This window comes from Echeneis naucrates, chromosome 20 (assembly GCF_900963305.1).
Source record: "Echeneis naucrates chromosome 20, fEcheNa1.1, whole genome shotgun sequence".
Lineage (NCBI taxonomy): Eukaryota > Metazoa > Chordata > Actinopteri > Carangiformes > Echeneidae > Echeneis > Echeneis naucrates.
In genome coordinates, this window is record NC_042530.1 from 17,223,987 (window position 1) to 17,512,344 (window position 288,358).

Sequence of the window (288,358 nt, forward strand, 5' to 3'; positions counted from 1 at the left end):
CATTTAATCTGCTAATGTTTATACTGTTGTTTTAGTGTATCTAATATTCAACAGAAAATACATGGAATTTTCACTTTTCTTTTTTCATACGCTCATGCATGAAACCTGCACTGTACTTCTCTTAACTTATCCAAACAGCTGCATATTTTGTTTAATAATTTTAATGAAATTATTTTATGATTTCATGACTTTGAATTTATGCATGTCACTGTTCTTACGTTTCTCTGTATGTATGTAAACACCTTGAACTGCATTTGTGTATGAAATTCATTCATTTGTTCATCTTCAACTGCTTATCCATTTCCGGGTCACATGGGTACTGGAGCCAATCCCACCTCACACTGGGAAAGGGCAGGGTACACTCTGGGCAGGTCGCCAGTCCATCACAGGGCCAACACACGGAAACAAAAAACCCCCACTCACACTCACAGTCACCAGTTAACCCAAACATGATGTTTTTGGACAGTGGGAGGAAACCGGAGTATCTGGGGGAAAACCATGCAGGCATGGGGAGAACTCCGCACAGAAAGGCCTCAGGCCAGGAACTGAACCCACGACTTTCTTATTGTTGGGCAACTGCACTAACTACTACGCTGCTGGGCTGCCCATTGGGTATGAAATAAGCTTAATCAATAAAAATGACTTGTCTTGCCTTTAATTTTATTGTAACGTTTTGCTGTATACTTAAGTGCATAATGAAGTGCCATATAATTTGGATTTCTGTCAATACATTCATCATCATCAAGTCATCCCAATACCTGAAATTCCTTCAAAGATCCTGGTGCATCATGTATTGCCCTCAAGCTATTGTTATGCCCCAACTTTGGGTGCCTCTATCAGATATTTAACGCTCCGCCACTAACCCAGATCATATAGAAAATAATAATTTCAAGTTGGCAACTAACCATCATGCCTTTGGGCTGGAGCATCCAGAGGACACCAACATGGGTTGGCAGGTTTAAACCCAGAACCTACCTGCAGCAACTGTGCTAACCACTGTTCCACAGTGCCACCACTAGTGTTTGGTACATTGTGTTTATATTAGGTGGTTTACTGATGGGCAGCCAGACCTCGTACAAGATGGACATTTGTATTTCCAATTGAAGTTGTACAAAGCAACCTTGTCACAATAGTTAATGCAATATGAGGTCAAAGGTCATAGGAATGAGGTTGATTTTTCATTACTTTGTGTATTGCAGGGATTACAATCACATCTAAACTGCTTGGTTTTGGAGTTTATTTATTTAAGCAAAGAAAGAGTATCTTCCTATCTCCACTTCTTTCTCTTTTTGTCCAGTGCCTCTGTTCTTGACACCAGCATTTTCCAACAGTGGTGAGAGAGGAGTCTTGGGTCTCTCAGATCGTGTGAAGCAGCTGTCATACCAACTGTACAGCACATTAATCATACAAGCGATGTGGCTACAGATACTGTATCCTGTTCTACTGAGTATTAATTATTAATAAAGACACAAATCTGAAAGATGAGACTACATTCGCTGTATGTGAAAAATTCAAAAGCTACTAAAGAGACAGGGACATGAGCTGAACAATAAAAATTTTGGTCATTTTTCATTGTTTTTGTGAAAGCAGGAAACCATTTGGTTGCTTGAATGAGTATGAGTGAATATACTAATAAATATAATATATATATACCTAATATATATCTGACATCTGACATGGTTTGATTTGAGCTCTATGATATTTATTTGCCATTGTGACTGGCATGTTTTTATACCCTCAGAAATAATAAGCACTGAGACAATAACACAATATCAGTTTTATCACAATGCCAAACATCACATGTTCTGAGGCATTTCAATAAGGAGAAACTAATAAAAGGAACAAAAGTGTGTACGGAGTTTAAATTAATTGAAACCTATTGCCAACATAAATAACATACTTTGGAGTTTTGACTCTGGCAGAAAGACGGTGGATCCTTGTGTAATAGAGCTTAGACAGTCATGATAATGCTGGGGATGGTTTGACTGGCGATGTTAGTGAATAAGTAGCTGAAGGTCACAAAATTGTCAATGACAGAAGAAAGAGGGAGCACATTCAATTTTGGCAGCTTACAAACGATTCACTAAAGGCAATCATGTTAGGGTTAATAGGGTGAAGATAAAAATATGCCGCTGGAACTTGGAAATAGTGTGAAATTGTGGTTGTCACTTCCTTGCTGCACTTTCACTTAGCTTCATTTAAGTGATTCATTGAGATATGTTACATTTACACCTGTATAATGTTCATTTGTCATCGGTAATCTGATTGCTGTGAATGTTTTCGGGAGTTTTGCCAAATGGTGCCTTGTTTCTAAATAAGAAGACTTCGCCAAGATTTTGCATATGAAGAAAGGTCTTTTAATAGATAAGTCCCATTTGCAAAAACATGTAGAAACACTGGAAGACACTGCATATGTACACTGTGTTTGCTACCTTGCAGCTACCTCCTCCATGAGACAGGTATGATAGTCTTTTTAACAATTATCAAAAAGAGAAAAGCCACATTTATTTACCTTAGTGAAACATAAAAGCCTTCAAAACTGTAATTTTTAAATTATATACATTTGCCTCTTACAATAAATATGACTCATCAAACATTTATTGAAATGAACACGGACAAAGAGAAAAAGACAAATGCAAAACAGTGACACCAAGTACAGTTGTGCATGTCAACTCAAAAACCTGTCTGGGTAGAGTGAACTTTGACTGAACTACTCCCAGTAGTGCAATTTAGAAACTACTCCAGTAGCATCATAGAGCTGAGACTCTGACATTGAATCAATTTGGTGATTTTTAGTTCATTTGTGCAAAAACACTGTGAAGACAAACTGTTGTTTTTTTTGTTTTTTTTTTTTGAAAAGACATGAAAATAAAAAAGTGAATATTCATCTTGAAGGATCTGTATCACATCTGCAGTAATGCAGGATGTAATGGGTTAAAAAGTCTGATCCTATCTGTACAAAATCAGCTCTGGCATACAATGATATAAATTATATTATTTGCACATTCAACACGATGTACATGATGATGATGTGTGCATTGTGCGCATTGAAAGAAGAATCAAAATCGAACCTTTAAACATTGGACTCTTTTCCTTCAATTCAGTCTAACACTTGTCCTTACAAACCTTCAGCTGATAATTATTATGCCCATATACCCAGAGTTAAAAACAAATCTATTCAAATTGAGTCATTATTGATTTTCAAATCAGTTTGCAATCATCATCACCCTCAGACTTTTTTGTGTGCTTTGAATTTCACTTTTCTTTCCACTCTTTGTACATGGAGGTTGGAACCAAAGAGCAAACACAGAGTGGTAGCTAAACATGTCGGACTTGTTCATTGTTCATCTTACCCCTCTTCTGCCCTTATGTGTGTATTCAGACACTGTTTCTGTTTGAGTGTAGTGAATATAGTTAAAGCTTTGACCGTATCAATAGTTCAACACATTTTCGTCCATTAACTACAAATTGCATATACTTTGCATAACATGTCAAGTTTTGTAAAGGATTCTGCAGCAATTTTCAATACTATTCTCAATGGTACACACAGGCATGATCGGGGAAAATTCAGATCACAAACATAAAGTGAATTTGGCTATGTCATGCAATAAAAACTGACTGAGTTTCAAGTAATATAAAAAGAAATGCATTTTGTCTTAATAATGAAGATCACCATAACTATAACAGAAATAGATTGTCTCCATTCAAACATCACTTGAGGCGGTCATGGATAAAGTAGGTTATTTGTAGTTAAAGCACTAAAATATGCAAACCACCAATAAGCTCTCTTCAAGGCAGTTTACGCTGTTGCTGAAGTTGTCACCGCTGACTTTTAAGTTTGTTTTAATGATCAACCTCCCTTGAACAAGCCAAGTTATATCAGATGTTACGCTCCTGTGAATACGTAAAAAAAAGTATCTTTTTACAGAAAAGCCTTTGTTCCACCCGCAAAGCCAGGTATGCACAACACAAAGAACAAAATGAAACGGTGTTTCTAGACATAACTGGTCTCATTGTCACTAAAATCCCAAAGTGCTTGGAACAAACTACAAAATGTATTTTTTAAAAACAAAATCATATTCAAATTGGATTAAAAATTGTTTTTCTGATTGTCACAACACTAACACTAGAACCTGAGCCTTTTTGTGACCTCTCCTTCATTCTAGATGAGGTACTTGACATCCTGGGAATCCTCAATATTAAAATGTCCTTTTGTTATGCTGGTGCACGTGTGTGAAAACAATAATAACACAAAGCACTGTAATGCACACTGATTGATTGTTTGTATGTATGAGTGTGTTTGTGTAACACTGCAAAAACTCTTACTGCATATAAATGTATGGACTGGACTTGTGGTGCCCTGTACTCATCACACAGGGCATGACGCTCCTCGGACCAGCCATCATGGACTGGTTGATCTCATGAGTGCTCTCAGACCACGGTGGGGAGTCCATGGGCTCCCGCTTGATGGAATGAATCAGGCCATGACCTTTGAACTCGTAAGTGCCTTGCTTGCTGTAATCCGGGTGCATGTAGGCTTTGTGAGGATCTTGTGGATAGATGTGTGAGTCCATGAGGTTGACAGATTGGTTGCTGCTTACAGAGTCTGTATGAGAGAGTCTTTGAGGACTGAACTGATTGTTGTCATTGTTATTTCCCAAGTCTTTGTCGCACTTTAACAGACGTGTGGTGTTCCCGCTGTTGTTGACTGCATAGTTGTGATAGTTGCCGTTATTGTATGGTGGGCTGATGCCAGCTTTTCCTCGCTGGCAGGGAGAATACTGTGGGTCATAATAATCTGCCTCTGATTTGAGTTGCAGGCTAGCAGTCTGGTCATATATTCCATTAGCATAGCGGCGGTCAACCACCTCAACCCAAGGTCGCCCGTAGGCATCACAGCCATTTTCAGAGTCTGAGTCGTGCTCTACCTTGATGGGAGGCATCTCAGGCATCAGGTGGCCATCGTAGCATTCTCCGTACCCATTCTCACTCTTCACCAGGTCGACGCAGTACGCATCTGGGTCTGTGGGTATCTGGATGTTCCCATAGAGCTTCGACACAAACACTTCACTGCCTCTGCTGCTGTGGCAGTTTGGGGAAGGACGGTATGGCTTCCCATACTGTCCAGTCTTGTTTAAGCGGTTAGAGGGAATATAGCCAATACCCTGGCCCGCTCTGAGGGGACCTGAGTTTGGCCGGAGGGGCCAGCTGCCACCCAGGCCTGGACTGAGGCCTTTATGGGAAGCCATGGTGGACTTACAGTAGTTTAAGGGCTCCTCTTGGTTGAAGTAACCATCAGGATGGTACTTGTGATCTTTGGAGAGAGGGGTCCAGGGAGTGTGGTGACCTCGCTGTGTGCTACCAGGAGCGGGACATGGAAGGAGGAGAGGGTCTGCAATGTCCCCCATTCCTCCACTGAAGGAGTGCCGTCGGAGGTGTTCACCTCGCTCACTGTGAGAGGGAGGGAGGGGTGGGGAGGAGAAGGGATCAGAGAAAAGTAAGTAGAAAAGAAAAGTAGACAAATGAGTCTGTGGGTAATAGTTTTTGTGTTCTCTGATGGCATTCAAGAGGAGGTGGTCTCTGATCATATCATTGATCCACCCACATATCCATACAGGAATGCATTAATTTCAAATGTGTCTTTACTTCTTTTTTCCAATTGATGAATGACTCAAAGCACAAATATCTAGGTTTGGTTCATTTTAGGTCGCAAGAGAGTCTTTCCAAAAGTGACTCATCTTTTCCAGGATTTGTCTGTTCTGTAAATTGAGACAAGAGCTCACATTCAAAACCAAAAGATCAGATTTGACCAGAGATCCATATTTACAGGCAGAGCAATACACTGTGTTCATTTCTTCTTTCGGCTACCTCCCCCCCACCCCTCGACCAGGACAGGGGATGGTAGCCCTCTGTTCATCACCAGCAATGAATAAATAACACATAGGGACTGGTGCACATATATTTTTTGGCAATATCACACTGTTTTGAGTGTTTCCTTTGCTCTTGTCTCATGGAACCTTGTCTTACTACATCAGCAGTGCACATCATTCTTTATTAATTAATTTATTAATGAGAGAATCTCTGGATGATTGGCAAAAATCTGCATTATAACTCTCTGCTTCAGCAGAACTTAACCAATGATGTTGTGGCTGTGGCCTTTCAACATTTAAGATTTGACCTTTACTTTTTAGGTTCCTCATCAGGCCAATCAATTCACTTTCCTCGAGGCCATTACAAGGTGCCAAGCATCAAACCTCTGTTTTGGGACATCAAATTTGTGTAAAAAGCTTGACCTTTAATTACAGTATAGCACCCCCATTGAAGCAATCAGCAACTTTAGACAAGGGCACAGTGTGGGAATACATTGGCACTCCACTTTTAGCTACAGTTGGAAGGATATGTTCATTACGAGGCCCCTTACACATGCTCCAGTGAAGAGATAATCCCTCCTCCTCCTCCCTTGTTCTTTCCCCTCATTAACATGTTCTTCATTTTCATCTCAGTGATGGATGGCAGTAGGAGGGGTACCGCTATGCAGAACAGAGCCAGTTGGGGAGGCAGCAGAGTCCCAGAGGCTGATTTCTTCTTCTGTCCATGAAGAAACTTAAGACGACCCTGAAACTGCATGGTCTGGGAGAGGAAAGCAGAATTTACTGATCTGAACCCCTCCAGTTGGCAACACTTAAAAAAACATCTACACACATTTTCTTTCTTTTTTTTTTATGTAATTGGTTTTCAATTTGGCTCCAGGAAACAGAAGTAAGTGTTAAAGTAGATCATACTGTCAATCTTTAGTCCTTATAGAAATAAACAACCATACAACAGCTGGTGAGCATAGTGGTGTTTTATGCTAACATCCTTACAGACATAACGCTAATATCCTGATTATCTGCAGGTGGGTAACACAGCTAATTAGCTCTACAGACCAAACCAACCAGATATTCCAGTCTGCACTGAAGTATATTTTATCCTTTGTAGGGGAATGCAGGTCCTTGGGCCATTTTACTTGCAGAATTGTCCCTTTACATCATAGGCCCAATAGTGTGTCTTTGTTGTAGTTGTGCTTACTGGTGACAAAAGTATCTCACCGGTGTTTTCTCATTACTTGTCTTTCAGTTTATGTCAGAAAATTGCCATCTGGAATTTCTGTTGCGCGGCCAGCATCAGTACAACGAGAGCACTCCAGTGACCCTGATGAAATGGTCCAAACCCATATTCTTGTTGCTCTGTCATCAAGCTGTTTAACTTTTCCACTGTTGGTCTCCAAACCACTCCAGTCACAGGCATATGGGATGGACCGGGCCTTTATTCTGCTGCTATGTCCAATCACTCGTCATTCTCTTATAATGTCCTAAAATACAACTAAACATAACTGCATACTATAATTAAAAATGTAGTTTTGCTGCACCAAAGGGGTCATAATACTTTTTATAGGCCTGGGTCTACTCCCAGAAAGTGGATAGCTTTGTCTCAATGCACAGATTTTATGTTTTTGAAGAAACTTTAATTCTTTGAAAACTGACATTACTTTTCATGATAGCTGGCAGTTCTGTTTTGACCACTTACCAAGAATCCAGAGGTGCTGTCCAAGAGGCATCGGACTCTGGCTATGAAACATCTGTTGAGAAAGCAGGTGAGCTCGGGAGGAATCCCTCCAGCCTCCACAGAGTGAAACTGGCTGCTGACTACAAATTCTTCACCTTGAGAAAGATGGAGAGCATCATCTAATTTCTTGAGCATTTTATGAAAGGGGTCAACAAAGCAAGACAACACTGACAATAATAATCTGCTATCAGTCCTCTACAGCAAAATTGAAAGCAGGTGGACCATGAGTTTTTATGGGATACTATAGGTAAAGTCAGGATATTGGTTAGTACACTATGATGATGACAGAATCTGTCTTTGTATTTTATAGACCAATATGAAACACTACATATTGGTTTAATTATATCTCAGTTAAAGTAATCTTCCAGCATATTCAGATTTTGCCCATTTGATTTTTTTTTATAAAGGCATAGCCTTCAATTATCACAGTAGCATTTGTTTCAGGATTTCTGAGAGTCAGACAATTATATTAAGTACATACTGTAGGCCTGGATCAGCTATAACCAGCAGAGCCTCCAACACAGAAACTCAAGATGTCTAAAACATTTGACAAAGAAGTTATCACCAGACTTCAACTCACCAGTTCCTGTAGCTAGCTGGCTATCCTGGTGTGCTGACGTTCCTTGATGGTGTGGCGGACACATGGCCCAGTGGAGCTGGCGTCTGAACTCCTGACGGTCATCTATGTGGATATAGTCAAACACATTCTGGTGCATGACGTCAGTCTAGGGGGGAAAAAACAGAGATTTGTTTGTCAGGTATATCATCAAAGCATTTCTTCATTTAGATGCAGTCATGCCATGTTCATTTATGCAAGATTGCATGCTCACAGCAACATCCACAGAGTGTGCCCTGCTGCTCAGGGTCATCAGGGCCACTGGTAGCTGTTGTTTGAATTCCTGTCAGTGTGAGAACTACACTGGACACACTCACACCAACAAATGCACACTCACTGTACATGCTTCTTTGCCTACACATACACAGAGGCTGCAGCATTTACTCAGCAAAGTACGGATCTAAGGCCAGCTGCAGGGCCACTGAGGGCAGCTGTGTTTGTCAAACATCGCGTGACTCCAGCTCCTGAACAGCAGTCCAGCCCAACTAACTCTCCCCATCCACACATACAGAGTCTGGTTGCAGCCCTCTCTCGTCATGCCTCTCTCTTTTTTTTCCAGCAATAGCTGTGCTCTCTGTCATTCCATGACAGATTCCTCACTAAAATGTTTAACCTTCCCCTCTTCCCTCTCTCCCTCCTCCCTGCACTCTCTCCATAATTTCCACACTGGTGGCACGCAAGGGTTTTTGATCCTCTGCCTCTGAAAACACAATCTGTTCCCACCGTCTTCAGCAAGCGCTTCATCCTGTGGTTTGGTTCCCTACCGGCAGCCAGGCAGACTGGTCCAGAGACTATTGTTTATGTTTCTTGTAAAAAACACAAAGAGGAAAAAATGGAGAATAAGTGATATTTTTGCTGACCTTCAAAGCCTAACTGCACCAGTAACAAATGGGATCAAAGGCTAGCAGAGGTTTTCTGCGCTTCTCCAGAGCTTTCTTGTGGTGATTCTTAGTGGAGTGTTCTCTTTACTTATTTTCCTGTGGGACATTAGGGATAAGTGTCCTTCTGACTACAATTGCGGGCTGAAAATTACGTTATATGCTGTCAAAGTCTTGGTGACAAAGTATGTGACTTAAAAACAACCAATAGCTCCTTTGCAGGAACTGAACATTTGGGAAACTTTTTTGATGAGTTTCTGAAATATTGCGTGATGACCTGTTATTATGGAAAGAAAGATTTACATTCTCTTCATCAACTGTCAGAACAGAGATTTCACTGATTTCACTGATGACACTTTCTGCCTCTGGTGGTCCTGATCGCTCCAAAAGACCTATGATGATAAAGAGTTTGGTCTAGAGCTGCTCTAATTATAAAGTGCCTTGATGTGACTTTGTTGTGATTTGGGGCTACAGTACAGGCCAAAGGTTTGGGCACACTTTCCTATCCATTTGAATGAGAAGGTGTGTCCAAACTTTTGGCCTGTACTGTACTAAATTTCATTTGATTTGCTTTGATTTAAAGCATTTAAAACTGATTTCAAGCTTTTTGCTTGCCAGTAAAATCGTCCTCTGATTTTGTCTTGGATGCCACCAGCAGTGTGACATTTCCATCCATCCATAATCTGGATGGAGGGACGCAGGTTCATAGGGTTTGGGTGAGGTACAGCACAGGTTTTCTAGTCTATCACAAACCTGATGTTAAGAGACATACAGAAATAAATGGCCACCCATGCCTACAGAAAATATAGTCACCACTTTCATTTGGGTTGTGGGAGCAAACTGGTAGACCTGGAGGGAGCTGATCTTGGCACAGGGAGAAAATGCAAACTTCACACAGAAATGCCCAGGTCCTGGGTTTAAGCCCTCAAACGTCTTGCTGTGAGATGACAGAGCTAACCACTGTACCCTAGTGCTTCCCTAGGAGACTTTTTTGCTTGTTTTCAACAGTGTCTTGTTAACAAGTTTAAAATTGTAAAATTTTAAAAGGAAAATGTGAGCCTGGTAACATTATACATGTTCATTTGTTAGCATTCTCAGTTTGAGCATGTGTTTTTGCCTGGGTAAAACCTTTGAAAAGAACCTCACAGAGTTGTGAGTGTAGTCAGCCTCTTTCAAACATTAACTGCCACAGGCTTTTCTAATTTATTTCATGCTCAAAATATACAATATTTTGAAATTTTATTTGCCACTCATATGAAGACAACTATATGGAAATATGAGACATGAGACACACCTCCTCATCTCCTTCAGTATACGCTTAATTTCCTCTGTCTGTGTTTACTGGCTCCCATGCCACCTTGCACACACACACACACACACACACACACACACACTTTGGCTGGATTTTTACAGGCTCTGGTTTTCATGTCAATTTCATGATGCTATGCTATTGCCCCCTTCTGCTTGTATGCCAAGTGTGAGCACTGTAGCAGAAGAATTTCTACCTCCTTTCTACCTCAAAGGGTCAGCCTGCTGTGTGTGTGTCTGTGAGAGAGAGAGAGAGCGAGCGAGAGACAGAGAGAGCAAACATGAGGGCAGCGGAGGGATTTTAACAGTGAAAAGCACTTTATCCATGGGTTTGGGGTAGAGGGAGGATTTCATCAGGATAGGCACTCTGTGTTGATGCCATCCATAATTAATGACTGGCTGGTTCTCGCTGCCAGAGAGGAAGGAAGCTAAACCGTTGATGACTTATCAGTAGCCACACACAGACATCTACAGAGTGCAGCACAGGGTGAATTGGAGGGCTTCACCTTTCTGTGGCCTCTTTAGTTCATTCTGCCCTTACACAGATGTATCAAACTGCAGGGAGGCCGACTGAAAGAGAGACTTCTAATCAGGCTCATTAGCTGAGAGATGAAGAGGAAATGAAATGAAAAAGGAATGGATCAAGAACACACTCCTGCAGGGTAAATGAGGATAATGAGGAACATGCTGAATCATGGCAGAGCTCAGATGAGTCAAAGCCATTACAAATGCTGCGTTTCATTTTCTTACTGGTAAAAATGGACGTCAATGAGTGTATTTTATTTTTGATTTGGATTGATTGTATTGTAATATTAAAGGTTAGGGATGCACCGATACCACTGTGTATAGTGGACAAGTACTCACCGGTACCAGTAATGGGTACTTAGGCCATTGCATATAAAGTTAACTTAGATTTTTTTTTCCATAGATATCTTCTGTTGAAAACATCAAACAACATTCCTCAGTATGATTTTCTTGTACATGGGTTACTGTACTGTACAATTTAACAAAATTGTCATATGCTGACATTCATCGTTAGTGCTTTTATAAACATGGCACTGCCACACATACTGCAAGATTTCAGTTACATTTACATTTACATTTAACATAAGTGCTTTAAACATGATTTTGTCCCTCCTCTCGAGAGTTTTACTGGACATACAGTCCTGAGCCTGATTTTTTCCCAGGGGAATAACCAAAAGGCTTGTCGTCTCTCTTTTATCCACAGTCAGCGTCACTTATTTTAAGTCCTTTGTCTTCCCCTGGCTTCATAAACTAACTCTCCATCATCTCCAACACTGACTTCTATGAAACAAACAGCGACTTGGATGCTGCGTTCACTAAAACTCGGAACCGAGAATCCTATATTCCAAACTCGGAAATTTCCGACTTCTGATATCATAGCGTACACGCAACAGGTTAACTCAGAGGAGAGAAAACACAAGTTTTTTTTTTTAAATTGACTTTTTTTTACGCTTAGTACAGAGACAGAAACAAACAACACACCCCACCCATTTTTTTGTAAGAAAAGCGTTGCATTGTGCGAAAGATTAATCGAAAGATGAGAAAAGTTCATAGAGTTTGTTACATCGAACATACAGTATTTGGGCCCAACTTACCTGATGAAATCCCAGATAGTCCACAATGGTAGAGGAGGCATAAAAGACCATCCCATCGCTGCTTACCACCAAGGCAAAGCCTGTCAGAGACTACACACACACAGAAAAACAGAAATAAGTTGTGACTCAGAGCAGATCATGCAGAAAATAAACTGACAGACACAAACAAGTGAAGTCTGTGTCATCTTTGCACAGCCAACTTCAGGTGGCATCACTTGCATGTAGCTTGAACATCACAGTTACCCACTACGCAATAGTCAGATGGTTTTATTTGTGAGCCAACCGTCACTACAGTACTGTACAATTAAGTTTATGCGCCAGACACAAAATGCAGTCAGAGGTTGACTCGAGTCTTTTTATTGTACCATGTTCAATTTATGTCTTTCTTTCCATAACTCTGAGACAAGTAAATAATAGTGAAAATGGAGCAGAAGAGGGAACCAAAGACAGTTGGTCATTGAACTGAGGGGGCCAAATAAGGCTTTCTGATGTATTCTAAAGTATATGCATTTCATAGACTTATAATATTTTGGGGAGAAATTTATAGTCAGGGTTTTTTCTAAGCAGTTAACTTTAAGATGGCATACACACAAATTTCCTTCAAACTGTGATGTATTTCATAAGTTACAAACATTGATAATTAAATCTGTTTGACCGCTAAAATACTTTGATTTTGATATTAAACGAGCTGATCAAAAGCAGAGAAACTGAAACTGAGAAACACAAACAGCCTCATTCTGGTGCACACAAGGGGAATAATCTGTTTGGCCAGCACTGTTTACAGAGACAAGTGTTGATTAAAACGCAAATTTGAAATAAATACTTAATTGGCTTCAGTCAAAAGAAGAGAGATGGATGGATGAAGAGAAAAGCAAGAGGGTGTGTGAATAAAGACAGGAAGAAATGAGAGGGTGTGGTTTTTCATGTGTGTGCTTGTGCACGCAGCTGCAATAGCTACTTGACTTGCGTGACTATAGCCGCCAGAATGTGTCACCTCTATTTTACTGCGAGACTATGCAGGTCTTCCCTGGTAAGTGTGTGTTTCATGTGGTATATTTCCCTGTGGCCTCTGAATTCACACTCATACTCAGTTTTCTTCTATGTCTCTCTTTCAGTATCCTCCACTACTAATCCAGTAATACTACAATGCTCTTCTCACTAACCACAAAGCGTAATCAGATATCTCTCTGTGTCCTAAAACCTAAAGGTGTTTAAGAAACAGCGACATGAAAGAAAAATGTCTGGACTAAAATATAATATATGAAAAAAACAGAGTGGGGGAGAAGCAACGCAAGCTAAAACTGGCATGCAAGCAGATGCTGTAAAACAGGACACACTTATTAGGTTGGTCATTCTGCTGTTCAAACATCTCCTAACAGAGTGTCTTTAGAAAATGTAAATTTTATCCAAATGTAATATTTCAGTGAAAATATGATCAACAATGGGTCTTGGAAGAGATGAAGTATTTACGCAGTGTAACTTTTTGCTGTACTTCTATAGGCCAAGGCTGTCATATTGCTTGTCTAATTAAAATTTATTGGATTTATTCATATCCATATGAACTGTACTAAAAATTTTACAGTCCAGCTACAGAGCGTGAAGTTTAAACGATTCAGTGATCTGGGATTCCACGTCCAAACAATGGACATAAAAATGTCCTGAATACACCGGAATGTAACGTTGCTTTTATGAGGTCCAATAAGGCCATAAAAAGGCCAGAATTTACATGGGTGAGTGGGTTCATCTTGGTTTATTTAGCCCGTTCACCTTTTCCTATTCCTCTTTGCAGTAACTTAAAGGCCACAGTAAAATTCTGCAACACATTTTTTTTTTTTAATGACTTTGACATTTTTATGCTCCTGGAACAAACAGGCGAGGCAAACAGAGTATATTTTGTTGGTTGACTTGCTTTCCAAAATGGAATGGCAAATACATTACAGATGGATAGAGTGCATATATTGTTCACATCCAATATCATTATGGGAACATTCATCATCTATGCTGGAGGAGCATAAGCCATTTACAATTCATTTCACAGATAAAGAGCTGAAAGGAGCAACAGAAAATAATGACTACTCGGTTAAAATGAACATTTTTCGATTTTATTAAATTTCAAAATCAAACACATCTGATCAGACCTTGTTTTCTTAGAGGAAGAAAAGAGGGAGAAAGATGGCTGCACTGTGCTGCCTGCTACTTGTGTGTGTTTTCTCAATTCACATTTCCCTCATTTCCTCACATGCTAAAGCTTTTAGGTAATGGAAATAGGCACCTGCTGCTGGCCTGCTCCAACACATATCTGCAAATACAGCACCCCGGGGAGACTAAAAGCTTTGACTTACAAATCTTAGGAGGCGCTTTGCATGCAGAGCCCAAAATAAAATATATGTTGACTGCTTGGAAGCTGTGGAAGGGAGAAGGAGAAGGAGGAGGATGGGAGGAGAGGGATTGATGAGTCTTGTGTCATTGTTTCGACAGGTTTTCCTGCTGTCTGGCTGTCAGAATGAGATAAAAGCAGCCATTATGAGGTCATGAAAAACATGGAGACCTTCTACCACCACGAACGCACCCCCATTTTACACACATGTAAAATTATAGTAACATGAGGTGGCTTAAAAAATGTTGGATATCAGCCAGTTTCCACTTCAAGTATCAGCATAATGAAAGTAAGAACCTGGAAAATCTTTTATACACATGTATATGTGTGTGGCTTCATAAGCGCCTTTCAAATAATTCAAGGACACTTTAAACAGGGTTAAAACAGATGGAAATCCAAACAAAACAAGTAAAAAAATATGAGGCCCAGGCACAGCTTGTGTCACGTAATGGGAGGCAGCGGATCACTACGGTCAATCTAGCCCTTTGTCTACTGTCCCACTGAGACAACCTAACACATTAAGTGAAGCATCAGTGGATCAGATCTGCTCTGTATGTGTGTGTGAACTCACACTTGACCAGTGATCAGTGTCATCATTTGTTGCTTGACAGATACCAATTAGGATATGGAGTGTGTAAGAGTGATCTGATGCTCAAACAATTCCCATGCAGTGTGCTGTTGTATGGTTATGGCGATGACAGCCTGCCTCTATTGAAGCAGCAACTTCAAAAATGTTAAAAACAGTTATTATTTATTCATCCCTGTTCTTAACCATGTACAAGAGTACATGCTGATATTATCTTTCAGAAAGAATGAAGTGGGTATTTTTTATATTATAATAAATTTTTAATTATAGCCTACTAGAGGGTCATAGGTCAACTGATGGAGCACAGATCTTACACTTGCACATATTACTGTTGACAGCCTTGATGTCTTCTTCACACTCTCTTCTGCTCAATTTCACACATGACCACATCCATTCAGACAGAGATGCACATACACACACACACAGGCTTCCCAAGCTGACAGTGTGTGTGAATCCCCACCTCCTTCATCAGCTCTGACATTCCTGTCTCACCCGTATGTCACGCAACACCATAGCTCCGCAAAGGGGGTCAGGACAAAGGGCGAAGGGCACACACACACACAAACGCACCAAAGACCTCACGCTCCCCTTCTTTTTCCCAAGTCACACTCACTCACTCAACACAGAAACTGCTGAGTGCTTCATCGTTTCATTGACAGTGATACATAGGTCAAAAACTAATATTATTATAAAGAGCCATCTTTTCAAGTCAACAAGCACATAAAAATATCCCACAAATAACACACAAAAAAATCCATGGGGTTTCTTACCTCCAGGAGGAGGCTGCTTTCATTTACAGTGGTGCCCAGTGGGAGGCTCTCTTTCCTGGGCTCAGGGTTGGAGGATGCTGTGCTGATAATGTGCTTCCTTGAGGTTTTGTCTTGGCTTGCTGTTAAAAAAATATAGAGGGTGGTAAACAGGCTGGCACACAGGACTCATTTATATCCATATTTACTAAAATAGTGTCTTTAAGGATGTAAGGGAAAAACACATCCTCATGTAAACACATCAGTCAAATTCTTAAGTATGGTGTGACCTGCTGCTGCATACAATACACAAAATATGCACTGCAACCAGTGTCAACAGGAAAAGCTTAAGAATGACAAAGCAATGACTTTTTGTATAACAACCTGCATTGATACAGGCATGGACCAGGACTTATTAACCTTATTAAACTTATTAAGTCTCTTTTTTCACAGCTCTAATGGTATTAGTCCGTGTGGTGGGCCCACCTAACAAGACAAAGCACCAAAGGATTTCATGACTTTACAGGATTCCTCTCACACAATATTTCCACGTGCACATGGACAGTTCACTGGTTCAGGCTGAGGTAGAGAACAGCGTGCAGAGCAATCAGCTGTGTAATTGATAAAGTGGTTGAATAAACAAAAATGCAGGAAGATGTTGCTCATACAGCAATGAAAACACCAAAATCATTCAATCAAAGTTTGAAATTGGTATGAAAGGTGAATGGGAGATTTAAAACAAGCCAAAGCTTCCAAAAAAATTTGGATTTTGCCTAAAAGGGGTTTACAGCAAGTAACCCTCTTTCATTCTTTTCCAAGAGCCTGTATTCAGTTAAAAAGGAAGAAACTTAAATAGCAGCCAGGGAGGGGTCCTCACAGTGAATGGGTCCTTTTAGAATAGTGTTTGAGAGATCTCTGACCTTTACATACAGCATTTAACCCAAAATTTTATTTCACTTGTGGATCTAGAAATAGATTCTCCTGACAAAGTCCCTGATGTAGATGAAGAATAATCTTAATGTACAAGAAATAATCTTAAAAGGTTTCCAATCTGAAACATACAAAGTTTTCAAACACCAGACACACAAATTCAGGACAATGTCATCAGACACTGGCTCCTCTGAGTTAGTAGACTAAAAATATCAACCAGAGAAATATCACAATTAAGTCAACCATTACTCATCCTTCTTTCTTTCTTTCATTCTTAGAGTGAGGTCTACTCACACCACCAAGTACACATACAATTAGCCTATAACTGTGGCGTGCAGAACTGTCACATGTGCAGTGTGTGGTGACGTGTGCGTTGCGTGTTGGAGGCATGTTTGCGTGTTTCTCGTATGGGTGTGCTGTCAGGGGGCATGTGGCTCACTCCAAGAGATCAGCCCATCGCTCAGTCACTCATTGTAGAAGGCACAGATTAGTCACGCAACACACACACACACACACTTGCACACCACAGCCTCATTACGAAAAAAAATATGTATGTACGAATCTTGTAATGCTTTGAATAGACCCCCCCAAATAACCCCATTACAGTTTCCATTCTACCCCGTAACCTTCTACCATCTCCTGTCCTTTGTTTCTCCTCTTCCAATCTCCCTACCCGTCTTCTACTCTCCTCCTCAGCGTCGTAAGCGATTGACAACCGATTCCGTGATGCTGGAAGAGTTCCCCCTACTCTTAATTCCTCTCTGAAGCACGCAGAGCTAATGCGCCTTTTTTTTTAATCCATACATTTTGTCAGGATTAATTTTTTTCACATTGAATCATTTATTTCCACTGTCACAGCAACAGCAGGTTTATTCACGCTACATAAAAAGCATCAACTGAAAAATAAACCCGTTCCAAGGCTGATGAAAACACTGACAGGCAACTCCACAAACTCATAAATGCCAGTTTTACTGTAAAGTATTTTGTCATCACCTTTAAGTGCAAACACATACATTTACACACACAAAGCCATTCTCTTCCATCATCACACTATCATCCAACCAGTGGAAACCTTTGCAGGGGGAAATGTATCTAATAAGCTTCTTTATTTGCTCCTTCAGCACCTCATGTGTTTTTGTTTTCTCTCTTACAGCAGCTTTTGGAGAGGATGCAGTGTCAGGAAAGACAAATATACTGGGTGATTAATTATCGGCACCAGCACTTCCTCTGCCAAAAACAAAGACTTTATTCAACACCACTCGTGTCTTCAGGTTTGCTTTTCTTTGCCTCTATTTTCTCTGTTTCTCTTCTAATAAGGAAAACTGAGAGGTAATGGTGTGGTGTTTAGGTGATCCGTGCGAGGACAGGGTGTTAAATAAAAGTAAAGCAGAGGGATGTAGATGCTGCCAAAGGGTGAGGCTGCAAGTGCCTAGCTCCGGTGGTCGGTCTGGTTTCTCTTTCCACTTCCACTGAGAACAAAAAACACCAGGGACCACCCACCAAACACAGAGCAACAATAATCCTCAATCAACACAATGGAAGCCACAGAGCTTCATTTGTTTAGGAGAGCACAGTGGATGAGGGACATTACATGACATCAGATAAGTCTGATTTGATGATGATGATGATATTGGAAGAGATGAGGATAACAATTGTGATTCATGCTTCTGTTAAGGTCACAACAGGAAAATTTTTGCAAGATCTACAAAACTGTTACTACAGGTTGTATTAAGGCCTGTGTTCACAGGGCCTTATTAATCAGGTTCATTTCTGCAGCCTCTAGGGGGAGAGGTGAGTTTGGGACGAAGCATGTGGTTTCAGCACTGTCTGGTGTGTTTGGCTGTTTCCAACAAATTTGTATTGAAGCTACTTCCTCCCACAATAACAACCCAGAGAGAGAGAGAAAGAGGAACCAGAGAAAACAAAAAAACAAGAGAAAGGGATGTAGAGTTATCCATTGTGTCCATGGTGTTATTCTGAAGATAAAAACAAAAAGTTTAATAAAAGGTGAAGACAAGAATAACATTTTGAGCTGAACGGTGGGTCCATTCTTTAGATTCATGGTCCCTGCAGTGCACAGTAAGGGGTGTTCTTATAGATGAAACACTTGCTGCTGCTGGGACCTGCAAACAATTCAAACAGTCAAACCGGGGGTCTCTTTTTTCTTTTTAAAAAGATTTAAGTTCTGCCAGTTACAAGGAATCTGAAAAATGAATAGGCATAATGATATGAATGATAATCCAAAAAAAGACTTTAATATTAAGTGTTTTTTCTGCCTTAACACTTTAAGTAAGTTTGCAAATAGTTTTTACGAAAAGTTTTTAAATTGGAAACTTTAACTTCAACATCTCTCATCTGTTATCTCTGCGTTCAGGCCCTCCAACTCTGATTTCAGCAGCATGGTGCCATCTCTTGGCAGCACATCCTCTGCTGTGTTCCTGGCTTGCAAAGAAGAGCTGCAGACCTGAACATGCGAGTCCTGTGCAGCAGAACAGCCCCCCCGCACACACACACACACACTCCTTCTCTCACAAGGCTTGCGTGAGTAGCGAAAACTGTGTGTGTGCATATGTGTGTGTTGAGGTTGGGCTGGCTTACAGCCACCTCCTTTGCCTATTCCCACCCCCTTCCCTCAGTGCTTTTCTTCTCTCTCTCTCTCTCTCTCTCTCACAGGAAATCCACAGCGGAGAAAGCAACACCAACACAGAGAGAGAGAGAGAGAGAGAGAGAGAGAGAGAGAGAGAGAAGCTGGCTGATCAAGGGCTGGTTGTCACGCGAGCGAGCCGTCTGTCAATCCACCCCCCTTCCTCTTGACAGGCTGCTGGCGGACAGCCAAGGCCTTGCGTGCAAGCCGGCAAGCCACATTAGCCCATAAAGAATTTCATAATAGCAACAGCTGTTAAATATTGATGACTGCTGGCAACCACTCAATGGTGCTCTGCAAAAAGGTTAAGCCTGCACTGTAATGGAAGCTAATACTTCATTATGCCACGGATCAAAAATGGCCGGATCTCGGCTAGTCCAAGATCCAAGTCTTACTACTTCAGCTTTTTCCTTGTAATGGAAATGTGGCGTAAAAGAGGACAATGCTTTTTATCATTTCATGAAGACAGACAGGAGCACAGTTATTCCCGCTTGTTTAAATCCAGATAGAAGCATTAAACTACACTTATTTGATCGTCCATCATCCGTGGTCACAATGTTAAGTTGGATTGAGACCTAATCTTTCTGATATTGTTTGGAATGAGAATGTTTTCTTTCCACTGTATTGTATGAAATTACAGCTGAGAGGATCCATCAGGATTTAGAACAACTCCTTCTGTCTGTTAAGAAGATGACACCCTTTTCCTGCAGACAGGAATCACAAATATTCATCGATTATATAAGAGGAGATAATAATTACAAGAGTGATTTTTGTCAGGGTGGATGTGGAGCTGCTGCATCTGCATACTCAGAGGAAGGGGAAGTGATATTATGACAAAACAAATGGGATCACAGAGAATACAGGTTGGAATGTAAACTCAACTGTTACCACTTCTCTGTTTTAGTTGGCAAGCGGATGTATAAGTTACCTTGTTGTGCAGGAGTAATGCGTCTCCACGCATTAGCCCCCTGGGCAAAACAGACTTGTACGGCAACTTCTCAGCAGCACGTATACTGCTAATGTACGTGGCTTGTCTGCGCAGTGCATCATAAAAATGGTGCCACACTCTCACCATAATCGCACACACCAGAGGACTGGTACAGCAGTCATTATATGAAATTCATCTAATTGCTTCTATAAATAGTAAACATGAGTGATTATGGAGCACGTGTTTTATGTGAGCATGATGTTTGTCTTCTGGGAGAAGTGCATTTCTGATGAACTCAATGAATGCAGAATGAATGGTCTAAACACTGTTCATTGATTTGGCTTGTCAAGCCCTGGGAAATAGACCCACAACATGAGGCCGAGGTGCTTGATATTTTTACAGACAATTAAGAAAACTATAAGAATAAGGATTAATGGATGGAGGCCCGAAGAAGGATTAGCCTGTCGTACAGGAAAGCTCTTTATTTAATTGTGCCCAAATGAATGTAACTGTGTGTTTTCTAATAGAAGACAGTAAGATGCTTGAGTTGTCCTCTCACTGCTGGGGACCTGTCATGTTCCAGTAGAGTGTCAACCTTGGCGCTCACTACACTCAGCAGGGTGAAGTCTGGATGCAAACTCCCTCATGAGTCACATATATCCCAGTAATAACTTTTGCCTTGAGGCAAAATGACAACACACATGTAGACACTGCGAGGGTCTGCACACACAGAAACAAATGTACATGGTGTGAGTGAAGGGAAAACTTTGTTGTTATGTCTTTCCTCAACTTTCTTCTGTATTTTTACCTCTTCTGATCAGCTTCTGATCTGTTTTTTCCTGAGTAAATTTCTAAGAAAAAATAAAATTAAATACAAAGTCTGTGATATTTATTTAGAGGAGGGTGTGCTTTCCTATTGTATTCACTACTGTAAGAAACATCAGCTTTTACATGCTTTTCTCTGTGTTTGCATGGTGAATATAAAATAACTCTCTTGAATTCCTGTTTTGATGAGGATGGGTGTGGCTTGTTGCTTTCTCAGGGAGCTGGGGGTTAATAAAAGTTGCATTCCACTCCACCTGGCCACAATAAAGGACAAGACTTCTATTTCTGTACTCACACAATCTTTGTTTTCATGAGGAGTCTGAGATTTAAAAGTTGAGCTAACTTTATGTGCCCATTTGTTGGTTACTGTAAAGGCCATCACACTGACTTTAAGCTCTATTAGAAATAAAGTAAAAACCTTTCATGTTTGGAAACAGATGTGTCACAAGAGGTTAACTTCATCTTTTAGATATATTGGGGAAGAAAATGGTGGAGAAAAGAATAATGATCTTTTTGGGACATCAAAAGTTGAATAATTTAGATCCTGCCCAGTTACTGGCTCACAGTGTTGTTTATTGATAAACAAGCATTAAGTGCTTATTATACAGCTCACTCATTTCATTCAGTTCTTATGGACTATTTTCCTCTGAAGTTTTTAATTACAAAAGATACCATTTTGTTGGACTCACTTGCTTATTCACACTGAAACAGGAAATTCTTGAGACAAGTCAAACAACTCCAGAAATAATTATTAGTTTTCTCCCCCTGTATTTTAGTCTCGCTGCATTCCTGTCTGAAAGTGGGAGGAGGGAAAGAGAGAGAGCCTGCTGTACCACATGCTCCTCCGCTTTAGTAAACTGCTGGTTGCTTGCATTACGTGCCAAGTAGTGTCACTCATATTATTCCAAATAACAGGGAGAGAGAAGCACAACAAGCCTCAGATTATCCCTCTCACATCCGAGTTGGCCAGTCAGCAGCAACCATTGCCTGTTCTGTGGTCACTGTGAACAATTCAACAGGTTTTATTGAAAAGTTGATTTAATCAGTGATCTTTTTTTGTTTGTTTTCTTCAATCCATACTGCCTAACCATAATGAGAAGGTAATCTGTTAAAAAGATTATGTTCCCGTTTCGGCCCATTGAGGCAAATAATAATGGGCAGATGGTCCCTCAGGCAGAATCCATATGGGAGGGACTACACTAATGCCGCTGTAACACGCAATGCTAAACAAATGCTAACCACTAAGTTGGGATGGAAAAAACACTTTGCAACTTCAACAAGTTGTGCTGAACTGAGGAAAGGACTGCTGTAATGAGTGGTTCACTTAATGTTGATGAGTACACTGAGTTAAATGAATGTGCAATGCTAACCATGGTAAAGCAGAGCAGATGCACTTTTGCTCTACTTTACTGGGTTATCATGATGCTGTCCTCTGAAAATCACTTTAACATTTAGGATCATTTTCTCAACATGTGACTATGTGTAAATAGTAAGTTTTTTTTTAGAATCCCCCATCATAGACACACATGCACACAAATACAGAGGTGTGATTAAATGGGTGTAAGGGAGTTATTTGTGCTCAGGGTCGAGGGGGATCAAGTGATATCCACGAAGCAGCTCATGCTTTATCCATGAAAGCCATTAACTTGTCAGTCAGCTGACACATCAAAGGTGTTAGGTGTCATTGTGTTTGCGTGTGTGTGTGTGTGTGTATGCCCAGGGCCAATCTGTAAGGCAGGTATCTTGAGACAATCTGTTTCATCTCATATTTCAAAATTTGGTCCAATAATTAAGATCATGGTTCCTTCTTTTCCTTGTAGCCTGTATTAAAAAGCAGGATCTCAATGTTGAGCATGAGTGACTGTGCAGCCTCACTTTAACACAAGTGGCTCATCTCCTGCATTTCTCACAACATAACTCAACAATTTGGCCTCTGTCAGAGCTAATTCTTTAAGAGACACGCTAACCCAACAGTAATCTGATTATCTCTCTCCTAACACCTGTGTTGCAGAGTGTTAGGCCCAGGGCAGCAGGATCACAGCAGTTGTCTGCAGAGGAATCTCTCAGCTGTAACATCAGGAGCTCAAATAATATTATAATTATGCAAAAAAAAAAAAACAACAGAAATTGCATTGTAAGGTCCGTAAAAAAAGTGTGTCCACAAAAAAGTGTCCATATCGTGGAATGAATAGTAATGTTCAGAATGATTCAAAGTGTTTTAACATGTACTTGTAACAATTGCAATGTGTTATCACCCAGACTGATAAACACTGACACCACATAATGATTGGGGTGGTCAACATGTGTCAGCCAGCTCTATGGACTCTATGGTATTTGGCGGAGTTGTGAGCTCGGGAAGACAGGTGAGTTCAACTGATGCGACAGTGAGATATTCTCTGTTAGATCTGGACGTACTGTGACTGTCCACTTCACATTCTCCCATCTGTGCCTATTGCATGTCATCACAACACTCTAATCCAAGCCTGTTTATACTAACAGTGTTTGCTCTGATCACTTCATTTGGCACAGGGAGGGAGGACACATATCCCGTGTGTTATCGCCCAGCAGGCGATATGTGTGTTTGTGAGTGGGTGAAGGATACAGGCAGGCAGCAGGCTTGATGGGGAGTGATGGTTGGATCACGCAAGTTTGCTAAAAGAGGCAAAGCAGGGAAGACAGTACGCATGGCAGGGCTTTGCCATAGATGCCAATCAGTCACCACTCGACTTCGTGGCATCTGGTGTTAGCGTGATGCTATGAATGTATATATGCACATGTGTGTTCTGTTGTAATTCCCAACCAACTGAGGAGATTTTCCGAGAGTATACAAACACTGACTCGTCTGCCCTCTCCAAACAGCCTGTCGCTCTGATTGGGAAGACTAGTTTCTCATTGAACATGAAAAGCTGCCAACTGAGGCACATCCATCCATTCCTTTTCCAGTAAACAGTCAATATACTACATGGAGGGAAATCTGACTAGTGGTGGCATTACACCTGTTTCACACCTCTTCCAGCTGCTCTGAAGTCACCTTTTCAGCCTGTATAAACATTACGGGGTTACCTGGGGTTGTAATGAGTGACTGCAAATTAGTGACAGAAAAGTATGCATTTAATGTAAAATCCAGAGAGAAAGACACTTGGAAATGTAGGATGTAGTATTCCAGACCATAAGTAATTTTGGCAGTAAAAAACTTTTTTTTTTGATTTTTTCCTGAAGTGTCATAGTGAGCCACTGAACGGTCTAGAAAAAAAGAATACATTCATATGGTGAGGCCTTTAACTTTGTTAATACCCACTGAAAAATCAACTGCACAAGCGAGCGAAACACAATTTCTACTATACAATATCATGGTGGTGATACAGAGATGCTGATAACATTTATTTACGATATAATCCCACAAATAAACTGAGTTGAGTACTCAATTTAATGTATGTGTCAGTGTCATTGTGAATATGTGCAATATGTGAGAATTGTGGCAAGGTCAGTGTTGCAATCGGTTTAGGGGAAGCAATGATTTTGAACAAATTAAGTCGACACAAATTTGAGTGACGATAAAGGAAAAGTTTCTCTGTATTGTGTATGTTTCTATGTTTCTATTTTTTGCTCTCTGTTCACAATTGTGTGTGTTACACAGTGACTGTGTGTGTGTGTGTGTGTTTCCGCCTGCTGGTGATCTCATCACCATGTGTTTAAATATCCTTGTCCCCTTAAATCAGACTCTGCTTCTCGTGGCATCAAATCCGGAAGCAGTGGTGAGTGTGTGTGAATTTAGGATCAAAGATGAGCAGGGATTGTTTCGGACAGCGAGGCAGACTACAGTGGGGCACAGCAGGGTCAACAGACAGAATTGAGTTTCTCCATCCACTGACCCAAATGTTTCACTGGCTTGATCTCATAGAGGAAATACATGTGACCATACAAGTTACTTTATTATGAAGGGTAATTAAGATTTACTTCTCAAACTCAGTGGCGTCAGGTGCTTTTCACGAAGGGTAAGCTAATTTTTCTTTCCGCACAACACGTCACCAAACAAACTGACTAATGAAAAATCCATAGTAAACATCCATCCTTTAATCTTGAACAAAAGAACTGCCCATCCAAAGTTTTAGTTAGCCTATTGGGTTGTTGTTGTTGTTGTTTTTTTTTTTTTAAATAAGCTGCAGATGGTGAAAAAAAAATTACAACACTGATGCTAAGGACAAATGTGGAAAAAGTTTCAAGAAGAATATTTCAGGCTAATTGGATTTATGTAAATAGTAGGTGACATCTAGTCATCTTATAATTAGATTTGTGGAAATTTATGTTACTTATAAAATCAGCAGCTGGATGAGGCTATGTGAATTAGATTTTTGTCTAAACAGAGTGGATTTACATATCCATCAGTCTTCAAAACCAACAGCGATTAGGGCAGTGAGCCCTCACATGGCTAAAAATATATCCAAATCAATACACAATCATAAATCCTCACAAATGCAGTGTGTGGTATCAGAACCTAATGTGTGACATGCCTCCCAACCAAGTCTTACATTTACCACGACCACACTAATGAACCCCATATTACCCCATGTGTTAGAAAACCGCCATTGGGAATCAGCAGCTTGTAAACTTCCACTGTGGTTCTTTGGTGTTGTTCTACAGCTGAGACCTGTGGGCAGCACTGCTGGACCAGCGCCCATAGCCACTTATCTGAGACTGGCTCTTTTCATGACGTCACATAATTTGAACGGCTGCTGGGTATACTCCTCGTAACCAGGTGTCCTAAAATGAGACTGAAATCAAACTTGACTTTAGATATAGTAAATGGAATTTTTTCTCTTATCTCTTCAAGTATCAAATGTTGCAACACAATTTCCTGAGAGAAATGTTGATCATCTCATCACATCTATCTTTGGTACACAATGTGCTGTGAGTATTTATGAAGCAAAATGCTCTTTAAAAACAGTGACGTCTTGTGGTGTTAAAGGCAGACTTTGTCCACTGAGGTATTCAGGGTTCATAAATCACAAATCCAAACTCTTGGTGTTTACTGACACACCATTCAGTAAACTGAAGCCTTGTGTGATTTGCTGTAGATGAAAGTGCAATGAAACACATCAGACCAGACATATCTGAGGTAGTAGTGCAGAACAGGTCACAGTTTCACTGTACTATATGTTACACTGCAGGCCAGCCCAGCTGAAGTTTGATTTGTGAGCTGGACCACAGAAATTCCTTTACAATAGCATCAGGATGTCTTAAAAATATGAGCAATATCTCTGATTTGAGAAAGTACTGGCAGCTCGAAGCACAGTGGTGTCACTGGGAGCAGCTCATGCAAAGCAGTGCAGGCCTCCACTTCTCTTCTGAATAAGGGAAAAGAGAAAGAGTATACATACATATTAACCTGATTATTGTGGCTGCAGAAGGTTGGAGTCTTTGTCCTGCGTCCCTAACTCCATGAACAAATGAACAATGGTCTTTTCTCTTGCTCATCTTCTTCTCTACTCCTCTCTTCCATATTTTCCTCTATTGTTTCTTTCATCCTTCAACAACCAGTGCACATTGTCCTGCTGGTCTTATAGGTGAACACTTTTGTGTTGTGTGTAAATCTGGAGTGATATTACCATGCTTGTGTTTAGCTCATGCCACCTGTGGGTACTATTTCCCATCACAATTTGTTTTAGTGAGTTTGCCAAAAAGGGGAAATGTGGTAGGGAACTGGTGTCCAACTTTTGTGTCCAATTGTTTATGCCTTTGTGATTGATTCAGTCCAGTGTTTGGTTCAGAGAGTGGGCTGCAGAAAAAAGTGTTAAACAAGGTGAATCTATTCAAATGAATAAATATGGAACATTACCAACGGGGTCCAAGAAGGGGTACTTCAGTTCAGTGGTGTAGCAATTACTGATTTTGTTGACGAATGAGAATACCGAACAGCTGTGTCTGGAAAAGTGGGATTCGTGATATAAGATGTTTTCTCTGCTCTCAAGAGAAGAATAGGAAAATGATTGAGTACAAAGAGAACCCGTCAGGGCTTCGAGAGAGTGTCACACATCATTCTAGATCCTAATCAGAGTGCAGGCACGCACACACACGCACATACACTTGGGTCTTGTCGGGATGTGGCGTTTGGCTCAAGGACTCTTGGACAGGACATGCAGCTGCTGCTCAGTTTGAACCATCCATTTGGGGGCCAGTCTCCTGTTACAGACACTTTGCACACACACACAAAATACCCACATCCTCCTCGCCCAATAACAGCACTGCAACTGTTTCTCATGTGACATAAGAAGGGTGAGTTGTTGAACTGAGGGAGTGGCAGGGAATAGCGTGCAAAGACCTAATGCAATGTTTCAGCCCCAGATGGGTCACATCAGTAGCCCGCAATCAACAAATTTGGCTCTGCCAAGTTTACACGCTAGACATGTCAGAGAGGACGGCAGAGGGAAAATAGAGAAACTTGTTTCTCCTTTTTCTCAACCCCATGCTTCTTTTAATCGCCTGCCACAACTTATTGTTATTAATTACTGTGTGGGATTGTTTTTCCCAATGTGCAGAGAAGAAAAGAGAAGAGAAGAGAAGAGACCAATGTGATGAATGCAAACAATAACAGGAATGTTAGGGACTATCATGGACATTAGTAAAATGGATGAAACATAATAGATGCTCATTATGTTGGGACATTGTCAAGTGAACTTCCCCATTTACATCCCTGATGATTAGCAATGCAAAACCCCTTTTTGTGTGTCCATAGTAGTTAGAATGAGACTGTGGGACACCTGGCTGTGTCTAACTCGAGATAGAGGGTTTCCTAAAGATTCCACAGACATTTTAGATTTGAAATAACGTGATGATATCACTGCGTCTGGAGAAGTGCTGCCTAAGATAACAAAAGTTTCAACATCCTGCAGCAAATCATCAGTGACAAATCACATACATGCATGCCTGCATTTGCACAAATACACACAGGAGTAGACAAATCATTGCAGAAAGGAAATCCCTTCCTTACACACGCACAGTAGCAACACTCTACCATTCTCTTAAAGAAGCATGTGTGTGGTCTTGTCGGTCAGGCTTTGTCTCCATTGTGGCCTCTCATCTTTAAATAGTCTGCTATAATCTGTCCATTCCAGCACAGACACACCTAGTTTCAGACCAAATTTTACAAATCTACTGTTGAGACTACAGCTCAGATGTGCATTGCTGAAGTTGTTGGATTTTTCCCTGCAAGAAAGTTATATATATATATATGTTCAAGAAAATTTCTATTAAACTACCTTAACATTCAACCTTAATTTACCAAACTAACCAAATGCTGAGCGTCAGAATGATAAAGAAAAATAACCTCACAATCTTTGTTTTTATCAATTTTGTTCTGAAATGATCTCCAACAAACTGCTTGAGCTAATGAACTGAATTTGATTCCAAGGGATTTTGTATGTGGCGATGCATTTCAAGCATCCATTCCCATGCAATACGGAGGGGGTTGAATTGTTTTTCAAGATTTAAAAAAAAAATAAAAAGAGAGAGATAAAGATAAAGATAATTCAGGGTGGGAACTGTGATAAAATGAACACGGATTCAACATCTTTTTTTGCAATGGACAATAAAATGTGAAAAATGATGTGTTAGAGGGAGAGAGAAATCCTCTGTGGCTCCGCTGTGCTGTGAAGGAGAGTCAGCAGAGAGAGCTCCAGATGTGTCTCAAACATGCTTCAAGTTTCATTGTGGTACTTAGAGGGTTTTAGTGAAGCAGACCGAGGGTTTGTATTAAACCCAATCCAGCCTGGCCCATGTTCACATAGCACCAGATGGTTAGCATATGAGAGGTCCAACAGTTCCAACCTTGATGGTACCCCTATCTTTCTATCCAAGCAAGTTACTAAGTATGTTTTATATATCATATAAGTCATGTATTACTCTGCACCACTATCACTAATTTATCACTGGGCAACTTCCGAGTCTTTGGGAACTCATAATTTTCATTAATGACATTTATCTTGTATATTGTGTTTTTTTTCCCCTGAAGAAAACTGTTCTAGCAAATGTAGAGAATATTATAACACATTCTTATGTCAGCATGGCATGTCAGCACCTGACATCACCTCTTCTTCCCTAACGCTCTCCCTTCCCCCCTGTCTGTCGAAGGTCACAGCTTCTCCCTGTCCAGTTTGGTCTCATTAGCCTGCTGTCATAAAACTCACTGTTGGTGAATAGCTGAGGAAGAGGAGAAGTCAAAACAGGAAGGGGAGCAGAGTAAAACGAAAACAGGTGATGATCTCAGTTTTTGAGGGCAAAGGTTATTTATTTTATACTGATTTTAATAATTGGTTTATGAATGTCTTTCTCCAACTTTTGGACTTCTGAAAAGAGAGAGTGAATGAAAACACTGCAACTAGTAAGATGCATTTTTTCTTTAGTCTTAGAGAAACCAGCTGGTTGACAAGCTGCTTACGATTGAAACAGACACTGCTGGCCACTTGTGTGTGACTTTTTGTTTATTTTTTATTTGGTGCATCCCAAAGCAGTGTCGTCTTCAGTGTTTTCAGAAAGAGGAAAATAAAAAATAAGGGACACTGATGGAAAATCGCAGTGTCAGGTATGACAGCTCAACATCACAAAGGTGTTTGGGAACAAGCCGAACATAGCTGTGAGTGTGTGTGTGGTGTGTGTGGGGGGTGGGGGGGGTGCCTGTGCATGTGTATTTGCATGTGTGTCTGTGTGTTTGTTGATTTTGGAGGAAGAGAGCTGGGTTTCCCTAAAGCATGTTTAGTAAATCCTTGAGCAGTACAGATTCCCAGAGATTGTGTGCAGCAGGGTGGGACTTCCGAGCTAAAGCATGCTTCCACATATGTACACACACACACACACACACACACACACACTCACACACAAATCTACAATACACAAAGACTCCTAACACTGGCTAGTGTAATGGCTAGGTGCCAGGCTTAACCTGGTGTCATGGGAGGGTTAATGGATTTCAACCATTTATTCACCTGTCATCCCCATTAAATCCATAGCTGGTCCTTCCGTGACAAAATGAGACCTCTTATCTCTATAACAGCCCTCATCTGGTTAACCTCAACCCAGCCTTCTCTCCATGCTGTGTGTCAGTGAAAATGCATATCTCCTGTATGCTTAAGGCAGCGCGGGCAGGAACGCAGAATGATATTTATCTACATCTCCTGTAAATAGAAAAGCAATGAGCCAGTCAAACCTGCCTTTAGATTTTCTCTCAGTATGTTTGCAATTTTGCCAGAACTGAGACACCTCAAACCCAAGGTGGTTTAGAAGTTAAAGAGCAAGTTTGCAGCATGGGTGGTCGGTCCACAATAGATCAGAGCACTGACAAGAAAAACCAGTGGAACTGCTTCAGTGCATGTGAGGGTGCGTTATGGATGTGGATGTGTGTCATTATGGTAGACTATGCCAAAACATGTCATTGATGAGGAATGGCTGTTTCTCCACCTCCTTACTATTTTCAATGAAAACCTTTCCGCTTGGAGCTGGTTCCTGCAAACAACAATTTTAAATTGTAAATTAGGAATTGTTGAAGTCTAGACCCTTTTTTGGTCTAAATGCTTCTATGCTGCCATGTCATAGTTAGATGGGTGCAGTATCTTGGATGTTAGATGTTAAGGTTTGTTCAGCATCAAGGTAACAAAATGCAAGGAGAATTGGAGCTGGAGTGCAGCTGCAAACTTGGCTTTGGTCTATCATGTCTATCAAAGTGCACTCCAGGTATGGAGGAGAAGCTTTTACTTTGATTTGAATCAAAAACTGTCTCCTCCATAGATTCCCTTTCAATCTGCAGTGAAAGCCTCAGGTGTCAGGTAGAAATAGAACACCCTCACTCACTTTAGGCTAATTCTGTCAAAAGCCATGGACCTCTTCTTGGTCTTGTGACTACCAGCCCCTGTCATGGGGCTGGTAGTCACATACTCTGTGGTTGGTCGTTCCAATCTTATTTTGACAAACATACGTGGCATTCTCTATTGATGCTGGTTCAGTCCTTACGTCATCTGTCATGAAGTGTGAGTATGAAGGTTTTATACTGTGTCGATACAACCTGTCAATTAATTGTGTGAACACTTCCATAAAAAAAGCCAGTATGTACCAGAGACCTACAGACTTGTTTGTTACTCTCAATGAGTAGAATGCCATAATCCACATTGGACAATTTTTTTGTCTGTACCACACTCAGTAACATGTATTAGAGATGAGGAAGATGTTGGTGCTTGTTTTCCTGTGTAGTTTATGTCCAAAGTGAAACATCTTAGCACTATTTAGTATCAGTTTGATTCATTCAACAGTTAGTCGAGTTGCCATTACCTGCCGCTGGACTTAATGGAAATGATGATCTAAAAGGTGTGCATCCTGCCTTATTGTAGTGAGCACAAAAGTGTACAGGGCATAATTGCTAATGTGTGCAGGCAAGATGTGTAAACCTGACACCATTACGCCATGTGATGCACACCACCTGTGCAAACAGCCCAACAAAGATGGCGCTGCTTTCATGGACTGGCCCTTTAATTATCCTTTAATTGGGTCACAGCTCGGACAGTGAGACACAACCAGACAGCTGTGGAATGAACAGCAGCAGAGAGTGGAGATAACTATAGGAATGCCTGGGGAAAAAAGATTTCCTCAAATCAGCCAGTGATTGATTAGTCATTCTTTATGTAGTGATCAGCATTGGTGAAAATTCCCTTCAAAGAAGAAAGATCCTTTCATTAAAAAAAAGGATATTTACATGAAGCTGGATAAACTAAACCTGTTAGATAAGGTGGCTGTCAATACATACACACGAGCATACACACACACCTCTTTACCCCAAAACACCTCATGATTTATAAACAGCATCTGAAAAGTTATGCAACATCCAAACATGTGGCCAGTATTGAAAATAAACCGTAGCACGCAACAGCAGAGAGGTCAATTCATACACTGAGCGTTTTACTGCTTTTGCTTGCCCCACTCTCTCCGACCTCTCTTTCACAATCTCTCTGTACCTTCTCTCTCCCTTATTCCAAGATGAGTACTTGTGTATTTCACGGGGGAAAGCAGGCAGACATTAATAGCTCAGCAACATGCCACTGAGTTTTTCCTGACATAAGTCAATGCCTTAAATAGACTTAGCATTGCAACAGGGACACAGAATGTCCTGCTTTTTCGAGCCATGGATGAAAATGGGAGCTGTTTAATAAGTTGGACTGAACGGAGTGAAATAACAGATGAGTGTGACTTAAATGGCACCATCTGATGATGAGGTGGCGATCAGAGACTGTGGGAAGGAGCTAATCTGAACAAAAGCAGATGATAAGAAACATGCAATGGTGTCTTTGAGGCTCTTTTTACTTTCCACCTTTCATATTGTGTGTACCACAGTGAAATGGCAGGAAGTCAGGAAGACGACCATCTTAACCAGTTTCATGCAGCTCATCTTGGCATGAAAAACTTGTAAAAGTCAAGCTGTGTGCAGGTTTGTTCATGGGCGACTTACTTATCTAAGGTATTATTCAGCAATTCCAATTTCATAGGCGTTACTTATTGAATTTGGCTACACTGATTTTGTTAAAATAATAGATAGAACTAGAAGAAGTAATAGAACGGAAGAGATCACGTGAAAAAAAAGTGTTTTTCCCACAGTGCATTTACCCACTCCTTTGAACTGATGTAGACCTTTACAGAAAATAAAATACAAAAATCACAAATGGAGAAGCTCCAAAACTTTCATCAACAAAATTTTCTTGTGAAGATGAACTTGCTCCAGTTAACTACCAACTGCTCTGTTCTCCTGCAGTTCTGGGAAAGCTTGAGGACAGATTCAGTAAGCGATCTCAATCTCTGAAGTGTTATTTTTGTTTTTATTCTTGGGAGAAAGCAGTAGTAGATTAAAGTGAAAGCAACATGTGCACATCCATTGTTTTGTCTGTGTGTGTGTGTGTGTGTTACACATGTGCAAACCAGCAGTCTGCCTCTTGTGGAGAACCAGAGGGAAATCATCCAATTTTGTTGGTGTGTCCCTTGCCTTCGGCCCTGCAATGGACTGGCGTCCTTTCCAGGGTGAACCCCGCCCCTCGCCCCACGCGACCCGGATACGGATAAAGCGGATGAAGATGAGTGAGTGAGTGAGTGTCCGTTGCCTCCTGTCACCTTGTGCCTTACCAACACTTGAATACACACATACAACGGATGAAATCAGTTCTGTTATTTTGGTTGCAATACTCGTAGTATTCTACTGTATTAAGGTATCACCAAACAGTAACAAGCCCTGTTCACAAATCCATCCTGATTCTTTGAAACTTTTTCCTTCAATCTTGATGTCTCTCTGCAAATGATCAGCATCTAAAAACAATCAAACAAATACAAACTTTACCAAACTGACCTAACTGTAGTATTCTTCTGTACGAAAATCTCGAACTTCATAGTCCCTAAAATCAATTTGAAATTACTTCAGTAGGCAACCGCTGATTTAAATGGTATTTCGCTTACTTGTTTTTACATTTTGATTTCAAGATTTTACACTATGTTGCTAGATAAAACAGGCAACATAGTGTTTTTGTTTGTTTTTTTTTTTGCATCTTGCATGAAGTAAATCGAGTAAAGGTGCCATGTTATCAGGTCTGGTCACCAGATCCACTTAATGTCGTGCAAAACAGAAGACAAGAAGTACGGATGGGAAAAGATAATCACGCTCTCAAACATCCTCCTGTATGCCGCAAGACAAGAGAGGAATATACATTAGAAGCGACATACCATTAAATTCACATTTACCCACATTCCTATGGGATACAACAGCTGTCTGAAGAATGAATTAATATATGAAGTACTAGAACAAACGATGGAAAGATAGAGGGGCGATTACACATATGGAGGGAGGGGTGGATCGGCACGAGTTGCCTGTAATGTATTGCTTCCACACGATTCCCTGCACGCTCAAAACAAGCTGTAATTGGCCTTGATCACGCTCAGCCATTGAGACATACAGTAAATGTGACAAGCAGTGGAGAGAGATGGAGGAAAATGGAGGGGGCTGATGGGGAGGGATAGACGGTAAAGTGTGACAGAGTGATTTTACAGAAGATGAACTGTAAATATTGACCCTTGAGAGCAGGGCAAAACAGTTGTGCTGCACCAGCAGGAAAATATCATACACACACACTCACACACACTTTACTGGTCTTGAAAATGCAGTAGCTATGAATCTTATTGAGATGAGATAAACATCATGCTGACTTTTTCTTCTACTTTCCTCTTCTGCAGGAAAGGAATGGAAACTTCCACATTCCCATACTGTAGGTCACAGTTTTCATTAGCATTGCACTGGAATGTTGGCCCCCTACCTCTTCACATTGAGAATTCCCTCCCTGTTTTATTGTTAAACTGATATTTTAGAGGCATGTACTTGAGCTTCACCAATTAAATTATTAGGCCTCCTTTCAATCCTTAAGTCTTTTTCTGACACATCAACACCTATAATTAACAGATATGCAGATGCCTGCTCACCCCCTAATCTTCCAAAGTCCATACCCTTGAATCAGACGACTTCTCCACCCCTTCTACCCCATAGCTAATCCTTATGCTTTGGCAATTCAGGCTTTCAGCTATCCTCCATCTCTGAAATGCATATATATATGTGTGATCCTCAGGCAATCCAGGGTCTCATAGAATACCTTTTAGCTTAAGGACAGCCAACTGTTGCATATTAATTGACTATTTTGAATGTTTTTTGTACCACTTTGTCTTTTAATGATGTTTGTATAGGCAGCATTATAAATATGTTAGCTGCCTCAAATTTTAGCAATGAGCTATTATCAGCTATGACTTTTCTGTTTATGAGGATACTCACAACTGCCTACAATTTGACAAGCTCTAAGCCACTTTTCACCCCTTCTCACCTCATTACAGTGCTATTTCTACACTCACAGTGTTTGTAAAAAAAAAAGAGAGAATTTCTGATATGAATGTATTAGCGAGAGATTATGCATATTTTCATTTTTGTGAAAATAGGAATTTTGTATTATTATTATTGTTGCTTTATATCAATATATGTCGGACTTGCACCTATAACAAAGTGACGTGCAAGATAAGTGGATGTAAAAAAATCTGTCTTTGCACAGTCCGGGTTTCTCTCTGTCATTTCTTCTCCTTGGTGCAGCATGTGGAGCTTGGGAGTGTGGGACTGCACATAAAAGTGTGCATTTCATTCCGAAAGCGTGAGAGTTAGCATCTCCTTTTATAACAAAGATCATAATTGTCATGACACAGACTCATTCATCCTTCCCTCGTCTCTTTCTTCGTCTCTCTCTCAGCCCTTGTCCTGGTATGCACTCCCTCTCTCCGTCATGCCACTGTCCCTGTGGAGAGACTCATGCATGGATACAATGTGCTCCACTGTGCTCTCTGAAGGCTAGCATTACTGTTCACACGCAATCTGCACCGAACACCAAACATACACCCTCCTTCTCATTTTTTCCTTTACTCCATCTTTCATCCCTTTTAAATTTTTTACCCCTTTCTCAAGACAGAGCTGCTTTACTTTCACTAATATCTCACTTTTCACACTGACTGGTTGTTTACTTCAACAAAAAGGCCATTTTCTGCCATTTAATGACATCCTTTCGTTGATATTTCTTTATTTTAAAACTGAAATGTTTCTTGTATTCATAGAGGAATCCACCACTGTTGATTCACACATCCTCACACAGCGATTGTCCTGAGACCGTGATGGGTTAAAATATGCAGAATCTGCTGAATGAACAACTTACATCCTTCTTTGATTACGCACTACAGGTTTACAGGAAATGAGCACAAGCAGCCATGGCCCCACCACAATCACAAAATGGCAATAAAAACATATTTCATCACTCCTGTTTTTTCTTGGAAAAAATGCAAAACCTTGTACGTCTTGAGAGATGAGATGTTTTCATTCAAGAGTTGGGATGATTGATTGACAGTTAATAAAATTACTTCCCACCTAATTAAACCAACAATATTGCCCCTCAACTACAAACATATTAAAGTGTAAATTAGATGAAACACATAAATGCATACACATAGAAATATTCCATTTGGCAGTAGTGTAGTGTAGTCCTTCATGTCTCCCCTCCACCTCCAATTGTTTCCATGTGGTTGGCCTCAGCAATCTCTCCTGGTTATTCAGAGCATGCCACTGCCACAACAGGAATATGATACCTGACTTTCTCTCCCCGTCCCAGTGATGAAAATATTCTCTTCTAGTTTTTTATTCCTGACTTTTTCTATCACTTCTGTCAAAGCATATTATGCTCTGAGTACAGTAGCTCATGCGTATATGCTCATGCGTATATGCTCATAAAGTATGAAGACCAGGAGGCATGGAAGTGAGCGTGTTTATGTCTGTGTCTTCATGCATTGAATACCATATGGAATATGTGTGTGTGTGTATGTGTGAAAGAGAGAGTGTAGCATAAATTGCAAATGAACTAATTTCTGCTGGACTGGTATTTCTCTCCCTCTTTCTCCTTCCATGTTGCTCACTCCCTTCGTTTCACTTTCATTCACTCATTCTCTCACTCCCTCTTTCCTCTTGCTTCAACAGATCGTTTTCATAACCGCTTTTCTGAGGTCACAGCCTCGTCTGCAGTAGTCACGCAACCCCTTGCCTGCTCAGTCAGCTTCACATTTGCACACACACACTCACTCAAACACAGCAAAACTACACTACACAAAACCCTGTCTTAAAGAGACAGTGTGTGGCTCCCAGCAGCCACAACATGTTACAGACTCCACTTTTAGAGGGTCAGCATGTCTATTTATGGCTCTCTGCTCAAAGCATTCCTGCACTGCTGGCAACACACATGCAACCTGTGGCTGTAGAGGGTAGAGGCAAAAAGCATGACAAACTAAAGCTGATTTTCAGATTAGACTGACTGCATCACCTCTACTAATTTCATCCTTTCTTTGATTTGATGCTTTAAAGTCTATTAATAATAGCCTGTTCTTGCTAATGTTGCATGGTTGCTCTGTGATAAGAGCATGCAGAGGAAACAACTGACCTCAAGCACCACATTAGAATTAATGATGTCAGTTGCTATAACAGTTCCAGTCCATGCAATGCATGCAAAGATCATGACAGGAAAGCAAAACTATTTAAGATTTTCTTGTGTGTTTGTGTGTATGTGTACCTATAACACACAGATGCTAAGTCATTCAGCCTCTAGAGGACAGAGCTTCACATTGTCCCATTGCTGACCGTGTCTATCCATCTTCCTCTTTCTTTCTGTCCTGTTGATACTGACTTGTATCCTTTCCCAACACCTCTCTCTCTCTATCATCACCTTTCTACCACCAGGATAGCCCAAGGAGGAAAGTACAGTAAATGGAGATGACAGAGAGGCAGACAAAGAGACAGAGTAGGCAGAGGGAAAGCAAGTTCCAGTGACCCAAATAGCTCTAAAAAACAAGAAAACAAATGAGAGAAACAAATGCACCATTCACATTAGTAACCTTATAATTCATCTCTCTGTTATTTTGGACATCTCATATTACAGATGTTTTTGAGATCTGTTACTAATCTGAAATGATTTACACTGAGAAGATGTCAACAAAATCACATTCTTTTTAGTAGGTAAAGTCTAGCTGCTTGTTCTAACAAATTCAGTACACACCTTCCAATTTCAACCAAATCAAGGTGCTTCCCCAAATGTTCATTTGGCTTTACGTTTCTTCTGACTGAAGAATAATAACACCAGTTTTATTTATTTTTACACTCTACCCCATAGATACAATGTATACCTAGTAGGGTAGATATACACTGGATGGTTATGCTGGGTTTGGTGGTCATCATTTATTGGCTATTGGCTCAGAAATTTGCAAAACATTATTGTTAAAAATAACAATTCTTAAATGAATTTAGTTATCCGGGGGACCAGCCTGAGCAGCAAAGTAGCAATAATTTAGCTCCAATATTAAATTACTGTGCTTAACAACAGAGGCTGAAGCCACATCCCATATTCTGACAAAACCCTGTTATTCTCCTTACCCTTGGCCAATTGATTTAACATTTTATGACACTAAGCATCCAGGAAACACCGCACAAGCATGTGTCAGGTGTAGGTGGGACACTTTCTTCACCCACAGCTGTCTGTAGCATGAAAACCCCTTGGCCTTGGAAGTAATGGCTGGTCATTGTCAATTGTGAGCAAACAAACATAAAGAAAGAAGCTAGCATTCAAACTCTTTTGAAACAGAGTGTCTGTCTTACAGCAGCTCCAGGTAACTGAACCTGTTAAGAAATCCTGCTTATTGTTAAACTGTAACAGAACAATCACTTCTCTGTGCCCTGTCTGAAAGACACAGCAATGTTCATTTGTTTTCCAGAAGGATAGCACAAAGTGTAAAAGTATGGATGTACTGTATACATACATGGACACACACACACACATCTTGTTGATTTCAGATGTTATTACCTGTTCTCTCACTGTATAATCAAAGTGAACATTTTCACACTTAGTATACAGAGTGGATAATAATTCTTTACAAGCTGGAATGAGATTTTCCAGCTCATCAAATCTCAATGTTTGTGTTTTCTGTCATGACATCACCAGCAGGAGAGGGGGAGCCCACAAAACAGCCTCAATATGGCCTGGAAATTGACTGAGAGTTTGGCCAGAGGAGGTTGCATGAGAAGGAGATGGACTTGAAGTAGCAGGGAGGAGAGGCCTGCCAAAAGAAAAGGCTTGGGCCTGAAGGCTTTTGGCAGGTGTTTTGTCTCTGCTATCCATCCCACTGCTGACTGAAAATAAGGAAGGTGTTAGCTATACAGACAGGTTGTAATCTCTGTAATCGTCGTACTTTCTACAGAATCGCTGTAATTTCTTTAAGACAAAAAAATTGATATGATAATAATAAAGTAAATATATTTCACAGGTAGCTGTGATTTCAGGACTACTAGTGATGTAAGATGTCTATATTAGGTGCAATTTCACTTAACTTAACTTACAATTATTCTAATATTTCTATTGTATATGCAAAGCTGCAAATATCACAGTTGTACAGTTCTTATTGTATTTCTTCTAGCCGAGACAGTCCACACCTTGACACAACAAATTGGCGCATTTATGTTATTGGGAAGTCTCTCATACCCATGGATGGTAATTATAAACCACAAATTGAGTTTTGCTCTTCAGTCGCCAAAACAGCTTCATGAACATTTTGAAGTGAGCCGCAACATTGTCATAAAGATGTAAACATCCAGCAATGCTTGCTTAATACATGAGAAGATAATGGTCTAACATCATTTTCTGGAAAACCTGAATCATATCCATTTGTCTTTGTTCATTTCTGATCATATGGTATTGCTAATTAAGTAAATCTTACATATTAATTGTGATGTTGTTCCAAGGATGGATGAATATAGACCTGGTTTTGTGAATTATTCAGAAAGGTTTCACCCCCTTCTTTTGTGTTATATCTCATTCCTTCCTTGGTTACTTCACATCCACTTCCATGGTAGAGAGTACTGGGTCAGAAGTTCACAGCGTCTTCTGACCAAGGTTGAGAGCAAATGAGAGGAATTGTGGAATACCAAGTAGCTAGGTGAGTGAATTCAACCGAGAAAATAAAGAATCATTAGTCTCAGTCACATATGTATATATATATATATATATATATATATATATATATAAAGAAATGAAAAGAAAAGTGAGTCTGAAAGTGAGTGGGAGGCCAGCTGAGGTTGTCCAGGCCTCCAGGCCAAGGAGTGGTGGCACCACAAGACAGGAAGGATTAGATCAGAGCTGAACAGGCAAAACAAGCAAAAGGAAAAAAACAATAATACACAGGTGTCTTTGACTTCATCTATATGCACTGAAAAAAAGAAAGGGACTGATAGTGAAAGATTTTGATAAATGTTAAAAGAAGAGTATGAATATGAGTAAAAGTTAATTACTTTAAATAAACCTAATGCTTTCTTTTACTTTGAGTGAGCTGAATCCCACTCAGAATAGGGAAATTCAGGACAGCCTGTTGCATTTGGTAGTTTTTGTAATTAATGCTCATGGATCTTCCTGGTTCCCATGCAAAGACGGAGAAAACTTTAGTCTAACTAGCATAAGAATGAGCATTAACAGGAAATATTTCCTTCATCCAGCATGAACTGAAGATATGGAAAGAGCAGCTCAGGGGAGAATGGCTACCACAGGACAGTGGGTATTCACTGCTTATATGTGCATGAGAACGGTAATTTAAAAAACTATCACCGCATTATCATGCTTGAGACATGTGCGTGGGTGCGGCATCTTCATCCTTAACTGGTTTAGGACATATTGAGGTCATTTTCCCTGGGTTTACACAACATTGCGTGAGAAGGGAAGGGTATCCGGTGGATCCAATTGCCCTCTGTGAGGGCGGCAGCGCCTCCATGAATGTGGCCTTTGAGTGGCGAGAGGCCAGAACACATTCAGACAGCCTGTACTTACTGTATCTGGGAAATAGGCCTGATGCAACTTCAAACAGCCACAATGATGTTATTATTGCCTCCCCCAACAGCTCCCCATGCCTATTTCTCTCTCTCTCTCTCTATGTCTCTCTTTCTTCCCTTTCTGAGAACTTGTTGCTTATGAGTCACAAGGAGGGAGTCTCCTGTGATTTGTTTGCCCTCATTTAGAACCTATTGGAGTATTTACGTTTTAATTTTAATAAAATAAAACGTTTCTGCTCTTTTGACAAACAGAGACAGATTTTAATTGTTCAAAAGTTGGGATAATCTCCAATGAAAATTATATATCTTTTTTTAGTGTGGGGGTATCTAGTAAGATCAACTCAGCATTAGGCATCATAACTGTGTGGCTTTCTGTGGAAGGAAAATGAAAAACTATCTTTTCTTTTACTTTTTTTTTAAGGTAAGAGACACATTCTGTGGGGTCTAATGGAAAAGTACAAAACCAAAGCTGAAATGATTGCTCAGCAATAAGCAATGGAGTAACATTACTTTAAAAATGATAGACCTGCATTGACTCAGCTCTTAACCTTGGACAAATATGCATTTCCACCCCCTTCATCCTAGACTGGGTTATTCATATCTTTAAGCTAAGATTTGCAGGGTTTTTGTTCAGAAAATCGAATGAGGCCACCCAGCAAATATTTGACAGCGATGAGGTAAAACAAGTCAATATTATCCCAACCGAACACCAGGCACACAAAAAATATATGAGAAAATAGCTTTTTTAACTTATTTCAAACAGATATTGAAGTCCAGGTTTCACAGACTCTCACACAGGCGGCAGCTATGGACAACAAGTCCAACAATATGTCTCACCTTTTGGTGTTATACTGTATTTTCACTGGCTTTCAACATTGGTTCAATCAACATCTTTTCAGTCTCAAAGAGCCAACACTGGAGGAGCTACTGGGCTGGGCCAACACATCACAAACAGAAACTGGATTAGATTTCACAGCCACAATTTGATTATATTTCATTTGTCAAATAATTATGCAAAAATCTTGATTTGTAAACTGTGGGACTGATTGATTCTAAATATGTTAAAGTGTTTAGTCATTTACACTTTAAAGGCTTAAGATTTCAAATGTTTGGATGGAGGAACTGTACAGTCATCACACAAATATGCCAACACTTTAAACACCTTCTACTCAAAATAATTGTCTCCTCACACTGTAAAAGGTCTGTGCATGTGTTTATCCGAAGATGAAGCCAGGGAAGGCAACGACATCTATTATAGGTCCAGAAATACTGCATTAGAAATCAAATATGATTGAAAAATTATGGGAGTGGTGTATGAAAAATAAACATGGGTGGAAGCCACTTCCAGATCTGTGTTTGACAAATGACACTGTATGAAAACAAGGATTAAACTGTCAGTGTTGTGAGTGGATCAATGTGGGGATGTGTGTGTGTGTGTGTGTGTGTGTGTGTGGATGATGCATATTTAAAACATTTGCAATTTGATGATGAAAACAAACCTTGGCACATTAGCATGGAGAATTTCCCAGCTCTGCACGCAAACTTAGAGCTGGGGAGGGCCCCAGTGTGTGTGTGTTGCTGTGGGTGAAGCCAGCAGCTGTTTAAAGCTAACAGTGCTCTCTCTGTAATATGCCAATTTAAACACAATCCTCGGGGACAGAAACCCAGTCTGACACGTCTCTTCACCACCTCTCTATTATTTTCTCCTCTTGTCCTTGTTTTCTCTCCTTCATTCTTATTTAATCTCTTAATGTTGTCTGTGTTGTGTCCGACTAGACATTAAATCTGCCAGCCCAGCCTGTAGTGCAAAGCTTGCTGATATTGCAGCATCAGCACTTTATTAGCACCTGATGTGAGTGTCTGACCGTTCCCTGTCATGCAGTATCTTTAAGAGAACATGATAATTAAGGCATTAGAGTGTTATGTTCATCTCCAAAAAGTCCACAGGCTCGGTGCCTGTGCCTCCATTTCTAATGAGCTCCACAACACAAAAGAACTTCTGTGGCCCACCACAGCTCACCCATGATTCCTGCTGACAGAATAAAACACTTTGGCAATTAAAAGATTTGAAATATTTAAACTACTGAGTCAGTTTTAGCTGGAAATATGAAGACGTTAAAATGTTATCGCAGTGAGCTCAGCCACCAGCAACTCTACATTAGATGATGCTTTGCAAAGCACAAGCCACTTGATTTAATCTATTCTTTAAAACAAACTTCACATGAGAATTAATCTGTTAGTGATAAATTTAACAGAGACAGGTAAAACATTTTCAGTCCAGTTCTTAATATAAACAAATACCTGTGATTCTTAATTTCAAAAACACTTCATAGAATGCAGATGTTGTTCTGAATCTGTGTTTGTGTGTGCAAAATCTCTAGACTCCACTAGAGTGTTTGCTGTGTGATGAAATTGACATGCAAGTGATACGATATGATATTGGTCATTTTGCTCACAGCTTTTTGCAGTGCACACATTTGTGCCCACACACAAACACACACACGGTCACGTGCACATCCCAAAGAAATCTCAGCAAGTATTAGGGCCCGGTCATGGCTCTGTTTACTGTGGAACACTTAAGATATATCTTCCTTTCTCCTGGCTAACAAATAACACCCAGAGGGCTGAAGGGCTGAGTCGAGCACAAGTCATGCAACTGCCTCTTTCTGTCTTTTATTCATTCTCACACACATTCCCTCCACTGAGTACCTGGCTGTCTGCTGGAGACATTTGCCCCTGCAGAGCTCATCCTCTTTAACAATGGGCCTAGACGCTATCAAGTCAGAGACAATCCTGCGGATGTTCACCCTCACTTTGTCTTTCATGGCAGTCTAGTAAATTTTCTTTACGTGCGTATTCTCTCTTTCCCCTCTGCTTGCATCTCTCTCCACCCTAAAAATATTTTGTCAAGCTCACTCATTTGATGATAATTGGACAGAGAGCAGGAGTTCACTCAAAGTTTAGACTGCTCTGCGTGCACAGAGCACAGCAAAGCATGTGCCTGACTGTCAATAAAAAAAACACAGGAACCCTTTTAAAAACCCTCTTGAATCAGATTTTCAAGTTCTCTTTAATTAACTCTCACCGAGGCACGGTCTCAGTAAAACACATGCTTTTCACATCAAGATGTTTGGCTTTAATATTAGAGAAATTTGTATGGTGATTTTGTGTGATGTCTGAGATTGAAAGAGGAAGCTCACTGAAGCTTGTCTGTATAACTCTAATTTTATATGACATGATCTGAGGAACTATTTTTACTTGGGAGATTTACGTGCCCCTGTTTTCCATATCAAATGCTGATGAAAGAGGACCTCATCTGGCTGACGGTAGTTAGTGTATCGAGCTGTATCCGGTCAGATGCCACCTTTGGTTAGTGATCTTTCCAACCGCATGGGAACGTATCGATTTGCATTAGGGAACAGCAGCAGGGACCAGGCCTGGCCACTGTTGCACACTGAAGCATGCTTCAATTAAGATAAATGGAGGTGACAGACAAAACAAACACTCTGATGTCCAGTGTGCACAGGCAGACAACATAAAGAAATAACCTGATCATGTAGCACATGTTGCCGTCCTACAAGGAAAACAAACAAAACCGTCCTGATTATCATCAGTGATATTGCTTATAAAGGACATGCGTTTCAATTCCTTGCCATCTCTTTCTTCTTCCTTTCAGTGTGGAGTAACAGGCGTAATGCCGCCTGTTATATTTAGTTTACTTCTTCTCTTCACACCCACTTTTCTGGTTCATGGTTTGTCTTGGTGAAACATTGGTCTGTGGCCTGTATCATGCCAGAGCAGCAGTGTCACAGAGTTCATTCATCAGACACTATGAATAGCTACTCCATTCCCTCGGTTTAGCCATCAACAGATCACATTACTGACACCAGTGAGCTTTTTATGCTGGTGGCCATGTTAAATTGATTGTGCTGTAGCTAATAGGCCTTGGATATTCACTGGGAGGAAACTGGTGGCCATTTGAGCCAGGATAACAGCCAGTGTTAAATTCACAGGAGTGGTGTGTCACACCATCTATCATTTAGGTCTGAACTGTTTGTAATCCACACAAATAGAATAAAATGGAGGCGCATTGAAAGGTTGGCCAGCAAAAAAGTCTGACCCTAATCCTAACCCAACATAGACTTTCTTTGTTCATATGCGTTCCTTCATTGCAAAATGGATTCATATTTCTCATATTCACGGATGCCACAACAGTTACAGAATTTTTCCAAAACAAGGTAGTGGTTTTTGTACAGACATGCCTGTAGCATGCCACAACAAATTAAAAAATGAATGTTCTGAGCTTTAATGACTTATCAAATGGGCTTTGAACATGTGGCTTTGGGCAGGACTACAGTACATTTGCATGCTGTATTCATGGGGATAAACTAAGTCTATTTTCTTGTTGCATGTTTGGGTTGTGAGGTATATATATTGGCAATGTGAAATGATTTAATCTCACCCAAAAGGAGTGTAATTGGGGTTAAGCATGGCCAGAATGGCGCGCTTTTAAAAATAGCATACTGCAAACCAAAAGCACTAGGAATGTTCGGAATAAGAAACATGTCAGCCAACATAACATTCAGTAACTGTAGAATAACTACAGCTTGCACACCCACTGAACTCAAAATAGACTTCAGAGCAGCATGTAAGATTTCTTATCGAAAGCTGCAATATTACAAAATATGTAAAACAACAGCTGGGATTTGTCAGTAAACTGGATGCTTAAAGTGCTTCCATAATATAATTATCAACTTAATCTCCAGGGGATTGGCGGTGCTTGTTGCTTCACTCCTTGTCCCTCTGTGCTTCTCCTCCTCAGGCACAGCAGCGCGCTAGGCTGTGACAATAATTACACAAGACAGCTTCCAACAATAGTGTTGGGCCAACAAAGGCTTCTGCTCCCTCTGCATGGGTCCTGGCCGTCTATTCACACTCACTCAAACTCAAACACACACTCTACCCGTCTGTTCACACACACACGCACACACACACAGACACTTGCATACAAACACATCTCCCATTGCTGCGCAGCCGCCACTAGCTGTTATAGTTAGCATCTAACGGGGCCCCCCTCAGCACTGATTTGAGTAATTCACTTATGGCCTTTTGTGATCCCAGGGGGCTCCATTGGGCCCCCAGGCCAACAGAGTCCTACTCCACTCAAGCGAGTTCAGTGTCTGTGGCACGAGAGGCCAGACAGGGACAAAGCCAGTGTCATGCCTTTGATTCAAGCAACTAATGAGTTAGCTGTGAGGATCCTAAATGCATACGGCGGTTTCTCCATTCATGGTTCTCGACACATACAAGGGATTAACATGGCTGGCCTGTCGCACTAGTTAACAGCTATTGTGTGGCTGATTACTGCAGAGGGGGCAAACACACATGCAAGGGGGTGGGAGAGTGAGCCAACATGCAACTAATGTGCAATTTAGCATGGAATCATCGAGCGGGTAATACCCCAACATTAGCTGTAACAAAGAGAATATTATAACATTTAACTTGAAAATGTTCTGCAGCTAGTGCCGTCATGATCAGCAGCTTGACACACAATTAAAACAAGCTCCTTCCACCTGAAGGAGTAATTGTAAAATAAAGTGTCTCACCCAATCTCTTTGGAAAACTTACAAATGTTCAAATTGCAAGAATTTCTGTAGTTGTAGCTGCGAAACCAATCCTCTACACCTTTAATTCAAGAACAAGCTGTCATTAAAGACTGCAGTGCATAAACACACTCCTGTTCACCCTGTTCACAATAAATGAGCAGGAATTTTGAACGCCAAAATAAAGGAAAGGAATGATAAAATCCTGAGCACTGGCATTAAGATAGTCATAACACTGAGAACATGTGACCCTTTACACTGGAAAAATATTAATTACCACTACATCTACCTTTGTATATAGAACTCATAGTGTGGAATTACAGACATTGCATGTGGAGGAAAGAGGAAGCAGAAAAGCCTCAGCACTGGCATTTAGCCTGATCACGCACTCTTCTTGCAGTACATGGAGACAAGAGGTGATTTTCTTTCCAAGGGTCAGTGAAACAAACAGAAGAGCAGAGCCCTAGAGGCAAAGAGGAGGAGGAGAGAAAGAGAGAAAGAAAAATGTCACAGTTAAACAGCGTGTTTCCAAAAAAAGATAGAGAATATTAATAGAGTCAACAGGATAAAGATATACCCCCATTTGATGATGATACTCACTAAGAAGAGCTTATTTCTTCAACAGAGAGACTGGGATGCAGCCTTCCTTTCTTCCCCTGGTTGCCCTCAATCAATATGCATCAATATATTTTATGAGGCTTTGTTGATGTGTGTTGATCACTAACTGATTGGAAGCTAAATCAAGTGATCCAGTGAACAAAGAAAAGAAATTATGGAAACATGACCTGCTAGTGTAACCACTGTCTGTGTTGTATTTGTGTGACAAGGGCCGACACTTTCTTGGTGTTTGAATGCACTTTTATTGCCTGTAGGACAGCAAGGAAACCCACTGGTCAGTCACGTTCATACACACCAGTCTCTCGGCACAGCTTCATGGATAGAAGTTAGCAAATATTAGCTTAGCTTTTGAGGTAAGGTAGCTAATTATCAAGATGTAACAACAAAACACAACCAATTTGAATCATTCAGTTAAGTGCAATGTATTCACTACCTTCTTAAGTATAATATAATTTTAGCTGAGTTATTGCATGACTTTATTTTCACAGTTTCAGTATAGTGCTGTGGTTCGAGTAACCTACCATGGGCTCAAACCTCACATACTGGTGTTGAGGTAACGTCACACCCAGTATTTATGTGCTGACGAGAGCCATGCCAACCAATGAGTGTTCATGATACATACTGTATGTAACAGCAAATCTGATTGCACATCACTGTGTCAAGTGGAATCAATAGCTAAACGCTGTTACACTAGTTACATCTTTGATTAGTTAGGGACTTGAGAGCCTTTCACCTTTTAAAAAGTTGAGCTGTTTGATAGCTTAGGCTGAATGGATATTGTGATTTTTTTGTGCCACCCGCACTAGTGAAGCAGAAGGCAGGTTGCTTATATTTTTCTTTAGGCCTGTTGTGACATATGGCATTTAGCTGATACAAAGGGCTGATAGTTTGAAGTCCTTGAGGCCTTCTAGCTGTCATGCACTTGGTGCTGGAAGATTGCAATAGTGCAACTGTCAGGCATAAGTAAAGCATCAAGAAATCAGCATGCAATAATTGATTCATAACAAAGACACTTAACTGGTTCCAAGTGACTTCTAGCTTCGAGCCCATCTAGCACTGTGATTGGGTCAAACAACAGGGGGAAATGAAAAGGTTGACGTTTTTTACACTGAGTAGGTTTTAAGGTTCACTTCAAAAAAGGTATAGACAGATGTAACAAATGGGTTCACAAGCTGTTCTGCAAAGTACAACCACAGCCTGAGACCAAATTATATATTCCCATGGATCAGTGTGAACAGGTTCCTGGTATTTACTGATCAAATGTCTCTTTGAGGTTATCCCTAGTGCTGAACAGAATGCTGATTTGAACAGCTAATATGTAACAAAAAATTGATGAGTGATGAGTTTAAGGTGCTAACAGGCTCACATCTACACTGGGATGGGCTTCAATGAGTCTGAGGTCTTCAGCAGACCTGCTGATCAGAAGTGAACAGCTTCATTTTGGATGTAATTGTCCCAAAATCACGAGAAATTGAACTGAAATTTCAAAGCACATTCTACTGCTAAACTAAGAGGAGCAGTAAAATGACCATTTCTTGACCTTTCCATTGCTAAACCTTTTCACTTCATTTAAAATCAGAGCAGCTTGCTGATTTGCCTTGGCCTATATACTGATGTCCAGTCTGCTTTGGGGTTGTAGAGTATAGGGAAGGAAAAAGTCTGGGGTCATTGAGAGTTTACTATAGACAGAGTCTGTCTATAATCTGACCTGAACACATTTTCACCCCTGAGTAAATACTTCATTCAGAAACAGCTATCATGCTGCATCACTTCCTTGTTTGGGAAACTGAATGGTCAGCTCTTGCATTGACTTGATTGGATGCAGATTTGTCATGAAAAGGATTAACCCAAATAGTAGGGGAAAGGGGGCTTACATCCAAAATTCTCTTATATTTTTAGATGAAAGAATAAGGGCCTAGACTGGTTATTTTATTTTGTTCACTCCTTCCTCTTGCATGACGGTGAATTAGTTACAAAACTGTGTTCTGTCTGCTGGCTGACGTCACAAGTGGCGTATGGCTGGCGTGAGTCTGCAGGGCCTGTGGGCTTTCTCTTCCTCTTTTATTATAGCTCAGCCAGCATTTAGAGGCAGACAGCACACAATACTGAAACTGGCTCACTTATAATCAGAGATCAGCAAGTGCACATCCAAACACTGGCAGCTGCTGTATGAATTTTGCACAGCAGCAAGACGATGTAAGGTCATCAAACTTGGCATAGAAAGGTATATTTAAGTCGCTTGTCACATTTGTATATGTCTGTGTGTGTGTTGCCGCACCCTGTCAACACCCTGACTGGAACTGGATTGACAGCCACGAGGGAAGATGGGGCATTAACTGAGGACTTCTAAAAGAAGATTAAAGATACACCTCTCTGTGGTACACATACATTTACACCACAGGCATTTATATTGGGGATTTGGATTCAATTTGATGGTATTTTAGGGATTGTCATGATATAATGATTGACAAATTACTGAGCAATTTTTGTGTCATTGAAAGCTAAGCAGAATTTCACTGAAGACATCAGGAGTGTTTTCATGTTTTCATTCTTTCTTATTTAAAAATGTGAAAAAAAAAAAAACAGTACATAAACTATGATCTGTGTTTTTAAGTGTCCATTCATAAAGAGAAGATCACTTAAATGTTCACTTTAAACTTGTTGCATTTTAGTCACCAGTGACTAGTAACAAGCCCCCCCCCCCCCCGTGTCACCTAGGGTTGGCTCCAGCCACTGTGAGCCAATCACAAAGTTTCTCTCTCAGTAGTACAATATGAGACATAATAGTACATAGTACATAATAATAACAACCATATTGACGCTTTTCTGATGTCTGCGTGTTGTATATAGATATATATAAATTAATAAAATATATATAAATTATATATATAAATTCCAACAATTCTAATTCTTGTCCCTTCAATTGTGGCAGTGGCTCCAAATTAAGAAAATTTTTTTAAACATTTTAATTAATAAAACATGCAAAGGAGAGAGTATGGGTTTGCTCCAAAAAATTTGTGCCAGTTCAAACATAGGTGGTACACTTGAAGATTAAGGGCAAAATGCTGCTTGACAATGAGAACAGAGGGGAGTGGGGGAGGGCATATGGATTAATACAAATGCAGCTATTTTCCGGGGTCATGACATGGAATCTGATCGCAGTACCACAAGGGTCAGGACCTTAGACGGTGACAGATGCACTCACAAGAGGCCTCTGCCACACTTCATCAAAGAATCACAGTGCAAACTGTGAAAATATTTACCATGGCATGGACACAGTAACACGCACACAAATTAAACTATTCTGGTTGTTCTATCCTGTGTGTGTGTGGCGGTCACAAGTTTACATATTTGAATAATAATTCTTATTTCTTTTGAAAGCCTCACCACGATCTCAGACAAGAAGGGAGTGACAGAGGAACATGAAATATGAACCACAGGCTGTGCCTCAGCTTGGAGAGGTATGACCACATTCCACACAAAGGCCATAAAAAGGAAGGTTTAGTTTACAAGTACAAGTACAAATAATGCTGGCAGCTAATAGTAATGCATTATTACAAATTACATGAGCTGATAGCAAGACACAAAAGTAACCAATAATAATAGTAAAACATCATAAATCATGTGACATTCATTTTAGTCTTATCTAGTGTTATTTTAGGAGCCATTGCAATGGCTTCAGTTTCCCTGAATTGCAACAAAAGTAATCAATAACAATAACATTTTTAAAATAAAAGCTAAATTCTGGTTTCAAATAATGAAATAAATAATGATGAAATACAGTCACGCAAAACAGGCTTCAAAGACACACACATCACCAGAGGAGAAACTAAGACCAGGCAGAAAGATGGAGGAGAGTTAGTTAATCCTCAGGGTAAATATTTAACAAGCTCAGCAATTACAGTTAGGGCAGAGACCTAACATGGAGGAGAGGGGAATTACAGCCTGGTGATTGTCACACACACACACAGAGAGAGAGAGAGAGAGAGGGAGAGAGAGAGGGGCCTACTCGCTTGGGCATGGGAAAATATCCCCAGACCATAAATAACAATTAAATGAAAAGATGGGACTGAGAGTTCCATACTACCTGTAGGCTATGAAATGATGATTTCGAGTTTTGTATTATTATCATTATTTTTGTAAGGGGTGTTACCCTCTGGACTTGTGGCCCATTTTTGCTGCATCCTCTACCTGTGCCATGGCATAGTTGGACCTAATTATATGCATTTCCTTCCTCTCAGACAGAGATGTGCATATACAAGGAATATAAACTGCCAAAGTGTACAACTGTGCAATAAGAGCTTTATTTACCTTTCGGTTTAGGAAGTATATGAAGTAGCACAGGAAATCATCTGGTTGTGTATCATGTAGCACCTGTAAACACACTTGAATCCTATGGAAGATGATGGTTAAGGGAAGCCCAGGTTAGTCTTTGTCTGATGTGGCCTTTATTTGAACATGTGCACACGCAGCCAAGGGGTACATTTGCATGTAGTGCATAGGTACATACTATTTACTACTCCACCCATGAAATGTCATGCAACATGGTATCTCAGGTGCTTCAAAAACCACCTGCCACTCTTTCTCTGAACCCTTCACATGCTGTATATGAAATAGTGTGTCATGACTGTCATGACACAGTGGCAACTTCACACAGCCCCCCCCCAGTGGACAAAAAAGGGAACTTCATAACTGTAAGAGGGAAAATATTTCTTTTTGTTGTATGAAACAGTTTTTAAAGGCAAATGAAACTTAAAACTTAAAGCAGCTCCTGTTTGATGGTTTTGTGTTGTGTTCACAGAGAATGACTCACTGTTAAAAAAAAAAGAAGAAAAAGAAAGATGATTATGTATGCTGTTCTAAACCACAGGAAGGATGTGGACATGTACGTGTTGCTCATCTTAGATTTATCTGGAAAAATTCTGGCCGCATGCCACGTTTTAACATCAGTGGAAAAAAACTGCCATTGTGATGGTTCAGAGAGATGACCAAAAGAGAGATCGACACAGCAATAAATCCTCCATGTTCCACTCTAATTAATCTCATTAGTGTAACATCAAAAGACAGCAAAGCTGGTCACTTCTGCCACTGATAACAAGGCCTCCAGCAGAGGCAAAGTAGACAGGGGCTGGCATTGAGACATGTTCAAAGAGCTAAGAATAAGGCAAATATACTGTAAATGTACAATATGTAAAACATCATGCTCATGGATGAATGATGTACAATGCCTGTAGTAAACTATTAGCAGTGCCAAACAATACACAATACATATACAATGTACAGCTGAACTTTTTCCCTTTTGCAGTTTCTCACCTTGCAGCACTGACACTTCTCATAAGGCAGTGGTTGTGGTCTTTAACCTCTGCGTGAGCCATTATCCAGCAAAGGCACTTCAACTGAGACTGATGAAGACTGATTAGCACCTGTACTACAGCTTTGTGTGTTGAATAAGATGAATGAGCACGCAGGGTAAAACTGAGTGTATACACGTGTATGTGTGTTGTGAAAGTTTCATGACTCTAGCCAACAGGATGCCAGCTGTAGGGTGCCATGCCAAACAAAGATGGTGAATGATGGAGATTAAGAGTAATGTAAGGATCAGCGGAGGAGAAGGAGAAAGACAGGAGCCACATGTGCCAAAGAAAGTGGGTCAGACCATCAGCTTTACATAAGGACTTTCGGTCACTGAGAAAGCACTGAGGTTTCTCCCTTTCCCACTCATCCTTCCTCTGCTTTGTTTTATCACACACATTTTCCCTGGAGAGACAGAGGGAATTTATTAAAACTCTCAGATCCACCTGTGCCAGTGGCCTCTGTATTAATAAAGCAGCCACCAACGGAACACTTTTTCAAGAGACTCAAATGTTTGGTACTTTGCAGAGCAACACAGGGAATTGGAGATGGTAGGAGAGTGAATACATGAATGTGGACCACAATCTACCTCTTAATTACACATGGCTTGAAGACACAAAAGAAAACTACCTCACATCTGCAGAGATTTCATCACCTAGAAATCATTGTAAATAAACCGCACTGACTTAATAAACCTGTATTAAAAGGCAGAAACATCAGTGACTAATACAATGCACACAAAAAGTCCAAAGACTACGTAATATGGTGACTGAGGTTTCATCAAAATAAAGGTTTTCTGTTGATGATGCAGAGTTAAAGATATCTCACACACTGCAAAGAAATAAAAAAGAGTGCCAGGCAAACCAATATAGATAAATATCCCGTTTACAGCGTTTAACTATATCTTCCACTTAATTATTTTTGACAAACACAAGCACCAGCCTGAATGCCTGAGTATTTGACTGTTTGTTTTTTAATTTGTTTTTGTTTACATTTTTTTGCTTTAAAGGTTAGTATTTTGAAATTGTATTTATTATGCTTAAAGTGATTGATTCCTAGCTGGAGTATTGCATAATTTAGGGCTCACATGGGGCTGTTACTCATACTCATCACCAAATGTATAAATAAGTCATTCATAATTTTCATTTGTAACATCTTATCAAACTATATTAGTTTCGCATGTTGCTGTTTTTATCCTGTTTTCTTATAACATGTTTACCTTTTTTTTTCACCATGCCAATGCAAAAAACTAATTTCCAATTTTATACAATTTTACTGGGCCAAAAAATAGCCCGAGACTCAGTTCCTTCAAATGAATTCACCTGACTTAAGATGTTTCCATACCCAGCAAGCATATTCAGATTTACTGTATCATATCTATCTCACTGATTAAAGACTGAACTCTATCCCAGCTTACAGCAGCTGGCATCCCATTATCAACCCAAAACGTGAGTCTGACACAATCAACTCAGCAACTCCCTGTCAACTTGAAGCTACACACACACAGACTCACAAGCAAAAGCTAAATGCTCTGTTTCCAATATAAATATCAAATTTTGACCTGCCTTACCTTGAAAGAAGCTTTTGACACGGAGGTAGGAAACTGCAAGGCGCAACACAGACAGCTTGTCCAGCTTAGAGATGACATCCGGGGGAAAGGGCAGCAGGCTGGCCAGCCGGTCCAGCTCTGCGTTCAGCCTGTCCCGGTGGCGCTTGGACGGGTTGGTTTTCTCATTGGCTGAGGACGGCTTCCTGATGATGAGACGGACAAAGTGATTGAGGGGGGGGTTTCACAGACTGTGTATTTCTGTGTGTGTGTGTGTGGGTGGGTGTACGTAGGTGTGTGTGTGCAAGATCGATGATCATTAGATATGTTTTTAAAATCAGTTAAAAATTAAGAACTGTGCTAAATGGCCAAAAGAGTTGTGTGTTTTTTAATTTACTGATTACCAGCAAGAAGTACTAATGAACATATAGACTTCCAACATGATTGTAAAATCTGAATCAAACTTCACGACATAGGCCTTTTCCAAAGGTTTACTGTGCCATCTGACTAGCCCCTGGTGTCCTGGTTAGAAAGATGATTTATTAATTATCAGTAATGTTTTCTTCCGAATAGTGATACCCTCCACACACATATCCACTCTGTCTCAGTGTCAGCTCAAGGCTTTTGGGAAAAACTGTTGCAATACTTGATTTAAAAGAGTGTTTGTTTTGATTTTGTTTTGTAATAGCACATCAAGCAAACATACTATGAATCAGTCAGAATTTTTTCTCTGATTTCCAAACATTTTCAAGTCAGTTTTGTTGGTAGTAGTTCCTCACTGTTAGGCTATAGAGTACAGTGTCGTGTTTTGTCTGTATGGTTACCACCCCACCTTGAAAAACTAAATACAAAAATATGATCAAATAAACCACACACTGCACAAGTCCCTCCTTTAAACTGCATTTCTTTTGGACTCAGCCTTTCCCAACACACCACGTACCACATTGATTTGTATTTCCCCAAATGACAATATTCTTTTTATTTTTTTTCTCAAGACAAAACTAATTATCTAAAAGTTTTGAAATATCACGTTTTAGTCACTGTAAACTTGTATGAAAATTATAGTTTGAGATTAAAGTAAAATACCAGATTTTATCATGAATTATTGCAATAATGTAATGCATTTTATTAATATCCTCAGTGTCTGACGCTCTTCAGTGGCTCCTGCTATTAAAGGTATTGGACATATTGCAGTAACTTCAGAGAATATAAAATAGCTCCCGGGTGCAGAGTTATTTGTTTTAGTATAATGTACACTGCTTTCGCAGTGAAACTTAACATGAGACACATATGTAAAGGTCAGCTCTAATTTCTACAGCTGAACATTTCTGTTGGCTACTGAGACAAAATGGTTTTACGTTAATGCTCCAACTTCGTTTATTATGATGGCCCTAACAAGAAATAATACCTTAGAGTTACTCCAAATGAAAAAATATGCTAAATAATACGAGTGACTGAATTTGATATGATTATTCAGATAATGTTCAGTTTACTCACAAGTTCAAAATTCTGCATGAATGACCAAAATTAGATCATTATTCCCAAACTAAGCAAAGAAGCCCCAATAAATAAATTGGAGGCTGCGAATTATAGTTCAAAGTCTTAAAACATGGTGACATAACAAGCAGACTAGACTTTGAAATTTATATTTCCATCCACATTAGGGACTGATTTGATGTGGCAAAGATTTCCTTTTGGATTAGCAGCAAAAACAGCATAGAACATGAAAACTTTATAAAGGCCACAGGCCTTGTTAAATTACCACTTCCCCCTTCGAAATCTTATATAACCTACATTCACTATTCATGACATCAGCTGACAAGATTGTCCAAAAAAAAAGTAGCCCTCAGTTTATCTATCATCCAACCGCCATTTCTGGGCATTTAAATGTGGACCTTTACCTTTAAACTATGACAGCTGTGAAGACGTTTATGATATATATAGTATAATATATACAGTATCAAACATAGCTCTATTATTAATAACACATTTGCAGCAATTAACTCTGCTTGTCTGAACTGCCACATGTCTGTCTGGCAGTCAATACCGTCCGCACACCTTCATATAGCTACAGCTGAAGGACTTCCTGCGCTTCACTTTAAAATATATTGTTAAACTTTAGTAGAGTCTCCCCCCCCCCCCCACATCACCAGGCTACAGAGCCTGTGCCACAACAAAGACAGCAGGCACAGTGAGCAGCGCTCCTTAACTGTTTTTGGATGGGCTTCCTCCTCTTTCTGCCCGCATACATGCAGTCTCCCGGAGGAATCATGATCCTGCGCTCCGTGGAGGTAACAGGTGCGCTGTGGAGGAGACAGAAGGACGTTCACTGTACATGTTAGTGGAGAGAGAGGCTGAACACGTGTAGAAGACCTGGTTCACACTTTATAAGACATTACTGGTTCAATGTACAATCCCTAAAGCACAAATTTAAAGTGAAATAAACTGGCACGGAACCATGGTTGGAATGGCAAAAGAATATTACCCCTGAATTAGTAATTCATTAAGATGCATGAAATCTGGTTCACAGGAGTGAAAATATAAAATAACACAATTGTGCAAAGTTATCTAAATAGCATTCAGCCTATAAGGGGGAGACGAAATGTTGGATTCATGTAAATAAACGATACTATAATATTACAATGAAAAAAAATGACAAAATAAACAAATAAAATCACAACAAACGTCCAAATAAGTGAAAATGGCACTAACCCAATATCTGTGTGGATGTCAGTTAATTCCAGTATAATGTTGTTGGCTGCAGAGCCACATTCACTGTAAGTGCAGAAAAGAGATGCGGCTCCCAGGGTGCACCGACTCGGTAATGCCCAATGTTAAATCCAAGGGAAATAAAATAAAAGTGAGAGGTCCTAAACGAGGTCCGCGCTGATGTTTTCATCAGCTTTGCTCTGGTCGGGGCAGATGTTGGCTGATGCTTTATACCCAATTGAGTCGCCCTTACTTCCTCGCGTTTCAGGTGGCGGATTCCTCTGAATGACATGTCGAGCTCTTCGCACGCAACTCTGTGCCTCACAAACACAGCAAGAGCACACACACACACACACACACACACACACACACACACACACGCACACACACAAACTAGGTTTATGATGCTTTCATGGGATGTCTGAAAATTGGAAATACAATATTGTGCTTCGTTGCTGCATTGCTTTATGTCATAGGCGTATCACACTGATGACAATCATTTCTATCGCTGAATTATAACTAAGGTCAGTTCATTTTTTTTAATAAGGCGGCCATTCATTATTTTCTTGTCGCTTTCTTACTACTCTCAATATTCAGAATTTGTATAAAATGTCTGGCAACATTTTTCTCTCAGCATTTTGCAACTTTTTATGTTTTTTTTTTTTGTTTAGCTTTATTTAAAAATGCCTACACTCAGTATTTAATTATTATAAACCCTGAAATAAATGGTGGTCATTATATAATCCATTCTTAATTCATCAATGGCAAGTGATAGTTTTACTATTTACGAGGAGTACTTGAAGGCAGCAAGAGACAAACAGGACCTGATCTCAGCCGTGCTCGGAGCGCACACATTGGTGAGCAGCGGAAAAGAGGCGGGATCACACGCGAGGGCCAGCGGAGACTCACAGCCGCGGACTCACAACGAGACTGTCCGCAGCCGATGCCGCACACGGACCGGCCTCTCCTGGGAGGAGGACACGTTGGGCCACCACCAGCGCACTCAGCGGGACGCGGCCGGGTGGATGAAGCGTTGGTTCGGTGTACTGCGCATCTATTGTCCGTTGTTTGGGTTCGTCAGGGATAGAATATGGCAGGACTGTGAGTGTGACGGGACTCATCACATATCTAATCAGAGTCAACAACTGCATAAAATTGTGAGCTATTTCCATCGGCTGATGCTTCATGTTGCATTTCCTCATTGAGGACTTAATGAAACGCCTCGGTTTTAATCTGCAGCCCAAACCCCAGATCTCCCTCTGTAACACGATTGACTGAGGTGGATTTCGAGTCTCTGGGGAAAGCTGTTGTAATTGTAACAGTTTTTATGATTAGAGGAATTTGAAGACAGTAGTTTTGACAGTGGGTGTGAAAGGTAAATCTGTAATGCTGCCCTGAAATCACTGCAGTAAACAATGAACACAGATGCTCATTTTTGATTTGGGTCAGACGCTCTTTGAGCAACAACGTGACTTGACTGAGTAGGTGATTATATCTAGTCGAACTGTAAAGGATCCAAGACAAGGCTTAATTGTGACCCATATAAGCTGGATGAACTGCAAATAAATATAATTTTTATATAATGCACCATCGTACCAATATAATCTTAAGAGCCACACAAAAACAGCTGCCAGTGGTTCATGACTGAGTCAAGAAGACACCTGCCTGCAGAAAGAATTGGATAAGGAGCAAAGACAGACACTGTTCTGTTCACATGATTCTACGGTGTAGGAAATGGAGAATGCACATGTAAAGTAGTGTCATTAATAAGCCTAGATGTTTTAACCAACTTGATTTGTTCTAATTCAAGTATGCATACAAAGGCTTTTCTGTGCTTTTAGTTTGTGGAGAAGTACATTGTGTGTGTCTTTTTTTAAGGTTGCTATTAAAACCTAATAAAATATGATTGCATTGCATTGCACTGAAGCAAGGACAGTCAGCTGACTGCATGCACACTATGCACTCTGTATCGAAGTCTCCTGGCTGCACCCTAGTGTACAAATTCATGCATTACAAAAATACCCTCTACAATACCTCTCTGTATTCATGTGTAGTAAAACATGCAAGGGACGGAGTGCAATGCATTCCCCTTTAAATAAATATAACTTAGTAGAGAAGGCTCCCCTTTTTGATAACATGACACATGACACATTCCCCGCTCAGAGAAAGAAGTAATAATACAGGAGAATGCACTGATGGAGTAAGTTGCAATATTGACTGAATTTTAAGAGGAGCCCTTTGGGATCAACTGTCATAATTCCATCTATTTCAAATACACTAAATTCATTTTAAAATATAGTGAACTTTGTAAGCTTTCAAAATAAAAAGAAACATTTAATTTGATCACCATCTCCATATTCCCCTAATATAGTTTAGAGTCATGTGGCCCCATCTACAGAGATTATTTGTGAGAAGCCAAGAGAAATGTTTGCCAAACTAAAACTTTAATCTGCATGCTGAGACCCTCTGAGGCCCACAGGGGCCAGAGAGCTATTTGGCAGTGAGTTGAGTCCTAAATTAATCTCCACTGATCTTCAGTAATGTCAGAACCAATACATTCAGTGTACAGAAGAAGCAGGGTTATACCCTCATGTTCAAGGCAGATGTGATTAGTCTGTCTCTCTCAGTCCCCATCATTTGCTGCCCCTGCTCCCTTCATTTTGTGTTCATACATAGTTTTCGCTGTGTGACGGTCAGGCTGCACCTTTGGCAGCAGATATATCGATCTTGTATCAGAAGTGTGGGATCAGGGCTCTGAGGAGGTCCTCAGATCCTGTTAGCATTGTCAGTGGCTGCCATTAAAGCCTCAGGCAGCCTGGATATCCATGTAAATCCATTCACAACACCACCCAAGCTGCCTTTCAGATTAGCCCAGGCTTAAAGCTCTGCTTACATGGCAGGACAGACCTTCGCTGTGTGCATCAGTGTGCGATTATGTTTGCTGTGAGCACATATGTATGTACAAGTTGAAAAATAATGACAGCAGAAACAGTCTAGGACCCAGTGAAAGCCATTTGTCAGTTACAGTAGTGTGGCTTTCACTGATTAATATTTCTTTGTTAGCATCACTGTGGGAGCTCAGGAGACATGCAGGCCTGTGACATGACAAGTCTGATTCTAATGGACATCCATAATTAATGAGAAGTTCACTCTAATCAAGTACCACACTTACATCCATTTCATTTCTGTCCCTGTATTTAGGGCACCACAATGTCAGTGAGAGGTACATGATTATTCAGAGAAAAGTAAAGCTTTTTGCCAAAACAAAAATACAAAAAATGTTCCCAGTCGAGCACAGCATTCAATATGTGGGACAATATTTGAGAAAATATGGTTGCATTTAAATTATTAGCCTCAACAACTCCAGGTGATGGAGTCACATGCAGATGACCCTACTGTGAAGTCATAGAACTCCTGTGCAGTCATATAGTGTGCATATGCATTAGTTCCTCGATGCATACATAAAAAAATATTCATATTGATGTAAGCAGATATAATGCAATAATAACACATTGACTAAACCGTTAGATGAACAAGGGCAAGGAACTAATCTGCTTTGATCTCATCAAGTAATTCACTTGAAAGAGACACCAGATAATCTTTGGGGTCTCAGTAGTAAATAGAAATACAAGTACAAAGTAAAGGGAATTAAAAAACTCTCAGTTGTATAAAGGTTAAAAAAGAAACAAGACTGTGAAAGATCAGCTCTTCACTGCATTCGTACAACCAAACTTCATCTTTGTGTGTGTAAATAGCATTTTATTCAACTAAGCTTGCTGAATAACATTGTAAATTATTCAAAAAAAAAGGGAAACGTAAGATGAAGTTAAATTGTGAAACATCTGAAAATGAAAAAGAGAAAAACAATCCCTCAATTTTTCTGATCAAACTTGTTAGTTGTCAGATTGTCAGATTAGCAATATGTCATCCTATCAACGACGAAAAAGGCTGTACAGTACAATGATAATAACTGTAAAAATGCTCAAAATTATTGTTTTATGTGTTGAACCCCCATCTTGTGCTCTGCTTTCATGTTTTTGTCCCTCATATGAAGATCTGTGTCAATTGGTCTGGGAGGAAAATTGTGCGTTTATACTGGAGAGATAATCTTTTGTTAACACTTGGATTTGTTTATTTTTCTTTCTTTCCAAAGTTTGTTTCACGGTTGGGGCAATGGGTCAAATGGAGGCTGTCTTCCTCCTCTGCTGCCCCTCAATCTCTCTGCAATCTGCTCCATCTCATGTCTGTGGTTCTGTTACTAATGGTGAAGTAGACAGAGAAGAGGGGGAGTTTTTGCATTTTGTAAAGCATACATGTACTGGAAACCCTGCAAGAAAATTTGTCACTTTTCCAAGGATGAGTGTTGACGGTGCAATGCAAATGTGAAATCAAGCAGCAACTGCTTGTGTGGACAAACAATTCACAGGAATTATATGGTTGTGCATTTTGGCTGTTAGCTGCACTGCCGCTCTGATTAACAGCGGCTTTAAAGTCGTACAGTTTTAATTGTGTGTTACAGACCTGCCAGCAGAGCAGAGAGGGGAGAGTTGAAGTATACAGTACAGGCCAAAAGTTTGGGCACACTTTCCTATTAATTTGAATGAGAAGCTGTGTCCAAACTTTTGGCCTGTACTGTAGATCACTAAGTCGTTCATTACTTGCTCCCCAGACATCCCCCACTTTGGCTCCTCATTCATATCCATGTTCATGACCGCAAACTTTCATATCCAGCACACACACATGCATACACAACCACATATGCATACTGTGTTGGCCTGTGCAGCCAACACCACAAAGTGCATTTCATGATAATGGTATCCAAGATTTTGGGGAGGACATTCAAACACTGACACAAGATGTAACACTACACCCCAGTGCAGATACAGACACAGAACAAGTTTTTTAATGAAAGTTTGATTTTGGCGATAGAGTGAGTGCAGGGGGGAAATGACTGCTGGCTGCAAGAGGAGCAAGGTTGAAGAAGGCCGCTGTGGTGCAGTTTAAGTGTTTGGTTGGAAGCAGCAGGTGAGTGGTATTGTTTCATCAATGATGGCCCTGTATGCAGTTTCAGCAGGAGCAGGGAAGAACTAGAGCACAGAAATAGTCTGCCAAGGTTTTGTTCAGAAGAAAATAAAGCATTGAAAACAAGGTTTTGTTCTGAGGAGGGGGTTTACTGGTGTTATCCTATTGTCAACTCACAGAGACATCACTGGTTTGTAAGCTGCCATTTTGAAGTCTGAATTTTGTATTTTGGCAGTTGCCATTTTTGTTTTTTCAAACCAGAACTAGCCATATGTTCTGACCAGCCCTACACTCTTGACTGGTTGGTATCGTCTGTCAATTACACACTCTTCTTTATCACCTGTTATACTACTTTCCTCCAATAATGTAGGGACATTTACCCATAGGCTTCAATACAGTCTGACTTTTTTTACAACCAGTGACTAATGGTCATTAAACAGAATGCAGGCTTGTCAGCACTGGCTTCACTGTACAGTCAAAGAATCAACACCTTCTTTTAAGCACTGTCGATGGTTTTCCCACATGGCAAGAGGAATAGATCCAAATGGAGAGCCGGGTTCTGTTACTGATTTGATTGCACGATGAGAATCAGCAAAGCCAGGTAACCAGGGAAAACAAACACAGGAAAGAGTGGGAAATCCTGGAGTCACAGTGGGGGCTGTAACTCTATATCTGGTAACCAAGATACAATATGTCACCACTGGGAGAGTTGCTTGGGTATTGTGATTTATTTACCTAAAAGGACCAATAGGTAGTCAACAACAAAACAAAGTACCAGAAAAAGAACTAGGGTTAGGGTTAGAACTTAATTTTAATAATGAGCATAGATTTAAATTACTGGAAACTTTATCTCAATTGAATATTCTAACAAAAACACTCTCTACATCACTGACTCCATACAGTGATGATCTATGTCCTCTCATCCTCACTACTGCTTGACCTTTGCCAATTTTATCAAATGATATTCAGCCCGATCAAAACCTTATGTTCGTGAAAACATTTGAGAGGAAATTGAAGGAGTCACTCCATTTGCTGCCCACATGCCAGAGACTTTAGAAAATTCCAAATGCATTTCTCTCTCTTTCAGTTTCTTCCAGTTCACATTGACTGTACATCTGATCAATCAATCTGCCACAACCCTGGAGAGGAAAAGTCTCCTCCACTGAGTGATGCTTCCCATTAAACTCTACAGGAACGCTGTCGCCTGCCTGTTGGGCCAGTCTGTACACAGGTCATCAATAATGAGTTCAGCAAGGCCAGTGTTTTGCTATTTGATCATGTAGGGGGATAGTCTGCCTTTCCCTCTTTTGCTTAGGGGGTTTGAAGCACTCAGTTTTCAGCTCTGCTTGTTCACAAACGATAGTAGCTTAAACAAACAACAATAAAAACATCTCTCTCATTATCTTCTACTGCAAAACCTTCTAGCCATGACCACAGTAAAGGTTGACGTGGTTTCAATGGACAGTGGCAGTGGCCAAGTATTAATTTCTCTTCCGCCCCCTTCCTCTCGGCTACAATAGCAGAATGATGTAAGTGCTGAGTTTGACAGAAAAAGTCTGATTTCACATTCAACTGCCCATGAGGGGAAAATACATGCGCAGCAATTAGTCACATCACACATATTGTCAAGATGTATACATTTGTGATGTGGAGACCTTTAAGTAATGCTTGGTTTTACAGCCAAACCAGATGAAACCATACTGGAGGAGTGGCACTAACTCAGACTGGCGAGAAAATTTTATGACCGTTTTACTGGTTCATAAAGCTCCAAATAATTTTAGTTCTATTTATCTATCAGATCTACTTTTGTCTAATGAACTGTCTAAACCATTGTGGCCTTTCATTGATTGCAATTTACAATTGTAATCTTTGTGGAGTAGAATCCCTGAAGACTGGTGAACAGCAGAAAATTATATTTTTGAGCAAAGCCAAGACTTATGCCTGTCTTTAAATTGAACTTTTATTTTTTTGCTTTTATATTCTAATCCAATCTATCAATCTAATCTGGTCTATGTATATATTTAAATCAAATCAAAATCAAATCAAATCAGATTTATTTGTATAGCGCCAAATTATAACAAAGTTACATCAAGGCACTTAACATATAGAGCAGGTCTAGACCAAACTCTTTATAAATTTATTTAAAGAGACCCAACAGATCCCCCGATGAGCAAGCACTTGGTGACAGTGGCAAGGAAAAACTTCCTTTTATTCACGCGTCACTTCTCAGTCTGTTATAGGGAGGCACCGTTCATATTTCATTAAAAACTTTCATATTTAAAAATACCACATATTCTGGATTTTCCAACATCAAGTTAACAAACCTGATGCTGAGGTGACGTACTGTGAGTACTACTGAGGCAAGTCCGACTTCAGATTGGAAACATTTCCAGTCTTTAACTGAGTTTTCAAAAAATGAGCAAGAATGGGCTTTATTGTAGATGAATCAAGATTTTAATTTGCCAGAGAACAGCATGTTTCTACTTTCACAAGTTACAAAGTGTGACTTTGGTGTTAATGGGATAGCTGATGAAGAGACTGACTTCAGTCTGAGCAAACATTACAGGACTGGGTGTATAGTGTACACAACAACAGAGTGGTACCATCCTGATAATGAATTGCATCAGCAGAGAGTCACTGCCATCTTGTGGGCGAAGGATAGTCTTACATTCTAGTTTTATTTGTTTTTTTACATAGTTTCTACACATGAAAAGCTGGAGTTGAAATTAGCTTTCCAACAGTTAAATGGAAGCACCAATAAAATTTTATATTCAGTTCATTTCATTTTGGACCAACATTTTATTTCTGTGTATAGTGATTCATCATTCCTTTTTAAAAGTACAGTGTGCTTATTTGTTTCTCCAACAGGCAGCATGACTAAACAGGATATGATACAATCTCTTATTTGACAGAGCCATCCTTTAAGACATGCTGTCTGTCTTAACGAGACCAGACATTGAACTATGGATCCAAATGCAACGTTAGTGGAAATTAATGCTCAATGCACCTATTTCAAACAAAATTTATATTGGTCATAAAACACTCCCAAAAATGATTTTGCCAATATCTCAGGTCCAATAACAGCTCAAGCAGTAAAAAAACATTTGCTTATTGCATCCTAGCAGCACAGTCCAGACTTTGTTTTCGTAATGGTCCATAAATTCAAGAAATGACCTCACGAGCAATAGTAAGTGACTTCATGACAAAAAAACGGATTAGCTAACATCCCTTACCTTTCTCTTTGCTCATCAGCACCATTTTTTGGTAATTTCCATTGCCCTCAGGTCTCCTTACTCCTAGATAGCAGTCACAATCTCTTTTCTTTCCTCCTCACCTGACTTACCACTTTCACAATACAAAGTAGTAAAAGTAAAAAAACCTCAGTCTCTCACATTTTTTCAGGCAAAATAAAAAACTCACTCTCCCTCTGTGGTGTATTTAACCTTCTTGTCTTTCATGACTTGATGTAACAATGATGTCATTCAGGCAAAAAAAACAAACCAAACAATTTTCTACACTTCACATGCTTTGTCAACCAACAGAAGGGGGCTGAAGAAGCAGCGTTTCATCCCACCGATACAGATTTAGGATTCTTCAGAAAAATGCTTTAGGGCAGTTCGGTCTTGAAAGGTCCAAAAGAGGGGGATTACCACAGCCCTTGATGGCTTTGTGTCCTCTAATTGTCTGTAACATTAGTATCAAGGAATTTCATGTTATTTGCTTCTTGAGTAGGTCTTGCAAGCATTTTAGTCTCATTTTAAGTACCTTTGATGGGCATCCTGATGGGTATCAAAGGTCCTCGTTACCGCTTGTTTGAGGAACGAACCTGGTGTCTCATCCAACCAGCTGGAGCTGATGAAGGTAAATTAAAAAAGTGACACAGTGGAAGGGACAGACAGTGATTTAATTGCTTCAGTGTCCCAGAGTCCTCGGCTTAGTTTAACAGTTTGACACTTACAGCGTGGTTCGCCTGGTTGTCTGGGGTTACTGGCACTGCTACCAAAGGAAGATTGGAAGTTATGGATGGTCTCTTGAAGAATCTGCCTTTCCCGGCCCTGATGACAGCCAACAAAAACTGTTACACCCCAGGCAAAGATAATGCTTCTGCAGTACTTTCAAATATCATTCTATTACGTTTCCAACTATGTTTTTTCCATCCTTGCCAAAAGTAATTCTATCAAATATTACTTGGTGAATTATACTGCAGAAAAACTTAAGTGGAAAGACCACAAATCAGGCCCAGAGAGCACTGGAAGTAATTCACTAAAACCCCTGGAAGTAAAAATTTTCTAAGTAACCATACACTCAATGTGCTGAATGAAATGCACCTTTCCAGCATTAAGCTCTGATATAGCTGCCAAGATCTGTTGTCTGGGGCCATCTGTTTTAATTCCCAGCTCCTTCAGATCTCCATCTGTTAAAGTAAGGAATGCCTCCATGTCCACCTATAAGAAAAACAGTAAAGACTGAAAAGACTATATGTAGAATGCAATAAATTAAACATAATTACTTATAATGTACACACACAACTGTCAGGGCACTGTAATTCAGTGACACAAGCACTTGAAAACAAAATTTTAATTAAAAATAAATAAATAAATAAATAAAAACAGACTTGAAAGCTGAAGGAAAATGTTCAGAACAAAAAAGAGACCTCCTGCTCTTCAAATATGGGCTGGTACTTCTCCAAGGACAGTTTCTTCAAGATACTAGACAGCTCGTCTGAAATCACAATAACAAATTAACATACATCCTGACTGAGGCAAGAGCTGAAATGGTGTTTATTTGTCTTTGTCTTATTAAGTGTAAAGTACAGTTAGAGTCTAAAAGGTAATTCAAATAATGTTGCATTAAGAGTTAAACACATTAGGCTAAAAGACTTGATATCACAGTAACCTGATCACCAATAATGACCACTGAACCTGAACAATAGTGAAGCTGAACAGTCTACACTGTTACCTTCATCAGTGATGGTCCCACTGCTGGAACCTCCACTGCTCTTGGAGCGAGGATGGGAGGAAGCTGAGGACAGAGAGTCTCCTGGCCCAGTAGGAAGCTTAGGTGTTGGGGAAGGAGATGGGGTCAAAGTGGGTGATGTGCTCTTAGAAGTGGAAGAATTCCCTGACTGGGGTCTCTTCTTTAACTCCATCTTCTATAAAGGCAAGGCAAGGCAAGTTTATCTGCATGGCATATTATCATGCACAGGCCACTCATCAGGCTTAACAAAAATAAAAGAAGCATAGGTAAAAAGCAAAAGAGAATAGAAGTCAACAAAAACAGATCATACATGTACATGATGCAGAATATAAGAGCAAGGTAAAAAGATTAAATGAAACGAGAGAAAATAGAACAAAGTAGAATAGAACTTATTCCTAAAGCCAGTAATGGTCTCGGCTGATTTGATCAGTTGGGATCCATTGAAACTTTGGACTCAATTCTTTACATTCCTGGAAAGCAGGGCAATACCTGAGAAATGGTGCTGGTGGTGTGTCGTGTTTTCTTAGTTTTTCCAGGGGGCGGACTCTTAAAACTTTCCTGTATGACAGAGCTTATAGTTAAAAAGTTAAAGTCCTCTACTCTTTAGGTATGCTGCTGTAGGCCTAGGCTGCTGGGGGAAGGACTGAGCCTCTCTCTCTCTCTCTCTCTCTCTCTCTCTCTCTCTGTCTCTCCCTCTTTTATACTGCATTTACTAACCATGTTCTGCCAAAGTCTCTGTCTCTCCCAGTTCCTCTCCTCTCTCTCCCTGTCCTCATCCTGCAGGTGGTGACTCATCACCATCCCATGTTCCTGCAACACCTGCTGGTCCCATATTTCATGAATTCTGTATTACAGCTCAACTCCATGAACTTCATGCAGCAACATGTTCCTGCCTACACCCCCCTCCAATGCCTATGTCACTCTCTCTCTCTCTCGCTCCCACTCTCAACCCAACCGGTTGAGGCAGATGCCCCCCCCGAGCCTGGTTCTGCTCGAGGTTTCTGCCTCTTAAAGGAAGTTTTTCCTTGCCACTGTCACCAAGTGCTTGCTCATCAGGGGATCTGTTGGGTCTCTTTAAATAATTTTATAAAGAGTTTGGTCTAGACCTGCTCTATATGTAAAGTGCCTTGATGTAACTTTGTTATGATTTGGTGCTATACAAATAAATCTGATTTGATTTGATTTGATCTTTTCAATAATTTCAATAAAACTGTTCTCCAAGTCTGTTTAGACACAGGGCAGCGTGGTGGTGTAGTGGTTAGCACTGCTGCCTCCACAATAAGAAGATTACAGGTTCGGTTCCCAGCCTGGGTCTGTGCAGAGTTTGCATGTTCTCCCTGTGTCTGTTTTCCTCCCAATACATGCATATTTAGGTTAACTGGTGATTCTAAATTGTCCGTAGGTGCGATTGTTTGTCTTTGTGTGTTGGCCCTGTGATGGACTTGCGACCTGTCCATGGTGTACCTTGGCTGGGATTGGCTCCAGCACCCCAGGACCCATATATTGGAAAAGCGGTAGAAGATATTTTAATTTATAAAGAGTTTGGTCTAGACCTGCTCTATATGTAAAGTGCCTTGATGTAACTTTGTTATGATTTGGCGCTATACAAATAAATCTGATTTGATTTGATTTGATTTGAGATAGATGGTTAGACACAAGGTCTCAGACCCGAGCTGTGTTTCAGAGATGCCATAGTGCTGATTTAGTCCCTAAAACTAAGATTCCCATCCATGAGTACATCAGTGTTTTTAACATGGGTTGAAGATTTTAATGCTGGAGATTCCAGGTAGGTGCTAAGTTCAAGCTGTGCTTATTTCCAAACAGAACTATCTCAGGCTTGTCTTTATTTAATAGAACATTTTTTTTTGGATCCAGCTGTCCACTTTTTTACAACAAAAACACAAAGCCTCAAGGAGACTGATGTAACGAAGGAGACAGCAGCACCACCTCACTGAATGATACCAGGCATCTTTACACCTTTGGCTGTTTTGCATCATCACAAATGAAAAATGAAACACAACACAGACCCTTCTTGACTGGATGTCAGAGGCAACCAGGTTAGGGCCTGAGTGGACGTTGGGCAGGCTGATGTCAGGCAGTAGCAGGCTGGGTGCTGAAGTTGGTGGTGGGGGTTGGTTCTGTGTCAGACTGTGCTGTTTCTCTTGAGCTTGGGCCTTTATGTCAATCAAAGCAGCTGCTCTCTTTCGTTGGGCTGCTATCTGCGAGAGAACACTGTCTGCACTGCCCCCTAGTGGAAAGAAAAGCATAGTTCATGTGTGATTATAATCTGGTTGTGTTGTGACGTTTGGCAGTTGATTTGTGTTTGTGTTAACCTGAACGGTTGTGAGAGTCCCGGTTGAGCCCAGCAACTCCATTGGATCCACCAGAGGAGTGGGGTGAGTGGTAATGACCTGAGTTGGAGGGAGATGAGGATGATGGTCCCTTGGGGATGCTGGGAAATTTAATTGACCTGCTAACCACACGGCTGATAGATGTCTGTTAAATGAAGGAGACATAACAAAAGAGGTATGGATGACTGTTGTTGGGAGGGCAGGGTTAACTAATTACACAACTGAGCATGAACTTTTTCCTTTACACATCTCCATAACCCTCACAATATCTGAATTTCCACTGCTGTTTAGCTTCCTTTGTGGAGGCATGGGCAGTCTGGGTGCTTCACTCTTTCCCTCCCTGAGGAGACGTGAACGGTCTGAGTTCCATGGCTCAAAGTTGGATGGAGGCAGGAATGGAGGGATCACTGCTTTCAGTTTGTCACTCGGCAGCCGTGTCGACGGCGCACCACTTCTCAACTACAGGAGACAGAGGAGAATAACACGACTACTAAGAAGTCCTAATGCTGAACCTTGTACATGAGTTATGTCTAGAGCTGGTTCAAAGAGCAGTAAGTATGAAGTCAGTAAGTGGTTTTAATATTTTCTCAAGCCACCGTATAACTAATGATTGTTACACACACACACACCACATCAACTGTTTAAATCTTTTTCTTTCAAATGGACAATAAAAAGAACTATTTATAAAATATTCCTACCATTATGGTTATTAGGAATTCCTCATTTTCTGAAGATGCTCTACAAAGACCTGGAGAAAGAAACAAACAGTATATTTAGATCAACCCTACATACAAAAACAACACGCACATGCAAAATGACATTTCCATTAAACCTTTGGTGTTGTGTCAGACTGCAGTCCTGTTACTGAAACTCACCAGGGTCTTTGCTCTTGACAGCCCAGGTAGCGCTGACTTCACTCCCTCCGAGGGCAGGAGGTGGGGCCAGCACCTCATTAGATCCAGCACCAGGTTTGCTATTTGCCTTCATCGTGGCATCCAGTAAAGTTTCAGCATCATCTGGGAATGGAGCCAGACGATTGGACGACAGGCCATGCCTCAGGGTGTGGCTCAACTTGAGCCGCCGGAATCGATTTGACATCCTACTCCACCATGACTGGAAAAGGATGTAAGCATACAGAATCGTTATTATGGGTGAATGGGTGACATAGTCAATAATGACAACAGCAGATTTCATTCAAAACTTTTTGTTCTATACCTTGAGACCTCCCTTGTCGTCGGGTGGTACAGGAACATTTTTGAGGGACTGTCGACTTTTGGAGTGAGTCATTAAGACTCTCCCGCGGTGTTTCGACCTGTCTTTTTCTACTTGCATACATACTGATGCTAAAAGGCGCACCAGCTCAGTGTCTGGCAACAAGATATGACAAAGCAAATAACAAGGTAACAAATAAGTGAATGTATTAGCGACCAACTTAGCGACAGCAGATACCTATACAGCAGTTTGTCTCCATCCTCATGCAGTGACAAGACTGAAGATAAATTAGACATTCATTTGAAAATATTTCAACCTTCAAGCTGTCTTCTTTTTAGGAATCAACTGTATTAGAGGATACAGTATTTGTCATAAAATATTCCAAAGACTGTAGCCCCCATGAATGATGATTCATGATTGCAGAGAACTGTGTGAATGAATGAACAACTAAGGTATGACAGTCTGACAAGGCCAGTTATTCTCTTGATTATCTTTCAGTTGAGTGTTTGAAAAACAATCTTGGATAGCCTAAGCTGATATATCGGGAAAACATGCCAATTCTGCACAGAACGGCCTCAGGCCAAGTTCTATAACCCAAAACCTTCTTGCTCTGAGATAACAGAATTATCCACTGATATTCTGTATGTCAGGCAGACTTTTAAGACAACTCCTTAACATTAGAGGTACATAAAGAACTCTGGCTGTGTAATAGACTTGTCCAGGGTGTACTTTGCCCTTATCCAGTGTCAGCTGGAACTAGCTCCCCCCTGCCCCTCTGTAACACGGGGAAAAAAAAACACTAAATATGATAAATGAAAGGATGGACATAATGAAAGATATGTCTGCCTTCTCCCTTTTCAAAAAGTTACAATTATTTTAAATATCTAGTGAACACTTCACTGTCTTAATGCCTCCAGTCTATAATAAGTGTATTGTTTCAAAGTGTAGATAATGTGAGTACCTGGGTCATTCAGCAGCATAACCAGATCAAAGGCTGTGTATCCATTCTTCGCTCGAAGGTTGACATCTGCCCCCTGACTTAGCAGGTACTTCACAATGTCTTTATTACTGAAGGAGGGAAGGAACAATGAGAATTAAAAAAAGAGATTTTTGTTTTTTAATTGATTGCAACAAACTCCATGAGAGAAATGGAATGGAATCAATGAGGTGCTTCATTTAACCCATCTTACCCATGATAGGTGGCCTGCATTAGTGCTGTCCACCCATGGACACCATCTTGTTTGTCTATGTCAGCATTCTTTTCCACCATCAGCTGCACCACCTCTAGCTGACCGCTGACAGCTGCCATCATCAGGGGTGACGCTCCCTCCTGGTTGGATGAATTCACTTGAGTGGGATCCTCCTCTAAGATCTCTTTTACTAGTTGGGAATTTCCTGAGTTAACATAAAACACATATTTCGATTTAATTCCAAAATGCATTGTTCGACTGCATTTCTCTCCAATGTAATCACCTGGTAGTCTTACAACAGACATGCTATTTAGGTGTTCTTGTGCTTTATTATTAAGACTGCATTTAACTTACCCAATCTGAGGGCACTGAACACATCAGGCCTTCTTCTCTCATCATCTGTGAAGGAATTAGTGAGACTCAGAGCATATCATAACATGACATGAATACAGATCTACAAGACACATACTTTACACTCTGCTGTAACTTGACAGTTTAAAAAAAAAAGAGAATACAATTTGGTCCATTTGATCACAAGTTCATACATTTCTGGTGTACCTACCTTTTTAGCACAGAAGTCAGTTAATGGCACACAGAGGCAGAAATGACCCCCAGTTACAATGGCCTAAATACTGACTCTTTAGTGAGAACAGCTATTAAACATCAAAGAAGCTGAAAGCCACTCTGTGGGTTTTAGTGTCACTTGAGCGTTAACCTCGATATGGGGTATCCACATTGTAACTGTGGCAGCACAGACAGACATGCACTAAGCAACACTTTCTGTTAAACAGGTAAAACATATAAAAATTATCTTGACCAAAATATATGTATATATATATATATATATATAAACATAATAAAATTAAAGCAAATGTCACAGAACTAGGACAATAAATGGAACAGTATTCAGCTTAATTTATTTATTTGAATGCCCACTCTTTGATTCAATAGGGCCATATAAAGTATTATAATTCAGTTGTAAATTACTCTAGTGCAGTCATTTGCAAACGAATTGGTGCTATTGTTCTTACATTGCAGATCACATACAGCATGTTTTGACAGTATTCTATTTCCTCAGTCCTGCCTGACGGAGGCCCTACCTGTCTGCGGTCTGACGGTGGTGATAGAGTCCAGGTATGTCTTGATGTCCCTCTGCTTCAGCTGCATGGCTAGTTCAAACGCTGTCTTTGACAGAACATTGACTCGATCTGGGTCAGCTCCACGTTCCACAAGCTGCTGAGCCACAATCACCTTCAAAATACAAACAGCTTAATTCTATTTTCCTTCTATTCAAAATCTGATTACATGCTGGGAAATTACTTCATATACAAATATGTTGCAATCCCCAAATGATGCCCACAATAGCCAAAATCCTTTTTATGCTTTTATCCAGATGACTGGTCATCCACCCATCCTTAACCTCACCTTGCCACTGAGGGTGGCCACCATCAGCGGTCCCCAGCCAGTGGTCTTCTGGGAGAAGCTGATATCAGAGCCCCACTCCAGCAGCAGGCGCACCGTTGCCTCGTGGCCATGCTGAGATGCCACCATCAGGGCAGTGATGTCCATGAATTCTCTGCCACCCGCTCCTTCTGGACAGCCCTCACCACCTCCAAAACCAGTCGTGCTGTGGAAAAGAGGACAAGTCCTGGATTAAAGACATTATTCATATAAACTTTTCATTGCGTTATTCTATTATGTAACAGTGAGCTGAAAGCCTGCCTTAGAAAAAAAGCCCAAACCTGCAACTGTTGTTGTTGTTACCATTAGCAACAACAGCCAGATGATCATAGTCATCAACGTAGGCTCCACTTTCCAGGAGTAGTTTGACCACATGAGTATGTCCCCCCCGGGCGGCCATTGTCAGGACACTTGCACCCAGTCTGTTCCGTCCGTTGATCTCTGCCCCATTCTCCAGCAGGATGTGAGCAACCGTCAGGTGGCCAAACCTGGGTGGAGGATGGAGACAAAGAGAATAATGGAGGGAGGGAAGGTCAAATATCTATTTTCTCCAGCAGAAGATAATTCACCAAGCATGCTGCAACATTGTAGATATTGCACCAGTTCAATCAGCTGTCAGACGATTAGGGAGGTGCTGTCCGTGCTGCAGGTCTGCTCCTCTACATTCCACCAATGCACAAATATACAAGGACAGTTTGACATGAGATACTGAACAACAGCAAGTTAAACTCCATCAACTTTCATGACACTGACAGTTACACTGAAACAAACGTGATTTTATTTGTCGATTAAAATGATAAATTGCTTCACCAAACTCGAACAGATCCTTATATAACATAATAAGACTTTACACACATTTGGTTTGTAAAGACATAGTCTGATCAAATAGTTTCTTCTTGGCAATGGTTTGAAAATACTGCTCATTAAGGTTATTCATCTCTGACAGCACACGGAGTAAATATTGGGAATTTTTAAATTGAGTTTGGTCTGACTGTTACGGTGTCGTTCACGTTTGAACAGTTCAGCCCCACCTGGCAGCCTGCATCAGGGGGGTCCAGCCGTAGTTGTTGCGGCTGTCTACCGAAGCTCCCTTTCGGAGCAGAAAGCGGACCAGGTTCTCGTGGCCGCTGGCCGAGGCGAACTGCAGGGCGGTGTTCCCCTCCTCGTCCGTGCAGTCCACCGGCACAAGAGACAATATGTCCGCGGCGCTGCTCTCCGACCCCGCTTCTGACCGCAGCCTGCTCTGCCGCCCGGACTCTTTCGGGGGTCCCGGCTCCAGGATCCCTCGGGCCGTCTCATAGTCGCCCTCGTCACAAGCACGTAAAAGCAGCAGAGAATCAACTGGGACACCGAAATTCATTTCGTAATTTAAAACGTTATTTCGCCTCCATTAAATTCCCATTAATCAATCGACGGTAACGATCCAAAAGTTTGTCCTGTCATCGTAGGCGGGCTGTGTGTGGAAATCATGACGCACGGTGAAAAGCGAAGTCTCTGGGTCGAGGACCGATCTCCTTCCTCCCAGACACGGCCACCAGGTTCGCTCCTCCAACCATGACTGCCTCAGTTCGGCTCCCCAAAAACAACGGCCGCGCCGGTGCGACCCCGGTTCCGTTACTTGTTGCTCAAGTTCAACCAGCATTTTACTGCAACACGACACAACTTCCGCTTCCATCTTCCATAACAAAAGCGTCGGTGTTTACGCTCGTGAATTCCTGAGTTAGCTGGGATGCTATAATGAGACTAATGTTTTAGATTTTCCCAGGCGATAGTTACAATGCGACAGCTATATACACAGATTTTTGTGCCCGAAATCCCATTCAGTTTCAAAATGCAATTAATCGTAGCCATAAATGAGTTAATATGTATTTAATTCAAAAGTAAATTACACCTTGATGAAAGTACCGTACTCTTCCATGTACACATAAACTGGTCAAAATAACATAAGTTGTGAATAATCGATTAGTTTAATTGGCCCTGGATAATAGACTGGCTAATCGCCCAGGGTGCTCAAAAACGATCGCAACACAGTTTTGTGAAGCAAGTCTTCACATGATGCTCGGATGAGTCGTTCAAACCCGGAGCTGACACTATTTACTAGTGCACATTTAGAACTACCAGGTTGCAAACGCTTTATGTTTCCCCCTACCTAGGCTGTCAGTGTCTATCTACTACCCCCTCCGGTGTGTGCCGCTGTGTGCCGCTTTTGATTACGGCTCACTCCGAAACACCAAAGAAGGAGAAAAAGGAGACGGAGAAGAAGAAGGGTCAAGTGCCCGGATGAACAGTACATAAGGGCACAGAGGGCCTCGCTCGCTCTTTTCCGCAAGAGCTAACCACGTTGGTGGCTGTTGTTCCTGGCTCACCGCTGTTCGTCTGAAACTCTTCCGAATAAGTCGGTCAGGAATAATCACTATGGTACGTGTTGTTCGGAGGAAACTGTGTACTGACCTTTTGATGATAGTAAAAAGAAAAATAAAGGGTAAAGGCCAACTTCACAATAAGATTATCCTCAGCTAGGTAACGTTAGCATTAGCGGCTGCTGTCTCTTCCAAGTTGGCATTCCGCCCTTCATGGTTGACAATACGAAGCCGTTAGTAATACAGCATTTATTATGGCTTTGTAATTATGCTATAAATAACTCACTAGCTGTCGGCGTATTGGGTAAGCGTGTATTCTTACTGAATGTTGTGCAAGTGAGGGCAGCACTGTTGTTTGATAAAGTGAAGGCTTAAGGGGAAAAACTTATGACAATTGTTTAATGGGATTTATATTTGGCTGAGCTTAGTCAGAAGTGTATCCTGCTATATGTATTTAACCAGGCATCTGGATAAGATGGATAAGGTTATCCGTGCCAGGTTGATGGGGAAATCGGTAGAACAACGATTACCTAAAGTACCATATCAAGCAGTGCTGTCTCCAACCACTGCCGCTTCACGTGTTTGCTAGCTATTGCTGCGTCTGGATGCTCCAAGTAAATCTCCAACGTGTTTAGGCTACCACAGCTAAGCTGTACCTGCCTCCATGGAGTTCTATTTTCGTTTTTTTTTTTTTTTTTTTTTCCATTCTCAATGTTATAAGACTCTGTAAGACTGGTAAGCTGAAGACAAAATCCTAAAGCTTGTTTCTAACAGGCTTTCAAAGACACCGGTAAGGCTCCTGTGGAGGCAGAAGTTGCCATTCACCGGATCCGTATAACCCTCACCAGCCGCAATGTCAAGTCTTTGGAGAAGGGTAAGCAAAATGAAATGTATATTTCATGTATCAATACACGTGCAATGAGGATAAAAACGTAACCGTGATAAGCCTTGATGACTGTATACGCTATTCTGAGCCATGGGTTTTAGGGTATCATTAGGTGAATGGTCTTTCGCACATCCCTCAAGTTCCATTTTATCTCCTGCAGTCTGTGCAGATTTGATCCGCGGAGCCAAGGAGAAGAACCTGAAGGTGAAGGGACCTGTCCGCATGCCAACCAAGGTACTGAAATGGACTGATGAGGATTGCTTGAACTGTACTTCTAAAAAAACTTGGGTCTATTCAAGAAAATATTGCACCAGTTAACTTATCTTATGGTAGAAAAAGATGACTGGAAATGTTTCATCCCATTTTTTTTTTTTTTCCCTCTCTCTCCCTTTTTGTGCCCAATCCCAGACTCTGCGCATCACCACCAGAAAGACTCCCTGTGGTGAAGGATCCAAAACCTGGGATCGTTTCCAGATGAGGATTCACAAGCGCCTGATTGATCTGCACAGCCCATCTGAAATTGTCAAGCAGATTACCTCCATCAGCATCGAGCCTGGTGTTGAGGTTGAAGTTACCATTGCAGATGCATAAACAATGCAGATGATTGAATAAAACAAAGGAACCTGATGATGTCTTAATTTCTCTTTACTTGTGTGAAGCGTGGAACATTGTCACAGAGGAATTTCTTGGGCAGAGGATGTAATGTGTGAGACGGATCATTTTTACTAAATTATCTGCCGTGTCTTGTGAATTTGCTGATAAAGGATGAGGAATTGCCATGCTTTAGCTAGCTGACTGGGAGAATTGGAGGCTTTGTTTGAATAGGTGAAGTCACTAATAACTGCAACATAGAGCCTAGCTTATGAGCCTGCCTTTACAGAAGTAATCAGTAGTGGAAGCTGGCTGGCTTACCTGTGGCTTAAAATCAATTTATATGGAATATTTGTAAAATTAAAATATTGCTCTCACCCCGAGTAAATGCTGATGATTGAGGAAACCTAACTTTAAAACAGTCATCCTCTACATTGGCTCAGTCCGGTCTCTGCAGTGCAATCGCCAATGGTTGAATCTACAGGAACTACCAGAGGGGTATTCCAGAAAGCAGTAAACTGAGGGAAGGGAAACTGAGTTATCTGTTCCAGAAAGGGGTATCTGAAACTCTTAAGTTTGAACAGTTTTCTTTAAGAAACCCTAAGTTACTACCTGTCTCTTCCCACTCAAAGAAAACTTACACATGGATTGCCCCTTCATTCCCAATCTGATTGATGCTGAAGCCTAACTAATTTGAAATGCCTTATGTGGTGAGAGAATCTTTCGACCAAGATTAGACGTCCTGACGTTTCCAGCGGAGTATCAGTCATTTATCTCAATAACATTCTCTGGCCATACATAAGCATCCTCACATACCGTGGACGTGCGCTCACATCACAGCTAATTTTATGCATAGCGTTACAGTTTTTTTGTTTTTTTGCAAACGGTAGTTTTCTTTATAACATCGGCGATGCAGAGCACTTTGGAAAGACAACAGTGTGTAGAGCTGTGAGAAAAGTAACTCCTGCACTGACACGGCTGTTACCAATGATGGGAGTGTTCTGGGACACAAACCTGTAAGAAGCATCAAAGAGGAAGTCAACAGGATTTAGAAATTATATTCTATTATTCTAAATGATATACATTCTGCTGCTCTCCCTGTGGCAGCAGACAGCGTTTCTCCTTCATCATCATCATCATCCTCCTCCTGTGAGGCAGGAAAAGATTCTGTTTCAGAATACTTTGAACAGCCATCTCAGAGTTTGTTGAACCTAACCCTAACCCTAACCCCCCACATGAACTGCAGAGAGGAACCTCTGTTTATAAATAACAGAATAAATATGTGGCATTGACAAGAGTGACGTGGCTACAACTAACTGCTCTTAATGAATCAGTCTTCCTGTTTTTATGGTACCACATGGGGAAGTTTCATGTGGTCAACTTGATATTGCCCTTAGAGTCAGATAACTGAGCACCAACAACCATCAAACATCACCTCATTGCTTTGGAACATATCATTCTGCCAATCATGACCTCACTGGTGTTATAAACCAATACCCTGACCATACTGACAAAGCAGGTCTTTGGGGTCTGGTCTCTGGTCTCAGCTGGCAGTAATTAGAATGATGAACAGCTCCTGCTGGTGAGCTTTAGTCAGTGTGACCCTCAATATCAGCTCCATGTCTCTTGGAGTCACATTGTTGTTTGTGACTGAGGTGAAGTAGAGTTAGCAGGCTTTAATATGAGCTCAGTTACTGATCCCAGTGCTGGAGAGAGCATCCAGCAACCAGAGGACATGGACCTGACCTGTCCTTTCCCAGACAACTCGCCAGTACAGCAGGTACTGTTTCAGTCAGTATAGCCTTAAGGTCTGGGGACTCCAGGGTCCTGGGCCTGTCAGGAACTGGTCTGAGGACTGTTCTTCATCTCTGGTTCCAGACTGAAGTGCGTGGTGGTACTGAACAGCAGACCATGAGGGTTTACCTCAGAGTCCGGCCCTTCTCCAAAGAAGAGCTTTGTGACCATGAAGACAAGGTGTGTGTGTGTGTGTGTGTGTGTGTGTGTGTGTGTGTGTGTGTGTGTGTGTGTGTGTGTGTGTGTGTGTGTGTGTGTGTGTGTGTGTGTGTGTGATTCATGGCACCTATAACTGGGTTTGTTTGTGTTCTGGGTTTTCCTCCTAATTTAAATTTACCAAAAAATTTCTGTAGCACTTATGGATGAACTGATTAGATTTTGTTTGTTAAAGGTCAGAAGTTGACATCGGGGGCCATGAACAGTTCAACAATCATTTCAGCCTGTAACTCGGATGTGATTTTTTTTTTCTTTTTTTTTTTTTTTTTTAAACCATTTGTCCTGCCAGATATTCATTCTGTTTTGTACACTGTAGTACAGACTCCAGAGGGAGTATCTGCTGTTGGCTGTCTTTTTAGAGTCTGGTTGTCTCTCAATAACACTAGTTGCATCATACCTGAGTTGGGAGAGCAGACAGTCAAGCAGATGGAGATGGCTGTGTGCAGTACATGCTCTCAAAGTCCTCATTTAAATTTACAGAGTGATATGTTGCAGTATGGCTTTATTTGGTGCATTTACTTGGTTCTCTGCGTGTTGTTGGTCTGTTGTAATGCAGAATAGAATGAGTTGCTGAAGAGGAGACACATTTTTACTATAATTGCCTTTTTTTAAGGCTTCATTGCCTATGCTCCTTTGCGTTTTGTCCTATTCTCTTAGGGCTGTGTGGTGATTGAAAATAGCCAGATGGTAACTCTCATTGCACCAAAGGGTTCTGCAACCATGAAAAGCAGCGAAAGGGGCATTGGATTGTCGCTCCACAAATTCTCCTTCTCCCAGGTCAGAAACATTAACATGGAGACTGAAGCACTCCAGATCTATTGTGACTATCTGTATGCAAACTAAGCTACACATTTAATCATGTTAATGCCATTTAAAGTTGATAGCAAAATGCTGAAAGAAGTTCTAGTATCACAAAGACCCCGTGGCCTCATGAAATTCAAAAGAACATGGTTCATGTGAGGGATAAGATGTCTAGTCACACACAAATGTGTTGATTTGTTCTCTGCATGACTTTGTGAGATCAGCTTTTAGCTCAAACATTAGAAAAATAAAATTAGATTATTTTTAGTTGGATCTCTATCTCCCTGTTGGCTTTCAGATCTTTGGAGCAGAGACAAAACAGGTTGAGCTGTTTGAGGATGCAGTCAAAGCTCAATTGTGTGATTTCTTGGATGGAAAAAATGCCCTGATATTCAGCTACGGTGTAACCAATGCTGGAAAAACTTTCACAATCCAGGGTAAAAAATTGGACTTTGGAAACATGATTCTCAGAAGTACTGTGGAGTTCTTTTGTTTTACCAGTTTAAGTACATTGAATGTTTCAGGAACCCCCAAAGATCCAGGAATACTTCCCAGAGTGCTGAACGCCACCTTTGACCACATCGGAGGCCACCAGTATGAGGGCATGGACCTGAAACCCTACCTGAGGAATGATGCACAGCATCTGGATCCTGACCAAGTCAAGCAGGAGAGGAGTGCTAAAGCTAGCATTTTTATTTCAGTCAAAGAAGTGAGAGCTTCAATTTCAACAGACATATGCTCAGCTGGCTGAGATATGGAAATGGCTGGAGTAAGCTGCAACATGTTTGTCTTTGCTTCCATGTTAGGACTGTGATCTGCTCAGAGCCAGTGGTAGTTTAGAGTCTTTGCCCTGCACTGCCAGTGATCTTTCATCCTCCTCTTCAGCCAGTGGTAGAACAGGTAGCCCTCATTAAATCAAAACATGATCATATCTTGCAGTTGAAACAATTTGAATTGGAATTTGTGAATTGGATGACAAATGTCAATGTCATGATTTTTGGCTCTTCGTCATTAAACGGTTTCTTTAGATTTGGTCATCCTATGTGCTCTCAATGTTCTCCCTCCAATAGTGTTGGCCAACAGTCCAACAGAAGCAGGCAGTGTACAGTTTGCTTTATGGGTGGCATTTTTTGAAATCTACAATGAGTGTGTGTATGATCTGCTTCAACCATCCCCATGCACCAAGTCCAAGAAACGCATTGCTCTTCGTGTGTGTGACGACGGCTCTGGAAACACTTATGTGAAAGGTATAAGGAAAAACTTAAGCTCATGTTCTGTGGGCAGTAACGTAAAGTTCCTAAAATAGGTTTTTTTTTTTTGTTTTTTTTTTTTAAGACCTCAGGTGGATCAATGTTCAGAACCTGACCGAAGCCTGCAAACTGCTGCAGTTTGGAAACAAAAACAGAAGTGCTGCAGCCACTAAGATGAACCAGTCATCTAGCAGAAGGCAATGTCTTTTCATGCATTTAATTTCTTTTGGTGTTTTCCTATATTGTTCAAATTAACACCAGGTTTCATTACAGCCATAGCATATTTACCATGAAGTTACTTAAGCTTAATGGAGGCGCAGTCAAAAAGATCTCAGAGTAAGTATCCTGTTGTGAATATTTGTGCTGTTTGTTTTCATCGTGTTTGGTAATACTTTAACTGTGTGGCTGACCTGTAGTTTTACAATGGTCAACACCTCACTGAAGCATCTTAAACACTGAACTCACTGATTCAATTCATGTCTTAAAGATAGCTTGTGAACTGCAGCACAGCATGTTTTGTTTTTTTTTTTTTGTGTGGCTTTTTGAAATGGTTAAAAAGCAGTGCGTGGTGGCAAATGATGCAAACTGTTACAAGGTTGGCTGATAAAACTTGTACTGAACATGATATCAATATCATGTTGCAATTGAAAAAGAAAAACACAAACATGTGTCCCTTGTACTTCCATGGAAGCCTCCTCCAGTACTGTGATCGGAGCTACAGCACAGGAAGTAACTGGTGTTTGTTGGCAGGTTCTCTCTGTGTGACCTGGCTGGCTCAGAAAGATGCAACAAAACCAAGACATTTGGAGAGAGGCTGAAGGAGGCGGGAAACATCAACAACTCTCTGCTTATTCTGGGGAAATGCATCACTGCTCTTCGCAACAACCAGACTGACAGGCATGTTTTGTCACCTGCTTTTTCACTTAACTGAGATGACTGAGTAGTTTTAATGCTGGCTACCATCCAAAGGAAAGCAGCAAAATGTGCAGTAATACGGTGTGTGTTTGTTCTAGCTTGTGGTGCTACATTGTAAAAATTCTTTCTCCTGTGCTGTTGATCAGGATGAAGAACAGCTACATCCCATTCCGTGAGAGCAAACTCACCAAGCTCTTCCAGACTGTTTTCCTTGGCAAAGGAAGAGCATCAATGATTGTCAACATTAATCAGTGTGCTTCCACCTACGATGAGACGCTCCATGTGATGAAATTCTCTGCTGTGGCCAAAGAGGTTAGTCTGAGTACATTTTGGTCAGTGAGGAATCAGTGTCATGGACTGGGCTCTTAAAGAATCCTAGTCCAGAGCAGCTCTCATCTCACTTGGTTGGTCTGTAGGTGGTGCCAGCCAAGCATCTGGAATCTCTAGCTCCTTGTGTGGTCAGTAGTGATGGGAAGCCCCTGCAGAATGAGATGATTAATAACAGCCAGTCCATGGAGAACTACCTATCTGAAGAGGAGCTCCTTGAGGAAGACGCTGACATGTCTCTGCTGCCACAGAATGTACAGCAACTGCTCCAATAACATCTAAATCAGTTATCTTCAATTATGTATTGTCAAGGTACCTCAGTAAATATTTTACTCTGGAACTCTTGTAGGAACTTGTGAATATGATCGAGAGCCTCAGAGCAAAACTTCTTTTTGAGAGAAGAAGAAATCTTGTGCAGGAAATGGAGATTCGCAAGGAAATGGGTGACGCTATGATACAACAGCTCATGGAAAGTGAGGAACTCCGGATGTAGGTTTAATTTACTCTTTCCTTTATGGGATTAAGTCACATTTATTCAGAAACATCAAATATACATTTGTTTAATTTGAATCCCAGAATAAACTGCCAGACATGAACTGAAGGTCTGTGACTTTAGTCAACAGATAGAGGAGATGAAAGAGAGCTACCAAGAAAAGCTGGAGAACACATTTGAGCTGTACAAGGATGCAATCAAAGAGCACGCCTACCAGAGTGCTATGAACAATCTGGAAGATGACTATGTGCCTCTGGACGAGTTCATGGCAGAACAGGAGAAAGTGGAGGTGCGTTAGTAGTGGCAATTAGTGTCCACCTTTTATATTATAGTAAACTGCCATTTTAAGTTTGAGTTTGGAATTGCGGTCGGGCCATTTTCTCATACTTCAATGCAATCTCAATCTTTGTACAACTAGTGGAGTCCCCTCCCGATGGTCATAAAATAGAATGCAGGTTTATGGCTCTTCAGCATTAATTTTACTCTACAGCCACCATGTCTAGGTCCACTATTCTAAACAGTCTGTTTTAAAGTGTCTGATGCTTTAATTGTAGTCTGTTAATTCCTTCTATGATTAAATTAATCTGGATTTTTGAGTTCAAAACAGTACATACATTTATGAAGGCACTCAGGCGTAAAGTATCAGAGCTGGAGGCCTTAATGTCCAGTACCAGAGGGCGGTCAGCAATTCCATCTGTGCACCAGTCATGTCAGACTCTATCTACAGCGACAGAGGCAGCAGGTTAGAAAAAAACCTCAGCATCTTCTTTTTGACAGAAGACAGAGGAAACATTGTATGACACCCAAGTGGGCCAAAATAAATACATGCTGCTTTTGCCTTATTTATGGTATTTAATGCCAGTTCCATTAATGTGATGTTTTGCTATGAACTCATGTAACCAAATAGTTTGACTGTACTTAGGGGATGAACAATACAAACGACTGTACAAAGAAAAATGTGCGATGGAGAGGATGTGTGAAGATAAACAACAGGTAATAAGAACAAGGTCAGAATCATGTAGCTCAGTCCATATTATAAACGCACTTTAATTCTAACATTCATAAACTTTTGGTCTTCAGTTGATTTTATCCCTGGAGAAGAGGCTGATGGAGCTGAGTGAAACACTTGAGAAAGTCAGAGATGGCTTCCTGGAAAAATCAGCTGATTTAGATGCTGTGCAGAAGAATTCTGATGACCAGGTGAGGGCAGCCAGACCAAACTGTACTTTAGCAACTTTAACAATAATAAAATCTGAGTTGAACTCTTTTTTTTTTGTTTTTTTTTTTAATTTATTCCTTCCTCTCTTTCTGAAGATGTAAATCATTGTTTTGTGCCTTGAATCTTAGAAAAAGTCTTTAGAAGATATCCTGCAGCAGAGTGTTGAAAAAGACAGGGAGCTTGCTTCACTAAGGGCAGAGCTTGCCAAGCTCCCCCAGAAGTCCCCTGTGAAGACCAAACGAGGCCTGCTTGCGAACATCAGAGAGGCAGTCACTTCTCCACGGAAGGTGTCAACTGGTCGAATACTGAGGAAAACAACTAGGACAGCACACCACTGAAGCATCTTCTCATGGACAGGTTTACAGTATGTGGAAAGGAAACCCTACCAACTGGAAAGATTTTTTTATTTTTTTTAATTTATTTATTTTTTTTTTGTGGCAGCTTTTTTTTTTTTTTTTTTTTTTTTGAAATAAAATGTAACTGTCCACACTTTAAGCTGGAGTTTTTTGTCTTTATTGATTTAATAATTATTGTTCTGCATTGCATGTTTTTCATTGGTTTTTTTGGGTTTTTTTTTTTTTTTTGTTTTTTTGTTTTTTTTTTTTTAATATAGATTAAAAATATAGATTAAAAAGCTTGTTATGCTTGCATACATACCCTGCTATAGAAACAGGAAATTCATGCTTGGTTCACGCTCAACCTTTCAAGATCATGGTCAAATGAGGACATCCATTACTTAGAGCCTGGAGGGAGGTTGACCACAAAGGCCTCAATAGGAGAAAGAAACCATGTCCAACTTTCCGCTTAAGTGCATTGGTGTCCACTCTCTATATTTGCTAAGTGTATCTTACACTCCTACCTATAATATGTGTGTGGTGCTGGATCATTATGCAGCATAATGATCTTTACAGTTGAGTCAATGATGTATGTCCAGTGTGGTTTGCATGAGGAGTGCAGCCACTACCTCAGTCAGTGAAAGGACCATAGTAGTAGACAGCCAGCTGCTGCCCTATCTCTCTGGTCTCAGTGTGAGTAAATGAGATTAGTTATTTGTCTCAGTCTGCGTCAGTGCAAAGGGGTCAATCACAAGATTAGCACCTTGCTTAAGCGTTGCATCAGTTTATTACTTTCTTTCTTCATTATTTTGACCTCTTTGTAGGTAATTTTCAGTCTTTACAGTATGGACCGTGTGTGTTATCACAATTCAGTTACAGGAGCGGAAGATTGCAATGGATCATGCAGCCTCAGGACTGAGTCTGTGTCAAACCTCAGCAACTGAATGAAGCATCTGCCAGGGGAAGGAAAGGAGCCGGGGCAGCCAGAGAAGTGAAGAGCAGCTGGGCCAAAATCTTGCCTGCTGTGCCAGAGTCTGAGACTCTGGACAAGTCATCCTCATGCCACTTGTAAATAACAAAGTGGGAGATGATTGCACACTCAGCACAGACAAGACTTTGGCTGATGGAAAGACTCTGGTGGATTCTCTGATAAAGGTAAACCTGCATGCTTAATTGTTTTTACTTCTGCTAAGATGGTTCAGTAAAAACAGAAGACTGGTATAAGTCTCCTAATGGATTCATCACAGTAAACTGACTCCTGCGTGTTTTTGTGTGTAAAAGATGTACATCTGGTACTTTTCTGAGACTATCAAGTTTAGTTGTTCACACACTACTTTTGTACATATATTTATAAAATGGCAGCTCAATGTTGTACGAGAGTGAGAAAAAAACTATAGAATGAAATATTTTTCGCATTTCAGTTATTCAACATACAACATTGAAATGCCTTTCCCCCCTGTGGCTTAAAAAGCACTCACAATGAAAAGAATTTTTTTGGTCCACTGCACCTTTGTGATCATTCTATCTGTGCTAGATATATCATGGCCATGTTGAATATTTCTCCCCACTTACTGGCAATGATTTAGTTGTTTCAATTAAAATTTGCTGTTCTGTTCCTTTGAGCAGGTTGTATTTCTAGTGACTATTTCACTAAGAACTACTGACCTTTAAAATATCTTATCTATTCTTTCTAAATGGATGTAGCTGCATCCTCAGAAGAATCATGGAAAACAATGTAAGGTCAAAAAGGTAAAACTGTGATAATGTGACCAAGTATAAGGTATGTTTGTAATTACAATGACAATAACACATTGTCTTAATAGATAATATCCAAGTGAAAAAGGTTAAAAACATTTTCTGTTGAGAAATTGAGATTTAAATGTTAATACATATTTGTTGTGAATAAACACATGCTGTAAAAATGTTGTGTTCATGAAGACGTTTTGCTATTTATATGTTGAATTGCATTCCCTTTGCTCATGTCTTGAAAATGGGCCACTGCTACTCAGAGTGCACAAGGTGTACAAGGTTGTTTTGGCTTATCTAGGAATAGATTGAAGATAATGAGATTATTCATAATATTTTTCATTGATACTACAGTTGCTAATCCTCCAGGGTGAAGCTTATGTCTATTTATAAAACACACTGTCACCATATGAATAAGATCATGAATTTTTCCAAATTTCCCTATCAGTATTTCATGCAGTTAAAGAGGATAGACGATAAAGATGGGTCATGTTTCTTTAATTGTCAGCAGACTAGAAACTGTTCCCAGTGCTTCTTACTGCAGAGTAGAGCAATCCTCCCAATAACTCCCACCAGTTTTCCACAAGGTTTCCTTCAGCCGTTCTTTCTTTATGCCACATGCAGGTGGTTGCATGTTACCGGAACTTGGCCTCATGTGTTGGTGGGTGTACCGACAGCCTGCAGCTGCGCGATGATTTGCGGCAAACCAGAGAGAAGGCCCAGAAGTTGGCCGTATCCACCTGTCAGCATCTGACCTCACATCTCCGAGACAAGAGCCTGCCTCAGGAGCAGCGAAGGGAGTTGGAGCTCCTTTGGGTGGCCTTCTCCTCCAGCCTAGAGCTCCTCCATGTTGACATGTGCAAAGTTTTTAGCATGGGGGACATCTTCTGTTTGGCCAACACCACTGCCCTAGTCCAAACTGGCCTCCAAGGTAAACAATGAACACATCAAACATGAAATTTGATGTGTTCATTGTATTCACGCTCTGGACATGATAACATTTAACATTTTTTTTTTTTATGTCAACTGAGTGTCTGTGATAGAAGATCACATTATCTATTGTTGCCTTAGCAACAAGCTGTACTTCAGCTGAAGTTGTTCTAGCTGCTCTTCTCATGTGGTATAATGAGCCAAAACCCACACTGTAGTTGATACAGTCATAAAATTCACTGATCAAGTTATTCAGGGCAGATGTGATGACGATATTTCCCAGGAGTGCAGTATTATGTCATAGCTTTGTTAGTTGTTCTTATTATTATTATTATATGTATTATTTGATATGAGGGCAGTGAGTAAGTGATGAATCATCCATTCATGATAATTATATATTTTTTCAATGGCAGTGTAAATACCCACACAAAAAGTTGTAGTGTTTTATTATTATTATTGGCCATTAATGGGAAAATATTTTTCACAAAAATGCTTGGCAGAACTATTGTAATCTTTTGCCCCAGTTTAATTCTATTAAAGAAAGCTGCTGTATTTAGATTGATGAAAAGTGAAAATACAGACTAAAAACACAAACTATTAATGTGGGTTATCACAGGAGGAGGCAGTGAAGTGGCAGCTAGGGCACTCAGTCTCCCAGACCTGAACCAGGCTCAGACCCCTGCAGATGGCCTGGAGAACCAGGAGCGCAGCGCCATGGAAAAGGAGATAAGCCAAATTGACCACATGATCGATGACATGGAAATGAAAGTCAATGTGTTGCGATGGATGGTGGAGCCCCATGGGCCACAATATGCAGAACCCCTCAGCAGCACCGACAGCGCCTCCTTGGCCCTGCTCACTGTGGATGAGGAGCAGCCTGGTCACCAGCCTCTATGCCAGCGCAGTCGTATCTTTGTGTTCTTACTGCTGTTTGCGGTTGTTCTGGTGGCAGCCACTTTATCAGTCTGTGTTGTCTTCTTCTCATGAGCAAGAACCTTAATACACTCTTTTTCCTCTGTAACCTCAGTGAAATGCTCAGTAACGCTGTAAAAAATGGCAAGCTTTGCGAGTACATTAGTTTTTTCTTTACCTACTCTTTCTAAATAAAGTTATATGTTGTAGTAGCAACAAAATGATGCTAGTCTGTAACATATTTGTCTAAAACTACACTGAAATAATGTAATGATGTAAACCAGTTTGCCATTTATTGCAGTGAATCCAAAGCTGCCATATATTTTAAACCTTTGTTGAACAAAGTGACATTAAAATACGTGGTTGCCAGTTACAAAATTATGTAATTAAGTAAAATATCACAGGTCAGGGCAGGTGGTTGATTTGAGCTGTAAAAAGACTGTAAAACTTTTATTTTCTCATGGTTCCTGTACAGTATGTTCTCCTGACTAGTTGGTGATACGTGACAGAGGGATTTTTGAAAACAATTTTTTCCTTGTTGCCATTTAGAAGACATATGTGCTGGTGCTTTGTAGGTGATGTACTGTGTAAGCAGAAAATTCCCTTCCAATTATTTTTTTTTTGACTCATTGTCATTGTATATAATCTGTGCAGCAGAGACCCCAAAGTGTAGTCATGCTTTATAAAAGTATCAACTTTGATAAGATACTGCTGTTTTCCCAATGTTTCTTATTCATTAGCACCCCAGCAAAACACTAAGCCAACAAATGCTAAGCAGTAGGAAATTTACAGAACTCAAATGACATTAAACCACTTATAATCTGGCTCTGTTGTTACTACACATTTAAAATAGTTGAATGCAGAAAATCTCAGAAAATCTCAGACTGTTAAAAAGAGCACAACAAACCAAACCACAAAATTTCCCTCACAGAAATGTTGACAGTACCTGAGGAATTATTCTGGGTTATGGTGTGGGGGGTCTGTCCCACAGTAATGTATGAACTAAGTGAACAACATTGAATGTAATGCTTTCCTTGTTTCGCTATATAGTTATTATTTATAGTTAGTAGTTTCTTCTCCCAAAAAGGAACAAGATTAGTTACTCAGTTACAAATTATAAAAGTAACTATTGCGTGACTTTCATGTACATTTTTAAATGCTCAAATGTGTTGGAATTTGGAGCCACCTCCACCCCTCTTTATTGGAATTTAAAGTACACTGGGAGTTTAATTAAAAGATGTTGGAGTAAATTTGAATTAACTGACACTGATGTGGACAGGCATTTTTGTGCATTTCACGATTTGATTTGTTCCTTTAGTTTCTTGAAGGGAAACGTAATGGCTATACTTACATTTAGAAAATCTACTTTTGGATTATTTGGATGTGCCATTCCCGTTTCTCGTTGATTGACTCTCTTATGTCGTCGTTGTGTGTCCACCTCTACCTCTGACTGGCGCACCATTAAATTTTACTCTACCTCATCATTTATGCGATTGTCTCGTGCCCACTAACCAAAGAAAAACGGTCTTTGCCTCTCGGCTCAGGAATGTGGTTGGTCTGATGAAAAAAAAAAAACAAAACAAAAAAAAAACAAACAAACCACAGCTTCAATTATAATAATGCGCCGCATTTTTTTTGGCAATAACTGTTACAGGAAGAGTAATCATTTAGATTACTCATTACTGAAAAAAGTAACACCGTTATTATCATCACTGTATATGAGTGTGTATATGTCTCCTCTGTCTCTGGTTCTATTGCTATATAGCCCTGGCAGTTGACGTCACACTATCCCAGAATACAATGTACTTCACTGCGCCTCCATTTTGACAGTAAAGAAACATTCCGCCAGTTTTAGGTTCTCTGAAACCATCATAATGGTTGACACTTGTTGTCAAATAGCCCTGTTAAAACAAAAGTAAATCATTTAACCGCTTCCCTAACGATCCAGAGAGAAGAAATAAGTGGCTCGCTCAAAGAGAGCGGGACAAAACCGACCAAAAGATGGGACCTCCCAGCCAATGGATTTCACCTGTGCAGTGACCACTTCACATCAAGTAGATTCCGTTAGCTAATGTTACAAAATACAACACTTACAAAGAGCTGAATTAAGGATTCTAGCATTTACTTGTGCAAAGTTGACTTGGAGAACACTACATGTCTTAGGATACATATTGAAAGAGTAATTGGAGTTCTTTGTCAAAAGTGCAGTCTAGCAAAGCACTTTGCCCATAGTTTTCACTGACATAGAGAAAATGATGTGACCTACACAGTGGCGAACTGTGGACCCAGACCCTGGGCCTTCAATAGGACCAGATGTAGCAATAAAAGGTTATTTGTCCCAGCTGCCTTCACAACACACCAAGGTGATTCTGGAAAAACAGACATTCAAAGCTGCCTATCATGACATCATTTATTTACAAAAACTGATTGAAACAAACAAATTACACATTCACTTACTTTTGTTTCGCTGAAATGAAAGTAAAATGTCTAGAATAATCATTAGCTACAGTACAACAACTAAAGATGGATCCAATGCTGATCCAAAGTTTTATGTGTTTGTTTCAGCTTAGACACAATTGAATTTCAATGTAGATTTAATGTTTATGCCAAAAGTATAACACAAACACCTCCTGAGGTGAAATGGGAAAAGGAAAAGGTTCTTTGGAAGTTTCATGTTTACATGAATGTAAAGAGCATTAACATCATGCAAAACAGTATTGTAGCGTGCGCCAGGACGTGTCAGAAGGACAAGAAAGGCGTTAAGCAGTTTAACAGTTTATTACTGCAAAGGATGCGTTACTGTTGGCCGTAACCACGCCAAAACAACAAACTACAGTCAACATGTGTTCTCCTTCCAGCCTGCTTTCCCACACACAATGCAAGCTCATGCACTCAAACCCCAACCCTGCCTGCTCCACACCCACAGAACATCTGAACACGTACAACACCACACGAGAACGTTACTGCAGGGTTGCTACATTTCCCCTCCGTCCTTACTAAGACCCTTGCCCCGAAGGGTTGCATTGAAAAGTCTCTGAGTTGGCCCGGGGCTCTTCTCTGTCTCTGAGGCCGCCTTGTAGTGAACACAAGTGGCTGCACCTGCAGTCTTGGAACATCCTGCCGAAGAACAGGGGACGAGTCTGGGAGTGGGGAAGGGTGTGGAGGATCAGTAGGGGACACATTCAGTGAATTGGGGGGGGTGACCGCCTGGTTTCTCTGAGAAGGTGCTTGGGCTCCCAGGCGCTGATCTGCCAATGCACTGCCTCTGTATGGGGCCAGCTTGTCCCTGTGGAGGGCCACCCGTCTCCCTCTAGGTGGCAGCTGGACCCTGTATACCACCTCACAAGGACCCACCCAGTGACAGTCCAACTTAGGGCACCGTCCCTTCTTTCTTCTTGGACTATGCACCCATACCAGGTCCCCAGCCTTGTAGTTCCCCCCTCTAGCCCTCATCATCACACATCTTTCTTTTCTGTCTCATGCTTGCCTTCTGAAGCTGGTTGTGGGCAAAGGCATGTGCTGACTCCAATCGATCCTGGAGTATTCCAGTCCCGGTGGAACCGCCGGTGTGTCTAGGGATCTACAAAAAGCCATTTCTGCCAGCGTCCACAGCTCTCACCCCAACATGAGCAAGGCCAGTGTACGTGAGGTGGAATCCTGTACAGCTGACTGGCAGGCCCATAGGACGTGAGGGAGGTGCATGTCCCAATCGCGCTGATGTTCTGTGGTGATGATGGCAAGTTGTTTCACTAGGGTCCTGTTGAACCATTCGACCAGGCTGTCACTCTGCAGATGCAGAGATGCAAATCTGGCAAACATGTCCTCCACCAGAGCATCTGCAACGGTCACCACCTCCTGGTCTGGTATGGCGTATGCCTCCGGCCATTTTGTAAAATAGTCCATGGCGGCCAGAACGTAACAGTTCCCTCTCTGTGTGCGGGAATGGGCCCATTATGTCCACGGCCACCCTCTCCATCGGGGCCTCCACCGCTAGTTGCTGAAGCTGGGCGCACGACTGATCAGCGGGGCCTTTATGCGCTGTACAGAGATCACAGCAGTAGTCTTCAACGTTCCTCCTGAACTGACCCCATTAAAAGCTCTGGCGGAGTGGACGCAAGGTTTTGGAGACCCCAAAGTGTCTTTCCTCGGTAGTTCCATGAGAGGTCTTTAGCACCGATTCCCTCCTCCAACGTGTTGATGCCTTTTCCCCCCAACTCTGTGCCCCAGGAACTCCAACTCTCTCCTCATGAAGCAGTACTTGTTGGGGTGGAGCTTCAGCCCCGCTGCCACTATCCTCTGTAGAGCCTGCCGCAAGGCTCCCAAGGCCACCTGGAAGGAGCTCCCGTGGACCAGGATATCGTCCAGGGAGACCAGGCACTCCTGTCGGGGGATGTCAGCCAACACTTTTTCCATCAGCCATTAAAAGGTGGCCGGGGGAATTGCACAGGCCAAAGCAGAGGACTGCCACAACCCCCTACTGGTGCAAAAAGCTGTCTTCAGTCTGGCTTCAGGACTGAGGGGCACCTGGACATACCCGCTGTGCAGGTCTAAAGAGGAGAACCAGGATGAACTGGACACCAAATCCAGACACTCGTCAATGCAAGGCAGCAGTTATGAGTCCTTCTTGGTCACACTGTTCAGGGGCCTGTAGTCCACACAGAACCTCATCTTTGGCCTCATCTTCTTGACCATCACAACCCCCGAGGCCCAGGGGCTGTCAGAGGGAATGATGCCAGCCGTCAGCATCTCATCAATAGCGCTGTCTGCGGCTGTCTGATGGGCCAGGGGAAGGCGGTGGGGGCGTATCGCCCGTGTCAATTTCGTGCTGCACCAGGTGTGTCAGCCCCACTTCCTCTTCTGTCAGAGCAAAAATGTCTCAAAAAAACTCCCACAGCACCTGCCACAGCTCCAAGTTATCACAGTTGCGTTTGACACCTCTCTCACAGTCGCCAGTCTGTCAACCCCTCCAGCTTTGGTTTGCTTGTCGGGGGCAGGGGGCTGTATGTCAACTTGGGTGTGGGTGTGGGTGTGTGTGTGTGTGTGTGTGGGGGGGGGGGGGGGGGTGTACAGTTGGGGTTAGCATTGGTGTCGGGGGGGCATGGGAGCTGGGAAAATCTCATTTGGTTAACTTCTGACACCAAATGAAGCGTGCGCCAGGACGTGTCGAAAGGACAAGAAAGGCGTTAAGCAGTTTAACAGTTTATTACTGCAAAGGATGCGTTACTGTCGGCCGTAACCACGCCAAAACAACAAACTACAATCAACGTGTTCTCCTTCCAGCCTGCTTTCCCACACACCATGCACGTGCAGGCTCACATACCTCATGCACTCGTACCCCACCCCTGCCTGCTCCACACCCACAGAACATCTGAACATGTACAACACCACACGAGAACATTACTGCAGGGTTGCTACAGTATAATCAGACATTCAAGTAACGTTTGATTAAAATTAAAAACTGTTACCTAAGAGCCAAGACAATAGAAATAAAAATGTCATAAAAGAAGACCAAATATGAGAATAAAAATTAGAGTGCAGTGCAAGATTATTATTGAATGCTATTAATTACTAATTAAGTGCTAGATTATTCATTGCGTGACAGCGATGACACAATTAACGGCGCCAAAAGTAGTGTCCGAAAGAGATTTCTGATTTTTTGAATGAGTTCACTATATAGTCCACTACATCCATCTCCCTATATAGGGAGGAGGGAGTGGTTTCGGACACAGCCAAGGGCAAGGTATTCGCGAATACCCGGAAGTTGTCGTGATATGGTCTGTTGCATCTTAAGAATGCTCCGAGGTCTACAAGTGGAGCTTAACACAGCATCACAGCGCCTTCTTCGTCGGCAACTCGAACAACTTCAGTTCGCTCTCTGCTGGACTCTTAAGTACTGCAACGTAACACTGAAGGACTAATAGTTCTCTTTGCAGGGAATGTCAACTGCAACCACTGTAGATATGTTAATATGTAAATAATAAGTGTAAATATATAAACAACATAAATGATCATCTGCGATACTGCATGGTCCCACCCACAACTCATTGAAATATGATTGGTTAAGACACCTGTCAAACTCAAAGTCATGCCCACATTGACTTTACTAATTACACGGGCGTTCGTTACAGCCACCGAAGGACCAGCAGGAAGAATGCTGATACTTCGCTGAAGACCTTGAAGGCCCAGAAGGTTTCCCTCTGGAATTCAGAAGAGCCATTTGGAGCAGCCATTCATCTGCTCCATTTACTGTCAAAATGGCGGCGTAAACAAAAGAAGTCACGTGACGTCCGGTTCTCTCTAGAGGTCTCGTGACTCAGTGCGGACCAAAGACATAAACAGGCAGTGATAGTGAAATTGACTCAGAGCTGCTATTTTTTTTTTTATGTAAAACCAGCTCCTTCATGGACAGAGGGTCACTTAAGAGCATCAATATTTTCAGGAATTATAAACGAAACTATTAATAGGTCTATCATTGAAGACTCAATGTATTGTATTCTATTGTTTGTAAATGCAACATTATTTACACAAGTTACAGCTGGTAATACTACAGCCTCGAATCAAAATTATTTCAGAAGAGCACTGAGATTACAGAATCCCAAAGCTCTTTATTATCCCATTGAAAGAAATCAAAGCATCCGTACAAAGTACATTTACAAATGTACTTTAGAAATGTATGTATTTATTTGTAGTACCTATCAAATGTCCATTGTAAATATCAATTCATCAGCATCCCTTCCCTGGTAAATTCAAAAAATTATGACAAGATAGGAAGTTTATGTATATTATATAGCAGGGATTCCCTTTTGACGTCTGAGTCCAATTTTCCCAGTATAGTGGCCCGGGCACATTAAAATAAGACATTTATATCGTGTATGACATGCACGATAATCGAAATCGGGCTGCAGCAGATCTCACCCTGGCATCCCTTGATAAATAAATATGAATAGCCAAACATTTATCAGACAGAGCATGGTAGTCACATCTTGATGTGCATACATACAATCATTCAAGCTTCCATGTTGCCTAATGCTCCACCTTTATGTTGTGGGAGTATGATACCCCCAGCCAGCGTCATGCTTGGCACGTAACATGAGATTTATTTTGGAAATTGCGGGCGGACGTCCAGCAGTGTGACTTCCTAAGCATGACGGTGACAGTAGTTTCACAGTTGGATGCCTCCTAACGGCGGCGGGCTGAGCCTCGTTCCGGAAGGAAGGACTTCGGTCTACTGCTGACTGGAAAAATCACCATGGTGCCGAGACTGTATCAGTTTCCACGAAAACCAGTGCTTTGCATTCGCGGGGAAAGGTTGTGTGACTTTTATCTTGGTCAGTGCAGACCCAGCGGCTTCGCGCCATCCGCGGCATTCCTGTACAGGACACTGTCAAGTTTCGTAGCCGTCAAAGTGTCACAGTGTTTCCGGTGTGTAACAGCTGAACGCCCCCGCAGAAACAAGAGGCCGTGGGCAGAGGGACCGTCCCCAGGACCGATTCATCTTTCTGCTGTAAGAGGTAAATATAAAGTGTGAGCCAGTACAGCCGGAGTAACACAAAAACACAAATGACTGTCGACAATATTTCCCACGAATGTCTCTTCAGATCTGCTGTGGGTCAGTGATTGCCACTTCATTCCTGACCTGTAGTCTGATCAGCGGTTCATGTGTAAACTGCCAGGACGAGTGGCACACCTCCAAACTGCTCCAATTGCGTATACTTCGCATTGTTTGCTTTCTCTGAAGCCAGACTCTGATGCCTCATGTGTTCAATAAAAACCATGGCCCACATGCCACACTCTATTTACATAATATGTCACACTCACTGTCTTCTCCAGGTGTGTCACATTGGTGGTGTTGTTGTGGTATTTAATTTTAATGTTTTTCTTGCCACACACTTATCCTGATAAGTAAGAAATTAAGAAATTATGGACAACTGGGTTATTTTTGCCCTTATATAACTCAGAAATGTTATGAAGACAGCTAACTTTTATTTAACACATTTGATGCTAAAACCAAACCACTGAAATTGGAAATCTGGTGTAAAAACTGTAGCGTAACAATTCATTCTTGTGTTTTATTATACCAAATAACACTCACAAGCTGTATAGTATAAATACAATGCTTGCAGATATAAAGGAAGGTCTTGATTAGATATCCTGTACAATATCCAGTTTAAAAAAAGAGAAGTACAAATTATAAATAAAATCTGCTGCAGTAAGAAGAATGTGTCTGTCAGGGCCTATAAATGCTGTATATCAATAAATAATTGACTTGATTTTGTGACCATCAAGGTGCAACTCAACAAGTCAGGGTGTATTGAAATCTATGTGAAAATGTCTACATTCTCACTGGATTAATTAGCTCAGTAAAGCTTCCTTATGAGTTTGTGGCCTCTAGTCTCTAATTTTCTTCAATACAACATGATTTTTAAATAATAGTCCCACTAAGAGAAAAATTAAACCAGGGTATATAAGGAATATATATGGAGAGAGACAAGCAGAATGCTATTCAAAAAACAAAGAAAAGGAAAAAAGATAACAAAAGTAATAATATTAATGTGTTTATTTATGTAGAAATTTTCATGATTCTCAAACATGCCTGCAGTGTATTAAAATACCATCTTTCTCCATGTATCAGAGCTGAGTACGTCCCTCACAGCTCTACAGTATGACCTCTCGCCAGATGTACCAAATTCTGAGGTTCGGAAGCTGTTTTTTGACACACATGCAGTGGTACAACTACTTGAAGAAAATGGTTTGGCTTCTGTTGTTTCTTGACAGATTTTCAAAATGTGATCGTAGGTTGATAACAACATCCTCTGTCCTCAGTAAAAATATTTCTCCATCAACAGGTTTCACAACCCAGCAAGCTGAGGTTATGGTTAAAGTTCTTGTGAGGATGACAAGCTCTAACATGGATGTTATCTACAATGACATGGTAACCAAAGTGCAGCAGGTGAGACTGTTCAAATACACTAGTAAACATCGCCTATGTAAATTTTTTTCATTCTGACATGGATATGTGCTCATCACCCTTATTCCTACAACAAAAGGAACAATATGATACAACTTGTTAATTGAAATATTATATAGTTTATGAATTCCTCGCCCTGTAGCATGATGAAAAGAGTTGTACAACACTAATCCTTTATATGCTTGTTTGACTTTGTTTTGCAAATTTTTTCCATGCTTGTTTTCTTATCTTTTTGTGTCCAGGTGAATGTTTGAATTTGTGGCATTTTTATTTTCTTTTGAACTTGTGTACTGTATGATCTCTGCAGGAGATCATGCTGCAGCATGTAATGTCTCAAATAGCAGCTGTAAAGAAGGACATGATCATCCTTGAGAAGAGCGAGTTCTCCACATTACTGGCAGAGAATGAAGTACGTGGTTTTGTAAGGAGCATGTTGTATCTATGCAGATGAGGTTCTGATTACATTCTGACTATGTTTGCTGAATTGTCATTTCATCCATCCATCCATCTTTATCCGCTTATCCAGTGTTGGGTCACGAGGAATTTACATCCATGTGCATAAATAAATTCAGACAAGACTATATGCACTTGCAAGTTACAAAAAAACAGATGTCTGAGTTTCATGTAATTCTACATGATTACATGTTCCTGGTACAACACACAAGAGGGAATGACTGTTAAAACTTGATTGGCCTTTATAGTATCCATTATTGAAATATGTACATTACACATTCACAAATACGACATACACTGTTGAGGACTTCTTGCCATCACCTTTGGCTGCCTCTACCTTATGGAAGAAAACAGGAATGAATAAGAGGATGATGACCTACAGGAAAGAGTCACACTGGTGTCTGTTGCTCCATTTTTGATCCATATGATTTTAGATTCCTATTATTTTAACATTCATTCCAGAAGCTCAAGATCGAGGTATTCCAGCTTAAGGTCCAATTGGCTGTAAGTAGTTCACCTAATAACTCAAATAAATTTTTGTCCCAGTGTCTTTCTTTTCCAGATGTTTTGATGAAACAGTCTCCTTTATGTGTTTTCATCTGGCAGGATTTAATGAATAAAGTGCACTCAGACACAATTTTGGATATGAATTTGGAGAAAAGTAGAGTGAAGGAATTGGTAAGTTTTTGAAGTAAATCAATAATGTATTAAATTAATGTGTAGAGATTTTTGACGTGACTTTTCCTGTTTTTCAGCTATTCATTTTACTTAATGGAATGGTAGACCACAAAAGTAAAATATAACCCTTATATGACCTTTATGAAATCCCTGACCTCTAACTAACACATTATGATTTTCAGAAAGCAGAGCATGAGAAGAAGCTTCTGGAGGCGCGCACTGAAATAATGGAAATGGTTTGTATAAGTTCAGTGTACCTACCCATTTTAGTAAAACTTTTGTGTATTTGATGCTGATCAACATGCGCAGGCCTGGATAGAGGACTAAATATCTGGCAGGCTATGGTCCATCTTATGTTTGATGGCTAACTGCCTGCTTTTTTAAAGACTGCAGAGCATGATCGTCATTTGACGCAGACCAACATGAAAATAGACACAGAAGTGGCTGGCTTGAAAACAATGTTAGAGTCTCATAAACTGGATACTATAAAATACCTTGCAGGTAGGTCATGGACCTTATACATTATTTAATGACCATGAATAGCCTTTACATATGCTGCATATTTTATTTCTGTGGGAAGAAAAAGTGGAATTAAAAAATTTAAGCATTCTTCGTTAAAAAAACAAACAATTGATGAAATGCTAATTCCAATTTCAATTTTTTCCTGCTGTTTAAATAGATGATTTAACATTTGTTTACGGACAAAAGAAAATTGGAACTTGCTAAAGTGTGTAGACTAATGAATGATCTTAATGAATTACTTTTTGCCTCCTCTAGGTTCTGTGTTCACCTGTCTTACTGTGGTTCTGGGTTTCTATCGTATTTGGATGTAAGCTGTTATCAGTACACACATTTGTCAGACATTTGGGGACCATTCCTGTCAAACCACATTAACCCTAACCCATTTTATTGACGAATACAAGTTCTTAATGGCTGCTGAAATCTGATTCTTTACCATCATTTTCCGAAAGATTGGTAAACTTGTTAAAGGGATTGTAAAGAAAGGACGTTTGACGAAATGAAAACTTGATGCTGAAGTTGTACTGTTTTTAATTATTGTGTTAATATTTATTATTTTATTTGTTCTTATAAGATGTTTCACTCATACTTAGAAGGGATTTATGTAACTCCTAACTCTGCTATATTATCAAACACATATATTTCTATATATTTACTTAATGCTATCTTGATATCTCCTGGGTTCTGAAAAGCTTTCAGAGGACATTTAGAATTCAGAATGAAATGGATCTTCAATAAATGTAAATGTACACTCTGGATGATGATTGAAGTGCCTGACACTATTGTTGATTTTGTGTAAGTATTAACTCGATGATATTGTTAAAGAGAACTAGTCATGGTCATATTTATCAAGCATTTCTTCTTTTACTATTTCCCATCGTGATATATTAAATTGAATAATGAATGTGTTTAGAACGAAAGAAAGACGCGATAAGTTCGGTAAAATGTGGGTAGTATTAGTATAGAATAGAGAGGGGATTTTAGAATACTCGCTGTCTCGAGAAATAGTTCCAGCACTAAACAGCGGTGAAACAGATTAACCACGTCTTTTATTATGAAAAACCTTAACCCGGAAGTGTGAGTCCGGGTTTTGCTGCTGTGGTGTCCAGTCTGCACGTGTGCATATGTCAAAGAAGCTTTTACCAGCCAGCAAATGTCATGACAGAGACAGCGTGAGTGTGTGCCGATGTCGGGAGGTGTTATTAATAGTGTGTGTTGAATCGGTGGTTAGATGAAGCTTTCTGGAGTGAGCTGAGCTAGCTTCAGCTAAGCTAACTAAGCTAGCAGACCGAGGCGAGGAGCAGTTGGCGCTAATAGGGTTACTGAGACTTTATCCTGTTTACCACGTGTCCCCGTCTTAACAACAGTATATCTTCAAACTGTACTCGAGTGCCTGTTATATTAAAGTATCAAACCCATGTGAAAACTGATGATGAGCTCTTTTAGTTAGGAAAGCGAAAAATGGCATTTTCACCTTACTCAGACATCAATAGCAACACAAAAAACAAACATTTGTTCTCAAATCAGTCTAAATCAAATATAAAATACAATTTTTGGATATGGCCCCCAGGGAGCCACTCAAGCAGTGTCCCTATCAGATGCCCGAACCACCTCGACTGGCCTCAATCTGGCTCTTCCACGCAGCTACAGGAACCATACCCTTATCATGGTTGAGAGAATTGCGTGCCCTGATGAATCTGGGAGCTGTGTTGTTGGGAGCCATGTGCTCCTGGTAAAGTCTCCCAAGACTAACCCTAACGCAAGACGAATTGGTCCAAGGCGAGGACCAGCCAAAGAATGGTTTAAAAAAAAAAAAAAAAAACAATGAAAGGAAGGTGACCCTGCCCAGAGAAAGCCAGGGGACTATGTCTGGAGTCAGGCCTGGACTAAGGGCCCATAAGCGAGCGCCTGGTGGCCTGGCTGGGTCTCCCACAGGGATCAATCGAGCACAGCCTGAAGGAGCTATGTGGACATTCATCCACCCCCATCTCATGGACCCACCAGAAACACATCGTCTTCAAGATCCTCATCCCCCACAAAGCTCTGAACAATCTTGTCCCCTCATACCTGACTGATTTCCATCGCCACTCCCCAACTTGCTGTGTCTACTCTGCTGACGCCGGTCTTCTGGCCTCCATCACGAAGACCAAGTACTGCACCTTGTGGTCAGAACCTACACCATCACCATACCAACCCTCTGGAACTCGCTGCCCATCAACATCTCCAACACAAACAATTTAAAAGGCAACTCAAATCGCACTTCTTCACAGTCATCAACAATACCTGACTGTCCTCCTACACTCATCCCCCTCCATTTTCCTGATGTGTATCTGTCTTGTTACGCATTTACTTGTCTTTTTTGTGTCTGCTTTTGTGTGCACCTATTTAAATCGTATTTTAGTACCATCAAAAGCGCTATGTAAATTTGATTTGCTATCATATATTTTTGTCTGAGAAAAAAGCTGCTGAAAGGATATTTCAATTGTCTTTAAGGGTATTGAAGGTGGGCCTGTTCTGTTCATATTGTCAGAATGGAGATAATACAGTAAAATTAGCTAATTTAATTTTTTCTCTGTAAATAGAATAGATAATAGCTTTCCAGTGAATCAAATGCTCAACATCGTAACTTGAGTTTCTTTTAACTTTACCCATAACAAACATCTTTGAAACAAATTTTAGCATAATAACGTCCAGTTTGTTGTTTCTTTGCAGTGACCATTGAGTGTCCCTGGTGCAATAATGGCTGATGCATTCAGCAGCAGCTCCCAAATGGTGATTCAGCGTGTTGTGGATGTCACAGTGAAAACAAATAGTCCTCCAGAAAAACTTGAAGAGCTGTATCATATTAGGAAGACTTGCAACTTTATCAACCAGCATAACTTTAAAAAGGTGAGGGTGTCATTTCATTCACCAGATGTATATATTTTAGTCCTTAGTTTCCCAGTATTTCAGGACCACACAGAAATTGATCAGCTGGCAGCCAGCTGTTGTCTGTTAGAAATCACTTGCAGAAATGAAAACAGTCTTAAGAGGCTGATGTATCCATTTTCCTGATGTTCACAGGTTGCACTGCAGTTTCCTGATGAGTTGCTGGTGGATTCTGTTGGAATAGCAGCAGAGATTGAGAAACACAGTAACGCCAAGCCATTCATTTTAGGAGATACCTCCTATGGCAGGTAACACACCAAGTCTAATTACTTGGTTAAATAATAATGCACATACCATCTGTGCTGTGACGTCTTTTAATGCTTTACATGTTTTGATCTACAGACCTTGAACCAGCACAACCATGTTATATTTTGAATGTACACTTTTCTTTCCTTACCCCCTAATAACTAGTGGCTGGCTGAAATGATTTCAGTGAGAAGCTTCTTGTAGCCATCTACAAGTCTCTGACATCGATCTGAAGAAAGTTTGCCCCACTCCTCAAAGCAGAATTCTATCACCTGTGAGATGTGTGGGGGGTTTCTTGCATGTACAGCCCGTTTCAAGTCACCCCACAGCATTTCAATGGGATTAAGATACGTTCTTTGACTTGGTCATTCCAAGACTCTCCACTTCTTAGTTTTTAGCCAGTCCTTGGTGAATTCACTGGTATGTTTTGGGCCATTGTCATGTTGCAAGGTCCAGCTCTGCATCAGCTTAAATTTTTTTTTATAGATGGTTTAGAGTGGGGCGGTACGACCAAAATTCTCTCTCATGGTATTTTTCAGAATTACTCCAGTTTCACAGTGTTTTGTTTTTGTTTTTTTTCCATGTATGATTCAGTGTTGACCACATTTTCCACTGATTGAGAGAAGATTTACTGCATATTGGCCAAGAATAGTCTATTACAATCCATGAATATTGTGTGTTGTGCAGAGGACTGGAGGGCCGGTCTGATGTATGGGCCGGTGTTCTCTTATTTTTTATTTATTTGTTTGATTTATTTCATGGCACTGGGTTGAACTATATCAACCCTATATGCTGCTCCTCCCAGCCGCAGTCCCTGACCCTGGGCCGCCTCCACTGGCAGATTTATTTATTTATTTATTTTTATTAAATTTTTTTACAGTAGCGTACACAATCATGGGGACGTAACACGCTTGTGCACACCATGGATGTCTAAAGAGCACACATGGCCAGTGCAGGGATCTAAAGTGGGCCGATCTGAGGCATGAAACTCCAGGACTGAAAATGAGTTCCATTCCGGCCCTGATTGTGCACAAGTATTAGTAGCCTACAGGTTTGCATGGCCCCACACAGTGCTGTCCATTCGTCTGTCCTTTAGCTTTGTTGGTTTTACCTGATGCTGTGGAGGGTGAGGTGCAGATTTTCGTTTCATAGCTACATGTATGACTATTGCAGCAAAAAAAAAAAAAAAAAAAAAAAGCATGAAAATCAGTTTAGTATTCAGCGAGTTATGATTGATTAAATGTCCATTGCATCTGCCAAACAGATTATACTGAGTGGAGCGGGTGACTGGTCCAAGATGGTGGCCCACGGCTAGTCAGCGCAAGTAGGCAGTAGCAGTTGATGCAGCGTCTACTCTTTATATCTATGTCCACCACGCTCAGCAACACCACTATTACAGTGTGTGCGCAATTACTAGCCAAGTGATTATTTTGACCATATCATCATTTTATCCATGATTTCCAACTCTAAGCTATATCAACTTGAATGCTTATTGGATTTAATGCATATCAGGTGATGTGTATTTATGTAATGAGGGAAGGTGTGGCCTAAGGAGATCAACACCCTATATCAAGGTGTGTATAATTATTAGGCAGATTCTTCTCCACGGGAAAAATTGGCCAAAAAAGAGATTTAACTGACTCTGAAAAGTCAAAAGTTGTAAAAAGTTTTTCAGAGGGCTGCAGTACTCTTGACATATCTAAGCTATTGGGCCGTGATCACAGAACCATCAAATAGTCAACAGGGTCGCAAGAAACGTGTCGAGAAGAAAAGACGCAAATTAACCGGCAAAGATTTGAGAAGGAAAAAAATCTTTGTTTTTCATTTAGTTGCATAATAATTCTGCACACTAATAGTTGCTTAATAATGGTGTACATATAGATATTCTCTTAAGAAAGCCAAAACTTCACTTAACTTCACTACTACTTAAAGTTCAGGTTTGAGGGTTTGTTAACAGTTTGGATTGACCAAGAGCACTGTAGTTGTACAATAACAAAATTAATCCTCAAAAATACAACTTGCCTAATAATTCTGTACGCAGTGTAGTTCCGCTCTGTTCAATGCGTGTTTAGCGGTGCAGCAATGCAAACGGTCCCCTGTGAAACTATTTACCAACGCGCTGCATTTGGGACATGTTTAGGCAATTTAAACCGGTGTTGCCAGTATATGAAAAATTCATAACAAATGCAAAAACCGGTTTTCAGTATGAATTGGTATACCGCCCAGCCCTAAGATGGTTTCATGTGTTCCTCAAGCACCCTCTGTTACACAGTGGAATTCATGGTGGATTCTATGATGGTGGGCTGGCCAGGTCCTACTGCGGCAAAGCATCCCCAAACCACGACACTTCCAGTGCCATGCTTTACAGATGGTATGAGGTTCTCTTCTGGGAATGCTGTATTTGTTTTACACCAAACATGGGTTCTGTTCTGGTGTTCAAAGAATTACATTTTAGACTAATCTGTCCAAAGAACATTATTTCAGAAGTTTGTTTTTGTTTACGTTATCTCTGGCAAACTTCAATCTGGCCTTAAATGTTTCAGTTAGAGAGCAAAGGTTTCCTCCTTGCACACCTTCCATCAAAGTCAAACTTGTGTAGTCTCTTTCTGATGGTAGAGTCATGCACTTTCACATCAACAGTAGCAAGAGCCTGCTCCAGGTCCTGTGATGACAATTTAGGATTTTTGATAACTTCTTTTAGCTTTAGCTTCTTTTAACCCTGCTCTAGGGGTGAACTTGTTTGGACGGCCAGACTCTTCTTCTTTTTGAGGGCTTCAGACAGCTCTTTGGATCTCACCATGGTGCTCACTCTCACTTCAACAGTCAGGGGTACACCAAATCAAATGCAAGCCTCCTTCAAAATGCTTGGTAACGATGTTCATGTGCACCTGATGTGATGCACCTGTGTGATTTTTAACGATTTTAAGTGTGGAAACGTGAGGTTGTCCAAATTTATTCCTCACCAGAAATTGCATTCTTTTTCAATTACAATTTACCGAAAGTTTTAAAAAGGCTTTTCTTAAATTTTAATTGTTGAGTTATATTACTTGGATCCTATATGCCCAACTATGTTAAATATACAGGCTTTCATAGGGTGTCATTTTTTTCATGATTGTATATGATAAAGATTTTTATTGACTTTTATTGAGCAGTTGCTGTGTGGATGAAGTTGCTGCGGAACATGTTGGCGCCGAATGCATCGTGCACTATGGCAGAGCTTGCCTCAGCCCCTCTAAAAGACTGCCTTTGATGTACGTGTTTGAGAGCAGACCAGTGGATGTCAGCAAGTGTGCCTCCACCTTCAGAGACCTCTACCCTGACACACAGAGTCATGTTGTCATCCTCTATGATGTTAACTATGTTCATGCCATAAGTAAGACATGCCCCAAAGATCTGTCATCCAACAGCAGATTCACTTGACTTCTGTCCTCCCCAGTAACCCTACATGTTTTCTTTTGTTCAGGTGATCTTGCAGCTCTTCTGTCTTCAGATTATCCAAACCTAATTGCTTCAGAGCTTGTTATCAAAGGCGAGCAGTGTTGCAGTCATGGCCAAAGTGAAAAGCAACATGACGACACAGAACAAGATGACAAGCAGATTATCTGTCAGTTTGGAAGGCAATTCTCTTTGAAGAATGGTTTATGTATAACCGATTACAGTATGTTCTTTGTTGGCCAGGAAGGAGCCACCCTGCGAAATTTCATGATGACCTGGAATCGCTGCGCATTTTGTTCTTTTGACCCCAGTACAATGACAGGGAGGACTGAGTTGGTTAGGATTAACTGTGCGTTGATGAAGCGATATTATGCTATTGAAAGGGCCAAAGATGCCAATGTGGTTGGCATTCTGGTCGGCACTCTGGGGGTGGCAGACTACCTCACTATCATCCAGCAGCTGAAGGAGACTATCCGCAGAGCCGGAAAGAAGAGCTATATGTTTGCCATGGGGAAACTGAATGTACCCAAACTAGCCAACTTTCTTGAAATTGATATTTTTGTGTTAATCGCATGTCCTGAGAACTCGTTGTTGGACTCAAGTGAGTTTTATAAACCTGTGGTGACGCCATTTGAGATGGACATGGCTTGCAACAATAACAGGGAGTGGTCAGAAGAATATGTCACAGACTTTCGCCATCTCCTACCAGGTAGTTAAAAATTTATTTACAATACAGATCTGTGATAAATTATTTATACTTCATGATTATTCTGATTGTTTTTGTAAATACACATTGAATTATTTTAGACTATTAGGGGACAATGTTGCATTAATTGGTTCATGCTAAAACTTGTATGAAAGATTCAAATTCCTTGTAATTTGTCATTTTTAGTTACATCCAACCTTTTCTTTTTTCACCTCAAACTTGCTCTAGGGGGACAGAATCATGTGCCTCTGGCTGATCAGCAGGAGGGGGAAGAAGAGACAGACGTGTCTTTAATCACTGGCGCTCTGCGAAGCCGCAATCTGTTGGCTAGTGAACCTACAGAGTTTCCGTACAGCTCCTCTGTGGTCCTCAGGAACCAGACTCTAACTGTAGCCAACACAAATTCAGCTGGTATGGAACAGAATTGTGCAAATATGCCATAACTTAATGTTCCAAAATATATAAAGAAAAAATACACAGAAGTAGACTTTTAGAAATGTACAATTATATGTTGTTGCTTCCTCTTTTCAGCGTCCTTTCTGGCAGAGCGAAGCTGGCATGGCTTAGAACAGAAGTTGGGGGAGACACCTGTGGTGAAGGCTGTAGAGGGCAGGAGAGGCATAGCCATTGCCTATGAAGAGGAAGGAACATCATGAAAATCTACCAGTAGGCTACAGATAACGCAGTCAGCCACAAAAGCAAGCTATTACTTGTAATTGCAGGAAGGTAATGAAATCTTTTCATAGTCCACTATCAGATTTTGCCTATTTTTATCATTAATCATTGAATCATAGACTGAGAGTCAGACCTACAGTGTAAACCTGCATAACAGCATGATGACCATTGTGGCTCTTTTAATTAAAGACTGAAGAACCTTCATGAAGCTACCTGGACAGTTCTTCTCTTTTGGCCACTGAACACTTTAATTACTTTTAGTCACTTTTTTGGTTTTGTATTGACATACATTACTAGCCATTAACAGGAACTTCTTCGACAAAGGATGCAGGGAATATGCCAGTGTTGCCATTACATTGTCCTTCTAACCAGTCCTGGTTAACTAAAGAAAAACATAAAGATTAAATACATTAACACAAATACATTAAATATGTGGGATGAAAATTTTCAAAAGAATCAAAGTCTCACCTCTTGAGAGCAATCTGATTGTGTCCCCCTGATGAAAAGTGAGGTCCTCTGGATTTGATGACTCATAGGAATGAGTGGCCACCAATGTAATTTCTCGTGTCTTTTCATCGGTTTGCTAAAATCACAAATGTACACAAATCTGTTAATTCTGCTCAATTCTGCGAAGTAAAGCTGCACCATTAACCAAAACATAATTGAAATCGCAACCAAGTGCAAAGACCAGCTTTCAGGGACCTGCCATTTTACAAAACCCAACACAGAATTTTAAATTTTATGTGAAATCAAAATTTCTAAATGGTAGTATCTGCCAATATAATTGCAGTATAACTTTTCTTTTGCATATCTATAGCTCTATTTAACACTGGCTTCATAGTTTTTACAAGTAGAGCAAGGAAAGTACAAGCTTTACAATACATGCTCATTGTGATGTTGCGTTCTCAGTTGATATTTTAATCAGTGAATTTGTAACAGTTTTTCTGGAGATTGATGAATGCAGATATGTTTGTCCCAAGTGCAAACCAACTGTAATGCCTCCCATTAGTTTGCAGTCTGTTTTGAAGTATCCATCTTAAGTATTTGAAGCCAGAAGAAATTATATTTGGAGGAGAAAGTGGAGCTGGCAGGAAGTGAAGGCTGGATCTTGGCAAATTTTCCAGGTGCCAGTTAAAGACTCTTCAGCATTAGTTTTACTTTACAGACCCAGAGGCCACATCCATTTTTGTATACAATCTGTAGGGATGTACTATGATAGTTGAATTCCATTGCAGGACCACCATGAAACATGTTTGACTAAATGCTGCTTTAAGGAAAACACTTTAGTGATACTGATCAGTTACAAGCAGGTTTCCTTCATAAACACAGGCCTCATCTTCATCCCTGTATCAGCACCAACATGAATGGCTGTGCTATGTGAGGAGAATTTGCACAGAGGCAGGTTAGATCTTACCTCCTTTGTTTTGCACCACAGGGTAATGTGTCTGTCCTTGATGTGACTCCACACACGCTCCATATCTGAGTTGATATTGATCACACTTTGTTCATCAGTCTCTGATGTTAAGCTAAGAAAAAAAAACATATTTTTTTTATTCAGCAGTCATAATAAACTACAGTGGAAGATATTTCATAATTTACACTGCACCTTAAGGTGATTGCAGAGAAAGGGCGATTGAGTTTTTTACTGATTTTCTCAACCAGCGTTGTATAGGAAGACCCCGGTGGTACAGAGACCACAAAATTGAATGTGAAACAGACTTTGACGATGTATGAATTGTCAGTGGGCTGTGCATCCTGCCAAAGTTGAAAGGATAAATTCTCAGTTTATCAAAGACATAAAAAGGAAAATCTAGCCTTTTCACATTAGATAATCGATCCAAGCATACCTCACGTTGTGTGTTTTCCTTGCTGTTATCTCTTGGGATAGAACCTTAAATACAGGAAATGGGGAGAGGGGTTTGGTTTTCTGACATCAGAAAATAGAACTTCCTTCTGTATTTCAGTTTTGACAGATGTGTATAAAGTTGGTTGACTTCTTTACCCTGTTTCCTTTCAGGTCTGGTTGGTGGTTCTAGAGTTGTTAGTGGTTTACGTGTTTCCTGTCCATGGTTATATATCCACAACCATCCAGATTACATTTAGAAAGCAAGAAAAATTTAAACCTCTCCAAAAAATGTTTTGCAATGTCAGAAGCCAGCTAAAAACACAAACTAGCTGGACAGATGTGTTTAAATATTACCATCACATCAGCCACATACAATAAGAAAATGGAGGAAAGTTCATTCCTCACCTCGTTCTGTTTCGACGCCAATGAGATCTCCAAACGCTCCAAGTAGTTATAAGGAACAAGTCCTCTCTGAACAAGATGATGCAGCATAAGTTGAGGAGTGTTGTAACTTTACTTTAATTTGAGTACTGAGTCAGATGCATATTTGAACAGAAGGAGAACCTGTGGTACATGGAGGCGTACAGTGAAAGTCAGTCTTACTCTTGCATTGAAGATCACAGATGCCCAGTTGTCAGCACCCTTGTGCAGTACGAACACAATGTTTCCTGGCACCACAGCCAGCTCATCGCTGGTCTCAGGGACAAACTCAAACAGGACAGTGTGGGGCTCACCTTCCAAAGCCCTGTGAGGACAGAAAGACACCTGCTGTTCACATACTAGCAATCTTTATCAGCACTATATCCTGTTGTTCTCTGGACTATAGTTACACACTGATCCATTTTCCTTCACTTAGAAGCATATTCATAGATTTACCTGACCTTATTGCCTTTTAGTTATGGTTTCTATTGTTATTTAGTTAGATTTTTTTTTTTTTTATATATATTTTTTACATAGTCTACTAATGCTAAGAGGAATGAAACTAGTTTTCTGTGTTGTAATGTCATCTGGCCAAGTATTTCACAATCAGTTGTAAAAGTATTCTGCAAGGTAAAATCGGAACAACCAAACAAATATTACTAATTAACTATCAACTGATCATGGTGTTTCATTTACCGTATTTTTCGCACTATAAGGCGCACATAAAATCCTTACATTTTCTCAAAAATCGGCAGTGCGCCTTATGTCTGAATTCTTGTTGTGCTTACTGACCTCGAACCAATTTTATGTGGTACACTGCGCTCAAATCTGTCAAAATATTTTAGTGTGACTTTGGTAAGCGACGAAGCCGCTCCGCTTGATGGATCGTCGGAGCATTCTCAGCTGACACAGGGAGGTTGTGTTAACGTTGGTCTGTTAATACGGGTTACACTTCAGACAATGTTAGAGAACTAATTATGTTGTGCTGGCAAGCAACCATCATCCAACATTTAGTCAGTGTTACCTCACTATAATTAGACATCAAGCCAATGTTAGGTTTTTAACGTAAACCCAATTTTCAAATCCATATCATAATCCAATTATAATCAAATGTTGGGTGACAACGTCACACTAACTTCAGGTGTTTGCTGTCGCTGGCAGTGGTACGCTGACCTCCGCCAACTCAGACACTGAAGATGAGGAATTTGATGGATTTGTGGAAGGCGAATGATTTAAAATGTGAGTATATTTTTCTGTATTTTTCGCAATTGAACAATATTCTGAGTTATTGTGAATGAGTTGAATACCTGACTTGATTACCTGACCGTTTGGCTTTATATACGTTTTATCATGCACTTTATAACTCGGTGCGCCTTATGGTCCGCAAAATATGGTACAAGCATTATGTATCTCTGGTGTTTGTAGTGATTAAAATGAGGTTGCACTGTCCTACCTGAGAACTTCAGGTTCCTTTGGACCAGTTGGGCCATCCTCAACCTGTCAGATGTAACCAATCATGCAAGGCTTCCAATCAGCTTCAAATACATATGGTGCAGCACAGCATCACTGAATTGGCTTAATTTTCATAAAATAAACTGTAGCCACTGTCTTTGACATGTTTGAGTTTAAAAGTTTTTAAAAAGGTATAAGCCCCTAATTCATTTATAATGAAGCTTGTGCTACATCAAAGTTCTCCTTGCATCATAATGACCAATACAAAAAAGCTTGATCAATGCTGAACCTGATTTAATCCCTCTAAAGTGTTCAAAATAAATGAATGAAGAATCTTTTTGACATATTAACAGTCATTGTATGACTGTACTCTGCTGCCAAGGATAAATTCATGTCACCTGTGGCTGTAGTGGTGCAAATCCTGAAAATTCATCCTGAGGAACCACAGATGCAACCACCTGAAGATGATGAAAAAAAAAAATATATATATATATATATATTATTTAACGTTGCTAATTCTGATGTTTTATTTGAGATTAGTGCAAATATCGCCTATGGTTTATTTTCGAAAGTATGAGGTCTGTATAAAATATGTGACTGAATGATAGAACTTTTACTGGTGTTGATGAACTAACATCTGTGTAAGGCAAAAGCATGTTGTTAGATAGTGTACTACCTTTGCTTTGCCCAAGTAGTCCTTCTTCTCCAGCTCAGCAACATAGGTCTTATTTGGTTTAAATAGTTCTTTTGATGGGAACTCAACTAGTTTGAAAAGTTTCTGTTTCTGTGGGTGAAATTGAAATGATATAATGACATGAAAAATGTCTCTTATTTGTGACATTAAAGAAAATTTCAATTTAGCTGCTCACACCTTGACCATTTACCTGCTTTAGAGAAGCTATTATATATTTATTATAATTTTGTAGTTTTTCTAGTTTATTATCATTTTAATACATTTTTCTCAATAAAAGAGCGATAACATTTTTGTCACAAAGATAATCTTATGGAAATAAACTGAGTAACTGAATTAGTATTTGGAGGTGAAAAAAAAAAACCCTGATAAAAATGTTTTCACTAATCCAAAAACAGCATCTTCCTGGCAGTGCCACACCAGAACTGACCAATGTAGATTGCAGAGCTTTGTCAATGATATTGAGCTTGAACTCTGTCTTGTAGTTGAGAGCCTTCACAAGGTTTTCCTGGGCCTTTTCCCAGTTGCTGAGCTGAGCTTCAGCCAGGGCCATGTTGTGGAGAACCTGTGGCGGGAAACATTAAGATTATATCAAAAACAATTTTGAGCCCTCAGTCCCCATCACATACCACTGAATCAAGAATAATCCTTCCAGTCTGTTTTTAAATTTCAATAAATATATTCACTTTTTTCTCTTTTTTTTGACAGTTTTAGGAAAATTGGTAGAACAACAGTTAATTGTTAGGACAGATTAAACTAAGAATGTTCAGCATGATCATATATATATATATATATATATATATATATATATATATATATATATATATACACATATGCACAATATACTTACATCACAGGCATATAATTTGTATCTGAGACCGAGTGCTTTGTAATCTATCAGCTGGTTGCCTCTTAGTGCCTTGAAGGCATGCTGGAAATCACCTAAGCTCTCCTCATATCTATAAACAGGACATGCAGTTAATTATTTTTGCGTAAATGATTCACCAAAAACTGTGAGAGAAAGTGCATTAGTGATAACTTGTGATAAAGATTGCTGGTGTCTGTTAAACAGTTTAATATGAAGAATGAATGTGGACATTTGTTGAAGTGAGCAGTGTCTCTTGCCTCTGCTTTTTGTAGAAGGTGATGCCTCTTTGGAAAAAAGCAACAGCCAAATGTTCATCTTTACGTATGCTGCAATCAAATGCCTGAGAAAAGTAAGAACACCATGACTTCCTCTTGAAGAAAAGAGAAACTGTGAACTTCTACTTCTTCTTTCCCAGTGACTTGCACTTTAAGACAGAAAAATATCACAGCATTTCATCTTCAACTCATCATCTAAATACCAAAAAGAAAACCACTTTGGATGTGTAATATTACAACATAGAAATTGAAGGTGTACATTTGGCATGCATTTTGAGAACAGGGTCAGATTTACCTTTTCAGCAGCATCCAGGTCTTGTTTAAGAAGATGGAGGCAGCCTATATCAAAACAAATTTTGGAGTTTGGTTCTTGGATTGACAGGAAAATCCTGAATGCCTCTGACAGGTCCTCCTTGTCAACACAAGAGACAGCCTCATCCCACTGACGCAGGGTGTCCACAAAAGACATCGTTGCTGGTTAAAAGTACACTGAACTGTAGACCAGTTTAAGGAAGCTCCTTTGGTTTGTATCAGAGAAATGAGGAAGTGTGATGACTGTGTCATTGTTGGTACATTTTATCCGCACCACCACTACAGTTTACATTGGCTCGAGTAAGTGAGCTTTAGCGGAATAAAGCTGTGTGCATAACAGATGGCTGCTGTTTTTATCTATTCGCTTCAGTGCCAAACTTGAAAGCACGAACTTTTTGCCAACGACCAATACTGATCTTCTTTTAGAGATCAGCGCACAGTCGCTGTATTATGTTAGAAATTCCGTCGACCGAATGAAACTCTTATTTTAAAAGAATAACTTGCGTGTTTCCGTTGCTCATGTGTCCAACTTGCCTCGGTGCAGTCTTCTCTAGTTAAACAAACATGGCTCTGCCTCATTATCAGATAACAGTTAGAAATGATACGTAGACAGCTACAAAGGGGAAAATGCAACGATCACGAAGTGAAGCGAAGCTGTAGATGGAGAGCGGGTGTCTTGTGAAGCTGGTTAGCTTAGTGTAGCGTTTAAAGACCCTGTTTACACACAACTAGGTTAACCCTCCCGTTGGCTAATGTAAGCTAGCAAAATGGACCTTGGAACAATGTTGTACAATAATTTAAAGGATGTTACATGGAGTACGACGTCCTTGCCATTAGATCAGCTTGTCAGTTCTTATAGGCTGCCTCAAATTGTCAAGCTGGACAACGGTTAGTAACTTTGTGTCTCTAAGTGTTTAAGCTACAGTGCAGAGGTGTCGGCTAGCGGCTAGTTAGCAACACGTCCATCAAACTCGGGTCGTTTTACGTGCGAGCCTGCGGTTGATTTCTTCACTGTATGTTGACCAGTAACCAGCAATACCGCAATAGTTACGCTAAAACTTGTGCCATTTTCCTATACAATTTTTTATCTGCCGAGTAATTTCCTGGGAAAACAGCGACCGTCACGGACTGTAAGGGACAGCTCCTTGAGGAACATGACGACGATACGATGTTTAACTCTGAAACACAGTGACGGTTATCGTCAAGGCATGTGTGCAGCGTAATGAAGCATGCTAAGGGGCAGTTGTTGCAGATAAAATGATAGATAACTGTGCTGATCATCTTGTCTCACTGAGGTTGCAGATGTGTCTGTCGTCAGGACCGTGCTGAGCAATGCTTTAACAGCAGCAGTCAACTGCTGTGTTGATCTTCAAGGTACCATCCTCTGTCACACTCAGCGCTAATTTTCCTGTGCAGGATTGTGCTGATGTGTTGTGCTTTTGACTTGGAGGGGTATGGATGGGTAGGGGCATTAGTCGTGGTCTGTGGAAAACAGTGATATAAGAGCTCATTGAGCCAGTGTCTTGGTCTGACTGGAGCATCCAGAGGGGCACAGTCTGTTCACAGCGTTCAGTTTCTACATTTTGCTAAGTTTTTGTCTTCCAAGGGTGCTGTTGTGGTTCTTTGACTGTGTTCCAATACTTCAAATTGAAACCAATTGTGCAACAAATGGCAGGATATATTAGGAAGCTGTTCTGGAAGCAGTAGTACAGCATTACCTGCGGGGTCGGGTGTAATCTGCAATCAATGCTCAGCTTTGTGAATGGTTAACTCATTTGCATTCCTGCAGGTCAGTTGGTTGATGGGCTCAGAGACAACGACTACCTCTTGATTCATTCCTGCCGCCAATGGACAACTATTACCGCTCACAGTCTAGAGGAGGGACACTATGTCATTGGGCCGAAAATAGAGATCCCAGTACACTATGAAGGTGAGCTACAGCTACATAGATAACTCCTGTGTTTGTCCGATGTTGATAAGGTACCTCCGTTTATTTTCAGATGATTAAAGCTGTCTCTTTTGTGGTGCGTAATCAGCCTCTTTAATACCAACATACACGAGAGCTATATGACACTTCCTGTAATGTGGTATAATTTATAGTTGTTATTACACAGCAAACCCTCAAAGAGTCAGATCCTGACAATAAAATTGAGAATGTGGATTGCTGATATTTGGGACTGCAATCCATTTAATGCTTGTGTTTCCTCTTTTAAGGTCAGTTTAAGTTGCTGGAGCAGGACAGAGATGTCAAAGAGCCTGTGCAGTACTTTAACAGTGTGGAGGAGGTGGCAAAAGCATTCCCTGAAAGAGTGTACGTCATGGAGGAAATCACTTTCAATGTTAAGGTATATTTCATCTGATAAAACATCTATTATTATTGTTTCACAGATGTTTAGACAATTTCATATTAATGCCAAAATTCCCAGTTAAGATTAAAAATTTCCTGTTTATTTGAGGAACTTGAACCTGGTTTATGGGGCTGACAACACTGATCTCAGCAAAGTGGGTTCAAACCAGCCTGTTAATGTTACTATAATCATGTACCAACACAATGCATCATTCACACTTTCTTTTTTGACGATCAGCTTTTATTTGTACATCCTTCACAGTTACACAAATTTTGACCCACCAGCCTTATGTTTTGTTCTTTTCCATGTCATTTCTGCATAGATGGCTTCAGGGGAATGCAATGAAGACACAGAAGTTTACAACATTACACTAAGCACTGGGGATGAACTGACATTAATGGGCCAGGCTGAGATCCTTTACGCCAAGACCTCTAAAGAAAAATCAAGATTTAACACAATTTTTAAGAAGATTGGGAAGCTGAACTCGATCAGTAAGATTGGTAGGGGCAAGATGCCATGCTTGATCTGCATGAACCACCGCACCAACGAGAGCATCAGCCTGCCGTTCCAGTGTAAAGGCAGGTTCAGCACCTGTAGCCCTCTGGAGCTCCAGATGCAGGATGGTGAGCACAACATCAGGAATATTGTGGAGAAAACCCGCCTGCCAGTCAATGTGACAGTACCCAGCAGTCCACCACGGAACCATCATGACCTCCACCTAATCCGGGAGGGTCATCGCTACAAATTGGTGAACATTCAGACAAAGACAGTTGTTGTATGCTGCATTCTACGAAGTAACAAAATTATCCCCATCCATTTTCCCTTTCACATGGCCATGCCCAGATTTATTATTCCAGAGGAGCTGCTGCAAGGAGAGTTGTGGCTTGACACTATGGTGCATCGTTGGTTCACCTTCTGCCAAGAGCAGTTTGACATAGATGACTATTCTCGTGCTGTCCGTGATGTGCGGACAGACTGGAATGATGATGGAAAGAGTCCGAAGAAACACAGCGGGAATGGTAGCTGCAGTGGAAGCAGCGGAGGCAGCAGCAGTTCCAATGGCTGTCCCAGCTACATGCAGATTCCCAGCTCTTTAACTTATGCCCGCGATGAACTCACCCAGTCGTTCCACCGACTCTCTGTCTGTGTGTACGGCAGCAACTTGCATGGTAACAGTGAGGTCAACCTGCAGGGCTGCATGACACTGTGTGGAGATTGGGCTCTTCTGCCCTCTGACAGCATGGCTTCAGACTCTGGAGACAATGAACACTTTTTCCCTGAGCTGCTGGAGAGTACAAGCCAGCAAACATCCTTTAACAAGGCAGATGTTCCCTATGAAGAGTTGTGGTTGGATCACTTGAGAGGTCAGGTTTCAAAACCCTCTTTAAGTGAAGTAATTCGAGACATCAACAACAGCAACTGTGGCACAACAGCAGCCTTGTCGTACCCAATCCCTTGCCCTGTTGGGGCAATAACCAGCTCGGCTGTCTCTCTTACACCACCACCAGTCCCACCCAAGTCTGAAGCTGTGAGTAGTATCATCCCTGCTCAGCCATGTATAATCTTGCATCACCTGTGGTTACTATGGTTACAGCAAATGCTCCTAAAGTAGCTACTTGGCCAGAAATCCAACAGGGACAAGTGAAGTGTCAGTTTGCAACACAAACATGGAGAGTTTGAATTTGGCTAGTAATAATTCTAATAATGATCTAATTTCCTGCTGCAGTGTAAAGAGCAGGCCAGTTGCAGCCTGCAGCTCTTCAGCAGACAGCTTCCTGAATATATGTTCCATTAGCCATCATGTTTCAGTCACTTCATCACTATAACATGATGAATATTTGGACTTTGAATTCAGATTGACAGTCATCCATTGCTGACTCAATATAAAAAGTCAAAATTCAATGTGAGGCTGCCACAAATGAGATTAAAAAACTGGACGTCCTGTACGATCTTTTTGTATTAAAAGGTTGTTTCCTTTCTAGGTGAAGGAAGAATGCCGTCTCCTGAATGCCCCACCAATCCCTCCACGAAGTTTAAAACAGATGCCATTGGGGCCCAACCCATCAAAGCCGCGGCAGCAGGAGACCCGCTCTCCAAGTCCAACCCTCTCCTATTATTCCTCTGGTCTCTACAGCATGTAAGAACTGGATGTTTTTCATTGCACTGTATTTAATATTAAATTTGTAGAAAATCTGATACATTAGAGTGCAGTTAAAAAGTAATTGATAAGATGTATATTGAACTTTTACTTTGCCCACAACCATTTATTCACCTCCATTCTTCAAAAACTGTAACGAGTTTGGTTAGTTGATTGTTAAATGCCTGGATCACATTATGAAGCCTACAGGATGTTTGCTTTCATACCATTAATTGTTCTACTTCTTCATCAGTAGTGGATCATGTGAAAAAGAAGCCGCTGACCCACAGGAGCAGAGCCATGTGTGCTACCCCTGTACCTGGGGCAGATTTAACAGCACAGAGCCAAGTGCTTCTCTTCCCAGTGGCAGCCTGCCATCAGATGGGATGTCCTCCAGGTTGTCTTGGCCAAATAACTTCAGCGGAGAGTCACACTGCATGGAGGAATTTCTACCATCCAGCTGTCGGAGTTACTACAGTTACCCCAGAAAGAGATCGCCCAGCACCCCAAAAACATGTACCACGAGCCTTGTTGACTTTGATGGCCGAGAACATGTGCAGGGCTGCAAGGATTTCAGTGTGCTGAACTCTCCTCTGAATCAGTTCTGCACTAAATCTTCAAGTTACAATTCAGAGATGTACACAGACAAACCTATCGAGGAATCTAACACTAAGCAGAGCCTCTCCTGCCCAATCTTACCCCCGAGAACACCAAAATCAAATGCCATGAAAATGTACACAGACTTACTGCCTGGGTCAGTATGTGACAATAAGCAGGAATCTCAGCATGAGCAAAACACCAAAGAGATTTACTCCAACTCTAACTCATTAACTCCTAACTGTCCCTCCTCATCTCCCACTGTGCCATGGCAGCCCCCCAACAATTTGACCGGCCTTTCTATTGAAGAGGTGTCCAAATCTCTGAGGTTTATTGGCCTGCCAGATGACATTGTGTCTCTTTTTATGTCTGAGAAGATTGATGGGAATTTACTGCTGCAGCTCACTGAGGAAATTTTGTTGGAAGACTTCAAGCTAAGCAAACTGCAGGTGAAGAAACTCATGCAGTTCATAAATGGATGGAGACCCAAGATTTAACTCTAAGTATAAAATATAACAGTCTGCTGCAGTGCGGGGAGTCATGCCTTCAGTATATATGCTATGCACACTGTTTATTTTGTATGCGTGTCCTTGTTACTAAAGTGTTGGGAAGATATTTGGTTGAATCATTTGGCACTTTCCTGAAGATGCTTTAATGTCAGCTACTTAGGACTGTTTCAAACACAGCCTGCTATTGTTTGTGCCATTACCCAAGTGGACAACTAACTGACACTGCTGTGAGGACAGGAGGTCTGCTTGATGACATTGTTTGATTCTGGTCTTAAAAGGGGAATTTCTGTTACTTAAAAGAACAAAACAATTCAGAATTTTTGCTGATTTCTCAAGCAAATCTCAAGCATAGAGTTTTGCAATTATGACATTAAAATCTATTGTATGAGATTCCCTCCTGGATTATTTTCACCAGGACTGGGTTTTGATGGAAGTGCACAAATAAATACACTTGATTTAATCTGCCTCTGTTAAATGAAGTGAAGTTTACCAACTGCTTTAGTCATCTTCTTTTAAAGAGCTCCCCCTTTTAAGGTCCTTATGCACAACGCACAACAATGTCATACTATTGCTCTTACCCATGAAATACATTAGGAAGAGACACAGGGGCTTTGGCATTATAAAAGCATTTCTTTCTCAGCTCTAAATGGGTTGTGTCAGGTAAACAAGAGAAAACCTTAATTTTTAATTGAGCATTGGACATAACAGTAAAATCAGGTTTTAATGTAAAGAGAAAAGAAGCTTTCCGAGTATCACTTAAAGGAGCTGGTTTCAAGAGATGAACTGTTGTATGCATTGAAACCAGCCTGTGCTTAGCGATGACAAACTGCATCTGAACTCTGGCTGTGATTCTACACTACAGGACTGTTGAGCTTAAGAGTGAGCTAAATGAAATGATTGACACAGTCCCTGGAGACATTTTGTAGTGTCTACTCTTCTTATGCAAGGTCTTATTTTTATTTGATGCCTTTTTTAACATTAAGTTAAATGTCAACCATTTAGCTACTTGCTTTAACCTTAAGTTGGAGGTTATTTATAAGAGAGAATGAATACATGATGTTTAACAAAATGACACCCTTACTCTGAACAAACATTGAAATAACCAACAGAAGGGATGGGTCATGATGGAACATTCTACATCTAATAGAAATGATGCATCGTGCACTTTGGTAGAATTCAGTTTGATAAATAGCATTTAAAGTAGTAAAATATAAAGGAGGGGGAGTGAATGCACTACATGGTTTTCAAAATTTAAATGGTACATCTCCTTTCTTCTCATTGTACAGTATCACAAGTTAGAGCTTGCCTGCGCCTTAACCCAGAGACCTTAAGGAATGTGCTATTTCACTTTAGTTTAACATTGCCATCCTCTCTTAATGTGAGAATATTGTCCAGCATGAGCTGAGGAGATGGTGTTTGTGGATTTCTTCCGACCTGAACATTGAAAATGATCTGTGGTACTGACATATTGATTTAGATTGGGTACACTATTTTCTATATCCTTGATTCAGAGTTGATTTATTTATGCAATTGTGTAACATAATAGGTGAAACACTTTGTGTTCATATGGAAAAATGAATATATTTGAAGGTGCCTCAGCATCATAGGCAACGACACTGCCCTGTCGAGCCATCGGATAACCCCTGTTCTTCTATCACCCCACACTTTTTGCAGTGGGGTGTTACATATTTTACTTGATATTTTCATTTTGTATGTAAATGCAAGTTTAATGTAATTTTCAAAGTTGCTTACTAATGTTGAAATAATTTGTATTGAGAAGAAGCTTCAAATTTCTGTTCTTTTTTTATTCTGCAAAACTACAATGAGTTTCTAAGTTTGTGCTTTAAAATAACCCTTACTGATCATGTTCATAAGCCGTGCCATATGTGTTTGTGTAATATTCCACTTTTCCCTGCTATTTTTGTCACATTAACCACCCTTATTCATGGGCATGTGTTTTAACACTGTTATTGTCCGGAAGATAATTTCCTATGCAATAGCTGTGGCTCTCTGAAGAGACAGTAGGAAGAAACAACAAACAAAAGTCACATCAGAATTACAAAGTGAGGCCATGGCTATGTATGATCAAGTTGCCATGGTGTTACTGTAACTTCAGGAAGTCATACATGCCTAAAAAAAAAATCTTCCATCTCAGTATCTTTACTAGAATAACTGTGAGCTGTGAGCTCAGCTCTAAAACCAGCCCAGTCCAACGAACACACAGCTGAGACATATTGTTATGCAAAAAAGCAAGGAATGAAGGTGGCACTTGGTTTGACAGCAGGTGGAATAGGATTTCTAAACATTACAGAAAGCTCCACTTATTAAGTTACCTGTGAACTTAACTCCTGTTTACCTGTTCTTTATTCTGTAATCCATTGTTTCCATTGTATAATAATATTAAAATGGATAAAATGGATTAACGGATGTCTGTAGTTTAATCAGAGCTGAGTGACATCAAGAGTCAGTTCAAACTGATCGGTTCATCAGCTGGACCATCATGTCAGGGAAATCACAGATGACTCAAGATATCTAGACTGCAGCATAACCTCCTGTTTCTATCCAGTCCAGCTCTCTCTGGTATTTATCTAATATGCATTAATGTTGTCACATACGACACAAACTAATAAAGGTTAGCAGCCTCTAGGTCAAAGACATATAAGGATTTTCAACAAGTGTTTTGTCTACATATAAATTCGTACTATATTAGAATTATAAGTGATTAGTATTTTTTTCAGCTGTGCTCTTGAAAAATGCCAGGTGAGGTGAAAATGACTGCATCACACCTCACAGTCACCATCAAAATGTAATTAGTTTTCCCATAAACATACATGTTTGAGCCTGATCAGCCTAAAACTGATTTATTATCATGTTGGCTGCAGTTAGAACGTGCAATTTATTTATGGGCTTGTTGACCTGACAGTCCTGCATTCATGATGACTTTTGAAACAAAAAGTCCCTACAAAATCAAATTGCACAAGGTGTTCTGCAGCTTCATCACTTCTGCTTTTGTGAGGATGTGCAGCCGCTACTTCCTGCCTTACATAAAGCTGGTTAGCATCTTACATCTCAATGGCAATACCAGTTCTCCTTTTGTCTTCAGGCTTAAAATAGGAAAAGTCAAGTAAAACAATAAATTATGTCGTAGACACCCTTCAACAGCCCTTTCTCACCTCTACAAGCTCCAAACCGGCTGACCAGCTCCTTTCCTTGATCTCAGTGTACATACTGGTGGCATCCCAGTAGATGTACTAGGTTCATAGCCTTGTGTTTTCTGGCAAAGCATCCGGGTAAAGTGAATGAACACAGTCAACAATGATGTCAATGACTGTGTTAAGATGCAGTTCAAAATAATCTGATGGGAAAATTTCTTGGTGTGAGTCACTTGAGATGAAATGTATTATAAAGACTACAAAAGGCTTTTAAATGTGTTTGCACTGAATGATAAAGCACCAAGCATGTTACTGTGAGGAGGCTGTAAATATGTTGTGGTCTCATGCACTCCTGTACAGGTTTCCCCTTTCACATAGACAGAAAAACACTGATCTAAATCTTACTGAAAGACAATGAATGGAAATAGAATTTTGAAATACCATGTAAAATTCATAACCAGACACTTTCTTATTCCTCATGAACAGACACTACACAAGCTGCTCTAAGACTCCCACCCATCCACCCACCTCATATAACGCTGTCAGACTGGAAATAGTTAAAAACTGCCTAAATATCAACTCAATGCTCATCGAGAGCAGCATTGAGTCCAGAAGTCCAAGACTTTAACAAGTTCCTGGCTAGCCCACCAACAGCCGACCAGATCCTCTACGTGCTCCAGAACAATCAACCAGATCTTCTACAAGCGCCAGACCAACTGACCAGATCTCTGACCACTCCAGCGGGTGCCACTACCCCAACAACGGTGAGCACTGTGAGAGGAGCTTTGAAAGTTACAAGAAACGTCTCCAGTGGGAACCTCGTCACTGGACCAGATTTCCAGCACAATTTTGCAATAGCATGCCAGTCATCCCCTCAAGCGGTCGAGCCAGCACCCAAGAGCACTCATCAACTAGTGAGTCTTTGCAGTCAATCCAAGGGAAGTCTGCAGATGGAGCTCAGAAGACCAGAGGAGGTTCTGTCAAGAAGACAAAACCAAGGAATTCTGCAAAGCATAGACCTTGGCAGAAGACTTCACATAGGTTACCAAAACGTAGACCTCAGAGGAAAACTCCATGAGGTCCTGCAAGGCCAAGACCTGAGAAGAAGACCTCACAGGGCTCTGCAAAGCCTAGGCCTTGGCAATGCACCTCCAGTGAACACATCAAGAGATCAGAGATCCAACACCAATAAACAAAGGCAGGCTTCATGGAAGGAATTAAATGGTATATCCCAGCAGGCCAGCAGTAGAAGCTCTGCATATAATGCAGATGAGGCAAAGTCTTTTTGTGGCTCTGAATTTATCTAACTGCATTTACCGCCTAAGCCAAACAGCTACGTTGCCTCACCTCACTAGAGCAGTAATAAGAAAGAAAGTTAGAGTTAAATACCAACCACGGTGATGACAATGTGAAAATACCGTTAATATAAAGCATAAAGATGACCAGCTTGGCAAAATACACTCATTTGTGTAGAAATGTTTAAATTTCATGATTCATTTTTGTAATCCATAAGTATGACTGAAGCCTTTTCTGAATGAGTGATGCACTGACTGAGTCAGTGTTAACGTTGTTCCTGATGTCAGAATAAATGCTAATTTAGAGAGATGATTTCCTGCTTGAAATTTAAAACCAGAGTGATTTAAAAACAAAGGAGTGATATGAACATGGTGGCTGGATCTAAGTGGCTTACATGCTGCAGTATGTGTGAAGTAAAATACTTCCAACTTCAATTATAGAGTCCTGATACAAAACTTGGTCTTGTGTGTGTATATAAAAAAATGGCCAAAAAGATGGTGTTTTAGCAACAATGTCTCTGAAAAACAATCTTTAACTAATACAGTTCTGAAGATTACAGATCAAAAAGAATACAGTTTTGAAGATTCTAAGATTTAGGAGACTACAAGCAGATCCTGCCTAACAAATAAAGCCAGAAATCAGGACATGAGAATGATTTTTCACAGGTACAAAAGAGCTAACATCGAAGATGAAAGACTTTTTTTTTTCCACACCCTGCCAATCCACCATAAATGTTTCACCAATCAAAAAATTAGACCCACGGTTCCCAGCCCACCCAAACCCTGCCAAGCAAATTTGGGTCCATGGCCTGGTCGAGCAGACAGTCCACCTGCTTTTCCACTGACAGGCCTGCAGCAGGAAGCTTTGCTCTTATGTTGTGCTCTGGAGTCCCCAGGGCCACAGACTGCATCCCCGCAAAGGCAAAGCTCTTCTCAAAGCCCAGCTTCAGCTCCTCGCTGACAAAGACATCAAGAGATTGAGACATCAAAGATATTAAGAGACTGGCCATTCATCAGTAAAATGGCCAGTGATGTTATTTAGATTGAATTTACTGATATATGTAGATTTGACACCCTCATAAAGTTACGTACCTGGTTATAGCAGCTGGGTTTGCACCCTCTAGTTTTCTTCTGGCAAAGTTGACCTTCTGTAAAGGATACCAGTTGATTTCCTTGGTGTTCACACTCTCTGTCCACGTGCCTCCTTTCTTCAACTGTTTTATCTCAAAGTTCTGTGTAACAGCAATGACAAACTATTATAACTATTATAACTATTATTCTACTGTTCATCTATTAAAACATGTATCAATAAAATAAATACTATAATACTAAATAAATACTAATCTTTTTTGCAAAATTCAAAATATTTTAATTATACAAAAAGCAGGTTTGAGGACTTCTCCTCTTGTCTTGTTCATCTACAGTTCACTCAGTCAGTGGAAACTTGTTGCAGGACCAAGTGGTCACCTTCCAGTCCAGTGAGGGCTCCTTGACGAACACGTCCATGGTATTGAGTAAAAGGTCTGGCTCAGCTCTGAAGGCTCGCAGGGAGTGAACCATGATGCTCTGGATCAAACCAGACTCCTTCAGAGGTTTCATTAGAGTCACAAACTGTCTGGTCAGCCGGAAAGGCATGAGCTCAGGCACTGGGAGGAACTGAGAGGAGAGACAGATGAGATTTATTCATACAGGTGATGGGTTAGGGAATCTGTGGCTCTCACACAGTTACTATTTGAACTTGGGTCCCTGTTGAAGGGAATCAGTCTTGACATGTGCCATTCACTAACGGAGACTGGTGTTAAATTGTTATTTTCTGGCCATCACACTGATCCAATCCCATAGTGCAGTGACAGCCACCTCACAGCCCACCATTTAGTTAGCGTTTATTTTGTAGTTTCAATTACATTTCTATTAGCATGGAAAGCTTTAAGTTGTTCTCCACACATCATGCTGTATGTTCCATGGTGGTGAGAGAATCCAGCTATTTTAAAATATTGGAAAAATTTTAAAACGGCCATTGTGAAAGTTAAAATAGTTTCGTCGTAACCCCATTACTGTGTTTGTGAAGGTGTGTTATAGTTAGAGCCTGAAGCCTGTGTCAATTTGGTGCTACTTGTTGGGTACAGCAGTGTGTTGGTTGATGTTTTGATGTTGATGTTTTGTGGTGACAGTGGTGAGTGCCTCATATAGGACCTGTGTTTCAAATTCAAAGTAACATTTTAAAAGAAAAGTTGTGCTTCAATTTACTAACTTGTGTGGCTGAACCAAATGCATGACCAAAGTCTATGCCAATCATGCCTCCTGTTTCTATGTTGATCATGAAGTTGGACAGATGTCGGTCTCCAATACCCAGAATCCAGTGGCTCACACAGAGCAAAGCATGAGAGGTGATGAAGTGAGTGCGCACAGAGAGGAAGGCCTCAGGGCTGTTGCACATCTTCAGAAAAGCTCTCCTGAAGAGAAAAAAAGAGCATGTTTTAGTGCACAGTTTAAAGAGCACTTCAGTCTCCATGAACTTTGTCAGATTCTTCAGTCTCTTTCCTTACTTAAAAAGGTCGCTGGGAACATGCTGCTGCACCTTCATGAAGTTGTTCACAGTATCAGCTCGCTTTGCTTTCCTGGAAACCAAAAAGGAAATACAGTCAAGGTCCCAGCTGTCGGGTGTCAAATCACTTTTTCATTACTTCAATTTGTAATAAATAATGAGGTGACTTACTTGTAAACGTGAGCATAAAGTTGGACACCCTGCACTTTTGCAGGAGCAAAGGCAGACAACCAATTATTGTAGATTTCAGCAGGCCTTAAAGAACAAACATGAACTACGTAAATTGCCACTGTTCCAAAACATACAATTCATGCTTCTTTAAAAATCTTTGACAATGTCTTCAGAAATATTGTCTTAAATGATGTCACTCACTCACTACTTTCATTTGATTTAGATCAATGAAACTCACCTTTTCTATTTTCTAATCAAATCAATTTAAAATTTCAGAAAAGGCAAGAAAAGGGAAGCAGTGGCTCATACAGTTATTCAGCTTTTTTCACAGCCTGATTACATTTAAAGTGATGCAGGAACGACCAGAGATGTATTGATGCTATACCAGCAGGAAAATAATGGGATCATATTTTAACTTTGAACTATGTTCATGTAATTGCAACATAAAAGCTTATCAGTGAAGCATATTATACTGTTAAAATGTAACATGCTTTTAGGCTTTATTAGTGTCTAGCTTATGACAGCAGGAAAGGGGGGTCATTTGAGTCTTTCCATGTCTCGATCCAAGCATGATGGTGAACTTAATTAAATACTGTAAATGAGCCACATTCCTCTTTATTCATTTCTGCTTCCTCAAATATCAGTTTTAAGATTTGACATCATAATGTAAAACATTTCACATTAGAAATACATACATATTCAATTATTATAAGGTGATAGGATTGTATTATTTTGTTAGAATAATAAACATTTCATGTGACAAACCTTTTATTTCCTGGTGTAGCAGAAATTTGCTTCCATACTAATTGATAAAATGATATCTTTTTGTATTTTGTTTATGTAAGTTTGAGAGGTTTTCAATACTAGTGAAGATGTTATCAGAAGGACATGTATGTACTGGACCTTTGAGCACTTTGCTTTTCCTTGTTCATGAACAGGAAGTCTTTCAGGGTGCAAGTATTCTCCATCCACTCAATCAGACCAATTCTGTAAAGGCAGTCAAAGTCACAATTCAATTTGTTTCCATTAACTTCCTGCAGTGTTTGAATTACATTGTGTGTGGCACTGACGCTTCTCTTACCTCACCATATATATAAAAAATAACTAAAGACTTTTAGTTATTTTATTACTTTTTATTATTGGACTATAATAATGCTGTGTTTTCTCCAACATTAATGAAAAAGGAATTTAGAACCAGCTGCCTGAGTGAACATCACTCAAATTGGTTTATACCTCTTGGTTATGGGAATGACTTGATAGGTGCGGAGCTGCAGACCTCTGTGTGTGCAGGCAGTGTCATGACTCAGCAAAATGTTCATGACAACAAAAAGTTGCTCGATGCGCTGGTCCTGCCGCAGGTCTTCTCCACCCTTCACCAGGAAGGGGTGGTCCCGCTCATCATCTCCTCGGATGATCAAACGTTTGGGACGACGAATGGAGGACATCACCTTGACCTGCAGCAGATAGATTCACATCACCATGCCGATGGAAAGAACACTATTAGACAGTTAGATCATTGTACAAGTCTGGGGTTTTAAGGAAATAATAAAAAAAACATACCCTTTCATCAAACCCTGTTATTTTTACATGATACTCTGGCAAAGGTTTTGATCGGCCATCATACTGTCCTACAGAAAGGGGGAAAAGCATTGGCATTAACAAAACTTGCGACAAATAAAAATATCTCAAGGGTTTGAACCCAAGACCTGACCTGGAATCTCCAGCTCATTGCTGAACAAGTCCGCCTTAAAGCCACTGAGCCAGGGAGAGTATTCCTTCAGGTTCCCAGGCTCTGTTTGAAATGCACGCATTGATGTTAGGAGGTCATCCACCTGCTGCACAAAGCTTTTGTCTTTCCTTTTCTCAAACAGCTTGCTGCCATTGGCTCCCAACTGTTTCTGCACCTCTTTGGCAAATTTCTGTTAAATTGCAGAAAAAGTGACCCTTTACAACTTGCAGTTTATGAAAATAAAGAAAACTGTATCTTTGGAACTGTATATATGGTCAGTTGAACTAACAAACCTGGATGAATTTCTTGCGGAACATTCCATGACCTTCTGCGTTGTGATTCCCGAGCAAAGAGTGCATCTCTTGATATGCAATGCTCATCTGCTTCTTATCAAAGTTTGGTTTTTCCAATTCATCTTTCAAACTATCCCACCAGTCCTAAGTGGACAACAGTCAGGAAAACAGTCAGTGCCAGACCAGAGAACAATGGCTGGATCAATTCAAGGTCTAAATCTGTACCTTAAAGATCATCTCGGGATTTGTGAGCTGCTGCAGCGCAGCCACAAACTTCTTCACAGCTCCTCCCTTATCCAGCATGCTTCGCAACCTGAAGACACAAATATTCACAGATTGAATGTGACCCCATTACCTCCAATGACCAACAAAGACTCATACACGTTTACACGACCTCCTTTCTATTAAAAATTACTCCCGTGTAAATATACATGTATTTGTATGCAATAGGTTCCTAATGCAAATGCACAGAAGACCGCATTGTCACTCATTCTGTTCTGTTTCACACACACAGACACAAACATCTAATTCATTTTTTTTTCACTCTAATTGTTAGTGTTTTCCTCATTCTCATGCTCTGCTAAATTAGCCTACAGTGCATTAGCCTACAGTGCTCCCGAGGGCTCATACATGGGTCCAATCTTATTTTCCTTTCATATGCATCCCTTTAGCAACATCATCTGAAAATACAGCTTTCATTTCCACTTTTATATATATATATTATATTTATACACACACGTTAATTTACAAAACAGACTATTCTATCAGAGGAATCCACCACAACTGTCTTATTAATGCCAGACAATTTATTACAATGAAACCATCCAAAATAATTTCTTCAGTGGATTCACATTTATTTTAGGATTTATTTTAAAATTCTTGAATTACTTTTCAGAACCTCTGCTGGTCCTTTGCTGTTGGTTTTCAACTTAGTCCTTGGAAAAAAGACTAAACTTTTGAGCAAGCTTTGGAACAAAATCAGAGGAGACCAGACACAATTTTATTTACATTTGATTTAGATATCATTTTCACTTATTTGGATGGTTTTCTTTTCACTGTTTCAGTTTACCTGTTCACAAATTCCTGCTGCCGATATCCAGGGGCTGAGTCCTCGAACTGGAAACTCTCACTGCTGATCATGAGGGCATAAACCAGGGCCTGAGGGTAAAACTCTGCTATCTGTCCAATACAATGCTGCACTGCCACAGCTTCTGGCTTGTTCAGCAGGGCAACCATTTGACTGATCCAGCCAATCAGCATCCAACATGGAACTGATACCATCTACCGACAGAGCACATATATTACAGGACACGACATCAAATGTTTTACCCTCATTATAGCTGGGATGCAGAATCAAGGTTCTATATTGTTCAGTAACAGATTCAACAGTCTTTAGAAACTAATACGGATTTCCATAGGACATATTGCCCACAGTCCCCAAGAGGGTTTAATGTATGTGTATGCAATAAATGGAACTGTTGGAGAGTGGGGTTACATCTCTGTACACCCAACTGGGATGTCATCCATTGGATCGCAATGAAACTGGAGACCAAGATGAAAAACTCACTAACTGAGCTGATAAATCGAGAGAAAAATCAAGACATTTTTCCATGAACTTAGTCAAAATGAGCCAGTGATGGTCATGAGATTGAATGTAGGTTTAAGGCAAAAACATTCACAATCCATGTTTTTAAAACACACTAACCTCTTTAGTCATCAAGTCCAGTGTCTCAGAGGGGTACAGCTCAATGATCTGCAGCAGACGTGGGAACCTGAGGCGAGCTTCCTCTGAGTTCATCCTCAGTGCCTTCAACATGTTCTGCACCACATGAACAGGCAGAGCCAGGAGGTCTGGAAACTGGCTTTCTGTAACAAGTCAGAGAAAGAATGGTGAAAATTCATTCAGATTTCTTTAGGATAACAGAAGACAATGCTTTTATATTAAGCTGGCCATATACACTCATGATGAGGCCATGGGGGTCAGTGCTGGACAGCAACACCAGATATTAACATCTCTGCTGTTGGAGAAGATTTGATCCTTTAGCTGTAACAAGTGTGTTTTTACCTGTGATGTTATATGAAGATGCCCAGTTGATCTTATGCATTCCTCTTCCTCACCTGTATCACTCTGCTCCTCCTCTCGCAATTTTTTGTCACAGAAGTTAGCCAGGGCCATGTAGGTCTCTGTGATGCTACTACTGTCCACACAGTCCTCAGCATAAGACTGAAGCTCTTCATCGGCTTTCTTGGTAGCATCATGCAGCAGCTTCAGGGCCTTTAACTGCAGCTCTACCTCTAATCTCTGCAAATCAAATCAAATCAGATTTATTTGTATAGCGCCAAATCATAACAAAGTTACATCAAGGCACTTTACATATAGAGCAGGTCTAGACCAAACTCTTTATAAAATTATTTAAAGAGACCCAACAGATCCCCCGATGAGCAAGCACTTGGTGAAAGTGGCAAAGAATAACTTCCTTTAAGAGGCAGAAAGTGAGTGAGCGAGAGGGAGGGAGAGAGAGAGAGAGAAGCTCAGTCCTTCCCCCAGCAGCCTAGGCCTACAGTACAAACAGTCTTTAGTTACCTGCTGCTATTTTGGATTCTAGATACACCTTCATAACCAACAAACAACCAAAATACTGCAGTCTAGTGTCAAAATAAGACTAGTACCGTTGGGTCTTGAGTGGGCCAAGGAGCTCCAGAGAGCCTCACAACTTTTTCTGCTTTCTCAGGTTCAATCGTTTCCAAGACTGAGGGGCTTCTGCTGACAGCTGTGGCCAGGATGTCGAAAGATAAACCCTGGAGAACCTTTTGAGACCTGAATTTTTTAGCTGGGGCATTGTCACAGTCAGCTTGAAGGTCCTCTACAGAGAGCAAAGTGGCAACAGGACCAGATGAAGCAGGTTTATATCCATACATGTTACTACTGTGTATGCAGTGGAACTTTAAAATTCTCTTCCACTGTATTTGATTTTTGCAAAATACTCAACAAACTCAACAAAATACAGCAGTGCTTGTTACCACAGCTCCAACAAATAATCACTCACGACTGATTCATGTCAGACTTTCAATTAAAGTGGTCATTGAATCTAGGGCTGTAAAGTGAAGCAAATGCTGAAGATCCTTAAACATAGATTCTGTATAATGACCATCAGTAGGCAACTGGATGAAAGCACTAGATGTAAGTCAGGTTGAACTCAAGTCTGTGTGAAAATGTCCGCCCTTCTCACTTGACTTATTAGCTCAGTAAACGTTTTCCTATGAGTTTATGGTCTCACGCTTGAGTTTCGACTCTTCAATACAACATGATATTCATTTGTTGAAGTATGGTTCTATTTGAGGGAAAATAGACCATAAATCAGGGGATATGTTAGGGGGTGTAGACCCAGTGTGACTGACAGACTGTACTACACATAGCAACATGTCTGACGTGTATGCCCTGTTAGTCATGTCTATTAAGGCATGCACAAGTTATTTCCTCCCCTTACCCAAGAGTGGGATAATCTTCAGCATGGCACTGATCTGCTCCACTGGACCCATGGCCTGGTTACGTTTGTGGCTGTAGCGGCTAAAACTGTGGACCCACTGCATCAGCCACTCTCTGTTCGTTTTGGCCTGTCTGTGAAGGTCCTTCAGCAGCTTGGTAGCGACAGGAAAGTTATTCTGTGACAGGATTATTAGACCAAGATCAGTTTATGGTTACAATGGGGCAACATAAAAAGTGGTTCTTCCATAGTTTATTACAGTAAAAAAAAAACAAAACACTTCTTTCCTTACCTGCTTCTGTGCGCTATCAGCCATGTGCAGCTTCATGTGGAATTTGCAGCCATTCACTAGCGTGTCAATGTCACATGCTGGGTCATCTGGAGCATCCACCTCCATGCTGTCACTGGGAGTGTGACCTCTAAGCTTTTCCCTGATCTTGTCTAAGAAGAAGCATCTAAACAGTAGCCATCAAATTTGAGAGCTTGTCACTCCTTTATAATTTCAAAGCTTTGTGAGCAAAAAAAAAAAAAAAAAAAATCAGATCTACATACCGAGATGTAATGATATCATCCCATATGTTTATTGGATCCACTCTAGCATCAGGATACCGCTCAGTCCACAATCTGATGAGACGCTTCAAGGCATTCACAGACACTAATGAATGAAATACAAAAATAAAATATACAAATATACTTTCCAAATATAAATCAAAGACAGTTCCAACAATAGTTATTCTGCATTCTTGGAACCCCCCCCCCCAAAAAAAAGAAAAAAAAAAAGAAAAAAGAAAAAAAAAAACAGAGGAACACTCTTTATGATGACTTTCACTCATCATTTTGTTATAGGACATCGACACAAACCCTCTCCTTCAATGAAATTCAGGAAGTCCTGGATCTCAGTTAAGGCCTGCACTGACTGCAAGATAGTGAGCCGACTTTGAGTAAGCAGCGTATCCACACTGGAGTAATTCTGTAGGAAGAAGACTGAGTGTCAACTAAAAATAAGTTTGTGTACATTCTATATTCAAAATCACCACATATATTTATAAAAATTAATTTGTCTATAAAATGGTTTAATAATGATCTTTGTTCCATCAGGTGAAAGGCCGAAAGAACATATCAGCAGACCTCGATAAAGAGCTGCATAGCATAGTTGGTGTAGTGTCTGGCACGGTCATAGTCCTCCTGCAGGATGTAGAGCAGGCTGAGCTCCTGGCTGTAGTGACTCTCCAGGAGCTTTTTGCGCTCCTCCACCCTCATAGCCTTGTCAATGAAGCTGAGAAGAGCTTGGTCAGTCTCACCCAGCTGCAGCTGTTTCAACATGCTGCGAATCATGTGCTGCAGATACATTTCCTGGCAAAGAGGGAGGAACGCTATAATATTAGTAATCAACCATTTATTTTCATGTGAAAATACAGCAGAATAGTGGTATCCTGAGCAGAACTCTAGGAGTTGCTAAAAGATCCAGGTAGAATCTGAGCCAGTTTTCTATTTCCCCATGTGCCAGTTCCTAGGTTGGTTAGATGGTTTTGGTCTGTGGCGCTGGTAATTAGTGCGACAGCTAGTGGCAGTGATGATTGTTTCGAGAATCTTTAGTGTAATGTGCTGCATGTTCAGTACTAAAGCAGCATTACATCACTAACCTGGAAGGACATCCATAAGTAACAGAGGGCTGAGATTACATCATGTGGGTTTCAATTACAACGATGCAGTTTAAGTTGGAACTCAATCTCAGAGGACAACACCCATCCTGCTGCATGGCTGTTACCTGGTGGAGAGGCTCTGACCACATCCTGTCAAGGTTGGGTGGAGAGTTTTCATCTAGGTAGACAGTTGAGCAGTACTGAAGAGACTTCCACTCAGTCAGGTGACTGTAGGCCTCCATTGCTGCTATATCCCAGAAGTCCTTCTCTGAGTCAGTGGGCTCACCATCACTCCAATGCTCAGTGTTCAGGGCCTGACAGTGAGCAAGTTTAGAATAGATTCAGTTTTTGGATTACTGCAATCACTTCACAAGTACAACCACCATCTTCTACTGATTACCTCATTGTAAAGTTTCACAGCTTCTGCAAAATCATTGTTGGCCTCAGCTTGAAGAGCAGTGCAAGTGATGGACTTGGTGCCGATTTTACCACCAAAGATGCCACGCACAACATCATAATCCTCCACAGATCTGTAGAGCCTACAGAACAGAAGAAGCAGAGAGCTCACGCCTATTACACAAACTCCAATCACAATTTCATCAAAGAATCTACACAATATGCTGCTGAGCATAGTTACTTGGTGTGAGGGTCAAACATGGAGCTGACGGTAGAACTAGCACTGTACCTTGCAAGGTGGATCCATTTGTTGGTATCTGGGAGGATTTCTCTGCATCCTCGTGAGCGTTTGGCAAGAGGTTCTTCGTAAGCGCTGGCATGCAGCAAGCTCTCCTCCAGCAGCAGGATGCCTGATGGCTGCTGGAGACTTGCCAGGGAAGTGGAGCTGACTGCTGCTGGATCCAGATGCTGCAGCTCCATATTCTGGTAGCAAATATCCTAACAAAGCGACAAGCAAAGATCAACTTTTAGAAGCAAGCTGTAAAAGTAATTTCCATCTGCATGACAATATTTCTTTTGTAATTGTTACATTGTGGTGAAAAGCTGGATTCACTACAAGAATGGTAAATATGGCATTGAATGCAAAAATTACTTAAATTGGCCAAAGCAACAGAGACCAGAGGAGTTCACTTAAATTTGGGTCAAAACCTAAAGCAAATCTGGACCTGTGATGACAGAATCCTGACTTTATGTTTAGCTCCCTCTTTCTGATATGCAGAATTGGTCACAGCGTGTTTTCGTATGAGGCCTAGTTTTGGGTTCCCCCTGTCTGCCATGTTAAACTTAGCCATTACATGTTAATACAAACTAAACAAGCAATGGAGCTGTTTTAAATTAAGAGTGTTCTAGAATTCCAGTGAACCTTTTTTTGATGTACATGGATTGCTATTATTCTTACACCATCAATGACTGCCACAGCAATTTAACAGTAACTGTTGTGGCAGAGGGTCATACCTGCACACATGCTATAAAAGGAGGAAAACATAGGGTACTCTTGTTCAGAAAACCATTCATGATGCACAGCAGCTCTTTTTTTACTCCTCCACTCTCCCCTGGTTTGTGTTTTTCCACATCTTGGAGTATACCACCAAACAGGGAGCTGAACAGGTGTCTGGCTAAAATTGGGTCTCTCTGCAGGAAGCATACATAGAGGAAAACATAAATCATAATAGGTTTCAAACCTGAGCAGAAGGGACACAGATGGCAGAATTTTACCTGGGCAAGTGCCTGCAGGGGGGCGATGAGACTGCTGTATGGAATCTGAATGTCTGGAAAGTCTCCCACTCTGTAGTTACGATAAAGAGTCACCTGAGCCTCTTTACGCAGCCTTTGATTTGCTTTCTCTTCCTGTGGGAAACCAAACCGACTAAGCACTGGACTACACTCCTGACACTTTTTTCTGACAACATTCAACATTTGAAAACTGCATTGCACTAAGGATCAATGTGACTTTGTGTGGTGGTTGTTTGGTACCTTCTTCTGCCTCTGATTTTGGACCTCTTTTTTTGCATAATTCAAGCTGACTTTCTCCTGATCTTTGAGGAATCTGCGTCTCAGTCTCAGGATGTTGTTACGCTGCTCATTTTCTGCTGTTGATGAATTGACATGAAATATGTTAAAATTACATTTGCACCATATGGAAAAATGTATATTGCAATTATCTTGGCAGGTATTACAATTTCAGTTGTGATGATCATAAAAATAGCGAGCCAGTTATAATTGGTTATAAATTTGAGTAATTGCTCTCACCATATGGCGTGTGTGTGTGTTTCTCTGAGACCAACCTCTTGTGCGACTGTCCACCTCGTCATTTGGTGCAGTGAGGCGCCTCAGGCCAAATTCTTCCCCTACAGGTCTTCTGGTTGCAGTTTGCCTGTCTGCTTTGTTATCAAACACCAATAATGATGACAGAGACTCAGTGTCAAATGTGTACTCTGAAAGTGTATCCACACTGCTGTCTGTCAGCCAGTTATAAGCTGCACGTCGACCTGTGGGACAAGACAACAAGATTTTGTATAAAAAACATGTAATTTCATGTGTTAAATAAGAATAATAAGAAACATCCATCTGAGGTAACTCATTCTCTTTGGTTACTGCTCTGATGTGTTGGATTTGGTACCTGCTGTTTGGGTTTGGCTGAACTCCAGGGTGGTCTGAGTTGCCCTGACCTTCCCCTTCATGGCTCCGGACTGAGACACTGACATGCTGTCTGGGCCCTGTGATCTTTGGGTCTCAACAAACATCGGAGTCATGACAGTGCTCCTGGAGCGCCAGTTCGAATCAATCATGTAGTCCTGCATTAAAAAAAAAAAAAAAAAAAAAAAAAAAAACTTGTTTGCATACAAACAGCATACCCACAGTAGACCATTTTGATGCGAGAGAAATACACATGCTGACAACCACTGACCTGGAAGGTGCACTCTGAGAGTGGGTACTCAAACATGTTCCGCCTGAAGTCAGGACTCTTGCTGGTCATTTCCAGGAGCAGGTTAGTCACCAAGCCTAAGAAAGACCTTTCTATGTGACAGGAGTACAGGGAACGAAGCACCATCAACATTCGCTCAAGAGGTGCAGTGGGAAGGCGTTTCTCCTGACTCCAGAAGTTATGAACGTACAGCCTAAAAACAAAGAGGACCTGAAATATACCTTACTTAATTGGGATAACACTGGGTTGGATTACAGCCAAAATAAAGAGAAAGTATGAAACTGAAATTAAAGTGAAACCCAGTATATACTCACTGAAGGCCCTGGTTTTCTTCACACAGCCCCTGGAGTAGTGTATCTTTAGCTGCATTCAGAACCTCCACTGATGTGCTGTCTTCCATGCTCTCTGCATCACTGGATCAATAATAATACTGTGCATCAATAAATATAGACTCAAAGCAAAGAGGACAATGCTGTCCAGTATGAGAAATGTTCTTATGAGTAATTGCAAAACCATTTTGTTGGTGAATTAACATTGTTTACAAATTTTTACTACAAGCACTAAATGTGCACCACAAGTGCTAACATTCTGTAGTCACCTAATAACTCAAATCAGACAATGTTGCACTACCACATTATAGCAGAAATAATGTAATTAAGACCAAACGCTGAATGTGATTCTCAGTTTGAGAACAGAAGCCACAGATTCACCTGTAATTGTCCATGATCCACATAAGGATATCATACATGCGCTCTCTGCACACTGGTGAAGCGTGGGAGACGAAACTTCTCACAGCTTCCAGCAGCTCCTGAAGCTGAACTGGAGTCAGGAGGCCAATAATCTTGTGGACAATATCTAGACACACTCTCTGTCGTGCTTCGTCCCTGAGAAGAGTGACAGGCAGAAGCATTATTGTCCCAGAGTAAAAAAAAAAATAAAATAAAAAATAAATAAATAAATAAAAAAACTATATATTTTTCCCCCCTTTCTATATATATATATATATATATATATATATATATATATATATATATATGTATAAAATATAATATAATATAATATATATATTTGTATTTGTGCACAACTGACTGCAGAATTGGGTGGCATGATGAAGCAGTGGCCTAAAGAGTACATTACACAACGGTGAGTGTAGAATGGTTTTTTTGTCTCTATATGTTCGTCCTGGGATAGACTTGCAACTTGGACCAGGACCTCGCTCAGTATCAGTTGGGAATGCCTTCAGCCCACTGTGACTCTGATGGATAAGCACTATAGATAATAACCCTAAGCCTGCACAATGAAGAGGAGTGTTACTTGAGAAATGCAGGCAAATCACTGTTTTCTGTTCAAAACTCTCCACTTTACTTTCACTGAGTAGGAAAACAAAATGAGAGCATGTTCACAGTTCAAACAAGGTGAAAACTTGCTTTGGCCCATACTATTTGAAACAAAACATATGAGCATTTTCCTGCCAGGACCACACATATCAAATAAAATGTGTTGGAAATGTAGGTTTCCTGAATCCAGAGAGACTAAGAACCTGTCAGGTATGTAGGAGAACGATCTGAGGACATACCTATGGGCCATCATCTCAATGAAGCCTGCGGTCTTCAGCCGCAGAAAGATGTCTGGGATGAGCTCAGCTCGGCTCAGCACACACTCCACACCGTGAGTCTTTAACATGCCGTGCAGCTTTGGCAGGAGGAAGAACACATAGTTGACGAACCTGAAAATAAAAAAGAAAGCACAGCTGTATTTACCTTGGTAGGCAACTCAACTACACTGGACAGTCAGAAAGCTGATTTATTTTTAAGCTTCTGCTTTACTGATATTCATTTCTGTGACAAAGATTATTTAGAGCAAAGGTAAAACATAAATAAACTCACTGATCCATGAATGCAGGAAAGTGCTTTGACACTTTGTTCAAGCAAATAATGAACTTGTCATCCTTGTCTATCCTCAGATTATTTATTTTACTGGCTGCAAGTTTCAGAAGTTCTTTGTGGTGCTGAAAAAAAGTTACAGGTGACATTCATGGAATGAATGTGATGAAAAATGGGAAATGTAAATTTTTTACAAAAAGCACTTGAAGCAAATAGGCATCATCATGCAAAGATACCCATAACATCATGACCACCTGTTCAATACTGTGTAAGTCTGCTTTTAACATCAAAACAGCCCTGAGCCTGGAGGCCTGGACTCTTCTAGAGTCCTGTAGCTGAACTGTGGGATCTGTATGAAGATTGAAATGCCATTGTAAGTGGGAGATAGGTGGAGACAGGCGATGCGACTTCACTCAAATACTCAATTACATGAGGCATCCTAAGCAGGGAGACAGTTGGCTAGGATGATTCCCAGCAGCTGTTGTCCAACCGACTCACTCTCCTTCGAGGATATCAACATACATATTTGGACAGGGAAGACAGATGTTTGAAAGAGAGGCCATCTATTTAAAACTGGCAAAAACCATCCCTCAACAGGAGGAGGTGGTCTGTGGCACCACCTATCTCCCACTTGCAATGCCATCCTTTCACCTGTACCCAATAGATTTAAAAGCTTAGCCTCCAAAAACAATCTTTATGGCATCTGCTGATTTTAGCATTCATTTCTTTCGAGTAAAGGTGCTTGGCGCACACGCACACGCACAGACACACACACACAATCAGTCATAAACATGAGTACACACATTGTCTGTTTGACTCATATTCTTTAGCATGAGGCCGATGACTTCAGCAGCAGCTGCGTAGACATCTTTGTACCTTACAAAGGACAAGTTCCTGGTGAGAGCCTGGATGTAACTGAAAAACGCAGAAATTATGTAAGATCCTTTGTGGGACAGAATGCCAGCTACAAGACAGATGTGCACACATGTGGAAGTTGAAATATCTAAGTACTTTACCATTCATACTGAATTCCACACGAGGCATTGTAAGCGGGGAGATTGTTGGCCAGAATGATTCCCAGGAGCTGGAGTCCAACAGAGTTGTCTTTGCTGTTTGGATTAGTGCCACAAAATCGCTCGTATATCAAACTGCAAAGAGACAAAGCGATCACGTCATAACTCATCAGCATCGTTTTCTAGCTTGCCTTTTTGTTGTATAGAATATTAAAATTGAAGCGAGAATATGCTTCTGTTGTTTCTGAAGATTCAACCATCAGTCAAAACAAGACCTCCTTCAATTTTATTCTAAATGATTTACCCAGGTTTTTCAGGTTCTGAAAAGTCATGACATTTTAGAAGAATTTATTTTCACCCCTGGATCACAGTCTGTACACCTCACAACAGGTATGTAAATTACATTGTAACGGCTTGAAAAACAGTAAATCATCGCTTTAATAATGATAAAGTTGTTTCAGCCCGTTATGTCGATACTGACTTGATTTATGTCATAGTTCTCTTAATTGTTCAGAACTTTTGAGCAGGCTTTTCCTTGGCGACAGATCATGGATCCACATAGCATGAAAGTCAACCAGGAAATATATTGTGTAGCAAGTTGCTTGCAGAGACACCACATTGTTATTTCAGGAGTTTAAATGAAATTAAGTGAAGCAGGACCAACCATTTGGCTACAGAAAGTGACAGCTACCTGTACGGTACATGGAGACAGTCTTTCCAGCACTCTACCAGAGTGCGAATGATCTCCAGGTTGTGTCTGAAAACAGCTCTCTTGGAGTGGAAACTGTGTTTCATCAGGAACTCCAGAAGCCGGTTGGCAAGCACCTCATCTCTGGTGTTACCCTGTGACACAAAAAGATCATTAATCATGAATTTATAATTATATACTTCTGTCAGTCAGTCATTATCTGTGGTTTGATGCAGTGTTTTACAATAACGCTGGAGAGCAGACACTTGTTTTCATAGAGTCTAAAATGCTCCTCTGGGGGATAAAACTATGTGTTTCACATGTTGCTTTTGGCATCCAGGTAATTTTGGCAAGTAACCTTTTCTTCTATAAAAATGTTGCTTGTGTCTGAACATAATTTTTTACATTTTTTGGCCATGTCAAAACCAATTAAATCAAGCAGCAGAAGGAGAATTTAATAACTAGAATTTTCACAATTTCCTTTTTGAAGGTTTTTGACAGTTAGGGTTTAGCGTAGAGGCTACCAGTGCACTGTTTTTGCTGACTTCTGTTGCAGGGACTGTGGCAAAATATCGGAATTTTCCCCTAAAATATTGAAGCATTGATGACATCTCTTCTCTGCTGTGTTTTCATCTTAATATTTTAGACAGTCCAGTTACTCTGTGGTTAACAGCATTTTTAAAGAATTTCTTTGTTTTAAGTCCTTGACCTGTTGTGTTCCTTTGAAATACAAACTGGAGTTCCACTGAATAGAGAGGTCACGGTTGCTGTTATTAGACCCATTCAGTCGATATATAGATGAACAAATAATTTCCTATTTGAGGGTAATGCATTTCAACATGTGTACACACTAAATGAAAAGCAGCTTTCACATGACAAAATGTTCAATAAAAAAAAGCTAAAAATACAAACACAAATGTACTCCTTGTAATAGTTAAGTCTAAGAACCTTGGGAGTCGCCAGGCTTGTCCAAGAGAGCACAGTGACCACAATATCCACCACCATGAAGTGGATTTCCTCTCCCCTATTATTTCCAGAGACAACAAGCTGCAGGAGCGGGCCAAGCCAGTGTTTGGCATACGGTCGAAAAACCTGCAACAACAAGATGCAATAAAGGCAGAGATTAGATTCTCAGAGTATGATATTTATTTATTTTGAAACAGAATTGGCGTGGAAGTCTATATAGATGGAAGAACAAATAAAATAACTTGCTTCCTCTGTGTTGATGATCAGCTTTGAGACAAAGAGTCTTATATTCAGAGGTGTTGATGGATTTGATAGTTTTCCGTGTAGAAATTTCATCCATGGAGGAAGTTCACTTGGGATTTGATCCTGTTTCAGTAACAGAGAGCAGAGTTTATTGAATGACATAGCAGCTAACAGTCATGTTTACACTGAACAATGTTCATGAAAGGAAAGATAATACTCTCCAAAGTGATTTGCTGCTAAACTTTGATCATCCAAGTCACAAAGTTAAAAGCTGCCTCACTCGACTTTAGGACCACTGACCTTTTCAACTTTGGGGGTTATGTTATTCCTTTGCATGTGTCCAATAAGAGCTGTCATGGTTGCCATGCATTCATGCTGGTTTAACTCATCCATTTCTAGATCCAACATGGCACTTTGGGGGGGATTTGTCTCCTCTGTCTCCTACATTTACAAACATTATGTTTCTAATTTTAATGTCTGCTAATCACACAGAAATGTACAAAATACTGCATGGAAGAAACCATACGACTAACTCTTTTCACAACGGTGCGTCTCTGTCCTTCTGGGTTTTGAGAGCTGAAGGAAAAGCTTTGGACACCAGTGGAAAAATCAAACTGACTCATCTCTTCACTCAGGCTGCTGTCCACCATGTATGACTGGGAAGACAAGTAAACTGGTATTTCTGTGGAAACAGAAACATAAAGCACATGAACTTATTTTTAAATGGAAAGAGCAACACAGTTATGTTTAGGGCTGTGCAGTGCTCTGTGACAAAGATGGACAGAACACACCTCCACTCTCCTTGCTCACTTCTTTTCTGATCGTGACGTATTTCTTCTTCCTCTCAAGTGGGACCTAGATTGAAAATAGATGAATAATCAAAAGCTTAAACTTAAAAAAATTGTTACACAAACACAAAAACGTACCTCAACTTCAACTGGAAAGTTGTAAGTCCTTTCAACATCGATGATATTTTCCAGAATGAACTGATTCTGTGCCAGGAAAGAAGAGTATCACGACAATGGTCATTGCAGGGCAGTGGTGAAGTGAGGAAAGAACAGAAGTGTGTCAGTACCTTCTCCTGTTTCTCGCTGAAGAGGAAGCCGTGGTAGAATTTGGCCTCAGAGAAGCTGCAGCTGATGACTGCAATGGCACAGTTGTACGCAGCACAGTGAAACTGTCTCCTTAGTTCAAGTAGTTGAGTCTCCCCAGCCATATTCTCAGTGAAAGCTTCAAAGCATGACCTATTGTAAAATGAACTCAGCATTAAAAGAAAAAACACAGTAATGCTACCTGTTAATAAGGGAAGTGTGCAGGTGTCTCACTTGATCAAGGTCTTGGACAACTCATTCCCCTCTGCTTTGTCTGACTGACAGTAGGCCTGATTAATGCGGGACTCCTTGGAGTAGACCTCCTCTTTGGGAAGTCGGGAATACAGGAGTTCCATCAGCTTGTAGTAGCTGCTCTTCTTCAGCAGCTGCATCTCAAAAACTGATTCACTTGACTGAAATTTACAAATAAGTTTACTTAGGCTATGTACACACAGCAGGCCCAAGTGGCCAAGACCCCCCACTCCATGTGACATAGATCTGATCATTTGATGACAACGAAATTGGATATGGGACACTTTATGTGAAGTTGTAAATCAGATACAGATCTGATTTTTTTATAATGCAACCTCAGTCTGAACAGCCATGTGACTTGTATTGGTAATCAATATGACTTTTATGCCACTCTAGATCCACAATTGTCATAATTGTGCGCCGACTGTAATCACAGCAGTGAGACAGCAGTGCCGGAGGTAGACAGTGGAAGGACAGTGAAACAGTACGCCGTACTTAAGTATTAACATCTGTTGCCCCCATGTCTGTTATTCCTGACCTTTTTGTTTACTTTTGTAGACAAGAGCCTTATGTGTGACATCTTGTTGTTCTTCTGCATATGCTGGTCACATCAGGGCCATGATCATGATCATAATGTAAAGATGCATAAAAAAAACAGGCTCTAGAAAGAATTCCGAATTGAGCATTAAGGCTTGCAGACTGAAGTGTGCACCACTAATGTAAATAATGCTGGCTTTGAGCAGGTGTCAAGCATACTGGTAATGTAGAACAAGGACAATCTATAGAATAGGTTTTTGTGTTGAAGACATCTTGAAATAAATCCTTAAAAACAAACAAACCTTAATGAAGCGACTGAGCAGGAAAGAAATAATGTTGGAGATGTTTGCTACAAAGAATTCACCCAGGGCTGTCATGCTGCAGTGAGAGGCCAGAGGCAGTAGCACCCTCTCCATCATGGCCTGCAGCATGGTGCTTGTCACGACATCACCCTGCTGGATCACCTCATATAACGTACAGAGCAACTGCAGCTGCTGCTCACCGCTTGACCTAATCAGAGATCAATCATTTTTACCACTCAGACAGAAGCACCTGTAATGGAGCATCATAGGACTCTCTCTGGGACATAATGCATGCTTTGTTGCGATTAGGTTTGTAGATGTTAAGGCCAACTCATTCTGAAAGGCTGCACCAAAAAGGTTTGACCAACCGTTTTGCAATTGTCTGAAAACACGTTTGGAATTGCTCCTCCATGATGTGTTTTCTGTCTCGACACAAAATCCCCGAGAGCAGTTTGAGCAGCAGGGGGCTCTGAGAAAGCTCTAGAGCATCCAGCAGCTATGAAAGAGAGATGCACAAAATTACAACCTCCCAAGAACAAATTTCTGTTGACAACTGTTTTCAACCGTTTAATCAAAGTTTGCCCTGGCTTTACATAACTAGTCTGATGGTAACAGCATGTCTTAATTAAAATTAAAAATTGTGTCTGAATATCTTTGCTACCCTCATTGGCTCCACATCAGAGTGCCTCTCCTTGCAGCAGACATTTATGCCTGTGGTGCAGCTGTGCAGTACATATCACCTTTCGAATACAGTCCATGTAGTTGTTGCGGTGAAGTGAGCCCTTGACAAATTCATCAGACTGCATGGGGAAGTGTGAGACAACCAGGCTGTCAAGTGCACTCTGCAGCTCAGCCAGTGGCTCTGCTGGGAGTGTTGTGAAGAATGGCAACACCAACAGAGCCTGACTCTGAACAGATGAGAAAATGATGAGCAAGCATACTTGTAAATAAAATAATAATAAAGGAAATAAATAAAATGATAAAACCAACTGAGTCACAACAAAACCCCTCTTTGTTACCTTGAGATTAAGAGGCAGATTCATGTCAACCAGCAAAATGGTGAAAGTGGAGAACACCGGTCTGAACACTTTGTGGTTGATGTCAGTGCAGACGGAGGAGTCAATCTGATGTAAGAAAAATATCCATGAAAAAAAAATTCTATATTCTAAAAAAAAATATAAACAAGTCAAAATCTAAACCAGGTGTGGATCTTTGTGGTCAAAACCTGTTTTTAGAAGACATTGGTTGACCATATCACTAAAGACATAAATTATAGGTAAACATTGAGCTGGGATTTCAGATATTTCTATAAAATCACCACTTAAGAATAGACAGAATATCTCTTATTTTTAAGTACATTTTCAGACTTTGCCTTTATTACAACATGAAAGATATAGAAAGGATAAAGGTAAAAGGCCTCAGGCTTGATTTAAAACTGTGCCAAGGCAGCAGAGACTAAGCTGAAAAGGTAAAAGGCAGTCAGATAAGCTGTCGAGTGCATTGCCACAAACAGAGACTTTCTTAATGTGTCTAGTGGGGGTACAAAATTCAGTCTGAAGCTTGTTTTTAACGATCAGTTACTCCTCTGCCTACTTTCTTATTAATGAAACAAGTGGCTCAGCAGATTGCCTGTAACAAAAGGATTGTCCTAACCCCCCTGTCAGCATCCATATCTGCCTCAATGTGGCGACAACGTGCAAAGTTAGCAACAATGCTAAGTGTAAACACCCTGTTGCTAGAACCTGTGTGTTACAGGACCTACATCTCTGTGACAAAGTATTGGGTTGACTAGTGGTGGAAATGTGATCAGTTAGTCAGAGACACTTCAGCTTACAGTGCTGGCACCGTTGTTGTGATCCAGCCAAGAAGCATGGGTATATTTGCAATGTGCTGCATTGTTTTTTTTACATAATGACAATTATTATTAGAATTATCCCCCAGGGGTGTTGGCTGGAAGTTCAACTGTGTTTTACCTGTAGGAGCTTGGAGAGCAGCAGGAGAGTGGCAGTCTTGCTTTCTGGAGTGGAGGAGTGTCCTTCCCACCATGACTGCAGACTACTCCATCTTTTCAGCACCTCCTCAACCAGTTGTTTTCCCTGCGTCTTTCTCACGGAGCGCTCTCTAAAGCTGTGGTCAAGCATGCCGTTCAACAGCACGCTCACCTGATTAGAAATTTAACCCAGAAAAACCCACCTCACACACAGTCCTTCACATGTGCACCTCAGTCAGTTTTCATTTACTTTCTAAAACTGTCTGAAGTCTAATCTGAGAACAGATGAGGAGTAGCTACCATGCTGGGGTTTTGGGAGGAAGCTTTCATGAAGAGTGGTACTGTGGTGTCCAGGCTTCTCAAGAGCTCAGTGTTGACTGTCTTCTGGAAGAGGCTGTAGAAGTACTCGCCATGGGAGAAGCTCAGGAAGTTGTGGCTTTGGCTTCCAGATATTGGCACAGAAAGCATGATGGTGTTCAACAGAAGGTCCACCAGCTGCTCACTCTACACAGAGAATAATAAAAACAATGGCACACTTGATACTTCAAACTTGTCTAACATTGAAAGATCTTTTAATTTACGTAGAAAGTTAAATTTGTTTTGTGATTTTGCTTTGGTAATTTGACCATATTTATGGTATTTAATCTTAGTTTCATATTAAAGACAATCACATTGTCATTTTTATCTTGCTGCAGAAGCACTGACCTGTTGACTGAGAGAGAAGGCGAGCTGAAGAAGGCCGTCTGCTACCCTTTTGGTATTTATGTCCAAGGCAGGAAGTGCCTTCCTGACCCCACCAGGTGCTATGCCTTTATACACCATCATTAGTAGCTGGGAGCCAAGGGACTGGGCATAGGCTGAATCCTTTCAGAAAGACATTAACTCAAAAAATGTGCCACTGGGGATTGATATGAGATTATAGAAACACACTCAAAGGAAATGTCAGTCTGTGGCCCATCTGAATGTTTGATGATCATGAAAAAAAATCAGAAATGTAATATAAAATATTAAATTAATTTCACTTAATGTTTCATCATACTGTCACCGCACAGCAAGAAGGTTCCAGTTTAAATCCTGGGCCTGATGCCCATGCGGCTTCCCTCCAAGTACTCTAGCTTTCTCCAACACTCCAAACACATTCACATTAGCTTAATTAATGGCTCTAAACTCAGGCACTCAGGCACAAATGGGTGTTTATCTGTATGTGTCAGTCCCCAATAGATGGCCGACCTGTCCAGAGTGAAGCCTGGAAACCCACTGTGAGGTCATCTATTGGGTTGTCAAACTGCTGTCTTGAAGCTTCCAGTTTGTAATATGTTCTTAAACTGGGAAAAACCAACCACCATCCAAAGCATTCTATCTCAAGTGGATGCACAAAAACTAATGCATGCAGTTGTTCTTTCTAGACTGGACTACAGTAAATCACTTCAATCTCTAGATGGAGGTTTACTTGTGTCTCCAAGAGTAAATCGGGAGGCAGATTTTTCAGCTATCTATACTAGGAATTTCTGAGAATCTGTCTCTCGCATCCAATCAGTCTTAAAGGAAGTTTTCCCTTGCCACTGTCACCAAGTTGCTATTGCTCTTGGAGGGATCTGTTGGATCTCTTTAACAGGTAAATCAAGACTTTGGTCTAGACCTGCTCTATATGTAAAGTGCCTTGATGTCAATAAAATTATATACCTTTGCTTTGAAACCATATTTGAAGAAGGTAGCTGCGGAGGAGTGAGGCGGGGAATTTAACCTTTTCTTTACTCTATCCTGATGGGTGCAACAGTCAATCAATCATGTGCTAGCCACACCCTAATCCAGCCCCTGCTTTAAAAACTATTTTCCTTTATTGGAAGCATCATTAAAAAGGAAACATCATGCTGTGCTAAAGAGACTGAGACCATAAACTCTCAAGGAAAATGTTTATAGCACTAATAAAGTAGGGACATTTTCCAATAGACTTCATAGACTGCAATCAGACTTTTTTAAAACCAGTGGAGTTGCCCCCTGACGGCCATTAGGTAGCTACAGTCACAGAACCTAGGTCCACTAGCTGTCTCCAGCAATCCCAGAGATCATAGATAAGTGATGAAGATATTGCATGGATAGATGTTCCTATCACTTTTAAACCTGGTCAGATAGCTGGCTGTGCAGGATGGAGCTGAGCAGCCCGGCCTTGTGAATCTGTGTGCAGGAAGACAGAAGCATTTCGATCTGGTCATGTTGGCTCAACACGTCTGGATGGTAGAAGTCTACAGCACACAACTCTTCTACCCTGTCGAGGTCATTGAGGAAATTTAGAAAGATGATACTTTAGAAGGGTGTTATTGGATTTGTGGTAGTGAAGTCGTGGACATTAATAGTAACGAAAACAGTGGTCTGAAAAAGTTCACATTACCTTTTATGTGAGATCTTTGACTGTAAGCTACATTCAAGACCACGACGGTAAGGTGAGGCCAGCAGGGCCTTCAGGAGAGGAACGCACACTTCTGGCAAGTTCTTCATCACCTCCACATCTGCCATATTGAAACCAACAGAGGATGGCTCACACACCACCAGGGCAGTCAGCTCAAAAAAAACGCTGCAGAAAATGTCTTGCTCGAGAACCTGTCAATACGAATTAAAATGATTGACTAAATGAACACATTCAGAGGAGCAGTGATAACCTTTTTTTGTCTGAGTGTTTGCATACCTTCCATAACTCCTTGTCTCCTTTGACAAGAATCACTGTGACAAATTCCAACATTCGAACAATGACTGTGCACTTGCTATAGTTGTACTGGTCCACCTCTCTGGGGCTGAGGTGAGAGCTCTTCAGAGCCCAAGGGAAACAGATCTCTGCTGCTGCCAGTTCATGAGTGGCCAGCTCAGCCAAGAAGAAATGCACAGCTTTCAGGAAGCAAGATTCGTTTTTGCAGCCTTGGAAATAAAATTGAAAAGCTTTACTTGAGTTCACATGCCTCTATGTTTGGAAGAAGAAGACTAACCATATATAACTAGAAGTCCTTTTTTTCATTTGATAAAATGTCCTGGATAAGGCAACGGTTCATTTTCTTACAACTAGGCCTGAGCAATTACTTGAAATTGCAATATGGTCAAGTGCAAAAGAGATGCAAGGGAAAACATCATCATTTAATTTTTTTTGTTTGACCAATTATGGAATTAAAAAAAGGCATCTGATACTGATAAATTCAAAGTGTATATCTGAGTGGCTATCATACTGCATCATGCAAAGTACTGAGCTATTGACTTCACCGCACTGCATTAACAGTAACGGTTTGGCTGAAAATGTTGCCTTGGCCTCCACCAATGGGACTTACTGAGCAGGTATTGAGGTTTGATGATGTGTAAGCTGATGAAAGTGTTGTAGCAGTCCAGGGCAGCCAGCAGGATGTCCAGCCACTGAAGTGTGGCTCTGACACTGAAAGGCCCCGTCAAGTCTCTGAGAGTTGGCTGAGAGAGAAGACCTCCGCCCTCAAACTTTGAAGTCAGGAAGTTCATTCCGTGATCCTTCAGCATGCTATCCACCCACTGAGGTGGAGAGTTCTTCGCTGAGTTCAGACACATAAGATTCAGTTAGTATAGCATCATGTATTTCCATTAAGGGAATTATCTAATGATCTACAGTTTTGTTTTGGGCTTTTTTATGAATGCCTGGACCGATTGCTCACCAGGGAGGAGAGGAACAAACTCATAGAAAAGCTCCATGCATTTGTGTCGACACTCAGTCTGAGGACAACCACATTTTTCCAAAAGCCATGAAACCACATCTGACAGACAAAGCTTTCCATCAGGTGGAAAGCCCCTGGAGAAGGAGAGAGAGGAACAAAATATAAATACATTTACACATGAGTGTGAATGAGAATCTTCAATTTCATAAATATTATTAAAATGTTTGTTAATTAAAATTTTTGAATAAATATTGGCATAGCTTACATACATATTAACTATCAATTTCAGCCAGATTTAGTCTGCATTTTAGTAGAAATGGTCATTTAATCTAACAGGAGCATTTATTCATGTAAATTCACTTCTTTTTAATTTAATTTAAATTTTTGTACTTAACATATTCTTATTGCATCACAGATCATACTCATTTTCTCAGTGAACAACTATTTTTCATGGGGAAAAAAAAAAAAAATCGAATCATCTAAATTTAAATAAAGGAAAAGTGCAACAATTATTGCGTTAGTCCGACTAAAATGAGACTTGTAAGTACACATAAACATGTTAATTTATCATAGTCGGACTAACACACCCAGATAATGCAATTAAAGTCGAGCTACTGCTGCATGTACACAGACAATTGGACTGGAGCTGGAGGAGGTGATCTGCGCATGTGCTTAAGATTGCGCCACACTATGACCCGGAAGTCGAACGGCATTCAAAAGGCAAATGTATGAGGTCAGACAAAAAAAAGCAGAAGAGAAAGAACGATATGTACAAATTTGCAAGGTGGTTGTCCATCATCGTGCCAGACCTGTCCTTTTTTCTTTTTCTTTTTTTAATTTTAAACATTTACAATCATACAAAAAATAAACAGAACCAGAGGGTATATACATCCACCGTAAAAGGAGGATTTTAAAGTTTTGTAACAGTTCATAGTCCGGATGGCTTTCTTACGTCACACGTCAACTGGTAGTGGCACATTACCCATAAGCCAAAAGAGTGCATATCGCCACCTATTGTAGTGGAGGAGACATGATTTTGACAAATCGATTTCACCCCCGTGCATGTATACTGGGACAAGGACAGAAGGCCAATTAGATGGCTTTATCAAGCTATTACCATAGCTCAACTTAACTGTGCATGTAACCGTACTGACTGTTAGCCTGTATGCACCAAGTCATTCCCTTCCACAGACTAAGATGTGCCAAGACTTGGTCCTCAGTTGGTGAGCTAAATGGCATTTTTTAGTCACTTTAGTGGATATCAACACTATCACAATCATCCAGATAATGGAAAATTCGCAACCATGACGTGATTTACAATCCTTCTACCTGATATCCATGTACAGTGAGTGATGACCTACCTTGGGACACGTCTCTTTGCATTAGGCAGGTTGAGACTGGTGGCTTTCTGCTTGATGATTCTTTTCAGATGGTCAATAGCACTTTTACATTGCTGAAGTGTACCTGAGGATGGAGAAGCAGGATAAGGTTCAGACTAGCTACTGTCAATTATTACAGTTAATCTCTGAAATGCAATTAGATAACTATATGTAAAGTGCCTTGAAGTAACTTTGTTATGATTTGGCGCTATACAAATAAATCTGATTTGAAAACTAGCAATTTAAGACTTTGAATTGCTTTTTCAATGTAAAATCAAAATCATTTTAAAAAATCCATCATGAAGTAACAATGTCGAATACAGAGACATTAATGCCAAGGAGAAGCTGATTTTGAATATTAAACAAACACATATTAAAAAGTCATTTTTGAGCAACAGACACAGATGATGATGTTATAATTTGCATGTCTGAAATGGAGGGACAGTTTTACCCATAGATCGCTCATCTGAGTGAGCAAGAGCCAGACTTTCAACAAATATTCCAAGAACTTCAAAGACAAACTGCTCCACCAAGGAAATTTCCTCCCTGCACACACAGACAGACGGCAACATGGAGCAAATATAGTATAATCATGTTGAACCACTGTGTGAAGACAATGAGCCAAATCAGCCATCTTGTAATTGTGTGAATGGCCTTTAAGTTTTGGGGATCTGGGAGTCAGAAAAGCATCATACCTGAATTGTCTGTAGATACTGTTGAATACTAAGGCGGCACCAAGTCTTTTGAATCCACTGGGATGGAGCGCCAAGCTATAGATCCGCTTGAACAGGGACTTCATGTTGGTGGGGCTCTTCTCTTGCTGCTTGGGGGTGGTTTGTTTGATTGACCATTTCACAAACTCTTCAATGCAGCGGCCGCAGAAATCTCGCAGAGTGCTGTCCCCGGGGTCAACCACGCCGTCCTGAGGTGATGGGCAAAAATTAATCATTGCCAAAAAAAGTCTGAAAATTCTACACCTACATTAAGGCTTTTCTTTTTTAGTACCTCAGGGGCCATGCACAAAGTCACTATTGTTATCCTGTGCTTTCTTTTTGTTTTTATTTGTTTGTATTTTCTCTACCAGATTCACATTTTTGTGGGGCTAAATGGTGAGAAACCAGCCAAACAATATGATTGAGTGTCTATTACATTTGTGTCTTTCAGCACTCAAATTTTCAGCCTTTTTCAAAACTGTACTACTTCTTTTTTTTTTTTAAATCGCTCCCTCCCTCGCTCCCTCACACTCTCACACATCACTGAAAGCATTTAAGTCCATGTTGTTCATACCTTACTGTGTGACAGAGACAGACACACAGATGCACCTTACCCCCCCCCCCCCACAAGCACTCTCAAAATTTCTGTGAGGAAAATTCAGTTTTTTTTCCTAATAAACTTTTCACTTTACAACCTTCATTCATTCTGTCACTGCAATAAACTCAGACCAACTTCTTACTCTGAGATCAGAAAAATACAGGAGTGGCTACACAAGCAGCTGACAGCTAGCCCTTTGAATGAGACCCTCTGACTGGCAATGACATCAGTCACTGGAGCTAGTAGGAGTGTGTGATGTACAGATGTGACTTCAGAAGTGATTAGCGCAAACCATTTCAGAGAAACAATGCTCTAAAGACAAAGGCAAAGTGTATGCATTTACGAGCCTGTGGATTAGCCACACGTGTGGCTGAATGACATTTGTCAGTGGCTTAAAGTCATGTTTGTGCGGTTAACCTGGAACAAAAGCCTTTCCCAGAACATAAACACTCACCAGTATGGCTTCCAGAACAGCTACTGTATCTTGGCTTTCAAACTTCTTGTTGTTTGTGAACCAGTGAATTAGCTGCATCACCAGTGGCTCAAAGAGTTGTCTTGTTACCTTCAAGAAAATTTTATTTAGACAGAGACATGTGACCATGAGACATTACCTGTGTGTTCACTCACCTGCACATGTTTAAAACGATAGGTACAGTAAATTAGTGATCACTGCACCAACCAGAGCCTGATGCATGGTTTGCAATATTCATGAAAAATTGTAATATTTTCTGCAAATCAAAGTCAGCAAGTACATTCAAGGTTTAGCTCAGGCTCCTCATGTCTGACTGATTCATCATCAGAAATAGTCATGGCGAATGTTATCTAAACTTCTAAAACTACTGCCCTCACATACTGTTGCTATGTAAAAATACTTGCTTTACATCTTGGCCCCTGCAGCTGGAACTGGGAGCCGAGATCTCACTTAAGATGACAATCAAATAGGGCGTTTTGTGGTTACTTTGTGGGGAAGCTGCACACATGCTTATAGTCGTACATAAAGGTGGAGAGGGAGTACAGCTCTTGTTGTTGTGGAAATGTTTGCTCTGTGTAAGGACCCATTTGCCAATGCTTTAATAAGTTCACAGAGAAGATTCTCTCAAATCTCACCGTATTTCAGGACATGTTAGGACCAGTTGGAACTGTATGTTGGGGAACTAGCTCGATGGCATGAACAAACCTGATCAACATCACAGGCAAGGCGCAGCAGCACAGGAAACAACCTCTTGTGCAACTTGTACATGGGCGGTAAAGTATTTTTGCCTTCCACCATCTGAGCACTCTTTCCGATCATGTAAACCACCAGACTGTGGAGCAGCTCACAAGCTGCAACCTAGATGGGACAGGCTTGATTATCATTTTGTTTGTTTCTAATGAGGATATGTCAGTCTCTATTAGATGTTTGTAGAACCACTGCTGGCAGTGAAAGCTGTCATGCTAGATGACATACCTTGGTTTGCCTGTCGCTAGTGGATAGGGCTAGTTCACTGATACGAGGCAGAAAGGGATCGAGGTAGATGATCGGCTTCATGTCGAGGAATGGGACTGCAAAACTCAGCCTTTTCTCTGAGTCCCAGGCAACAAAATTCTTCATAGTTTCCTCTGATGATACAGCTAAATTTTCAAACAGACAAGAAACGATGCCTCCATTCACTTGGGATTCACTTTGAATATTGCTCTATAGCATGGACCAAAGTGCAGCAAAGTCATTGCCTAGTATAAGGAGAATGACTCTTGTTTGAGTGCTTACCAGTTACAAGGTTTCTGTTGAGCTTTCCTCCCAGGTGACCAAGCAGTTTCACTACCCTGAGCCTCACAATGACAAGGGGAGCGTCCTCCTGAAATCAGGCATGAGCAACAACCCAGATGTTATTTGGCCCTTTTCACAAAAATGTAGAAACTAAAGAAAATATAACGACTCCTGCAGGAAAGCTGCAGTCATATTTACTCTCTTTACAAGGTCATACTTTTATTTTATTTATTTATTTATTTATTTTTGGATTATGTTTTACATTTCTAGTTTTCATTTACCCCTGCTCTCACTTTTATGATGTCTGCTTGCGTGTATAACAGCAGCAGACACTTCATATGGACATCAGGGACAGCATTCCAGGAAAAAGTTCAAGGTTTAAGTTTCCTGCCTCTGTCCAACCATTACAGTCAATCCATTTATGTAAAGGGGTGGCCCTTATAGAACCAGAAAATTAAAACTGAACAGAAAGATCATTCCTGTAATCCACGTTCACCATCCGTTACCGTGGGGAGATACTTGGATTGCTTCAGGAGCCTCGTCATCACTCTGCTGAATCCTTTGTCACCTCTAGAGGACACAGAAGAAATCACCTCCCAGTTGCTGTCATCTGTGCCTGCAATCAACAGCACCTGGAATAAACTTCCATTCCTTTGGCTCCTATCTCCAATTTTTAATGTGAAACAATCAAAATGCCCATCAACCCCCAAACCTTTGTGACACTACAGTGGCTTACTGTTGCTGGAAGTAGTTTTCAGGTATCTGTCCAGAAGAGGGAGGATGTTGTTATAACAGGGCTGCATAGTCTCCAAGGGAATGTTTGAAGACCAGTTCTCGAGAGCATCGAGGGCTGCATTGGCCAATGGGAAATGGCTCAGACCCAGTTTCAAGGCTGCCTAGATGCCCCATTAAAAAAAAAAAAAAAAAAACACACACTTAGGAAGTATTCCAACAGTCAGTTAAATTCCCCTCATGTGCCTGATGAACTGATTGTAAACTGAACTGGTGGTAGAACTGTCGCCTAACAGCACAAAGATTTTGGTTTCAACCCTAGGCTTATTCTTTTCTTATATTTGCATGTTCTCCCTGTGTTAATTCCCTCTGGGTCCAACAATCCAAAGATTTGCATGTTAGGTCAATTGATGGCTCTAGAATTTCCCATAGATGTGAATGTGAGTGTGGATGATTGTCTCTGTACTGTATATCAGCCCTCTGGTAGACTGATGACCCATCCAGGGTAAACCCCCACCTTTAACAAATGTCAGCTGGGTTTGGCTCTGGCCCCTCATTAATGATATAGATAATGGCTGGATGGGTGAATGATGGCTGAGTAATGGCTGATTGAACTAGGCATTTCAAGCAAATAGATAATTGTATATAGTTGACTATTTTCTCTCAGTGAAATATACTTTTCAAAACAACATGCCTACTGCAACGAGTAGCTATCCCCAGTCAACCACACTTTACTTTTTAGACTGCATCCAAACAGCTTCATCTTACTCATAAATAAATAAGGAAGCAAATAAAAGAATCACCTCGAGGGCAGGACAGTAGGCCTTGAGGTCCAGAGCTACAATACTGTGGTGCAGTGAGAGGACAAATGTCAAGCAGCACGACAGGAGCTCATCTTTGTACTGCTTCATTCTCACACACACCTGGTGGGAAACCGTATGTCACTAACATCTTCAACACATTAAATAAAGCTTTAGTTACAAGATGCCTCTGGAACACTGCAAATGGAAAATACCTCCTTCCCAAACTTTGAAAAAAGTGCAAAACAAGCACTTTTCACTATGTCCTTCTGGGATGGGAAACTTCTCGGACCAACTCCCTGTTCAAAATCAGAGTGGTTATGGAGTATGCTGCATGATGTCAATACAAAAACAAAATCCATTGCACTTAAGATGTTTAAACTAGAGGCAAAATTACCTGAAAGTAATTGATTCTCTTGGCTATTTTCATGGTGACAGAGAGCAGCTTATAGAAACCACTGACTAGTGGGTTTCGAATGGAGTGGAGGATGAGTTCATGGCTAAGGCGATGCACCCAGGGGTGAAAATACTCCACGTGCTTAGTCAACAACAATTTGCTAGAAGAGGAAAAAAAGTGTTTAAAATGAGCTGCACATTTGGCAGACTATAACAAGGAGGCTGCAAGATTCAGTTTTGAGTCTGTGATTGATGACAGAAAGTGTAAATTATGGTGGAAGTGAAATCCAGTGTAGACCTGATCTGCTGGGCCTGTTGTGTACTAAAAGCATAAACTGTCACTGGTACACGAGGCGTGTTCATGTTGTGTTTCCATCACCTGCAGAAGTCTACCAGGTTGATAAAGGCTGTGAAGTCTTTGACCTTGTTGGGAAGCAGATGAGCTGTGGGGTCAGAGGAGGGCAGGATGTGGGCTTTATCGTCTGGAGCCTGGCAGAAAAAAGGGAAAATGAAGGGCTCCTAAAGTGCTGATATATCTCACTTCCAATAGTTAGTACACAAAAACATTTACATGCCATCCAAATGAATGGACAGACTCCTAAATAATGACATTGACAGTAACAACCTTGTCCCCCCCCCAATCTTGTCCCCAAGCCAGGCTGTGTACTTGTTGATAACCTCCTGGGAATGTAACTGAATCTTATCAAAATGGATCCTGAGAGTGAGACATCACCTCCTCTCCTGTTGTCACTTTCTGGACAGACAAGTCCAATTTCTCCAGGATTCTGAGAATCGATGTCACCAACTCATCATAAAGGAGATGGCTCAAGGACACAAGAGCAGCGTTCTGACTTTCAAAAGCACCATCCAGAAATCCTGAGTCCTGCAAGACAAATACAATGTACAGCTTATTTAAAATCAAAGCACGAAAAGAAAAAAAGGATATTCTATTTATAATGGTTTGTGTTTAACTCAGAACTGTCTCTGTTGCATCCTCTTCCAAATGACGGCAGAGAGTGAGGGAGATAATGCTGGCAGTGGTCAGTGTCTAGTGCAAATTCTTACCTTCAACTGATCACAGTCTAAAAGTCCTTTAAACAGGCCAAGGTAGTCGTTACTTGATGGAACTTTCCACTTCCCAGTGCGGATTTGTGTTGAGTTGGATGGATCATTTCCACTGTCTTTGTTCTGACAAAATAATAAAATCTCAATGACATCAATAAAACCACAAAAACGAAGTCTTTCTTTGAAGGAAAATGAATTTGAAATAAAACATTCAGGAATTTTAATTTAGATTAAGACTTGTGTATTCATTTCTTAATGAAAATATGTGAAAAGAGAAATCTGACCTCAGAAAGCAAGATGGGTTTTGAGCAGACTCGAATCAAACCCTGGTGCACTAGAAAAGAAGTGACAGAAACTTTTAGCAGACGTTATGGACCATCGCATCTACAGATGATTATAGCTACACAAAAACACTGCTACAGTCCGAATGCACACTGCATTAAAAAAAGGGCTGCCATCATGCTGGAAGATATTGTGGCACATGGTTTCAGTTGGTATGATGTGGAATGCAAACATAGGCATGATGGCGTAATATTTCTTGTACTAAACCAACATATTCTTTTATATCTGGAATATATGATTGGTAAATAAGGGTGTCTGTAACACCATAATGCCCATCAATGTTCAATTCTATTCAAACTTTATTTATACAGCGCATTTCATGCACAAGGCAGACTCAATGTGCTACAGCATACAACAGAGCACAGCGTAAACCAGCACACACACACACGCACACTCAAACGCTGTTGAGAAAAGAAAAGTTTTTAACCTATTTTTAAAAATATTGACTGACAGGGCAGTCTTTACTGTCTCAGACAAACTGCTCCACCTGCGTGGGGCATAAACAGAAAATGCAGCCTCCCCTTCCTGAGTTTTTGTGCGGAGAATGACTAGTATGCTAGTGTTTGTGGACCTGAGGGTTCTTGCTGGTGTGTAAGTAATTAGCATGTCTGCACTGAGGTGCAAGACCATTTAGTGCTTTGTAAACTAACAGTAGGACCTTGAAATCTATTCTTTTTTTTGACGGGTAACAGATGCAGGGTTTTAAGAACGGGTGTGATGTGTTGATATTTTTTTGTACCAGTGAGAATGCGTGCTGCTGCATTTTGAATTAATTGTAATTGTCGAAAGCTGGTGTCTGCAAGGCCAGTGAATAGGCCGTTACAGTAATTTAATCTGCTGGTTATGAATGCCTGAATTAATTTTTCAGAATCAGGTTTTGATAGAAAACTTCTTAATTTGGATATATTTTTTAGATGGTAGAAAGATGATTTTGTGATGTGGTTGATATGACTCCTGAAGTTTAAATTGCTGTCCATGATTATGCCAAGATTTCTTGCAACAGTTTTGTTCTCCAGAGAGAGGGACTTGAGGTGTTCCACTGTCAGTCTTTGAGTCTGTGTACCAAAGATTAGTATTTCTGTTTTGTCTTTATTTAACTGCAGGAAGTTTTCTGTCATCTATTTGTTAATGTCACTGATGCATTGGATGAGGGACTGTATGGAAGATAAATCATCGGGGTATAGAGAAATGTCAGGTTGTGAATTGTCTGCATAATTGTGGTAATTGGCATTCTGGTTATTGATGACAAGTGGAAGCATATAAAAGGTTGAACAGTAGGGGTCCAAGAATTGACCCCTGAGGGACCCCACATGTAACGTCCCTTTTGTCGCAGATGGAAACATCAGAATTCCTGTCACGTAAATATGAATTGAACCATTTTATAACAAGTATAAGCCCACCCATCTCTCGAGTCTCTACAGCAGAATTTTATGGTCAACAGTGTCAAAAGTGGCACTGAGATCAAGTAGAACAAGAATAGATATTTTTTTGGAGTCTGTGTTTATATGCAGGTCATTTATTACTTTGATGAGAGCTGCTTCTGTGCTATGGAGGGGATGAAAACCTGACGAATATCTAGGAGGCTATTTGATGTGATATTTTTTTAGTTGAATGTAAACAGTTTTTTCAAGTATTTTACGAAGGAATGGCAGATTGGAGATGGGCTGATAGTTTGCTACAACATTTGGATCCACATTCTTTTTCTTCAGGAGTGGTTTCATGACAGCTGTTTTAAGTGATGTGGGGAAAATCCCAGACTGAAGAAACCAGTTAATGATTTTTAAAACTTCGGGTGCTAAACAATTAAAGACAGTTTTAAAAAAAAAATGTGGTTGGAATAGGATCCAAGCAACAAGTGGAGGACCTGAGCTGTTGGATCTAAGTGGTCAAACTGGGACATAAAACAGTCGGAGCCCCTGGAGAAAGGAAGAAGAGATTTATTTTTTGGTCTGAGGGCACTGATGTTTTGTCTGATTGTGTTAATTTTGCTATCAAAAAAATAAAACAAATTGCTCACATTTTTCTGTAGACAGCAAATGTGATGGGATGGTGGATGGTGGATTTATGAGTCTGTCAACACTGGAGAAGAGTACTTTACTATTATTGATATTTTCATTTATAATTGTAGAAAAGAAAGACTGTCTAGCTTTAATAGCTTTGTTATATTCATTCAGTTTGTCAGTTTTAAATCTCATTATGAACCTTAAATGTTGTTTTTCTCCACTGCCGCTCTGCCTGGCAACACTTTCTTTTAAACTGTCTGACCTCGACGACAGTTCTCCAGGGAGCTTTTAGTTTTTCTACATATTTAGTTTTAACTGGTGCAATGTTGTCCAGGATAGTCTGTATTTTTGACTGTGCATAGGATCACCAGCTGGCGATACATACAAAACAAATATATGCAACAATGGTCAGAGAAAGCTACATCTATTACACATGATGTAGTAATATTAAGTCCTTCTGTGATGATGAGATCCAAAGTGTGTCCAAGTGTTGGAACAAATTTTACTTTTACAAAAAAACTACCAAACAAACAAACATCTACAGTTTGGAATATTGCATTTTCAATTACATTTAAATTAATATTGGAGCCCTGCTACAAACAGACTTAAGATGCACCTCTTCTTTCCAAAAGAGGTAAAGAGACACACACACACACGGCAAAATTTATACAAACTGATTATGAGACTTGATCCCATGCGATACATGTACGATATACTTATGATCAACTTACCCACAGAGCTAATGAAACTCCACAGCACAGGTCCTTTAGAGGCTGCGGCCACCAGCACCTTCAGGATCGCCTTGCAACAGCCATTCTGCATCCTCTCACTGTACTGAGGGAAGTTGTCAATCTGCACTACAAGGAGGCGCTCCAGAAGGGGTTTGTAAACTTCTGGAATCTGACCCCAGAATTTCAGAAGTCCAAGTCAGACTATTTCTCATGTGCAGGAGGTATTTCTTGCTGTTGTATATAGTTGTATATAGTTCATACAGGCCCAAACAGATTACTCAAAGTTTGGTCAAAATTAAAGAATAACATATGATACCTTATCCAGGTGAATCATGACACTGGCTATAGAGTCCAAGAAGCTGGGCAGCTGGTAGAAGCTGTCCTCCTCCCCATCTGACTCAGTTAGGTACATTTGTTTACAACGCTGAATCAGCTCTGTATACATCAAGTCCACATCTTGTGGGCAAACTTTTTTGCATGGCTACAAAAAAAAAAAAAAAAGTTTCAGAATTTAATTTGAAGAAGTTGGTACTCTAATTAAATTCCTGCAAAAGCTTTTATGGGAAGCCAAAATGTGACTGTCTAAATAAAAACTTGATGGCACAGATGATATTTCATTTCAGTTCATTAAATTTCATACAAGAACAAGTTTTACAACAGCAATTGGAGAATATAAAGGACTGAACATACAGCTGCAAAGAATCCATATCCCCGTATGGCAATGGACAGCTCTTTGTATGTCGAGTCCATAGTCTTGATGATGGCGCAAAATTTCTGCATGAAGAACTTCAACTTACTTTTATGCTGCTCAATATTTTCAGCCACCAGTGTTGCAACCTGAAGAGTGATAAGAAAAGGGAAGTTCAGCATTAGCACTGGAATGAACTAAGTTGGCTCCATGACAAGAAGCTCTGTTTTGATGATGGTAGTAAGCAGTGAGTCTGGTTGTCTGATTTCTGTGTTTGTGTATACATGAACAAACCTGTTTGAGGAAGGCCTCCATTGCAAAGTAACTTGTCTTCTTCATCTCACCATTGATGTGTCCACAGAGTTTAGACATGACCTCAAACAAAGTCTTATAGTGCTCCATCAGGCAGCTGCTGAACTGGGATGCATGTCTGGCAATTAATCGAAGCCCAGCTGTTCAAGACACAAAGTCAAAATATATTAAGTAGAGTGCATTAGTTAAAGGAAATAATGAAGTAGGAGGCCTTACCAAACGTCACAGCATAGCGATTCATTTCCATCTACAAAGGGATGGAGAGATCAACACTTGCATTACATATCATTAAATGTAGAATGTAAATGGAAAAAAAAAAAAAATCAGCCTGTAATAGCACATTGTGCTAAAACAAAAGAATAATAATGGCAATGATAATAAATTATCAAATTGAATATATCAACTTTTTCTGCCAGTCAGTCTGGATGTCAGGGTCCCTCAAAGTAACGCAGTCACAATAGCAGCATGTTTTCATGGACTCTTGTAAGAAAATGAAACTTGCATTAACTCTGTTTCATTAGGCTCATTCAACCATGGCCAGTAACAGTCATCATTATGGACTAAGCTTATACCACCTGCAGGGAAATTTTCCATTGTTCACACACTGCCTGACTCACACTTGTGTGCACCGACACCAAAAATCGTGTTGATATTTAACATCCCTCCCCCTGCATGAATGACTGACTGATAGTAACAGTGACATTTACCTGGGGAGTGATTGCCCTCAGGGCATACTGAAAAATCTCCTTTGACGTTACTGCATCTGCAAGTCAGAGTCACATTGCAACCCAACAATCACGCAAGGAAAAAAAAAAAAAAAAAACCTGAGAATGTGACACACAGGCACAAACGCACACCTTCCTCAATGGTTTTCGTGAAATTAACCATCAGGGCGGTGATTCCTCTCAAACATCCAGCAACAACAAAAAGTTTTGGTTCCTTTGTTGAGGAAGTCATCTGGAAAAACAAAACAAAACACTGAAACCAAATACACACACAAACTTGAGCAGATGTTTTAATTGGCACAGAAAATCTGGTCTATTAAACACAGAATCCATTAAAAACCACGTACTGCTGAACAACTTATACTCAGCCCCTCTGTCCAGAGTAAATAATTTGCTTATCTATTAAATGAACCTGCTCTTTCAGCTCCCCCAGTAAGGCTTTGTAGAGTTTGTCAGAGTTGTTGACCATCTCACTGGGGTGAACTTCTGCAAGTAAACCCAGCAATTCGTAGATTTTCCCAAGTACTGTTGAAAAAGCAGAAAATAGGAATATTGGCGTGATGGGAGTAATTTTTCTCCACAATGCCGAAACATTAGGGCCGCATCAAATGGGAGACTGACCTGAATCCGGTAGTTTGTTCTTCTGACAGAGCTCACTGTAGAATCGGTTGAATATGTCACCGATCTTAAAGTCTGCAGCAACACTGGACGACTTGGTTGTTTGGAGAACCTAGGAGGAGAGTTTAACACGAATAAGCTTTTATCTGCTTCTTTTGAAGTCATCCACTTCATACAGTCGAACCAAAGAGAAACAAACCTTAATGAGGAGCTCCAGCACCTGCGTTCGAGATTTTGCCAATTTGTCCTTTGTATACATGGCCATGCATGTGTCCTGCGATAAAGAACGCGACAATAAAACACATTCATTTGAGAACCTGCATGTTAACATGTCTGTAAAAATCTGTTGCACAATGAGATATTTCTAATTACTTTATGGCCCGGTAGAGACCTCTTGCTTTCAAATTCAGACATTGACTACAGTCGTATTACTACATGGAAAGGTCTTCACATGCAATGATTCTTCTTTTTCCCTGGTTGCTGTGGCAGTTATATCCTCCTCTTGTTAAGTCAATGTGATACACATATACACATTAATAACTCCTTAATAGCGATGCTAGTAGAACTTACTCTGATGTCAACAGCATAAGTGTTGTCGCAGCCTTTAACTCTGGGTGAAACCTTGTCCAAGAACACCCCCAAAAACACCAGGATCTCAACTCGGGTGTCCCGCAACTGGAACAGAGTTTGTGTTTTTGTTAGAATAAGAACTATTCAATTTACTTCATTATTGTTCACCAATGCTCCTAAATACCTACCTCGTCTGATGACAGAGACTTCCTAAGGAAGCTGAGCAGTCCATAGTCTTTAGCGAACAATAAGGATTTCTGTAAAACTGCAGAAGATTCAGCATGGATTCATATGGACATGTTAATGGTGTTAAGCTGCAACAGTGAACTGATGGACAGAAAGTGAACTATCACTTTATAAGTGATTGAAATATTGCCAAATTTTAGGTACCCCAAAATTAGGATTCTTTACCCTTGTGTTGTCTTTAATATGCATTGAGAAAATAATGGACAAACTGTCAGTCATGAAGTAAACAGTTAGTTGCAGCCCTGCTCTTTACAGTCTGTACACAAAACTGCTCAATGAAAAATTTAATCCCAATCCAATGCGGACTTGAAATGTTGACCCTTGACCATTAAGATACTGGGACAAACGGTAGTTTGATGAAAGTTTAGGATCTGGAAGAGACCAGGATGCTGAGAGGTCAGAGCTGCTGTTGGTCGTATCAGAATAACAGTAGATGTTTCATATGGTATAACAGGAATTTCTAACGCAGCCAGTCCAAAAGTTTTGATCTGATCCCCACAGTCACATGGCTGTCAAAACACTGACTGCGGAAAGTTTTTGCGGAGGAGACCAACATGCCAATAAAACTACATTAAAAAAAAGCAGGTTGTCGAAATGGTTTGAATGTTTTCTACATAACGAACTGCTGAGTAGCTTCTGGAGAGGCCAGCAGCCTCTTAACCCGGACGGTGTTTCCGCCTCTGCAGCCAGGGAGCCATTGTTCGCATTGTGGATCGAGGGATCGGGCTGTGTGGCTGTGTGGATCGGCCGTCTTACCCAGATCATTCTCTGTGGATGTGAGCATGCACTCTTGCCCCAGGTCATCCACTAGATCGTGACATTTCAGAGCCGAGGCTCGGCTGTCTTCGTCTGAGAGAGACTCGTGAAGTTTGAGCAGAAGCCCGTGAATCCCGCCGGCAGCTCCGAGGGAAGACATGCCGGCTCCGGTAACTCAGGCCCAGCTACAGCAGTCCGGAGCAGTCGCCTCTAACGCCGACAGCCGGCCCGCATTAACCCTCACGGCGGGAACCAGAACCACCGGAATACACGCGCACTCACCTTCAAAATAAAGGCCCAGATTATCCTACTGCTTCCGGTGTCAAGTACAGATAATATCCTCATGTAATATCTGCATTTCAATGTCTTTTGGCATATTTCCAGAGTGTAATGAAAAACCACTGTGATAACCAACGTCAGTAACGTCGGTTACTGGGGTGTAGTTTCCCTTGTTGACAGGTGATACATAAACGAAAGAAGGTTTTTGGTAAAGTGAAGTGAAGGCTGATTAGATTAACTGGCCCCAGATCCATATAACATAGCACAAGCATTGATTATTTAGCACACGAGGAAATTGCCAATGAAGGCAGCCAAGAGTTTATAAAACACTAATAGTGTTGAGTCCAAGTACATCTTCAATACACCTGTACCCAATGAATCATTCAGACCCTTGTGGTCAGGATACAGATTTACTCAGGGTTCCCAAAGTCAGAAACTAATTGCTCACCAACTCTGTCTTCTCCACAGCTGAAGAAAAGCTTCCTGATTGCCTGTGTTCTTCTTCCTGGATTTTTTTTTTTTTTTTTTTTTTTTTTTTTGTATTTAATCACTGCAGTAGTGATGCAATGCTGATGCAGATGCAAATAAAATTGTATCGACTACCGTTTATTGAACTTTGACAAAATTTGTTCTTATTGCTCCTGTTATTTTATTATTATGTTATTTTAGTGTGATTTTCATGTTTTTTATTCTCCGTGGAACTAGCAATAGAAAGACCGAAATAGACTGACTGTCACTTCTCTAAGCTCATTGATACTTAAGCATCTCAGATTGAAACTTTGTCATCGTATTGTATGCTCCGGGGCAATGTGAGTTATTATGTTGCAATATTATGTGGGTAAAAGTGGGAGGGAGTAAACTGAGTAGATTAATCATTGATTTAAAGCCTAGGGTCTGGTGTAACTCCTGTTTATTTAAAACCAATGATAAGGGGTTTTTATTTGTTTGTTTGTTTGTTCGCTTTAAACAGAGGAATTGATTGGCACTGGTGATCGGTCCAGGGTGTACCTCGCCCAGAGTGAGCTGGGATTGGCTACAGCACACCCTGCAACCTCGAAACGGAAAAGTGGTAGAAGATGGATGGATAGAACTGATTGACAATTTATCTTGAGGCTGCTCTCGCACATTGGATTAAACTTCAGCTTTTTTATTGAATGTGCAATATTATCAGGATAATGACATCAGGCCACTTGATATCATGGTTGCTGAGCTGATTTGTCCCACTGGAATAATCAAAGTCTCTGCTGTTCTACTGACAATGAAATCAATTCTTCATTAACAGTGAACTTAGAACAGTGTGGCTTGTTTTTCTGGTAGCTTGATGAAAAAAAGTGTGCACATCTCAACACTTTGTCTTTATACTCTCTGGGGTTTGCTGCTGACATTGGTTATACTCTGAGACAAACTGGTGGGACAAAAGGCTGCTGATATCCAGCCAAGCCAGTCAGATAGCTAAAGCAGGACTGTCTGTTTACTAAAAACTCTCAAAATCATATAGCTTTGATTTTCTAATTTTAACAGCATGACTTCGGGGTGCCTCAAAACATTTTCAAGACAATAGCAGTAGCCTTTCTCTTTGTTGTTAATAAGATGATATACCATGAGTAAGCAACAGCATTCTCCTTAGTTTTAATTTTTTCATGAATAACAACTCTTTTGTTACTGTATTTCACATCAGTCCTATAAAATGATTTAATACAGGATGCACAAATATTTATAGGGCAGAAAAAAGTGAGCAAGGATTCTGTTCAAAATTATTATGCATTGTTTTTCACATTAGGCATAGCTGCTAAATGTATGTATTAGTGAATTTATGTCCTAAACCTGCTACTTTATTGCGAAGGAATTACTTTTAAGCTCGTGGGTGATTCACATGAAAAACACAGGACGTACTGTAGCTCCAGTCAGGAGTTTCAACAAGTGCAGAACACTTGTACACAGGTACAATACAAGTAAAGTGTGACAAAACTGAGTGACAGCTGAATGAACTGTCTGAAACTAAGAAATGGGCAACAATTAGTTAAATTTTTTTTGGGGGGTGGATGCACATATCATCCACCTTTCACTTGTCAAATAGATGATTTCTCTGCCATGTATCCCAAGGAGGAGCAAATTTTATGTAATTATTCCATTTATTTATTTATATGTTATCATGAATGTCTGATGAATTTGGCTGCACTACACTAGTTTTCCCAGCAGATGTCAATCCGGTGTATTGTTATTTATTTTCAGAGCTGTTGGTTGGTTGGTTAAAACGTCAAGATTATTGCCAGAAGTAGTGAAATCTTGTGTGCACAATAAATGTTTGAGAGGTTTCAGTTGGAAGTGGCCTGTGGTTCAAGTTGTTTCCTCAAAGGGTTTCCATTCAGACTCACATGCGATTTTTAAATCTCAAATGAGATCTTAAAAGTAAAACTACAAAAATCCTTGTCTTGATGTTTAAATTAAAAATGTAACCCTCCCCAACTGTGTGTTAGCATTTCCATGAACTAACACGTTGACCCACATTAGGTTTTTGTGGCCGCTTACCCAGCTATTTATTTTGAAAGGAATGACCGGATGCTTGGGGCTTTATTTTGGCAAGATTGCAACTTGGAACCTCCAGACACCTGTTGTTAAGGGAGGGCTGCAACGCATACGGGCACACAGACAGTCACTGACTGAGAGGTTCAGACCCATCACATGGACAGAGGTGAGCCGGTCCACGGGCAGCTGTGGAGGGGACACTTTGCTATCTTCCTCTGGAGTTATTTGGCATTTTTCCGCCTGTGGGTCTTCTCCTGATGCAATGTTAGTGGTCCCCGCTGCAGGTGAGGGGTTAGTCCGGGGGAAGGTTTGAATCTTTGAGGAGTATTCGGTGCAGGCAAACAGCTCACAAAAAACACTTACGAGAGCGACCGTCCTCCTTTTTATTTTAAATCTAAAATGTTCATATGAATTGAGAACCGTTAAAAGTTGCCGCCGAGCCTTTTTACAGTCTTTTCCTGCTTTGAATACGTCACTTCGCCTCAAATCCACTTCATGGAGTTTTTCTGAATTTCAAGTTTGCACTTTGCTTGAACTCGATCAGGGACTGTGCTCAGTCCAGGACTGGCGCTGACAACATCGAAGGTGTCGCCTGGTAGATTTTAAGAAAGCCAAGCTAACAAATCGAGTTTGAGGTCTTACTCGGGATTAAAGTCGTCTCTGCTTCATTCAGCAATAAACACGAGGTCATCTCATAATCGGATCGTGCTGCTCTTTAATGACCTGCATTTAGATAGTCAGTACACGAGCAGTTGAATTTTTCATCGTGTGTTGTCAAAATGAAATGCTCATTTCATTATATTGAACATAATGTTAGTGATTTGACCAATGGGCCACAGGTTGTTAGAAAGGTAAATGTGAATGTAGCTTCACTGTAGCAATGCTGATCACCTGTCCACATACACACCTTATATTATCCTCTGATAAACAGTCATTACTGTCGCTAACTCATCTGTTGAATACACTGTCACACATGTGAAACAAGCAGTTAATTCACTTGTCAGCATTAAGAATCTTCTCTCTAATTCGCAGCGTCCTTCATCCCTGATGTGGAGCAGTGCTTGGTCTGAGAGTGGAGCTGAGTACCATCCACCAAACTGCAAGGCCACGAGACCAATAAGAGATGTTGGCTTCCATGCTGCGCCAGAGTACTGGAGCATCAGGTGGCGGTGGTGGAACCAAACTATCGCTGGGTATCTCCCGCCTGTCGGGCTCCAGCTTGGTTTCAGCAGGCCAGGTCAGGGTGTCTAAGAGCAGCTCGCTGAGCTCAAACAGTCCAGATGTCCCTGCATCAGACCCAAACTACATTATGCAGCTGGTCAGTGATGTGCGCAACTTTGCTGATGTGCTTTTACAACTCAAAGAAGTTTTCAACTCCAAAGGTATGTTTGGAAAAATTAATGCTGATCCTAAGAGAAACTGTGAAAATGCACCCTGTGGATTTTGTAAGTTTGTACCTGTTAAGCCGTATTTTCTGCTTCTGCTGAAATGGTGAGCACATCATGTCCTTAGAAAACTGTTTTGAAGTGCCTGTTAGTTCATAGATTGTAAACAAGGCCAAAACATTGCCCATTTTAGATGTGCCTTTTCACTGAGTTACACAGATGGACGCCTCTTCCTGTTTCTTGTGATGACTTGAATCTCTGCTTTGTCTTTTATCTGAACGTGATGTCTGTGTCCTTTAAAATCCAAACCTCTGGCTGTGTTAAGGCTGTGAAATAATGTAAGCACACCCAAACGGATTTTTAGTGGAATGCAGCTGCCAGTCAATTCTTGTGCACACATAGCTGCATTCACCACAATGTACACAGCACCAGACCTTTACCTGTTTTGTCCTGCTGCAGCCTTGGCTGTACGGTCAGTCAACCAGCCTTATCTCTGTCTATCTGGTGTTGTGTGTTCTCTGTTAGAGCATAAAAGAATGTGAATTTAATTATCTATTCATGATGAATTTCTGACAGATTTGAGAATTTAATATAAATGGACTATTTTGCAGAGACGATCTGTTTTAAAAGCCAAGTCTGTGTTACTGTTCTCTCCTCTAAACCTTCAAACACATGAAGCCAAGATTTATACAGAATACAACACTAACATAGCCAGAAATTAATAGAGGAGCAAGGTGACACGACCGCCACTGTATGTGGTTGTGCATTACTTTGTTTATTTGGTATCTTAACCATTGGCTTTTAGATCACATCAGACTGGTGATTAACTGCATCTGCTCTGAGTGGTTTGAATAAGCCGACCTGAAGGTGTGTGTGGTGGACTATGTGGTACCCTTTCTCCTACACCCCTGTGATATCACACCCTATCTCAGGAATCTCAGGCTTTTCTTTCTGTGTGGAGGGGTCAATAAAGGTGCTTGACCTAGCTGGACAGACCAGCAATATATAGAATGCTACAACAGTCACTTTTTGGTTTTGGAGAATTCTCAGTCATTTGCCAGCATGTCACAAATCAAAGCTAAATAATCATTATATGCTCAAGATCGATGCATCTAGCTTTATGTGGCAGAAAAATATATGATCTAAATAAAAAATACAGGTTCAGTTTAAGTGTGGTTCTGCATTTCTATTATATGCCTTGTTTTGTGTGATCAAATACATTTAGCAGTAATTTTGGTCTGTTTAATAACCTGGTATTTGCTATGGAACAAGATCTGTGGCTTTTGTATGAGACATTTTGCCCTTGTGCATTATTAAGAAACTGATGTGTGTGTGCATTGTATGTGTTGTATGTGTGCGCGTGTAAGTGACATCATACTTTAAACAAACAAGTCAGTCCACTCTGCTGCACATAATTTACAGGTCCAGTAAGCACAGGCACATTTATGCTAATTCAGCCACTGAGATACCAACAGTGACTGTGAAGCCAAGTATTCCTATTAGAGGGCTTATTTTGGCTAAATACAGGAAAGGGCAGATTTGAAAAAGCAGGCTTGAAGTTGTCCACACCACTGCGTCTCTAAGCCCTGAATCAAGAAAGCTGATCTACTCTGGTCATGTGTCAGAGCAAGAAAACAGCTATTATTTTGTTGGTCATACCAGGTTTGTACCTGTAGTCAGTGAATGCCTCACTGTTGAGCAGAGGATGTTAAAGAGACTTTTGGGAGACACTGACCTGTGAAGGGATTGGATGGGATTTAACATCCACCCCACCTCCCCAATCTAATTTATGGCCATATTGTCTCTGCTGTGCTGGTTGACAATGGCTCAGACCTCTCATTACCCTGGCCACTCACTGAAACCAAATGCCCCCCAAGTCAGGAGCAATGTTCATCTTGGTGCTCTGTGCCCCTCTCCTCATGGCCTACATTCACAGTAAGCAATGTGAGTCTCACACTCATTGTTCCCAGGAAGCATCACTGGATGAGCATGCTGCTGCTAACTGGCAGCATTTATGGAAATTATACTTTCCCAAGTCAAGAATAGCTGCAGACTGTGAGATTGGTCCTTTGGGGAAAAGAAGTTTATTTTTCTAGTGCCTTACATGGCAGTTATTTTGTCAGAGGCTCTTCAGCCAATGACGCATGACTGAAGTTTGGTTTTTGCTTAAGCTTGAGAAGGATATGGTCTTTATTGTTGTCTAGTCAATGATGAAGACCTGACACAGCAACTCCACGGTGTGACAGACAGTCACATTCTTTCTTATTGTAATGACTTCCCCCAGTAGCCACTTGAAGACAATTAATAGGACCAGATTATTAGGTTGAAGGCTGATCACAACTGGGGCCACCAAGGAGGTTTGGAGAGCAGAGGAACTGTGGAGGTGGTCCCTGAACCTTTTGTGTTGGTGAGTCGGCTTCTGAGCACTCCATCATAAGATCAGCCAAACAAAGATTTGGCCTCAGCATGTCTTGATTCAACAAGTTCTGTGGTAGATTATTATTAATTTCATCATCTATTTAGGCTGTGAGGCTGTGTGTATCAATGTCTTTGCCTGCTAGACTGGGGCAGTTGTTTTATCTGGGTTTCGTACTCTAGCTCAACCAAACAAAATCATTGCCAACTTTGTGCGTCATTTACTTGAGAATGAAAACTAGAAGAGAAAGCAAACCAATCTGCAACTTAGAGCAGGGCAGGGCATTACAGTAAAGCTTTTAAACTGAATGCTCCATTTCATGTTTAAAGTTACCTGTTGTCTGTGCAGAACATTGGCCTTATGTCTGTCTTGGGGTTTTCAGTTGATTAATTAATGCTATTCAGCAGGCCTAAAGCTGCTTGCATGTTCAGGAAATCCTTATTCATAGACAGTCTGTTTATCACTTGTTTGTTGATTGCTATTACACTGCAATCAATCTACAGATTTATTCACAGCTGACAGCGTGAGACAGTCATCAGTTTTGACCTATTGAAGAGCAGACATATCTGTCTACCTTGACCCAGCGGACCCCCCTGTTGTGCCCGCTCACAGAATTTGACTCTGTAGATCAATCTGCCTGCGGAAATTTTACAACAACACCATCAGCAGTAGTCACGGTTTTAATTTGTCGGTGTTAATGTATGACTTGTATGCCCTCACCTCCTTAAATCAGCCTTATGTTGTTCTTCGAGTGATAAGCTCTGAGTCATGAGTGGAGGCTCATTCCTCACAGAAAACGTGTGGCTCTGGATTTAAATCATTAACAGGTGGCTATTGAAACCTTCCACAGGTGTTGTGTAATACACAATGAGACACTGTAATGGAACTGACCACTTGATGAGGGAACCAAACCTGTCAATATTTTCTCATGATGTCATTCTTCTTAAAGTTCTACTGCTGCCACCAACTTTACTGAGTTGCCTTTTTGGTCTTGATTTTGTGTCTCCAGTTGAAATATCCTGTAAAGAACTTGGAAAGAAGCTAGTTTTTCCTTTTTTTGGGAAGTCTGCTGAGTATGGTGCTAAAGCTTTGTGGGAAAGGGATTTGGTCTGGGTCCACAGAGAAAGCCTAAATGCTATTTTGGTGATTTGTTTTCGAAAGCACCCTTGTAAAATAGCAGCCTAAAATTAGCCCTATTTGGCTACCCACTTACCATTCCAGACTTCCCCAATAGCTGTAACTGTGCTCTGTTTGGACAGTCTATCCCACTGGGTCTGGGATCCACTGGAAGGCACTAGAAGTTCCCTCTGGCCTTCAAAAAATTCCTTTTATGGTTATTCTAGTATGTTCATATTTAAAGCCACCGTAAATTATCTTCATCTCAGGACAGCCAGTCTTCCTTAATTTAAAGTAAACTCTTGAAGATCAAGTTATATCAGTAGTTTGTGAGCCTGCTCCTACATTTTCCGAAGAGTTTGATAATGCTTGTCTTTCCAATTGCGCTGCCTCGCAGGATTTATTACATTACTGTAATTGTTTTGGGTGGTTCTTGTTAAATAGTACTGCATTGTTTTAGCATTAGTGACGTGCTGGGATCAGATCTTTGGATTGTACCCACCAGGATTAAAGTGTATTGTGACATATGGTGGGGCCATTTATATCTGCCTGAGAAAACAAAATTTGACCACATGAACTCAAACAAACTTCATTGCCTGCAAATCTTTTAGAAAACCACAATGTGTGCAGTGATGACAGGCTGTCTACAGGTGGCAAAACAATGCTGACTTGTCAAGTTTAACAGCCAAAGTGCACTTGAAGATTTGTAAGTTGTTTTCATGTTGGAACCAAAGGGAGCTTCCTCTGTGTGTCTCTCCTTTCTTTCCCTGCAAAGATTTATGTTTGTAGCCAATGGTTTTGCTGGGGAAGCTTTGTTCCAGAAGGCTGTTGATGTTTTCCACACACTAAGATAGAGCTCCAGGATTCTCACACTGCACGTAGAGCTAAGCTTTGTGGCTCCTGGTTGTTATATACACAGCTGGAACATTTTGTGTGTCTTTTCCATACATAAAACAGGGCGCATCCCATTACAATATCACATTGTTTTGTTAGAGGAGAGATGCCAGATTGAATCAGCACTTCTATTTTGTGTGATCTCCCCTCATGCAGTTTAGATTTAAGTTTCGCAGTAAAGATTTATGCTCTGAATAAGCCTAAATAGTCCGCAAATCTTCACTTTGTATCCCTGAATTAAAATAATACATTAGATGAGGCTGCACTCTTTAGAAATGCTGCACCTTAATCCTCTAGTTGGCCTAATATGATATCCACATCAGTTTCCATGTATGCAACTAAGATATATTTATCACCAATAACTTGCAATATTGTTTTTGTCACTGAGCCTGATCCCAAAGGGAATTTTTGCAAGAGACAAGTTGATTAGCGATAACTGAATTATGTTTGACCAAAGCATTTTAATTATGAATAAAGCAGAATTACACTGCTATTCAAAATTGCTATGCTACAGTTTTCACTTTGTTTAAGCCTTGTTTTGTGGAGAACATGGATTTTATGACAATAAATATGCATGGCACGTGACATTTCATGGATCAGCCAACAGCCATAATTTCTGTGTGAGAAAGCAAAATCCGAACTTCCCTGATCCATGTTTTGATTTGATGCTCCAGTATGTGATGTAGACACTAATTTCAGTGACAGAATGTCATCAAGGTAAGTAATGGCTTTTACAATGTTGTACTTGTTGCCTTGAACACCCCATTTACCAGTTGTCTTCGAACAAACATTGATAGGGGCTACTCATGGCAAAACACAGGAATTCCAGCCTTACTGCTCTCCCGTATGTTCTTATCTCTTCAGCTAGATGCACAATGCTTGGCCTTATTTCTGTGCCACAGCTTCCCTGAGGGCATGCTTGCATATGAGTCAGCTCCATGCTGGCTACATCTCTTAATTTGTTAAAGCCCAATGGTGCTGCTGGGAGAGACTAAGATAACCAGCCATTGTCTGTAACTTTCTGTAATCTTAGGAACTCAGTTTCTGTGGTCAGTGAAAGGAATTGGTTCTCTGTTTGATGTCAAGGTAAACAGTTAAGTCGAGCCTGGGCCAACTGAGGTTTGCTCTACTTTATGAAACTCAAATTAGGTCCCATTTCGTCTGTAGATATGGTTGGAAAAGTGATGGGTTGGAACTTGCCAAGGCTATGCCACACAAGGAGTAGAATCACTCCGTCTCTTTCTCATTAATTGGCTTCTTGAAACTGATAATGGGTTTGTATAACAGAGGGTGTGTTTTCATCATCTCGAAGCGTTTTTAATCCATAATATATCGTAATGTAGTGTGTTAATGGGATTAAAATATTTAGCATCTTCAATGGAGGGTAGATGCTCTTAAGAAAGAAAAAGATGTTTTATTTAATGCACTTGGTTAAGCTGTGTGTGTGTGTGTGTGTGTGTGTGTGTGTGTGTGTGTGTGTGTGTGTGTGTGTGTGTGTGTGTGTGTGTGTGTGTGTGTGTGTGTGTGTGTGTGTGTGTGTGTGTGTGTGTGTGTGTGTGTGTGTGTGTGTGTGTGTGTGTGTGTGTGTGTGTGTGTGTTTTGTAAGTTCTCTAGCACATAAAGCCCATTCTATCAGGATTAGGATGCTGGAAAAGATGAACGGTCTTCTATTGTTCACAATACTGTGTTCATCCCCAACGTCAGCCCCCTCAAATCCAGTTCAACCCCTTGACAGGTGTAGTAAAGGGGCCCGTCTCTATTCTCATTGGACAGCTCTCCCGACCCCCTGTTATACTGATGTTTCTGTACCTACATTACCCAGCTTGAGGAAAAAGCTGAAGTGTAATCTCTGAACCGTTTAGCTGCCAACTACAGTTTACACGGTGCTTTTTCAGAGCCTTGCCTTGGTTGGCGGTGGTTGTTGTGTTGTGTGTGTGTGCGTGCGCGCATTTGGAGAGAAAAATTGCCCATCTTTCCTCAATGTCACAGAGAGCTCCATAGATAAATAAAAGAAGGAGAAAAAGTAATTCTTTGTTCTGCACTGGGTCTTTGGTTTATATGTGAATGACTCAAGAGAAATATCCAAACGTTGACCTGTGTATTGACCAGAAAGGACATTTTACTACTTCACCCTTGGATTGGTGGGTCAATTTAAGTTTTAAGTGTGTTGTTATCTTATGTTCTCCTCTATATGGGTAATAATGCCAGGTATTTCCTGTCTTCAGCCTTCAACCAGCATCATTTTTCATGGCTTTTAGTTTTTTGAGCAAACCGCTAACAAGCTTGACAAAGGCAGTACCCTGCAGAGTGTGAACATAAAAGCCCCCCACCTAAGAGGAAGGTGCTGTGTGTCTAGCCTAGGGCTCTTTTTTAAACCCCAAGTCTTTGTGCATGCAGTCATGGGGAAAAAGGGCTTCAAAGGTGAATCAACAGGGAATGCTGTGGTATGAGCATAGACGTGTGGGAAGGCGAAGTTCCCCTGCGTTTTACCAGCTGCATGTAATCTGCTAATCTGCAGAGTGGGCTGCTGGTGGTCTGTCGACAGATGTGGACCAGGGCCACTGACCACAGGAAGTCTGTTGAGGAGTCGTTTACTGTGGTGTAATGGCCACCCATTGCAGTGACCCTGCTGAAATGTTAAAGGTTAAGTGGACCCATTTTACATGACCCCCTCATATTTAGGCAAATACTTGAAATGTGGATTGTAGTGACAAGGTCATTTTAAAATGTGAAGGAAGGATTTATTTGACATGACAAAGGTTATGGAGTCACACAGTGATTACTAGAGATATATTTGGTAGCTCATCTTTTGAAGAATGGGGCTTGTCTCAAACGAACAGACTTACTATCGCTTTTGATGAATCAAATCAAATCAAATCACATCACATTTATTTGTATAGCGCCAAATCATAACAAAGTTACATCAAGGCACTTTACATATAGGGCAGGTCTAGACCAAACTCATTCTCAAACTCATTCAACTTATTCATCTTTATAAAAAGATGAATAAAGATGAATGCACAATTTCATTGAAATAACTGCTGAGTTCTAGTTATTCAGGGGGTTAGTGGCTGGAATGTCCAGCTGTGGTCTGATTCATACATAGCACACATTCTGAGATTTTGATTGACATATATCATAACCACCCTGTCCATCCCCTTTGGCATGAATTTCATGATTTGATCAGATCTCTGAAAACCAAGTTGTGACATACTTAGTGATTTCACACTTGCTTTCTGGCAATAAGCACCCCCCCAATTTCTCAAATGTTTTGAGGCATAAATAATACATTGCTCCCATGATTTGCAGTGCATGACTGGGCATACCAAGGTTACAATGAAAGGAATGTTGCCAAGTCATATTGTGTCAGGCCCTAGTGGAGGTTTTGATTTTAAGAGACTCAAGCAGTATGGTACACATCGTGCTCATGGCTAATCAAAACCATATATTTTTAGTGAAAATATGGTTTTCCTTTGCCTTTTCATTCCGAAGAACTTCCCACAATATATAAAATGCATTTATACATATATAGTTCACTGTTGATTCTGAGAAAAATACATGTTAGTAATAGTAGTGATAGTAATTGATCTCACTTATTTCTTATTTCAGTCTTTAAACTGGTCAGATAACAAATCTTTATCATTGTATCAGCTGTAAAGCTTTCTGTTGACTCTGGGTAGGGGGCCTTTACTTTGGTTGGGTACCAAAGAAATTAATTCACATTGTAAAAATACCACAAATTGTATAGGTCAAAAAATGTAATGATCTGTTCGAATGAGATCCTGAGGGAAAATGTTATCAATGACATATTTGTACATCTGCATTGTTAGGCCCATTGTATCAGAGAGTGTCTCCTTCACAGCAGCGTCAGAGTGTTTTGGTATTGGGTTGTCATCTTGATGGTGAATGATCTGACAATGCTTTCATCATGAATCCCCCTCCACCCTTGACTCCTTCAACTCCCATCCCTGCTCCCAAACAAGAGGCTGGAATGTTGGGTTTCCATGACACTAATGAAGTAAAAACCTAGCAATGTGTTGCTGGCAGCCTCTGAGCAGCTCCTGATCTGCGGCCTCCTTCTCATCAGGATCAGTCTCTGATCCCCCTCTAGCCTTCATTCATCAGGGCTTATTATGCCCAAGAATTTCTCTCACTCTCTCCTTCCCTCATAACCTGGGCTGAGACAGGGATGTGGGGTGCACGGGTGGGTTTGGGACAAATCCTAAGGGAGGGTACTACCAAAATCACACTTAGACCCCATCCTCTCTTTCTTTTTTGACATTGCCATACTCATTGAAACGCCTCCCTTATCACGCACATAAACACACACACACTCCAACCCTTTTCCATGAAAAGTGAAAAGCTGCTGTTGTGATTTATTGTCCCATGAGGTGACCACGATCACTCTTTGCTAGTGCCCTCAGGGACAATAGTGAATATTTTAGCACTTGAACAAATCCTCAATCAAAACTGCAGCTCTTCCCGGGGGAAAACAGACTGGTCTTCCCAGCAGCTTGCTTGTTTTTGCTGCTTTGCTGATGGCCTTGAACTAATATTTGCACACTGAAACATTTGCTGTCATTAAAGCTTTTCCCACTGGAAAATTCCTCTCTGAACATAATTACTCGTCTTTAAAATGACAATACCCCTGCTGAAAAGAAGCCCTACTCAGCTGTTCCCTTAATCAGTTTGTCCTGGTGGGAATGAGTCCTCCTCCCTTTGACTTGGACCCCGAATGGTAGTTGAGGGGTTAAATAATCGGTCTCTGTACGTTATCCTGTATCCTGCTGGACCTGTGGATGCAATCATAAAGGCTTGCTAATTAGCCTCCCTTTAGGATGGTCCAAAAGGCCACACAGCTACCAATGAAGTGGAATCCCATAGAGCTTTCCAATGGAGGAGCCTGGGTCTCTAGGATATTCAAGGGCTTGGGTTCATCCTTCGTGGAGCTCGAACCTACCTCAGGGACTCAAGATTACTCACCACATAATGTCCACAAATGGGACCTAAACTAACTAGGACCAATTAAGGGCATGATAGAGTGAAGCAAATTATTGTACATTTTGACACTTTTTGCGTCCATCAGCCTGTCACAAAAAGGCCTTTGGAATGGTTGGGCTTTGGCAGATTAAGTTAGCTTAAGCATTTGGACCAATTTTCTTCTTTCAAACAACTAAGGCTTCCACCACTGAGAGTGATCATCTCTTGACACCAATGTGTTCAGATTCTTGTAGAAATATTGAATCTCAGGTTAATATATTATTGTGCTAGAAGCAAATCATTAACCCTTTTCCTGCCTTGTAGGGAGTCAGCGAGCAGAAACAAAAGGATGAGAGGCTCCCATCATTAAAACCTACCAGCTCTCTGGCTTTGGACAGAACTGTGCATGACTTCTGATAAAGATGGATGAAGCTGGTTGCTGTGGAGAAGGGTGGGAGGTTGAAGCAACAGGGCATGTTGGCATGGAATAGTTATGGTGGTGTTGGCACATTAGATTGGTGTTTGTAATGTAATAATTTTGGTGTGTTCTCGTCTTGCTGAGTTTATTTCTTTGTGTGGATCTTTTGAAATTGCATATATTTTCCCTGGAATTATCCCTTGACTTCACTGTAGAGCTATAGCACCTTGTCCATTGTCTTCAGGTCTTTCATTTTATGTGAAGTTGTACACTGATCACATGAATGGTCTTTAGGCACAACTAATAGTCCCATTTGACTAAGAACAGCAATAATAGGGCCTACCAGAGTCCACCATGAAAACTTGAAATATTGAAACAATTGTGTTTTTTTTTTTTTTTTTTTACAGCTTTTTTGCTTACTGGTGGGTTTAAATAATCCTCATTTAGTCATTTTCAGAGCTCATATTGGGTGTACAATGTAAACTTGGTCAGTTGGCTTGATTTCCGAGTCAGACCTCAGCTAGCATTATCACATGGGCCAAGCATCATTAGCCCTACTGGCGGCACTATTTGTCCAACTCCAAAAAAGAGGCACAAAAATGGGAGACGGCTAAAGTCTTTCTGATCCCCTCTTCCATGAAGGGGTAATCCAGGGGTGATAGTCAGCACAAAATGTGGCTTTGACTGCCTGCATCCACTCTGTGTGTGTGTTTGTGTCTGTGTGTGCATTTTTTTAAATCAAACTATTATTTCACTTAGAGGTTGCAAGAAAGCAAGGAAGTTTGACTTTGAGGTGATTACGAATTAATCACTTTATGCCGCAACACAAGTAATATGAGTAGTAGTAGTATGAAAGAAATGAAGACGATCCTTTTACATATTCTTTCACAAATGTGGTTATATATATATATATATATATAAGGAGTCGCATCTATTTTTAGTCCTACAATATAGTACTATAGTGGTATATAGTCTCATTCATGACCTCATTGCTTGAAAATGCCAAAGGCAAATTGGCAAGGTTATTTAATAGCCAGGTGCATTTTGTCCTTTGTGAATGGTATTACTGTTTCATCTTGTACACAGAACCACATACATGTGATGCCCTGCTCTCTGAGGTTAACTGTTTAGCTAACTGCAAGTTGCAGAGGGACTGCAGGGGGTCATGTTTGTTTATGCACTTGGCTCTCGTCTTAGCACTGCTTCAGTTTTCTGTGCAGCTTTGCTGAGTTGTATGCAGTCTCTGTGCTATTCCTGCTGTAAGGCTTGTTGCCTGGACAGTGCATTAGCTGCTTCAGTGTTGACTAGAACTGCTGTGAATGGATGGCAGTAGTGTGACTTTGCTGCCATGGTCACACTTTTAACCAACAGAGCCAGTGTGTCATCAAGTAATCCTGGTGCCAGTGAGGTTGCGCCCTTCATTTAAAAATGGAATATTTCGAAATAACTGGATTTTTGTTCCACTCTGCTCAGGGTTTAGATAAAGCCTTTCTGTTTTTATGAAGGAATCTAACCTATAAACCACATTCATTATTGAATGGTTTAGCTTAAGTACTAAATAAGTCAAAACCACAAGGCATGTCTATATTTTATTGCTATACCCTATGAAAGTTACATTGAATCTCACTTAAAAAAAAAAGCTGTTTATCACTTTCTAGAGCACCAGGACTGCCTTCATCAGGCTGTGCATGAGCGACTCGGGGAGCTGCTGCGAGTCCTAAAGGCCATTATCAGCAAACACCAGAGCCTCAATTCAGTAGACATCCTCAGTACAGCTGGAACCGTCATCGCCACGGTCAAAGGTGAGCTGCAATGACCAGCTTCCCCTTAAACACATACACACATGCATATGCACACGTGCACATGGCTTTCGTGCAAAATGTACCAGCTAGTTCACCATTCTTCCTTTTGGTCTGTTATCTTTCTTTGCTTTTCTAACCTGACTTCCCCCTGACGGTATTCTCTCCTGGACATTTACTTTTACCATCATCTCTCTCATACTATCCCCCAAGAACTGTCCATGTTTCTGTGTCTTTTGCTTAAGCTTCAAAGCAATGCAGCTCTTCAGAAGTAACTCAAGGTTTTATAATGCATCATTGTGATTTTCAAATCCCATAGACAGTAAAAAGATAATATTTAAGAGTCAAATATCTAATTCAACACACAGAGAGAAGCAGTGGTCCTGCCTCTGAGGAATCTTTTACGATCCTTCATTCCTTGAGATTACAATCTGGCATGCAAGTCAATTCTTAACACTGACTGCCATTATCCCCCTGAGTGTACCCTGTCTCAATTTACATTGCAAAGACCTGGTTAATTATATATTTTTGAAAAGCCTGTATGTAGTAAGCACCGTGCAGAGCCAAGCAAATTCTGAGTGTTGATTTATAAATGCAGTGAGTCCACATAAATGTGAGTGGGCATGCCGCCATACACAATTCTAAGATGCATACAGGCCATGTAAATTATGCAGCCACTGACTTAGAAAGGGCATATTTAGGTTTATAAAGTAGCTCCATTTCTGGATGTCACATTTCTGTTGGCCGCACAGGTGTTGGTAATTGTGTGTACGGGTCATAGATGAATTTTGACTGGGGAGCTAAAAGTACAGACACTCATTTCATGTATATATGACTTTTATTTCACTAGAATAGACGAAATACTTCACTTTGTACTACATTTCTATGATGTATTGATTTTTACTTTACTTTAAAAGGAGTTTTATTATCGTTGTTAATTCTATAATTATAGAATTAGTTCTATAATTGCACTGTACTGTACAATAAATTTTTTCATAAAAATGTATTGAAGTATTTTTAGAAGCAAGTATTCAGCAAGTACTTAAACTGAAATTCATATTTGACTGGACAACTTTTCCTTCTACTGGACTTTGCGCAGCAGTTTCTTTACTTGGACGAAAGTAATAGAGGTCTGCTTAATCCCACCCCTGGTGCGTAACATTTACGGTATCTGTCCTTTATATTTACAGTGCATGTCCAGTGAAGCACGATATAATGCCTCTACTGCCGCTGGGTGGCCAGAAATGGTCACTTCTTGACCCCCAGAGAACAAACACAACAGCTGAGGTGTAACTGGCTGTGACGAGGCAGCAGTGTTTTTTACTTTATCTCAAGGTTTTGGTCTCACACAAGATTGGGATGTAAAATATTATCATGCTACTACATAAAGACATATGACATTTGATTTGGTCTGAACTGAATTTTGAAGAAAAGTATGAGTTGAAACAAATGTGAACAGTTTGACTGCAAAGATGAGAAAATAGTGGGATTTATTCCAGTGGGGATTGGGTTACATGTCTACTTCATCAGAATAAGGTCCTCCAACGGAGAGCTTTGTCACTGTCATATGATGCTTCATTTCCAATTGCTTGCCTTGTTGTATCTTGCTATTACTCTTTATTATAGGATTTTTAAGCTGATGAGTGTTTTGAGAGTGTGTGCTTTTCCACTGAAACAATACCATTTTTTCCCAATGATGTAACTTCCATGTTTGGACCACTGGTTGGGGCCTGAACGAGTACTGGCATTGTATTCCAGCAAGCCTCAGGATGTCCTGTTGGGGGTAGGGGCTTGACAGAAGAGGAGGAGATGTAGCAGCACAAGAGAATAGCCTGCTTTGAATGGTGGTGGCCACAGCAGCTGGTCAGGGGTTGACAAGAGACTCCCAGGACCCATGAATATTGGATTTGGAAAATTCCTTTTTGCACCCTTCTGAGAAAACCTTAACACTTCCTGTTGTGGATTGAGGGAAAATAAGTTTTACGTTGGACTTATTTTGTCATTTTCCCCCCTTTTCTGGAAAGAATATAACTTCCCCTCCGAGAGTAAAATAATTTTTCATCATCATACTTAAGGTGTTTGGCGGTCAGTAGTCATGATCAAGAGTCACTTTTTCTGACAGACAGGAGAAGAAGAAAGCTTGTTTTGAGGTGGGTTTTTAAAAATTTTGCCATTTGTTCAACGATGTACTGGATATCATTCATAGCAGCCAGCAAGGAACCATCCTTGTGTTAAGTTGGTGTTGATGGGTGTTTGACTCCTGCTTTTGTTAGATGTAATAGATATTTTAGGGCTAAAGATAGAGATGCAGGCTTTTTCATGTAGATAGTGTCTTCCTTCTAATTTTAAACCACATTCTAAAAAGAATTTTCAACAATTTTGGACTCTTTCCTGCCTTGGATTAATATGTAAATCTATTCTGTTTTGTTTTTTTTTTTTTTTGGTTTTTTTTTTCTGCTTCCTGTGGAGAAGATGCAGAAAAAGCTGAGGAACTTTTGAAGGCACCAGACTGGTCCAGTGATTCAATGGTTTATTTTGAACATCTCGCTCCTCATTTATTTCCTCAGTGTTCAAGGCAGGAAGTTTATTTTGAAGACTGATTACAGCTGTATTTACACTGGTCTTTTTCCTCGACTCTGCCCTCAGTCATCACTGTGTTTTGACTTACAGCAGGAAACCACTGCTTTTGCAGATTACAGCCAAATATACCCACTTGCAATTTTTGCTTATCTTTTCTGGTTGAAGGTGTGTTATTGTTCTTGGATTCCTCTGAGGGACTTTGTAATTTGAAAACCCCTTCAGATTGGGATATGAGGTGCTCCCCTTGCGATTTGAGGAGTACAGAATTACTAAGAGGAGTTTCATTGACTCCATCCTTGACGTCATACAAAGGATGATTCACTGTGACATGGGTCTCATGCCTTAATCACAGGATGTCTTCAGAATGCAGGGTTTAGGTTTCCTACAGAGACTAAACTCTGCCCTACTTCATCACTATTTAACAGGAGTGAACTTCAAAGAGGTGAACGAAGAGAACAAACAGAATCTGTTTGGAGAAATCTACAGTGCTATCGACAAATTGGCATTCACATTTGGCAATGTGTAAGTATGTCATCACCATGATTTCTGTTGATGCCCATTGTTACTCAATTGCATTGCAGTCACGTTTGCTGCATATTATTTTGAATTTACAAAGAACACACAATGATGAACTTGATTAAGTAAATAAATCACCTCAAATTAAAAAAGGGATGATAGTCAGCAGTGAAACAGGTGGAGCTAAGTCTTTGAATACAGGAAAGCTGAGGATAAGTTCAGAAATAAACATAATAAACATTAGTGAAGCTGTCAGTGTAAACGCCAGGCTAGTAGATAGAGTTTAACATTAAGGGTGGACACCATATTTTCCCATCTTGCATGATCAACTGGAACATTTGGGAAAAAAATAGTATGGTTATTGTTATTAAGAGGGTTATCTTTAATTTTAAATAGAGAGGAAGCAGTTAAGAAGACGTTTTGCTTTATAAATTGGTGGTGCATTAAATATTATGGGAAAAGGAAGGTAATAAAGGCTATTGCTACTACCTCTACTGATGAATGCTGGTACTGAGTTGCCTTATGGGCAATACTTGACACAATATCCTCCATGCTCTCTGGTGCTTCTGTGTTAAATATTCTAGTAGTATCATAACTTTATGGAAGTGTAACATTAAGAACCATAATACCCCTTAAAACCCATTATACTACACCGATGGGTGATTTAAGTAATGATTTAAACAAACTTCCCATGCACACATTGTATTTGATGAAATTCCCATTTTGTCACCTAAATCTACTCGTTTTTGCTTCTTCTTTCCTTCAGAGTGTCTGACTTCCTTATGGGAGATGTAGAGAATGGATCAGTGTTGGGGCTTCCCCTGACTAAGAGGAGCAGAGTAAGTGCAATATTCCTCTTCAGTTGTTCTGTCCATCACAATCAAACCGAGAACCCAGTTAATTCAGCAAAAGTGAACTATCAAATTAAGTTTAATGTGTCGCATTGCTGCATTTGGCGCCAGAAATAAAAGATAACAATTGTGTTTCTCCAAATATGTTCGAAGGCAGCATGCTGGCATAGTGGATAGCACCACAACAAAAAGGTTACGTGTTCAGTTCCCAGACCTGGGTCCTTTCTGTGCGTTTGCATGTTTTCCACATGCTTGTGTGGGTTTCCTCCGGGTTCTCTGGTTTTCTAACATCTTCCAAAGACCCAGAAATGGATAAGAGGTAGAATATGAATGAATGAATAAATATGTACAGCCTTGCTGATGTCAGGCTGAGACCCACCTTCCCTGGACTTTCAAGTAAAAGAAAGAATAAATGACCAAACAAAGTGCAGAGTCCAGGGGTTAACTGAGGGCTTGCAGGTTGATGCATGTTCCTGAAATGGTCTCTGCAAATTATTCATCAATTCTATGTATTGTTGTTTTCCGGCAGTGTGTTTCAAGTGCTCTGGGGAGGAAACTGAGTTGTAATTAGCCTCTTTTGAAGAAAGTCTGCAAGGGAAACCACACTTTGAGCTGGACATTCACCCTTTTGTTGCATTTTATTTCTCCATCTATTTTTTTTTATTTATTTTTTTTTCTCTTTTCAGTCTTTTGAGAACCTCCCAGTGGAATCTGGTGGATCCAGTCCTGAGAAAGATGATTCCCCAGGTGAGAAAGATACTGTACACCAATTCTTCTCTGTAAATGTGAATATCATTTTATGAGCTAGCCTTAAAATGGATAACTGCTGTTAATTCTGCTTCATCACGCTGAGTTTTTGCTGAATGACCAGTCTCTTTAACCCCTCATTAATACATACAGCAGTCAGTCCTCTGTCAACATTATTTACCTTCATATGATATTAACCTATATCACACTCCTGAAGGTCAGAGTAGGGTTTTGTGGATGATTATGTCACAGATGTTGTTAGCTAAACTCGTCCAGCAGTGGTGAGAGGTATGTGGTGTGGGGGTTTGCTTTTGCTTGTCATTTTTAATCCCCTTTTTGACAAGCTCTCCTGTGGGAATGCTGTGGTTGACACAGGGCCATTGCTGCCGGTTCGGGTTGAAGAAGTGGACAGGACACTGCAGCGGCAGGAAAGTGGGGTGGAATCAGCACTGCTTTATGCCAAGGCCTGGTCCAAGTACACCAAAGAGCTGCTGGCATGGGTGGACAAACGTCTCAACATGGGTGAGTTAGAGCACAGATGGAGGGATAAACAGCATTTTTGAAATGTAAAGAGGTGGCAATAGCAAAGTAGCACCTATCAGGTCAGCTGTCGTGTGTTTGGGTCATGAACTATCTGTGTGATAACTGTATCACAGTTCTGACCGTGATTCTTTTTGAAAAGACATGTACACTTAAAGCGCTAAAAAGCAACATCTTCATCACTCCAGGTACAAGATGTCATAAAAATAAGAGTGTAACCCCGGGTTTGAATTAGTTAAGTGTTCACTTCAGTGATCTGGGTCATTACCAGAAGTGTTAGGGTCTTAGGAGTTCTAGATTTTTCAACAGAAGTGAGAGCAAGTAATCAAAATGAGAGTAGCAAATTACCGCCAACTCTGGCCACTTACAAGAGAAAGTAAAACCAGATAAAAGTAAAGTAGTGCAACAGAACATCACAATGAGTCATGAAGTAAAAACAGCTTACAGTAAGTTGGTGGTAAATATAGAAACATTACATACAACAATGTAAAAGTTAAAATGTGTTTTAAGAAGAGATTTTGAAGAAGGTGCGGAGTTCCAGGTTCTGTTTTTGGTAGGAAAAAGATATTTTATATTAGCTCTGTTCAGTGGCAAATTGAGCAGTTTCCAATGGGTCCAGCTGTGTAGCTCCAAGCAGCACACGGTGAATGAAAAGGTTTGAAATGATCATAGCACAGAATGTGACCAATGGAGCTAAACAATGGAGTCCTGTTCCTAGTTCAAGGTTGTGCAGCGTGAGAGTTTTAGTCTGGGTACAATGATTAATGAATGGTTTCAGTCTAATACTAAGTCACTTTAGTCAACACAGTCACACAAAACAAGTCAAGTTGTACAGTACGTTTTGTTATCAATGAACAGATGGTATGTTTGTTTTACACATCCACTTTAACAAATGCTTTATTCACTGATAAGCTTATAAATGTGTTTGATGCTGATGACTCAAGGACACTGTATTAGAAAATAACTGAAGTGACTTTCGTCAGTAATGTATTCCAAAAAAAAACAAAAAACTGTTAAGTCAGCACAAGCCAAAGTTTTTAACGCATTAATGACTATGAGTGGGCCAGTCGATGGTACTATATAGACACTGTATATAACTTTTGCAACATCTATTTTCAGATATTGAGTGTGCAAAGAGTTACGCCAAAATGGCTGAATCAGCCAAGATGCTCGCAAGTCCACAGGTGAGTAAATATTGATGCTAATTTGGCCTCATCTAAGTCTTAAGATCTATATTAAGACTTTGTCTTTCTTTAAGGAATTCATGCCTTTCCATGAGATCTACATGGCAGCTTTCAAAAATGACAGTGAATATAGCCAGTTGGTGCTTCACACTGCAGCAGTTCTCCAAAGCAACAAATTCATGCAGGTATTCAGTCAAACCAACATTGCATTTCCAAAATAGTAATTGGTGTTAGGTTGATGAATGAGAACATGAAGTCTTACTCTGTGTGTGCGTGTGTGTGTGTGTGTGTGTGTGCGCGCGCGCATGCATGCATGTGCACGTGTGTTTTCTTTTCCAGCCTCTCCTAGCCAGAAAGAATGAGCTGGACAAACTGCGAAAAGAGGTCAAGGAGCAGTGGCAGAGAGAGCAAAAGAAGATGGTGAGTTGACAACAATAAAGGTTACACAAATGCATTCCCCTGAGGACTTAGTCCAAGAATGCTCTTGAAATGCCCCAGCCCAGAATATACACACATAAAATGTTTATCAGATAGTTACTCTTCCACCTAGGGTTAGGAAACATGGCACAAAACGTAATCACAATATATTTTCCCATACTGATTGATCTTGAGCTCTATCACAAGAAGGATTTTTTTCTGATGCTGTCAGTTCAAATAGCATACTGACTGAAGCCTGAAGTAATGTTGAGCACAAAATGATCTCTGTAAGGTTTTCATGCAGACAAAGGATTCACATTACATGCTCACATTCTATTCATTACCTTCCACAAGTGAGCAGCAAAATTCAACAGCAGCGTTCTTTACCTCATAAAGTCAATTTTTATGTCTGCATAATAAATAATTGCAAATTAAGTGAAACGTCAGTTTTGGCAATTTTTTTTTTTTTTGATTTTGTAAACAACTAAACTTGTTAATTAAAAAACTGCTTATTGAAGAAAAACAGTAAGACATAACAATAAAACTCTTGTCATATTATAGAGGTATTTAAAGAACACATACACTTCTTTATAACCCTTGACATGGAAAAGATTTGCTGTGTTTCCTGTCTTGGTTAGCACCAACTGTGTCATATTTTGCAGGCCAGCTCAGTCAGTCTGAGTCAGTCTTTTTTTTTTTTTTTTTTTTTTTTAGAAGAAGGTCAAGTCCACACAGTTGAGCTTGTATGACCTTTTTTTTTAATCACAAATGTCTTTTGGTTTCTGATAATCACAACCTGGCCACTCAGATGGTCAGCCTTTGTGCCTCTTCCACTCATGATAGTCCTCTTTTCTAACTCTAACTCTTCTGCTCCTGGCTACAAACCATTGCAATTCAAAAACTAACTTAAGCTCATAGTAGAAGGTAGATGTGTCCTACAGATGAGACAGTACAGACACTAATTGGCATTAGTAATGCTCAATGCTGCTGTATGATATCGAGTGAATTATGCTTCTCATCATCATCGACCCAAATTATATATTTAGTTTTTTCTTTTGGGCTTTTGAATGTTTTCATTTGAATAGAAAGTAGCAGAGGAACATGGGAAGAGAGGGGGGGGAATGACCTGCAGCATCTCAAGCTAGAATCAAATCCTGGACGCTCCAATAACATGGCATGCACACTAACCATTCAACCACCCATGGTGCCATTAACCTAAAATTCATTACAATATTGTTTTGATATTTTATTGCCCAGCCCTATTTCCATAATTCTAATTGCATTATTAATTGAATTAACACTTGCTGCTGTAAATGGTCATGTTTAATGTATGCTTCAGATTTAAAAAAAAAAAAAAAAAAGCTTGCTTATCTACTCCTCGTCAATATAGTAATGCCGCTTTTGTTGTTGCACTTCTTTCTTTACATGTGGCTGTTGTTGGTCTTAGTTTTAATGTCATGTGTGCACATCCCCAGCACGAGGCAGACTCAGCTCTGAGGAAGGCTCGGCTACTGCAGGTCCAGCGGCATGAAGAATATGAGAAGGCCAAAGTGTCCACGAGTCGTCTGGAGGAGGAGCAAATGGGAGGGGGAGGGGGAGCAGCAGCCGCTAAACAACTGGAGAAAAGGCGCAGGCTGGAGGAGGAGGCCCTGCAGAAGGTACGGTCCCTTCTCTGCTGGGCTGATGGCTCAGCACAAACACCTACAACAAATGTGCTATGCTTTAGTTGGGCCCTGAACTCACCTCAGAGAGTTTTAATGATAGAGTACCAGCTTCCTTTTGTGGCTTATTTATGTTGCCAGACATAAAACAGGAAGTGGTGTTATGCCAAGGCCTTATCTCAGCCAGAGGTTTGATTAAGGAATTCTGACTGACCTTCTGAATACACTCATGCATCAGGTCTGAATCAGATAAGGCATTGAGATTCATAATAACGATTGAATGACTATGTGTAAGCAGGCTGAGGAGGCCAGGGAGCACTGCAAAGCTTGTCAGATTGATGTCAGAGAGAAAAGAGTCGACCTTGCTAACACCAAGAGTGAGATCATCACTCAGATCCGAGAGATGGTATCTCAGTGCGACCTCACCCTCAAGGCTGTAAGTTCAGATTTTGTGTTGTAAATAGTTATTTGACTAATATTCAAAGACTAATTGCACTTTTAGAATCAGTAGAAATCCTTCCTGGATTTTTAACCTTGTTTCTACATTTTCCACAATATGTCAAGCAAACTGTAAGCCTGTTGGACATTAAATACTTGTTTTCCTTTTTCAGGTGACAGTAAATTGGTTCCAGCTTCAACAGGCTCAGGTTGTGTCCCTGCCAGTCAACCACCAGAGTCTGTGTGAAAATGCTAGACTATATGAACCTGGCCAGCGCTACATTGACTTTGTCAGGAGTTTGCCCACTGATGGGCATCGCCTGGAGTCCAACTCATTCGACTCACCTTATACACAAAGCACAGGGTGAGACATCATCTGCTCTTATGTAGTCCAATGTTTCTCAAATTTCAGACCTTGAAAGACACTACAATAAAATTCACAGATCACCAACAAGAAATCTCTTCTTGTTTATAGTAAAATTTATCGTATCTCTTGCATTCTCTGTGTTGATTTTCTTTTAATTGACCTGATATTAAGGTCTGGGCTGCTTGCAGTATCAGTATCAGGCAGCATCAGGCTGCTGATAACTGGAGATATTAAACTCAATCTCCACGGGAGGGCAACTGTTAGCTTTATTCACATTCCCTAGGCTGAGACTGATGACGCTACGCTAATAGATGGTGTCATAAAACAGTCAGTTACACAGTCCAACAACACAATAAAACACCCAATTAAATCATAATGTTTGAATTTACACTGGTTGTGAGTTGAATTAATATGGAAAATGGTCAGAACTGAATTGAATGGTTTTGTCCACATGTCAGACCATTGAGTTATATTGCATTTTACTAATTAAGTGGAGTTGTTGATTCAGAGAGAGCTTGTTTTTGAAGAGAGTAAAACACTGGTTGGCTGTAGCTTCCTGCAGAAATGACTGGTCATGGGAAAGACGAGCTGAGGCAGTGGACTCTCCATCAGTTTCCCTCAACCTCTTTGAAATGTTTTAGCAGGTTTGATCATACACACAATGTCTCAGACTCAAGTGAAAAACATGGCTTTAATTCTGTATCAGGGGAGTTTTAACATCCAGCTCAACCCCCTGATCAGAAGCATTCAGCCAGGGAGAGAGGAAATGATATACACAGAGGTTCCTATGAATCCTTCCCGCTGGCTTTCAGAAGGTTAAATATGGAGTGCTGACCTACATACTGTATACTGTGAGAAACACTAGATTACTTTCAGTATCAGTGATTGTCATTAACATGGTCTGTATTTCAGCCATTCTTAAGCTGATCTAAGTAATTTAATGGTTGTTATGCTCTAATTAACTGGTACCTTTGATGGTGAAGTGAGACTGATCTGATGATATCTAGATCATTCAAGGAACATCTTGAACATTTGATATTGCAGTACAGAAATTCCAGATTTGTCTAGTTTAGAATTGGATACTATGGCTGGAGAAGAATAGAGAAATAATAGTTAGGTCTAACAGAACAAGATAGAGAGAAAATAGGCTAAAAGATTTCTGAAGCAACTTCAAAGTAATCATGGCCAAAAAAGGGAGAAATTTGACTTAATGAAATGAAAGTCAAATTTTATCCAATTTTTAGTCTAAATAAAGGAGGTGTAGTTTTATCAGGGTAAGATTATTTTTATTGACCCCATATTCTGATGTATGTAGCTCAGACCTTAGTAGTTTTAAAGGACTCTAGGTTCGCTACAAAACAGTACCTTTACAATTCTTTTATCATATTCCTCCCCAGGCTCCCTTACAGCAAACGCTCCTTAGTTGGCTGCAACTCATCCGACTGCAACCTGTCACCGACTTCTATGACCTCCGACCTCCTTGGTGGTGATGACATGGATAGTCACAGCAATGCCCAGCATACCAAAATTGCAGAAAGACGCTCCAATGGTAGCACAGACGTCCAAGGTATGCATGATAACATTTAATGTTGCTCTTAAATGGCGAAAATACTTGTTGAAATGGTTAACCAAGCAGCCAGACAAGCATGTAGTTATTATATTTCTACAAATTATAGTTTATAACCTTTAAGTTGTGTTAAGATGCTACGACAGTAAATACTGGATTCTTGAGCCTTCTGTTCATTGTTAGCCAAACTTAGTGGGTAAATTTAATTTCAAACAGAGAGAGGTAGCATAGATGCAGCCAGATACAAGACAAGTTGATTATGAATAATACAACAGCTGCAAAGGTGAAATGATACAGAAGCTTTAAACCACATATATCAAACTCAAGGCCCGCAGGCCACATCCAGCCCAGGATACAATCATATCCAGCCCACAATATCGTTTCAGTTGTTGAATTTTTAATGGCCCGGCTGAATGAAGCACCCATAACACTGACGCCAGTCTGTGTTTTTGTATCTGTTTGATTTGGTTTATCTACGTGTGTCAAGTTGGGTCCTTCAAGAAAGCATTGTGCTAATAAGCCCATTAATGGTCAATGGTCTCACCTCTATTTGTTGACAGATTTACACACGTCCAACTTTAATACATTTTTATTAAAGATTAATTCAAAATTTCACCGCCTAACGTTGATTTCATTACTAGTCGCAGTGTATGACGATAAACACCAAAAATATAAAATTGTGTTTTTCATGGCACATAACTGATGTAAATTTTGGCTCGTCTCCAGCACTTCGCATTCAGGCCATGTATCGCCCCTGGATCTCAACCAGCCAGAGTGGAGGCATGTGCAGCGATTCAGAAAGTGCTGGAGGGAGCAGTGAGTCCCGGTCCATGGACTCGCCAACTGCAAGTCCAGGTAGGACTACAATGATCCAGTTTAGTACTCCTCCAGCTTTAAGTGTAATCTTCCTCTCTCCACAAGACAACATGAATGGTGTATAGCAGAGCAGCTGGGTGACTTATGTTGAAGCTCTCACTGACTATAATCAAGCATAACATAAATGCTGTTTTTTAGGTTGTGTAAATGATCCTGTTGTTTAGTTGTTCATTAACAGCTTTCCAAATGTCACCATGAGCTCCACCGATTTAGTTTTGCAACTCTACGCCCACTATGTTTTAAGTTTCAAACAAAATCAACTAGAAATTTGTGTTATACAGCAGCTAATAAAAGGTAGGATATTAACAGGCAATTGATATTATCAGGAGGATCACTATCTAACTTGATGCACTCTTTTGATCTCGGTGAAAGTTTTCTGTGCAGCCATGAAAGCAAAGTCACTGCACTCATTATACAACTTGTAACTCCTTAAATCTGATCTGGTTTGGGCAGTGTCATTGATAAAACAACAGACTGAAAGTGATACACAGGAGGGACATTCCTCAGTGCTGACTGTCTACAATGCCCTCGGGGCCGCCGCTCACGTCTCTCGTATGAACTTGATGTTCACCCAACTTTGTTGGCTTGTTATCTGAGAATCCAGGAGCTGGGCAACCTAAAACAGTTTTTGCCTCCTTTTTTTAATGTTATGCAACTGTCACACTTCAAGAAGTAGGTGTGGTGGCTGGTTTTCTCTCAGTGTTTACTCTGTTGCTGTGCAAAAATACACCCATGTCAAACTGTCATGTTCCTCTACTCAACTAGAAACACAAATGAAGCTCTAAGTGTGCTGCAAAAAATGATTGAATCACGTCAATTTGTGAAAGACCTTTTGGTTTCATCCAGTGAGCTCTTACAGACCTTCCACTAATTAAACTTTTTGATACTTACATGTCCTATTGCAAACTACTTTTATGTTATATACTTAATTAATTTGTCTGACTAAATGTTTAAACAGCCGCATAATGAGAAGTACCTGGAGCTGCACAATATGCAATAAGTATATGCAGTCAAGTGCGATATCCATATCAGGTAGAATTTTCTGGTAATGGTGAAAAGTGGCACAATATTGTTGTGCATTGTGAGCACACCCTAATCATTAATTCATATTTTGCAGGAACATGTTTGGTACAAGGACCACCTAAAATTAAATAGTTTGTTTTTATTTGTCACATTCTATTTGTACTTTTGCTGAGGTACCTAAGGCTTTAGCCTCCTGATTGGTTAATCAGCATGTCAGTGTCATTATTAAAATTAGTTTATTGGAAATCATTAATCAGTTGATGGAGGTGTGAAGCACCAAACCATCAATTATTGCACTGTTTCATTTATTAGCATTTTGTCAACGAAATGTTCAGCAGCACATGAAATGCAGAGCACCTTGACTGAAGGTGTCTGTGGAGATGTGGACTCATTGGTGCATCCTCTTTCACTGTTCAGGAGACTTCAAGAGGAGATTACCCAGAACCCCCTCCACCGGCACCATGTCTTCTGCTGATGATTTGGATGACAGAGAGCCTCCCACAAACTCTGATAATGGTGAGTCCAACTAATTGCTCACAAATGTTCCACCATGCATTCTTCCTTTTCTCTCCTGTCATGTCTGTTAGAGAGATATCCTTTAAATTGTGTCAAATGCCTTTAACTTGTGCATACTTGGTATGGTATGATAAAGGATCTGAGATTTTCAGATGTATTTTGTGTCTTCCCTACAAAGTTTAATCTCTTTCCTCTTTGAGAACAAATTTACTCTGAGGGGTTTGAGAAGGGTCTTTTGAGTCTTTTGTAGGCCAGGAAAATAACGGTATCTGAAGTCCTCTGCTCTTTTACTCTCCAGGTCTAAGTGATATTGTCATAGAGACAGCCAGCTCCCCAGGTCCCTTTAGAAACACCCAAATGTCCAAGGCAAGTCAAACCCACAAGCTGAGGAAGCTTAGGGCGCCCTCCAAGTGTCGAGAATGTGACAGTCTGGTGGTGTTTCATGGAGCAGAGTGTGAGGAGGTAAACTTGATTTCTTTTCTTTCTTTCTTTTTTTTTTTTTTGGAATGAATAGAATCAACCATGATCATCCACTTGGATATTTTATTAAATGTATTGAGTTAAGTTCAGGATCAACCATGCCAAATGCTAACAATAGCGTCTTTATCACTCATGGCATGCATAAAAATCTAAGAAAAACAAAAGAGACCACCTCTGCCCTCATCAAAACAGTTGAATAAAAAAAGGGGTAGGGGGCGTGGGTTGAATTTGGCCACAAACTCAGTTGGGGGAACAGGCTGTTGAAACTGAAGACCTTTTGTCCTCCAAAGAGTCCCCTCCGTCCACCCTGCACCCCCCTTCCACTCTCTTTATTTTGTATCCAGTTTCTTTCCATATGTATTCAAAATAATGCAGAAAATTATAACAAAAGGGTAACTGGAAAAAAATGTTCAAGATCAGTTATGTAAAGCTGGTAAATACAAGCATGAGCATAGGAATGTTACAAAGCATTGATTCATCTTCTACTGCTTATCTGTCTGCGGGTTGTGGGGCTGCTGGAGCCAATCCCAGCTCACACTGGGTAAAGGCGGGGTACACCCTAGAGAGGTCGCCAGTCCATCACAGGGCCAACACATAAGCACGGACAGAGTCTCACACTCACACTCAGACCTACAGACAATTCGTGTCGCAAATTAACCTCAGCATGCATGTCTGTGGATGGTGGGAGGTAATCAGAGTAACTTGAGGAAACCCACGCAAGCACAGGGAGAACACACAAACTCAGAAAGAACCCAGGCCTGGGAATCAAACCTGCAGGCTTCTTGTTTAGGGGGAGCAACACTAACCATTATGCTGCCATGCTGCCCTTTAACACAGCAGTGCATTGGAATTTTTATATTTTATCGGCTCATTAGGTCACAGGTAATGCAGCTTTGTGGAGTTTTTTCTGCCTTCATTCAATGGGCAGTCAGTTACTGGTGAAAATTATCTGAGTTTCATATCGTCGATCTGTATTAAAGAAAAATCTTTGCATAATTTTGGGAAGTCCCAAATACCATTAAGCGTGTGTTTGTAGGATCACACATTTTTCTACAATTATTTTTTTATTCTTTACTTCAGTATGGTCAGAGGAAAGTACTGTTTTTATTCTTCTCTGTCCCTAGTCTATTGTTGAATCTCAGACAGTTTTTTTTTTAAACTGATATTTATATATATATGTCATCTTGCATGCAGTGTTCATTGGCTTGCCACAAGAAGTGTCTGGAAACCCTGGCCATTCAGTGTGGCCATAAGAAACTCCAGGGGAGGCTTCATCTCTTTGGTATTGACTTCACACAGGCAGCCAAGAACAGTCCAGACAGCATCCCCTTCATTATCCGGAAGTGCACATCTGAAATTGAGAGCAGGGCCCTCAGCATGAAGGTATTTTGACATCAGATGAAAGATCAACGAACTGATCCACACAGGGGTTCTTTGGTGGCCTCCATTTGAAGAGAGGACATTGTGCCTTCAAATGTGGCTTAATTAAGATAGTCTAGTTCCTATGCCTTAAAATACAGTAGTAATGCAGTAGTCAGCTTAGTAGAGGTTGCCGGTGTTGCTGGTCAGTTATACTTTTTGTTTGCTGATATGAATTTGAATAAAATCATACATTTTATTTTAAATAATTAAGAGTATGCACTAGTTAGATGCACTAGTTAGAACAAACCAATACAAGGAACTGGATCTGGTTAAGTGTAAATATAAGTCAGATCAAGTCATTCTGTGTAATTCACGGACTTGAGCTGGATGCATTTACTGTAAATCCATATGCTGTGTGATGTTCATGTTTTTATGCTTTTAATATTTAGCAGCTCTAATCACACAGTGATTGAGATCCTGAAGATTGCATGTAGTTTTGCTGTGTTGAATATATTTAGTTTTTGTGCTGTGAAGGGTATCTACCGCGTAAATGGTGCCAAGTCTCGGGTGGAGAAGTTGTGTCAGGCATTTGAGAATGGCAAGGACCTGGTGGAACTCTCTGACCTTTACCCCCATGACATCAGCAACGTGCTCAAACTCTATCTTAGACAGGTGGGCTACTTTTCATACTGTATCCTTAAAATAACACCCCGCAGAGGTGGCCACAAAACGACATAAGGTGGTTAAAAGTGACTGTGCTTTATTTGTCTTTGTTTATTTTTAGTACATATTTCCCACCTCTTATCCATGAATTTCCTTTTGTGTATTTGCTAATACATTTCAGTTGTTTGTATTATGAACTTTCCCCATCATTTGTCTGACTTGTTTGTGTTTTGTCTTTTGCAGCTTCCAGAACCACTCATCCTGTTCCGCTTCTATAATGACTTTATTGGTTTGGCCAAAGAAAGCCAAAGTGTCATTGTGGAGGAAATAGAGGCATTACGTCTTAGTCCTACCATGGTAACCCCAGTCCAGGTCAGCGTGGAGCTCAACCGGGTCCTCTTCAAGATCAAGGACCTGCTGAGGCAGCTGCCACCAGCTCACTATAAGACTCTGCAGTTCCTAATAGAACATCTGCACCGGTAGGGCAGAGTGCATTAAACTGTCCCTGTGTGGTATAATCACCATTTTACAAGTAAGGATGTAATAAATAATATTTGCACCTCTTCGCCCTTCTCTCAAGTGTCACAGAGCGGTCAGAGGAGAATAAGATGACAGCCAGCAACTTGGGTATCATTTTTGGCCCAACCTTGATCAAGCCAAGACAGGGGGATGCGGAAGTATCCCTTTCCTCTCTGGTGGATTACCCCTATCAAGCACTGATTGTGGAGCTCCTGATCAGACACTATCAAATGGTCTTTGACACCCCGCTTAGTCCCCTAAGCGCCACCTTGCTGACAGAGGTTGATGTCCACCCCATCCCTGACACTAACATCAACCATCAAGAGAAGGAGCAGCGGCTGAGCAGGCACTCTAAGTCGCTTGGAGACATTAAGGAGGTAATTAGTGTTCATGCTAAAAGTGAGAACGCACACGTACATATCACTACTTAAGCTATAATGCTATATTGATCCTTTTGTCGTCTGCCTTTGTCTGTTTTACAGTTTACCTCTAAAGTGTATAAAAGGCATTCCTCCATTATTCCTTCTTCCCACTTGGTGGCTGAGGTTCGGGAGACCACAACGAGGCTTGACGGAAGTGACTTTGAACCTGGTCAGTGTTTTTCAGGAAATTTTCTATGAATTTCTGGAGGCAATATTTTGCCTCATATTTCGATGTCTAATCATGTTTGAATCTCTGTACAAAGGTGATGAAGTGGATTCCGAGACCCTAAATGGCTTTTTATCATCAAGTGTCTCTGAAGTTCTGAAGCCTGGTGAGAGAGGACTCTGTCGTTCTCAGCATGTCACAGTTACCAGGGTCCAGCTCAGACATCCTCGCAACAAGTTCTCCTCCCGGCCAATGAGCATGCCAGCTGAACAGACCCAAAGCCGAGGACAAGTTGACCTGAACAATACCTGGAACAGCAGAGACCAAGAGGCCAGAAGAGGAGGCAGCTGTGACCAGTCCATCGAAGAGGTCGATGAAACTGACAGTTCAAAAATCAGAGGGGCCACACATTACCGGAGTACATTTATTGACACCCAGACATTACGCAGAACTTGGGACAAACAGTACAAGCACGACGTTTCTTCAAAGTCTGTCAAAATTGTGGCCAGTCCATCCACAACGAGCACAACAGTGGACCCCAGCAACCTATCATCTTCTGTGCCCTCAACCCATTCCCTTGGATCTACTGGGAGTTCAGTTAGCACCATCTATCCCAACAGACCTTATACTGTCGCAGTGCGACCCAGCAGGACTTTAAGAAGAGAGGACAATGTAACCAATTACAGTCCCATCACAACAGCTTTCAGGGCTCCAAGGACTCTCCAGCCTCCCCCAGGAACCTTCTACAACCCCCCAACAGGGAGCAAAGCTAAAGTGCTGCAGAACTGTGCAGCCGCTAATAGTGCTGAGGAAGAAGAAGAGGATGAGGAGGAGGAGGAGGAAGAAGTGTTAGGGATTGAGATAGAAGTGTCTGTAGATGAACCTCTTGAGGAGGTCATTGAGGGAGAGCAGGTGGCTATGTGTCAGTCTCCTAGTTCTAGCCCTGAGGAACTGGGCCAAAACCAGGCCAAACCAGTCTACCAGAGACTAAAGCCCAGACGCCTCCAGGAGCTGGAACATCGAGAGGCTCACTTTGTGTGATCTGAGAGTCAGAGCCAAGAAAAGGTGCTTCAATGTAAAGGTTGTGTACCATGTTTCTTTAATAAGAATTGACTTTGCAAAGACTATTCCTTGGATGTTCTATGATTGTGGTCACTTTGTGAAGAACTAAATGTACCTTTGTCCTTAAATGACAAATAGGATGCACTTAAAAAGCTGTATATTTTTAACATGATTTACCAATAATTCATTTACCAATCACTTGCTCAGTACACTCAGAATATTTATATATTTTTTTTATTTTTATTTTATTTTATTTTATTTTTTTTTTTGGAAATGGTGTAATTACATTTTATTTGAATATTTTTGGATGAACATTTTAAGCGCTCACAATTATGTATGTTTATATACTCCAAAACTATGAATTGTTACAATAGTGCATGTAGCTGTGACTGAAGAAAATGTTTTGTGCACCCATCTAAATTCAGAAATCATGACACAAGTCACATGATTACAAGTCATGTTTCTGCTGCGAGTCAGAACACAACTGTTTTATTTAGGGTATGGTTAATCATTTTGCCAGTAACTTGTGTGTAAAACAATATAATGACCTCTGTTGCCTCTTTTAGTGTTAAAAAGCACCAGTTGCAAAGGGTGTACCTTCACTTCTTTTTATACAGTTGAACTTGTATGATGTCAGTTCTGAAAAGCTTTCAGAGATATCATGACACTATCTTTCTCATGTTAATATCATAACATGACCCCACCCTAACCCTAACCCTAACCCTTAAACTGAAGTAGTTTTACTCATTAACCTAAATCTCACATGCTCTTTGTGAGTAATAGGAAACGCATCATTTATTCAAATGATAGCAGTTTTTCATGATGTAAAGGTTGACAATGTTGAAAAGTTTAGTGTTTAAAAGAACAAGCAACCAAACAAAAAAACAGGTACCTGAAAACAAACACCCTTTTGTAACTTATTAAAATATATTTGGCTACTGCACCATGGCTTGTTTTTTTTATCTGTTATTCATCAAACATTCTAAAATTCATTGGATATAGGAAAAATGCTCAATTTGTTATCAGTAGTTATGTAATGTTGTGAGGTTTTTTTGAGCAAGAAAAACTTGATCTATGTTAATACAATAAACTAAACAGCATGATGACCTGAGAATAGGTTGCTAAATTAAAATAGGGATGTTTATTTCATAGTGGTAAGAGTTAAACAGTGGTGGAATTGTACAATACAATGAGGGCCAGGTGGTTCGGTCATGTAGGCCTCAAGGAATGGATGAGAGGCATTAGCTGTTTCCCAACCGAGAGAAAGGAGATTAAATCAATCTGCTTAACTTTTCACAAGGTCTGGAAACAAGCTGTGTTCGCAGCCCCAAGGAGCACTTAGGGGAATATGCAATGTTAGGCTTTGTTTACCAAGTTTTAGTCCACAGTTTTTATTCTGAGGTAAGTGGCAAATTATGTGGCATTTAATGCTTTGAAATATAGTCATAGATATTAATTAGTGATGTTATGTGACATGTGTAGTGAAGGTTAAATGTTTCAGTGATGTCAACCATGAATTTTAGTATCCAGCGTGTGCTTGCAGACTGGAAAAGTCTACTATTGTTTTGCCAAGCATGTGAAGGTTAGAGCCCAGTGACCACATGGCACTGTGTTCATGTGGAGCACTGAATGAATGGATGGGCATATGGAAACTACTGAGTGCTCTTCATTTGGATGATGGTGGAACTGTGGGATGGTTGAACACAGGTTTGCTGGCTGGGGGTGAAACAGAGGAGCCATGGGCGCAGGACGACAGGTGAAGCTTCTACTGTGGAAGAACTGGACCATCCGCAGGCGGCAGAGGGTAAAGTCCTCTCAGTCATCAACTGCAAGCTACATTTATTCAAATTAGAGTTGAAGTTAGCAAAAATGTTAACTTCTAGTCAGGTCTCATTCTTTCCCAAGTTACATACTCACTGCTCTTTCAAAGTGGGATTCTCATAATGATTATATATCTGAACCATACTTGTAAAACAGAACATCAAACCCATCAAAGCAGCTGCTCCTACGCTGCAATCATTCACATAATTGAATGGGTTTTTGTTGGTGTAGACCAAACATATAACTGTCACACTCGGTACAACATATCACTGAAGAAGTACATTTAACAGAAGGTACAAGCAAGTAATTTTAAAGAATTTCTTAAGTTGTTCGAATTTGTCAATTTTATGGAAAACAAGTTAGATTTCATGGAGATGACTCATAAACACAACAGTATAGCACAGTTGATCAGGACTTGGTCATAACATAGCAGACATTCCTATTTTATTCCTGCAGTAATTAGTATTTGAATATACATTTTAACTCAGTATTGTATTTGTACTCTCTATTTTAGGTTCTCATCTGAGAGTTGATTAGATTTTCTCAGTAGTTATTGATACAGTTTATGGATACATAATAACATATCTTCAAAATTATAACAGCTCAGTTCCCAGGACGTCCATAAATATGAGGCTTGTCATTGCTTCAGGTATAAGTGTTAATTTATAGGGCAGTAATGCTGTCCTCTTTCTCCAGGTGCGCTTCTTTCTGGAGATCATGTGGCCTGTAATGCTCTTCATGGGACTGGTCTGTCTAAGGAGGGTGAATCCACTGTACCGTCAACATGAATGTAAGCAACAGCTTTTTCCAGATCCCTGTGGTTCATAGCCTCCTAAGGATAAAGGCTGATAAATTGCTTTTTCGAAGAATTGAATGCCAGCAGTGTTTCGGCTCCCACAGGCCACTTCCCCAACAAGGCTATGCCCTCTGCAGGGGTCCTGCCATGGATCCAGGGAATCTTCTGCAATGCCAACAACCCTTGTTTCCAGTACCCCACCCGTGGGGAATCTCCTGGTCTTGTGTCCAACTACAACAACTCCATGTGAGTTGGCAGAGGGAAGTGGCTCTGGGCCAGACATGTTGAATTCCTATGAAACATTTGATCTGACAGGCAGAGTTGTGTAATAGAGTCAAAGAGAGCGTGTCCAAAAGTCTCTGGCTTATGTTTTACTTGTTCTAGCCTTTATAAATGCATGCATTCATATGTGGATGTTTGTACCATTGATCAGTTGTTAACATGTCTGAGTGATCTGCATTCGATCTCTTACTGTCCTTGTTCTTCAGATTAGCTCGGTTCTACTCAGATGCCCAGGAGCTTCTTTTCAGTGATCCCCAGTTTCTTCAGCTTGGTTGCCTATGGAGGGAAATGAATTCCATGAGTAACTTCATGGAAACTCTACGCACTCACTCTGAGCAGATCTCAGGTCAGTGCATTGGGCTTTCACCAGCATTATCCAGTTGATAATGTAGTTTGGTTCCAAAATGATTTGCTATTGCATTTTATAGTCATAATCTTCTGTAGAATAAAGCTGCAGATAAAGCAAAACAAGAAGAGAATAAATAAAAAAGATAAATATTTGTGATAATCAATACACTGGGATAGATAAATGCTCAAAACCACAATATGCTTGAAAAACCACATGACAGTATACATCATACCTCACAGTGCTTTTACCCATCAGTCTGTGTAGCTGCACAGTGTAACAGGATTACATCAAATGGATCTAAGAAAGGCCTGTAACATAAGCTGCTTATTTTCACCCTTAGTGTGTTTATAAAGCAGGAAACTGATTCACTAGGCCCCCCATCTACAATTCTCTTCCCTCCCTTTGACATAATATATAAACACTCCTATTAAGGGAACCAACAACCCCCTGTCCATGTTAGCATATGCACTACGCTGTATATAGAGCATGTTTCCCTGCTGATAACATAAACTTTTATGATGGGAGTGGAATGAGGCTGAGTGCATTCCAGCCTATGAATGATCATGTTCGCTGCCATTCTTGATGAAATATGTAGATGGCCACAGAGATATTATCCACATTCCATACAGATTCCCATGAGCCCAAAACAAAAAAATTAATGTATGTTGAGAACCAGGTTTTGCAACTGACAAAATTGACTTTTCTGTTCATTACCGCAAAGCCCTTTAAGAATAGGTGTTGGTTACAAGTGGAATACTGAAGCAAAGAGGTTTCTGTTTTGATGGTTCAGTGTTGCGTAACCCAAATGTGCAATAGCCCTGAGGACTGAAATGTCAGCAGTTATGGTCTCAATGACACCTATTCTCACCACGTTACACAGTAGAGCTTTTTATGAAGACAGAAGATTCTTATCTGATCTGACAGTATAATCTGCATAAAAAGCTAATAACATAGAGAATATGAAGTTAGAAAATGCTGCATGGTTAGAAACATACTTTTTATCGCATTATGTCCTCAAAAGCCTTAAAAATAAAACTTCCTTTATTTCATGTTCTACACAGTGCAGCTCCCAAAGTTAACTTTAGAGAGGCCACAGGGAACATGCAGACAGTACAGAGGTGGAGCACCTTCACCCACTGTACCTACCCTTTTGCCGCAGATTTGTCACAGCATGCCTAAAATAGATGCCACTAAGAATCCAAATCAAAAGGAGCTTTATTGCATGTGTGCTTTGCAACCATCACATAGTCACGAAAACCAAACATTACATGACTGTACAATGAAAGAGCTGTCTCACACCTTTTGATTCCAATGCTACTGTTATCATTTTAGGCCGCGGCGTAAAAGTAGAGGCCATCTTGAAGGACGATGAAACTCTGACATCATTCCTGCTGAGAGACGTTCCCCTGTCAGAGTCTGTGGTGAATCACTTAGTCAGTGCTCAAATCAGGCCTGAACAGGTACACACACACTGACACCTATTCATAAACACACACCTTCATGATGAAATTAAATTGCTGAGTTTCAGTGAATACCTTAGTATTCTAAGACGTGTGCTTAGAAGCATAGCCAGTGCAGAGACTGGTTGTTAGAGTGTGTATTATTGCATGGCAGCAGGTTACACTGTAAATGTTGACAACATTTCAACATTATTTTAAGGAACAGGTCACACCTGACAAAATATATGTAAGTCACAGTTTCAATATTTCCTGCACAGGTGAATACGCATGCATGCAGCGGATTATGTTCAACAAACATTCAAGTAACAAAGAGCCACAACTGAATTTATAGATAGAAGGTGGATGAAAAGATGGGTTACTCCACATTTTAAATAGGCAGAAAAGTGCTGAGGACAGCATCCAATAACCCTGTTACTGGTCTAAAGATAGTGGCTTCACAGTCCTCAACATTTCAATTTATTGTGTCATAGATTTCATGTTAAACACTCAAAACTACTAATTTCCACCCATAAATCTTCTCTTAATGATCCTAAAGAAAGAGTAACGTTTGCATTTTGTAAAATTCCAATACTAGCATTTTTCTTTTTTACAAAAGCATGGGCAGCCTTTGCTTTGTCACTCCATACTATGCTCCTTAGTACTGAGCAAATAAAGAAGGGTCCTAATCACTGAGGGGACACAGAGGGGTCCTTGCATAACCAGGGCCTGGGATGACCATTCACCATTCAGTGCAATAATGACATTGAGTCTACAGCGTTGAAGCTGCGATTTTTGCTGTATGTCTTGTTTCCCTAATCCTAATAATTTCCCTATTTCCCTGTACACTTTTTTCCAGTTTGCTTCTGGTGTCCCAGACATGCATTTAAAGGATATTGCCTGCAGCCTAAACCTACTGGAGCGCTTTCTTGTTTTCTCCAGCCATCGAGGACTCTATACTGTCCGCAATGCCATGTGTGTCCTTACCCCACAACAGCTGCAGATCATTGAAGACAAATTCTATGCCAATGTCGACTTGTTCAAGCTCTTCAGGCTGGTCAGTGCTTGATTATCCTTGGATTTAGAAAACTGTAAATAATTTAGATACCTGTCCAATCTCTTATAATTAAGCTCCCAGTCCTGGCTCCACATTTACACAAAGCAGCATGAAAGTCTTTGAAGACATTCTTTGAAGTTTAATAGTATAACGCTGACGGATGCATTATTTTAATTTTGTAATTGAACATGTTTTGTCTTGGCACAGTCGTCCAGTTACTTCATGAATAAGAGAGGCCTCTGTAGGGACTGTTGGTATTATTAGCTTGTTTCCAAAAATTTTTCAAATAAGGCTGAGCAAAAAGTAACATTATGCTGATATTGTCCATATAGTTAATTGGTAGTGTGATTGTGGTGTTAATGTATGTCTAATAAATCCCTTAACTGGGTTGAGAAGTTAGTTAAATGATGTCCTGACTACCCCAAAATGCTTTAATGGTAATTAAAGATGGCACATTAGATTTAACTCCATTATTTAACTGATGTTTGGCTTCATGTCAGCAGTTTTCGCTCAGACAATCAAAACAGCAAGCTGACAAAGGCCTATTGCAGGCACATTGTATGTTTAGAGTCAGGAAATACACCGGATAAACAGTTATTATTATTTTTAGAAGCGCTATGACTCACAGGGTGAGACAATTATTTCTCAGACCAATTCTGTTTTAGTTTTTGTAAAATAAAATTAGAAAGCCCTAAACTACTGATGAAGTACCTATGCTGTAAATATATTATTTACTATTCAGATGAGAAACACAAACATCTATCTTCCACCAAGGATAAAGTTCAGGTTGAAAGTATTTTACAGTTAAATTGATTACAAGTATATACATCATCCAGTGCAGAGAAATAAAATGTATGAAATGAAACAGCCCTAAGCATTAGCAGAGCAGGGTTAGGGTTAGTAGCAGTGGAGTGAGGATATACTCGCTGGAGGTTGAGCATGATCACACGTTACAGTGAGACAGGCAGCAACAATAGCTGCCCTTTGCCTCGACTTCTTCCAGGTGCAATCACATGTGTCTTGGAAGAGTGAGTGCAGTTTATGTTTGGTTTACCTCTCTCAGTCACACTCACATACACATACACACACGTGCACACACACACACACACACATAGGGATAGGAAGATATGTAAAAGAGGAAGGATGTCTCCCCTAATGGTTCTGTGTCTTGCCCTTGGGCTTCCTTTGGCTTCTAGCCTGTTGTGGTGTGAACTGGCTGGAAGATCTGTGGGCAAAGCCAGCAGATCCTCAAGAAAAGTGCTATCCCTGGTTTTACCTTTTGGCCCACTAAAAGATGTCTATGTCACTTTACGTGTTAACCCGCTATGATTATAATAATTATAAAAGCATAATTGATTTATAAGGGGGTAATAAGAATATTTGACATAGAGGAAACAAGATTATCACTTGTATAATGAGGTTATATTAAAACTTATAAAATATATGAAATATATATTAAAACTATCTATTTGTGTTTTTCCATAGCTTCCTCTTGTTCTGGACAAACACTCTGAAGGCATCGACATTCACTTCTGGGTACAGGTTGTCTCAGCCACCTCGGGCAAACTACGAGAGGTGAGGCACAGCCCCTGCAGCCCCAGCCTATCTCCTTTCAAAAGTTCACTGCCCTCTATTTTTAGTCCTCAGGAAACAGTTGCTTCCTCTTGCTTGAGTTTTACGCAAACACAGACAGTAGAAGGACATCATTAAGTGCGTATGAGGAAGGCTAAATCCAGAAAAGGTTCATTTAGCTTAAAAAAAACAGATACATCATAGTTAGAGGACCATCACAATGGAAATCACATTGAGGCTGCAGAAACAAGTGAAGCCTCTGGAAAAAAACATCAGGGATGACTGATTTCCCTGTGTCTGTGCGCCTATTATGTTCCTTGAATCCCAGTCCAAAGAGATTAATTATATCAGTTGAATTTGTGTTGTACCTGTATTGTAAACACATACAGACATAACTTACTGTCTAACATTGTTATGAAGTAGCTAGAGATATTTTCTAAATATTACAGGCCATTAAAAGGTCATTACTATGTTGGAGACAGAGGTGCAAATCAAAGCTGCATCAAATCCTAACCCTAACCCTAAACCCTAACCCTCCCTAAGGGCATACAAAGGTCTTTGTATCGACCCTTCAGCTGTGGAAACTACCAGATAAAGAATGCTGTGTCCTCACTGGAAGCGTTAGTGCCGCTTTGTGTAACGTTACAATTACGCTAATGGGCAGTGTTACAGTTAGCCAGTTAGGCTAACGTCAGGTAGCTTATGTACTGTAAGAAATTCCTAAACAGTGGATTTGTCCCAGCTGCAGAAAAGTAATCAATTTCCACAAAAAATCAAAAATCCTCAGTAGCGAGACTGCTAAATGAGTCATCTGTAGCTGATACTATTTTAATGAATAAACAATTTTTCTGAATAGTTTAGTATTAGTATGTGAATATCATTGATTTTCCGGGCTTTTATCAAGTGCAGACTTAATGCCCAACCTGCAAACTAATCAGAGCAATGAAACACGAGTTTGTTATATCAAACCCACCACATACAAGAGGTTGGGTTTAGCTCAATAAAGGTGGAAATCAGTTTAAATGGGTGGATGTTAAGCCTGATCTGTGGAGAGAAACAGAATGTGAACTTGTGATCAGAATGGCAAGCCCATAGTAGTGTGAGTAAAAATGTTTGTAAAAAATGTAAAAAAAACACTGCACAGGCGAAATCCATTGGCTGGGAGGTCCCATCTTTTGGTCTGTTTTGTCCCACTCCAGTCTCTTGTTATCGCGCTGAGCCACTTATTTCTTCTCTCTGGATCGTTAGGGAAGCGATTAAATGATTTACTTTTGTTTTAACAGGGCTATTTGACAACAACTGTCAACCATGATGACAGTTTCAGTGGGCCTAAAACTGCCAGAAACTTTCTTTACTGCCAAAATGGAGGTGTGATGTCAACTCCCGGGGCTCTATTTAATGTGTTGAGAATTCCAAAATTCTCAACTTCCAATAGTTGGAAGAGGCACTGCCGACTAGATGTGTTTGCAACTCAAGATGAAGCTTCTTGGGTGATGTACTGTAGAAGACTTGTATTAGGGGATATATAATCTAAACATTTTTAAGACAGAGTTTTTCTTCTTTAATATCAGTATTGTTCATATTATCATATATTCTAAGGTGATGTAATAAGTGCAACATACTTAAGCCTGACCAAAAATCTGAAGAACCCTAAACTTCCAATACTTTTCTCACAAACACTTTGACATCTTATAGCCTACAAATTTTAACTGAAACTAATACCATCATTGATTGGTTGCACTCAAAGGTTCATCTTCTCTGCTCATACTTCAGCCCTGTGTTCCTTCGATTCTCTCTCCACAGTTGTTCCAGAGGAATAGCTCTCAGGAGCTGCTCCAGATCATGACTCCTCTCTTCCAGAACAATCTATCCTTCAGCCCAGTGATGGCTGCTGCGTCCTGTCTGGTATGTGGCTACAATGAAGGGGCCTTCTCCCAAGTCACTTCCTTTAATTGGTATGAAGACAATAACTACAAAGCCTTCTTAGGAATCAGCAGTGGCAGAGCACAGGGACACTACACAAATGACAACAGCACCAGTGAGTAGACCAGACATTAGTGTAATAGATTACAGAGTAGGTTGCCCCCATCTTTCAGATCTATTATAAACATTTTCTGCAGTAAAGTATATTGATAGAAAGTGGATGATACATTAGTATTTTGGCTTCATATGAAAGACTTAGGATTATAGTGTGTACATGGATGCCTGTTTGGATTTTTTTAGAAATCCCCCCCTCCTTCATAATCCAACTTGGTACTTTGCATTTTTGGATAAACATGCAAGGTATTGGCTAATTTATTTAATGATATGCTGCTGTCTTTCTATCGTTGGAAACCAGTGGCTGACAGTGTGTGTGTACACAATCCTTTTCTCCAGCTCCTTTCTGCAATGATCTGATGAGAGAACTGGAGTCCAACCCTGCCACCAGGATTGTGTGGAACTCTGTCAAGCCTATGCTAATGGGACAGATCCTCTATGCACCTGATTCGCCGGCTGTGAGACAGATCATACGAAATGTAAGTAGTAAAGCTGCTGCTTGTGAACAGGCAGTGACAATAAGGAGGCTCCAGTAATATATGAAAAAATGTGATGAACAGAGTAGTTCAAACGGTGGATACTGGATATCTCATCTGCTAATGAATAAGGCAGGCAAACCTATACTGTAGTCAATGCATTTTTCTCTCCAAAGAAGGTCAGTCATCGTCTGGTCATGTCCACCCATTTGTTTTTGGATGCGGATTTGTGTTGTTTAAAGCTCTTGCGTTTTGTCTGATATATAATTTTGTGCTTTTTTCTTCGGTAATTCTTTGCAAACACTGGAGGAATAAACACTGACAGATAAACATTAGCTGAAAGGGTTAGGGTTAGAATGGTATGCACCCAATATAGTTTAGAATAAACTAAACAAAATTTAAAGGGGGCATCTTCAAATACTTCTTTGTGCTTTGGGTATATGATAGTTTTCCCACATACATATCTTAACAGGAGAATGACCTTGCAGAAGAAGCAGTTATTGGTGTTCATAAATCACTGACTGCATTTTTTTTTTTTTTCTGTTCATTTCGCGAACTTACCTGACTTAGCTGCTTTAACCACCATCACCTTGTCCCGTATTTTTTTTCGTCTGAGTGAAGAAGTGCTCACTTGTGGGAACCTGACTGAGATTCACTGGGCAGGCTGAATACATTCGGCCAGTTGTCACCAACAGTCTCCATTGTCAGCCCAGCTCCATTGTCCCCATTGTCACCCAAAATCAGACACAGACAAGAGGCGTTTAACTGGGAGTACTCTTGAGCACTTTCACCCACCACTGCATGTGATGGAATACTGAAACAGCCAGTTTTTTTGCCACAAAGTACTGCGCAGAGTGCATTTGTTGCAGTTGCTGGTTATCAGAACAGGCCCAGGGGAATTCTTTGTGTGTGAATGTATGTGCATCTTTTCAAAAGCCTGCTTTCACAGGGAGTTTAATGTGGGAATGGTATGTACTGTAGAAAGAGATTAGAAGGACTTGTGATAGTGTCAGTATTTAAGTTTGTGAGTGTTGTGTACACATGTGCATGTGTATTCATGTGGGATTTGATGTTCACTCCAACGTGTTTATTTCTTTTAATTTTATCAGAATATAGGTGCATATTTCTGACTGTTGTGTAGCAAAATCTGGAATTTTTTTAGACTAGTTGGATGTGCGTCTTTATTTTTCATGAGTTTCCTCCATTCTTTGAACACACGTTTCAATTTCTCTGGCAGGCTAACACTACATTTGAGGAGCTCGAGAGGCTGAGGATAATGGGGAAAGCCTGGGAGGAAGTGGCTCCTCAGATCTATGCTTTCTTTCAAGATGGAGTTCAAGTTAAGATAATCCGGGTAGGACAAAACAGTGTTACTAAACAATGAAGTTTAATGGTACACTAGAGCACAATAATTTATGAGGGCAGGATTAGGGTTAGGTCATTGTATAAACACCTTTGGCAAAGCCAATAAATCATTTTAAACTAATACTTCTGAATGCAGCTTTACTGTTCTTGATACAGCAGCTCTCAAGCAGGATCAGGATCTCCTTTTGTGTTGCCATTGACTGGACATTGACAAGGTTCAATAACCATCTTTTAAAAAAATGATTAAAATTGCTATTCTAACTTTATCCTGCTCTTTTGCTCACTTGGGATTTTTTTGTTGAGTCTCAGGAGTTTCCAAAATTTCCTGTTTGAATACAAAGCCCTAATTATGGGTTTACGCTAATTATTATAATCTATTTCTCTCTGCCTTTGTCCCTTTGTCCATTTATCCCCAATACTGGCCATATTTGCTCTTATTAGGCTCTGCTCCACCCATTAATAAGCCTTATGCTTAAATTTTTATTTACAGTCAGCAGATTAACAGTATTTCAATTTCCTTCCCTCCCTCTAAAAGTTTGAATGAAAAAATACGACAATTGCTTGGTAGATTCATAATTAGAGCAGTTATTCTGAACAAATTTAATTTCGTGGCTGCTTGTTATGAAATGTTATTGCTGGTATCTCAGCAACCTCTTCCTTGGGAAAAAGTTGGGTAAATAAAGATTGTTCCTGTATTTCCTTTTTTTCAGGACACCATCTGTAATCCATCAGTGATGGATTTCATTGATAGGAATCTGGAGGACGCATTGTTTTCCTCCAAACACATCCTCAATTTCCTTTACAATGGCCCACCAGAGGACCGGCCGAGAGATGTGCCTGATTTTGACTGGAGAGACATCTTCAACCTTATCGACCGGGTCATTCGGATTCTTAACCAGTATGGGGATGTGAGTTGACATCACTGAAAATGCTGACGATACGTTTTTGTTGGTAAAATTCATTCGTACGCATGCTTATTTAAGGTGTTGTCCAATCATTTGGCAGAAGTGCTGTGCATTATTTATTTTTTTAACCTGTCCTGTTCATCAGCTGAGGCAGGCAGTATGAATGCTCCTGGTGCCTTGTTGTGCTGAAACTGTTTTACTCTGTGAAGAAGTCTGGCATACTTGCCATTTGCATTTAACTTCATTGGCAATCGTATTGATTTGCTGGTAAAGCTGAGGCTCAGGAGTGGATAGAAAGAGAGAACAGGATAGGGAAGACTGGGGGGGGGGGGGGTACAACAACAGCAGCAGCAACACTATTATCATGGGGAAGACGGGCACACAGAAATGACAACAAGAATATCAACATAAACCGTGAGATCAGGGTTTTCCATCCAATGTGAGGTGTTTATGTGTGTAACCTACGGTTTGCCATTGGATGCTGTGGGTAGGTGATGCGGGTGACCAGAACACACGCCCCCCAGCCCAGGATAACCGGCAGGGCAGGGCCAGAGCCACGAGGGCCAGCCTCTCCACGTCGAATTATGTGATAGATTAAATTATTGGGGACCAGATCAAACTTTGCCAATCGTGATAAATCTTCGATAACCCTATGCCAGCAGTTGTTGACAGGTGTACAAAGCCAAAGAGCATGCAGATAGCAATCTAGAGAGTCAGTCAAACATTTGTTTGTGTGAGGCCCAGTTTGAACATCCTTTGTCCTTTATAGTGTGTTTCAATGTAGAACCTTGTAATTTATTAATTGTAGGTTTCTATTTTGTATCACTTTAACGTGTTGGAACAGGTTTTTATCCAAAGGTTAGGGTCTGGGTTGTTAGATCTGTTGTAGACAGTATAAAGTTAATTTTAGACAGTAGTTTAGCCGGTAAAAGCTGTAGAAAATCTGTTATTCTGGGGGGAAGCTCTAAATCCTGTTGGCTAAGGTCAAACCATGCCTGAATTATAGATTGGAGCTGAAAATATTCCAGAAATTTGTTTTTGTTGGTGCTATTATTGGTGTGATTTCATTGAATTGTATGAATTTGTTGTCTTGGAGGATATAGTTTAAGTGTTTTATCCCTTTATCAACCCATGCTGAAAAATGGATAGATTTTTTTATTTTGCAGGATGTCAGGATTGTTCCAGATAGGCGTGAGCCTACAAGGGATGTTGGAGAACCCATTTCTTTTGAGGAATTCCCACCAAGCTGTGAGGGTGTTGCTGATGCTAATACACTTGAAGCAGCTGTGATGCATGATAGTAGGACTGATAAAGGGCAGATCAGAGATTTGGATTTCTATGCGAAATGTTTCCTCAATTTTGAGCCACACTTGGTCTAAAGTGTTTGGCTTCATCAATTTTAGTTTTTATTGTAATGTATTGGTAAGTAGTAATTTTAAAAGTTTGGTAATTTCAAACCACCAGGATTTTTACTCATTTGTAAAGCCTTTACACTGATATGTAATGGTTTAGCTTTCCCAAGAAATTTGGAGATGTGAGAGTCTAGTGATTTGAACCAAGTCAGGTTGGGTTGGAACCATTGAAAGAACAGTTTTTTGGCAAGATAATCATTTTCACTGCTACTCTTCCCATAAGTGATGTGGGAAGTGTCCTTCATGGTGTGAGGTCGTCCTCTATTTCTTTAATTTGGATGGTGTGGTTCAGCTGTGTCAGGTCAGAAAGTTTGGTGGGGATGTCGATACCTAGGTATCTAATGTTTCCTGGCTGTAGTGGGGTGGTTAACGTACTCTGGAAATATGAGTTTATTGGTAGTACAGTTGATTTGCTCTAATTAATAGACTAGTCAGAGATGGTTGAGAATTTGTCAATGAGTGCTATTATTTCAGGGAGAGACGTTTGCTCATTTCGTAGGAAAAGTAATACATCATCAAGATAAAGACTTATCTTATGGTTCACATTTGCTCTCACTTCCTTTTAATACTTTTCTGCTGAACTGCAGCTGCAAGTAGCTCTATAAATATAGCAAAAAGGGAGGGAGAAAGTGGGCAATCCTGCCTGGTTCCCCTTTGGAGAGAAAAGCTTGGAGAAGTTTGATCTTTTGTTCTAACACAAGCACCGGGAGAGCGATACAAGATTTTGATCCAGCTCCCAAAGTTATCGCCGAACCCAAACTTTTGTAATGTGGTGAGGAGAAAATTCCAATTTACCCTGTTGATTGCTTTTTCTGCGTCTAGGGAGACTATCATGGCATCTTTGCTCTGACTGTTACAATAGTCTATCAGGTTGATGGTGCTGGCTGCGGGTGTTGTTGATAGAGTGTCGGCCTTTAATAAACCCAGTTTGGTTGTGATGTATTATGTGAGGTGTTACTTTTTCAAGTCTTCTAGCTAGCGCCTTGCAAATAATTTTAATATCTACATTTATAACTGATATTGGATGGTAGCTTAATGGGAGTGCAGGGTCTTCGTCCAGTTTAAAGAGGAGGCTAATATTTTCACAGTTCATGTGCGGTGGAAAGGTCGAGGTTTCCTGCATTTCTGTGAGCATCCTGTAAAATATTGGTGCAAGCACTGGCCAGAACTCTTTGTAGAATTCTGTAGGGAAACCATCTGGTCCCGGGGCTTTCCTGTTTGGCATATGTTTGAGGGCTTTTTGAAGTTCTGCGGTGCTTAGAAAGGTTTCAGTGCTGGACTTGGAGGGGTTAATCTCAGACGAATAAAGTTTTTTATAGACTTCCCTAAAAATTTGATTTATTTCTTATGGGTCACAGGTTATTTTCCCAGTGCAGTTTTTTATTGATGATATTGTTTTGCTTCCTTTGTTCTGTTTTAGTGGGTTTGCTAGAAATCTGCTGGATTTATTGCTATGTTCAAAGTTCTCCAAGCGTAATCTCTGCAGTTGGAATTGTATTTTGATGTTGAGTAATTCATTTAGTTTAGTTAATTTAAGTTGGAGTCCTTAAGCAACGATGTATTAAATCTCCATTGTTTAGAAGGTGGTGTTTTAGATTTTTTTTGTGAGTGTCAGAGTGACTGGTGTGTAGTTGCTGATGGCAATGGGGTGGATCTTGGTGTCAAAGACATCCTTCACAATTGAATTGCTAATTAAAAAGTGAGTGATCTAAATGGGAATAGAAGAGTGGTGGACTGGCGAGTAGTAGGTGTATTCCTTCAATGTGCAGTGACGCGAACGCCAAGCATCGTAAAGACCAAAATCACTCATATACTGCTTTATTATCTTGGATGATTGGTAGTTGCGTTGGCTAACTGCTCTACTGATTCTGTCCACCTGTGGGCTGAATGCCAGGTTGAAGTCCTCTCCTACTATAAGTGCTGTGTCTGTGGGCTGAAAGTGCTGTGAAGAAGCTGTGGAAGAAGGAGGGGTCATCAACATTTGGACCATATATATTGGCAATACATACCTCGGTGTTGCGTGCAGATATGCTAACTATTATAAACCTAACTTCTGGGTCTACAATGGACATTATGTCCTAATGTCATTGTTAATTAGAATGGCTTCGCCTCTTTGTTTGGTGTTATAACTAGCTGTATAGGTGTGCAAAAACTGTGATGAGCTTAATATATGATTTCCTGCTTGGGGTAGACGGGTTTTTCATCTGAGCTGGTTCCGCGCACATTCCAAGTGACAATGTGTGTATGTGTGAATGTGTAAAGTGTAGCTCTGTGTGTGTGTGTGTGTATGTATGTGTGTGTGTGAGAGTGCATGCGTGTGGCGGTGCTGAAGAGGAAGAGAGTGCATGTATGTGGCCAATGTAAGTGCATACTATATAATTGCACTGCAAACCATATAAACATCACATTCGAAAATAAAGTGTAACACAAAACAACAACAGGAAAAACAACAGGGTGAGATAAATACACATTTTCCGTGGGTGAGAACAGCATGTTATACAGCGTGCAATTTGCATTTGTATATTTTTAAATGATTAACACAGGCTTGAAAGAATGAATGAATGAGAGAAATTGATGTTGCCTTCATCCGTTAACTTAAGCATATTATTACCATGCTCGGGTGAATCTGGTGAACTCGGTGAGTCTGATGAACCTCAGGTGGAGAGAGGAGACGCGCTTTAATAGAGCCAAGAGTGATCTCCGGAATAGCTGGCCGTTGACATATAGTTTGTCCACAGCAATGACATCGCGGGGAAGTGTTTCCTGTAGTTCTGAGGATTTGAGGATTCAGATTGTGATTGGTGTTTAAAGGTGAACTTGTTTGGTTGCGTTCAGGTGTGTGCTGCCATGTTGAATCACGCACAGGTCTGATGTTCACTGAGCCATGCTGTGTTGTGCATTAAATACTACATCTCATTAGATTTAGTTTCTATTCACAATAAACCTCAGACTGAAGGAAAATATATTATCGATTGAATTTGGTATCACTGTTGGTGTAAGATGTGCTGCTTGAGGTTCAACGAGAGATGATCTACTTGGACACCCACATTAAAATGGCCATCTTCACAGCAGAAATAAACCGAAAAATGATTCTAGCCTCTACAACTAATTTTGCTAACTGTACAGCTTAAAGTTCTGTAATTTGCAGAAAGTGTGACCTTTTGATGGACAGGTTAGTTAGTAAGCACTTGCTTGGCTCAGCTCTCAGCTCCACGTGCTCTCCTACGCTTTCCACATTACTGGATTAGAGTCACTGGCAAGATGGCATTCATGGATCTGTCCCCTCTGAGCTTAAAAGCCTTAACCTGTTGGTGATGTCACAGAGGCCATGTCCCTCGTTATTTAGATCAATGTTGTGGACCCAGAAAAGCCCAAAGAATGTTGAACTAAAAAACACTCATGGATGAAGTGGAAATTTGATTATAGTCAAGCTAACATGTTTACATAAACTTTAAAAGTCCAGTTTTGTTTTTTTTTTTTAGGTATCATGTAGACGTAGTAACTATGTATGTCTGTAACTACAAAGGACCGGCTTGTCTTCATGATAAAAATCAGCAATGGTGTCAAAACTAAATAATATGCCTCAATGTCCTCCATGAGGAAATATCAAATCAAATCAAATGCATTTGTATTGGGCCAAATCATAGCAAAGTTACATCAAGGCACTTTACATATAGAGCAGGTCTAACCCTTTATGGAGCTGTTTTAAAGACCAACTATATCTCTCCAATAGTGGCAAGGAAAAACCTTTATCCTTTATCATCATACAGAGAATGTCTTGCCCTCCAGACAAGAGAGATAAAATTTCAGCTCACCATTTTTTCTATGTTCAAACTGAAGGCATGAGGGTTGAGGTGTATTAGAGTGGAAAAACTGTCCTTGTTAGAGAAAAACAAGTCAAAAGGTTTGTGGACATGATATGGTTGAGAGGGGAGCAGCAAGGGAACAAACTGAGTAGATTATTAACAGTTAAAAAGGACCAGTGTGTGTGTGAGTGCCAACCTCCCACTCCATGATGACACTGATATGGAAGAGCAGCCAAAAGTTTCAACGACAGAATGTAGACAATCTGCTGACAGGGCACATTGTCCTTAATCCAATCTGAACAGCTTCAGGAGTGGGGTGCTGCTCTGCATGGCATTGAAAGCCACACAGGAGTTTGTGATTGGAAGACCTTCACAGATTCCTGTGATTTGACTTTCTTTAGTGAACAAAGGGGGAAAAATACAATTACAGCATGTGCAGCTAAAACAAGGCACAGCATAGCTTCTTCCTGCCACAACAAAACCCAACATGTCATCGCATAACTTTCAGGTTTTTGCTTCTCAAAGCATCACATAGTTGCATCAATGTAGTCCCTTTTAATGTCATGACAACCAGATGAAATTCTGGTTCTGGATTTAACTGAATTTTTACACTTCTCTGTTATGAATTTTTATCATTAGAATTTTAACTTATTTATTGTCTGACTGATGTTTTTAACAAATAATGTCTTCTCAAATAAATTCTCAACACACGTCTATAGAGGAGACATTAAACTGACCAATGTTTACCCACCATTAATCCCATATAAAGACAGCTACATGGGTGATATCTTGATCTTGGCTGGGTAAAAGGAAGATGACAGCTAGTTGCTTCCTCTTCACAATCTGTGGATCTTGTTGGGGCAAACTGGGAGGCAGAAAGAGAAAACCTTGACTGGATCGCAACAGAAAAAGGCAGCGCTTATTACCAAATCAAATGAGTGAGGGAGACAATAAGGCCCCTGGGCTTAGGTACCTAACGATGATAAAGCCATCACACCGATCGTATAAAGCATGAATATCAATAGTGTGAGCTCAAGGAACTACAACAGACCATGACCAAAACTGCCTCAGAAACATCAGTTGTTTATACTGAAGGAAACACCTTGTTGATGGGAGAGACTGATCACAACGGTAGAGGACCATATTAGGTCCTAAAAGACACCTGAGGCTGCAATGGACACAAGCTCACCAATATACTGGAAAAACATAGCTTGGTCTGAATCTGGATTTTCTGCTGGGGCAGTAGATTGCAGGGTTAGAATCTATCATCAGCATGGACAGCAAGACAATACTAGCCTCTTGTGTTTTAGTGTCTGTATTTTTACTCTGCTTGATTATTCTAGTACAGTTTCCCTTCAGTGATCAATAAAAGTTCACTGTTAGAAAATTTCCTGTAAAAAACAGTCAACAACTGTCATGTTACTGTAAAAGTACCGTCTTTTTACTATTACTCAATTTACAGTTTTGTACTGACAATGAAAAATACATAATGAACTGGTTTTTAAAGTTACTTTCACAGTATTTTACAATTAAATGACTATTTAGTTTGTATTATTTACATACATTTTAATAAACCATTTTAAAAACCTAAATTAATACAGGTTATGACAGGTTATACACATAGGAATAGTCATATGATTGCATACGATTAAAGGCACTTAAAAAAAACATGTTAATGGACCTCACTGATTTTAGGCTTTCATCAGTTTGAACCTGGCTACAAGCAGCAAAGGCAAACCACAACAAAATGTCCTTTGCGAATGAATAACATAGTCACTGATTATTCAATCCTTTGATTACAATGTAAGAAAAAAACAAAAAACAAAACACAGATTCTAATTGCACTTTACTTTTTCATTGAATGTAAAGTTGAAAACTTCACTTGCAGAACAATTGCATGTTAAATGAGTGCTGACAAAAACCGGAGACAGCCTTCTCTCTCAAAATGCCTTTTTGTTGAAAATAGTGCAATGAAAGACACTTAGACTCAGAAATATTGACATGATCAACTTTATCAACTTTTTAAACTAACAATATATCAAAAAAAAAAAAAAAATACAGTGTGAGACAGTCTTTAAAAATTAAACCAGGTGACCAGAACAGATTAAACAGTTCACTTGAAGAAACTGCATCATGTTAGGTAGCTTTGAACCAGGGGACTGCTCCACAAAGCAGGATTAGAAAGTTAGCCAGCTACTGTAAGTATGAAAATATTACATTATTGTGATATTGTTTTGAGAATGTAAAGCAACATTTGAGCTGGCTCTTTGAATATGATTTAATATTGATTCACAATTCAAGTTATGATAAGTCAAATTTCAGAAGTTAAACCTACTAAACATGCTTTGTGGAGTAGGCTACCTACTGTACAGTAAGAATATACTGTATGGCCCATATATCAGTGGTACAAATAAAACAAAGAATGTTAAATTAAAAAAAGGCTTTTCAAATATAATGCCCCTCAAAAACAGCTCAAATTAAATTTGGACAGTCAAAGACACCAATTTTCTTTATCCATCTCAATTAGCTGTGTGTGTGTGAGAGAGATCAGCTTCAAAATAACATATATAACTTCTCACATAAAAAATTAAAATTTGTGCCCCTCATTCCTTCTTATCATTAGAAAAAAATGTCTCAAGCCATGAACTAACACTTCGGACAACCATAACATTCCAACCTGAAACATGCAAATAGTTTATGTGTAGTTTCAGAAACAGAACACAATAACACAGAGAGAATGACGGAACAAATACAAGGTGTACGAAAGAGATGTCATGAGTAAAAGGATGACTGAGAGAATAAAATATATCAGACAGAGAAGAAAAAAAGGATTTAGACTACTCTGGTGAGAGGTGAAGGAAAAAAGCAGGTGACGTTGAGAGGGAGCGGTAGAGAGAAGAGAGAAGATTGAGACAAACTGGTGTTTTGAAAAATATATGTGAGTAATGGGATTGAATAATCTCACCATCTCAAATGAATTCCCATTCAAAGTCCATGAGTCTCCTGAGCAGAGTGGACGCATATGATTTGACTGTTGTAGTCTTTTTGTTTGTGACTTTGCCCGTTTTCTTGGATATGACTTTGCCTCGTCCAGTCTTGGTACCTCTCTTGGGGTTTATGCCAATGAAGAGGCTGAAAAATTATAGTTTTCCTTTAATGTGTAAAAATCAAGTTGTTGGACTCAATCAGATTAACAACACAATTTAGTAGAAATTAAAATGTGCTCTTTGTGTTGTTTGACTAATTGACAATCATCTTTGAAATTTCCCAGCCTGGGTTGGGAGTTTTCTGTGTGGAGTTTGCATGTGCGTGAGTTTCCTCCCACCATCCAAAGATATGCATATCTAGGTTAACTGGTGATTTTAAATTGTCTGTAGGTCTGAATGCAAGCGTAAGTGGATGTTTGTCTCTGTTTGTCTTTGTGTGTTGGCCCTGTGATGGACTGGCTACCTGTCCGGGTTTACCCCACCCCTTGTCCAGGACATTGGCTGGGATTGGCTCCAGCACCCCGGCGACCCCGAAAACAGAAAAGTGGTAGAAGATGGATGGAAGACTAACACCATCCAGTGTTAGTATGGTGATCCTAATAAAGTGCTGGCTGACAAGTGTAAAAGCTTACAATGACTAGTCACAGAGGGCTTTAAATTCCAAATGAAAATAAGGTGTCAGGATCATTTACAAACTTTTTTCAACTTTCCTCCTATTGGACAGTAAGATGGTAAGACTGTTTTTGCACATTGGTATTCACCTGAAGTGTGAAATTCTAGGACAGGCCTATTCATGAAATAATCAATTAGACACAGGTCTTGTCTCTTGCTGATTTTAATACCGCTGTTGCCTGACCACTGTGTTCTCAATTCCATTCTCCACTTGATTTGAGAGTTAAGACAAGCTGTCTTTACACTCTGCAATTTGTCTCCCTGTCCAGAGACATTGAAATCTACCCTGGTAGGTGAGAGCCAGAGAAAAAATCCAACCGTCAGGTTGTTTTTGTTTACTATTGACCTAGTGGAGGCTTAAAGAAAATGAGAACGCATCACATACCATCTCTTGTGAAGGCCTTCAACACTTAAAGTGAGCTAGTGTATTTAAAGCAATGTTGAAATCTCCCCTTTCTTGCGGGAGCTAATATGAAGGAGAGGCCTATCGCCCTGGGGGGTGCCATGAGGGGCTCCTCAGGGCATGGTTGGGTGGATGGTTGGTGCTCAAGTTTTTGTCCAAGTTAAAGCTTACAGCACTTGAGTGTGACGGGGAGAGTCGGAACGATTGAGGCCGATTAGATACAGCTGTCACTCCATCCACTGCCCTTTATAAAGCACCAACAATGGCTGTAGGCTTGATGGCTGGTTGGTTGCATGTTGGCAGCATGCATGTGTATCGCACCACACAGTCTGCACTGAGTCAATGAATGCTGGAGCGAGTTCAGATATAGGAAATGCATATCATTTCAGAATGTATTTCTTTTTTTAATGGGCATGTATGTGTGTATATATGTTTGTGTGGGATCCCAGTGGTAAAAATTGATGCCCCCCACCATTTACTTTGACTGGGTTTCTCATCTTTTTAAAGAATACATGGATGCAATGAACTGCTATGATATGAAAAATAAATAAATTAATTAATAAAATAAATAAATAATACTTTTCTGATAAACTTGTAAGTGATGGAAACATTTTTACACATGATGGTCAAGCTGTTTGCCACACAAGGAGAATGGCTCTCAGAAGAAGAGTATCACTGATCTGGTGAAAGATCTCATCATCTACAGTACAGGCAGGATTGCCACAATTTAGACATTCAATTTCACCAAAGACTGAATCTTGATGACTGGAATATACCCCTGAATTTTCATTTAATTTCAGTATGTAGTTGAGATGTGTGGTTTCAAGTTGTGACAATTGGTTCAAATGTTTCAGCCACTCAGGATCATTTCTAACAACTCTGGCAATAATTTTCAGTCGTCATCTGAATCTTTGTTGGGTCAGCTTTGCTTTATGATTAATAAAGGGAATGACAGCCTCAGCTGTACGTTGTTTAGTTCTAATAAGCTGATGTTAGCCTGATAATAAGCTAAACTATGATGGTGCACATTGTAAACTGTGGCATTAGCATTTTCACTATAAGCATGTTAGCATGCTAGCATTAGTATTCACCTCTTTAATGGTGTTTTGCTGGCTCCCAGCTCTTACATCACCCTTTATATGTTTGTTTTTCCTCCCTCTCCCAGTGTATGATCCTGGATAGGTTTGTTGCTCTGCCTGATGAGGATGCCATCACACAACGAGCCCTGAACCTCCTGGAGGACAGCAAGTTCTTGGCAGGCCTTATCTTTGTAAATATGTACCCTTGGACCACCAATGTCCCACCTCATGTGAAGTTCAAGATTCGTATGGATATTGATGCAGTGGAGCGCACCAATAAGGTCAAAGACAGGTTAGACTCAAACTGAAGTTTGAATTATGAGTTTATCGAAATGATGATGACAAACTTTAAGACTAACTATTTATGTGCTGCTCAGATATTGGGACCCTGGCCCCAGAGCTGATCCTATGGATGACCTCCGTTATGTTTGGAGTGGCTTCGCTTATCTGCAGGACATAATAGAGCATGGGATTATCAAGACTCAGACGGGAAAGGAATGGCCACTAGGGGTTTACCTTCAGCAAATGCCCTATCCTTGTTATGTGGATGATCTGTGAGTTGACATTGTGATCGGCAGGATGACTTTATTTCTGTTTTTGAGTTTAAAGGCATAATTTTCAGTCATAATTTAGACGTACAGTTCTAGCATGAGTAATGACTTGCTCCCCACCATCTAATTTCCTCTCCACCTCCTTCATCTAGCTTCATGCTGACACTGAATCGATGTTTCCCTATCTTCATGGTACTGGCCTGGGTCTACTCTGTGTCCATGATAGTCAAGAGTATCGTTTTAGAGAAAGAACTCCGTTTAAAGGAGACCATGAAGGCCATGGGGTTCACCAATGGTGTCATCTGGTCCACGTGGTTTATTGACAGCTTCATCATTATGGGGACTAGCACTGCTCTCCTCACAGCTATCATCACGGTGAGGCACAATCACCAAGAAGATGTCTCTTAGTCTGATCTTTACAGTGTAATGTGTGCACACCAGCTTTTTCCTCCTGTGTTCCACCACATTCATAATTGAATTGATGATTAACACAAAGTGTCTCTGATTGATACCATGACATCATGAGAATTGTGTCACTGCTTTTACAGCAAAGATGGTAAATGATTAACTAATTTACCCTGTGAATGTTTGAAGTCCTCTTATCACAAAAAGATGCTTGGCCTGTTCTGACCTCTAGTGGTTTCTTTGTGTAAACCAATGTCTAATACTGAATGTCCTCAAATAAAAAAATCTTAGTTTTAATGCTGCCTGCAAAAATATATTGGGGAAAATCTGTGTTAATCTGTGTGTTTCCTTGGTTTACAGGGAGGAAGGGTACTGTACTACAGCAACCCAATCATCCTTTTCCTCTTCCTTCTCACCTTTACCATGGCTACCATTATGCAATGCTTCCTCCTCAGCATCTTTTTCAACCAGGCCAACCTCGCAGCAGCATGCTGCGGCATTTTTTACTTTACCCTTTACCTCCCACACATCTTCTTCTTTGCCTGGCAAGACCACATCTCCAAAGACATGAAGATCCTGGTGGTGGGTGTCACAATGGCTAACCATAAATTACATTACAAAGAAGATATTAAGATATATATCTTAGGCTATTAATATATATCCTAGGCTAATAACAGTATCAGTCCTCAAAACCTCTTTTGCCTCTTCCTTCAGAGTTTACTGTCCCAAGTGGCATTTGGATTTGGGACAGAGTATCTATCACGGTACGAAGAGCAAGGTCTGGGTCTACAGTGGGACAATATCCAGACAAGCCCCCTGGAGGGTGACGAGTTCTCCTTCCTCATCTCCATCTGCATGATGGGCCTGGACACTGTACTGTATGCTGTGCTGGCCTGGTACTTGGACAATGTCTTCCCTGGTCAGTGTATCCGAGAAAAATGAAGAGAAATGTAACATCTTGTTTTTAAAGATCATTTCTGGGACACAGGATGTTTGATTTATGCACATTTACAGTAGCTTGGGTATGACATTGCTTTTCCTTCAATTACAGGAAAGTATGGAATTGGCCGGCCATTTTACTTCCCACTTCTCCCCTGTTATTGGCTCAACGCTGTGACTCCAGCTTCAAGTAAGTCTATCACTTGCCATTAACACAGAGGCTTATACTAAAACCAATATTTTCAAATATTTATCCCAGATGATATGCACTGTAAGTTGTCTATGCCAATTATTTATTTGTATTGTTATTTTCTGTCACTATTTGAAAGGAACCAACACACTTGGGTCGGATAAAAAAGGCTTTGACAACCTTGTAAACAAGGAACAAGGTGAGCAGCAGAAAAAAGAGGAGACTGATGAAGAACAGGAGGAGAACCAGGAGAAAGTAAAAACTCTGGAGGAGACCAGCTCATGTAAACACCAAGCTCAGAGGGAGAGGCTGGAGAAGGGGCTCCAGGATGAGGTCCAAGAACACCAGGACAAAGCCGGTATAATAACTGCAAGTCTTTTATCAAGACCAGTCCCCTCATTTTATCTCTATTTCACTGTGGAAAACTCAATGCCCCTGTCTATAATTACATTTGCTGCCATATGTGAACACATTGCCAGTTCCTTCTCAGATTGCTGAGTTAATAAGTGATAGAAACTGTTATCTTTCCATTTCGACCTCCCAGCATCTGTGTGCTACTTCTTTGACACACATTGGAGAATATTGTGACATTTTTTTCAAGTTTGGTTAAATTTCATTTATGATTTTATTGCTTTGGTTCCTAAAAAGGCACATTTGCTGTGATGTATTTGTTTTTTTAAATGTAGTGAATATACTTGATTGACAGTGACAGTGTGTGGTTGTCTTTGCTGTGTGCAGATCAGTCATTCTTTGAGGCAGAGCCAACTGACCTGGTAAAGGGCGTATGTATCCAGGACCTGGTCAAGGTATTTGACAGCAACTCCAGACCGGCTGTGGATGGTCTTAGCATCAATTTTTATGAGAGTCAGATTACTGCCTTTCTGGGCCACAATGGGGCTGGGAAGACCACCACCATGTATGTCGAACAAATACTGTACCTGAACACCAATCATCTAGATTCTTATCATGTAGAAATTTATCTTAAATGTTGCTCTCCATTTTCTGTCTGCCAATCTCTTTTTGTTTCACCCTTTCTCCTAGGTCTATTTTAACGGGTATGTTCCCTCCCACTTCGGGGACAGCAACCATTTACGGCCAAAACATCTGCACAGACATGGATACCATCCGCCTGTCTCTAGGAATGTGCCCTCAACACAACATTCTTTTTCAGCAGTATGTAACCCCCCACCCTACATTGTGTCAAAAACCGGAGACTCCAGTTTTGGAGCCTCTATACTGCATATTACATTGCATCACATCTGAGAATTCATCAAACAGCGAAATAGATGAATGAGCTAGCACATGGGCAGATTTAGAGTTGCTTCTCCCTCATTCTCTTGTTGTCTGTCAGTATGACTGTAGCAGAGCATATCCTGTTCTACTCCTTGATGAAAGCCCGCCCAATAGCAGAGGCTGAGGAAGAGGTGGAGAACATGCTGCAGGATCTGGGTCTACCTCACAAAAGGGATGAACTTACCAAGAACCTCTCAGGTCTGTCTGGGTACAGATGTATTTTGCTTCGTGCCATGGAAAACCACACACACACACACACAAATATGTGCAGTACTGTACTGTACTTTACATCCAAATCCAGGGGGCATGCAGAGGAAGCTGTCAGTTGCTTTGGCATTTGTTGGTGGGACCAAGGTGGTCATTCTGGATGAGCCCACTTCTGGAGTGGACCCCTACTCTAGACGCTCCATTTGGGACCTGCTGCTGAAATACCGTGCAGGTACTACTGGCACCTCCTGCTTATACTGACATTATACAGTCAAATGTAATGGTACTGCAGACCTCCTGGTTATACTGAAGTTATACAGTCTAATGTCATGGTATTGCAGAGGTCTTACCTCAGGTTACAGAAGTTTTATCAAATCAGTTTCTATTTTGACTTGAAACGTGTATCATTATGCATTAAATGAGATGATACATAATATGAGCTTTGAATCTTGTCATGAGCACCACTGGACTGCTTAACATACAATTAGCAGAGATCTCAAGTGTAAATGTTTGACAGTGAACAGGTCTGGCAGGTTTGACCACACTTAATTTAACCTTATGGCACAAAGCATGCTGAAAAGCAAGCTGAAGCAGCATTGACAGGACATCTAATTCAGTTCAACTAAAGCAGACTGCCCAAAAACTATGGAACTTGTTCAGTACACACTAATAGGAATTGATACCATATATAAAGGAACACCACAGCCAGACCAGCTTAACTGAAACCTTTGTATCACGAGTGAATATGGAGTTTTTCCTTGTATTCCTCCTCAGAAAAATATGACTCATCCAATTTATTTCCTTTCTCTCTCTTCATCCCACCATCATACAATCATGTCTGGTATATAGGCCGTACATTGATAATGTCCACCCACCACATGGATGAGGCCGACCTGCTGAGTGACCGAGTGGCTATCATCTCTCAGGGTCGCCTCTACTGCTGTGGCTCCCCAGTCTTCCTCAAGAATTGCTTTGGTGCTGGTTTCTACCTCACACTTGTACGACAAATGAAACATGGCACCTCCCAGGTGAGAAAAAGATTTCCAAGAATATCATGAAACGTTTTGGCTAAAATGGTGGAGGGGTAGTTTTAAAAAGAAGCATTTAACCTGAATTACTCTGGTCAATTAAGAAATAATCAAATTATTTATGGTATCCACAATGTGATTTGTCTCTTTATCAGACCAAGGGAAAGCAAAAATGCAAGAGGCTCAAAAAAAAAAAAAAAAAAAATTCATAAAATGATACTCAATTGCAATATATGGTCCTCCAGATTAGCTGTGACTGTACAGAGGAATGCTCCTGCAACTGCTCAAAATGTGCAAAGTTTAAAGTGAATATGGAGGAGAGCCAGGCCGCAGACAGACAGATGGACGGTAAGGCCAGCTTAACGTCCTTTAATCTTTTTGTGATGCTAAGTGCACTGGCCCTTTACCCAAACCTGTTTTAGTGTAGTTTTCTTCTTCAAATGTATTAATAAAATAGCACCTTTATGCAGTCTATTTACAGTGCTGTGAAAAAGTATTTGCCCCTTTTACCGATTTCTTACTTTATTTGCACCTTTGTCATTCTTGGCCATTTCAGATCAAGTAATTAAATACAAGTTTATCAGCTAACTCACAAGTAAACACAAAATGCAGTTTTAAGTGCCAATGTTATTTATTAAGGGGGGCGAGGGGGGCCATCTGAACCTACATGGCCCATGTGAAAAGTAATTGCCCCCTAAACCTAATAACTGGTTGAACCACCCTTAGCAGCTGCAGTCAAGCATTTGCGATAACTTGCAATGAGTCTCACATCGCTGGAGGAATTTTGTCTTGGGTTTAATATGGCCTACTTCACCTTGTCAGACAGGGTCTATTTAAGTGATCTCTTGATTTGAAAGGTCTGGCAGCAATCAGGCCTGGGTGTGGCTATGAAATTGAACTCAGCTTTCCACAATAATATGATTAATCACAGTTACCTCATCATTTAACAAGGGGGGGAATTATGTTTTCACGGCACTGTATTAACTGTATCTGGTGTCTACACACAGAGGAACACCCTGTACTCTCTGTACAGGGTGTAGTGTCACTGTAGAGTGTACTGTAGAGTAAAGATAAGAGTGGGGGATTATAAAAGAAGGCTTTAATAACTTTAAAAGTAATGGAAATAAGATATAGCATGTAGTAGGAGTAAGACTTCTGTCAACAGGTTAAAATACAAAGTTTTGTCAGGAGATACAGGGAAAATGTAAAACTCACACAGCAGCCCTGATAGCAATTAGAAGCATCATTGCCTTCTTTCACTCATCTCCAGGTAACATGGAAAGAATCACAGCTCTGGTACATCACCATGTGCCGGAGGCTCGTCTGATCGAGGTCATCGGCCAGGAGCTGACCTATCTGCTTCCCAACCGTAACTTCCAGCCTAGGACATATGCAAGCCTCTTCAGGGAGCTGGAGGAAACTATGGTGGACATCGGCCTTAGCAGCTTTGGGGTGTCTGACACATCACTGGAGGAAGTGCGTGGAATTAATAGCACAAGAAATGGTAGCAGTGTAGTATACAGTAGAAAAAGAATAATAATATACATTCACATGTATATTGTTGTTCCTGCAGTTTTATTACAGCAATTTAACCATAGAACATTATATCTTAGTTCATCTCTAGTCCTGACTTTTTTATAGATCTTCCTAAAGGTCACCGCTGATGGGAATGCAACCAACAGGAAATGTGCACCAGGTATGAAGTTTTTCTAGCACATTCTTCTTTTCCTAATAGTTTGTTGTGTCTTTGTTTCTTCCATCTCCTTTTCGTCACCTGAGCTCTATGCTTTGTATCATACTCTCAAAAAAACAGTGCAGCTGATTTCTCAACCAAGTCTCTGTGGACTCAACAGAGCGGCTGTTGATATGGAACCATTAAAAGGTGACACTGGCTTTCAGCTGACAGAGACCGATGCTGTTGTGGAGCAAAACACAGTAAAACAACAGTTTAACGTAGAGAGCTTCATCTTGGGGAATTTTATTAGTGTCATGTGAACAAGTAACAGTTTAATCTGGAACACTAAGATGCAAAAGATGCTAAACTTTGTACCCATAGAGTCATAATAGCGACACATGATGATCTCTATTCAGAGAGGACTGAGTGTGCTTGGCTTGCTGGCTGGTGTCTTTGCTCTAGCTTACTCCAACTGCCTGTGCAAGTCAATTTGCCCAACTTCATTTTAACTCTTGGTTCCAGAGACAGACGGAGCTTTGCATGGCAATGGCCAGGGTCTATGTGATGTCTTAGATGGTGGTGCAGGAAGGGGATCTTACCAGGTCAGAGGCCTTTGTCTAACCCTCAAACAGTTCTTCGCACTGCTAATCAAGAGGCTGCATCACACCACCCGCTCTTATAAAGATTTTTTTGCTCAGGTAACCTTGCTATAACTCATTATGAAATAATTCTCACATCCACAACTACAGTGTAATTTTTGAAGCATTTTATAAAATTGATATCTGAAGACAGAGTTAACTTCAACATTCTGGCTAGTGATGTTTTTTTTATTTCAAGAAAAAAAATTTTGATGGAGAAATTGAAACAATAAGCAGACTGGACATTGTGTCCCACATAGGACACAGTTTTAATCAGATTTTTATGTCTCTGTTTCTGGTAGATTGTGCTGCCAGCCAGCTTTGTTTTCCTGGCACTGACATTCACTCTGATTGTTCCACCCTTCGGAGAGTATCCGAGTCTGACTCTGACTCCTTGGATGTATGGACGACAGTACACCTTCTTCAGGTGATTATAAACACTAATATATAAACTGCTTTGTGCTATTTAGCAATTGTAAGAGTTCCAATATTTTTCATTACACATGGATAATAATAGCCAAAATTCATGAATTGATGGATCGTGTCGGTGTTCATGCATTATTTTCCACTGCAGTAATGAGCAGCCTTTGGATGCTCAGATGAGATACTTCGGTAAAGTGTTGCTGGACAAACCAGGCTTTGGGACTCGTTGCATGGTGGATGAACCACTGGAGTGAGTAATATTTTTAAATCTTTTTTTTCTGCCATCTGAGCTGCTTTGCTGACCACATGTTCCATGCTCTTCCTTTCACAGTGATTTCCCATGTAATAACATCACCACAGAGTGGGAGATGCCCCTGGTCAACCCCACTCTGATCGATAAGCTGGCTGGTCCAGAGTGGAACTCCCTCAGACCGTCTCCACACTGTCAGTGCAGCACACCCAGGAAACTCAGCATGCTGCCTGTGTGCCCTGAGGGAGCTGGAGGCTTGCCACCTCCACAGGTTGGTGATTGGGTCACTGATGCTGACTCTTGTGTATTCATTCCCTGTATTCACATGTATTCACAGCACCACAGCCTCACACCTCAGGCACTCTGCCACTGTGTACGCCCATCGGGGCATTGCTTAGGCCCCTGAGTGGGTCTCTTTGCCTGGTGGGTCAGCAGTGTGTGGTTTCACCTGTCAGCTCGCCATTTCTCCAGGGATCTACACAGAAACCCTCTGGACTCATATTCTTGAGTGAGGTGGCATGAAATGCATAGCATGCTTCACTCCACTCGTCCCTACCAGCACCTTCCGCTTCCTTTCTGCTGTCCATCCTGTCTGTGCTTTATTCTCCCCTGTATTCACTGAGATGTAGCACTGCCGTCCCTGCCTCATAAGGTCATTTCACTCAATAAAGACCAACAAACTAGCTTCCAGGGAGGGCTGGTGATGGACACACACGAACTGTAATAATAAAATATTTAGCTGCAGGACAAGTGCATCAATCTCATGAAAAGGTGGCACGCCTTGTGGTGTAAAGGAAAATGCAGGGAAAAAAATCCATGCATTCAACTGAAATCATCATAGGAACAGATACAGAAAATTGTTAGGTCTTAATTAATGTACACTGTGTATTATTTTCATCAGAGGATCCAGTCAACAGGGGATGTTCTCATGGACCTGACAGGCAGAAACATCTCTGACTACCTGGTGAAAACCTACCCAAGCCTCATCAGACAAAGGTATTATATGCTCTGCTCCTTTTGTCCAGAAAGCAAACAGTTCAGATTAAATTTACATTGTGACGTAAGTGTACTTCAGATACATTCTCTGTATACCGAAGGACTCTGTAAGTAACTTCACTGCAATGTAGAAATGCATGTATCAGATGTATCAATTTTTTACTTCTAAATTCAGACCAAATTGCAGTTATTGTACTCGGCCCTAAGCACCTCAGAGAAACGCTATCTAATCATCAAATCAGTCTGGACGGCATTACTTTGGCTTCCAGCTCCATTGTAAGAAACCTTGGAGTAACTTTTGTCCCTCACATAAAACAAGTCAGTAGGGCAGCTTTCTTCCACCTGAGAAGCATTAGGAAAATCAGAAACATCTAGGAACTAGGAAAAGAGATCACATCTCTCCTGTGTTAGTTGCTCTTCATTGGCTGCCAGTAAAATACAGAATAGAATTTAAAATCCTTCTGTTAATATATAAAGCTCTTGTTACAACTGGCTCAGAGCCGCAACATAATGAGGAGCACAAGACAAGGATAAATGAAAACAGATCACATTTAAGAGAAAACAAAGGACCAAACCAAAGCAACAGAAACAAACGCTGGCTGTTGTTCCAGGGAGTTGAGAGAGAGCGAGGATGAGGGAAGGAGTGCTAATATAGGCCTGCCCACAGGTTCAAGCAGGTGGACCTCAATCACTCCCAATTGTCAACTGCATCTTACTAATGAAAGGCATGGAGAAAAATGAGATGAGGTTAACGCACATACATAAAACACAATAACACAACAATGATACATAACACTCTTAACGGCCAAGCTCCCTCATATCATAGTTCCTTACTGTCCTAGTAGGCCACTCCGCTCTCTAGATGGAGGTTTACTTGTGGTTCCTAGAGTCTCCAAGAGTAAATCTGGAGGCAGATCGTTCAGTTATCAGGCTCCTCTTCTATGGAACCAACTCCCAGTATCGGTCCCGGGGGGGCGAACTCTTTAGTAATTTTCAAGACCAGGCTTAAAACTTTCCTGTCTGACAGAGCTTATAGTTAAAAAGTTAAAGTCCATCTACTCTTTTGCTATGCTGCTGTAAGCCTAGGCTGCTGGGGGAAGGACTGAACCCCCCCCCCCCACTTTCATGCGCTGACATATCAATAACCATGTTTCTATGAAATCCTTGCTTCTTCCAGTTCTAAGCATTTATACTGCATTTACTAACCATGTTCTGCCAAAGTCTCTGTCTCTCCCAGTTCCTCTCCTCTCTCTCCCTGTCCTCATCCTGCAGGTGGTGACTCATCACCATCCCGTGTTCCTGCAACACCTGCTGGTCCCATATCTCTATGAACTTCATCCAGCATCATTTCTATGAACCTCATGCAGCATCATATGTTCCTGCCTGTTCTCCTGCTCTGCTTCTCTACCTACCCCCCCCCCCATCCCACCCCTTCTCTTTCTCAACCCAACTGGTCGAGACAGATGCCCCCCCCCCCCCCCCCCTCGAGCCTGGTTCTGCCCGAGGTTACTTCTCCGTAAAGGAAGTTTTTCCTTGCCACTGTCGCCAACTGGGGGATCTGTTGGGTCTCTTTAGATCATTTTATAAAGAGTTTGGTCTAGACCTGCTCTATATGTAAAGTGTCTTGATGTGACTTTGTTGTGATTTGGCGATATATAAATACATCTGATTTGATGTGTGGTGTAAAAGAGACAGAATAGAATGTAATATGTGTGTGATTTCTTTCCAGCCTAAAGAGCAAATATTGGGTCAATGAACAAAGGTAAGCTCAAATTTGCGGCTCTCTGCCTTTTTGTAAGAAAAGATGTACTGTATGTTTAAACAGAAAAAAGGCTGTAAAAACCATGACCATACAGATTTTGAGTTTTTATATTAACTGTAAAAACACAATTAAGCATTACAAATGAAATGCTTAGACACGCAGCTCCATAGTCCCACCTGAGTCTACTGGTCAGCCTACTAGTGGAGTAAGTTGTGCTAAAATCAGTCTCACTGTGACCATTATGTAAGGTTACCATCAATGGCTTACAACATTTCCCCGATAAAGGAATTCAACCTCCTGTTTGCTGAGCACTACCTTCCTCTCAGCTGCAATCCTGCTGTCCTTCAGAAGCAAGAGATCTCTGTCATCCCATCCCAAACTGGAAGCCTTTGTTCTCCTTGCCACTTTTTTTGTTATATTTGTTCCTGTTGGAGTTCTTGGCACCCAGTCTGCAGTAGCTGGAGTTTCAAACATTGTCCCTTTCTCTGTGGTGTCCAGATATGGAGGTATATCAGTGGGAGGGCAGCTTCCTATTTTAGAGTTGCAGCCAAAGACCATCCAAGATGTTGCAGCACAGCTTGGACGACTGCTCAATGTGACTGGGGTAACGCTATATATAACTCCAAATGATTTATTTGCATACGTTTGTGTGCATTTTTTCCCTTTGTTTCTGTGTGTTAATCACTGAACTCTCCTATATTTTTGGCCAAAGGGCAAATACTCTAAACAAACACTGAAGGACATAGGAGCATTCATCAGGTATATGGAAACTCCTAACAATGTCAAGGTAAGTCCACTTAAGCCAGATGAAATCTACATCACTCTGATTTGTTTTACTCATTGTTGAAAAAATATGTCATCAATATTATAAATAGGCTGTGGTCCGATATCACCCTCTGCTTTCTACACAGGTGTGGTTTAACAATAAGGGTTGGCATGGTATGGTGTCGTTCATGAATGTGGCCAACAACGCCATCCTCCGGGCAAACCTCGCCAAAGGAGCTAACCTGGACGAATATGGAATCACTGCTATTAACCATCCGCTGAACCTCACCAAGGAGCAACTGTCTGAGATCACTGTGTGAGTGACCAGTACACACATACTCCTCATCTAATTATATTTCATAACCTGGAACATGTTTAAAACCAAGTCTGTTTTATTTAAGAGCCTCTAATAACATTTGTAACAATAGCAAATATTTTTCATTGACATTAACACATTGGAACTCATTTCTCTGACATTTCCCCAGACTGACAACCTCAGTGGACGCAGTGGTGGCCATCTGTGTCATCTTCGCCATGTCCTTCGTCCCAGCTAGCTTTGTTCTTTATCTCATCCAGGAGAGGGTCACCCAGGCCAAGCACCTACAGTTTGTCAGTGGTGTCAGTCCACTGGTCTACTGGATGGCTAACTTTCTCTGGGACATGGTACAATAGCCATGTTACTCTCTCAAATTTGCACTATTGCCTGACAGTTGTCTGTGAGCAGTAAATAAGGGGATGTAACGATAAGGATAATGACATTCATTACCCTTTCTTTACCCTGTAAACACTGATATAATCTGTGACCATGTTCTCTCCACAGGTGAATTACTCCATCAGTGCAGCAATGGTTGTGGAAATTTTCATCTATTTTGACAAGAAGTGCTACACGTCATCAACCAACCTCCAACCACTTATTGCCTTACTTATGTTTTACGGGTATGACAAACAAAATGAAGAGAAACAGTAAATTCAACATGGCCATTTTAAATGTAGTTTGATTTAAAGCAGTTCTTACTTTGAAATGACACTGGCTTTTCAACTTGTATTTTGCAGTTTAACACAACAGGTAAAGCTGAATGTACAGTCTCTTATTTTTCCTTATTGCAAACTACTGTCTCCTGTTAAAAGTGCGGTTCATTCTTTGATGAACAATTTTATTGTCGTATATTTTGGATGCAAAATGTTAGGATTTCACAGATAGCCTTAATAGCACCCATCTGTACAGCCAGCACACACAACTGGTTTGCAAAAATATTGAGTGCTGAACAGTATTCTGCATCTGTTATTAGATTTTAACTGTGCTTGGCAGGCCCCCTAAACTCTCTCTCTTTCTCTCAGCTGGTCTGTAACACCCATGATGTACCCCATGTCCTACATATTCAGTGTTCCCAGCACAGCCTATGTCACTCTGTCATGTATCAACCTCTTCATTGGCATCAACAGCAGCGCCATCACCTTCATCCTGGACCTTTTTGAGGGAACCACAGTAAGGCCAGAGTTCTCCTTTTCCATAAATTTCTATACATTTGTCCATCTTCCATCTTGTCCTTATTCACATACTTTGGGGCTGTTTTGTAGGCTTTGTACAAGTTCAATCAGCTGCTAAAGACTGTGCTGCTCATCTTCCCCCACTATTGTCTGGGCCGAGGTCTCATAGACATGGCCATGAACCAGGCCGTGACTGATATCTTTGCTCGCTTTGGTAAGAGACGTATAAAAGCTTTACAGTCCCATTTTGCCCAACTGTCAGCCACTATCAGAGCACTCTAAATGATGCTGGGTCATTGCCTGCATCAGAAATGTTACTTTAACTCATCTTAACTATCCTCAAGCTGTTCACCTGCAGATCTGGACACTCTACTACCCAGTCGTGCACCGATTACTTTCTGATGAATTCTCCCCACATGATGTTAAAGATATGTCTAGGTTTGACATTTCACTAAATAGAAAGTAAAATAAATAAAAGTATTGAAAAAAAAATTAACTAGCTCTAAACTAACTAACTTAAACTCAGATTTTGAGTCCTGATAATATCCTCTTTATTTTTCAAGATAGAGAAATAAACTGGAACTCCACATGTTGAGGAAACACAACAGCTCTTAAGAAGATAAATGTTCCTGGTGTCACTGATTGATGCCTTATGCTTACGTTTTTTTCAGGGGAGGACTACAGTGCAGACCCCTATAATTGGGACTACATTGGAAAGAACCTGTTCTGCATGGCTGTTGAGGGGTTTGTCTATTTCATCCTTAACACTCTCTTCCAGTATCGCTTCTTCCTGAATAACTGGTGAGTTTGAATTCTAATACCAATTTTCTGTGTCGGTGTATTCTGTAATGTGTATAATAAGATGCAGAGTAGTTGTTGCCAATAACACAACTTTAAATATGATGTTATCTGTTAATGGACTAATGAAAAATTTGATGACTGGTTCTCTCTTCACAGGATATCAGATTGTCCAAAGCCTCCTATTATAGATGAAGATGCAGATGTGGCTGAGGAAAGAGAACTTATCTACCGGCCTGTAAAAACAAATGATATTTTACGCATAAGGGACCTTTCCAAGGTAAAACATTTTTCTTTTCAAAATATGGTCTATGAAGGACAATGGATAAAGTGAAAATGTAAACATCCTTCCTAATTCAGTTTTCATCTGGACTTGTCAGACATACACAGGAACAATCATCCCTGCAGTGGACCGAATCTGTGTTGGAGTATCACCTGGAGAGGTTGGTACACTGAAACTGATACGATTTGCGGCACAAAAGAAATATTCTTTTCACATTATAGGTGCTGTTTTTTCTGATCTTTGGCAGTGCTTTGGTCTCCTGGGAGTAAATGGAGCAGGCAAGACCACCACATTCAAGATGTTGACAGGCGACATTGGTGTCACCTCAGGAGAAGCCTCCATTGCTGGTCACAAGTTAGTGATATGTTGGTCTTAAATATCAGTATTGAGACTGATATCCAGCAGTCTGAATTTGAATAGAAAACGCTCTAATAAGCATGTGCATATGTCAGTATTGCCCCTATTCCATAGGGACCCAGAGGTGATGCAAAGTCAAATCATGCTTTTAGCTTCCAATAAAGCAAATGTATTACAAAGTCTCTTCTGTTCTATAATATATACAACTTGTATACATTAACTGTATATGGAAGATATATTGGTGAAATGTTTGTTGCTCACTGGTTTCTTTTTTCTTTTCTGGCAGCATTTTAACCAACATCCTGAATGTTCACCAGAACATGGGATATTGCCCCCAGTTTGATGCCATAGATGAATTGCTGACAGGTAGAGAACATCTACACCTTTACGCCCGCCTTCGGGGAGTCCCAGAGACTGAGATCAGCACGGTGAGGTTGAGATTAAAATGGGAAACGTGACAAATAAGAAATTAATTTAGGAAGATTATAAGCTTGTAACAGGTGCATAATACTTCGCAAATAGAACAGTTGGTGATTGGCAGCTTAGACAGGCAGACAGTAGAACATAAAAAAAAAACAAAAGATGGTGGCAGCTGGCAGTACAGGTGCAACATCGGCTCTCCAAGCGCTTTTAACATTTGGATTGATTTTAAACTTCTTAGACCCTGGTTCTTCTTTTGAATGTAAAGGAGGCTCCTTGTAACTTCACAGTGCATCGAGACACTTTCAAGCATTCTGGCTGCGTCCTTTAATGCAAGCTTTTGTTTTCACTGCCAGCCAATATCAACACAAGCACAATAGTGTAGTCCGAGGCAAGCAGCAACATAACAATCTCATCACCATAACACTTTACCTATTGCTATCTGGGGACATACATCAGTGCCTAGGCCAGAACACCGGAAATATCCTCAACAAAGACGAGGAAAGGGTTAGTTTTCCTGCAGTAGTGTTGGAGGCTGGGATCAACCATGTGCGGGTGCACCTGGCGAAGGGGAAGCCAAAGAAGCCATGGGAAAACTGTCTCCTTTCCCGCAACACGTCTCTAACCTGACTGACTCCTGCAATCCAGCAGACCAGGAGGTCGGGTGTTGTGTTCAAGGTCATCGCGTCATTAGGAAAAACCACCATGCGCAACACTAACCCTAACCCAAAACCAGTATTAACCCTGTTTTAAAAAAGCACCGCAAACTAAACTTCTTCAGAGCTGTTAATAAATCTTTAGTGATCTGGGACAAACAACATAAACCGAAGTGCGTCTTTGGAGGACATATTAACCGTAGCCTCACCTCATCTTCTTTACAACTCTAATATAGATTTTTTTATGCCTGTCAGAGCCTGTTACTGTTCTATCTGACCATAAATTAATATTATTGTCAACAAGTTATTGTTGCCAGTCAACTTTCTCCAGCTCTTGACTTGCATACCAGAGTACCACTAGGGTTAATACTCGGTCCACTACTGTTTTCTTTATATATCAATGACCTGCCATCTGTCTGTCCTGATGTGGAAACCCAATTATATGTAAATGACACTATAATATATGTGCATGCCAGGACAAAGCAGATGGCAGCTGCTAAACTCACCTCAGCGTCAGAGCAGATCTCTAAATGGCTAAACTGTTCCTGCCTTCAACTTAATGAAAAAAAAACTGTAGGAATGTTCTTTACTGAAAGGAAATGTAACATTGTGCTAAATATAACAATCTCAGGTAATAATATATCTATTGTGTCAGAAGTGAAATATCTGGGAATCATTATTGACTCCAATTTAACCTTTAAAACACACATTAAAAAAATTAGTCAAAAAGTGATCATGTCACATCTACTGTGACATACTGGCTCACAAGCTGGGGACAAGGCAATGGCTCGGCACTGAAGCCATTGCAAACCCTGTTGAAGAAAACCCTTAAAATTTTGGACCAGAAACCAAACAGCTCACATCATTGTACCATCCTACACAAACACAAACTTCTGAGCTGAGAAGATGAGAAACTATAACTCACTTCCCACCCATATTATACTCCACTTTTACAGCCAAGTTAAAAACATGGTTCGATGAATGTGATTGTATGTGATGATGTATTGCGTGTGGTCATATAGTATGTGTTATTTTTGCATGACTGTATTGATGTTTTACTGTTCTCTTTTATCTTTATTGATTTAACTTGTTCTTCTTCTCTCTTAACTCTCTCGTTTTAATTAATGCACTGTTCTTTTTAGGGTGCCTATTGTCATCTGGCCTGGGACTACAGCTGGATATTAGCCATGTTGGCTAAAACTTCCCTTTTTACTATTATTGCTACTGTCCATTGACTGAGATTGTCCATGATATTATAAATTAATAAACTAAACTAAACGCTTGAGCATTGTGAATATCATAGACTGACCATGAGAATGGCACCATTGTGCTTCTAATGTTCCAATCACCCTGATAGACATAAAGCAGCATGGAGAAATATCTATGCAGTAACAAATTGAGAGAACAAAGAATGCAGAAGGGCTGACCGTAAATGGAAGGCACCTAAGCTTCAAAACAGCTATGGAATTTTAAAGATTTATAAATCAGAGTAAAAGTGGCTTGACCATTTCTCTAACATGGGGATCATAACAGCACTTGTGTCCTATTCACCACTTTGGCTAGATTAACAATAGATTTCCAACATGGTTACCTCAAGACTTATACCAACACTTACAAGAAATAGTTTCAGTCAGCATTTATAGCTGTGGTAAAATTCTCAGAGTAAGTGCTGCATCTACTGTACTCGCTGCCTTGATAAGTTTTCTAGAGTTTTGAACTGTTCATCATTTTGCAAATTGTGAGAATCTCTGTATTTTCTGATGCGTTCCCAGTATTAAACCTATTTAGTAATTACTTGAACACATATGGCTACCAGTTTTTGTGTAAATACCAACTTCTGGTCCTGCTGGATCATAGTGCAAGTGATAGTGTTCGTTATAAAATTGACTTATTATAAACCTTTGGGAAGATGTTTTGGAGGTCAGACTTACCCTCTTAATGCTCAGGTTGCGGAGTGGGCCATCCAGAAGTTGGGTCTCTCAGAGTATGCAGGTCAGAGTGCTGGCACATATAGTGGAGGTAACAGGAGGAAGCTCTCCACAGCCATTGCCATGATTGGCTGCCCTGCTCTGGTTCTCCTGGTGAGACAATCCAGAAATAATGTGTCTGTGTTTGATTTAAAGATTTAGGATGAGTTATGTGAGATGGCAGATGGTAGATGTTTCTCTGTGTGCACTAATCTTTCTTGTTGTTGTTCTGTTGCACCAGGATGAACCCACTACAGGTATGGACCCTCTCTCCAGACGCTTCTTGTGGAACTCCATTTTGAGTATTATTCAGGAAAGACGAGCCGTGGTTCTCACCTCCCACAGGTTGGTGTGCTGTGATTATAAATATGTGAGCCAGTGGTGGAAAATATAAGTACATCTGCTCAAAAACCAATCTTAAGCCATTGACACGGATTGTCGCAAATTCACACCTGCACATCTGTGTTTCATAACAATTTTTCCCATTATTGCTTGTTGTCCCTTATTTGCATCATACCTAATCTTCTTTCCATTCTCATTAATCTTCTCATTAACACTATAGACTTGTGACTGAACCACATCGTCATGTAAAAGGCATATAACAAGGGAAACTTTTTACTGAATACTTCTGATGCCTTTTGTATAATAACCTAGTAAAATTTTAATTTGTTTAATTTTCTCTGATCTTTACTTCGAATTGAGTATATTTGCAATATTGAAATGCTATTTTAAGTTAAGCCAGTGAACAGAATCTTTCCTTCCACCTGTGTAGTGAGTACAGAATTCAATCCCTATCATTTTGCCCTCACAGCATGGAGGAATGCGAAGCACTGTGCACCCGTTTAGCCATTATGGTTAACGGATCTTTCAAGTGTTTGGGAACCATCCAGCATCTCAAATACAAGTGGGTCTTTCTGCATCATTACATATTTAAGCTCAGTACATGAAGTTATTCCGTTTCAGTTACTATATATTCAAATTAATATTCTGATTCTGAGATTCTGAGCTGACATTCAATCGTGCTTGATCTTAAATCTATATGAATATAGATTTGGCGATGGCTATGTGGTGACCATGAAGATCAGAGCAGCTAAGACTGGTTGTGTCCCAGATCTTAACCCTGCCGAAGCATTCATGGAGACCACCTTCCCTGGTTGCATCCAGAGAGAGAAACACCACAATACCTTACAGTACAAAATCTCCACCTCCTCTCTGGCTCAAATCTTTCAAATGGTCCTGGCCAACAAAGACAAGCTAAATATAGAGGACTACTCTGTGTCACAGACCACTCTTGACCAGGTAATTGAGCTTAGAAAAATTTAATTCCCTGAATCCTTTTTATATAATCCAAAGTCATTACTCAATTAATGCAATTTGGTAAATGAAGTGAACTGAATATTAAATATTATTAGTCAGTCACTTCAGGAACCAAGGCAGAAGTTGGCCAGTCCACTTAAACTTTCTGCCACATTAATATGTCAACCAGCTTCTCCAATCATCTTTTTTTTTTTCTAAATCATTAATTTTAATGTTTTGATGTGCCTGCAGGTATTTGTGAATTTCGCCAAGCAACAGATGAGACAAGATGACACTATTGTTCTGCATCCAAAAGCTGCTGGGGCACAGCGATATGTTGACAACATGCCTCTGAAGTCTTTGGGCAAGTGAACCTTTTTCACCGAGGTCAACTGAAAGAGAGACTGAGAGAAACCAAGCTTTTGGTCATAGAGACAAGAAGTTGGTGCATAAACTCAGGTTGGGAAACCATAAGTCATAAATGATATATTCAATGTCTATCCCATCTTTGGGTGCAAAAGGCTTCACTTCTCATCTATACTCATCTGGAGAATCTAACTTTTGGGTGATGATGACACCATTGCAAATACTTCACTTTTGAGGGTCAGCGGGCTTTAAATTTGGAAATTTGGGAACATTTCGTGGCTCTCTGCTTCCTGCTCACTTTGTAGGCCTTGCAAACTAAATGAAACTGAGCTTGGGACTTATGACAGGGACCCGGAACAGTAGTGAGGATTTGTATTAAAAATATAAAAAAAATAATAAAAATCTTCTGGTTGTAATTGGTACTTAATGTACATTGTAGAAAGATAGATGGAGGGAGACAGCCTGATGGCAGTAGGAACAAAGGATCTCTGGGCTGATCAGTCCTGAACAGTAGCTGTTGCTGTAGTAGTTTTCTGATGCCAGGATGATGTGAATGGGGGAAGAAAAGCATAAGTCTTGTGCATGTTTTGCTTCAGATGCCAAGCCAAAAGATTGCTTTTGCCTTCTTTAGATAGATAGTACACACTAAGAGAAGCCTTAGCAATTTATGGAAGCATCAGACATTTTTGACTACTACAAAACCATCTGCTAGTGCAATATAGCTATGAATTTCTGCAAAAATCATACTGCTGATAATGAAATTAGTTTCGATATCATTGGATATTTTAATGCAATTACTGTGTGGTTTAATCTTTGCATGTGTAAAATTTTGCTAAATTGTCTGCATTAAAGAAGTACTTCATGTTATTACAAGACCAGATGTCATTAAAGTAATGTTTGTAAAATAAAGTTGAGATTTTGAGCTAAAGTTTTTAATGTCTTTGACACTGTAGTGATACCTGATGACAGGAGATACTCCTCTGAAAGTTAGTTCTGAGATGTACACCAGAAGCTGAGCATAACTAATCTGTCTGTGTCTAATTTTCATTCAACCTGAGCATTTTAATTGCTGATATTAGATGCCATTATGTTTTACAATTGACCACATCATGATAACAGTATTCCTTTTTTCACTCATACTGAAAAAAGTCAATATAGTAGATATACCTAGTAGTATAGACAAAACCAAAAATTTTGTTTTGTCCAACCCATTTCCAAATTCAGACTAGGTTATCTTATTATTACCTTTATTGCCTAAAGAATACATCCATTTCACACAGAGAAGATGCTCTGTGTTGGGTTTGAAATGGGTGCGCTTGGTTATCATATATAATTACTAATTATCAGTGATAATTAGGTATTATAAAATCAGAAATTATTAAATTCTATGAATAATGTGTGAACAATTAACAACGGCAACAATTGTTTCAATTAACAAAAACTATACTACCCACTCATGCTAAGCCAAACACAGAAAACAGCAGCGGTGTTAAGACAAACCAAGTACTATACAGCTTGTGTGTCAAGATGGCCGCCTGGGATCATGTGATGAGTCACGTGGTCCAAGATTGGTTGGTTTCAAATGGAAAAGAGTTAATTGTATATTTGTGATTTCTTTGCTCCGAGTTCACGCCTGTTGATTTGTTTATAATTTTTAATGAATACATACCATACTTTGTTGCTGAATTCTTAGTATGTCTATGCAACAGTTTAACTTGTTGATCATCATAATGATAATTATGTAAGCCTATAGCCTGTTTTATGGGCTTGTCTTGCAAGAGATACCAGATAATGGATAGGCTTTCAGGAAAAAATATTTTGTGTTCAGTTAATGGATCATTGATTTTCATATAAATTGTCCATTTATTTGGAACTAACCTAGGGCGTAACCTAATTCCCAACCCAGTTTCCCAAGGGCGCAAAGTTGATAAGTTCGGGTGGCCAGTGTAATGTTTTCATGATGTTCCATGTACAAATGTTTTTTTATTGTGAAATACCAGCACCAGCAGTGGAATGTAGCACAAGTACATGTCTATAGTTACTGTTACCAGGGAGACAAGAAATAAAAAAACAGCAGAGCTAGAGAATTACAATGAAAGCGTCTGGTTGGTCATTCAGGATAGATCATATACACATCGTGAGTAGTCTATCACAACAGCCAGGATGCGCGTTTGTCACGTGAATGTATGTTCATGCTTGTAAAATAGACAAATTTATGTTTGAGCTCGTGAGGCATAAAAAATATGCACGCAATCCGGTGGTTGTATCCAAGGAGCAGAAATATATTATTCGCAGGCGCTCCGCCCGTTTCCAAATGATTGGTAATCAATAGTAACGTTATGTGTCAAAAATAATGTAATCAATTTGTCAGTTGAGCATGCTAACCGGTAAGCCAGCAGCCCATTTCAAATTGACTCACCAGTGTAAGTGATCCAGCAGTGAGGTTTACCTATCGAAGGCTACTTTCGCACAGCTAGGCTAGCTGGCATCCATCTGGCATCCATTTCAAAGATTGACAATGAATGGTCTAACAAATGCATTTTCAATTTATTGTCTTAATGTCATAAATAACATATCCGTAACCTACACATTGGTTTGTCCCATTTCACTCAGGTGTGTTTCTATTTGCGTTTCTTCCTTAAGTACGTACAGTAACAGCAACTACGCATGACTCAGCAGTAAATCAGCGTAAAGGTGAACAGGAACTTGGGGGAACCAAATCAGTTGACACACCGGCGGTATTTGATGATCGGATGTACGCATGAACTGTGTGCAACTGAATGGATGTGTAGGTGTGTGTCTTAATAAGAGAGAGAAAGGAATGCGAGAAGAGGAGAGATTAACCCTTGGTCCTGCGACTGTGAGAGGAGAGCTGCGGTTGCCAACATACAGACGGTAGTCTGTAGCCCAGTGTCTGGTTGTAAACTAACAAAGCAACTTGCTTTTCACTCACAGTGGAGCAAACATAAATTAATAAATATCCTGAATGGGATAACAAAAAACATTTTAGAGTGGTGAACACAAACTAGGGCAACACGACAGCATAGTACACTGTCGCCCCACAATATGCAGCGTTTGCACGTTCTCCCCATGTTTATGTGTGTTTCCTCCGGGTACTCCGGTTTCCTCCCAGGAAGGAGGTTAACTAGTGACTCTAAATTGTCTGTAGGTGTGAACGCAAGCGTGAGTGATTGTGATTAAATTACTGTGGTCTGTTAGAACAGGCAACAATAACTGAGCACTAAGCTCGACAAATGCACAAATCTAATATCTCTGCCCAGACAACCTCTTACCTGTGTCACTCTCCTGAGGGAACTTGTGTGTGTACAAGTCCATCAGTGTGATCCAGAAGTGGGTCCTCCGGTGCATGGAGCTGACCGCGGCATCCTTGTTACTCCAGAATGACGGTCCTGATTTCTCAGTGGGGCAGCGATGAAACACAGGATGGTCAACTTGTGGACAACAGGGTATAGAAGTTATCTGTGAAGAAACTCCTTCCTTCTGCAGGTAATAGTTGAGAGGTTTCTCGGTTGGAAGCAGCTGACTCTCACGGATCCAGTTCGGGTCTCGTCCAACAAGTGTGAAACTCCAACAAGGGGGGAGAAGCACGCGTGTATAGGTCACTTTTGTCGGTGATCTCGTTGGTCGACAAGGCAAACCTTCTCCTGAGCAAGAATACCAGAAAGAGAACGACATAAGTTCCCAGTCCGTATTTAAAAGGGGAGTGACGTCACAGGCTTGTTATCTCGGCTCTCTTTGTTGTAGATACATCTCTGCCAATGAGAGATGAGAGCCTGCCACCTCCTGTTGAGTTCACATCAGGTGTGAACTGCAAGGGATGAACGGAAATGTCAGAGTCTGTGGATGGATTCTTTCATCTCCACAGAACAAAAGGACGGAGGTGATGGAGGTGACCTTGTCAGGCCTCAGGGTTTCCATGTCGGCCTTTATCTGACCTTGTGATGGAGGCCCAACATCTGATTTGAATTTCCCCTTCCTGACATTCATGGTCATCACTGGCATCGTCGTCCTCCACCTATGAGTCCTCTTCAGAAGTTGTGACAACCTCCACATGTACATGGAACGAAGCGACCACATTGCTGCCATTGTCAGTAATGCATTCTTCCACTGACTCCTCCACAAGTGTACTAATCAACTCTGCTGTGTGAGGGTGAACCATCTCCTTCAGGTTCAGGAGTTTGTGTTCAACCTTGTTGTCCTCAGGGTTGAAGTAACAGAGAGATTCATACAGCTCATCCCTGGTTTCTAGTTAGCCAACTGGGATGCAATTATACTTGGGGTTTAAGATTTAGCATAGAATGAATAAGCCTCTTTCTCTCCAATTCAAACAGTGCACACTTGGTTGATTGATAATACAACATAAAAAAAATTGCTAACTAGCTAACTGGCTCCTTCCCAATGATATTGAAAGTAGTCGAATATGTGGGTTTGTTAGAAATATGGGGAATGGTAATAATTATAAAGTTGTGGTAATGAAGGATAATGTATGAAAGGGTGAGACACTTTCTTTGAGCTACTTACTGGATCCACAACCTAACAGCTGAATAACTGTCACTGCCTGTGCGCGAGTCGTGCTAGCCGACTGACTTCAAAGCTTCAGAGCAGTGCAGGTGCTGGGAGAGTGTGTGAGAGGAGGCTCATACCATTTGTGAGGGGTTTTTAATTTAATGAATATATTATGTTTAGCCTACAAAATATTGACTCTTTCCTGGGACATTATTTAAGCTTGTGAAAGACGAATTAAAAGCCTATGTAGAAAAAAACACAAGAAACTTGTGCGGCAAAAAATGGACCAGACTCAGTGATTACCTTCCTAGCAACAAACTTTCACCCTGCTCTATGTTCCCTACAGATAATATCCAACTAGGCTAGTGAGCGGTGATAGCTATCATGTCTTTGGGGTCATCAGGTGGGAACCTCCTTTCACCGGTGTTTCGTCTAGTTAGGCCCACAACACCTCCAGAAGGCTAGACTGTGAACACTGGCGTCCCAGAGTCACCCCCCTAATGCCAGCCATCACCACTCCTCACACAAAGACACTATCTCAAACAGCACGGCTATCAACTACTCTGACCTCTCACCAACTGCAGCAGTGAAAGCGGGGTGGGGATACAGACCCTGGTTCGGATAGGGGGGAGAAATAGAAGAGGTGGAGAGAAAAGTAGGGATGGGATACAGACCCTGGTTCGGGTAGGGGATATGAAAGTATAGAGGGTGCAGGAGGGGGAGACAATACAAGCTACACTAGCAGATTCAGACCTGAGCTTTTTCCTTTCATATGCTTCTTCAACGAAATCCTCCCACGGCACAGTCAGCTCTATGAAATATACTCTCATTCTACTCCTCGACCACAAAATTATATCAGGCCTTAGCTTTGTACAGGTTATTTCCGGGGGAACAACAAGCTTTCCTCCTAAATCCACCTGCATCTCCCAGTCACCTGCATCCTCTAAGCTGCTTTCCCTCCTTCCTGCACAAACTGAATTGCCACTCTCTTTGTCTTAGACACTCCTAAATTTGCCTGCCTCCGTATATCTTCAATGCTTGCAGCTAACCTTTTTAAAACCTGGTTATGTCGTCACGCCAGACAAGATGTGCTTTAAAGTTGCAGTACCTGAACACAACGAGCATAACGTGTCTCCATTTACCCAGAGTTTTAGGTTCTGGGGAGTTGGCAATACATCATATGTTGCCCCTATCAAAAATCTAATCCTACTTTCCTCCATACTCCACAGCTCTTTCCAACTAAGCGTTTTCTTCTCTACACCTTCCCAGTTCAACCACTGTCCCTGCTTAGACTGAGCCACTGCCCTTGCACTCCTTAATATTTCCTCCGGTCTGTGAACCTGCTCTACAACTAGCTTCCTCTTTTCTTTAGGACCTGCTCTACTCCACACCGGTTTGCCTGGGCCAAGCCCCAGTCCCAATCTGTACATTACCCACAATCTCTGTATGCCTAAGAGTTGCTTTCTCTTCCTGCACTGACGTTCTTGGATTCCTTTTTCTCCCCTTGGTTGGGTTTGGAACCACTTTACTAACAACCACATCTTTACTCCCAGATAACAGGAGCTCTGTCCTAACCTTAGTACATTTAAACTCCTCCACTAGACTAGATACTGGGAGCTGAAGTACGCCTTTCCTATACAGTAACCCTAACCCTAAAACAACAACTTCACTGCACAACTTTTGGGCTAGTGTCGCCCATGCTGTAAGTCCCTTTTTAGTCCAAATACCCAAACCTGTAGTTATTTAGCATTTTGTTTGATCATTTCCTTCTTTGTACATTTTATCAATCAAGTTAAAAGTTTTATGTCTTTTTGGTACTTTAAATTTATTTTCATCATGGCGATGAACAGTCTATCCACTGCACTATCCCCTCCTCTTTGGTATGCTGTTCAGGGAGGTTATCATTGTACCTCCTTGGAGCAAAGAAATCCTGAGCACTAGTTGGCTTGTCCATCTTCTTTGGCAGGACTTGCTTCACTGATGCTCTTTCTGGAATCTAGCGTAGGAACAGATAAAATGTCAGGATAAAGGCACCCACTGGAAAATTAAACAGTTGTAAATATTAAGTAGCGTAAATCTTTGCTATGATTTTACCAGTGTAAAATAACCTCTGAGTGAGTGACTTGATTGCCAATAGAAGAATATAAGTGTTACAGGTCTCAGGCGTGACTCCATAGACAGATACCTTGAAAACAGGAGAAATAAATGAGACAGGGAAACTTCACGTCTATTCACTTGTCCTGCTCAGCTGGATTTATTAAACGAATGCAATATAAACCCTCTTGTCATACATGGTCAATATTTCCACCTACACATTATCACTATCTGTTTTATATGACAAATACACAATTTCGAAACAACCTTGTCTTCTCACATATTTCAACATTCAACACATATGCTGTTTTAAACTCTTTGTTTTATGTATATATAACTTCATACTTGACTGAATGAAAGGCGGAGTTAAAATCCAAACACCGCCCTCGTTATGCCCTGAAGCTAAAGGGAGGAATGCAATTGGACCACATTCGCTCTGACAACCAGACCACTCCCGTTGGTCGGCCCCCAAATCAAAGTAGTCAAAAAATAATTTTTATGGAGTCCTGAATTGTTGGAGTTCTGGGGAAGTTCTGAAGAAGAGAGCTTCCTCAGGAGACCTGACGAAGCAATAACAACCACAACAGAAAAGAAACTCAGAAGTCAGAATTTAGCTGCTAAGCTACAGGGGCTAAGTTCCAAGTTGAAGCTGAAGCTGCTGGAGACCAGAACAAGTTTGGCTGCACGGCACTCAGCCTCCAGCGTTGCCGTGATAACCGATAACTTGTTCTGCGAAGTAAAGTTGCGTTTATCTGCTCTCCCAGCTGACAGTTCTGAGTGGTGCATGACATGGCTACTACACAATGCTAACCCAAATTTTAGCTTCAAACCCTCTTCTTGCTTAGAAAAATCTTTGTATTTGACAAACAACCTCCCATTCATTCGCCCAAGTTCTCAAGTTAGTCACCAGCTGCTTGATTATCATTGTTGTATCATGTCATTCCATTTACATATCCGAGCTCCCCTGTTTCATTTAGTTTATGCTTTGATCTGCATCTGTATATAATGTGCACATGCTTTGATTTATCCCTTATTAATTAATAAAACCCAAAGAAAATTTAAGCCTTTCTTCAGTATTTTTTTTTTTAAGTCAGTCCACAGTAAAGAACATCCCTTCCAGACTGAGACTTGATAAGAGGCAATACTATACACAATCCTAGGTGGGACCTGGGTTACACACAACACATGTCATTACAATGCACTTGGCTACAGATGTGCTCACACACACTCTAGGGCAGCAGGGAGCAGCAGACTAGGAGGTTGGTGCAAATAGGCATCAAAATCATAACTTTTACTGGGATCATCAACTAACACTGTCCTTTCCAAATCAATAAATACATATAAATTCTAAATACTCAGAGCATTAATATACACTGTAATAAAGGATAACCCTAACCTCACTGTGAGAGACCTACTGTACTAGTACTGGGATAAGGAAGTTAAATCAGTCAAGCAATGAATACCACTAGTCAAATTGTATGTCTGTCACAAACTGTGCATTGTGCATTGCAGGTGCCATAGATGAATGCCACATAAAATTACAGCAGCCAGTCGTCAGAGGAGGGGACTGCCTCAACCGAAAAGGCTACTATTCTGTAGTCCTCCAGGGGATTGTGGATGGACGAGGGAGGTTCCAGGACATCTTTGTAGGTGCCCCAAGTAATCCTGTAACTGTCATGCACCAATATACTCCAAGCACATTCCTTCGAGGCATAGCATACACAGCAATAACCCATGTATGGGCCTTCATTTACTGTGGTCCTGTTCTTTGGAACAAGCTGCCTGCTGACCTGAGGTCCATCACAACTGTGTCCACATTCAAAACTTTTCTCTTCTCCCAGGCTTATAGTTAAAGTGTGTGTGTAACACCATGTAGCAGCACTGTTTCTTTCTTGTACAGTCATGTGTGGTCATGTGACAGGTTAGCTGCTTCTGTGTGATTTCATTGTTCATCTGGGTTGTAATGCTGTGTGATATTTTGTCATTTAATGTAAGTTTACTTGTAATGAATTGTGTATATAAATTGATATTGACATTCTGTTATTGATCCAGGCAGGGTACAAGACTCCAGAATCCTCAGGAAATGCACCTTCTTTTAGAAATGGGAAGAAAAATGGGGAGGTGAGTATTTTGTAGCATCTTTGGGAAGACTGGTGCTACGTGTTTGCAAGTATGTAATTTACACTAACCCCTGTAGATACTGGGTGACAACATTTAACTTAAGCTCACAAGTGCATAGCTGCAGTCTGCAGTCAGTCTGCAGGTCCTAATTAGTCCTCAAATTGGTCTTCACCTGTATCATTTTGCCCACGATTCTGTCAAAACTGCAGTCATGCTCAAAAAACAGCCAGAAGCATACTTTGTTTGAATGTCTCACTTCCTCTCTACCTGCCCTGTACCTTGCTGCTCTGAAAATCTATTTTGAGAAAAAATATACATTTTAAATCTAATTTCGCACCCTGTCCCTTGTCTTATCTGAAGGATGCTGCTCAGCGACAGCACTTACATCAGTCGTGAATACCTGTTTATTGTCACACCAAAGTGGTGCAATGGTGCCCTCACCATCCAGGACAGCAGCAGAGGAACGCAGATCCAAATATAATTGCACCGAGGGCCAGATTCTGCCCATGGGCCTGAGTTTGACACCCGTGGTCTGGGGTTAGAGTCAGCAGCAATGGATTCAAAGCATGGGCGTAACCACGCATGGGAATACTGGGAAAATACCAATCTGCCCCCCACCCCAACAATATGTTAAATATTTCCTCCTTTTATGAACCCTGGCTGTCAACTGATCCATCTCTTGTTATTTCCAATTTATTTTCAATTTTTTTTCTGTTTGTTAAGGAAAACAAGTGTGTGACCACCCCCTCTCAATTGTACACTTGGTTGTACCCATGTCCTTGTTGTACCCGTGTGTGTGTGTGTGTGTGTGTGTGTGTGTGCGTGTGTGTGCTGTGTGATTGATGGTTTTAAAATTCAACTGGCACTTTAACATAGACTTGGGTGGGTTAAAGCAAATAACACTAGTAATACAAGAAAATTATTCAATGTATCAAATTAAAATGATCCTCAGGGTCAGTTATTGTTCTTCTGGTACAATAATAACATCTGGTCACAACAGCTGGATGACATTCGTTTTAACTTTGGCCTACATGTCAGCAGTAAATAAAAATAGTAATAAAAGCAGAATATTCAAATGAAAATGATCCTCAGTGTCTACCATTGTTCTCCTGGTACAATAATGATATGTGGTCACAATGCAGGCAGCACAGAGAGACTGGGAAAGGGAGAGGCCAGACAGGGACATGCTCTGAAGATACAAATGATCAGGTGAGACATTGGAGTACAAGACTAAACAGCTTGATGACATACATTTTAATCTAGGCCTACATGATTTCAGCAGTAAACAAAACTAGTAATAAAGTGTTAATATTTACATGAATATGCTTTAGGGATGCAATTTTTTCCCACTGGAAGCTATCCTATTCACTACTATCTCAGAAACCATAGACTATTCCTTTAAATGTAAATTCAGATGGTCAATGTAGTCCTCAAAACTACATTCTAAATGAACAAGTTTTCATATATAAATATCATAGAATTGTGGGAAATGCACTTAAAACTAATTCTGGGGAAGGGCTCTCATTTGGAGCCCCCCAATGTCTATACCATGGCTACACCATTGTTCAGTAATAGAATAGCAGAAGTAATCACTGTACAAGAAGCAATGTTGTAATGTCTACTTGACCATCACATGGATGATGCTTTGGACTGTTAAGGTACGTGTATATACAGGCATTATTATTGTGCTTACTCGTACACAAAAACAGGCAATAACTACAGACTTATGAAGACATTTTATTTATTGTCAACAATTTCAAATGAGGGCACCACGGCGGTTAGGGTTAGGGTTAGGGTTAGGGTCGTCCCATAATAAGAAGGTCGAGGGTTTAGTTCCCAGCCTGGATCCTTTCTGTGCGGAGTTTGCATGTTCTCCCCGTGTGTGCATGGGTTTCCTCCCACCGTCCAAAGACATGCAAGTATTGGTTAACTGAAAGGGTTAGATTTACATAGTCCCCTTCATTGTCTGCAGGTACAGTAATAAGAATTTGTGTCCCATCTATGCACCCAATCACATTTGGAAGCCCTGCAAAATGACAGCTAATTAAACTACTGAACCCACTCTGAGGTCGCAGCAGAATGTATATAATTTAAAATAATAAAATATATATAACCCCCTAACCCTAACCCTAAATTAGTCACCTGCAATCCTGTGCAATTCCCCTTTGATGTGTAGCAGCATAGAGGGCGCTGCCCATAATTGATTACACCTGGTGGCTTTCATGGTTTAGCTTTGTATAAACGTGGCAGCATTTCCCGGACTCTTCCTCTTGCACTCCCCATCACGTCACTTCCAGTCTGGGAGTTTTGCTTTGCCAGAGCAGCGACTGAGTGTGTGCTTGCTCCATGGTTTTACCTGGCTGCGTTTATTTCAGGTAAACGGTGGTTTAACGCAGGTTTCTCTCTATCTCCCTCACTCTCCTGTGTCTGTGTTGGACGGTCAGAGGATAGATTGTTTCTCTCCTTTGACTGTCTTAAAATTAGCTTTTAGCTTAGCAATGCAAATTTTATTTTCTGTTAGGTAACTCATCAGCTGGCCGAGTCCACTGGTGGTGAAGGCTGACATCACCTCCAGCTGATCAGTGCTGCTGCTTTGCCTGATTTTGTCTCTGGACTGTGCCCCGCTACTGCTGTGGGACTAACTAAGTCATTTAATGTGTGAATGGGTGGAGTTACTCTTTCTGTTTAATTTGAAGTATTCTTTGTTTAGCTTGAATTATTTGGATTATATTTATCATTTTGGTTAATTAATTTGGTTTAGCCTTGCTTGGTTATTTTTTTTTTTTTTTTTGGGGGGGGGGCTTCAATTAATTCTATTTTTTTGTAATGTATTTGGGGCTAAGGGATTCTGTTGTTGCATAATTTATTTCTGTTTATTTAGTTTGCATTTATTGTCGTTAGCCTGATTTTACATGATTTTACTTTATGCAATTCTGTTTTTGGGCATTGTTTGTTATTTAGTTTGGGTTTATTATTGTGACTAGCCATTTTTCTCATGTCATATTTTTTTGGCGGTAACTCCATTTTTATTCCCTTTCAGTGGCTGCAGTGTCTTCCCTGGGGTCGTGGGTGACTTTACACAAAGTGTGTGAGTGTGATAACCATGTGTTTGGGTGTTTAGTTTAGTTTTACTATTTTTGTTTGATAAACATCACCCGACCTGAGACAAAACAACAGTGGTTTTCAGTGGATCTTTGTGCCAGTTCTGGTGAGGGGTTAGTTTAGTAGACAAGGCTTTTGTGGTGCTGTTGCACTCCTATAACCCTAGTGCAGCGAGTATTGTTGCAGCTATGGTGGAAGAAGTACAGCTTAGAGATTTCGACACAGTATTGACAGCTGTTTGGGCTGCTGAAGCAGCCATGCACGCCAAAGGGACACTGCTGGGAATAAAATAAATAGCCTACATGTAAATTGTTTTTTAACAAACAAAACACAGCAAAAAAACGTAGCGCTATGCATAAAATTTGCTGTGATGTGAGTGCATGTTCACAGTGTGTGAGGTTGGTGATTTATGGCCGGAGAATGTTATTGAGATAAATAATACTGTTGGATGAAAAGTGGTAGTATTCGTACAGATACTCCTCTGGGAATGCCAGGACGACGCAATGCAAGGACGGTTGGAAGACTCTCTCGCCACGAAAGCCATTAGTTGGGCTTCAATATCAATTGGATTGGGAATGAATGGGCAACCCATGTCGAACAGCTGTCTTTGTGTGGGAGGAGACAGGTAGAAACTCAGGGTTTGTTAAAGAAAACCTGCCAGAGAGCAGGTTATGTTTAGAGTTACCATGGTGATTGACTCAGAGTTTCAGATACCCCTCTTTCTGGAACAGATAACTCAGTTTCCCTCATCTCAGGGTTAACATATTGAATTTTCACATAACCCGCTTTCTGGGATACCCCTCAGGTGCTCCCTGTGAGAGGAAAATCACTGAAAGAATTACAATGTCTGACTCAATAAATAATCAGTTTATAATTTACTTGATTAGACCAGCAAAAAAAAACTTTCAGATGGAAACTTCTCTAAACATTACAGATGTCGGCTTGTTCTATAGTCTCTGTCATACCACATATGTTTAAAAACAACCTATGCAACAATGCTTTTTGATCGTTTTGGCTGAGGTAGATTCAGCTGTCAACTGTCTGAGACAATCTCTTGTGAGATAAGTAAATTCATGTGGTGTTCTTGTGAAAACTGAATAACAGGTATATAATTAGATTATGATACAGTGGAATCTGCTTATAGTGAACACATCCTTACAGGTAAAATTGATCTATGATCTATGACATGCCTCATCAGCTCGATGAGAAACCATGTGTGTTCCACTGTGAAAACTGTCTCCTACCCTGACTCAGATGGACTGCTGAGGCCTGCCCTGGATCGTTACAGTGTTGGGGCCTAGGACTGCAGTACTAGGGCGTGACATTTCCTCTCCCTCCATAAACATGCTTCGTGCCTCCAGCTGACTGTTGTTGTGCCTTGGATTGTGTATATTATTGCCTCTTATCAAGTCTCAATCTGGAAAGGATGTTCTTTACTGTGGATTGACTTCAGAACAATTACTGAAGGAAGGAGTGTAACAATGGTTTAATTTATGGGGTTTTATTCATTAGGGGTAGGGGTACATAAAAGCATGCCCATTATATACAGGTGCAAATCAAAGCATAAACTAGCCCTTGTAGCTTAGCGGCTAAGTTCTGACTTCTGAGTTTCTTGTTCGGTTGTGGTTGTTATTGCTTCGTCAGGTCTCCTGGGGAAGCTCTCTTCTTCAGAACTTCCCCAGAACTCCACCAATTCAGGACTCCATAAAATTTCATTTTGACTACTTTGATTTGGGGGCCGACCAACGGGAGAGGTCTGGTTGTCAGAGCGAATGTGGTCCAATCAAATTCCTGAAGCCTCTGAAGTGTGACACACAGGAAGAATTCATACTGCAAAATCATAATAACGAGACAAAATAACGTTACAAGAGTTCATCTAATCTTGTTGTCAATGAAAGACATGAGACATTTTAACAGTTTTTATTTAATAAACCACATTTCGTCTCATTTTTATTGGTCAACAATATTGCATTATACATTGAGTCATAGTCATCGTCACACGAACAGCATTTACATTGCGTCAAACACAACATCCACACATTGCATCACGTGATAAAGGTTTGTTGACAAAAGCTCCAGCCTACACAACAGCAAACTCTTTATTAGAAATATATTGTTCCTATTCTCTTATTTAATAGTTTTTTTTAATATTACATATTACTTGCATTCTGGATTCTTCACTCACCTCTTGAGTGTCATTATACTCGTACATTTTACATTAAATGTTAAAATTGGATTTATAAGGTCATGAAATGCAGGTTTGAGCGCTTGAAATTTCTTGAACTTAAGTTTTGTGGTCTGACTGTGTCTATGTAACTTAATTTGGCTTGACTGATAAATACAACTGAGTGTCGTCTGCATAACAGTGGAATTTGATGCTAGTTCCTGATAATGTTGCCTAAAGGAAGCAGGAATAGAAAAGGATTGGTCCAAGTACTGAACCCTGTGGGACCCCATAAATGGCTATCGTACATGAGGAGGACATATTGTTAACATGAACAAACTGATGTCTATCTGATAAGTAGGATTTGAACCACCTTAGTGCAGTTCCTTTAATACCAATTTCATGTTCCAGTCTCTGTAGTAAAATATGATCTATGGTGTCGAATGCAGCACTGAGATCTAGAAGGAGAAGTATGGAGGCTGATCCATTGTCTGAGGCCATTAGAATGTCATTGGAGACTTTAACCAGCGCTGTTTCTGTGCTATGATGGGCTCTAAATCCTGACTGAAACTCTTCAAACAAACTGTTCCCATCCAGGCGGTCATGTAATTGTCTTCCTATGGCTTTCTCATTTTAGAGATAAGAGGAAGGTTCAATATGGGTCCATAGTTTGCCAAAACATCTGGATCAAGATTAGGCTTTTTAAGCTGGAGATTTGATGACTGACCTGAGGTACATAACCCAAAGTTAATCAGCTCTAGAATGAATGGCTCAATTAAATAACAAATCTCTTTAAAGAGGCTTGTTGGTCTAATAGAAGCTAGCTCTGAGAGATTCAGAGGTGAGAATGATTCCAGATGTAAAATAGCCGTTGCAATTGCAATCAGGAGTTGCTGTATTCAGTAGATTACTGTCTAATGTAGGTAAGAGCTGATTAATTCTTTCTCTGATCGTGAGAATTTTATCTGTAAAAAAGTTAATAAAATCATCACTGCTTAGAGCTAAGGGGATCATTGGTTCAACTGAGCTATGGCTCTCTGTCAGCCTGGCTACAGTGCTGAAGAGAAACCTGGGGTTGTTCTTGTTTTCTTCTGTTAGTGCTGAGTAAACTTCTAGCACTGCGGAGAGCTCTAATATGTTTTTAGGCTATCTTTCCAGGCTCTGTGAGACTCTTCTGACTTACTGGAATGCCAACCCTTCTCTGACCCTCCACTCAGGCTGACCTGATAACCTTATCAGGCAGTGAACGCAAATTGCCGCTTGGAATGCATCCATACTCATACGAACACAAGGGTTGATAAAATAAGAAATAGGATACTCTGATCAAGTAAGAGACAGTGACTTCTCTGCAAAAAGAGGACTTCGTAGCAGAGCTAATTTGGCAGAGATAGGACTTACACCCAATAATGAACTACTCCAATCACACCACAGCACCACCTGATGGTGAACCATCAGAACCAATGGCGTGTTGCCGCCACACCATAACTTAAGTACTTGAATTCCACTCATAAATGTCTGAGAAAGAGAAAAAGAAAGACACTTCATACACTGTCCACAGCCAGTCAACATATGCATGAAAATCATCTTTTCTTAGTTCATTTGTTTGTGTGCTCTGCAATGTTGTGGTTTCCTAATAACCATTTAATTGTGTTTTACAGTCAATCAGATAAAACCGGAGTTCTGGGGAAGTTCTGAAGAAGAGAGCTTCCCCAGGAGACCTGACGAAGCAATAACAACCACAACAGAAAAGAAACTCAGAAGTCAGAACTTAGCTGCTAAGCTACAGGGGCTAAGTTCCAAGTTGAAGCTGAAGCTGCCGGGACCGGAACAAGTTTGGCTGCACGGCACTCAGCCTCCAGTGTCTCGAGTTGCCGTGGTAACCAGGGCCTCTTGTGCTGCCCGTGGCGCCAGTCTGTTTTCATCAGGAAAGAGAAGAATAATTTGGATATTAACTTAATGACCAAGCCAATCACACAAAAGACAACACTGCTACTGAAGAGGGACGAGTCAGACCGACAGCCACTTCAGCCGAGGACAAGTCTAACTGCAGCCACTCTCGTCGGATATCTCCTGGTCTGCGTGGCCAGTTGAGTTGTCTACCAAGTAAGGTGGCGTTTATCTGCTTCTCCAGCGGGTCGTTCTGAGTGGTGCGAGGCATGGATATTAGACAACAGTGAATCAAATTTTAATTTAGAGCTCTCCTTCCTCAGACAGACTCCCCCTTTGTAACAATCTGCCATTCATTTTCCAAAATCCTCAAGAATCACCTAGTTTATGCTTTTATTTGCACCTGTATATAATGAGCACGTTTTATTTACTCCTTAATTAATAAAAACCCCATAAATTCAGCCATTGTTACACTCCTTCCTTCAGTAATTGTTTTGAAGTCAATCCACAGTAAAGAACATTCCTTCCAGATTGAGACTTGATAAGAGGCAATAATATACACAATCCAAGGCACAACACATTGTTGGGAATGATGACCGAATGTTCTCTCTAAATTTAGCCACAGCATCTTCAGATAAACATTCCTTGATACTGTGCAGTCAATTAAACTCAAATGTAATGAAGTCACGGCCAGTCAAAAGAGAGTTTTGAGGAAGAATTGTTAACTTGTCAATTTCAATGCCATATGTTAGAAGAAGATCAGGGATACGATTGAAGCAGTGAGTGGGTTCATTCACATGCTGGGAAAAGCCAATTGAGTCTAGTAGGGAAAGAAACCCAGAACTAAGGGTGTCGCTTTCTACATCAACATGTATATTGAAATCTCCCAGAATAATGATTTTATCTGTACTGAGTACTAACTCTGATATAAACTAGGAATTCTGAGTACGGACCAGGTGGACGGTATACTGTAACTAACAGAACTGGTTTTTCACCTTTCCAGTCTGAGTGGGAAAGACTAAGAGTGAGGCTTTCAAAAGACCTGCAGCCAGATTTTGTCTACGGATGATTTGTACGTTTGATTGAAATATAGCAGCCCCCCCCCCAGACCTGTGGTACGAGGGATATAAAAGTTAACATGAGTTGGGGGTGTAGCTTCATTAATGCTAACATACTCATCCTGCTGCAGCCACGTTTCAGTTATACAAAATAAATCAATATGGTGATCAGCTATGAGCTCATTAACTCATATCATTAACTAAGCAGCATTGGGGGCGACTCCTGCATCGTCAATGACAACCAGATCCTGCTGCAATCAATGGTCCTGTCAACTGTTGCTGTGCTCTGCAGATTACCCTAGAAAGCAGAATATTTGATTAATAAATAATTAGTTCATTTCTTTGTCGTAATTGCTTGTTAAATCATTGTTGGAAATACATTTATTCATTCCTTCATTTATTCATTCATCTTTTACCGCTTATCTGTTTCCAGGTCGTGGGGGGTGCTGGAGCAGTTCCAGCTCACACTGGGAAAGGGCAGGGTACACCCTGGACAGGTCACCAGTCCATCACAGGGCCAACACACAGAGACAGTAAAGATGAACAACCACTCACACTCACACTCAGACCTTCGGACAATTTAGAGTCACCAATTAACGCAAACATGCATGTCTTTGGACGGTGGGAGGAAACCCATGCAAGCACAGGAGAACATCCAAACTCTGCACAGAAAGGCCCCAGGCTGAGAGCCGAACCCACAACCATGTTATTGTGGTACAACTGCACTACTATACTGCAATATAACTATACTGAAATTTGGAATTTTACATTTAGATTAAAATCTGGTTGGAACCTGTTAGGACATACTAGTTTATGGGGTTTGTTAAATTGGTAACTTAAAGAATAAACAGTGGGTCAATTTTTAACATGGAAGCAAAGAATTAGAAAAAAAATGTGAAAAACAAAGTATCAGTGACTCTTGTTTTACCAAAATTGTGTTTGACGGAATGAACTCTATATTATCACTCCTTTCATGACCGAGGTTCAACTGCCCAACAGGGAATCAAACCGCAGCCACAAGGCGCCCATCTCAAGCCTGGATCAATGGGGAGGGCTTCATCGGACAGGGCATTCAGTGTAAAACTGTAGATAAAATCAATAATGCAAGTCAGAGGAAGCTGACTTACCGTGGTGACCCCAAATATGGGAAAAGCTTAAAGAAGAAGAAAAGAATTTGCATATTACACATTTGTTATTGGACTTGCATGCATTTCTGCACCACCCGGTTGTCCTATAGTATTAAATGTATTAAATCTCTCAGACTAAGTGATGCGACATGATGTGTATATATATATATATATATATATATATATATATATATATATATAAAAATAGAGTTTGCATTATTATAATACATTGTCACTGGCTACTAGCAAGATACATATATAAAAGACATAAAAAAATATCAGGAATGACATGTTTCATGGTTTACAGTGACTCTAGAGAGTCACATTTAATTTGCATGGAGGAAAACCATAGAAATCATCCTAGGTATAGGAGAGGCTACAGTATGCAGCAGATGCAAGAAGGGTGGTGAGGAGTCAGGGGCAATTTGCCCTGAAAGCACTTCATAATGTATTGCTCAGCAGAACTGTCCCACGTAAATTGGCTCACTTACTTCACAGCCTAATAACCTGCTAATGGATATCTAAAAGCTTGCTGAGTGTACAATGTCTAGAATGTCAAGAATGTTGGGACAAGAAAGAAAGCTATGGACAGACACACACACACACAGAGAAAGCTTTACAAATACAATATCCATTGTTTGCATTGTAAATAACATATTTGGAAAATAGTTTTAGTCCTGTTGTTTCACTTTCATAAATTTGATTGCACCTGCAAACAAACACTTAAATACGGATTCATCTTTTTATTAACACATTTTAATAATTTCAAAAGTTTTATTTAGAAAAGATTTTCAAGGGTGTAATTAGGACAGTGTATTGTTAAATGCTTTGAACTTGATTATTCTTTGTAAATAATAACTGATCACACAATGATAGAAGCTGAGTCAGGGACAGTTTGCCTACCCGTACCTTATGCCCACTCAAAGATCAGGGACTATCCTCAACTCACAAACCCCCAAGTGTAACCGCTCTCCTCTATACCTCACAAGTTCAACTCTTTGTCAGCGGGACAGTCACACACACAGAAATGACAGAAACTTGTCTGATGACTGAAAGGCAGGCGGCAACACCCGGCTGCCAGCATTCCAGTACTGCTGTAATTGATGTGCTTTAACAAGCCAAACACTGCCTGCTTTCTCTGACCTGACATTATGCCTCTGGTGTAATGGCTTGTGAATGACAGGATCAATAGCTGGAACATGATACAGCCAGTTAGCTGCATGTGGCTGCGCAGTGTTCACGACAATAACAACAGCCCTAAACTGGACAGAATTTTTCTTGCAATTTAGAAGAGTATTTTACAAATAGTTTGTTATCCATGGGTACAGATTGTCTCGTGAACCATCTAAATGTTAGCTAATAAGGCTTGCAGCCTTGATTTCACAGACAACGATATAAATCAGCAGAAGTTCCACTCGTCCACTTCCTCATATGTGTGGATCATGTCCTATAAAATGAGCAAGAGACAAATCAATCAATAGACAGCTATTCATTAAAATGCATTGCCTTGTTTGCATGTGCTTAGTTGGTGTTTTTATAATCAAAAAAATCATTAAAAATTAAAAATATATAAATATATCAACAGTATAAGCTTGAATTGTTGTATTTATCAGTAAATCCAGGTCTGCAGCTGCTGCTGTGAAAAAAAAAAAATCACAAAATATTCTCATTTGTTTTCTTTATAATGAAATTTCGACAGAAAAGATTCCCATAATGTCATAAAATATTCAAATACAATCTATAGCCTGTTAATTATCACAGCTGTGACATATGTAAATCCACCCCCCACCATGTAGAATTCTTGTGTTTTAATAAGGTGTTAACGCACAGTGTTTGGCTGCATTAGAAGAGGGGGTCCTGACAGCAACTTCCAACATTTACATCAGGTTTCATTTACACCAACATGTGAAACTTCAGGATGAGACAGACCGAGACAAACAACCACTCACACTTACACTCAGACCTACATACAATTAAGGGCCAATCCCAATGTTCACCCTACTCGCTGCCAATAGCCCTCACTCACTACCCCTTCACCCACAAGGAGTGGAGTTGTAGTCTTCCCTAGGAATTGGGATACCACTTGCTACGTCACTGCGTAGTTTACTTTCTGTCATGCAAGCGACTGCGTTGTTATGTTCGCACATATGTTTGTTATGAAGTAACATAGATAACGTTACTTGCTGCCTTATTGTCATAATAATATGAACTATCTGACAAATTTGCAGGAAAGATGAGAGCTAACGAGTAACGTTAACAAGACATGGCAATGTTACCTAGCTGACTCTCATTGTGAACAGCAATTGTTGTGTTATTATTGCATTGTCTTATGTGAAACCGTTCTCTATACAAAAACACTGTTATTACAAAATGTTTTTAGAAAAATTCCATGCAAAAGCATGCATACATTTGTGGTTTTTCTTCGACTTCTCCACATTCTCTCATCCTCTGGGAGTCGCCATTGTTGTTTGATTCAGTATGCAAATGACGTAGAGCATTCTGGGAAATTTTTCCTGGCCCTTCCTCAGCGAGTCAGCATCTGAAATCCCTTGCTCTGAAGGGCTACATTCGTAACCCCTACCCCTCGTTATGCCCACTAACCTTATATGAAAAAAGCAATTGGGACACCACTGCCCTCACGGGAATGTGCAAAATTTTGGGGTAGGGCTAAAAAGTAGGGCGAGGTGATCTATTGGGACTTGCCATCATAAAAGGAGTTTTACTGAATTTTATCAGATTGAATTTGATGGGAAGATTTCAAATTCATTGCTCTATCCAAGAAAATTGACAACTTAAGACCTGCTGTAAAGATTGTAGTGTAGAGATGAACTGAAAGGATTTTCTGTTTTGGGAGTCAAGCACAAATTCTAGATTCTACAATTTCACTTTCACTTCCAGGCAGTGACAAGTGGCCCAGGACTACAAAAACAAGCTGGAACTGGATTGGACTTATGAAGAGTAGATGCTAGGTCCTACACAACAGTTTCATCTACTTAACAGTTGCCATTCTGTAAGTACTGAGCTGTGATTTGATGGACAAGAGGGACATAAGCAGTGCTTATTAAATAGCAGTTCATCAACAGCCACACTAGAAACTAGATAAATATGTTCTAGCTTCAGTAAGAGAGAGGCAACCTTGATCTCAACATTATATGGCAAGTCATTTGAGTCTTGAACATCAAAACCAGAATCACCCAGGTTCTCTGTACCTAAATCATCTGAGGGCTCAGCATCAACACCATCAATCTAAATACTGTCAGAATAATGACTGTCAACTGAGAGACCTAAGCTTGGCCCTGTTTCTCATGTATTTCACGCTTTAAGTTATTTACTGAACAATCCTTGTGCTTCTGTGAGTTCGAAATGAACCATAAACATTTTTACTCTACAAACACCCCTTAAACACACAAACAACTGTTTCACTGTTTTTCAGGCGCTGTGCTACATGTTGAAAACTGTCTTTTAAATTTGAACACTGATTGCTATTGCATAAGAGGCGTTTAAATGTGGTCAGATCAGGTAGTAAGGTTGGCTGATGACAAGCGGGTCAAAAGTACATTCCAATTCTTGCAGGTACATGGACAGTTGAAACAGATGCATGGATAGGAATGGTGGTGTCCATAATGTCTGTGCTCAAGCTTATAGCGTTGAAGAAGCTCAGACCCAGATTCAGAAGTACCACACACTTTGCATTTCCACATTCATTGGAAGATGAGGAAAGAAAGAAAAAGACCAACTTTGCCAATTTGTCACTTCATTCAATTTACAAAATGCTGCATTATACATTTTCATTTAATTTATATCAACTTGTTTGTTGTCAGTTATGTCTTCAGCAGGAAAAAGAATGCCTTTTCCACGCCTTTTCGAGATATTACAGTTTTTCTCAATTGTCTACACACATTTTCTGAAAGCATGCCTCATATTCTCAAAACTCTACACACAAATCAAAAAACACACACACTATTGGCAAAACCCCTCAATTCTCCTGCAAAATTGAAGTTTATATTCAAAACCATGTTATTTCTTCTCAAAATTGTATTTTGTTTTCAAATGACACACACAAATCATAAAATGAATTGACATAAGACCTGGTTCAACACTGAAGTGCTCAATGTAAAACACTTCTCCATTCATCAGTGATTTAGTCGTTTTTTGTTCAGTATTACACTTGCTACAGACAGTACATACATAAATGTTTTGTAAAATATTTTAGAATATTGTTTTTATACTCAGAACACACAAATACAATAAAAAATATATTTCATTTTGCACACAAAAACAATGTACACAGTTTACCTCCCAACCAACACAAAGTTGCACATACAGTGATCTACATACAAAACAGCAGAATCATTTATTTAATGTATACAGTCATAGTAAAAAGAAGCAAACAAAAATACTATGCTACATCCTGTTTTGTTTCGTCCACATCACAAGCTATGTTTTCCAAGGCCAAGCAGCGGAGAATGTATCTCCTAGCGTGGCCAATCCTGAAAAGCATCAACTGTTATATAGAAATAGTTTTATTATATTCAGATATGACCCTATGCTCCATCCACTCCCAGCTACCTATTGCATATTGATTTCAATGATTTTTCTTTGCTTGCCCATGACAATGTAAATCTGGCATTGTATGCTAAATAATAAAGATGAACATCTGGAACACCCAGTCCTCCTTTGTTTTTGGGCATTGCCAATTTCTTGTGGTTGATTCTAGGCTTTTTATCCTGCCATAAAAAGTTTGAAAATAATTTCTCAATTTCCTTAAACCATTGCTGGGGAAACTTTAAAGGTATAACTGAAATGAGAAAGGAAAGCCTGGGCAGGAGGTTCATCTTTATTACCTCTGCTCTTCCCCATAGCGATAAAGGTGGGACTGTCCATCTCTTTATGTCATCCTTATTTGTTTTCTACATACTAGGGCCGTTGAAATCAAATATCTTATTAATTAGGAATCTGATGTTTATTCTGAGATATTATATACCTTGAGGTTTCCATACAAAAGGTGCAAAGCCAAGGTGTGATTGAGAGGGATGGATTAATTTTATATCCAGATAGTTGACCAAATTTTCCTATAAGTTTTAACAGATGTGGTATTGAGCATGTTGGGTTAGATAATTTTAACAAAATGTCATCAGCATAAAGATTGGCTTTCCCCGCAGGCTGCAATTTCCCAGCCTGGGATAAATAGAGTATATCTAGATATCTATCTATCTAGGTGGTGGGCCCACAGGGTGAGGGTTAGGGTTAGGGTTAGTGTCACTGTTGGCTTCTTTTGTTTTAAGCAACAGCAATTCTTAGTCACATAGCCCTTGAACTGGTATCTAACAGTTAAGGCTAGTTGCTTTCTTTCAGGTGTTTGCCGGTTCAAGAGCCCATCCTCAAGGCATAGTTGGTCCCACTTGCGGAGGAGCTTACGAGTAGATTCTTTTACTGAGCTCCCAATGTCTTCAGGGAGTTTCACATTTGACTCTGTGACTCTGCGATGACAAAAATAAATGTTGTCTAAAAAAGGAAAGCAATTGTTCATTATAAAGTGAAATGTCTTATTTTCTCATGTATATTTATAATTGCTCTTTAACTAAACAAAAACATGTTTTATCCGATTATTTGATTAATCAATTGAATTTTCAGTAGAATACTTGATTACTAAAATATTCAATAGCAACAGCCCTACATAGAGCTAATTATGCTAATCACTAATTAGCCTAACTAAGAGGAGTTCTTTTTATTTAGTTGTGCCACCTCATAGCAGAATGTTATCCTGCATAATGTAGTTTAATTCATTATTTTATTGAATAATGTGTTTTATTGGTTTCTGTCGCCATGGACTGTATACTATGTGAAATATTACACTGTGTAAACCAGTCAGGCAATTTATGATAGTGCCCCTAGTGAGCATCGCAGGCTCAGATGGTTAGTGATGCAACATGTATGTGTCGCCCTTCTGCTCATTTCATCGGGTTATGTCATGTTTCCCTGCTAATTTGCCATGAGAGACTGTTGCTGATTTCCTGCGGCTGTGAAGGAGGATAGTTGCAGGCTGCCATCTCTGCGATCTCTGTTTGCTCAACTCAGGCAAACATTCACACATACACAAACCCCCCTTTCACATATTATACATACATATACAAATAGAGCTCAATAAAAATTGGACTTTCTTTTGCTAGGCAGCACTTAATTTTTTATTCCACTTATTTTTTTTATTAATTTTTTTTGCAAGGGAAAATTAACACAGTTAAATTTTTATTTTGACTGAGGACCGTTTCAGGTTTTATTTTCATTTTGTGGACTGAGAAAAGACTGCAATTAAAAAGGGCAAGTAATAACTTGTTAGGTACAATTCACAAGTGCATTTACCCAGAACAATAAGTTCATTATCAAAAGAGAGTATATTTAATGTTGACTGTGTGTTGCAGGGTTAGGGTTAAAGCCCAAAGGGTAAAATCATAACTGTTCTTGTACAGAGAAACTGTTACTGTGCATCGGTTAATGGTAGTTTCATTTTCTATGTTTAGACTTCCAGTGTTATTAGAAGGATGATGCGAGGGGCTTTTCAGTCCAGAAAACTGTGACTAAATCTGGATTGATGGTAAACTGCTATCAGGATTCTGACTGGATTCTGCTTATTGGTTACACTCTCACTCACTCACTCATCTTCAATCGCTTTTTCCGTTTCCGGATCGTGGGTCTGCTGGAGCCAATCCCAGCTCACATCGGGCGAGGGGTGGGGTACACCCTGGACAGGTTGCCAGTCCATCGCAGGGCCAACACACAGAGACAGACAGAGACAAACAACCACTTACACTCGCATTCACACCTACAGTCAATTTAATGTTGCGTGCATGTCTTTGGACGGTGGGAGTCTCTCAAACTGCTCTGATGTGATTTTGGTCCACTTTTCTTCTAGTCTCTTCCACATTTCAGTGACTGTAAAGAAATTTTTCTCTAATTTGATTGGTGTTTTTTTTCAAATAGCTCATTAAAACTTTTACTGTTATACTGTACTTTAAAATATATGTAACACATAAAAAACTTTTCTCCTGTTTGGACAGTTTCAAATAGTTCTAAGTGGTGACCTTGAAATTCAGGAAATTGTAGGTTGTTCTCTAATTTAGATCTCCAGTGTGTGTGTGTGTGTGTGTGTGTGTTTAAATTATGGCATGCCATTTAGGAAATTTATGAATATATTAAATGAAAGTTGAATGTTTGGAATGAAAGTTTGAATATATTGAATGAAGCCTGTCCTCAGAGTGATACCCTTCTGAATTCCCTGGTTTGGAAAATGGCATGATCGGGATCCGATCAATTGGAGCATCTCTAAAACCATTATGCTGTAAGTCATTTCATGAAAGGAAATACAAGACTATATGTAAAATAAACATGAAAATGTTATGTTAAATCTTATCACCAAGTAGAAATAGCCTACTTGATTTTTTAAAAAAAGGAGGAAAAAAAACATAGGATAGCATTGGATGTACATCCAATGCGTTTTAGAACAATAACAATGATGAAGTGCAGGCATGTCTCTTGGAAAGTTAGCCTGAGAGGTTATTCCATCTGCCTCGATAGAACAAAGAATGGATTTCTTGATCGGTAGGACGGTATAGATTAATGTTAGTATTTTGGCCACTAATATTGCAAGCATTCGCCAGAGTGTTGACTGCTTTTTTGTTTTTCAGTATTGCAGCAACAAAATTTTTTGCTGACTCAATCATACCGACACACACACCTTTCACTGCAACATCCGTACAAAAAAACATCAGAAAAAAAGATGGCACTAGTGCCGTGATGACGCCAGTTTTCATCCCATATATTCAAACATTGATTGACTGTTTAGGAAATTCATTAATTTCCTAAACAGCATGTCATACTCTATATATATGTGTGTGTGTGTGTATGTACATGACCCAGATCAAATTATTGTGATCAGCAAAGGGATTTGTGATTACCAGAAAAAACTTGATGAGAGCACATGGTTGCAAAGAAGGTTTGAGCCAACACACATCCAACATGCCATGCATGCCCTGGATTTCTCACACTGGAATCAGAGATGAGAGAGGACATAATGGTATTCATTTTAACATTATACCAGCCTCACTCTTAGTCTTTCCCACTCGGAAAGGTGAAAAACCAGTTCTGTTAGTTACAGTATGTAAACAACATGTAAACAACAGCTCCTCCTCATGTACTGTAGTCAGCCATGGAGTCCCGCAGGGTTCTGTACTTGGACCAATCCTCTTTACGCTTTATCTGCTTCCTCTAGGCAACATTATCAGGAAACACAGCATCAACTTCCACTGCTACGCAGACGATACTCAGCTGTACCTATCAATGAAGCCAAATGAAGTCACTCAGATAGTCAGACTGCAGGCATGTCTTGAAGACATAAAAGTCTGGATGACTGGAAATGTTTTACTTCTCAACTCTGACAAAACAGAAGTTATTGTACTCGGTCCTAAGCACCTCAGAAAAATACTATCTAATCATCTCATCAGTCTGGACGGCATCACTTTGGCTTCCAGCTCCACTGTAAGAAACCTTGGAGTAACTTTTGACCAGGACATGTCCTTTGTCCCTCACATAAAACAAGTTAGTCAGGCAGCTTTCTTCCACCTGAGAAACATTAGGAAAATCAGAAACATCCTTTCTCAGGATGATGCAGAAAAACTAGTCCATGCATTTGTAACTTCTAGGCTGGACTACTGTAACTCATTACTATCTGGATGTCCAAACAAATCTCTAAAAGGCCTTCAGTTAATTCAGAACGCTGCTGCACGAATATTAACATGAACTAGGAAAAGAGATCATATCTCTCACTCTCTCTCTCTCTCTCTCTCTCCCACTCTCAACCCAACCGGTCGCGGCAGATGGCCGCCCCCCCGAGCCTGGTTCTGCCCGAGGTTTCTACCTCTTAAAGGAAGTTTCCTGCTCATCAGGGGATCTGTTGGGTCTCTTTAAATAATTTTATAAAGAGTTTGGTCTAGACCTGCTCTATATGTAAAGTGCCTTGATGTAACTTTGTTATGATTTGGCGCTATACAAATAAATCTGATTTGATTTGATTTGATTTAACTTTTGAGGAAGAATTTGTTGGCAAACTGCTGGCCCTGGGGGACATTAAAGCCATATGGGTGCAGTGTTGTGGAGCCCCTGTTATGGAAAACATACTAAAAACCAGCAAAAATGACTGGATGTTGAACCCCAGAGCAGATGGAACTGAGTTCAATGCATATCGATCCATACTCTGGAAGGCACTGCGCGGTGAATATTCAACAGAAGTAGATTAAGAAGTGTTGAAAGGGGAGCCCCTATCAGAGACTGAAAATGCTGCAGCCTACATAACACGTCAAATGAGGAGGTGGAAACGAGACAGAGGAAGAAATAGAAAAGAGCTTGGTGTTGACCACACTGTTTCGCAAATTGCCGCTCTGGAATGCATCCAGGCCAACAAGGACACAAAGATTGATATGATAAGAAGTTGGATATTCCGATCAAATAAGAGACTGCAAACATGCTGAACTGATTTCCCCGTTAGAAGAGGACTTCACTGCTGTTCGAACCATTTTCCTACGAGATAGTTTGGCTGAGATAGAATTTACACCAGACAATGAACTATTCCAGTTATGTAACAACAGCACCACCTGAATGACAAACCACCGGAACCGATGGCATATTGCCTGAGCAGCGTAATCTTTGTGCTTGGTTGTTGCCTATAAGTGTTCTGTAAAAAGAAAAGAGAAACTTCATACACAGTCCACAGTCATACATTTCTGATTTTCCACAGCCAGTCAAGACATGCATGAAATTGTTCTTTTCTTAGTTCATTTGTTTGTGTGTTCTGTGATGTCGTGATTAACTAATAACTATTTAATAGTGTGTTACAGTGAATCAGATAAAACCATGTCCACCGAAGTAACCACAACAAGCAGAGAAAACTGTACTTATCAAAACAATACATTTATCTTTGTTTTATATATAACTTCATGGAGTCCTGAATTGTTGGAGTTCTGGGGAAGTTCTGAAGAAGAGAGCTTCCCCAGGAGACCTGACGAAGCAATAACAACCACAACAGAAAAGAAACTCAGAAGTCAGAATTTAGCTGCTAAGCTACAGGGCCTAAGTTCCAAGTTGAAGCTGAAGCTGCAGGAGACCGGGACAAGTTTGGCTGCACGGCACTCAGCCTCCAGTGTCTCGAGTTGCCGTGGTAACCTGGGCCTCTTGTGCTGCCCGTGGCGCCAGTCTGTTTTAATCAGGAAAGAGAAGAATAATTTGGATATTAACTTAATGACCAAGCCAATCGCAGGAAAGACAACACTGCTGCTGAAGAGGGACGAGCCAGACCGACAGCCACTTCAGCCGAGGATCAGTCTAGCTTGGGAGGCCACGATGAAGGACCTCGACGCGTCAGCTCTCGTCGGACGTCTCCTGCTCTTTTCGTGGCCAGTTGAGTCATCTACCAAGTAAGGTGGCATTTATCTGTTCCCCAGCGGGTTGTTCTGAGTGGTGAGAGGCATGGCTATTAGACAATGCTAACCCAAATTTTAGCTTCAAACCCTCTTCTTCCTTAGAAGAAGAGGGTTTGCCCAAGTTCTCAAGTTAGTCACCAGCTGCATGATTATCATTGTTATATCATGTCATTCCATTTACATATCCGAGCTTCCCTGTTTCATTTAGTTTATGCTTTGATCTGCATCTGTATATAATGTGCACATGCTTTGATTTATCCCTTATTAATTAATAAAACCCAAAGAAAATTTAAGCCATTGTTACGCTCCTTTCTTCAGTATTTTTTTTAAGTCAGTCCACAGTAAAGAACATCCCCTCCAGACTGAGACTTGATAAGAGGCAATACTATACACAAACCTATGCACAACATTGTGATATATCAAATGCACGCGTTCACCACACAGACTTCTGATTTTCCAAGTTTAACAGGCAGTTGACCTTGACTTTTTTCCGGCCCACAGATGGATCTGTGTGCAGTCATTCAGGACTCAGGGAGAGAGATAAGAACTCATCTTCCTTTTTTTGGGTGGAACTACTCAGCCTCTCCAGTTTTCAACTGCATTCTCACCCGTTGGATGACTGCTTGCAGCTGCATCAGCCTCCTCACCAGGGTCAGCATCAATATCTCAGTTGTTTTTTTCACTCTGGGAAGTAGTAGAGACAGTCGTTGCATCAGCTACATCATTCTTTTCACCTTTTTGTTTTGCAGAACAAATCTGCATGTTTCCCTCAATGAAGGAAAGATGACGAGCAACAAACCGGTCAAATGGGTAGGTTTTCATGCTAGAAAAGCCAGATTTTTATATTTTTGAACTTTGCTTCAACAGCAGCGGAACTTGCAGTGATGCTGGTGCTTCGGAAGAGAGGAACCATTATCCCTGTCCAGAGTGGTAAGTCACTTCCAAGTCTTATAATGTGGGAAATAATCTCAGGGCAGAAGTGGATGTTATCTCTGTTCCCATCACCCATGGCAAGTGACGTGCTCTCCTCACATATTTCTGTCACCCACTGCCGTTAGTCTGAATCTGCTGAGTCCACTGGTTCTCGTCCCTCAACCTCTTCATCCAGAATGCTGAAAAATTCTTCTGCAATTTCTTGCAACTTTCCAATGGGAGAGGGGCTCCAAAATTGTCATTACCCTCAGATTCACTTAGTGCCACAATGGTGATGGCAGGTAGAAGTTTTTTTTGCATGTTCCACAGCTTGTGACTGAAGAAGTTGTGCTATTGACCTCACAAAGAAATCTTTCACACAATGTCTCATAATATGAATATGTTAGCTAACTAGCTAGCAGAGATGAAGATTTTCAGTAATTTTGCATTGTAGGCATTGTACAGACTGTTGGACATGTCTTTCATTCTGTATTCTATTAACTCAGTTTTTACACATTTTACTTACATTGGCCAGAAGTTCATTTTGCAGAGGGGTCGTGAAATCTGTGCTCTCAAAGTGCTAGTTCAGGTCATTTTTTTAATCCCCATAATTAAGGTAGCATGAATGCCCCTTAATGGCAAATAAGGTGCAGGGCATGATCTTCTTTCAAATAAAGAACAAAACGCTGGCTGTGGATTGCAATCTGAGTGAGTGAAGCTTAATCTGATTTTAGAATAATTTTGCAAGAGGTTTGGATCTCATCCCCATATTTTAAACTTGAAAGCACATCCAAAAACCAGTGGTGACATATTTGAGTTTTCAGTAATATTGGATGGACAAGGCATACATTTTATTGACCGCTTTTGTTAGGTCAGGGCATACTGGATGCATCAGTGCTGTTGATGATATACTGTGGAATAAAATATGAGTGCTTTGTTACTGCTGCTTTTAGCCTAACTTTCCAGATGGACCTTGCAGGATATTTGAATTTATTTTTGACAGAAAATGCATCTGAAGTGACAGTCTCACACACACATTTAGCTGCTAAATATGTGTGTTTTTCAGTGTCATGGAGAGTGTAGTGGGTAGTCAAATCAAATCAAATCAGATTTATTTGTATAGCGCCAAATCATAACAAAGTTACATCAAGGCACTTTACATATAGAGCAGGTCTAGACCAAACTCTTTATAAATTTATTTAAAGAGACCCAACAGATCCCCCGATGAGCAAGCACTTGGTGACAGTGGCAAGGAAAAACTTCCTTTAAGAGGCAGAAACCTCGGGCAGAACCAGGCTCGTGGGGGGGGGGCCATCTGCCTCGACCGGTTGGGTTGAGAGAGAGAGAGAGAGAGAAGCTCAGTCCTTCCCCCAGCAGCCTCGGCCTATAGCAGCATACCTAAAGAGTAGAGGACTTTAACTTTTTAACTATAAGCTCTGTCATACAGGAAAGTTTTAAGCCTGGTCTTGAAAGTTACTAAAGAGTCCGCCCCCCGGACCGATGCTGGAAGTTGGTTCCATAGAAGAGGAGCCTGATAACTGAACGCTCTGCCTCCAGATTTACTCTTGGAGACTCTAGGAACCACAAGTAAACCTCCATCTAGAGAGCGGAGTGGCCTGCTAGGACAGTAAGGAACTATGAGCTCTCTGAGATACGATGGAGCTTGGCCATTAAGAGCTTTATACGTTAAAAGAAGGATTTTAAATTCTACTCTATATTTTACTGGCAGCCAATGAAGAGCAGCTAACACGGGAGAGATGTGATCTCTTTATGCTTTGTTGATGTTGTTTGTTTGATGCTGTGTTTCCTGATAATGTTGCCTAGAGGAAGCAGATAAAGCGTAAAGAGGATTGGTCCAAGTACCGAACCCTGTGGGACTCCATGACTGACTACAGTACATGAGGAGGAGCTATTGTTTACATGAACAAACTGATGTCTATCTGATAAGTAGGATTTGAACCACCTTTGTGCAGTTCCTTTAATTCCAATTTCATGTTCCAGTCTCTGTAGTTGAATATTATGATCTATGGTGTCAAATGCAGCACTAAGATCTAGAAGGAGAAGTATGGAGGCTGATCCATTGTCTGAAGCCATTAGAATGTCATTGGAGACTTTAACCAGCGCTGTTTCTGTGCTATGATGGGCTCTAAATCCTGACTGAAACTCTTCAAACAAACTGTTCCCATCCAGACGCTCGTGTAGTTGTTTTGCTACAGCTTTCTCAATGATTTTAGAAATAAATGGAAGGTTCGGTATGGGTTTGCAGTTTGCCAAAACATCTGGATCAAGATTAGGCTTTTTAAGATGGGGTTTGATGACCGCAGTCTTAAGTGCCTGAGGTACATAACCCAGGAATAAAGTCAGATTAACCAAATCTAGAATGAACGGCTCAATTAAATAAAAGATCTCTTTAAAGAGGCTAGTTGGTACTGGGTCTAATAGACAGGTTGACGGTCTGGATGATGAAACTATAGAAGCTAGCTCTGAGAGATTCAGAGGTGAGAATGATTGCAGATGTAAAAGAGGCGTTGCAGTTGATTCAGGAGTTGCTGTATTCAGTAGGGGATTTTTATCTAACGTAGGCAAGAGCTGATAAATTCTTTCTCTGATCGTGAGAATTTTATCTGTAACAAAGTTAATAAAATCATCACTGCTTAGAGCTAAGGGGATCACTGGTTCAACTGAGCTATGGCTCTCTGTCAGCCTGGCTACAGTGCTGAAGAGAAACCTGGGGTTGTTCCTGTTTTCTTCTGTTAGTGCTGAGTAATATGAACTTCTAGCACTGCAGAGAGCTCTAATATGTTTTTAGGCTGTCTTTCCAGGCTCTGTGAGACTCTTCTGACTTACTGGAACGCCAACATATTTCTAATTTCCTTGATGTCTGCTTTAAAGCACAGATTTGGGAATTATATCAGGGAGCCAGCCCTGGTATAGTTTGTTTGCACCTTCATGGATATCAGGCAGCCGGCTGACCAACCCAGCGAGGTCGAGTGTTTGCCACGGGACATATTTTTCCTTCAGTTCCTTTAATTAATATGTTTTGCATAATGGTCTAGCACTTTTGGTTTTCTTTCCGTGCTACAGTATATTGGGGGCATGGCTATGCCACTCTGTGGTGTTCTGGTTAACCCTGTTGACTGACTTCTATTGATCTGAGAGTTCTCCTGGTTGCCTGCATTACTGTCCAGGACTGCTTTACCATTAGCATTATAATTTCTCATTTGAGTGTTCTCTTTTTTTCTTGAGCTATCATTTGGGTCACACTGGCTCCATACAGCCTGCGGCAACACGTCAAAGTCACCTGAAAAGTTGACGACCCCAGCCAGGGATGGATACACCCCTGCTGGTTCCTGCTTGGGGTTTTTGTAACACTTATTTTGTTTTTCTTTTAACTCAGTCAAATCTTCCTTCAAGAATTTCCTGTATTTTTCTCCTTCTTTTCTAAACATGTTTAAAATTTTTATCTTCAAATCAAAACAATCAAAACAACCTCACATTGCAGATTTACCAAAATAAGACAGCTTGCATTATATCATAGAATCGAGTTTTGCTCATGAAAAATACTTTTGGAGTTGTTACAGTATATTCAGTGACATAGTGTATCAGCACAAACAGCTTTTCTTTGTTTTTTGTTTTCCTTTTTGAAACTATCAAGATTTGAGCAGCACTCAGTGTAATATTTTCACCTCTCAGACTTCATTCACACTCTTTCTCGTTTTTTTTTCTTTCAGAAGCACTCACTTTTCTTCACCACATACACACACACACACATACAGACACACACTGTCAGTCCAAGTCACATCTGGTTAGTTGTCTTTGTCAGGGGAAATTATCTACATGCATTAGTTTATTTATTTCATGTCCTAATTCTCTGGGTTTTTTAAACCCACTTGGTTGTTCAGGAGATTTATGGGACTTGATTTTATCTTTAACCAACTAATTTATTGGGAGTGGGAGAACTGGCTGGCCACACCAGTTCCCCCCTGTCGTGACCTCAAATGTTTCTCCTGTTTGAACTTTTGTAAGTTGGAAATTAGAGAGGTCTGAAATTCACTCTTAGCTCGGAGTTATACACAGGTATTATAATTATAGTTTATTTAATCATAAATTGCCCCAACCCAGGGCTGAGGCTCTGTTTTTAAATGCACAAAGAGAGAGAGCAGCATGGCGCCTGTGACTGGCACAGCCGCTGCCTCAGCGTCTCGACTTCTTAAGTTAGTTCTTGTCCTGACTCTTTTACTGGGCCCATCAACCTGCACATCCAGCCTGTGCTATGATCGGACCACGCTGCTTCAAATCAGGAACTCTATGGAACAGTTCAGTGCAAATTGGGGCTACAACCTCTTACCTCCCCTGTCTGTCTGCGCTGACTTGTCACTCTGGGGGCTGCTGCTGCCTCCACTCCGGAGAAGACTGCGGAAATGCAGATCCAGGGCCGGTGTTCAGGTGTGGCTGAGGCGGAGCAGGCAGCTCTTTCCAGGGTATGTGTTACCTGCATCCATATCCTTGCAAGCCCCAGAGGCGGAAAACGACCCTCAGCCTCTACCCCGGTATTCCCAGGTTTGCCGCAACCTCTGCCCACGGTGGATCACGGTCAGTTGGCGGTGACGTCATCGTGCATTCATGGTCCAAGATGGCCTAACTCAATGCACACTACATTGCAAACAAATCCTTTGTCCTTTATGACTTGCTGATCCAGGAAGATATTGACTACTTGTCTGAAACCTGGCAAAGGCAGGGGAATTTATCCACCTCAAGGAGCTGTGTCACCCGGGATACTCGTTCACTGCCACACCTCGCCTCACTGGACATGGCAGGGGGCTCGCTGTGGTTTTCCGTGACCGCCTCAAAACTAGGCTGATGAACTTGGATATTTTCCCCTCATTCAGTGAAGTCAGATAAAAACCCATTAGCTGGGCCAGGAGGCTGGTAAATTAAAATACAATAAAATGGGTTGTGTTCATTTAACTTCCATTATCAAACTAGACAAGGTGGTTATTATTGATGATTTTAATATTCATATAGAAGATCAGTCATCTAACACTGCTACTGAGCTTTTAAATATCACTGTGTCTCTGATCCCACACATTTAAAGGGACATACACTGGACCTTGTCTTCTCACATGGATTGATGGTTGAAAATCTACATGTGGAAGATTCTCTTGTCAGTGACCACAGTTGTATCTCCTTGGCATATGTTGAGAAGCATCCGTCATGTATGTCAGGTTTAAGCCACCTAGAACATTATAAAACACACAGGGAAGAAAGACAAAGGACATAAGTGCTCATTTTACTTGCAAGGAGAACAGACAGAGATGTGCTCAGTGACACTCTCTACCCGCTCTGGAGTATCTCTTCTGTTCTCCCCCTTTTTATTTCCTTAGGGTGGTCCCTAGTTACAAAATCTTGCAGCTCTAAAGGTGAGAATACACAGCTGCAAGTAGTGAATGATTTATATTCAAGTTACAAGTCACAAGAAACTCAAACACATTGAGGGTTAGTTTATGAACGAAGTAATCTCGCTTCGACATCCTCCCTTTCTTCATAAATCTTCTTCGAAGGTTGTTGCTTCTTCTTCGGAGGTATGACCTCTGCTCCTGCTGATAAAACACAGGTTTCTGCATTCTTGCAGGGTCAGTTAAAGTTGAGCAGCACTGTGATAATCACTTTATATACATTTATTCCAACATTTCCCTCCTGTTTATCACATTCTTGCTCAACTTCTCATATCACTCTGCTCAGTCACTTCATTAAGATTTTCAACTGCGAGATCATTTTTATGAGCACAAGTAAGTTTACACTTGGAGGTAATGTCTTTAACATTTATAATCTTTTTAACCTGAGAACAAATCCAGTACATTTTTAATAGGGTCTTCTTCTCCACTACTCTCCTCGTCAGTTTGAGAATTACTATCCAGTAAGGGATACATTTGAGCCACTTTATCTTCCATGGGTGAAATTGCTGTAGTAATTAGACGGTTAATAAGAGAATGCAAGCAGGGTACACAACAACATCCACACAAAGTTAAGATTGCAGCAAACACTGCTATAGAGACCAAAACAGAGGACACTAGAGCTTTATATTTTCCAAAGACATCCATCCAGGAATCCCACATTGAGGTGTCAACCCCAGAGTGTTCTTTCATCTTGCCATTGAGAGCTCGGAGTCCCTCTATGGCCTTAGTAAGGCTGCCATCAGCAGCTGTGTTGTTGGGGATGAACGTGCAACACTGCTCTCTGAACATAGCACACACCTCCTCTCTCAGCCAACAACATGTCCAGGGCTATCCTGTTCTGGAATGCCATTAGAGAAGTTGTAGACAACTGTCCATGTACCGCCTCGAAACCGCTCTGTGTCCAATTACCTAACTTTTGAACATTGTAGTGGATGTAGTTGATCCTGTCTGCATTTTTATTAATTGTACACCACCAACATAAAACTGACTCAAATCCTGCTGCTACTTGATCTACTAATTTGTCTTCATCTGAAACACCTCGAGGTACACCGATTGAAATGTCCAGTCATAGTTCCTCCTGTTATAAATATACAAGTAAAGTTTCCAAATGCAACTCTTTTGGAAAATGTAGCTTTCTCTTTTCCTGATATAGTGACTGGAAACACAAAATCCCACTTCGCACAAGTGATGTTCGGATTTTTTTGTTCATTACTTCCATAACACAATTTTTTTATTCATTGTTGCAGGTATTATTTGTAATATCGGCCTAGGACCCATACACACTACACAATCACCTTTAGTCGTATTTGCAGCTTGTTCTACCATAAGTAACCAGTTGTTGCTTTGTCCTGTAATACCTGTTATAACTTGGAACCATTCATCAACTTTTATCTCACCATCATGGTTAACAATTTGTATGTTAACAGCACCTTTGGGGCCAGTCGTGAGGCCTCCTATGATGTCATTTTTCTGTTCCGTTTGTCCTATTGTCATATTAGGGCAGAGACTCAAATGTACACAGGGGTCCTTTGCAGACTGTCTACATACACAAAGGCTTAAAACATGACATGGGGCCTGTGTAGCATGATCTTCACTATTATCTTGTAAAGGAACTGCGGTGGTATTAAACTTCAAAATTATCTGATTATTATCTACACCAAGTTATAATCTCTTTTCTCAATTTTATCCTGTTGTGAGTCTAGGTAAAATATATATCCTTTCCACTGATCTGCTGCATATCCCCCCAGTTTAAATGAATTCCGGGGTATGTATACAGTGCTAACAAACTTACTTGCATTGTAACAGACATAAAGTTCAGTTGTGGTTCTTTCTCCATTATGGGGACTGTTACATGGATTGTATGGCAGATTAGGCCATCGTCATTGAACTGATCTTAAACTACGTCTGTTTCCTTCTTTCATCTGATTTAGCGTTTGTACTGTATCTGTTCCATCCCCTTGGGGTGGCTTCCACAGGTGCCATGTTAGTAGAAAGGTTATTACAAAAAATATAGTCATCAACCATCCTCCGATGGACCGTGATGACCACTTAGGAGTCATTTTAGTCGAAAATCAGTCTCCTCTACTTGGTTTGGTGTCTTGTAAAAACTTCACTGACTTTCAGGTCTATCCAGCCTCTAAACGTCTGGATCTACCCTATTATCAGTCTTTAGCTCACCTCCCCTATCGGAGCTTTCAACTGAAATGACCTTTTTACAGTGCGTTAAATGAATCTATGTCGATCTTTCTGTTTCTTCAAGACGTTTCTTTAATCTATTTTTTTTTTTTTTCTCTGATTTACAAAATGTGTGCCGTTATCACTATATATTTTCTCAGGAATTCCTAATCTTGGTATTATGTCTTTACACAGTGCCTTAGCTACTGTTATTGTATCTGGATGTTTCGTTTGAAAAAGCTCTGTCCATTTTGAAAAAGCGTCTATTATTACTAAACAGTATTTCTTTCCTTCACTTTGATTTAGCTCTATAAAGTCCATATGGATACTTTGGAATGGATATTGAGGTGTAGGGAATCGCCCTCTACGTGGCCTTAAATTCCCTTGAGGATTGTGTCTTGCACATGTTAAACATGATCTACAAAAATTTTTTAAATAAGAGTTAAATCCATAAGTGGTATAATGCTGATGTATCTGTCCTACCATCCCTCCTGTTGAGACATGTGTCACACCATGGCTCAATATTGCCGCCCACTTGTATACATTTTTTGGTAGGATAGGTTTGCCGTCTGGTCATACATACATGTCGTTTTGTAACTTCACTCCATTTTTTAACCATATATCTTTTTCAGATTGAGGACTTTGTTGTTGCATATCTTTTAGTGTAGTGTTTTCTAAAGTTGTACATTCTTCCACAGTCAGCACTTGGACCTGTCCTGCTGCCGCTGCTTTTACTATTTTATCTACAAATGCATTTCCTAGAGAGGCTTCATCTGTGCCTGTCATATGAGCTGCACATTTACATATTGCAACGGCTTTTGGTAGCTGCACTGCTTGCAGCAGGCCTGATAAGAGTTCAGCATGAGTTACTGGTTTACCTGTAGAGGTAACCATGCCTCTGTTTTTCCAGTATTGTGCAAAAGTGTGTACTGTAGCGAAAGCATACTGACTGTCTGTATAAATTGTGGTTTCCTTATTCTTCATCAATTTACATGCTTCTGTTAATGCCACTAACTCTGCAGCTTGTGCTGAGTAGTGGGAGGGTAATTTTTCTGCTTTTAACACTGTGTTTCGTGTAACTACTGCATAGCCTGTCTGAGTTTTCCCTTGTTCATTCTTCTTTGAGGAACCATCTACAAATAACACTTCTCCTCTTTCTAGTGGTTGATCTTTAAGATCTGCTCTACTTTTAGCTGGTTGTTCAGCTAAATCTTGACAATCGTGTTTCATTCCATCTTCAGGTACTGGCAACAATGTTGCCGGGTTTAAAGCCGTGCATCTCTCTATTGTTAAATGAGGTTGGGATTAGAGAATAGACATACACGACAAGTGTCTGGTTGGTGATAGAAAAGTCATATCTGTTTGTAATAATAGCGCTGAGACTGCATGTGGTACTTTTAGTACAAGTGGATGAAACAATACTATGGCTGCACTTGCTTCTACTGCCATCAATGCTGCTATGACTGCTCTGACACAGTGTGGTAGCGCACAGGCCACACTATCTAGTTTTGACGAGAAATATGCAATTGGCTTCATTTTATCACCATGCTGTTGCACCAGTACGGCAGTCATGAAGTGGCCTTTACAGTCCACCATTTGAATAAAAAGTTTATTATAATCTGGTAATGCTAGCGCTGTACTGGACACTAAAATTTGTTTTATCTTACAGAATGCTTCTTCTGACTCTCTGGTCCAACATAAGGGCGAAGTCATCTTTAAATCTTCTTCATACATTAGCTTATTTAAAGGTGCGCTTATGTCTGCATAGTTTGGTACCCAGTTTCTGCAGTAATTTGTTCGGCCCAAAAATGACATAATTTGCCTTTTTATTAATGGTTTGGGAGCTTGGAGGATAGCGGTTTTTCTGTCTTCCACTACTGTTCTTCCTCCAGCACTCAAATTGTGTCCTAAGTATTTCACTTGCGTCTTACATATTTGGAGTTTATTTTTATTTACTTTACGCTCTTCTTCCGCTAAATGTTTTAACAGGGCTAGTGTGTCTGCTTTACCATAGGGTTATGTGTAAACTGTTTTTAGTCATTTGATCCTATAGTCACGATACAATTTTTTCTGCCTTCTTTCATCAATGCTGTAGCCGTTTCATGTGGAGGTTTATTTGGAATATCAAGTGAATAGTAGTAATGTGGCTGGCCTGATCCCTGAATTACGTAGAGATCCCCTTTTTCTATTTCCTCTTGTCTTTTTACTGCAATGTGTCCGTGAGGAGTGGGTATTAGTGCTAATCCTAACAATAACAACCCATCAAGTCCTAAAAGATTTACTGGGCACTCCGGGAAAAACAAAATAGACAGCTAACATGTCTGTCTTTGGGGGTCTCTCAACCACAATGGTTCTGACTCAGCTGCTTTAGTTAACTTTCCACTAGCAGATCGCACAGTTACACTTCGATCACTAAGTTTGGCGTTTGGTATTATTGCATGTTGTTCTACACGCCCCCGTATCACACAGGAAGATGATGCTTTTGCCATTCACATATAAAGTTACCTCTGGTTTTACTGTGTTTAATGCTAGTAGGTCTTGGAGATTTAGGATCTCCTCAACTCTTAAAAATTCCTCCTCATCAAATTTTTTTTTTTTTTTTTTACTTACTTGACTGGCCTAGTCATTTCAAATTGCTTGATTTTTTGTGGACAGTTTCTGGCAATATGTCCCTCTTTTCGACAACACCAACACTCTCTAGAGTTTTGTTGATGTCCTCCTCTGTAACTTCCTCCTCGGCCTCTGCCTCTAAAACCTCCTCTTCCTCTGTATCCACCATTTCCTTGACCTCTGCCACAATTCTGATAGAACACCTCTCCCTCTTTTTCCTCTTCTCTCTCCTGATAAAACACTTCCCCTGTCTTTCCACTTTTCTTCTCCTTTGTTACTTTTTCTGCATGGAGGGCATGGTTAACATAGTCCTCCATGGTTCCTGTAGCAAATCCTATGTAATGTTTATTAATCCAGCAACGTATTCCATCTCTTGATCCTGCATGGAGAGCATTTTTTAATTGTTGCTGGAATGCTCCATTTACATTCCCATCATCTTGCAATCCACTGTGGATTTTGAATTTAGTTGTCATTCTTATCTTATATTCTTCAAAGGTTTCATCATATGGTAGTAATTCATTTAGGTCTGGGTAAAGTCCTGGTCCTGGTCCTGAGGGAGCTGGACCTGCAGCCCCCCCTTCTGCCCCTTGGCCTAAGTCTCGGTCGTCTCTAGGTCGTCTGTTAGGTCCTGTCTCATCATCTTCTTTTCTCTGATACATTAAGTCTTTTTCACAGTCTTTGTCTTTATTTTTTTGTCTGCATTCCTGCTCTTTCTGTTTTTTCTTTTTCTCTCCTCTTTCTCTCTGTTCTGCTATTTTCATCCAGTACTCTGTTTCTTCATAACCTCCCTGCTTCATTTTTTTTTAATTTTTCTTAGTTTTTCTTGTAATACTTTCTTGCAATACACTTATCTTTTGTGTATTTAATTTTCCTTCAAAATTGTGTTTTACAATCCATCTGTCTAATTTTTTATTTTTACATGGATCCTGTTGTTCTATAAATTTCCAATCTTGACATTGCAATTTATCTCTTGGTTTTTCTTTACTCGACCCCTTTCCCATTTTATTAATTTGACTCGACCTTTGTAACACTTAGGGTATTCTAGAGGTCGATTTTTCATCAGTGGGGTAGTCTCTCAAATTCCTGTTGTGGTAATTCTCACTTCAACTCTTTCGAGTGGAGAATTCTTGCCTTTGCATCCACACCAGTTGACTACTTACAAATCCCACTGTTTTATATGAGATGAAATACCTAGTGGTATGTCAATCTCCTTTCACACTCACATTCACTCTCCTACTCGGACGTTCAGGGTGCACACCAGGACTCCGGCATCCTCTACTGAGACTCCCTTGGTCTCTTTCTGGGACTCCCTTGGTCCCCTCTTATTTTTTACCTGCCAGTGTCTAGAATATTCAGGGCTTGTTCATGCGCAATGACCCCAGGTCATTCGCTGTGGCCACTCACTCTTTTTAAGTCAAGACTCAACTCACCTCCGTTGTCTTTCCCCTCTCGGAATCCCGTCAACCTTTGGATCCCAGCTGGCGGGCCGATACTCAGTCCCGGAAAGGGTTTATTTCCAGACTCACTGTTTTAGGAGTCCGCCGTGGCCACGGTTTTCCTGGAATCCACCCGCCCGCTGGAATCCTCCGGTCTGTTGGTATCCGGCTCGAAGGACCAAATTAATGTCAGGTTTAAGCCACCTAGAACATTATAAAACACACAGGGAAGAAAGACAAAGGACATAAGTGCTCATTTTACTTGCAAGGAGAACAGACAGAGATGTGCTCAGTGACACTCTCTACCCGCTCTGGAGTATCTCTTCTGTTCTCCCCCTTTTTATTTCCTTAGGGTGGTCCCTAGTTACAAAATCTTGCAGCTCTAAAGGTGAGAATACACAGCTGCAAGTAGTGAATGATTTATATTCAAGTTACAAGTCACAAGAAACTCAAACACATTGAGGGTTAGTTTATGAACGAAGTAATCTCGCTTCGACATCCTCCCTTTCTTCATAAATCTTCTTCGAAGGTTGTTGCTTCTTCTTCGGAGGTATGACCTCTGCTCCTGCTGATAAAACACAGGTTTCTGCATTCTTGCAGGGTCAGTTAAAGTTGAGCAGCACTGTGATAATCACTTTATATACATTTATTCCAACAATGTACTATTCAGTGAAAGAAACATTTTATTAATCAGCCTGTTGTTGACAATTTATTTCACAGTTTGATGACAATGATGATGATGATAATGATGTCAATTCACTGGTACAGTGTTTTAATCTTTGATGCAAATCAGTTCTTGATAAAGTAGCTCCAATCAAATCAAGATCCACCTCTCTTAGGAAACCTTGGCCTTGGATAAATGAAGAGATTAAAAACCACAGAAGAAGCTGCTGCAAGGCAGAGTGGAAAGCATCAAAGCTTGATGTCCACAGGCTGTACCTCAAGGATCTGAGATTAGCTTTAAACAATCTGTTAAAATTTTTCAAAAACGTATTTCTCTTAATAAGAGAAATCCAACGTTTCTGTTTGAGACTATCAGCTCTATTACATCCCCTGATGTACCAGCGGCCCCAGTCTCTTCCGCGACTCACTGTAATCCTTTTGCCAGTTTTATGGTAAACAAAGTCAGTGACATCAGGGATAATATAATCAAACTGTTTTAAATCTTTGCACTTTTCTGCCTCCTAAGTGTAAATGGTCCTTGTTTTCTTTGGTCTCATTGGCAGATATCAGTGAGCTCCTTGCCACCATGACACCGTCCTCTAGCCCGCTGGACATACTTCCGACATCACTGTTCCTTAAAACTGTTGGCTCAATTGGCCCCCCTCATTGAAGAGATTATAAATCAATCTCTCCAAACTGGTGTTGTCCCAGCTCCCTTTAAACAGGCAGTAGTGGAACCTAAATTAAAGAAACCAAACTTGGATACTGCTGATTTAAAAAAATTATAGACCCCTTTCAAAGCTCCCTTTTCTCGCTAAAATTCTGGAAAAGATAGCAGCCAAACATTTAAATGCCTTTTTGGATGCAAACTCAATCTTCTGCACCTTCCAATCAGGCTTTTGGAAAAAGCACTCCACTGAGACTGCCTTAACTAGAGTTTCAAGCGAGGTCCTGATGGCAGCAGACTCCAGTAAAAATAAAGTCCCGTTACTCTTTGATCTTACCGCTGCATTCAACACGGTGGATCATAAAATCTTACTAAATAGACTCAGAGACATTTTTGCGTTTTCTGGTACAGTCTTGTCTGGTCCGACTTGACTGACAGGAATTTTTTGGTCCATGCCAATGAGTGCTTATCTGACCCGAAAGAGCTAGCCTGTGGGGTCCCACAGGGATCAGTCCTTGGCCCTTTACTCTTTGTACTTTACATGACCCCTCTTGGACATATTATCAGTCAGTTCAGTGACGTGTCTTATCATCTATATGCTGATGATGTTTAGCTCTACTGCTCTTTCAAGCCTAACCCTAACCCTAACCCTACAGAACTACACAAACTGCCATCAAAAGATGGCTAAATAAGAATCTCCTTCAACTGAACAGAAACACTGATTATTGGCTCAGATACTGCTATTCCTTTCATAAAGCAGTATTTAGGTCAGTTAGGTCTCTCTGTCCAACCTAGCATACGTAACCTAGGAGTTGTGCTTGACAAGGACATGTCCCTGGATCACCACTGTAAACTGTTGGTGAAGAACTGCTTTTATCATCTCTAAACTGAGGTCTATGATTTCAAAAACCGAGATGGAAATGACAATTCATGCCTTTGTGTCATCTTGCATTGATTATTGCAACACTCTTTTTATGTGTTTTAACAATAAGGCTGTAAATCGCCTTCAGACTGTGCAAAATGCGGCAGCAAGGCTTGTAACTGGAGCCAGTAAAAGGGATCATATCACCTCGATTTTATACTCTTTACATTGACAACCAGTTAAATTTAGGATTCATTTTAAGATTTTAGTACTTACTTTTAGATCAAGCTCCCGTGTACATTACTGAACTGCTAAGACCCTACTCTCCCTCACGTTTATTAAGGTCGTCAGATCAAAAACTTTTGATGGTCCCCTGCACCCATTTTAAAATGCAAGGTGCTGCCCCTCGCCTTTGGAATGCACTCCCACTGACCTTACGCAGCATAGAGGCCACTGACAGTTTTAAGAAAGAATATAAAACTTATCTCTTTAGACAGGCTTTTCCCTGATGTTGATGTTCTCGGGCATCTTTTAAATTACTTGCTTTTGTGCCATTGTTGTGTTTTTTGTTATCTCTGTATTTTACTGCGTTTTATCCTTGCTGTGAAGCACTTTGTGATTTTATCTATGAAAAGTGTTCTACAAATAAATTTTACTTACTGATTTTCTTGGACGAAATTTAACTTATAGGTCACAGCTTAGCTGCTTCTTTCTCTTTTCTTTTGCACTGCTAATGAAATGCATCTGTTAAGTTCGGCTTGTTCCTTGACTAGTGGGTGAGGTATGATACTCCTCCGCATATATATTTATTAATAGGTGAGTACAATTTCGGTTGTGGTTCCCCAGTTAAGAGTATTGCCGCCCAAAGACTTCACCATAGCTCCACCGATTTACAGCATAGCTCACGGTGTGCTTCCCTTCTCATTTAAATCCTCAGCCTGCGGTTATCACAGGCACACAAACCAGGGGGCTCCTGGCACCGGCTCTTCACTTATCATACAGCGCTTCACAAACTCTTATTTCCACAGCACACAGCTCGAGCATCTCCAGCTCTGTTCTGTGGATTGGACAGCTTAACTTTTCTAACATACAACAGGCACCCAACTTGTCCCTCCTCTCTCTCAGACAGCCTATCCAAGCACTATGACTGGCCAGTCGCACCGCCAGATATAGCCAATCAGCCAAAATGGAATTTACACCTACGTTTATCAAGCTGCCACAGCGCACCTTCCGTGCTTCTCATTGATACAAAACCGTAATAACACAACACACACTTTTACAGAATTTGCTGGCAGAACCTCCATGTGCTGGTTTGACCTGGGACCTGTGTCCCCCTCTGATCCTCCACCACTCTTTCCTTCAACAATGTTTTTGCTCCAATAGCCTTGTAAGGGCCATTTCAACTAGGTAATATATGTGTGTGTACAACGCTGGGTTGTCCGCTGGGTGTCAGCTTTGTGTGCTGGGTTGCATGTCTACTTTGGAACCTTTCTTCAGGTAACAGGTGTTGCTAGATGGTGGAGCAGAAATTGTTTTTTGACCGCAACGCCAGGCCAAGTTAAGCCTTCTTGATGTATTTGTGTTTATTGAATTAATGGATTTTGAGGGACACTACTGGTTGGATTCTTGCATGTAGCAAATTGAGGATCAAAACGGTGAGAAATAAATAATCCATTAAAATTCAAGCAGAAGACGTTGGATGTTTTATCTCACAAGATCAAATCAAATCAAATCAAATCAGATTTATTTGTATAGCGCCAAATCATAACAAAGTTACATCAAGGCACTTTACATATAGAGCAGGTCTAGACCAAACTCTTATTTACTCTTATTTATACTTATTTAAAGAGACCCAACAGATCCCCCGATGAGCAAGCACTTGGCAACAGTGGCAAGGAAAAACTTCCTTTAAGAGGCAGAAACCTCGAGCAGAACCAGGCTCAGGGGGGGCGGCCATCTGCCTCAACCGGTTGGGTTGAGAGAGAGAGAGAGAGAGAGAGAGAGAGAGAGAGAGAGAGAGAGAGAGAGAGAGAGAGAGACAGGCAGGCAGGCATTGGAGGGGGGGGGGGGGTGTAGGCAGGAACATGTTGTTGCATGAAGTTCATGGAGTTGAGCTGTAATACAGAATTCATGCTATATGGGACCAGCAGGTGTTGCAGGAACATGGGATGGAGATGAGTCACCACCTGCAGGATGAGGACAGGGAGAGAGAGGAGAGGAACTGGGAGAGACAGAGACTTTGGCAGAACATGGTTAGTAAATGCAGTATAAATGCTTAGAACTGGGTGAAACTGTTTTTTTTTTTTTTTTAAAGAAGGATGGTTTTTATCAGCGCATGCAAGGAGGGAGTTAGAGAGAAAGAGGGAGAGGGGGAGAGAGGGTGACAGGGAGAGACGGAGAGACAGAGAGCGAGAGAGAGAGAGAGAGAGAGAGAGAGAGAGAGAGAGAGAGAGAGAGAAGCTCAGTCCTTCCCCCAGCAGCCTAGGCCTATAGCAGCATACCTAAAGAGTAGAGGACTTTTTAACTGTACGCTCTGTCATACAGGAAAGTTTTAAGCCTGGTCTTGAAAGTTACTAAAGAGTCCGCCCCCCGGACCGATGCTGGGAGTTGGTTCCATAGAAGAGGAGCCTGATAACTGAACGATCTGCCTCCAGATTTACTCTTGGAGACTCTAGGAACCACAAGTAAACCTCCATCTAGAGAGCGGAGTGGCCTGCTAGGACAGTAAGGAACTATGAGCTCTCTGAGATATGATGGAGTTTGGCCATTAAGAGCTTTATACGTTAAAAGAAGGATTTTAAATTCTACTCTATATTTTACTGGCAGCCAATGAAGAGCAGCTAACACGGGAGAGATGTGATCTCTTTTCCTAGTTCCTGTTAATATTCGTGCAGCAGCATTCTGAATCAACTGAAGGCCTTTTAGAGATTTGTTTGGACATGCAGATAGTAATGAGTTACAGTAGTCCAGCCTAGAAGTTACAAATGCATGGACTAGTTTTTCTGCATCATCCTGAGAAAGGATGTTTCTGATTTTCCTAATGTTTCTCAGGTGGAAGAAAGCTGCCCGACTAACTTGTTTTATGTGAGGGACAAAGGACATGTCCTGGTCAAAAATTACTCCAAGGTTTCTTACAGTGGAGCTGGAGGCCAAAGTAATGCCGTCCAAACTGATGAGATGATTAGATAGTATTTTTCTGAGGTGCTTAGGACCGAGTACAATAACTTCTGTTTTGTCAGAGTTGAGAAGTAAAACATTTCCAGTCATCCAGACTTTTATGTCTTCAAGACATGCCTGCAGTCTGACTATCTGACTGACTTCATTTGGCTTCATTGATAGGTACAGCTGAGTATCGTCTGCGTAGCAGTGGAAGTTGATGCTGTGTTTCCTGATAATGTTGCCTAGAGGAAGCAGATAAAGCGTAAAGAGGATTGGTCCAAGTACCGAACCCTGCGGGACTCCATGACTGACTACAGTACATGAGGAGGAGCTGTTGTTTACATGAACAAACTGATGTCTATCTGATAAGTAGGATTTGAACCACTTTAGTGCAGTTCCTTTAATTCCAATTTCATGTTCCAGTCTCTGTAGTAAAATATTATGATCTATGGTGTCGAATGCAGCACTAAGATCTAGAAGGAGAAGTATGGAGGCTGATCCATTGTCTGAGGCCATTAGAATGTCATTGGAGACTTTAACCAGCGCTGTTTCTGTGCTATGATGGGCTCTAAATCCTGACTGAAACTCTTCAAACAAACTGTTCCCATCCAGATGCTCGTGTAGTTGTTTTGCTACAGCTTTCTCAATGATTTTAGAAATAAATGGAAGGTTCGATATGGGTCTATAGTTTGCCAAAACATCTGGATCAAGATTAGGCTTTTTAAGCTGGGGTTTGATGACCGCAGTCTTAAGTGCCTGAGGTACATAACCCAGAAATAAAGTCAGATTAACCAAATCTAGAATAAACGGCTCAATTACATAAAAGATCTCTTTAAAGAGGCTAGTTGGTACTGGGTCTAATAGACAGGTTGACGGTCTGGATGATGAAACTATAGAAGCTAGCTCTGAGAGATTTAGAGGTGAGAATGATTCCAGATGTAAAAGAGGCGCCGCAGCTGATTCAGCAGTTGCCGTCTTCAGAAGGGCATTTTTATCTAACGTAGGCAAGAGCTGATAAATTCTTTCTCTGATCGTGAGAATTTTGTCTGAAAAAAAACTAATAAAATCATTACTGCTTAGAGCTAAGGGGATCACTGGTTCAACTGAGCTATGGCTCTCTGTCAGCCTGGCTACAGTGCTGAAGAGAAACCTGGGGTTGTTCTTGTTTTCTTCTATGAGTGCTGAGTAATATGAACTTCTAGCACTGCGGAGAGCTTTTTTATACGTTCTTAGGCTGTCTTTCCAGGCTCTGTGAGACTCTTCTGACTTACTGGAACGCCAGTTTCTTTCTAATTTCCTTGATGTCTGCTTCAAGGTACGGATTTGGTAACTATACCAGGGAGCCATCCTCCTCAGATTGAATACTTTCTTTTTGAGAGGGGCGGCATTATCAAGATTCGAACGCAGTGTGGCCATAGTGCTAGTCACAAGGTCATCAACCTGCGTATGGGAGAAATCCTCATTTAAATTTAGATATGGCATTGTTGGGAATGATGACCAAATGTTCTCTTTAAATTTAGCCACAGCAGATTCAGATCAACATCTTCTATAGCTGAATTTATTCCTCAATGCTGTGGAGCCCATTAAAGTAAACTCAAATGTAATAAGGTTATAGAATAGAATCACCAATCACTAGAGTCGGCTTTTCAGCGGGTGTGTCGCTGAGAGGGGAGAACCTGTTGGAAACGTGAACTGGTCGGTGGTGAACCGGGGGCTGCTGCCTACGACTATGCCTCTTGTCTCGGACAGTCACCCAGCCGCCCTGACTAGATCCTGGCTGCTCGGGAGCCACTGGGGGGGAGGAAACTATCTTAGCTGCCGTATGAGCTCGTCTAGGTTGGTCCCCACCGGCTACAGGGGGGGGGGCTAGCTACACTAGCATAAGTTGGGCTAGCTAAAGTGCGGAGCCGGGATTCTAACTCATTAATCTTCGCCTCCATTTCTACCATCATCCTACATCTATGACAAGAGGTGCTATCATAAAAGGAGGCAGAAGAATAACTACACATGAGGCACAGAGAACAGGAGAGGAGAGGAGGAGGAGAAGGAGGAACAGATAGTGGAGACAGAGAGCTAGAGGACATTGCTAATCGGGTAGTTTGATTAGACTACCCAAGACCCAAGGAAGCAGTGCCAGGCAAGTCACACCTGGATTAATCAATATGTCCAATAATGAAATACAGGAAACACACACACCAGGTCAAACCCACACTACCATGCACTTTTCACAAACATAATGACCCCATTCATAACACCCCCACACCTAAGAATGAAACATACCCCTAAATGTTTAATTTTGTTAGGTCTGAGGAACATCTAGACAGCGCGTCTGCCATCACATTTTCCGTGCCCTTCTTGTGGGAGATCTGCAGATTAAAACCCTGCAGAAGCAGAGACCAGCGCATAAGCCGCTGGTTAGTGTTGCGCATGTGTGAAAGGAATACTAACGGGTTGTGGTCGGTATAAATTTGGACAGGCTGTGGACTGGACCCGAGATAAACCTCAAAGTACTGTAAAGCCAGTAGGAGGGCTGGAGTTTCCTTCTCGATGGTGCTATAATGAAGCTGGTGTTTATTGAACTTTTTGGAGAAGTAACAGAGTAACAATGTAGTGGGAGTATTACACAGTCCGAATGGCATAAGGGTATACTGGAGAAAAGTGTCGGGTGTGACAAATGCTGATATTTCTGAGGCCCGAGGTGTTAACGGAACTTGCCAGTAACTTTTTAACAGATCCAGCTTTGTCACATAGAATGTAGAAGGAGCATTACGCAGTCCGAAATAACTCACTTGCCAGGCACTTTTAGCTTTCTTGTCCATCTGTCTTAAAATGTAAGGGATACTGGAGCTTAGTTGGGGTGGTGGGATGGCTCGCGGCGGTGCCAGAAAATATCCCTTATTTTCAAAGCCAAAACTTGACAGGTATGCATGTGACATGCTTCTTATACCTAACACAGGTTATGTGTGTGTGTTGTGTGGATAGCCTTCATCTTTATCTTGAACTACAGCCATAGTGATTGTGCAGCTCTATATGTGTATATGTGTAGTGTAATTCTCTGTCCTGGCACCCAGATGTCTTCTACTTATTGTTTTGACTTGTTAGGCGCCAGAGCAGGTCCTGATGACCTGACTCTCATATTGACACATGAACAGAGATAAGGCCTCAGGACTTTAACTTTTTAACTATAAGCTCTGTCATACAGGAAAGTTTTAAGCCTGGTCTTGAAAATTACTAAAGAGTCCGCCCCCCGGACCGATGCTGGGAGTTGGTTCCATAGAAGAGGAGCCTGATAACTGAACGATCTGCCTCCAGATTTACTTTGGAGACTCTAGGAACCACAAGTAAACCTCCATCTAGAGGGCGGAGTGGCCTGCTATGACAGCTAGTAGTAAGTGCTTTGTATGTTAACAGAAGGATTTTAAATTCTACTCCATATTTTACTGGCAGCCAGTGAAGAGCAGCTAACAAGGAGAGGTGTGTGAATTGGCTAAAACATCTGGATCAAGATTCAGCTTTTTAAGCTGGGGTTTGATGACTGCAGTCTTGAGGGTCTGAGGTACATAACACATTGAAAAAGTAAAATTAATCAGATCTAGAATGAACAGCTCAATTAAGTAAAAAATGTTGGTAGTTGGTACTGGGTCTAAAAGACAGGTTGATGGTTTAGATGATGAAACTATAGAAGCTAGCTCTGAGAGATTCAGAGATGAGAATGACTCCAGATGTACTTAATGAATTTATGTGTCTGATTTACGGCTACCTCAGCATTTAGTTGAGTTTGGTCATTAATATCACTTAAAATTAGTGTCACCCTTGTGCTGTGATTCATTCTCCTTTCAGATATGTTTAAGAAGTATTAGATTTAGCAGCACCTAGTCTTTAGTGTCGTAATGGGGTGTAATAATAATTTATGTTAGTGGGGGAATGAAGATACGAAGTGTGAGTTGTAACCACAACACATGATATGCATGAAAACATCAGGATTTTTTTCCCCCTACCCTCATATGTTCCTTTCGCTTTCAAAGCCTCAGCTGCTGCAGCATAGGTAGGAGTGAACGATGAGCACATGGATTTTCCTCCATTTCAGATTTCTTTCTTGTCCTTTATAGTTGACCCTTAAAATTGTCACAGCAGCTGCTCTGTCATTTAAATCCAAAGAATATAGATTATTTTATGGAGAAACGTATTGTTCCTCATTTCCCTCCATAATGATCAGGAGAAGTGGATTCCCATTGAAGGAAGCGGGTGGTGCTCCACTACCTGCTTGATTTAACCCTGTGTACTGCTTTTGACCCCACCCATTCCTGTCATCTGTGCTCATCTGCCAGTACAGTAGTGTTTTCTCTGTTGGAAAAGTTAAATGTGCACAATACAAATTTAATTTAAAAATTTGATGTTTGCATCTACAGTACAGACCAAACGTTTGGACACACCTTCTTCTTCAAATGATTCAGAGAGTGTGTCCAAACGTTTGGCCTGTACTGCACCTTTTTTTCTGTGTCCCCATCTTTTTTATCTCTTTTAATTATTTTCGCTACAAGCCCAGGGGGGGTGTGTTTCCAAAACTGCCGACCATGGGCTGCCATTTACAGAGAAAAAGATAAATCAATAGAAACAAAGTAAGGCAGAAAATAAATATATAGAGAAATGCTTTTCCTTCTCCCCCTCTCCTATTTTCCCTCTTCCCTCTGATCTCACTCCCCTTCTATTCTCCAGCCAGTGAAAACATGTGATCAGCTCACCAATAAAGTCTTCCTGTGAGAAACACTGCTCCATTTTAATAACAATCCTGTTGTTTAGATTTTTAAAGGGAATGGGAGATGACGCATTGATTGGTTTTATTTTATCTTTCGCTCCAAATACTCCCATGATTAATTAACATATTGAGTACAACCCCTCTGAGCGACAGGGCTGGTGCAGCAACCATTAAATTAGGAGAAGTGATATGGACACACTCTAACTCCCATGCATGTTAAAAGTCCTATACCATTTTACATAATTGTCAGTCATTAATAAAAATTTGGTCTTCAGAGTCAGATAATAAATGTAGTAAACATTACAGCTGCTGGCATAATTTGCCTGTTGCTTATGCAGGCTCAACACCACTGCTGAGGCTTAACAATCTGAGCCCTGGGAGAGTTGCAACTGAGCTGATTTTAAGCTGTATGCAATTACTTTCACAGAGGGATTTTTATTCCCTCTGTGAAAGTAATTTTGTGAAGGACATTTGTTCCTTTTATTGGAGCTCAAAGCTCTTCTCT

General features: G+C 40.5%; 12 protein-coding genes and 1 non-coding gene across 26 annotated transcripts; 9 read left to right on the top strand and 4 right to left on the bottom strand.

The window, feature by feature from the left end:
• Positions 1-2,800: 2,800 nt before the first annotated feature.
• On the bottom strand, positions 2,801-56,640 carry ahrra (aryl-hydrocarbon receptor repressor a). The gene is made up of 9 exons (XM_029529187.1): positions 56,341-56,640; positions 55,839-55,931; positions 53,653-53,834; positions 15,760-15,878; positions 12,027-12,116; positions 8,186-8,330; positions 7,567-7,700; positions 6,422-6,630; positions 2,801-5,451 (listed from the first exon to the last, which is right to left on the bottom strand). The coding sequence occupies exons 2-9, from the start codon at positions 55,898-55,900 to the stop codon at positions 4,323-4,325; spliced, it is 2,070 nt and encodes a 689-aa protein (XP_029385047.1). The 5' UTR covers positions 55,901-55,931; positions 56,341-56,640; the 3' UTR covers positions 2,801-4,322.
• A 7,166-nt stretch (positions 56,641-63,806) lies between these two features.
• anks6 (ankyrin repeat and sterile alpha motif domain containing 6) lies at positions 63,807-73,910 on the bottom strand. Of its 2 annotated transcripts, none has more exons than XM_029529609.1 (19): positions 73,582-73,910; positions 72,832-73,038; positions 72,515-72,716; positions 72,190-72,340; positions 71,444-71,488; positions 71,090-71,294; positions 70,861-70,967; positions 69,903-70,054; positions 69,563-69,800; positions 69,386-69,435; positions 68,952-69,146; positions 68,670-68,832; positions 68,364-68,584; positions 66,319-66,511; positions 66,014-66,081; positions 65,688-65,804; positions 65,318-65,414; positions 65,125-65,211; positions 63,807-65,043 (listed from the first exon to the last, which is right to left on the bottom strand). In XM_029529609.1, the coding sequence occupies exons 1-18, from the start codon at positions 73,908-73,910 to the stop codon at positions 65,162-65,164; spliced, it is 2,790 nt and encodes a 929-aa protein (XP_029385469.1). In that variant the 3' UTR covers positions 63,807-65,043; positions 65,125-65,161. The 2 variants fall into 2 exon arrangements, with proteins under 2 accessions (XP_029385469.1, XP_029385470.1); XM_029529610.1 differs by adding an exon at positions 73,120-73,209 and having other exon boundaries at positions 63,807-65,211; positions 73,582-73,710.
• A 911-nt stretch (positions 73,911-74,821) lies between these two features.
• Positions 74,822-76,423, top strand: rps20 (ribosomal protein S20). Of its 2 annotated transcripts, none has more exons than XM_029529223.1 (4): positions 74,822-74,968; positions 75,685-75,784; positions 75,957-76,030; positions 76,205-76,423. In XM_029529223.1, the coding sequence occupies exons 1-4, from the start codon at positions 74,966-74,968 to the stop codon at positions 76,385-76,387; spliced, it is 360 nt and encodes a 119-aa protein (XP_029385083.1). In that variant the 5' UTR covers positions 74,822-74,965; the 3' UTR covers positions 76,388-76,423. The 2 variants fall into 2 exon arrangements, with proteins under 2 accessions (XP_029385083.1, XP_029385082.1); XM_029529222.1 differs by having other exon boundaries at positions 74,827-74,968; positions 75,682-75,784.
• On the top strand, positions 75,825-75,890 carry LOC115061387 (small nucleolar RNA U54). The gene has a single exon (XR_003842332.1). It is a non-coding gene; the product is annotated as a small nucleolar RNA U54 (small nucleolar RNA).
• A 1,645-nt stretch (positions 76,424-78,068) lies between the features above and the next one.
• Positions 78,069-83,740, top strand: LOC115061372 (kinesin-like protein KIF20A). The gene is given in 18 exon segments (XM_075353388.1): positions 78,069-78,167; positions 78,266-78,361; positions 79,055-79,174; positions 79,497-79,635; positions 79,723-79,907; positions 80,022-80,055; positions 80,227-80,445; positions 80,534-80,645; positions 80,722-80,784; positions 81,199-81,354; positions 81,510-81,679; positions 81,748-81,944; positions 82,040-82,179; positions 82,307-82,472; positions 82,808-82,925; positions 83,106-83,176; positions 83,264-83,383; positions 83,531-83,740. Coding segments are annotated over 18 exon segments (2,415 nt in total).
• Positions 83,741-84,761: 1,021 nt separating this feature from the next.
• Positions 84,762-87,400, top strand: rgs9bp (regulator of G protein signaling 9 binding protein). Its single transcript, XM_029529479.1, has 3 exons — positions 84,762-84,892; positions 86,108-86,414; positions 87,030-87,400. Exons 1-3 carry the CDS (start codon positions 84,797-84,799, stop codon positions 87,398-87,400), a joined length of 774 nt encoding a protein of 257 aa, XP_029385339.1. The 5' UTR covers positions 84,762-84,796.
• A 7,002-nt stretch (positions 87,401-94,402) lies between these two features.
• Positions 94,403-98,701, top strand: mcur1 (mitochondrial calcium uniporter regulator 1). 3 transcript variants are annotated; one of them, XM_029528732.1, is made up of 9 exons: positions 94,403-94,836; positions 95,958-96,074; positions 96,172-96,275; positions 96,601-96,702; positions 97,209-97,250; positions 97,353-97,428; positions 97,611-97,660; positions 97,811-97,925; positions 98,202-98,701. In XM_029528732.1, the coding sequence occupies exons 1-9, from the start codon at positions 94,575-94,577 to the stop codon at positions 98,255-98,257; spliced, it is 924 nt and encodes a 307-aa protein (XP_029384592.1). In that variant the 5' UTR covers positions 94,403-94,574; the 3' UTR covers positions 98,258-98,701. The 3 variants fall into 3 exon arrangements, with proteins under 3 accessions (XP_029384592.1, XP_029384591.1, XP_029384593.1); XM_029528731.1 differs by having other exon boundaries at positions 94,405-94,836; positions 97,353-97,424; positions 97,607-97,660; XM_029528733.1 differs by having other exon boundaries at positions 94,795-94,836; positions 95,958-96,019; positions 97,353-97,424; positions 97,607-97,660.
• Positions 98,702-98,999: 298 nt separating this feature from the next.
• dph2 (diphthamide biosynthesis 2) lies at positions 99,000-106,313 on the top strand. Its single transcript, XM_029528730.1, has 7 exons — positions 99,000-99,115; positions 100,656-100,832; positions 101,007-101,119; positions 104,270-104,490; positions 104,581-105,261; positions 105,487-105,669; positions 105,790-106,313. Exons 2-7 carry the CDS (start codon positions 100,683-100,685, stop codon positions 105,912-105,914), a joined length of 1,473 nt encoding a protein of 490 aa, XP_029384590.1. The 5' UTR covers positions 99,000-99,115; positions 100,656-100,682; the 3' UTR covers positions 105,915-106,313.
• Positions 105,256-112,458, bottom strand: ncf2 (neutrophil cytosolic factor 2). The gene is made up of 16 exons (XM_029528729.1): positions 111,781-112,458; positions 111,468-111,550; positions 111,193-111,301; positions 110,773-110,907; positions 110,328-110,435; positions 110,050-110,109; positions 109,653-109,696; positions 108,383-108,524; positions 108,185-108,250; positions 107,936-107,993; positions 107,781-107,824; positions 107,540-107,688; positions 107,348-107,459; positions 106,402-106,516; positions 106,223-106,315; positions 105,256-105,889 (listed from the first exon to the last, which is right to left on the bottom strand). The coding sequence occupies exons 1-15, from the start codon at positions 111,952-111,954 to the stop codon at positions 106,227-106,229; spliced, it is 1,488 nt and encodes a 495-aa protein (XP_029384589.1). The 5' UTR covers positions 111,955-112,458; the 3' UTR covers positions 105,256-105,889; positions 106,223-106,226.
• Positions 112,324-120,847, top strand: garem (GRB2 associated, regulator of MAPK1). Of its 3 annotated transcripts, none has more exons than XM_029528726.1 (6): positions 112,324-112,685; positions 113,587-113,727; positions 114,012-114,142; positions 114,468-115,673; positions 116,128-116,282; positions 116,536-120,847. In XM_029528726.1, exons 1-6 carry the CDS (start codon positions 112,565-112,567, stop codon positions 117,374-117,376), a joined length of 2,595 nt encoding a protein of 864 aa, XP_029384586.1. In that variant the 5' UTR covers positions 112,324-112,564; the 3' UTR covers positions 117,377-120,847. The 3 variants fall into 3 exon arrangements, with proteins under 3 accessions (XP_029384586.1, XP_029384587.1, XP_029384588.1); XM_029528727.1 differs by having other exon boundaries at positions 116,539-120,847; XM_029528728.1 differs by lacking the exon at positions 112,324-112,685 and adding an exon at positions 113,075-113,171.
• Positions 114,389-162,389, bottom strand: prkdc (protein kinase, DNA-activated, catalytic subunit). Of its 4 annotated transcripts, XM_029528723.1 has the most exons (87): positions 162,358-162,386; positions 161,631-161,912; positions 160,817-160,893; positions 160,629-160,733; positions 160,258-160,332; positions 160,062-160,170; positions 159,853-159,965; positions 159,573-159,672; positions 159,423-159,478; positions 158,932-158,962; positions 158,698-158,855; positions 158,406-158,552; positions 158,032-158,196; positions 157,716-157,884; positions 154,924-154,973; positions 154,640-154,762; positions 154,308-154,457; positions 153,954-154,063; positions 153,576-153,735; positions 153,394-153,477; positions 153,182-153,301; positions 152,383-152,542; positions 152,153-152,262; positions 151,647-151,734; positions 151,347-151,510; positions 151,077-151,229; positions 150,354-150,461; positions 149,284-149,510; positions 149,040-149,134; positions 148,571-148,673; positions 147,210-147,343; positions 146,859-147,089; positions 146,231-146,457; positions 145,937-146,145; positions 145,669-145,813; positions 144,253-144,411; positions 143,848-144,051; positions 143,531-143,719; positions 142,577-142,681; positions 142,298-142,465; positions 141,926-142,053; positions 141,558-141,765; positions 140,701-140,879; positions 140,451-140,619; positions 140,302-140,367; positions 140,167-140,230; positions 139,909-140,057; positions 139,676-139,816; positions 139,379-139,498; positions 139,115-139,258; positions 138,170-138,321; positions 137,482-137,613; positions 137,269-137,380; positions 136,469-136,590; positions 136,159-136,308; positions 135,293-135,466; positions 134,897-134,995; positions 134,565-134,775; positions 134,277-134,451; positions 133,942-134,145; positions 133,631-133,746; positions 133,373-133,504; positions 133,112-133,288; positions 132,387-132,595; positions 132,102-132,240; positions 131,827-132,015; positions 131,187-131,411; positions 130,920-131,028; positions 130,611-130,713; positions 130,351-130,513; positions 130,062-130,236; positions 129,244-129,437; positions 128,692-128,875; positions 128,279-128,439; positions 127,643-127,854; positions 126,799-126,886; positions 126,574-126,717; positions 126,263-126,470; positions 126,112-126,179; positions 125,785-126,005; positions 125,455-125,538; positions 124,552-124,635; positions 124,382-124,453; positions 124,087-124,288; positions 123,303-123,491; positions 122,928-123,067; positions 122,588-122,792 (listed from the first exon to the last, which is right to left on the bottom strand). In XM_029528723.1, exons 2-87 carry the CDS (start codon positions 161,788-161,790, stop codon positions 122,588-122,590), a joined length of 12,333 nt encoding a protein of 4,110 aa, XP_029384583.1. In that variant the 5' UTR covers positions 161,791-161,912; positions 162,358-162,386. The 4 variants fall into 4 exon arrangements, 3 of the variants coding, with proteins under 3 accessions (XP_029384584.1, XP_029384585.1, XP_029384583.1); XM_029528724.1 differs by lacking the exon at positions 162,358-162,386 and having other exon boundaries at positions 114,389-122,792; positions 161,631-161,790; XM_029528725.1 differs by lacking the exon at positions 162,358-162,386 and having other exon boundaries at positions 114,389-122,792; positions 160,817-160,885; positions 161,631-161,734.
• A 2,135-nt stretch (positions 162,390-164,524) lies between these two features.
• arhgap29a (Rho GTPase activating protein 29a) lies at positions 164,525-196,343 on the top strand. Of its 5 annotated transcripts, none has more exons than XM_029529506.1 (23): positions 164,525-164,601; positions 165,468-165,817; positions 177,303-177,446; positions 180,449-180,545; positions 181,306-181,378; positions 182,077-182,137; positions 182,513-182,659; positions 183,797-183,861; positions 183,936-184,046; positions 184,201-184,281; positions 185,754-185,936; positions 186,235-186,375; positions 186,551-186,741; positions 188,142-188,311; positions 189,038-189,166; positions 190,628-190,726; positions 191,025-191,188; positions 192,401-192,589; positions 193,103-193,240; positions 193,475-193,710; positions 193,812-194,127; positions 194,233-194,341; positions 194,436-196,343. In XM_029529506.1, exons 2-23 carry the CDS (start codon positions 165,559-165,561, stop codon positions 195,377-195,379), a joined length of 4,047 nt encoding a protein of 1,348 aa, XP_029385366.1. In that variant the 5' UTR covers positions 164,525-164,601; positions 165,468-165,558; the 3' UTR covers positions 195,380-196,343. The 5 variants fall into 5 exon arrangements, with proteins under 5 accessions (XP_029385366.1, XP_029385365.1, XP_029385367.1 ...); XM_029529505.1 differs by having other exon boundaries at positions 164,554-164,719; XM_029529507.1 differs by having other exon boundaries at positions 164,554-164,719; positions 186,238-186,375.
• A 795-nt stretch (positions 196,344-197,138) lies between these two features.
• abca4a (ATP-binding cassette, sub-family A (ABC1), member 4a) lies at positions 197,139-237,758 on the top strand. Its single transcript, XM_029529504.1, has 50 exons — positions 197,139-197,204; positions 197,918-198,011; positions 198,122-198,263; positions 198,506-198,645; positions 199,981-200,108; positions 200,944-201,141; positions 202,627-202,716; positions 204,517-204,751; positions 205,090-205,229; positions 206,464-206,580; positions 207,302-207,499; positions 217,942-218,147; positions 218,233-218,409; positions 218,559-218,781; positions 219,172-219,393; positions 219,526-219,730; positions 219,863-219,940; positions 220,080-220,303; positions 220,651-220,856; positions 220,982-221,113; positions 221,292-221,431; positions 221,535-221,672; positions 222,290-222,468; positions 222,714-222,816; positions 223,739-223,944; positions 224,110-224,157; positions 224,248-224,350; positions 224,666-224,841; positions 225,084-225,208; positions 225,356-225,454; positions 225,536-225,725; positions 226,356-226,450; positions 228,180-228,212; positions 228,711-228,816; positions 228,925-228,999; positions 229,124-229,293; positions 229,463-229,640; positions 229,798-229,913; positions 230,316-230,463; positions 230,556-230,679; positions 231,137-231,266; positions 231,423-231,543; positions 231,644-231,706; positions 231,794-231,900; positions 232,190-232,331; positions 234,926-235,060; positions 235,188-235,291; positions 235,758-235,850; positions 235,996-236,245; positions 236,495-237,758. The coding sequence occupies exons 1-50, from the start codon at positions 197,139-197,141 to the stop codon at positions 236,612-236,614; spliced, it is 7,038 nt and encodes a 2,345-aa protein (XP_029385364.1). The 3' UTR covers positions 236,615-237,758.
• The last annotated feature ends 50,600 nt before the right edge of the window (positions 237,759-288,358 follow it).

Bases quoted from the DNA above. Each gene is read 5' to 3' on its own strand.
- rps20 (XM_029529222.1), top strand. The intron at 75,785-75,956 runs GTAAGCAAAATG...TATCTCCTGCAG, and splicing joins TGTCAAGTCTTTGGAGAAGG to TCTGTGCAGATTTGATCCGC. The intron at 76,031-76,204 runs GTACTGAAATGG...GCCCAATCCCAG, and splicing joins CTGTCCGCATGCCAACCAAG to ACTCTGCGCATCACCACCAG.
- prkdc (XM_029528724.1), bottom strand. From the start codon at position 161,790: ATGTCTTCCCTCGGAGCTGCCGGCGGGATTCACGGGCTTCTGCTCAAA. The intron at 134,146-134,276 runs GTACCAAATCCA...CTTGTCCCACAG, and splicing joins CAGCCAAACCCAAACAGCAG to GTCGACGTGCAGCTTATAAC. The intron at 126,887-127,642 runs GTAAACTGAAAC...TTGTGTCTTCAG, and splicing joins CAGCAGGAATTTGTGAACAG to GTTGCGAAGCATGCTGGATA.
- rgs9bp (XM_029529479.1), top strand. From the start codon at position 84,797: ATGCCACTTGTAAATAACAAAGTGGGAGATGATTGCACACTCAGCACA. The intron at 84,893-86,107 runs GTAAACCTGCAT...TGCCACATGCAG, and splicing joins TGGTGGATTCTCTGATAAAG to GTGGTTGCATGTTACCGGAA. The intron at 86,415-87,029 runs GTAAACAATGAA...GGGTTATCACAG, and splicing joins AGTCCAAACTGGCCTCCAAG to GAGGAGGCAGTGAAGTGGCA.
- anks6 (XM_029529609.1), bottom strand. From the start codon at position 73,910: ATGAATTTCGGTGTCCCAGTTGATTCTCTGCTGCTTTTACGTGCTTGT. The intron at 71,489-72,189 runs GTAGGGCCTCCG...ATTCCTTCACAG, and splicing joins CACCGTCAGACCGCAGACAG to ATGATGAGAGAAGAAGGCCT. The intron at 68,833-68,951 runs GTGAGGGTTATG...TTCATTTAACAG, and splicing joins GCAGTGGAAATTCAGATATT to ACATCTATCAGCCGTGTGGT.
- ahrra (XM_029529187.1), bottom strand. From the start codon at position 55,900: ATGATTCCTCCGGGAGACTGCATGTATGCGGGCAGAAAGAGGAGGAAG. The intron at 12,117-15,759 runs GTAAGAAACCCC...GTGTGTGTGTAG, and splicing joins AAAGCAGCCTCCTCCTGGAG to TCTCTGACAGGCTTTGCCTT. The intron at 8,331-12,026 runs GTAAGTTGGGCC...TTTCCCCCCTAG, and splicing joins ACTATCTGGGATTTCATCAG to ACTGACGTCATGCACCAGAA.
- arhgap29a (XM_029529506.1), top strand. From the start codon at position 165,559: ATGTTGGCTTCCATGCTGCGCCAGAGTACTGGAGCATCAGGTGGCGGT. The intron at 184,282-185,753 runs GTGAGTTGACAA...GCACATCCCCAG, and splicing joins AGAGAGAGCAAAAGAAGATG to CACGAGGCAGACTCAGCTCT. The intron at 190,727-191,024 runs GTGAGTCCAACT...TTTACTCTCCAG, and splicing joins TCCCACAAACTCTGATAATG to GTCTAAGTGATATTGTCATA.
- ncf2 (XM_029528729.1), bottom strand. From the start codon at position 111,954: ATGTCTTTTGTGGACACCCTGCGTCAGTGGGATGAGGCTGTCTCTTGT. The intron at 111,302-111,467 runs GCAAGAGACACT...TCCTGTTTATAG, and splicing joins ACCTTCTACAAAAAGCAGAG to ATATGAGGAGAGCTTAGGTG. The intron at 107,825-107,935 runs GTAAAGAAGTCA...CCTGTATTTAAG, and splicing joins CAGACCTGAAAGGAAACAGG to GTTCTATCCCAAGAGATAAC.
- dph2 (XM_029528730.1), top strand. From the start codon at position 100,683: ATGGCTGATGCATTCAGCAGCAGCTCCCAAATGGTGATTCAGCGTGTT. The intron at 104,491-104,580 runs GTAAGACATGCC...TCTTTTGTTCAG, and splicing joins TAACTATGTTCATGCCATAA to GTGATCTTGCAGCTCTTCTG. The intron at 105,262-105,486 runs GTAGTTAAAAAT...AACTTGCTCTAG, and splicing joins CTTTCGCCATCTCCTACCAG to GGGGACAGAATCATGTGCCT.
- abca4a (XM_029529504.1), top strand. From the start codon at position 197,139: ATGGGCGCAGGACGACAGGTGAAGCTTCTACTGTGGAAGAACTGGACC. The intron at 197,205-197,917 runs GTAAAGTCCTCT...CTCTTTCTCCAG, and splicing joins CCATCCGCAGGCGGCAGAGG to GTGCGCTTCTTTCTGGAGAT. The intron at 220,304-220,650 runs ATAACTGCAAGT...ATTGACAGTGAC, and splicing joins ACCAGGACAAAGCCGGTATA to AGTGTGTGGTTGTCTTTGCT.
- mcur1 (XM_029528732.1), top strand. From the start codon at position 94,575: ATGGTGCCGAGACTGTATCAGTTTCCACGAAAACCAGTGCTTTGCATT. The intron at 97,661-97,810 runs GTTTGTATAAGT...GCTTTTTTAAAG, and splicing joins GCACTGAAATAATGGAAATG to ACTGCAGAGCATGATCGTCA. The intron at 97,926-98,201 runs GTAGGTCATGGA...TGCCTCCTCTAG, and splicing joins TACTATAAAATACCTTGCAG to GTTCTGTGTTCACCTGTCTT.
- garem (XM_029528726.1), top strand. From the start codon at position 112,565: ATGGACCTTGGAACAATGTTGTACAATAATTTAAAGGATGTTACATGG. The intron at 114,143-114,467 runs GTATATTTCATC...ATTTCTGCATAG, and splicing joins AAATCACTTTCAATGTTAAG to ATGGCTTCAGGGGAATGCAA. The intron at 115,674-116,127 runs GTGAGTAGTATC...TTTCCTTTCTAG, and splicing joins TCCCACCCAAGTCTGAAGCT to GTGAAGGAAGAATGCCGTCT.